The sequence below is a fragment of the Anopheles funestus genome, chromosome 2RL (genome assembly GCF_943734845.2).
Source record: "Anopheles funestus chromosome 2RL, idAnoFuneDA-416_04, whole genome shotgun sequence".
Taxonomy (NCBI): Eukaryota; Metazoa; Arthropoda; class Insecta; order Diptera; family Culicidae; genus Anopheles; species Anopheles funestus.
The window spans coordinates 59,877,087-60,165,444 of NC_064598.1; the positions used below are offsets into that span (position 1 = coordinate 59,877,087).

The window sequence follows — 288,358 nt, forward strand, 5'->3', positions numbered from 1 at the left end:
TCTACAAACATACCGATACATTTGTGGTGCTGTATTCGTTGAAAAAAAAAGACACACACACACACAGTCCTTTGAGTTTTGTAGTGGACAAGGGGTGAGCATCTTGCTCGGAACTTGGAAAAGGTTAAAATGATAACACTGACACATTCGAAAGATAAATGCGCTGCCCGTCGAGGAATCGAAGCAGAATCACAACGGTGATCCTTTTCGCTTGATCCTGCCTGGGTTTCCATCGGGAAACGGGATACCTTTCAACGATTGGCCACCGCAGCTTAAGAATAAAGCTGTCCTTTTTATGCTCGACCGATGGAAAAATTATGCAGAAATCCTCTCCAGCTCGTACAAAATATGTGCATGAAGAAATCACGAGAAAAGTTCGATGCTATTGGAAAATTCATTTCATTTTCTTGGACTATCTGCGTGAAGAAGAAAAAAACCTAAGACCGGGATCGGCTCCAATGTTTGGGTAGGATGACGTTGAAAGGTTGTCCGTTTTTTGGCTACATTTATGAGATACATTTTTTCGCTAGGAAGAGTTACAAAGTTGGATTTTGAGTTCGAGGAACTGGAATATTCATTTGACTAGGTACAACTGTTCTTTTAAACATTTTTGTCTACATTTTGTGCGTTTAAACAATGAATTATTGTGAAATGCAAGTTACGTCAATTTTCTTTCATTGAGAGGACTTCGATGTTGAGATTTATTTGTAATCTTCAATTTCAGTATTTATTGTCCTTCCAAATATCTTAACACCTAATAATCATATAGCATACAACATAGTTGTAACTAGAAATTTAGTTTATAACTCAATTATTAATATTTTGCATACAGCAAAAATTCTTCAAAAAAAGAATTAACTTAAAAAAACGACAAGAATTGTCATTGTCTTGTCCTTCACATTGTCTTCATATTCGTTTGTCAGTAGAGAAGTAAATCGGGAGAAAGGTTCTCAACGCATACATGACACCTGTTCCTGGGAATTGGCACTTGTGCAGTGGCATACGTGAAGCAAAGCAGAAGCCTACAGCATGTGAAAAATTTCCCACGAGACTTTTAATACTGAAGTACACACGGAGGCCTTTCCGCAAATACACCCAGGCGCCCATTTCCCGATTCCGTATGGTTTCATATTGCACACCCTTGCGGTGCAACGACCATCGTTGAGACAAGCGAAGTGCCAATTGTTCTCCCTAAACGCAATGAGTGTACGTGACACTCTTGACATGTGTCAATAACATAAATTAACAAACAGGAACGTTCCTTCGTTGCCTGGCAGGAACAATCCCTAGTCTCCAATGCTGCAAGCTTAGAAGGGACCAGGAAATAATCCATGACAAGGTCGATGCGTAACTGTGTCTTTTAAATTTATTCCCCTTGTCCCGGTAGTCATAATAATTTCCACGAGTTCTCACGTAAAACGTATTTGGTAGTAGTAAATTAAGGCTGAGAACTGTTATGTATAGTGTAAATGGAAAACAACAAAGAACACTTCAACCAGTTAAGATAGCCGTACCAGAAAGCTTTACACAAAACTCGTGGAATTAGTTTTGTGAACGATTGTAGCAGATGGATTCCGATACGATTCACATAATCCTTTTCACATCATTGGCCAGACAAAGAAGTTGGTCTTTATTCAATGGTATGAGTCATTCAAATGGTGCATAAAATCATATCCTAACAGATACACATCTCAGCCATAAACGAGCTTCTCTCATAAGCCACACTGTTACCGTGCTAAGCCCGTCCCAGCAACAGCATCCCTTATTTATTTCTTTCACTCCTAACCTGTACGATTTTCTCTTTACGATTCGAAGTACGCCATCGCGTAGATAAGGTGCAGGAAAATGACTATGAGCTATGGTTGCAACGAATGTTAAAAAAAAAACTACACAAAAAAGGAGGAGTTCTTCTCTGGAGCATTTCGCTCCGTTTCACCATTTTCATGGCACACCTTACCATCGGATGGCACACCTTAGCTAGGCTATCTGTTTGCTTACCTTAGCTTTGCCATTGCTAACCCGCTGCTAACGCCGGATGCATGTATCGCTTTCGATATTATGGTAATAGTTTGGACTATGATTTTCTTTGGTTTTCGTTCGATTTTCCCGGATGCGGCTGTTGGTGCTGGTGTGTTAGGCAGCACATAAAACGGACAGCACAGTATCTCCGAATCGGAATAGGAAAAATCGACACTGGCGAATATTGTGTGGAGCATTACCATAAATATATCTTGCTCCACTGTGCGGGGAGAATACGCAGATATAAAAGCAATAATACCATCCAAAGACTGATTTCTACGCTCCGATACGGTCTTAGTGCAGGCAACCCATTCGGCTAGATAAGTGGGTGGATTCTGTTTTGTGTGATTTTATTTGAATTTATAACATTCGTCTTGAATCGATTCCGGATTTCGCAATCTTTGCTTGCGCCATGTTGGTGAGATATCGTACCGTACGTAAATGGTTATCCATCGACAAGCCACGGTAGGGATGAAATGTAGAAACAATGTTTGGAAAAAAAGGACAGTGTCAGCTTTGGTGCGCAGTAACATGACACAGGTATGAGTCGGACGGTATCATTATGGGACATGTTCAGCAGCTTTTCACCATCGTTAAGTACGAAGCTATTGTCCGGAAAATGTAGGATAAACATAAACATCACCATGGTGCTTGTAGTAAAATCGATCTGGAGATCGGCCTTTTTGAGAGTATATTTTGTGTTTGTTAGATGACGATCCAACGCTATAGTTTGCATTGTTCTTTGATCTATTAACGATCAGAAATACGTGCTACTATCTTCACAGTTTTCGGCATTTCTTGTCATTGTAGTTTATTTTAAATCCTGATTGTGATTAAATTTTTATCGACCCCACCAAATAATACCTAAAACTTAATTTTTTTCCATTTTTGCTGATTAAATTTTGTAAAATTTAAAAAATTAAAAATTTTAATTATCCATTTTATTAATAGAACTGCACAAACAGCATGGTGCTTAAGATGGTGTTGACGCGTAGACGTCAAGAGGGCCATTTGACGAAAGCTAGTTTCGTCAAGTGAGTAGTGAGAAAATAGTGAGTAGTGAGATGGTCTCTCACGATAGGAACACTCATGAAAAAACTTATAAATAGGGCTAGAAAAATGGAATAAATCCTCTTACATTTTGGAACCTCGAAAAACTACAACCTGTTTGGTAAATATCGCAACAAAAAATCGATCCGAAATTTCGCGAAGCTGTTCATGGTGCCGTGACCAGGATGGTACTTGCTCCTGGTTTTTAATCGCGAATTTCGATCATCACACCGTTACCGTAACATCGTTTCCTGCTTTCGTATCACATTCGTCGTGATTTTGTGAAACGCACAGCTGATTTTGCCGCCGCACGCAAAACACTGTCAATCCCACGCACTCATAGTCACTTACGCAATGCCCGTGCAACCCGTTGTCTTGGCGTCCCGACGGACAATTTTGTTGGTGTCTCTTTCGCGGTACGAGAAGTTTTTGGAGGATTTCGTTCCTGAACGGGACCAAGCAGAGGTGGAAATACGTGTAAAAAGGTTCGAGAAGCTATGCCTTGATCTAGAAAGTGTTCAGCAAGGTTTGGAAGATTCTGCTGCCACTGCAGAAGAAATAGCGCAAAATGCTGCTCTAAGGGAGAATTTCGAGAATAGGCTGATCTACGTACAATCGCAGTTACAGATTAAGTTACCATCAGAACAAGTTCCGATCCCACAAACGAGCACCGGATTGAATCCGTTAAAGGGCATCAAACTACCCACTATTGCACTGCCCGAATTCACGGGAGATTATATGCAATGGTTGACATTCCGCGATACCTTTGAGTGCCTGATACACGCAAACATAGATTTGCCGGCAATACAAAAGTTCCATTATTTGCGCGCCGCGGTTAAAGGTGAAGCGGCTCAAGTGATAGAATCTATCACCATAAGTGCAGCTAATTATGAGTTAGCATGGAACACGCTAACCGAGCGATACTCAAACGAGTATTTGCTGCGAAAACGCCATTTGCAAGCAATGTTTGCCATTCCTGCTGCCCAGAAGGAAAGCGTTTCAACACTGCACCATCTTGTGGATGAATTTGAGCGGCATAAAAAGATTCTACAGCACTTGGGAGAAGACACGGACACTTGGGGTAGCATTCTTGAGCATCTGTTATGCACTAAACTCCCAATAATCACCTTACGCGATTGGGAAGAGCACGCATCAAATAACGCCGATCCGAGTTACGATAGTTTAATTTCGTTCCTTCACCGTCGTATGCGTGTATTGGAGACGTTGTTAGTAAACAACCGTCATACGTCACAGGTTCATGACCTGAGTCACTCACCGAGAATGTCCTTTTCACGCCAAGCCAGTTTTGCTTCGACATCAAATGAAACGCCAAATTGTACGTTATGCAAATCCGCGCACTATCTTTTTAAATGCCCGCAATTCGAAGGGATGGACCCGAAGGAGCGTCACCGTTTTACCATGTCCGCGCGTTTATGTTTGAATTGTCTGCGAGAGAATCACAGGGCTCGTGATTGCCCATCGCCGCACAAATGCCGTTACTGTAATGCGGCACACCACACGAAATTGCACTACGTACACAACACCACTAGTACTACTGCACTTCCGCACCACACACCCGACACCACTAGAGATCACACAGCCACCAACAACGCACAACGCACTTTTGCAGCAGCTTTGCAGCAAGCACCCGAGCAGGTCTTACTCCAAACTGCGTTGATCAACATTATTGATGATTTCGGAATAGCTCATCCTGCGCGAGCGCTGTTGGACAGCGCATCGCAGCCGAATCTAATAAGCGATCGACTCGCTCATCGGCTACGTTTAAAGAAAAGTAATGTGAACATTACTATTGTTGGAGCTGGGCAATCTACAAAAACAGTACGTGAATCCGTACACGCCCAGATTGTCTCTAGATCCAGTTCGTTTACGGTGAACACCGAGTTGTTGATCGTAGACAATTTGATTGCGAATATTCCGACGCGCGATATTGACCGCAACGATTGGACCATACCACCTGGTTTCGCTTTAGCAGATCCGTTGTTCGATAAAGCTGCCCCCGTTGACATCATTCTTGGCGCTCGTCATTACCATACAGTTTTCGAGAATGCATCTCAGTTCCATCCAGCACCTCATCTACCCGTCATGATAAATAGTGTCTTTGGTTGGGTAGTGAGCGGCGCAACGTCCGTTGGAAGTTCTGCACCTAAAACCGTTTCCAACGCTTCGTATAGGGTCGTCTGTATGGCATCTTTGGAGGAGTCGCTACAACGATTTTGGCAATTAGAAGATTTAACGGTGAATGACGCATACTCACCGGATGAACGGTATTGTGAAACCCTTTACAAGACCACTACCAAACGTGACGACACCGGCAGATATATTGTACGCCTACCAAAGCAGCCTGACTTCGATCAAAAGCTCGGCCTTTCTAGATTACAGGCCATCCGTCGTTTCGAGCTTCTTGAGCGGAGATTGGAACGCGATCCTGCACTTCGAGAATCATATCAAACGTTCATGAAGGAGTATTTGGAACTGGGGCACATGTCTCGTATAAGCACTGAATGTGACGATACAGCTGCTTATTATTTACCACACCATCCAGTTTTTAATGCATCAAGTACCACTACAAAGGTTAGAGTTGTGTTTGATGGCTCAGCTAAAACGTCGACTGGACATTCACTGAATGAAGCTTTACGGGTTGGACCCATAATTCAGGATGAACTCATCGACATCATTCTTCGTTTTCGTACCTACAAGATCGCTGTTGTAGCTGATATTGCAAAAATGTATCGGCAAGTCATTTTGCATCCCGATGATCGAAAATTGGTTCGCCTCTTCTTCCGCTTCTCACCGCATTCACCGATTGAATTGTACGAGTTGAATACTGTGACATATGGTTTGTCTCCATCATCGTTCTTGGCCACTCGTACATTGTTGCAGCTGGCGGAAGATGAAGGTGCTGATTATCCACTTGCTACACCTGCGCTGAAACACAATTTCTACGTTGACGACTTCATTGGTGGAGCCAACAGCGTGGATGAAGCTCGCAAGCTTCGTCAGCAGCTATCTGAGTTGCTATCCAAGGGAGGGTTTGAGCTCAGAAAGTGGACATCCAACTGTTTGGACGTGCTTACCGGTTTACCAGTGGAACACATCGGCACACAGTCATCGCTGCAGTTTGCGCCGAACGAGACGGTAAAGGCACTTGGCATCGCTTGGAAGCCCGAACTCGACGTTTTGTGTTTCGAGTCGACGGTAACAATGGAAACCACCAGCATTACCATGCGGTCCATATTGTCAAACATTGCTCGAATGTTTGATCCTCTTGGGTTGATCGCTCCAGTCATCATACGCGCGAAACTGCTGATGCAGGAGTTGTGGCTGCAGAAAATCGGGTGGGATGATCCGGTTCCTGCACATATCTGCAACAAATGGAAATCGGTTACTGACGACTGGAAGGATTTGGCTGACTTCAAAAGTGAACGTTATGTGCTTTTACCTAACTCTGAAATACAGTTCCATATATTTGCAGACGCGTCAGAGGTTGCATATGGTGCCTGTATTTACGCTCGTTGTGAGGACCAGCAGGCACAGGTACGAGTGACTCTGCTCGCGTCGAAATCTCGGGTGGCTCCACTGAAACGTGTTACGTTACCGAGATTGGAGCTTTGCGCAGCCGTGCTAGCAGTACATCTGCATCATCGTGTTCGACGGGCGATGAAAATCGATGCGACCGAATCGGTTTTCTGGTCGGATTCAACTGTGACGCTAAACTGGATTGCGTCTCCACCCAACACCTGGAAAACATTCGTGGCGAATCGTGTTGCTGAGATCCAGAATTATTCGCATCCCCGACAATGGAAGCACATTCCCGGTACATCGAATCCTGCAGACCTGGTGTCCCGAGGGATGTCCGCAGCTGAGATGCTGAAAAGTTCGATGTGGCGTTGTGGTCCCGATTGGTTGGCTTTACCTGCCTCTAACTGGCCTATTTCGAATCCATCACTGGCTACTGAAACGGATATGGAAACTCGTCAGGTGAGTGCTGCAGTCGCCAATATACATACCATTCACCCTTGGTTCAATTTGTCGTCGTCATATACCAAATTGTTACGCATAATCGCATACTGCACACGTTTTATACACAACACAAAACACAAGATACGTACGCAACCGTCAGCACCGTTTACCTCCGCTGCATTGTCGATTACACCCAAGTTCATCGAAGCAGCGAAAATCGTACTATGCAAACTGGCGCAGCAAGACGAGTTTTCATCGGAAATCCGACTACTGAAAATAGGAGAAACCGTGGGAAAACACTCACCTCTAAGACGGTTGAATCCATTTCTCGACGAAGAAGGAATAGTACGAGTGGGAGGGCGTTTGAAGCTTGCACAGCTTCCTTACCAGTCTAAGCATCCCATCGTGCTCCCCAAGAACCATAAGCTAGCTCATCTCATCGCAGTCCACTACCACGAAAAGCTTATGCATGGCGGGGGAAGACTATTGCTTTCCCAGATACGAGAGGAGTATTGGCCACTCGACGGACGACGTCTAGTGAAAGGAATAGTAAGGAATTGTTTTCGTTGCATACGACAAGATCCGTCGCTTACGCAACAACAAACGGGACAACTCCCGTACCAACGCATCACCCCAAGCCGGCCGTTCTCCGTAACCGGAGTGGACTACGCCGGGCCGTTTTACCTCAAACCAACACACAAGAGAGCTGCTGCCACTAAATGTTACTTGTGTGTGTTCGTGTGCTTTTCAACCAAGGCGGTTCACCTGGAGCTGGTTGGCGATCTCACCACTGCAGGATTCTTGGCCGCTTTGCATCGGTTTACATCCCGGCGCGGATTACCATCTGATATACACTCGGATAATGGGAAAAACTTTGAGGGTGCAGCACACGAACTTAATGAACTGTTTGAATTGTTTCAGAACGAACAGCTACAAAACGTCATCGCATCCAAATGTTCCGACTTGGGATTCACTTGGCACTTTACCCCACCTAAGGCCCCACATTTCGGTGGATTGTGGGAAGCCGCGGTAAAGACGGCCAAACGACATCTCTATCGGCACCTAGGCAGTTCGAGGCTGTCGTATGAAGGGTACTGCACCATTCTGCAGCAGATAGAAGCGGCAATGAACTCGCGTCCTTTGTTGCCGCTGACGGATGACCCGAATGATCTGGCGGCGCTTACTCCTGCGCACTTCCTTATTGGCACGTCGATGCATGCGGTGCCTGTTCCCGACTACACCCGCTTGAAGGCCTACACGTTAGACGAATTGCAGAGCTGGCAATTGCTTGTGTTCTCGCTTCTCAAGCTAAAAATACTGTGTGCTCTCGCCGGGGTTACAAGTTCGACTGTTTATTCCTTCGTCATTATTTCGTTACAACTAAATTCATTATTTCATTACATTTAATTCATTATTTTATAGTAGTTCCTATCCTATCCGTATGTTATAAATTCCTATATACTATAATTCGTTGCCATGCGTATTGCATATTGCTTGGCGTCAACATGCCGGCCACCAAAAACCCATGAATGGTTTTTCTATTTCCCTTTCCTTATAATGAGTTCTGTTCAGGAAGGATGCAAATTCTTGATACTGGACGTTTAAACAAGCCCCTTTGTGTTTTAACCGTAATAACTCGTACGATATCATCTGTACCTTTATGTAATTCTACTATCCTAGCTAATGGCCACCGTGTTGGAGAACAGTTTTCTTCGGCGATGAGAACTAACATATCCTTCTGAAGGATGGTGTGCTTATTCTGTTTTCCACCCTTTGGTAATAGAGTTTGCAAATATTCCCTATGCCATCTCTTCCAGAACTGTTGGCTTAATTTGCTAACTAACTGCCAGCGACTCAAGCGATTTGTAGATACTTCTGTTCTATCCACTTCTTCTAGTATTCTCGGTTGGTTTCCCATTAAAAAATGACCAGGCGTTAATGCCTCAAACCCTTCAGGATCGTTGGATAATGCGGTAATCGGCCTGCTATTAAGTATACATTCGATTTCTGCTAACAGCGTGCTTGCTTCTTCAAATGTTAACTTAGTTTCTCCTACTACCCTGACAAAATGATATTTTGTAGATTTTACGGCCGCCTCCCAAAGTCCACCAAAGTTTGGAGCACGTGGTGGAATAAACCTCCATCTAATCGCATGGTTTAGACACCAATGGTGTACACGACTCTTATGCTCTTCCGATTTCAGCAACGTGTGGACCTCATGCAACTGATTTGCCGCTCCCTTGAAATTCGTCCCGTTATCAGAGTGGATTTCCGTGACTTCTCCTCGTCTCGCGATGAATCTGCGTAGAGCTGCAATAAAGGCTTCTGTTGTTAGATCCGACACTAGCTCGATGTGAACGGCTCGGGTGCTAAAACAAACAAAAATAGCGATATAAGCCTTGCGTGCAACTGCTCTACGATTGAGCCTTGTGTAGATTGGTCCACAATAGTCTACACCAGTGACGGAAAATGGCTTTGATGGAGAAACCCGAGCGACTGGAAGCGGTGCCACTGGTTGCGATACTGGCTTCGGATTGCATCTGAAGCATCGGATGCACTGATGATATGTTCGCCGAATTAATGCTCTAGCACCGAGGATCCAAAATCGTTGACGTATTTCACATAACATTAGCTGTGGTCCCGCATGTAGCAAACGAAGATGATAGTAATTGGCTAGCAACTCTGCGAGAGCATGGTTTCTCGGCACAACTATCGGAAATTGTTCGGACCTAGATACATCTGCGTTGCCCAATCGACCGCCTACTCGGATGAGAGCATCAGTTCCGATGAACGGATGCAAGTATTTCAATGATGATGATTGTAGTACTCGATTGTTCTTTGCTAGTGTGTTGAACTCCTCTGTGAACGCATCTCGCTGAGCCATTCTGCAAATAGCCCGTTCCGCTGCTTCTAACTCCGATGTTGTTAGCCACTTAGTCTCTTCGACGATCTCTCGATCCGTGCTCCCTTGTCTACCCAAACATCGATTGATGAATCGAATGCAGTAGCTCACGACTCTTCGCAATTTCGAGTAAGAAGAATATCTCGAAAATAGTTGCTCGCTGAATGATTCTTCTTCTCGCCTGGTGATGAGTACGACACGTTTTTCGTCTTCTATTGAAGTGTCGTTCCTTAATTCTGCTTGTGATGGCCAGAACTCTTCCTTGTTTACCAACCATGATGGACCATTCCACCACGTATTGGTCAGCTCCTGTGGTAAACATCCACGTGAGACTGCATCCGCTGGATTTTGGTTGCCCGGAACATGCCTCCACGAACACTCCCTTGTGTGTCTTTGTATCCTTGCCACACGGTTGGCTACAAAGGTTTTCCATCTGTTCGGTGAAGCGTTAATCCAATGCCGCACCGTCATTGAGTCTGTCCACAAAAAACAGCGAAGGTTTACTCTTATTGCATCCTTTATGAATCCATACAAACGGCTGCCTAACACTGCTGCACATAACTCCAGACGAGCTAAGGTTTGTCTCTTCGCTATTGGTGCTACCTTTGATTTGGATATCAGTAACATTGCAGATATTTCACCATCTCCAGTTTCCACACGGATGTATGAGCATGCTCCGTAGCCTCTCTCTGAAGCATCACAGAATATGTGAAGCTGCAACTCCACATAGGACGCTGATGACACAAATCGCGGAACAGAAACATCTGCTAATTTACTAAGCTGTTCCACATAGTTGTTCCAATCTCGTTGAAAATGTTGAGGCAGCTCTTCATCCCAGCCTAATGATGATTGATCTTCCTTCCTCCACATCCACAGCCTTTGTAGAAAGATCTTGGCTATCATTTTTACCGGGTCTAGGAGCCCTAATGGATCGTAAATCCTTGCTATGTTACGACACACATTCCGTTTCGTTAGCGATTCTGAATTGTCTGGTGCTCTTATTCGAATGGAGATTCTATCAGTATCAGGAATCCAGCTCATGCCTAGTGTGCCAATGGTGTTTGATTCGTTGTCAAATAAATGCTCTTCTGACAATGCCAAATCTTCTTTCGCCACGCCTTGTAGTACTGTTGGTCGATTTGAAGCCCACTTTCGCAGTTTAAATCCGCCCATCGCTAATAACGCTTCTAATTGAACTCTCATTTCTCGCGCTTCTTGCTCGTTGCTTGCCCCCGTCAGTAAATCGTCCACGTAGAAATCTGTCCTGCAGACACATGCCCTTGGAAATAGATTTCCATGATCTTCAAAGATACGTTGCAGAGTTCTAACAGCCAGGTACGGGGCTGAAGCGGTCCCATAGGTAATTGTGTTTAGCTGAAAGACTTCTACTGGTACTCCAGGATCAGCTCTCCATAGTATACGCTGTAGTGATCGATCGCCTTCATCTACCCAAACCTGCCTATACATCTTTTCTACATCCGCGACCAATACAACTGGCTGTAACCGAAACCGTATGAATATCGAAACGATATCCTCTTGTAATACAGGTCCAACAAGCAGCAGATCATTTAGTGACTTCCCAGAGTCGGTCTTACAAGACGCGTCGAAGACGACTCTACACTTGGTAGTGGTGCTGTCTGATTTCCAAACCACGTGATGAGGCAAGTAATATGTCAGATGTTGCGAACTCTGCTCAAGTTGGTCATATGTACATACACGTGTCATATGCCCTAGATGCTCGTATTCGTACATAAATCTTTTATATTCCTGAGCCAGATTGTTATCGCCCTGCATTTTTCGTTCAATGCTAAGAAAGCGCCTCAAAGCTATCGCCTTAGATTGTCCAAGCTGCCGATCCATGTTTGAAACCTTTGGTAGTTTAACGACATATCTCCGTTCAGCTTCCAAATATCTTGTGGTTTCGTTATACAATCTATTGCACTCAAGCTCATCCTTTTGCAACGTTTCCTCAGGAATCTCCTCTAAAGATACGAATCGTTCGAATAATTCGTCCATTGTTGATTCTACTATACTGTAGCAAGTAACAGTTGTATTGTTTTGTGGGCACTTTCCCATCCAAACCCAACCAATCTTTGTGTTAAGCATTGTGGGGAGCTCTGGAGCTAAATCTACACGACCATCTTGCAACACCTCCACGAATAGTTCTGACCCCAACAATACATCGATTCCCTTGGCCTCATGAAATTCGGGATCTGCCAGTTGTAATTCCGCAGGAATCTTCCAATTGTCGGTGGAGAGATTTCGGGTAGGAATGTTTATCGTTATTTTTGGGATGACCAAAAAATCAGCTGTACTTTCATACTCTGATACTCTTGAACGAATCGTGCAAGTTATTACGCCCTTAGATGCCACTGGAGTTTGACCTATGCCTGATAATGAAGTGTTGCATCTTCTTTTCGTTAGTTTTAGCAGCTGTGTTACACGTTCCGATATAATGTTCAATTGTGATCCCGGGTCCAGTATTGCCCTGGCTAAAATTGACTCACCGTTCGAGTTCATTACCCAAATCTGCGCCGTAGCCAGTAGTGATGCCTTCATTGTTGTTTCTGTTTTAGTGACGGCTGATATTGTTGTTGCTTCGGTGTTTACTGTGGCTTCCATATCACATAGCTTTGTGTGATGTCTTTTCCTACATCGTTGGCATCTTATCGGGGATCTACAATTAATTAGCATGTGATTTTTATTTAGGCAATTAAAGCACAAGCCCTTCTCTTTTACTACCCGTTTTCGGTCCGCTAATGGCATATTTACAAATTTTCCACATTGCCACAATCTATGGTTTTCTGTACATACCTCACATGGTCGCGTACTAGTTGTAGGAGGTGAACTAGACGCGACGTCACCGTTATTTTGTCTGTTTCTCAAAGGAAGGCCGGCCACCATAGACACACCCCTTGCATTGGTCTTATTCACCTTGTTGGCATTAGTTGGCATTGGAGCCTTTCTTCCATGCGAACCGTCATCACACAGCTTTGAAGAATTTAAGATTCTTATTCTTTTCTCCAAAAACTCCATTAATGCAGTGTATATATCGGCCTTATCGTCGGCAGAATATTCCTCCCAAGCCATTAGTGTATCTCCGTCCAATTTGTAGTACAGCAAGCTGGTTAACGGCGTATTCCATAATGTAGTCGGCTCTCCTAATCTCTCCATTCCTTTCACTAATCGTTTGCTCTCGTTCACCACGCGTTGCAACTCATCAGCCGAGTTGTCCTTCATTGCATCCAACGCAGCGAACGCCTTGAAATATTCTCTCTTGATCCTTTTCTCTTGATCAAACCGTTTTAAGAGAGAATCCCACGTAGGCTCGTAATTATCTGCTGTTAATTGTGTGTGATCGTATTGCTTAGCCCAATCTCCTTTAAGTGCCGATAACAAGTATTGCAGCTTTAGCACGTCCGGCACATCACCCACATTATGCACCAATGATTCAAACCGGTCCTTAAAAGTCAGCCAATTTGTTGTGTTACCGTCGAAAGTAGGCAGCTCTATTTTCGGTAAGCGCAACTTTGACTGCGAGGAATTAAATGATGAAGCAAATGTACTGTTGGCTTGCGGCTCACGTCGATGCACTTCTTCTGAACGGTTTGCAAAGAGAAATCCCTTTACTGTATGGTACATTGTATCAAACTCGCGGCGATCTTGGGACAGCGATTCGATCATTTCACTCTCTTCACTGTTCTGCAGCAACGTATCTCGCGACGATCGAAACGCCATCTTCGTTTCTTCTAAATCCTCCAGTCGGCTGGCGATCTGTACCGCATGCTTAGTAGCGTCGAAGTTGGTCACAAAATCCAGCAAATCCTTCATGTGGTCCATTAAGTCACGCAGCTTTTTCTTGGCTTGTTTGATCTGCTTATCATTGGCCATAATGACGACACACTCAAACACTTTACACGATATGACAATGACGGTGCACGTTCTCGTTGTAGCGTCCCTTTCGGTTATTCACCCTTGCAATGGCGATGTTCTGACGCTTTGGCACTAACTCTTAATCGCACCGCTTGGCCCAACTTAATCCACGGCGAGCCTAAATAGCTTGAGTTGCGAATCCCACTGTTTCTTTCTCACGATATCGTGATGACACGCCTTGATGTTACTTCAAACACCTTTCGTGAAAATCCGGTTCGAAGGACCAATTTATGTTCTCGCTTCTCAAGCTAAAAATACTGTGTGCTCTCGCCGGGGTTACAAGTTCGACTGTTTATTCCTTCGTCATTATTTCGTTACAACTAAATTCATTATTTCATTACATTTAATTCATTATTTTATAGTAGTTCCTATCCTATCCGTATGTTATAAATTCCTATATACTATAATTCGTTGCCATGCGTATTGCATATTGCTTGGCGTCAACAGCTTGTTCAACGCTTCTGGAAGCATTGGGCAACAGAATATCTGCAGGAGATGCAGAAGGATAACAAGGTGGTGAATCGTAGTGAGATAGTACCTGGCAGACTGGTCATCCTAGTGGACGATTCGCTTCCCATCACCCGATGGCCCCTCGCACGCATTGTCGAAATACATCCCGGAGAGGATCAGCTTACGCGTGTAGTGAAGCTGAAAACGGCGAAAGGTATAATTACGCGTCCAGTAACTAAAATTTGTCTGTTACCTGTTGCGAAGCCGTCTGCTTAGTAGCACGTGTAACTTGTTTTGTTTTCTTTATGACGTTCTGTCATGGGGGGGAGTATGTTGACGCGTAGACGTCAAGAGGGCCATTTGACGAAAGCTAGTTTCGTCAAGTGAGTAGTGAGAAAATAGTGAGTAGTGAGATGGTCTCTCACGATAGGAACACTCATGAAAAAACTTATAAATAGGGCTAGAAAAATGGAATAAATCCTCTTACATTTTGGAACCTCGAAAAACTACAACCTGTTTGGTAAATATCGCAACAAAAAATCGATCCGAAATTTCGCGAAGCTGTTCAGATGGTAAAACTGTACCTTAAGCAGAATTGTTGGAAAAATAATAGTTTGTTAACAAGAAAAATATTTGTTAGCAATCTTTTACTATTGCAATAATGTGGCATAGTGCAATTACCATCAAATTTGTTTTCTTTATTCTACATAGGTTTCAATTCTGTTGGTCAAAAAATGCAGTCTGATACAATAAAGGATTGATGGTATATACGAGAAATTCATTAACAAAATTGTAAAATCTATCTCTTTAATTCGGTGTAACTATAATCAGTATAACTTAATAATGCTTTTGTAATAATACTTTATAATACTTTATAATACTTTTTTGTATTGTAATACTTTTTTTGACACATGAGATATGATCCAAGTTCAATTGGAGTGTAGGCTCTATCCTCTTGCAATTTGAATTACAAGTTTGTGACGTTCGATTGTTACATGCTGTGGAAGTGTATGATTTACTACTGCAAGCTACTACTACACGTGGTTCAATTTTAAATGGATTCTGATGAACTATTTGTAATCTTCGTTTCAGATATTTTGGACGGGTCGGTTTTCGTGTAATGGAAATAACGAGAAATTAATCGAGTTGCAGTTAGTAATTTTAATATTCTCCCGTATAATTGATTTTCCCCCAATTTGCCTGCTCTGTCTATTGCACTGACAATACGCAGAGGTGTAGATTTGATAGCATAGCAAAGTTACACTAAAACCTCAGTACTCATTCGAACCTGCATGAGCGTGATTGACGTACTGTATTGTGTAACATAGATTGATTTTCCTTAAGCCATCGTACGTCCCAGTTCACTCTTGCCCGTGCTCCGATTCTCTGTGCAGTTACAGAAACTTTTGATAAATAAACGATGTACTAGTGCATGCAGTGACCGACTAAATCCGACACATGGCGCTCCGGCCGGTAGCACTATCGCGGCATGGCAGGTGTTTCTGGCTGCAAGCTTTCGCCGTAATCCCAAGATAAATCATTTATTCATTCCTTTGCGGTAAATTCCGTACATTGATTTCTATTATACGTCAAACGGTCCACCGATCAGTCGGTTGCGGTTGGTTTTGTGAGTGAGCAATAATACACGGCCCAAAACCAAAAAACAACAAAAAAAAAACAACAACGAGAACGTCCAGATTTCGTCCGTTGTGTTTGTCTTTCAACAAACAGTACCGGTCAGATAGTCGATAGTCGGCCGCAGATGTCCAGAAGCGACCGAAGTGAAGCACCCATTTGCACCCGAAAAATCGATCTGAAAAGAACAACAGCTTCAATGCAGTCGAAAGGTAAAGAAGCGGATGTTTTGTTCCTTTTTTGCGATTTGTTAGTTTTATTTTCAGCAATTTTTGGGAAGATTTCTAAATCCACCAGGACTGGCCATTTTCCATAGACGGTGTGGGATGGATAGATGGATTGGGATAGCTGCCGCTGTTATTGTTGTTGTTTATTTTCATGATCGATGGGTACCGTCGTACTGGGAAAAGTTTCCGTTTGTTTCGTATTGGCATGGTCGTCGTACTGATGGCAGCCATGAAAAACCTGAAAATGACTTAAAATGGTAAACTGAGGAACGATTGGCACGAGCAGGAGCAAAATCGTTTTATCCCGGGTAAAACAGTTTAGGGGTGAAGCTTCGATAGCAAACAGCAGATAAAGGTTGATTATTCGTTAGATAAAAAGCATTCATTGAGCGTACGGGAGATGATAGTGGCGAGTCCAAAGTTTGAAGTTTTCGATCAACTTTCAAATGTCACAGGACAAAGCAGGAATGTGGATGCTGTTATCTCGTCGAAATAATATTGGAACACTGGCAGTTTGTCAGAGGAAAGGATACTGTGACGTCGCGGAAAGCCAAGTTTTCAATCCAATCAACTGCTTTAACTTAGATTGAGATTCGATACACAGGTCGAGAAAACCATCCAATTGGTAAATCGGATTTTATTAGCAGACGTTTGTGTTTCTTGATAAAAATGCACTCGCTTTGTTAGAATTGCCAGCAGGAAATTGTTTATTATTATTGAGAGCGTGTTCTTGCATCATTGTTCATCGAAGTGAATTAAAATTTAACTGAGTTATTCACTATGAACTTATGTTCCGTGTAAAAAGTTCTTATTCCCGATTATAATTGAGTCATTTTCCGTAAACTGCATTGTTTATTCTGCACTACATTGGTCAAACGACTGAAAATATGGTGGAAGATATTTATTGACAAAAGGAATCGTACAGCTCGTTTTAATGGAACCTGAAATCGTTGATGATTTCTAGAATCTCTATTCGGATTACATTGAATAGCATAAAATGGGAATTTTCCTTTTCATTGGAAAAATGAAGAATAATGATAAAATCTTCGTACCAATATGCTCTCATATTCACTTGATATGAACTAATGATTTATGAAACTAATATTTATTCTCATTGTCCAGCAAACTGCCAATGAAACGTATGACGAGATTGCAGCAAACCAATCCGCAAAGAATTGTATGTTGATGACAAACAGAAAACTTCCTTCAAGGACTACATTCAAACGAGGGTGTTCTGCTGATGGCCGGGAGGTAGAGCAAGCTAGAAATAGCTTCTTCGGAAGTGCTTCCCCACCTCGGCCATTTGTCGAAACCGAATGCATAGAACATAGACGATGGAACAAAAGTGTGTCAGAGAGCGATAACGGGTCACCTTCTTGTGTCACGTGTGCCATTTGGATAGATTCCCAATTCTCACCATCATCTGGTCACCCGTGACATTGGACTGTTGGTGCGCACTAACATATAAAAATACACCCACGCACACACATACACAAGCGCAAACAAGATCCTGCAAGATGGTTCCATCTAACGAGAAGGTGCGCAGGTTTTCCTCGTAGAAGAAGAACAATCACCGGAAAAGGATAAGAAATATTAAAGTGCAATTAGGCAGATTTCTGCTCGGTCTCATTTAATGATTATTGTTATGACTATTATCATTTTTATTATCGCGACCGTTATGACTGCTTGAGGTGCTATTGGTTGTAGAACTTGCACTTGCACTTGGTTTTGCTTGACGATTGTTTGCGTTTGCCTTTAGATATGGACACAAAAATCTAACTGGTCGAAGTGTGCAATCATCATGAATGTGACACGAGCACACATTTCTGGAAATAGTGTGTTTTTTCATACTTTTTTGTAATCATTAGCTGCGGGGCCACGACAGTTGAGACTTTCCCTCAAACTTCCTCAGTCACTCAATTCCCTCAAAAAGCGTCTCAAAACCAGTGTTCCCGTGGCCGTTTGAGGTTTTCCTCAAATTTGGTCACACAAACAATCACTCATGCTGCCTCTCTTTTCGTCAGCGACAACAAACAGTGTTTGACAAATGCTACGTATTTCATGTTATTGTAATCTTTGTTCGAAGGTGTTTTTTGATCAATTCAATGGAAAATATGGTCAATAAAAAGTTGTTTTAAGGAAAAGAAAGTATTTAAACATTTTATCAATCAAACGAACGAGATTCATGGATAGTCTTTCGCATAAAAAGTTTAGTTTTTAAATTAAAACGTATACATAAATTGTGTCACACACTGTGCAACAAATGAACAATTTACCGTCGCAAAAAAACAAAAAAAATAAACACACGAATTAGGTGGTAAATTGCAATTAATATTAATTTTATTTCTTCAGTAGGTATTTGCATTAACAATGGCACACGAAAAGTGTACTTTCATTGAAAAAAACCGCAAACAAAAATATGTTTTGTTTACATTCTGAACGGCAGAGGCAAGGTCCCTTTAGGAGACCAGGTCGAATATTAGCGAGTTTTGCCAAAATTCTTCTTCAGATATTTTGACATAAGCGGGTGGGGGTCTTAGGTTTACAACACTGGTTTTATGTGTATAGTCAATGTGTCATAATGCATAACAAAATAATGATGGTAAAATATACATATTACTCAAATCATTGGTACGAAATTGTTATTATTTTTTCGATGTAAAATTTGTTTGAAGCATGCAAATATTTAAACATGGATTTTAACTTCTCTCTATCTCTCTTTTTGCCTTAACGTCCTCTAAGGCCAGCCAGCCATTTCTGACTTATTACACTTATTTTTACCATGTAGTCGGATAATCAGTCCTTGCTACGTTTCGGATTAGATGTAAACTTATTTTACTTTAATTGATGCATGCACAGGGGGTGCAGTAGAAAGCTTCTTTTCCAGATGGGGTGTTACGCTATACCTGAAGATGTGATATGCGTTTTCTTTTTTATGCTGTATATGGCATTTATAGGTATACATGTTTGGAGCTTTCAAGAATAACTTTAACAAGATCAACCATAACGAACGTACCCTCCAGCCACCTTATCCCTTCAACATTTTTACCTAAAATGAAAATAGCGTTGCAATTTAAACAGTCAGTGTATCTTTGCTTAGGTATTTGGTATGCTGTCAAACGCCCCCACCCTTGTCAAACGATGTCTTCTTGTTTTACGTCTTCTTGAATGTCAAAATGCTCTACATTCCACCACCTGGTCTTTTTAAATAGCCTTGGGCAGAGGCATCGGAACTGTCAAAACGATTCCTCAAAAAAAGTCTCAAAAAGTTTTTGAGGTTTTTGTAGATCGGCCAGGTTTTCCTCAAAACGCAAATCCCTCAAAATCACTCATGAGTTCCTGAGGTTTTGAGTTCTGAGGGAATCCTCAACTGTCGTGGCCCCGCAGCTATTGAATACACCAATTGCAAAGTTTTTTTTACGCTGAATTTTAATTATTCTTTCTGTACCACTTCTTAATGTGCGTAAAAATCTTAAACTCAATTAACTATAAAGTATTTGGTATGGTTAAGTCGCTCTGCATATGGAACACAAATATACGGTATGATTATAGTAAAAAGAGAAGTACATAGGGATTCACCTCTCTTCAAGTATTTTCATTATAAGCGATTGTGCTTCAACAGTTCCATCATCCGGTGTGATTGTTGGTACAATAAACCATTCATTCAGAGTTTGCTTTATTCCGTTCAAGTTGTTTTGGTGCGATCCTCGATCATGGCAGCAATAATAATTTCATCTCTTTTGGACATTTTTTTTACGCACTATCGCTTTTTCCATGTGTTTCTTTTAAACAAGTACAACCACGACGTAACAACACCAACATCACATCACAAAAGGGAATCGTGTCACGGCACGAAAAGCAGACATCGGAACTTTACCGTGTTCAAGTGTTTCGCCTTTCGTAAAAAAAGAATTTGAACCAGATTTCTTGTTCCTCAAGTGGCTGAACGCGAATGGAAGAAGGCGTAAAGCAAAAGGGATAGAGATGGAAAAGACGCTCAAGTACCCTTATCGCTCGGTATAGAGAACTTAAAATCGAAGCCCTCACTTGGGCGCAAAAACGATGGGAAATATGATCATCATGCATAGCGATTTCGGTTTCACTGGTAAAGACAAAACCATGCAGCATGCTGGCGGTTGAGACTGCACGAGGAAGGCGATCCTTTCCTTAGCTGACCCGGTAGTGCAGCGAGAAATGGAAAATAAATCACCAGCAGAATAACAAACCTCTTTCATGCGATGAGACGATCACGATCCTTTTGCAGCTGTGGAAATGATCTGCTCTGGGGTTTTCGTTTCAATAATTGGTTTCACAGACATGCCAGTTAGAAATCCGTTCCAGGCACTAAATGAACTACAGAGAATATGTGAGCTAAGCGGATAACGAAGTATGTAAATTACCATATCCTGCCATATGTTTTCAGTTGCCATGTAACATTTTCTAACATTTAACAATGTAGCAAAATATATATAGTTTATAAATTTCTGAATGAATTTGATTCTTCTAATGTGAATGTGAGAACTAAATGTTCTCATGGCACTTTATTTAACATTTTTATCTTTAATTTAGCAAGGATGCATTTTCTGTCTAAGTCGGTTTAAATCCGTCAAATTGTTTGAGTAGCCTGCATCTATAAGAAAATATTAGTTCTTATAATTTTGTATAACCCTACATTTTATTTTATTTGTTCTTTTCTACTGGAACTACGATTCACAATGTATCTCGAGATTTCGAAATGTTGCTTCGCAGATACGTTTGGCTGATCCACCTACAAACAATCGAAACTACATATATATGCAGGAGTCAGACAAGAGGAACATCTGAAAAGATTGTGTTCTGAAACAACGTAGTAAATTTTCATTTCTTTCGAAGCACTACGAAGGGATGTTTCATCCAATGCCACACTCCAAACCATTTAAGAACACATCCGAGAAGAAAACGCAATTGACTTGGATTGGGCCATCTAATGATTGACAATCGAGCCGTTGTGAAAGAGATAAGCGTTGCCGACAAATTTTAGAGCAATATTATCGTGATCATTTCGAGATGGTCCGCATTCAAACGATTGCAGCAATATTTATGTTTCTTGATATTAGTAATATATTTCAGAGCGTTCAGGAATATAAAGCGTATTAAACCTCAAGAAAGACGATATTGAAATCTTGATCTGTTTTATCAAACCTATGGACAAGGATCCACTTCGATTGCACAAGTTCTATAATTTTTAAATCACAAATGCGTTTTAAATACACCTGGAAAATTGGAAACCTGCGGAGGATATTTTGCAGGAATAGAAAAACAATAAAACCTCTTCTTGATAGATTAACACTTTGCGTCACAGCAGTTTTCGAGGGAATCTCGGGGCATATCAGAGAAATTGATTATGTTTGATAAACTTTGACGTATCGTGATATCATTGTTCAGACCAACAGGAAACATTGCAAGTGGAAACCAGTTTTTTTTATCATCAGCGGGGCATATTTGATATCAATTATTTGAAATATTGCATCAGGAGAAATTTCTAATTTTACTTACTCCACTTTCAATAGATTTCCCCGTATAAATTTTGCAGATTGTAAAATCACCGTTCGATGAATGACTGACGATGTTGATCAAGGAAAGCATATGAAAAAGAATCAATTTCAATAGTTCCAGTTTCAATGAACAAAAACCAAGAAAAACCCAAGATCTCAATCTAATACCGATTCAAAGCATTACTATTTTAGAATTTCTAGGTCAAATAGAGACTAAACTTTGAACGTTTTTAATTACAATTTCCTTTTGATTTCGAAAAAGCAAACAAACCAGTTAAACAATAGAGTTCAAAGCTGATACTCGTTGGCAGTATTTCATAATATGTTTAAATGTTAGAATAAACCCTTTAATCTGAATTGCTTGCACGTTTCAAATCAACAAAGTTGTAACATTACTTTGTATGCATTGCTATGAATGTTTACGTATGAATTGCGATACGATCATTTGGTAACCACCTTAATCCACCTTATATCCTTTTGAGGTATTGTGGTTATGGTATTGAAATTGTTTTGAAAATACTTGAAGTTTGAAGAATGCTCATATTAACACTAGAACAACCCTTCTAAAGCACATACAAATTATATAAATCGCGGAAAAACTGCTGTAAATTGTACGATGCTTCGCCAACTTTATCACTACTGACAGGTGGATGCCAGAAAAAACTACCTGCTCAACTGTGTGTCACTTTAAATACTATGCTAATTATTTTCCAATGTTTCAACGCACAACCGTGACCCTTCACGCCAGATTGATACCGCAAATGATACACCGCAGAAAGCGGAAAAAACATACTTCACTCCAGCCAGTTCTACACACCACAGCCAACACGTACGGTGTTGGAGTTTGGTGTGGAGTACTGGGAAATCCTCATCAAAAAAACGCAAACCAAAGTAGAGCGGAAAAATAACCGAACACCGATCAACTGGTCAACCAAATGTGGCATGTGGTAATGTGGCAAACAGGAAAATCAAAAGCCAATCGCAGCCGGGCCAAAAAACACGTGGATAAAACACAAAAGTTTCTGCTGAAATAAAAACGAAAAAAAAACGAAATCCGTAAAACAGTGTCCCGATTGTGCACTGGATGACGATGCGACAGTGCAGCAAAGTGGTTGCAATGCAATTATTATCCTTTCGGCTACAGAAAACAAATTAACGCAATGAATTTTTCACGACTACGATGTAAACAGTACGGTGGCTTAATTGAACGGTTTCGGGCCCGAAACGGTTTCAGCCCGGCGCAACTGCCAAGGATAATGTAGCCAACAATTCAAATGTGCGAGTGTATGGAAGCGATAAGACTCACGGTTCGATCGTTTGACCATTAAAAAAGCAGCTCAAAGAAGTAACGCAGCTGGCGCTCATAAAAATCGTGTTGGTGGTAGTTGTGGCAATAAGGCAACACTTGATAGCGTCAGCATTCGAATATACATACCGCCACATACACCCTCACATTCAGGTGTTAAAATCGAATGCAATGACACCCGGACTGTGGTCCCGAAAACCGAACAAGTTATAGCAAGCGAACGACCCTATCGTCCTGACAGGCGCAAAACGTACGGACATACGCGCGTGGCTTTGCCGAAGAGTGCGGTTGTTTTACAGCAAATAAAATCAACTTCAACCTGAACCCGGTTTGCGATAAATCCATCAATCAATTTCAGATAGGAAAATCACAAGACGGTTGTTTTCCGTTCGGGGGCCGCAGGGTGGAACGATGGTCGGGAAGCGCATAAGGCAGAAAGTATGACGCAAAACCCGAGTTTTCGAGCGTCTGCTCTGATGTTTGAGAGTGCAAGATGGATACACCGTCGCTATCGGTATCGTAAAACACCGTTTCTTCAGAATTTCGCTGATAATCTCAATCCAATTTGGTTCACTTTCCTGCACCATTTCCCGCACCTATTCACCCTTTCGGCGACCATCCCTGAGCGGTTCCTCGTTACGGCGCAGAAAGCAATCGGGATCGAGGCTCTGGAGGTCGGTAATGAACCTTAAATCTACCGCATAAAATACGGTACGCCTTTATCGCCGTACACTCGCCCTGACCCTTCGTCATTTTACTGCGTTTTTTTTTGTTTTCCTTTCGCTTTGTATCACACGGTGCGGGTAGGGAAATTGTGTAAAAGCGAAATGGACGGATGCAATGATGCTGCTTTTTAATTCAGCGCTACAAATTCAATCCACTAGCTCTGGTGTGCGTGTAGATACCATCCAAAGGTGAAGGACTATTGGTTGGCTTAATGAAATAGATCATTTTATGCACCGTTGCGAGTTGTTTTATTACTTTACGGATATGAATTGGTTTATTCAGCAGTGTATAGCACAAATAGTTTATAATTTGTTCGATCTACCATACTAAGCTCTCAAGCTTAGTGGAATCATAAATTATAATAAAATGTATGAGCAAAACTGAACTCACCAAATGTGAAAAACGGTTTGAAATACAATGATAATATAAGCTGGAACGTTTCCTCATTATACACCGGTACATTGTGTCATATCTAATCATTTTTCATATCCTATTTCTACACAAGAGTAACATAATATTAACTTTCTTTATCATATGTCGTGTGGTAGGAACTAATACTCTTTCATTTAAGTTTATTAATATTAATATAAGATAGTTTATTAAGCATTATTCGCTTGTACACTATTCCCAGGTCCCAAATCAAGGAAGATTTTTTCTTCTAAAGCGTAAAGTGTAGTTTGTAGTGTAAGTGTTAGTGTAAAATTCCTACTTATCGTGGATAGCATTATACTTTAATAGGATCTTAAGAGCTAGTTTTGATATTTTTTCCGGAACAGAACAGAACAGTAAAATAATATATTGTTTTGAAAAATAAGAATATTAAATTAACTATAATTAAAATTAAAACGGTATTTAATCTATCACAGCTCAAACTACAAGTGTACCTTATCGTTATTGTTATATTATCAGTATCATTACAAACAGCGATTCTTGCAAGCTATTTACAAATTCATTCCCCAAGAGCTTGAAAAGAAAAGAAGTACAGCTTTCGCTTGACGAGTTATCTTCTCATCCTTCACTTGATCGTTGCAATACATCCAGCAAGCACCAGCAAAGAGAGAACGAAATTTGGTTGTCAAAGTGGTCCTTCCCCAAACCAAAATATGTTCTATGCTGCTCGCTTAATGCATTAAACAGTGAGAGCATACCGCTCACTGTGCGATCCTTGCTGTTATCCATGCCGATAAAACCAGAAATTAAAATATGTTACACTTGATTAAACTGGAGCGTTGCGACACGAACTAACGATAAATGTGCTACAACCCTTCGGGGGTTGCCGAGTTGCTCGTGGCTAAAACCTGTTCATCTCCGATTCGCCTCGCTTATTTCCTCCCTACGGTTTGGGTTGGTTAAACAAATAAATCATAAGGAAAATTGTAATAAAATCCAATCGAGAAAACAGTACGAACGAGCAGCCTACTCTGACCGACCGGGAAGGATGGGTCGATGGTCTGAGGTTCTGAAAAGATTTCCCGCGGTGAGGCCACATGATTCATGGCCTTTCAACCATTCCCGTAGCAGCCGGGCCGAGGCATCACACGTTCAACCCTTGAGTGATTACAATTGAGACGCACCGGCGTTCCTTACCACGCGGCGCACTGTCCCTCCAACCAAGCGGCTCTATCGTTCCGTATGCCTGGCATACAAGTGCAGTAGCAACCCCTCAATGGTACCGAGGGGGAAAAAAACTTTCCCGCTAATCTCCGAAGCGGCCAAAAATGCTTCATTATGATATCAAGGGCGTACGCCCGTGGCATGCCCCCTAGCACCGGCGGAATGGCGGATTTGCGAGTAATTTAAAAGAAAACATTTGATGTTCCTTTAATTTAGGGATAAGTCACCGCGATGTGTCTCACAATGATGATGATGATCCGCCTCATCGTGCTGTAGGTCGCGTCGTCAGCGTCGTTATCACCCCCTCGGTGAAAAATGACACATAGTGCGTTCTGTGGCGCGGTTCAAATATCTTTCCAACTTTAGGGACAATTGCTCCGCCCAATCCGGTGCCCTGTTTTGCAGAATTGGAACCAAAACTCCGTAGGGTGGCCAAAAAGATAAAAAAACGCCGGTATGTCGAAGAGAGTGAAAGAAAAGCAACCCTCACACTTTCAACGACTTTGCTGGCGGGGAATGTTGACGGCAGCGGAAGGAATCCCATTCCGAGGGGTGATCAATTTCAATTCACTTACGGGAATTCATTGCCATTCTAGAAATAATAGATTGCGCACGATAACACAGCGGGAAAAGTTTTTTGGCGGCCCGTTACCGTTCACCGGGCCTGATGGAGACGCGCAAAGTTAGGCTACCGCCGAGGGATGATGATGGTGAGCGACTAGCTAGCCCGTCGAAGATTGCCAGTATGGAATCTGTTTGCCTGCGCTGTTACCCAAACCTAGCTGCAGTCCGCGAGTTTTTGACCAAGGGTGAATTTTTCCCCTAAGAGCAATAAGATGATAAGCGAACAGTTTTATGCACTGGCTGGACTTCCGGTGGTAAGTTTCACGATCGAGTTTTTTTTTGTCGTTTTTCTTCCCAGCGTGTATATTGCCTTGCTTTCTCCGTACACCATCTCGATTTAACCTTCCCACACTTCTCCTTCGCGAAACAAAACCAGTGCGGTGATTGTAATCGAGCGAACGAGCCAAATGGTTTTTGATGAAATCGTTCGAAAAGAAACAAAGGAAAGGGACTACTTCCGACAGCACCCTAGACACTTGTCCTACAGCAGCAGGACAGCGGCAGTACGTCTTATTCGAGCGTCAAGCGTCCGGATGTGGAGGGAAAAGCAATTGAAGCGATGAACTGTGCTGTTCTTTTCCATGAGCGAGATCCCATTGGAATCGGGGATAGTTTTCCGATGGAAAAGAGCGTTTACGGGCCAGGACAAACCATCCCATCGGGGGTTCCGTATTTATGACGCTTTCTGGTTAGGGTGCGGCACCAATATCCCACCTAACCGACGAACCCGGCTAGGCTAACATCAAAGCAAATAGTGAGAGTCTCGCGAACAGTCCTTACCGTCAGAACGGGGAAGAAATGAATGCAATAATCGATACCCTTGACAATGAGCCGGTGGGCCAGGGATACGTTTTGTGGAAATCGTTTATCGGAAGATTTTTATGGAACATTAAAAATTATCCACTCGATCAAGGCCGGGGAATCGATGAAGACGCATTCATACCGTTGCACTATTAGCACCGGGATGGTAGTCATTGCGGATTTGCCAACCATAAACCACGGTGACGTAAGCCATCGTCTGGTGTTTATGCGTGTTAAATTGTCAAGATGAGTAAAACGAAAATCAATTCGATTGTAGTGATTTATTTCGATTTTATGATTTCTTCAAGTGCGTTGTATTGGACATCTGCACATCTGCTTGGCACAGATAGCATAGACAGAGTAATATTTTATACGCATTTTTTATGTTGAAATAAAAGTATAAAAAAGATGAAACTTTTTGGTTGTCGAAACCATCATTCATGTGCATCGCCGTACAACTGCTGTCGAATGCATCATATGGGAGAATGGATCATGAAAGCATATTTGCTTCTGTAACAAAGTACCAACCGAGATGAATTGTTTATCGCACCATTGCGTTGTGGTGAAAATTGGCTTGTAAACTTCTTCCATCAAAAACTTGACCATTCACGTGCGATTAAGTGGATGCTTTGGATCTGTGAAAACGGTTTCACTATCATCAACATGGCATGCAACACTCATCAACCAGCGTCGAAGGCAAATGAAGCATGGTGTTGGCATTTTTCCAATCAACATGACACGATCTACAAACTTTGCACATTGAAAATTAAAACAACATTTGTGTGTATTAAAACTGTGCGCTCTTTCATTTTGACTGGCTGAATGGTTTTGATCGAAATAGTAAACATATTATTTGTATCGTGTGTAGTAGCTTTGTATTCCGTTGAAAGATACCAATTTAAACTTTTGTTTGCAATTTCCAAAATGGACACACAGAATCTGTGAAGGATATATGTTTTTTTGTCATCTTCCCAACCAATAAACCATCTCGGAAACTTTGCGTTGGTCAGCTTGGCACAATCAGTTCTCACGTTTTTAAGTGCAATCAATTATTTATCACTCTTCCGGACAGAGACTGAGGCAATGAATCGTGTGTTCTAAGGGTAAAACTTGCCCGAAGAAAGTAATTTTTCAAACGACTTTTCCTGCAACGCTAACAACTACCGGAACCGGTGAGTAAGGTAAAGGGTATGGCTGGTTGGTTGGCAAAACTGTCAAATATAGGTTATCACCTTTGCCAAAAACCCGAAGGGTGAGTCCCTTTGGGCTGGGTGACCATTGGCTACCGATTGGGTCAGTACAGGGTGCGGATGAATTATTCAGCTGATCGATGAGCGAAACCGATAATCCCCTGGACTTGCTTCAATATTTATCAAGCGCCTGCCAAAGGGTTGTATCTTCAAACGCACAACTTTTGAGCGACAATCACAGTAAAATGGTGGAAACACAACAACAAAAAACTGCCAAGTGAAAGACTGCTTGGGATCAAATTGTTTGATTTCTTTCGCACTAAAGTCACACTAGGAAGAAAGTCGCTGAGCGCTGGGGGAATTGGATGAAAACAGGGTGAACGTTGAAGATATTGTGCTAGTTAGTGAATAAAAGGTTGTAAAGAGAATGTAGAATGAACGTTTATTGGTGGACAATGTAAATCGAAATCGGTCCAAGCAAAAGAGCCAATGATCGCATGTAAAACAATTTTCCGAGAGTAAAACAAGCGAAATGATACATATTTATGTACCTCCTAAGATCCTTTTAACACTCTTCACATACTGTGCTGATAAGTAAATATATGATATATGACTTGTCCAAATGCCTCAAAAGTTAAGGGTAGAAAAGCAATGGAAACATGAACAATCTTGTTTCCAATGCTGAACAATCTGTTCAAGGGTATGACTTCTTATCACACAATAGGAGATAAATTGGTTTTCCCTCTCTTTCTAACCAACAGTGCCGAACAATCCGGAGGAAAACTTTACTAAATACGTAAAGCACTTGCTTACACGGTAGAAAATAATTACAATAAGAAAATTATTTACATTATTATTCATGCTCCATTATCTCATATTCTATTACGGCAATAACTTCATTGTCTTCTTTGCGATCGTTATCTCTAATTTGCAGCGAAAATTACCGCTTTCCGATAGTTACAGCAGTGAACGTTCAAGTATAAATCGTTTCATCGTCTCCATGATCGATAGTCCACACACTGACCCATTTACAATTAGTCAAACAATTTGTTGTGTTCCAAAGAGAATAAGAAATAAATAAAATCTCCCCTCGCCAACCCGCTGCTTGGTCGTCGACAAATTGCTACCCTGCAGTTGTGGGTGATGCGGTTCCAATACGCCAGTACCACCCTCCGCTGTTTGCTGTTGATCGTTTTAAGCTTCAAATTGCGTAATTAAGAACATTAAACTTTAATAACCATCATAAAACGCGTTCGCGCTATTCCATCCGCTGTGCTTCCCACCTACGGTTAGCCAGCATGGAGCAGCAACAAACAGCCTGATTGGCCACCGGTAATGATTCATAAAAATCCGATTCCGAATCAAAAGTAACTTTCTGCGTCGTTGCATGATGGTGCAGAGCAATACGCATACGAATCCCTGACGGTTTCGTATAAGGAGTTTCTCGAAACTTTTACATTTTACAAACTGCATGAAGATGGGTTATAATGCGTTGAATAATGCTACAATTTTAAACTGCTTCTGATCAATATTTGAGCCCAAATGAAAAGAAGCGACCAAAAACATTTTTTTTTATTCAAGATTTTATTCCAACCGGAATGACGCTGCAAGCGGAAAAATTTGTACCATTTTTCCAATGCCGTTTGCAAACGTTTCTTCAATTCCGTTGAATCGTATGTGAAGATGCTGATACCGTTGCTGGTAGAGGATGCTTTCAGATTTGCACCGATAATAACTCGATTACAGAAATCATTCGCAAGTGCGGAACTCCGATGGTGCAAACGTTTCGGATCGGATTTATTCGAATATTGGTCAGCATTTATTCGTCGTTTGTGTTCGTTTCATCGCGTGCAAGGGTAGTAGTTTAGAATGGGACTGAGAAAAAGCGGGAAAACACGGGCACTCTCACGTGTTACCGTGCTCACCAGATCACTCAAGGGATCTCACGGCGAAGCGGTTTTACGCTTCCGTTTGGCAACACTGTCGCTGGCTCGTGAGAACTGCCGGCAAGAGAGATAGCGTACCGGGAGAGTCGGTTGTACGAGAGAAAATCTGTCTCAGTACAGGGTTTTTAGCCAAGTAAACATACATTTTTGGTATGTATTGCGTTATGTGCCTAATGTAGTTCATAGTTTATTTTTTTTTCAATAAGATTATCTTTTTCCAACAATATAAAATATTTAAACTAACATAACTTAATGACTACATCAATGGAATCGATTATTCGAAGGTATTTGCTTACTGCTATCATTGGTTTAATAGCATTCGGCCAACAAAATCACTGTGGAATGAACATAAACTTGAGCAAACAAAAAACAATTGATTGGCAATCGGTAAAAAAAATACTTATGAAATAGTCTCATAAACCAGAATATGAGCATTCAAATAAACAAAAACAAATGTGAAGATAGAGAGCACTAACCACAAACTCACACTTTGTATTTACTTGACCATCCCTTCGGTAGAATGTTTTCGTTTTTGGGAGATTTTTATGTGGCAGCATATCTCAACGATTCGTTCGTGGGTTGTGTCAAATTTCGTTTTTCGAGCATACTCGAAAGCAATCGCGAGAATGAGATCCAAATCGTTTGCTCACAAACAGCAATGCTCGAGTTTCAAAAATAATCCTTATCATTCTAATTATAGATAATCCTGTTAAAAAACATGTAATTTCATATTTTAAAAGAAGAATAATGACAAAACAGAAAACAAATTGTAAATGAAAAAGCCGGCATTCCCAAGCCGATACAAGCTTCACGTTTTTAACAACCCACAACGATGGAAATGCTGCTCCGCATTTCCGAACATAACTCAGCCATACAACATAAAGAGCATAACCTTCTTCACAATTCGCTCAAATCGCACTATACTACGGTGGCTCTCACGGCTCAACCGTCCGATGTCGGTTCGTACGACTTATGCTTTCGCTCACGCGTTCAGTTTGTTTTTGGTGTTCGTTCGCTGTTGCGTGAGGTCTGGCGCGTTCTTTCGAAACCCAGCATAAAAACGTGAGATCGCGGTGTACGTCTTTAACGAGCAGTGCGCGTGTATAAATGCTGTTCCACCTGGAGCAATCTACGATACGCCCACATGGTGAAAATTGGAAAAATAATGTCATAGAAGTTAATTGCAACATTTACCGTGGTATGATGATGATGTGTGTATGGTTTAAACGATGCGGTGTGAATGTGTCATTTATCAGTTGCTTTAAATTAGCGTGTGTGTGTATATAATCTTGATCCAACATTTAGTGAGAGCAAATGAAGAAAAAAAAATCGTACCAATCAAACCACACGATGATAACACGTAACTCTTTGTGAACGTTTTCCATGGTCAGTAGGAATAAGATGGTAAAACCATCACGTACATTTTCATTTAAAAAAGCAAGTTCTTTTTGCCCAAAAGCGGGCAAACATGGTTTATTCCGATGCTACTACTGCTTCTACTACTTGTGACGTGACCAGACAAAACGTCCGAAATCGTAACGCGTCCAAAGAGCCCGACCGCCCATCATCCGGCGACAGCCATGAGCACCGAGAAGGACCTAAGTATGATTGATGGGAAAACTTCCGGAAAAACGGCATACTTTGTCGTGTGCGGGATTGCTCATTGTTTTCTCGAGTACTGAGCTGCAGCATGGGTTTTCAAGCAGAACTGTCCCCTGAAGTGTGTGTGTGTTTGAACTTGGTTTGGTCTTGCTGCAATGGTGAGGCTTTCCAACACCATGTACCACATCCTTCGCACATATCTGCACAGGTGGTGCAAGGGATGTGTATAGTGCTTTTTATTTTGCTTTTTTATGTCTGGACTATGTACACTCCTAGTGTTTCCGATTCCGGTTGTCACCAAGCTAATAGTGTATGAGTGTGTTTACCATCTCGAGCACAATGCCTTCCTCCAAGTGTTGGTTTGCAAGTGATCTGTTACCATACCAAGTGGCAGCAAAGCGTGGTTGTTTAGAAGGATGCGCATAAAGTTGGAAAACACGACTCACATGAATTCTATATCGTACTGCTGACCAAGCTAGCCTCAAAGTGTACCGCATAAACCACTCTGCAATTGTGTTTTGCTTTGTATTTGATATATGTTTTGCTTAAAATTTTATAACTCTGTAAAAAAATGCATAGTCACATATAAACATTGCACTAGCAAACAAATCATCCCAAAAGATTTATTGTAAGCTTTATACATATGCATACCGGAAAAATGTTTTTTTTCTTTATCTTGTTATACATTGCACATTCCCTGTTACCACACTTCAGTTATGCAAACCAAACAGATAAACGACAGGCAGCAAAGTGATTAATTTTTCAATAACTATATACAAATACAAATGCAAAGCAAACAAACAGAATTAACGTACAAACGTTAGCGAGGGTTCTGCAAGCGATGCAAGTCGAGAAGCGATAATTATGTTGATTACACAAAAATTGAACTCGTGCTCCGGAAAATCTGCACGCTCGGTGCATTCCAACGAACCAGCAACCGATGCACGTATGCATCGGTGGTAGAAAAACACTGCAAATTTTCAGTATTGCTAGTGTGTGGCCAGTGCTGGCGGGGTGCAGCAGTGTCGGTGAAGCCGGTCGTGCAGTGACATACGCGTTCGGAAGGCAGGAAGTGTCGAGTGATTGCACCATCCGAGGGGAAACTGTGTTTGTGCGAAGAGAGTGAGAGAGAGAGAGAACGAGAGAAAAATCACACTGGAAGGAGAAGGATGACATGCATCACATTTATGAACGTGCTTCATATCCTGACGGTGGCCGGGCTTGCTCTCGCTGTGTTTATCGATGGCTTACACCTGATGAATTAATAATGATGTTTTAATTAACAATATTGTGAATTATTTTTCCACACATAATGTTATTTATATGTATGTACGTATATTTTTCCCTCTTCTCTCTTGTTGCGTTCCACGTGTAGTGTGTGTGCAAAATTTATGCATGATTGGATTTAGTCACCGTTTACGGGCCCTTCTCCAGTGAGTGATCCGCGCGTGATAAGGCATTAAAAATCTGTCTCGTGACAGAAAGGCAAAAAATAAAAATATGTTGCCGAACATGGGCCGCAAGGTGGATAGTAGCGGTGTGGTAAATTAACCTCAGTGCGCACGAAATGTACGTGCACCAAAATAGTGTGCACCACCAAGAAAATGAATGAAGTTTGGTGCATTTGAAACGGTGCAACAGTGTTCACTAAGTGCAGTACGCGTGAGCTGCGTCGTCTAAAACCGTCCTAAGCCGAATGTGCGCCACATCGGTGATCTGCCGCCGGCGGGAAAATTAATGCTGCAAGTGTTGCGCACAGATTGTAATGTTGTGTTGCAGTGGCTGGATCGATCGGATCGATGGAAGATAGTGTGTGAAAATAGTATTAACAACCCCCGCCCTTAATCGTGTGCTTTTTGCGTGAGCTTTGCAGCGGTGAAAAAGAGTCAAATAAAGTACCAAGAAAAAAAAAGTCAGTGCGAAAATTCAATGTGCTCATTCTTCTGTGCACGCGCGTATGTTTGTTTTTCGCAATCCTTTCGCTGGCAGTGAAATATAATGCCGAAATGCTGATTATTGAATCATTGTGTCACATAAATAATTATCCATGAAAAATCGATCGTACCGTGGCGTGTTGTGTGTAGTGTGAACGACAACGTAGGGTGTGTTTCTGTGTGTATGTGTGTGTTTTTGTGTGTCCCGAGGGTAGTGTCCTGTCTTTTCCCTCCCAGGGCAGTGTCCGTTTGCCAGCAGAAAAGAATAAACCGGAAATATTTTGCTCACTTGGCGAATCCTACATGTGGCAGCCATACAACACAGCGCAGCAGTGTGCAGCACTTTTTGGTGGTAGCGCGATGATTGTGTGTTGATGCTGTGTGTTGGTTTTTTTGTTGTTGTATGTGTGTGGCATCATCCATTTTCGAACCAATTATCGTGGGCAATTTAAAAAATTGATCAACTCTTACCCCAATCCCTCTTATCGCCGTTTTCCCGCCCTTGGCCGAGGAACACCTTGTCCAACAAAAGGACACGTGACGGGTGAAAGGTGTGGGATTGAAAGAAGCGTAAAACAAATAGCAAAATCGATCCCAATCAGTAAGGGAAACCGCACCAGTGTTGGATTGTGATACGTCGATGCTAGCAGTGGATAAACGGAAACAACAATGAACTGCTTCCGCAGAAACTTGGTCACAATACAAGGTGAGTACAGTTTCCGGTTTATCTTTACTTTTCTGTATTACAAAGTCTGTTAAGAGTGTAAAGAGTACTATACATGCAGTTTAGTTTTGCATATTTATTATTTTTGAAAAATTGCGATACATCTTTCTCTTTTTTGTGAAGTAAACTTGTGAAAAGAAAATGTAATTTTGGCTTATATTAATTTGTTGAAAAAATACCCACAAATGATCTTTTTTTTAACTTGCTTAAAACACCAATTAACCCAGCCCTGCATAACGGTCGGCTGCAGGTGCTTACACTGATCGATTCAGAATGAAGATTACATCTCTCCATTCTACCCAATTAAAAATGCATCCAATTACGGGGTTTTTTTTTACAGTTTTTAACCAAAACCCCTTTCACTGGGTGCCGTTACAAAGGAAAAAAAGCTTACTTCACGACTACATTGCATTTATTCCACCAATTCTGGTAGTGATGGTGATTATCGACTATTAATTGATATTTCACCAACGAAACTGTCACAACCAGGGTGAAAAATGAAAACTTGCACCATCCATGCCTATCCACAACATTCTCGGTGCCGGGATCCTTATGATACCGTCTAGATAAAAGTTATATTGAGGAAAAATGTCCTTTGCCACTTTTCATCATATATTTTTTTTGCCTTCCGACACAGTCATTATCGGTAATTTACTTTACACCATATAAAAAACGAAACATCCCTCGTCTGCTTATTTATCCTTCCGCTGTCGCACATTTCCCGGGGGGATGCTTATCCTGTTCAGAACGGGTTGGAAGGATATTTGCCCTAGTTTCGCTTGCGGTTTTGCTCCAATCGCGTTCTTTAGCGCTTCAATGCATTTTGCGAACGGGTTTTGCCAATCGCTAATTGAAATTAAATTGAAAATTATATAATATACCAACACTAATGGATTTTCATAGATTTATGTGAGTAAAAACTCATTAATAGTTAGTTTGATAATTATTTGCTTCAACTAAAAGTTGTTGTCTTTTTTAAGGATTTGAATGTGTTTTGTTATCAGCATCACCACGCATTATACGTGATCGCTTGTTATGAAACTTCTGATCTTATCGATAGCAATATTTTAAGTTTCTGATTAGCAAATATGTTAAAGGAGAACAATAAGCACTTTTTAAATTTGTTTACAATTATAGAATACAAATATAAGACAATGCTTTGGAAGCAAAATGTATCGCAGAAATTTAAGATTTTTTCACACAGTAATTGGACTTGCTTGTTCAATTGCACATCATTAACATAAGGTTATATATAAAATATGAAAAAATACGCAAGAAATTATGAATGCTCCAATTGCAATATATCCTTCATTATGCACAATATATTTTGATCAGGTTCAATGATCCTGCACCAATCCTAATTGATAAACTGAAACAAAGCACCATTACCCTTGCGTGCCAGCTAAAGGTCTAGGACATTAATTGCCGTATGAAATTTTAAAACGGAAAATTAATTGATTTTCTTCAAGATCTTTTCCCATCAACGATGGTACACGATGGTACCGAACGGCACAAAAACACAGTAGATGCTGCAGCGGAAAGGTTCTCCGGTGGAATCAAATAAAAAAGTCCAGAAGTTTGAAGTAACTTTGGGTCGACGTTGGCTTATTTTTTCGTCTCTCTCACGGTAGCAATAAAAATGATTTATTGAATTTCCTTTCTTGACCTGCAAAACTTTGGTCTACCGGTTGGCCGATGAGCCGAATATGGTTACGTCTTGCCTGGTTGTTTCCGAATAGCGTCAAACCTCCGGACGATACGTTTCGTTCGCATCTGGGCTTTTCCCCGTAAATGCTGGCAAATGCGAATGACCTTCAGCAATCCCATATCTCGGAGGATCATGACCCGGAATAACCGGGATTTAAACTGCGCTACCGAACGGAGTGGAAAGTTTTCCGGTCAAATCAAATGAACGAAAGCACACAGAGTTTTTCCATCCTCGAAATGAAATCGCTCGACCCCGAGCACATACTGCCTGGCATTGATTTGACGAGGGATAGTGCTGTAATGGACCGACAGCGAAGTAGAATTCATTTGGCCTAAAATTAGAGCAAATCAATCATAAAGATTACCAAACCATGCCTTGGAACTAAAGAAGAGTAAAGAATGTGCGAGCGTTCCAATGTACAAGTCAAAAAATTGATAAAACTGGAATGTTATCCTCTGCTGAATATTTGACTTTTTTGATCGTTTAAAGATAAAGCGAACAAAGACCACGAAGGTCGCGTCCTATATTCGACGAATTTATTGTTCCTTCATAATGGCACACGCACTGTATACTGCTCATGAAGCTTCCCCATACTGATGGCTTTCTTACTCACACTTAAATCTTCATCAGAGCATAGATCAGACCAGCCAACGGTTCTGTGTAAGGTGGCAGGTTTTGGCAATAAATTTACTTTCGACTCACTTTATTAGTTTACCGAACTTGGTTCTTTACCGAAATCTACTTGCTAGTAACCGCGTAGACCACGCGCAGGATTATTCCGTATAATGATCAGGCTGAAGAAGGAAAGTCCGAACGGAGCGGAGTTGGGTTGTACCGCGTCAGTGTCAGTGTGCTGCTCCTCATCAATGGACGTCCAGCTGAATCCGACCGTACTGATGTTTCTGATCCTGCGAAGGTTAAGCTTTCCGCTGATGCTAGATGCGCGTGTCCTTTGGGAGGACGCACTTCTTTGGCGGGCCGATTATCTCCCATTTTCTCTCCATTGAACACTTCGCTTGATTAAAGCTCAACCGTATCAATATCAATTTCAGTTAGTTGGATAAATTTGTACCTTAGGTACACCGGAGGAGCAGCCGATATGTGTTTGTATAAAATAAAACAGGATAACGAGTCTACCGGGAGATGTGGAAGGTAGCAGTGGGATGAAGTTGAAGAAACCTTTGGGCGAGAAAAGGATCAACCGTTGGTGGCTGGCTTGACACCGATGCGGATGGACAGCTTGGCTTCTATCGCCGGGAAAAGGAAGGTGACCAATTTGCGATAAGGATTTACAGCTAGTTGATTGGTATTCCTGCTGCGTCGCCGAGAGACTACGGGCTTAGGTGTAATTGGAATTAATACGAGCGGCTTTCGGAACCGCCGGTATAACGAGCTTCGGGTGCCGTACAGTGGATGAGGTGTGTTATGTGCGTGATATGGCAAGTGTTGTTAACATCTCTCTGTCTCTCTATCTCTTTCTCTCTCCCTATCGCTCGATCCTATCGATGTAAATGATGCAGTCAAAACTGCGTTAAATCAACAGGAACTTTTCCCATAAGATAAGTTTCCAAGAAATTCCACCCTTAAGATCCTGATTCAGGAAAACACTTCCTCAAATTCGGAGTGTTTCGTAGAAGGTGAAAGTTAATTCTCTACCAAACTCTCGCTTTGTTTGCCGAATATTTTCCATTTTTCGATTTTGATGTGTAAGATTATTCCAGTTTGATGTCACAATAGACTGTTTTCTGCTTTGGATCCTTGTGTGAGAAGGATTTATTAGACATTGGAACGCTTCTGACCTAATGCGATGATACCAGACACACACACACACACACACAAATTGCTCAATTCTCCCCAGGAAAAACGTTCGGTGAATCGCTTTCGCACAAATCGATGGAGTTTATCCTCCGTATCTTGCGTGCAAAACATTAACCCCATGCTATCGAACGAACCTGATAGGATGATGGGTGTACAGCTCGCGCTTATGATGAAAGTAAACAAAAGCGTGCGAAAAGCCTCATTTCCAGGGGACGACAGATTGCGCAACAAGCCCGTCGATTGCTTCCGAAATTTGCATAAGCCTGTCTGCCTTCCGGTACGGCGCTATTCTTGCACACAATTTCGGCACTCCCGGGAATCTTCGGCTAGAGATGGTGTTGTTTTTGCCGTTATCCTGCATCATCGAGCGTGGAACAGCGAGGTTGTATTTGACGGATGCTTTTACCTTGTTCGTTCGATATCCGGAGCTATGCGTTAAGAGTTCGTTTTTTTTACCGAAACTTCCATAGCAATCCTTTTTCCTGCGTATGGTGAAGCATCATTCTGCTCTTGCAGAGTACAGCGTGAGTACAGCGAGTTTTTTTTCCGGCACAAAGCATCACTATTCTTTTCTTGGTCCTCCACAGGACCTAGTTTGATCGAGCATGGACAACCGTTTGCAGTTCACAATACCATCCGGCCTGATCGTTACCGACAAGCTCGTATGTTAGCCCCACATGCAACCACATGTCCGGTAATGGTGCCGTTCAATTCTTCGCCCACATGCGTTTCAATTACCCGATCCCCATTGCTGAGCTGAACGATCTCATCGTGGCTCCACCCCTCAATACTTCGCATGTTCTTAGTCAGCAGCTAGAAAACAACACAAACAACATGTCCAAATGTCATTTAGAATCGCCTGCAAGCTTTTTGTCTTTGGCTCTTATCAAATTCCACCGGGAGAAGCGTATACCGGCAACGACATTCTTCTACGAATCAGGTCGAGATTGGAGTGCAAGTCATATTCGCACCGTCGAAAGAGTCTTTTGTGTGATCTCGATTTACGGAATTCATCTCCGGAACATTTGCTCGTCCAGCGTACGGTTTGCGACTAATGGTTTGCTATTTTTTTTCGTTTTTCCCCCATTTTGTGAATCTTTTTTCTTTTTGTTTGCGTGCAAAATAAGGGTAAAAGGCAAAAGTACACACCGGCCTGCCTTTCATCTTCCAGGGTGTTGATAGCGTTAATATCTAGTGCTACTAGGAACACCGAGAAGTCGTTTCGATACTGGTCGAGTTCTGGCGTCATCTACGTAGAGTCCATCCTCCAGAATGGAAAAAGGTGGTTATGATGAATTTCCTCGAAAACGGCCCCCAACCCAGCAGGTGGGTCAGATTTTCTCGATTGAGTAACCTTGCTGAGTGTGCCGGTAGTGTATCGGGCACTAAAAGGTGTACAAGCATGACAATCGCCTCCAATCACACGAACGGCACGCACAAACACATACAAATTATTCCAGGTAGCAAGCTATGGACCACTGCACAAAGCATGCAAACGTTATGGAAGAGGGAGAAGGTCCCATTTTTCTCAACGCTCCACAGCTTATAGGCTGCTATCCGTCGGTCGTTCAGCATTCACTACGCATCTGAAGGTAAAATGTTCCCTGGAACTCAACATCCTTGGGGATGATCCTGTGTGAGTTGATGCATACTGGCTACTGTGCGTGTGTGTGTGTGTGTGCGAGGGTTGATTTGGGTTATGGGTGAAGGTACTGATAACCACTTCACAAGGAAAATCGCAGGACCGATGTCGATTAAGCATTTTCTCCGGTTGATTGGAGGTTCGATGAATGTTTGCCGGATAAATTGGTGCATGATTGATTTTCCCTGTTCTCGAGATCTTGTAGCGAACGAGGCGTGCGACCATTGAAGTGTAACTGGTATCAATAGAGGAACTAGAATGGTAAAGCCCATGTAATAAGCTTCTAACCGTTGCGACAACTACGTACACACTTCGTTGCAAATACCGGTTTTGTAACAAGCTAATCAAGAATGTTGCATATGTATATTGAATTAATATGCTAGAGTTTGCTTTAACTATTAACCTAGAAGTTAAAATATTTGCAAAACTATTCATTTAATTTGGTATCACTAGGCAAAATGTTAGAAAATTAGATTATTCTGCTCAAATGCAATGAAATTGATTTCAATTAAATCACAATTTTGAATCAAACAACCAATCCACACCAAAGATTAAATCGTTAAAACTGTCATCAGTACCTACGATGATTAACCAATTTATCAATTCATGATTTGAATCGATTGGAATTAGTGGCAATTACGGTTGAATTGCGTAGTGAATGAAGCATGCACGGTTTATAACATTGGTTTAAGATAGCATGAATAGAATTATGTATTGATGTGCACGGGTTCTTGAAGATGCAAGCAGCTAGGTCATTTAAAGTTGCACAAAGAATCACTCTACTTTATATTGCTAAACATAATCTAAACATATTTGTTTCTTGCGCTCATGGCACGCTTCACGATCGACAGTGCGCGCAATAACAAATATCGGTAAAACAGTGCAATTTAAACCGGTTTTCAGTAGGTAATACGTCGTGATCTAATTTCATAAAGCGCCGTAAGGAGTACAACATGCTTTCCACCGGCGAGTTGACCGATCCAAGCGAGAAAAAAAGAGAGCAAACCTCACGGTCAAATCGACCAGCGAAATAGCCCGCTGTAGTGCTAGGCAACATTCAATCGGAGTCAATTGGATTGAACGTGAAGTAATTCTTGGACATTCTTCGTACCAAGCCCACTGCAAAGCCGTGCCTGCCCGTGGCATTTGCTAGATGGTGGCGAGGTGTTTCAAGCAACTTCCGTCGCCGTGAGCCAAAGTCCCGTTACCACTTTCGTCCGGCTTACAGCGACAAATATTGCCTGTGTTGGTAGGGTGGTGGACTGATAGCTACATATCGCTTTTTTGCACTACTTGCACAGTTTTGTGCTGAATAATGGTCAAATGTGGATGTGTGTGTGTGAATGCTGTTTTGTGTTGTGATTATATAAAAATGCAATACCACAACAGGGCATTGATGCGGTTTCCTTCGGCTACGGGCGGTGGATTTTCTTTTATTTCCGTACCATGCCAATTTTCCCGGGCTTTCCTTGCCACAGGCTGTAATAGATGCGAAATTGGTGCACTTTGCAAGAAAGTCGTTCGAAGTGTGGCATGAACTTTAAACACATTGAATCCAACGAATGTTTTAACGCTTATCGGAACATGCTTTACTGGAATGGAATTGTACATTTTTTTTGAATTTTTATTTAATTTGACTGTTTTTTGTTCATTTAAAATGTTTTTTTAATTCCCATTATGAAAAGGTATAGAACAGTTCGTAAAGTTTCCTACTGTTGTATGTTTTTCTCTTCTATACAATAAACCCTAGCTCAAATCTTTTTTTTATTATCCTATCGACGATTGCTTCTGCAAGATAATTGCAATTATTATCGATCAGCAGCGGATGGTGGTTTTGCTTGAACACTTCAATAACAATGTTGCTGATGAACATCATTTTTAAAAGAAAATATTGAGATTGGATTCCATTTTGCTGCGGTTATCGTTGGTGGTTTTGTGTCTAGGGCGAATTTTTACAACTCTCTTTTCTGTTTCACTCCAAACACTTGCAGAAGAAGACACTAGAACTAATCAACCATTTCCCCAGCTTTAATTCCAACCAATTATCTACTTTCAACCGCTAACGAACAAAAACTAATTTTAAAACACTTTCTCATCTTGCATGATCATGGTCGAAATGGTAATCGATGAGTGTGTCCAATGCGTCAAGTTTGAATAATGCTTAAGCTCTATCCCAGTTGTTTCTTCTTCCTAATTTGCGTTATGATTTGTTGCTGCTGTTGAGCTTTATTGTAACCTTAACGGTCGGTTTATTGGAGTTTTACGCCTAAAGCGAATGTATTATGCGTAATCTTTACTTTGGAAGTGCGATGCGTATTTGGGCACCAAATAGATTTAATAATACATTCTTCATTAGACAGAGATTAGACAGAGAGAAGACAGAGATGCTTAAAAAAGGAAAGAACTTTAACAAAAAAAAAAACTTCAAAACTCGAAAAAATATTTACCAAATTTCAGTAACTTTTTGGTTGTTTGAACGCTTTTACCTCAGTCCTAAGATTTGGTCCACCGCCCAAGGCATATTAAACGAAGCGCCAATCCCTGTGTTTCATAAGATCACTCATCTCAATTGTCATTAACGGCCATTCTGAGGCAAACAGATGCCAAAGAAAAACCTCAGCCGCAGTTAAATTTGAAATTCTTGTCGTGTACTGACGCAACTACATTCACTACATATCAATGCATTAGGCTGATTGTTTGCGTTTATGTGTAGATTCCGCAGTGTTATGGCAGAAATTGGACTTCTGTTTTTGGGGCAGCTCTGCTGTTTTTGTTTCAGAAAAGTTCAAAAACAATTTTATCTTATTTTATGGTTAACTATAACCAGAAATTTGTAATTGAATTTTGTTATAGAAATTGCTTTAGTTTTAATGTAAAACAATTTTTATTATAAATATAATACGCTTATCAATATTAGTTTTTAGAAATAAACAATTCTCAAGATGGTGTGTGAAAAAAGTTCAGCTTATCTTTTATTGGGTTAAGTGTTTATTTATTGCCTTACGTTATTTTCGAAGAAAAAAAGGATCGCTTCTCAGCCGCTGGTTCGCTACATTTCTCCTTTTCACTCGTTAAATCGTAGCTTACGAATGAAAATTTCTAGAAGTGTTTTTCAAATCCTACATAGGATCAGCGAACAAAAAAAAAAAAGAAACACGAAATCGGAGCAAAACCACGCTACCGTCATACTAATATACACTCAGCACAGAACCTCAGAGTCACTGGGGTTGAAAATAAAGGAGCAGCCCTTTGAGCTTTTCCAGTTCGAAAGGGCGTAAAGTGGAGATGTGTAGACATTCAACGGCAGGCAACCGACCAGACTACGGAAACACGAATCTTTCATTTTGTGTCCCGTCCCGTGAAACAACGTTTTCACCATTTTTCTTATTATTTATTTCTGTACGATTCCTTCATCGGAACGGGTTGTCGGAACGAACCCCACCAGGTAAGGGAAGTGAAAATAACTTGAGTAAACCAAAAAAAAAAAACAGTCCTGCCCATCGTTGCCATACTTTAAAAGTGCTCACGTAGGAAGGATGAATTTTTAAAATTTAATTTTATACAACCTATTACGTCCATCGATCTTTAACTTCAGCTTAGGCGATTTCTTCAGCTCGTCTGGAGACGATGTTTACAAGTGGAATGTCTGCTGTACTATTACAAATTTGTCAGAAAATGCTTCTTTCATTAGCACAACGTTCTATTATTGATGTAGGAAAAATAACCCGAGCGGTTCTCTGTTTGACTTCGTCAAAAAATAAAAGTTTGGACATTTACGAACAGTAATTAAAATTAATAATGAAGGTTTTATTTTTGGTTTTGTTTAAAAAAATTGGTACTAAACATACCGTCAAATAATAAGTCACACATTCGTAGAAACTAACAATGGATGCAATAACAAAGATAATGTACAGTGTGGCAATAATTAACTCCATAAATATAAAGAGTTCGTCATTTTGACGCTTGGACATAACCTATTGTCAATGGGACAGTAGCATTTAATTCGCTCTTAAACATCGTATTTACCAGCAAGTTGATAATTTGCAAGTCTTTAAATACTCCGTACGAGCAAGCGCTCATTTTGTTTGGTCCATTGCTAGAAAAACACCCCACATTTTTCACGACGCTTCTTTGTTCCTCATACTGCCATGACTAAAGTACAAAAGTTTAAAATTCCGGCAATGATTGCGCTAATGGATCAAAATAAATTATGCAAATTGTTATATATTTTACGATATGCGAATTTGTTCACGCTGTTGTGCCGTGACTGTGCCTTGTTGAGATTCATTGTTTTACTTTCTCTCCATGCCGAACGGAAAACACCAAAGAGATTGTTCTCCAGGGCTCGATTGTACCTCGCGTACTGCCCAACAGCCATTAAGGTTCGGAGGCAGAGAAGCAAAAAAAAAACACATACACACGCACAGAACAAAAAAAAATCTTTCATCATCAGTCAGTAGTGATGCTTGTACCGATCGAGCCTACTGCCGGCGGCCCTAAAGATTGCAAAAGTCGGTGTCAGAAGGAGAGAGAGGTTTTGCAAACAATAAGATTTATAATTAATTTCTTTGCCAAAGAACAAAGCACTGTTCGGTAAAAGAATGAAAACAAAAAAATGGCATAATCTCCGCGATGCAAAAGGGGCCTAATAAAAATCTTATAAATTTTAATAAATGTTGAAGAATTTTCCGATCAACTTTTGGTGCTTTCAAATTTTCCACCTTTTACTTCCGCCCTTCACTGGTTCCACACTTGTCCACTGTGGTTGCAGACGAAACGGAACCAGAAAGTGAGTGAAGTTTTTAAGTTACGCCACAAAGGTCATCCCTTCCAGCGCAAGCCGTGCGGGTTGTTTTATTAGGCAGGCAACTTTTTACGTTACATTGTTGCTAGTCGTCTGTTTTTCTCATCTGGTCATCCGTTCGTTAATTATTTCATCTGGAAATTTTTGATTTATGAGATTCTCAGCATCATTAGATTTACTTTGGAAACTTTACTACCAGTTAGTTGTCCATCACTGTTTTCGAGATGCTGTTTGTTGATGTTTTACGTGCGACATAGATTAGTGCGCTTGTTTATGGGACTTTAGAAGATACTTTTTAACAGCACCCTTGACCAATGACACAAACTGTATGCACTTGTGTTCGCTCGTAACAATGGTTAAACAAATTTCTTTTACAATATTTTTCTAAATCACATTATAACCAAGTTTATGCAATTGTTGTATCTTAATCCCAAATTGTGACAACATTTAACACAACAAGGAACATCTCTTTTAAACGACTACACTTATTTCTTTTGAAGTGTTTTTTGTGCCCCTTTTCTGTTACAGGATCTTACGCACGCAGATACCTTTTCATGCGAGCAGCATTTTATTGCTTTAGAGTGAGCAAATGTTCACCGAAAACGGGCTGGCTAACATTCTTTCAGTTAATATGATTCCAACGGTTTATATTTCGAGAATGATTCGTCGGTTAACATACTGACGTTAACATGATTCTACTAACGCGAAACCGTAAAAGTTACCTTTGATAACAAATTACTGGCGCGTAAGGAATGATGCCGTCGGTGCTTGGAAAACATTTTGATGTAGGTATCGGGGGCAATGTGTTGCGCTGCCGCTTCTTCTCTGTGCAAACGGATGATAATGACGACGGTGAATGACGATTGGCATACCGAAGGTGTTGGGCGATGGTGTGCAAAAAGGCAACACTCGAAAGCAAAATCACAGCTCTTTCTTCTTTCACCGCGCGGGTTGCCTTGTAGTCGTGTGTCTAAAGGTGGAAACATGATAACCTCCTTCCGTGCCGGAGGAAAAGCGAAAAGAAACGCTAAAGCATCACTTTTCTTTTCATTACATTAGCACGATTTTCCCGCAAATGCCATGAAATGATGTTAGTAGGAAAAATATTCCAAAACCAAGGAAAAAGTTTTGTAGCACCATTCACAGAAGTAGAACAATAAATTCGCGTCTAAATGTACTTTTAATGTGTAAGTTACAGTTGTTGTAATGTTTGCATATTGTTAAATGCAAATAAATACAATTGTGATTAATTTAACAGAAAAATTTTGACAAATATAACCATGAAAGACTGAAGAAGTGTATGTTTTATTCTTTTATATTATGTGTTTGATAAAGGAATAATCGCTGAGTTTGTCATAGAATATTGTTCTATTGTCACTCTTTCTTTTTTGTAGACACCATCTGCAGAATAAGTTTTATTTCCGCTCAACAACAAATGGAGCTGAGTAGCGCAGAAATGTGCCCAAAATTGGCCTTGGTATTGTAGCGAGGGATTTGACGGAGTGGAGTTGTACCATGAAAAGGAAGTCACATATGGTTCTAATTCGTGAATTTTCTTCTTCTCCCTCCGGCACGAAACAATGTGCGGTATGGTTGGTTGGAGGGCACCGGGATATCCTGGATGGATTTTTCCTAAGGGTGTGTCGCCCATTCGGTTGAGCAGGAGACACCGCATGCCGCTAAAGAAAACGGAAGAATGCCTCAGTGCCGGGTAAATGGATGGATAGTTAAACTCCTATGCTGGTATTGGTTTAGTAGTCCTGGGATGCACACCAATTTCAGCCAGGAACTGCTGCAAGAGTCTACGCTGCGAGACACCAACCGGATGGAAACAGATGGAAAATTAGACTCAGCAAAGAATTTCCCCGAGATTTCCTTAAAAGCGTAACGAGACAGATGATGATGAACCACCGACAACAGAGGGGGGCTCGTTATGTGTGCATTCCATTATTTGATGGTTAAATAACATTGTGCATACTATACAGATTTCGCATTTTTTATATATATATTGCAAGCATTTGGTTTAACATTTCTTCGAATTCCTGCTTGAAACATGAAACAAATATTTAGAAAAATAAATATAAAAATGATAGAAAAAATTTCCATTGGTATATGATTTTTTTTTTATTCTTTTCATAACGCTTCTTTGCAAAATCTGGATACAAAATTTCCTTACTCTGGCACAATCACTCCGGTCTATCCGTGTCTTTCAGTGGCTTTACTGAACAAATCTGTTAGACTGGTATCATCTTGCGAATGCTACAGGCGCTGGGCTTTTCCCAGCAACGCAGACAATCGACACTCTCAAGGGATTCTTTAAAGTCTTATTATTATGTATTACGACCATTATCCTGACTCCACTCGGGTTTCGCACACATGTGCGCATCACATGTCCATGGAATTCCCCGTCTAAGTGCTGGCTTGTTCGGTGGAAAGAAGTGCGTACACACGTGGTACAGCAGGCTCCTTTCACCGAGCTTAAAAGTTGAGGCATCGAACCGGCAATATCTGACAGTGCGATCCTTTTTCTTGGTACCACAAACTAACACTGTGGTAAAATGGTTGTTCTGTGTGTTTTTATTCTACTGACAAAAATAAAGAAGGTTCGACATGTCAGTTGCAAAATCCATTACATTGATGAACTGGATTAAGCTCGTTAACTTTGTTGAGTTTTGCGAATTTTCCATTGTCGACGAAACTGATCAATTAGACGAGACTTTACATATATAAGCTTTGATAAGATAAAATCGAAGATACTCAATAACTTAATAATAAGGAATCGATAAGGATCGAGATAAACATTTCTCATAATTTTTGTCTTTAGAAAACCATTAAATATTGTGACTGGAAATTGAAATTAATGCAAGGTCTAGAATTGTTTCTCGGAAACTTTTTCCAAAGCTAATTATTGATCCAGATGGGGGAAAATACATGGAAGTACACGTAAGGAAAAAAACCATTCGTGCAAAGATCCTAAACAAAACATGTACCAACACATACTTGACCCAAGAAGTTTATCAGTACGGTCCGAAGCAAAAGACAAACTTTCCCGAGTACCATTAGATATGATTAAATTAGTTCCCGGTATCGGTACTAATGTTTACACATGTTAACATCGTGCATTGTACCGGATGGTAAGACATATTTCTTTTCCCATTTTCACCATCCTTTTGCAAGGCGACGCTTCCCGTAAGCTTGCTGTTAAAACCTTTCGCCAGCAATGCATACAGCGACCCAAATTGCGTTCAATCGGCAATTGTGCCACGGTCAAGTTACAAACGGGAAAACATCAAAGTTCGGACCTAGTTTCAACAGCTCAGTTGACTGGATACCCGAATGCACTACCATCTAACCGTCGTCGTCACCATCGAGAGAGAGAGAGAGACGCTCCGGTCACGATAACGGCTGTTAGCGCACTGGCCACAGACGCACACATATGTGGCGACAGAATGCACCCGACCCGGTTGGTGCATCGGCTGGGGCAAACACATGCGACAACGCACACCCAGTGCCGGGCGTGAAATGATACATTTTCAATGCAAATTATGTGCGTCGTACATAATTACCGCCTGACATACACCATCTATCCGGATGGGCGTCTTACTGCAGCTAGCGTATGGTTTGCAACGACTGTGACTCTTCAACCCCGATGCACTCGCCGGACGAGCGAACTGCAATAAATCTTCCAGATTGAATGCAGTCGTAATTGACATTCTATAGGCGAGCGTATTATCTCGCATCATATAACAATCATAACAGTATTTGCATCCGAGTGCACTGTCGGGATTGCCCGAGCTCCTAGTGGGTCGGCATACCCGTTTTCTCATCTCGTGCCGATTTTCCCCGGTTCTTGTCCAATCGTTGGAATCGACCGTACATTCAAATCATGCATTCATGGCTGCGCTGGGCCCATCTTCCAACCGGCAGGGCAGAGTGCTCCTGTTGGTTGGCATCGAGCTGGAATCGTCCCTGCATTTGAGCCGCATTGCAACAGCATGTGGGATTTCGAATAAATATGCAATAACAGTTGTTATATCCAGGCGCAACCGGAGCACAAGATGGATGTCTCCTAAGGTGATTAATGAATGGAATATTTCAAAGTAAAATGATGAACTGAAGGTATCTCGCCAGATGAAATGTTTCCTGACACCGGCAATAGGAAGTGGTTCTGATGTGATATTTTACTGTGTGCGTGTGTGTGTGTTTGCTGGAATATGATATAATTCCTGGAGGTTAATTTAATGCGTGAAGACGCATAACAGCTGTATTGTACGATAATATTTTTTAATGGTAAGTATGTGTGAAATTTTAAATCAATTATATTAATTAAAGCTGACAATATGGGAACGAATACCATGTTAAGCGTATCAGCTACTCTCGTGGAGTCTTTATCAGATGCTTATACTACGAACTAGATAGTTTTCAATTATGATTCCTTGAAAACTTTAGTAACATTATTGTTTTCCCTCTACTCCCACGTTTTGTACAAACCATTTGAATTCGATCCGTTTGTCGATTTGGGTGTTGTTTCGTGTATGGTTTCGCTCACGGTTCAAACGTATCACCCACCATACTAATACGCAAATCAATTAGGGAAACAATAAATAAATGTGATATGTTTCGGGTGTTTTTGCAAGTGAGGTGAACTTTATCCTACACGTCATTCTATTCTACCCGCTGCTCGAAACTAGATACTTGTTGTGGCATTCGTAAGACAAGTTTTTGACGAATTTGTCGAAACAATCATCATTCCATCCGGACACTTTTATGTCAACAAACCTATATATCGGGAGGAGAAAACAGCAAGCCGAACTCCATCGTGAACGGGTATCAGTACAGGTGTGTGGGTTGATGGATAAGGGCGCTGGCATCGCGTTTGCTTCTGGCTGTGAGCAAAGTGTTGTGAATTTGACGACAAATTTGAAACACGAGATTTGCCGGTACGTTTTTGGTTACTCGGCACTGTACGCACGTCGAAAGTTTGTATCATTTGTACCATGAGTTTCGTGAACGGGTGTTCGCAGCAACTTTCATCCGACTATAAACGAACAGCTGGTAGGGCAAGCTGGAGTGGAAGGACAGGAGTCACACGGCACAGTAACGATGGCCAATGCCATCAGAAAGAACAAACTACTGCAGTAACATAAATACCAAATCGTGCTCATTAATAACGAATGAACATTCGTGCCACACCGGATGGTGTCCTGTGAAGTTTCCCAGCACGCAGTCTACCGGACCGGGCCCCAGCGTCTAAAACCTAGTCAACTTTTATCTTTATCGTCGGTAGCAATGAAGTGGCCCCCATTGTTCGTGTGACGGGATCTCGCTTGTTTCTCTCGCCCACTGCCAGCGAGACGGCTCATTGTGAACGTCAAGTAAAAAGGACACTTTGCGACAGTATGCTGCATGTTCTACCAGCGCTTTTGCACCGACAGGCACAATGGCTTGATCTGGCACATATGGTGATGGCAAGACGACAATGTAGAAAAGGCAAATACGTGCAACGCTCGCCTGCAATCTAAAGACAAATGCTGCGAAATGTTTGACTGGATTGCATTGTGCGTTAAATTGATCATTGATTTTCCGAGCCTTTGCAAATCACGGATAGGTCCTTCATTTCGGCAATCTGACAACAGTCTAATGAAATAAAGCCATCCACAGTGTGACTAAGTATTACGGTGCCCGGTACACCTTGTGAAGGGAAAATTCAGGAAGCTGAATAGTTCGTCGTCGGACAGAGTAGAAACCAAAGGCCCACAATTCCGCACGCATTTCGTCAACGACTGGCAGTAAATTATATTTTCATGACTCTGGAAGAAGAAATATGTTTTATGACACATGTTACCCGTTCAATGAATAATAAAAAGGACGATTCTCGTTTATTGCCTTCTGGCCAGGAGCGGTTTCGTGGCACGTTCTGTAGGTTTCCAACTCCACGATCCTTGCGCTTTGTCTGGGCTGTCGGTCAGCGGACGTGCGAATATTGTGGTCTATTTCCCAAATATATCTAGCCTCATTGGAACTCTATCTCTTTTATTCGTGTTGTATTCTAAACGTACAACGATGTGTGGAAACGATGTGTGTGGAATATTTCCTTACTAAGTAACATTACTATTCGAAAGATCTTCTATCAACTAAAACTAATCTTCTAATGTTTACAATTGTTGCAAAATGCCTTTCAATGCAGATATTTTACCCAAATCAGCACGCAATAGCTTCTGATTTAATTACCTGAGGTACAACAACATACATTATTGCTTTTAATTTGACATTTTTTACGATTTAATATAACCTTGGCGTTAAAAAGGTAATTAAACACGACAGCCGCCGTTGCTAGCCGTCCGTAGAATAATTGATCTTACATGATCTCATTAGGGTAGCGGTAGCAAAATATGCGATTTCAATAGCAGCTGTCAATTAAGGAACCAAAATATTGTCCCAGTTTATTACACTCCAACCAGCGGAAAGCGAGATCCCTGTCGAGACAAACAAAATGGAGTGAATCCGATTGACGGCGTTAGCGAAATGGTCCTATTTTCTTCTTTTTTTGCTGTTGTTGTTGCACCATCAGTGACAATTATATGCTCCGTTTGGTGGTGCCTAAAAATGGCATCATCTCCACATCAGATCTGGTGGAATTCGGCGCGAATGAAAAGCGTCTCACGAAGGCGGTAGCGGTGACAGCCCGGTCGGGGTTTGGATTAAATTTCATCCTTTCATCCTTCCACGATTTAAATAATCATTCTCTTGTCGGGGGCGTTGAGCGTTATCCTTTGGCATCCTTTTCATTTCCCAGACGTCACCGTCGACAACCGATGGAAGACTGTCATAATTCGTGAGGTGCCACCAGCACGACAACTGTATTTACGCTTTGTCCATTAAATCCTAGGGTAATCTTGCTTACGAAGCCTAAGCAATCCTTTTCTTGAACCTTGCCCAGAAAAGGGTTTACCAGAAAACGGAAAATGGTGAGAATGTGAAGGAGACTAAGGGCGAATGATAGGATTTTCCTTTTCTTTGAAAAAGTTTACCCGTTGGGTAGATTCTGTTTCAGGGTTGTTTTATGGAAAATGGAACGATTTACATGTTGCAGAATGTTCTTAGAGACGACAAAAAAATTGTTTGCACGATGGACATATTCATTGTTTGATAAGTTTTCACACTTTTTGCAAATAAATGTAAATGTTTAATTTCACAGCTAACCATCATCAAATTATTTGCATCATGAAAGTTTAAGAAACTTTTATGAAGAATTATGTTTATTTTTGCATCTTGATTTCAGTATCTTTCTAAAGCATCGATTGCTATGTTCTACGAAACGCAACTCAATGCTTCCAATATTGTCCATTTATCGGTTGCAAATTGTTAACGCTGATATTCTTAATGAGTTTATCCAAGAATTTCTTACCAACCTCCTTGGGAAAACGAATCTTGAAGCAGATGAAGAGAATAGTAAGAAAATCGTACCAAATGGATTGGTTCGTTTGTCTACCATCTCTCCCGAGCTAGACTTGACCGCTTCATTCCATAAGTTGTATGTTTTATGTAATGTCATAGCGAGAAAATGTCCAACGAACAAATACCACCATCAAATCATGCTGCGAATGTCCACCGAATGGCCAGGGTAGAGTGCAATAGAAATAAAGGAAACATTGATTCCGCATTCGTTTATGTGCATTATAACCATTTTGGTTCGATCGGAAACAGAACGAAAGGCACCGGTGATGGGTTTTCCGTTTCCGCTTACCCATTTGTGCTAAGTGGGATTTCCATGTAAGGATGTCGAATTACCATCGGGACCATCTTCTGGGTACAATAGTGTTTGGTATCGTTTCAAAATCTTCCAAGCACTCTGATGCCTTGATGCATGATGTATTGTCTATGTGTGCGTTTAAATATATACTGATTGGTACAAGCTACGGTGAAGAAATGATTAATTTAAAGCGATACATGGTATTTTCTGTGTACTTACTTATGTTTCTTCACAGCTCGCCTTAACCTTTAAACTACTTCCAATAATGTGTCGAATGGTGAAGTTTACCAGTTTTTACTCAAATCTATCATTTCGAATTAAACTACATTATAAACCTTCCCTTTACTTAGGTAAAGGGATTTAGTTCGGTGACGCTTCATCCAATCAGTGTGTCGCTAAATAATGTTCACGCTCGTAAGACCGATTCCCAAAAAAACCTCAGCAATTTTCCACCCACACACGACATCGAGACAATGCTTACCACAAACTTCACTCAACTCAATAGCACTTTACCCTACGCTAGCATAGGCAAGGCACCGGAACGACCTTAATCTATAATAAGCTTCCTCTTTCGACGGGGTTCCGTCGATTGCGTAGGTAAATCAGCCTCACTTTATCACTGCGTTACGGTTATCGGAATGTGTGGCGAACGCGGTCTAGATTGTGGATCGGGGATTTTCTTAGCGAGTGCGTCACATGAAAGTGATCTCGACCTGATGATGAGAACCGCGCGCTCCGTTGCCGCGTCGAGTAGCGATCCCTAATTTCTTGGAAGCTGGGCATACAAGACGTTGTCGCCATACAAGACTAATTTTAGGGATGCGTCAACAGCAAGCAGGCAGAATAAGCGGCTCGTTGTAGGGATTTAGTGTCGCAATTGGGAAAGAGGTCGGCTTTAATGGGGGTGGGGGGAAACAGAGCTAAGGCAATGAGGAGTAAAATATGCAAAAAACCGCACACGTTGCCAAACGTGATGGGAGGCTTTCAGAGGTTTGTTTTATCCTCCTTTTTTCCCTTCGTAAAACATTTCCTTCCATTTCAGCTTCATGTAAAGCGGTGATGAGGTGGAGTTCTTGCCATCTCCATGCTTTGTTCACGGAAACACGCAGCAAGACACGAGCGAGTAAAATAAACAAGTTACAGCAACTCCCCGAGTGGAGCTTCTTCTGCGTTCTGACAAATGCATCCTGCAGGTTTGAGCTGAGCCCGCGTCCGGGTCGTCGATAAACGATGAACACATAAAAGCTTTCGGGAAAAAGTTTTAATGCACTTTCAAACCACCCAACACCAAAGGGACGTTCAAGATCGGTGTTGTTTCTGTGTGGCATGCAGTGGTGAGCCCGTCGGCTTCGTAGTACAAGCGCTCGAAATGAAGATGTTGTTATCGCGTCCCACTAGCGCACGCGTTCCATCAAACTTCCCTCCTTCGTTGTCCCGCCGTTGTGCATCTGATTGCCAACACCGACCGGTTTGATCTTGTTGGATTGGAAGATTTTTGTTGTTGTTGGTGTTTTCTACTCCTCGCACTTCTTTTAAATGCACCTTTGGGTCAAACCGTTTTTATAAACACCTCCTTTACTGGACCTCCTGCGTTTCAAACGATGGAAAGGGTTGTAATGTTGCAGACCATTCTAAGATGTCGCCTTTGGAGACCACACACACACCCGGTCTATCGAATGAGAGGGTCCACAATATAACACGATAGGCGTTTTATTGTAACATTCATCTCCATTCTACTGATGTTGATGTTAACAAAGCAATAACTAAAGCTTTAACATCGCCAACTGCATTGAGCGGTGGTTTGCCTGATTGTTTATAGAAACGTATTTTTATTTAACATGCAATAGATTTCAATAACGTTCAGCTTCATACATCAGCTGAACGTGACAAAAACAAGACTGCTATCCCATTTATCTCCTTTCGGAAGCAGTGTAAAACAAGCACACAAAAAACTTAACATTTCCATGTAGCTCCACAACTAACCTATAATTTAAATCACTTTTCTCTCTTGTATGTAATTTTACTCATGCTGCGTCCACCAGCCCAAAACGGTAAAACGAGTAGACACACACCTGCGCTGATCGATATGCGGTTCAATCGATGCGTGGTTACAGCGTGGTGTTGGACACACTGGATGATACCGTGCCATCCATCCAAGACCACAAAAACCGCATGCATAAAAATTTGACACCACTTCGACGTTTGACTACGATGTTCGACGGTGGTATTTTTTGTTTTGTTTTTTCCTATAAACCAACGCATTTCCCTACCGTGATGTTATGTACGTGCCGTTTGCTGTAGCTACTGCAACACTAAACAAATTAGGTGTTCGCCCCACTGGAGTTCTTAATGGAAAATATTAAGGTGTTTATGAAAGTTTGGTCTACAAATACATGTTTGTTGCTATTTTATAAACAAAAAATTGTTTCCAAATTCTTAATATCTAGTTTGTGTTTAATGTAAATATTATTAATTATAAACGACTTCTGACAAAATACATTCTAAAATAAAGAAATATTACAGCTGAAGAATGAAGAATTATTACAGTTGCACTTTACATGATCAATAAGAAATGTCTACAACACAGGTAAAGAACCATTGTAACGTTAGTCGCCTTCTTATCAGTACCACTACTTCAATGTAAAGAATCTGTTGTACGACGGTTGCCCATACTGCACGAAATAGCTACACATTAGCTTTGGGTACGAAATCTCGTACGCAAAGAGGTGATTAAGTTACCACTTGCAGGTTTTCCTTTTCCAGACTGAGACGTACATACCACGACAGTTTGCATTTTTTGAGGCTTCAATGAAATTTCCCCCAAATTACTGGTTTCTGGCTAGGAAACGTACGTAAAAGTACTCGTTAGACGGTTCATTTGAAAGGAGCTGTACGGAGAACGGTTGTACGGCATTAATTGAAGGTTGCCCTAACAGTTGTTTTTGGTTTGTGTACTTTATGTTACACAATGTCTCAAGAACAAGTTGATATTTCTTAAGTCGTGTTGAGCAGATTGTTTCAACCAGTCCAATAATAAAAAAAATCTTAGTATGCACTCAGTATGTCACCTTACTCAAGAACACATTACCGATATTGCGATTACTCGCATGCACTTCAATTTAATGAAATGTTACATCACCATCAATCAGATATTCCCTATTGTTTGGTTGGTATCTGCAGAAAACATTACTAAACTACACCTTCAGATGCGATGGGGTTTTCAACCCAACCGTGTACAGTTTCATAGCTCCCATGGTAGCAGCACTCAACCGTCAAAAGATAATCATTGATTAGGCGTGCAAGTGAGTAGAATTTGTTCACACCACTAGCTCATTCAGCAAGCTGGCTGGTATCATTTCTAGATCGACCACCGAAACACAGTTGGATCTTTGGTGTGCAGCCTCCATTGGTGCCAGCCTTCCATTCGATCTACACTAGCACCAATTCGATCAGGCTGATGTTTTTCTCATGTTTGCGCTCTCGGTGGAATAGTGGTACATCTCATTTTACGCTGATTTTGGACGGATTTTAAAGCTCCGCTATATAACAACGAAGGGCATGGGATCGATGTTAGTTTAGTTTTTGTTTGTTTTTAGTTCTATACTACAACCAAAGTTCAACGGCATTTTGCGATGTATGAATGACGTACAATGTATGAAATCATAAAAAAACTAACCACTTTGTTTCTCTATTTACGATATTTACAGGTAAGGAACTAAAGACTTGGAAAATAGTTTGGCAATGGGCAGCTTTGGTGAGTTTTGTATTTTAAGAATTGCAGCATCATATTACCAAGATCTATAAATCAGTGTAATATGAAATAGAATTTCAATTATAATTGGAATTAATTTAACCTTAAACTTTAAACGTGCGTAGAATGTGTATCGATGAATACTCGGTAGCGTCTTTTCACTAATGAGCAAAATATTATGATTTGTTAGCAGCACATAATGTAAGGTCAATAATGATTGAATGAGAAATTGTACTGAAATTTGAATTTTGCTGAAAATTTCTTATGAAAACAAACAACCATGCTACTTTTTTCTGTGTAATTCTCTGTTGAAAATAATTAATCACAACTAGTTCCCGAAGTGAATCCATGATTCACCTTTAGTGGCATCGATCTTCACACGACAGGTATGCTACGAAAGCTCACCCTTTCTTCCGTATTCAGGGCTTTTTCTATTCAGTTATGGATAAATAAACTTTCTGAAGCATTGGTGCCAAACGCAGACGAAAAATTCTCTCGTCTGGTATAACACGATCCTGTGGAGACTTCAACCCAAACACAGCCGAGCATGCTTTACGACCTTAGTTTTTACCTGGACCAGAAAATAGCACTAAAACATCATTATTATTAAATCTAACTAGTCTGCTTAAGAAAAAAAACACCCATCACGTTTTTCATGAATCAATATTATAGATATACTGCCAAGGCATCTTATTTATGCGACGTGCACTAAACCATTAGGGAAAAATCATTTGCCAAAACACTACAAAAAATATATACGAATCCGTCTATAGATAAAACCCGCCCTTTAGGAGACGCCTAAATAGAAATCCTATTACCTGTACCGTCCCGTTCGCTTGTGTATCGAACTTTGATCATGTTCAGTGCAAGAGGCTGAACCTGACCAACGCTGCCCTTTTTCTTCTGACGCTCTTCGGTCAGGTCGCCGTCGACTGACCATTTGCCTTCGGTGCGAGGTACCGAGAAAACACGTCACCAGTGGGATGTAAAGTGTTGTACACTTTCTCGGGTCCCGGATTATTTACGATGAAAGACATCCTATAAATTTGATTTCCTGCTCCGATAAATTTCCTATCAATATTTTATCACACGTTCCAGGCAGTTTGGAACGCGTGTATTTGTGTGTTGGGTATAAAATGTATTTTTCTTCTTTATAGTAGAACGGATATTGATGGGTACGGATATTGAAAGGTAGTCCAAAAAATATCCGATTTTGAAGGAAGCATAATAATAAAGGATATTGTAAATGATACAGGCAAGTGAAATCAATAATCATCATGCAAAGAAAAAAGATAGCTGTAGAAGGGAAACTGCACTGCATTGATGCTAACTGCAGTAAAGTTACGTTGAGAATTGTCTTTTTCCGAATATATGCAAATTCTCACTACAATTGTTCACTTGTGACAAAATTTAGAACGAGTAAACGATCGCAGGTGGTCTTTACAAACGGTGGACAAACAACTCTCAACGCCAACCAAAGACGGGTAAATAATGCTTGATTACTTAATTAACAGACACAGCCTATCGAACCGCCGAAGTCCATCTCAACGCAGCTGCTAACACTTCTGTGCGACTTGTTCGAAGCAATAGTCCAACATGGCGAGTCCAACTGGTACTGGTGAGAGTGCCCTCATAAACACAGCAGGAAATGATTAAGCACCAGGAAGCATAAGATTTTATCCTTAAAGTTTGATGCTGTTGTTCATGTTATACGATATTCAACGACACTTCTAGAGTTACGACAGCAATACCATTCGATCGATACTGACGATCAATCGGCGATGTATGAGAAATGTTTAAGCAGCGATTCGACGGATGGGAATAGGAACCACGGCAGCTAAATCCGTCCATTTCTATCAATTTTAATTAATTCTCTTTAATTCACGTCATTTTCCGTTCGTCGAATCGGCCACTAACACTGTCCGGCTCACCAAGCTGTGACTGAGAATTCTCGAATGCGAGAAGTTCCAAAGCTGTTTTTATCGTTGAATGCGTCGTTATAAACTTTTATTTCCAATCGATAATTTCTCTTTTCAGTTTTATGATTTCATGTTCAGTTTCTTTACGTTCGTTCTTTTACGTTTTGTGCTCACAACTATGCGTAACTAGAAATGTCGCAAAACCGTTCTCAACCCCAGTCACCAGTGAGGTGTGTTCTCTACTTCGGGTGTAATAGCTGATGCTGGTGCTGCTGCTGCTGCTGCTGGCACTTGCTGGTCCGTTTCTTCCGAGCCAAAACCAACGGATAATGTCAACGGCAGAGATTGATGAGATAATGAGACTGCCCCGGACATGTTCGTAATTTGAATGAACGTTTGATATCCAGCGGTCCAGCCAGCGGTCCCGCTGTGTTCCCGGTTACTTGTCAGTGGCACTGCCAGAGACCACAACGATGTAGTAGTTAATTAATTTGCCTCCAGCGCTCCTGCTGGTGGTCTCGTCTGAAACTGCCAAGATTATCGAGCATTCGATTACATTGATTCCTTTGGTTGTGTGATGGAAAAGCGTCACTTTGAAACTGTGAATAAGCTTCAAATAAATAAAGCTTTCAGTTCATTCCTGTACAGTCTGTTAAAAGTTTTGCCAGAAAAATAAACATTTATTAGTTCGGTAGCAAAACTACTGATTTCCAGCTTTATATGCTTTCTATTCTATGAATTTTATTTCTAACAGATGAAGCGTTGAAAACATCATAATAATAAGCTCCCACGTAAACTGCCTTTTTTATATAACAGAATCATTTGCACTTTGCTAGTGGGAAGTTTAGGGATCCGTTCGTTGTGTTTATTTATTTTGCTCCAACTTATCTTTCCGAAAGCTAAAAACTCGATAGGAAAAACTAGCCCGACGAACACTAGAAACTCCTGACATAGTTTATTTAGCTTCGAAAACACTGGATTCCGCAAAGGTGCTATCTTTTTCACTCAGCTTATAAACCAGAAATTTAACCACTTGCAAGAAATGTGTGTTGATATAAGTTGCGGACGAACGTTTCGTGTGTATTTCAGGATGCTGCTTTTCCTTTTGTTCCTAGTACTATCGGCCCGTAACGAAGGAGCTTTGCCGAAAATCGATAACCGTCGACTAGAAGAAAAGATCTCACAACTTTTGCCTCGAAAAAAAAACCAACAACAACGAGGTAACGATTGGGAATCACTCTTCCGTCATGCTACGGTTCTGGATTTAATTTTCGTTTTTCCATCGTCGAGGTTATGGTTTGCAGTGCCGTACCGGTTGAACCGATGGGAACGGAGGAACCTTTTAGTGGTGGAAAGCAGTTGTTTATTCTTGGTCAACCAACAGCAGCCATGTTAAACCAGTTCGATCAACGATTGGGTGAAAATGTGTACGTTTTGGGACTTTGTGTTGATAAAAACTGCTTCCATTCAATTCATTATAATTACATGCGATGTTGTTAGGACTATTTACGGATGGTTTCCAGTTTTTAGTTGTTGTAATATTTATTACATTTGCAAAATGAGTTGTCTGCCGTTGAACACGGAAACCCCAAAATGTTGCGACTTGCCATGAACGTGGCTTTGAGACTCTCGTTATATGTATTTTGTTCAGATCGTTTAACTTTGCCAACACTTTGTACGGTAACTAGCATTGTTTTAACGCTTCGTTACGAGCTACAAAGGGCTTAAGAAACTGTCTCTTGCTCTCCGCACCATGGAAATTCAACCGACCCACTCGATGGAGACAATCGATTTTTGTTCCGTAAATACGTTGTTTTTGTTTCAAAAACACGCTCCAAAAAGTGACACATTTCTACTGTTCCTTCAATTTCATGTATTCCTTTCCGCATTTGATGCTGGAGCTTCGATAGAACTCGCACACTCACCAAACCAAACCAAGCCAAACGGAAAGATAAAAGCAGCTCGGTTGACAGTTAGGAATGGAGCTGTAGAAAACCCGAACAGAGTGCTTTAAGTCACTAAGAACCGTTGCGCTGGGTTCCGGAGCGCTTGTTTGGCTCTTACCTTTGCACAGGCTTATTTATGGTTAATTTAGTAGGAATGAATGTCAATGCCAACGGCGAGGAGGAAAAAAACTAAAAGCGATTCAAGCTAATGGAAGGAAACGAAAGACACAGAAACAACACAAGAACGAAGGAACGCTTGAAAGACGGAGGATGGGGAGGGAACTGATTGTTTCTTCACCGAGCGACATTCTGGCCGGGCAGGTCAGATCCGGTAAGATGGGAAATGTGAAGCGAGGCGAAGAAAAGTAGACATTTTAATTTCGTTCGAATAACGAACACCGTCGTTGATCCGATACACATATATATCTACCTATACATTTTTTTCTTAACATGTAAATTTTCGATTCCTGCGTTTCCCTTCATCGCCGGTAATTCTCCAACTAAAATAAGAGGAAGAATAAAAACTAAAAACCAACGTCCGCTTAAAGGTAAACGAGTGAACGACCAAAGAACTAAACTATCCCCATACCAAATCAAGCTCGAGTGAAACAAAAACGAGATCACCACGATGAAGAAAAGTACAAAAAGTCACACAATAGAGATGAAGAAAAAAAAAGCATCAACATGTTGAACCGGACTCCAAAATCAACCAAACAACATTGTTCAGCTGATTGAAAGAAGATTAAATATTACGGGTCGTCTGAACGAAAAGAGGTGTTTTCTCCGGTGCCCGGGAGGATTAATTTTAGCTCTCATGCCAAGTGAACCGGAGGCCAGCAGCCGTACGGATTGTGTCGCTCGATTGGTTGCGACTCCAATTGGTTCACAAGCGCAACACCAGGCGCAACGGCTGGTGGCAGCCGTCGTACGTTTGGTGCTGGTGCTGGTGATGCCTAAAATTGGTCGAAACCTGGCGTCGAAGCGTTGATAAGTGAACATAGGCATTTAAGCGGATTTACTCGCTTCCTTGGCATCGGTAAAAGGTGCGTAATTCCTTGTATTGTTGATACTTGGCTGTCCCCGGCATGTACCTACCCACAACGCCACACAGTTGTTCACGGTTGGCCACTTCCGTTGTGTCCAAATACGATGACTACACTGGGGGAGGACGTCAATTGACGTAGTACAATCGATAGACACAATTTCGATCGAAAAATCATCATCACAAAATCACTTCAACTTGAGGACGCGAACACAGGTGACATCTAATAAATCCTGCCGAACCGAAGGCTAGTGGGCATGATGAACGCCACTATTAACATCATAAATTATCGATTACTTTTAAATTATATTCAAATCCGTTTTTCCTTACCCCTATTCCCTCGAACCAAAATGTTTTCCATTAGCCACAGAAAGCGCCCGGGCGATGTTTGGCGAAGAAGAAGCATTCCGGCAGGATATTTCCACGCAACCCGCACTGACCAACTTCCCGATCACGGCTTTATTAATATTCTTTCGGGGGTCTTGAGATAGATTACGAAGCCTAAAGGAGTGACGCGTGAGAATACTCCGAAAATAAATTACTTCGGTCTCGTGCGCCACTTGAGCCCTTTCCCACCTTTACGTGCGCTCCTACCGCCTTCCATATCTGTCCATTGTGAACCCAACTGAGAACGTAGTCAAATTCCACGTTGGTGGCTGGTTGGAGTTTTCCCATCGAGAACCGTACGGCGACGGTTCAGAAGGTAGTGGCGCGCGGACGTACGGAGCTGGTGGCAATTAGTTCGCAAAACTCTTCGAATAACAACCGGCTCAACATGGTCGTTGGTTGTGGGAGCCTAAGAGCTACCCTTTAAAAGGCGCTTTCCTCCTCCATGCTTTGTCTTCCCCAAATACCATCGTCCCTTTACACGCGCACGATGAAAATTGAATTTAGTTCCAAAGTGGTGCTCTTTTTCGGCGTCAACTATAATAGAAGAACGCCGCACACAAATCAATTCACTCGCCATCTCGCTGGGCTAAAATGGCGTTTATTACGCGGAGTGAACGAGAAGTGCGAAAGACGTAAACTGATTTTGCAGACGATTGAGCATTAAAGTGGGACATTTTCGTAGATAAACAGGTTACAAGTGCTTGCTTTTTAATTGGATTACATAGTGATTAGAAATACTTTTGTTCTTGCTTTCGTAATCGCAGCAAAGAAAGCAAATGTAGGCTCAATATTTCACGCTGGCCTAAATCACTAAATCACTTCTGCAGCTCTGGATGTTTGATTGCGGAGTTTTGAAACATTGTAACACAATAAAGTCGACTTATAGAAATACTTACTTTAGTGTCCGATATACGTCCCGATGGATGAAAAAGCCGCTATAAAACACAAATCAATATTTATGATAAAGAACTTTCGAATCAAGAACGAATTCGAAGTCATGTACATACTTATCAAGTTAAAGATATAATTACGATAGCTTGAACTATAATAGAATATTGAACGGCTTTCAGCTGAAATGGTTTAAGTGTTCCATGTTTATCTAAATTGATTTTGTTTTTCGATCTTTTACTGTTCCTTTTCATCGCTTAACTAAACTTCACCGGTAATAGAGTCCGCATCCAAACCATTGTCGTCTATAGTCCAAGTTTTCATAAGACACAACGTTCACAGCAACAGGGTAACAAATATAGTGAAATGGGAAGAAAAATAAAAGGAAAGAAAAAAAATATCCAGGTCTACTATCGACGTGTGGCAAAGCATTATCAAGATGTCAATGGGGCAAAACGTTCGCTGGCATGGTGCTCTGATCGGAAACGGTCTCACACCGGGCGACTTTGACCAGTGGCGGCGATAAGGCCAGGTTCTGGTTTTTTCCATTCCACACTCTGCGTAGCGAGAAGGATCGGCTGATCGCCGACCTGGCTGGAAGAGATAGCTTTAATTTATTTCTTTTAATTCCTGTGGTGCGTGCGCTGTTACACACGCTCCTGCTCATCCCGTGTAGTTTGAGCGTGGAGTTTTCAACGACTTGTTCCACCACAGTCATTAATATGTTTTATCCAATTTACGGCATATCGTCACAACTATGGCTTCGAAATGTTATAGATCTGACCGATAGGGAGCGAGTGTGAAGTTTCAACCCAAAGCAGCACACTCGTCATGGCATCGAATGTGTTGTGAGTTTTTTTATTCTTTGGTGTTGCTCTGTTCATCCTGCCTGAGGTTAGTCTGATTTGGAGCATGTCTGTATTTCTTCCTGAGCGCTTGTCCCTACCGAACGGCAGCAGGTATGACGACATGACTCAATTTTTTCCCAAACGGTCGGTATGGTTCGTTGGCATGATGCCACCACCGATCAGCAGCAGAACGAAGAATAACTGACGTTTGACCTCGCTGGGGCCGTCAGGGGTGTCGAATATGAGTTGTGGCGTGACGCTGGGTCACAACTGTCACTCCGATATCGTCAAAGTTGTAGGCGTGAAAATCAATACTTGATATAGTTTTTCCTTGTTTCGGTCATAGTACTATTCAACCTGAAAGAGTTTACCAAAGTTCTCGATTAATCTATCTAATTATGTTCATAAATGTACACCCCTAGTTTGTACGTCCATGGTTTAATTTATGAAATGTACCACGATCTTGGTTTGTACGTTTTATTTATGTTTGTACATTTTATTTAACAAGAGAAATAAAATTTCGTTTCAAACATTTTTGTATGTCAACTTGTATCCTACACTGTGCGGTTGGCGTAAGTACGGAATAGTACGGTGAGATAAAGACTCCCAATGCATAACCCTTGGCGATCATCGACATCCCCGGGTACCTTCCTTGCGATAGTGTTCGCGTGTATAAAAGAAAAAAGAGAGCGTAAAATGTCATATTTTTTATGATTATGTCAAACGTCAATAAGAACCGCGGTTCAATCCGCCTCCCGTCTCCCTTACTTTTCCACTCTTGTATGATCAGATCCTGTCTATCTTCCATTTTCCCAGAGGTTGTCCTCCAACGCCAGTCATAGGATTTTCCGGAAGATTTTCCTACCACATCGGACGGATGGTAATGTTTTGTCCGCTTTCTCGCTTGCACAGCAGCTATTTTCAAAACGGGAAGTAGGCGACCGCTTTCTATGAGCCCTTATGAATTCATGAAAAAATACAACCTGACAGGAGACAATGCTAAATAACTTGATAAATAAATAATATTGACAAAGGACGTGCCCAGCCACGGACCGGAAGAAGTCGCAAAAAAGCGGCTAGCGAACAGACAAAAAATTGACACAACCGGAAAGGCATGAAATGGGTCACAACAGGCCGAACCACCACCGGACTACGTCGGAACGGAGGAACCGGTAGGAGCAGTTTCTTCGTCGCTTCGTTGACGTCGTTTGTACCCATGCTGTCCTCGCCATGTCCTCGACGATGTTAAAAAAAAGCATGACAAGTGCGGTGATGATGTTGCTGATATCATCCTAACCGCGTCGCAACGGCCAGCACCAGGCAAAATCTAATCACGGTGTACAGCACAGCAAAGATGAATAGAATGGTGGAAAATGACAAAGACAGAAAAAAATAAACCATATACGGGGGAGGCAAAAAAAAAGCGCAGAGAAACCAACAGCAATGTTTCCGTTTTTTCGCACCTTTCTTGTCGCCCTTGGTACACCGGATATGAACACTTTAGTGCGGCGTTTACGACACTGCAATGAGTGTGGCATGCGAAATTCCCTTTTTGCCCGTTCGGCGTACGCCACAACGTTGTTGTGCTCTGATGTACGTAATTCCGGAGCGGATTAGTGGGCCCACGATGTCACCTTACCTTGATCCTTCCGCACGGTGATGAACGAGCGCTGCCAGTGACGGCCATTCGGATGGGCTCGGCAGGCCAACGTAATGCCGTATTAAAGAGTTTCATTGCCCTATTTGCTTTATGTCTGCCTTTTCCACGGTAGATTTTACTCGTGTTTGTAGTTGTGTCTTGGTCATGAATGATTTACCATGGCGCACACCTGCCCACAGCTGCACGGGATGAGATTATTTGTAACAAATTTCTTGTCAGTAGATTTCATTTTGCAACGAATGTATTACACTAGATACAGCGGAAAAGTAGCTTCGCGTCGTTATTTCTGGTTCACATATAAAACGTTCTTCAATAATTATGAATCACTCGCAATTGAATGGTGGGCGGTTCCTTACTCATCGAACGGTGAATGGAACCAGAATATTTGTAGTAAAATACATTTGTTTATTCACAACCAAAGCGAGCACAAACGATATAAATTATGCACTCGCACCGGATAAGCTCAGTGCATCTTGTGCCTGTTGCAAGCATTGTTGTGTCATACCAGTGCTTTGAGCTCATTTATCAGAGCTTACGCCGAACGCCGAGGAATAACGAATGTCTCCGTCGTCCGTTCCGATTCATTTGTATTCCCCGCGGACGACTGTCAGGATCCCGGCGGTACCTTTTCAATCAGCTTGCCGAACTCCGAACTTCACCCCCATGCCAGCTACCTCAGCTGCCACGAGCTGAACAAACCCAAATAGCATGAACTTTCAAAACCCGAAAGTAGATTGTCTTCCATTGATAAACGACAACCGCCATTCCCGTGTTGTCTCGTGCATTGCAATCTGCTCGAGATTTCTGCCCGTTTCTGCCTGCAAGCTATTCCGTAAGTGTTCTCAAGAAATGGTTCCACCGTACGACGTCGATGCCGTTCCAGGGAGGTCCTCCGTACGATCGTAAAAGCTTTGCCTCGTACTCAGCTTGTGGCCGCTCGTACCGGCTCGATGGAAAATTATTAAATGTATCATACAGTGTGTCGCCCAAGGGGCACTGCCGTCAGAGCACTGCAGGGCAGCTTTAGCATTCTTTTTCCTGCTTTCTCATACCAAAGCCCCTACAGACATCCATCCGTCCATCATCCGTGCCCTCTTCCAAATCACTCCTATCCGCGCCTTCGCCCCATCCCCCACAGACTGGTGGAATAAGATATAAAAATTCATTTCGGTCCGTCGGCTTACGGCGGAACCGGCACACACACACACGGTCGTGGTTGAAGGAGAAAACAATAAAAATGATGCCACTCTCGACGTTTTAGTAAAACAAACATATTCCCCGATTTATGCCTTCTTCCACACGCCCGGGGTTTAACCCTATCGCCCGCCCCCCTCCAAGTGGACGACGTCGACGACGACGACGACGATGGCTCCAGTGACGAGAAGTGCTATCGAGTCTTATGCTTTTAAGCTCTTCATATTCGACTCTCTTTCGTGTTTCGCCGTGACTCGAGATTCGTCTAACACGGTGGCTTTGAATGATGCGAACGGGCGTGGTTGGCGTGGTTTGGATGCTGGAAATTGTATCATTTTTGAAGTTGATTCACTTCACTGCTGATCGCGTCTACTGTGAGCGGAGAGCCAAGGGGCAAACGATGGGGTGCTTCGTTTGGCCTGTTCTTACTGGTGGCCACTTCACGTCCCCCCCATCGGGACTAAATTGCCGGTTTATTTCAATAGCGAACAAGACAGCAAAGGGAAAAAACACACTTCTCGTCGCAACCAACCAACAGAACACGCTCCGATCGATTATTAGATAGTTAATGCCATATATTATGTTGATTTCAAAATAGAGAACTAAGATTGATGTTACGAGGCAATCGAGGCGCAACAATAGGTTTGGGACTAAAGAAATGATTACAGAAACAGCAACTTCAATGGAACATTTTGATACTTAAAATGAAATTAAATATTTTGATTTCGCTTAAAATAAATATAGAATTTTCCGAGCTCCGAACTAAACAATCACTAACATTCATAGATTTTTTTAAAATTTCTATTTGTCTTTTCTATTTTTTGGTGTTGTATGCAATATGATTTTTTTACAGAATAGTTTTTTAATAATTTTAAGTTTTTCTGCAAACTTAATCCTTTGTTGAAGTTTGCATTCGGCATGTTTTTTATCGTTTATTTATAGAGGCTTTGATTCTCCAAAACAAAATTTGCCTTTCCTTTCTGTATGAATATCCAATATTTTTTATAAATCGCGACTATCAATTCATTGTGAGGAATCTATCCATTGTTGATGCTTTTCCATTAATGGCCACACTAATACACTCGCCCGACACACCGTCAGCACATTGAAAGGTTGGCTACAAACATAATAGATCAATCAAAATTAAATAACTCCTAGTTTGATACACATACCTTCCGTAGAAATCCTCACAGCAAGTCGCAAATTAACCACAGAATTGATCGATTCCATACCTACTCACCTCTGCCACTTACCCCGTGCCCATCATTATCATTATCTACCGTCACCGTTCAAGTAGCTCATATTTCATTTAATTTCATTGATTCTATCAAATAAACCCGAACCAAATGCACCCCTGCAACCCCGGTCAACCCAGGGAAGCAACCACAAAATGATGCCCAAAATGATTCATCCATCAATGTTCCAGATCTGACAGCGCTATCAGATTACAGTTTACACACACGTGGCCAACGGCTGTGGCGTCGGAACTGTCACCACCGATTGACTGCCAATTGGTTGATAGACTTTACCAGTACAAACACGCAAGCACTAGGCCTATCTTCCACAATGTCGCACAACGGGAAACGAAGCCAAACCGTTTAAACGCCTACTGTGGCCGGGTGTTGTGCGATGAAAAGGATCGTCCGCCCACGCACACACACACACACACATACACACATCAGGATGCCAATTATGGACTTCGGAGCATCACAATACCGGCAGGCAAGCAAGCAAGTAAAATGGTGGCACTTTTTTTTCAAATATGCTCGCCAGGAAAATGTCGTTAAGAAATAATTGAATCAAAATTGACGCAGATAGACGCATTTCGCGGTTTTCTATTGACAGTTATGCTCCGTGCTGGGGAACGTGTCGCAGATAAGTTCGTGTTTTCTTGAGGATTGTTTCGTGTTTTTTTTTGTTTGATACCATGGTTTGGAAGTAAAATAAAACCACAACAACCGTGGTATTGGCAACTCTAACCACGCCACAGACAATGGCAAGAAACGAGGGACAAAAAATGGGGAAACATTCAGTTAAAATTGAGCAAGGAGAACATGGCCCCGGAGAACGTATCAGTAAGTTGACTAAAGCACTTTCGAAACTGGGTGGCCCTTTTTCTAAATTTCAGTCACGTTCTGGCTGTCGCACTTTAAGTGAAGCAGTTCCGGAAAACAAGTCACTTCCATCAGCATCTGAACGGGGCCAGCAGGGTCGTCGAGGGTGGACTAGAATCGTTAAATTGAAACAAGCGCATAGATGGAAGCACGGTTGAGCGTGGTGTAAGCCTTCAAAACAGACCTGGCTGACGATGCAAAACCAAAAAATCAGCGAAAGCTCCAATAATAATATCGTTAAATGGTACTGTTATTGCGCTGTTGGCCAAAAACCCTCCGGTGGATGCTCGGGTGGCCCATTACCGTGGCTACCGAAGGCGGTGGATCGTATCTGCTTTCCGGTGTTTACCCTTTGACGCTCACTATTACATACCATCAAAGAACCGGAGAATAGACGAACGTTCAACACCGATGTTGCTCTGCAGTGGTGTGCAGATACCACCAAGGGAAAACTATTTTCCAAACTCCATATTCCACCGGAAACTAGAAACAGCAACCGGCAACACACGAATACTCGCTGGGGTGTAGCGTCCTTTGGGGATCGCAGCATCAACGTTTGCAAAAGCACGAATTAAGCTTTGATTTAAGGCACACTCGAACACACACTAATAAATGAATTGCAAAAAAAGTGCACCCGGTGCAGCAAGCTGCAACAACGCGCGCACCATGCAGTTTGTGTGGTTCCATTACAATTTTTGCAAAGCACCATTCCCCATTTGTGGCACTGATCCGTAATGTCAGCAAATTGCCATTCAGCTGTCAGCCAACCAGGGGGGATATCGGTTTTAAAAATGTAGAACATTCGATAATAAAAGTAAAACCCACATCAGCAACGAAGGTCCGTTGCGCCATACGGTAAGACGCGATCAAAACACCATCGACGCTGGGACGTTGTTTGTCTCTTTAGGGATTTCCGTTGTAACAGTTCCACTTTGTTTTTGCTTCTGTGCAAAAGTGGCGTGGAAATGTTCAAAGAGACCAAAGCAATCAATATTAATAAAACTTAATTAAAAATTTACATCCTTTGCAACGGAAAAAAGGGACGGATTTCCCAGAAACACCGATGATGCGGTATTTTATTCAGTAGATAGCGGATAATTCCCTTAAAAAGCATCCGTTTTTGTTTTCTATGGCATGTGCTTTAATTATCTTTGTTTTCTGTTCATTGATATTCGTCACAATGTAACCGCAAATAATCAAACCCATTCAACACGTCAATATTCATTTATAGAATCGATGAAACATGCTGCAGTTGTGTTCATTAAATACCATTTTGTTTGGTTCACTTCGGTTGGTGTTTGCGAAGGGAAACTGATTTCTCTACAATTTTTTGTTTCTTTGTATCTTACACCATCTAATTGGTTTGAAGAAAGCTTGGAAAACTCTTTTTCATTTTACCTACAGTTCATGCTTGACCTAGACGGGTTGCAGGTTCATTCGTTTGTTGTTTTACTACATTACGTCCAATATGCGCCATCCACCACCGAAACCATATGCTTCGCGTACCAATGTTTACGTTTCGTGCAAAATATGCTCCCCAAAAAACATGCCCGTAGCTGCTGGCCCAAGCTTTCCTCTCTCAACACTTTACGATTCGTACTTTGCCGGCAATGCCAAATCTGCGCAAAATCTTGTGTGCCGGCGAATAGCAACTTCTCCAGCAAAGGTTTGCCGTTGCCGCATGTTGCAAAACTTTCCCGCGATTTTCCACCAAGGGCTTTCGCCAAGATGTAAAACCCAATTTTGTACGATATTTTACGATAGCAGCAAGGCACTTGTACGCTTGTACCATCTTCCTGTGTGTAAGGCAAATGAGGCATACAACAAACAAACAAACAAAAAACACTCGCTCTACAAAAAAAAAGCCTTCAATGCTGGAGGAGTGCTCTGCGAGCGACCACTGAAAATGTGGCGAAAAGAAAACAACATAAAAATATGATTCCTGCACACAAATTGTGTACCTTATGTCCCAGCCCAGCCCAGGAATCGCGTACATCTTCATGACGACGTGTAGAAGCGCGAACGCTCCACTCCACAGCTGAAGAAACTCGAAACGTCCGAAAAGGAATTCGAGAGCTACGCTAGGTTTGCTGGTCAGTTGCGTGAAAGTCCTACGTGCACTCGCCAGGACTCTCATCTGTGAGGCTCGCCCAGCTTTTTCCCGCACAAGGTTTCCATACATACAACCAGTATATCTGAGTTGTGAGTTTGTGTTGCGTATTGTTGTTGTGTTTTGCCGTCGTTTCGCCAACGGTTGAATTATTCATGTTTACCGATTCTAAGCACCGAGATGGTTGCTGTTGCTGCTTCACTGCTTTCTTTCGCCGTTTGCCACAGACGAATGTTTGTCAATGCCAAGGTTCGTTTACGTTCAGGGCGCCGTACGCGGCCCGCTCTGGTCGGAAGGTCTCTCTAGAATTCGGAAACGCAACTAAAAAACGCAACCAAATGAAGAAGGAAAAAAGAGAGAAAGCAAGACCCAAATGTGTATACACCTTACCCTGTATCCTCCGGTACGATTTTTTTGTGTGAAGAAATTGAGCAGAAGTGCAAGGTGGGAAGGTGTAGGGATTGCCGTTCGTTAGACGAAGCGTAACGACACAGAACGTGGGACACCGGCAAAAGGTCAAATCTGCTCGCGTGTGGCACGGCCAAAATGAGGAAGAAGAAAAAAAGCAGAGCATGATTGTTCGGTGTGATGGAAGCTGATGTATTTTTTTCCTTTTTTTTTCAAGCATCCATCCATCGAAATGTCGCCCTCAATGGGCCGTGAGAGTGGCGTAATTTGGTTCCGTAGCATTTCCTTTCTCAAATGATCGGAACTGGTCGGCTGAAGATGTTTTGCTTTTAACAGCTGATGATCATCGATGGTAGTGAGTGGGGACAACAGTTGTGCTGCTCAAACGGAATTTCAACATGACATATTCTGGACTGTTTCGATTTCCGGTTACATGCTCCATGAGCATTCCTATATGTTCTCAATAGAGCTTTAAGCTTATTTAATGGTTAACCGATGGAAAGCTTGAACTTTCTTCTCTCTTTTTTTTTTGAAAATGTAGCTGGTTATTACCTTTTCTTGTAAAATATATGCCGCATATCAAGTAAAGTCCTGAATGGCTGCATCATAAATTGTACGCCGGGTGTGAAAATTCCGTTATCACCAAACCTCCGAGCCTGGCAGTAGTCGTTAAAGGATACGAACCAAACAAAACCATTCGATCCAACTATGGCAACCATACCATTGTGGCCCATAATCTGGCTTCTCAGCATTTTGCCAGTGATGTTCACTTTGTGACAAGGATTACAATCCACTAAAAGAACTGGTAAACGAAGAAGAAAAAGAAAGGAGTAGAGAGTGTGTGTGTGTGTGTGTCAGTGTTTGCTCGTGATTTTATACGGCGAGGAACATCCCCGGAAGGAAGAACACAAATTGGCAAGGGCTCCAAATTCTCCGCTTGACAAGTCGTGGGGGGAACGGGAGTGGAGACCGAGATAGCTAAAATAACCAATTCATTGGAATGTTGAGGGTCCTGTGATCGTTCTTTTGGAAAGTTATTTAGGCAGGAATGTTCTGCAGCACTGCTCCATGATATGATACCGGGGGCGTTGGCCATTTTGTGCCTTGCACCCAACCACACACTGTATTGTCGTTCGGCTGTTTAGGTTGTTTAACTCTGAGGCGTTAAATTGTTTAAACTGAATCCAACGTGGAATGGTGGGTCACTGTTTTGTTTCTGAAACAATTTTGCGTAACACACTAGAAAATGAAGCAACTCATGTGCAGAACCGAAAGCTGTACTTTCGGTAACTATCTAATTTTATTGTTCACGTTCAGCTCAAAACAATCATGAGATATGTATTTTTGTAACAAAACCACAACAATACGAGAACGCTTGTAGAATGATTCTGGCTCACCTATTTACATTTATTAAAGACGAAATCAAATCAAACCAAACTTGGCATAAACGATTGCGAATATACATCTTTACCGCTATCGTTTTGTGTTCATTTTGGGCCATCATAAGAGGAGGGCCAAAAAAAAATGGCAAGATAAATATTATTTCCATCCTTTCCATTTCACCTGGGCCAACCAGTTTTCCAACCAATCGAGCAGTTGATTGCTTTTTCATGGTTTTTAAGAGCTACTACGTGCGGTTTTTTCGGGTGCCTTCCTTTCGGTTTGCCGGATGTCTTCCACCTTCATTACAGTCGGTTTGGGTTCAGCTGTTTATTTACGTGTTTTTGCTTCTTTTTTTTGCTTTCCACACCATGAACTGCCACGTCACTGGGTCAAAAAAATGTGCTTGGACAGCTGACACGCCGCCGTCACTGTGCCAATAGGACTACGGTCGGTTTTGGTTGTCATATAGCCGTTGACTACATACACACACACACAAAATGTATTGCAAACGTCGGGAACGTCGGGTTGATTTTATAGCGGGTAGTGTCATTTTATTCAAAGTTGATCGATTTTATTCCCTTTCACTCTGACGCGTGTTTATTTCAAATTGGGGCTAAAATTGATTTTTTTTCATTCGAAAACCGAATTAGATGGGTAAATAAAGTTCAAAAGGGGAAAAACTTGTTTCACACTGGTGAACAAAGTTGGAGTTTATTTTTAATTTAAAATATTTAAACAATACTTTAAAACTCATATCATTAAAATGTATTTTTTTCTCTCTCTATCTTTTCAGGTGAGTTACTACCTGAGCTGAACTGAACAATTGTTGGTATTTACAGGAAGTATAAATTTGTGTCAATATTGTTGAGTCACTAACAGATCCAAATCCTATTATCAAAACCAAGAACAACGTGATTCACTTCAAGATGACTGTGCATTCAAAATCTGCATTTTTTTTTCGAAAAGCGAAAAGAAATACTCCTTCACTGCATTGAATGAACCCTTCCTTCTGGAACTGCCGCCATGCCGACGATCTACTTAAGATGCAACTCCAAATCACTGTGTAGCGAAGACAGCTGACGATGGGAAGAACAGCACTTTTAATCCTATTGCTTCGACTTTGCCTTGTGAAGCACACTTGATTCTCAGTGTCATCGCCATTACCATAATGCACATGCACTCATGCACACGGGTTTAGTTTTATTCAAATGAACCCCGATAACAGACCATCCGATGCATAACTCTGGCGCAGCTTCCCTTTTGCTTTCTACTGTTTTCCAACAATGGAACATATTCGCGAAATGTGGCTCCCAATCGTAGTACACGGCTGGAAAGTCATTTTAGCATCCGCCAGTCGCCAATTTTTTGTTTGTTCGTTAGAACATTGGGACATCCGCCACTCGTTCAGAATGCTGGAACGCTGGAAAGTCACATGCACCGGTAACGATGTTGTTATCCATCAGCAATGATCACACGACGCTCGTTGGCAAGGTTCACTACCATCAGCGTTACATATCTTGCGGCTTGTGACGCGATGATGTTGTTTTTCCCCTGGCAGACTTACGAGGTCAAGCTTTCACTTCGACCGTCATTTCAACCTTCTATTGTTTTACATCCCGCTGTGGATGTGAGAATTGGGACTTCATTCTTCATTGCTAAAAGTTTTTGGGGAAAACTTTTGCGGCCAACAAATGCCAGCCAACTGAATGATACACGAAAATAGCGTAGCCAAATTACTGACTCCATGTCAATTAAAGTAAAGTGCTGAATGGTTGTTTAGCAAACGCTTTTGCCATTGTATTGTGTTGAAAAGCTTTATTGTTTCTTTCAAAGCTTCTTTTTAACAATTCGAAAACATAAGAAACACATCAAATCCAAAACAGATTGATCCTGTGTATCTACAAATCCAACAGGCTAATCCCCAGATAAGCCATTTAATATTTCATTGCTTCGACGCTTTGGTGTAAACGATTTGAAACCTTCGAATGGTCAGTTTGCAAACGTCTTATTTCAATACGTCTTTTCTAGTTCCTTGCCTTTCAACCCTGACGTAATGCGATAAACTTAAACAATCCACATAAACAAGATTAAACCACCTTTAGCTTAGGCCTGTCGTAGCTCGAACGTAAATACAGCAGCTAGCCTTTCCCATTTAGAACATTGTCTTTGTGAATGGACCCTTTTCGTCTATTGTGAATGCTTTTAATCTTTGTTTGTTTATTATCCGGAACGGTCATCATTAGCTATTGAAACATCCGCCTTTGTAACAATGCTAAACAATTGTGTTTTAACAAGTTTTTTCGTTTCATTTTCATTTGCACCCACTTCCTATATCGCTTTTAGCTTAGTTTGCATAATTCTACAAACAAAAACTTTTCTAAAATTGTGTTTTATGAACAATTCCAAACAAATCCCATCAATTCCACATAAGATTTGTTTAACACCGCTTACACCATCATAATTAATGGCGATGAAAATCATGTATGGTGAGAATGCAAAAGTGATCAATGTTGCACGCTGGCGATGTGCATGAAAGGGTAAGCTGGTGCTGCAATCATTTGCATATTATGGTAATTTCCAATGGGTAAAATGTTAGATCCTTTCCCCCAGAATCTACCCCGTTTAGATTCTCTTGCCATTTTGGTTTGAAGCCTTTCGTTCATAAAGGAACAAAAAAATCATCTAAAAAATATACGGCCACGAACGGTTTAGCCTAGATTATTTGGGGGTTTCCGTTTTTCTTTTGCCCGTGAAACATCTAGGAAAATCTAGGAAAAGGGTAAAACATGTTGTAACCCAATTACCATCGGAACCTGAGAAAAATGAGAAAGACATTTGTGCCCAAAAGTGAAATTAATTAAAAATTCAAAATGATGCTACCGAAGCAGGTCAGCTGCCGCTGTTTAAGGTGAGGCAAAAAATAAAGACCCAATTTAGCGAATGCGAAAGAAAACTTGGTATGCTCTGGCTCATTTTGCACCGTCCTTGTGATGCTTTTCTGTTTGTTTTCATCCTACGAGATCATTCAATTGTAACGTGAACGAGTAGGTACTAATTAAATTATCGTTTCGCTTGTCCTTCTTGGCGATTAGGAGTAAGAATTTTTATTTTTTTGCAATATTCAGCTACTGTTGTAAAACAAAGTTTGTAAACCTATTTTATTCTTGTCCTGCAAGTTCCGCTTTATGAGATAATCATTCAATAATCGATTGGAAATTGTTTTTTTTGCGATCGAATTGCACGGCGTGCCAGATAAAAAGTGTATCTCACGTGTGGAAACCCGAATTTAATTTTTTTTTTTTTAATTTATATTACATTGCAATTTTTTTTATTCAGCAACAACTTTACGGCTTAAAACTGTCCATAGATCTAAGGGGATGTTTCACGCCAATGCGATCACACTTTATATTAACACCAAGCATTGAAAAATTCAACAATTCCAGCAAAGAGCACTAATGCAACAGCATAATTTATAGCAACTCGTTGCCTTTTATATGAACATGTACGCTGCACTCATGATGAGAATGACACGCGTAAGATGAAGCATTGCTAGGTGCTGCTGCTCGTGTGACATCACACAATCTGATCGAAACGCCCACACGACATTCGCTAATAACAATCGTTTTAAAATGGTTCCTATGGTCTTTGTTTGCGATGGTGGGAAAATGGGGAAGAACGAGACCCATTTTACATCGCGATAAGTGGGAATTGTTGGGACTTGACGGCAGGCGTCGAGTTGCTGGAGCACATTCGAGCGTGTTACGAAGAATTGAAAAGGACAACACGATAGATAATACCATCTCGATAGCATAAATGTCACCTTACTTTACGCTTATTGACTCATAAAATTCGTAGAAGGGAATGCTCTTAAAAGCAACATAATCATCAAACGCCTTCACTCACCATCCCAACCATGTGCACACAAAAAACAGCGCCTGCCAAACGCGCGGAAAAGGTGCCATCAAATGTGTGGAGTTATATCGCCATGGACAGTAAACGGACCCACGTTTGCATTGCTTCCCAGTGCGTTCATATTGGTAACGAAAATAAATAACTATATTGTCTCAGCGCCAGCATGCAGTCTCGCGTTCGTGTGGAGCCTTTGCGGACACGGGATGTTGCGGCCGATTGACAGTGTGGGATACGCATTTATCAAGCACTCTATATGCGACACATAAACCATACCGCGTAGTACACCCGCTGACAACACCGTGACGCATTAAGCTGTGTGGAATTGAGCGATCCACGCAAATAGCCGGTTTTGTGTAACGGGCATGAAATCATCATTATTCATCACCATCATTCAGAATCAAATAAATAAAGTGATTCTACAAAGGAAAGCTTCTTGAACGATTGTTTGATGCCTTCGATCCAAGTTTGGTGGATGAAGTTCAACTTTGGGGTCTACAATAAATACTTTTAAATTTATCTACCTTAAATTGTTTTTTTTCTATCCTTTCCCGCAATACCATTTCAATGATTGTCACAGTGGTTTCTTATAATTTTATCCTGAAAAAAAAATTTAAAAACACGTATCCCAGTTACGGAAAACTTCCAAAACATCACCATTGCACCATGCTTGGCTTGGATCATTAATTAGAGAGACATTCTAAACCATTCATTCTGCTGCCACGAGGAAAAGTACGTAAAAGCGATCACATTAAAAGCACGCTTCTTCGCCATCGAAAATCTAATTTCCGATCCTCGTAACTTGAGCCAAGGAAACGTTCGCCTAGGAACAGTGCCAGAGCCAAATTCTTTCATGAAAAACAAAATTTATAACCATTCCGTTCGGTGGATTAAAGGTTTTTCAAAGTCTTTTTCTCTCTTCTAGTTTTTTGGAGGAGCTTATGTTTCCTCTTAGCTTGAGTGTTTGCAAAACCGTCCTATTGCTCCATTGGTTGGTGGGACAGGATGCGAGTCGCGGAGGGGGTTAGGGAAGAGATGAAACGGGAACCGTTACACTTTGCGAACAATGTGAAAGATACTGCACACCGTAATTACATTTTTATTGCCATTTAGAATGTACTTTTCACAAGCAAATTGTTCTTTCATGCAGTTATCTTCAAAGTCTAGTAAATTGAGCCAAAAAGCGCTGACACTGGCTAGTGTGTCTGGGGTGCAAATGTGAAACAGGGTGGATTTTACTAAACCCGACCGAGCATCGCAATTGTGGTTATTTTAAGTCGACCTCAAATTACCCCAAATCGGTTCTTACTCTTCCGGACACTTCCCAACCTCTCGCCCTCTGGACATCAATGTGGTTTGGGGTTTTCATTCGTTGCCAAACGGACAGTTCACATCCGCCACGATTTCTTGCAATCAAGCTAATTCGCTGCTTAAGAACGACGTTTCTTTCACGTTACTTTACAAAAAAAAGAAGATCCAACACGTCCAGGCACGAGTTTGCGAGGTGAAACCGTGCTTTCCGTGGGGTGGAAAAAAGATACCCTCTGTAATGCAAACCATCGTATTCTAACCTTTGATCCTGACCGCGATCCCAATTTCAATCTGTTCATGACCATCCGTGCCGAGCCGACGCCCGGAAACCGTACCGTGATGTACATATTGGTTTTTACTTTCATATCAAAATTAACTTCGAGAGAAAACAAACCATCGAACGTGCCTTTTCGTTCGTCATGCTTCAGGGACGACGCTGAAGGAGAACGGAAGGGGAAGGGGTGGAGAAACGAATCCCATCCAAACCAAGACGAGCGGCCATAGGAACACAGGTACGGCGGAAATGCGAACACGGGAAGAGCACCGATAATGGGAAGGTGTTTAAAGGTAATTTTCATTATCCATCCATCCAACGATGCGTCGTTGTCGTCCTGCGTGCTCTTCGTACCCTGCGTAAGGATCGAACGTGATTCGACCCTGACCAACGAGTGGCTGGTCGTTGAATGGAGCCTATCGAAAAAAGGGAAACGGATAGGAAGCAGGAGGTGAAAATTAAAGATAAATATACTTGATCAACACCTGAGTCCGTATCCGATGCTTTACCGGCCCTTTGCAACCTCAAAGCCATCGGACTTCATCACTCAACGTTGATGCTTTGGCCCGCATCATCGGCAGCTTCCACTTAGAACGATTCATCCGCAACAAATCGGCTGCTTCGCCCAGAACCTCAAGAAATGCTCGGTCAAGTAAATTGCCTTTTCCTTCTTTTTTTATCTCCACTGCACAGTTCTCGCATTTTATGCATCGAGTTTATGTTTTTCCTAGGCCTTTTCTTCGTATTTCGCTCTCTATCAATCCCGGCGTTTTTATCGAGGATTTGGTTTCCTTTTAGCCCTTAACCGATCCATGCCCGAGTTGCGAGTTGCGGGACGCGCAAAGTGGAAGATTGCTTGAATCACTTTCACGTCCAGAATCATCCCCCTGAAGGCTGAAAAGCTGCGAGGCGAAGTGATTGATTGGGTTTAATGTTTGTGTTAGTTCCTTATTTTGGATGTAATTTATCTTGCGCTCATTCTCGCACTCTCGCTTACTTACGCACACTTGGCGCGCGCGCACATACGTGACTAAGATGCCAAATGGAGCGCCCTACAATGATGCTTTCGTGCGGGCGTGCGTAAGGCTCTGTATGTCCAAAGCTAGGTAAACAGATTTGCATTTGTTTTTGGAAAATCCTGCGGGAAACATGCATGGGGAATATCCAAAGCCAGCACAACGTTCTGAGAGGAATGGATACGAGGTGAACGGCGGGCGCTTAAACGCATCCGGTAAGGTAAACGATTACCTGACCTCGACCTGTTCCGTCGACCTGAACCTGAACTGTCCTACCCTTTGGTATAACCTTCTGACATGGTGTGATTTATATTGGTACACATTGGTGTAGTGTAAAAGATATAAATTTGTATTCTTATGAATATGTTGAATAAAGCCCATTATTGTGCTATTTTTGTAGTGACAAATAGTAATAATAATTAATGTTTTATAGCATTCCCAGCTTCTTGAACTGTTGGTGTGGAAAGAAAAAGGGGTTTGAACAATAATTTTTATTGTAACGATCGCAAAGCTTTCACTTTTTTTTGAGCTGCGCATGTAAAACAACCGCACGACACTTGTAAACGATGAGCGAAAACGGTCTTCACAATCGATCATCATAATTAGCGAAACATGAAACATCGGGCGTGCAATGAACCTGCCGGCCAACTAATTTACCACCGAATAAACCAAATTCTATCCGATAGCGAAATGCACCACACACAAACACAAATTTAAAACCACCCCGAAAGCCACCGGCCCACGATAGAAAAGATCATTCGACTATCTCTTCGTTCACACCGTTTCCATTTCCGACAAATTGTTGCTGACGGGCCATTGTTACGCGGCCCGTATCGTGGCTTCTTCCTCCGGGCACACAAACCAGTCCAATTCCCATCGCGGATCCAAACACACCATCACGAAAACCCGAGTGCGAAGAAGGCACAAAACATTCCCACCCTCGTAAAACTGCAGCGGAACGGGCAAATCGGGCTGCCATAATGTAAGCTTCCCTTCTTCTTCAGCTCTCTGGTCAAACAACCCGGAAAGAGTGCCCGTGCGGAAGGAATATGTAAAAAAAAAGAAAGAAATAGTAATATTAAATTCTGATGTGCCATTATATTGTAATCAAAATAATCATCATAATGGAAATTAGTATAGACGCTGTTGCTTTCGATTGTTTCCTTTCCCGTGCTCCCGCTTGCCGCTGGAAAGCTTCACCCAAAAACCGGGCGGGAGTAATTTTTATTTTTTCGGCAATTCGGTGCTTCTGGAGGAGTTCCCGAAGCAGATCCGTTGCCTTCATGCTGCATCTCATAACCTCTGGTGCGTCTTTTTTTAATACTGCGTAGCGCTCGTTTGGGTTCTTGTTCCCATTTACGCTTATTATGTTGTTTTGGCGTTAGTCAGCTCCCAGCAAACGCAGTAAAAAATATACAAACATACCTACCAAACCCCAAACCGATCATTGACCGCTTTTCGCTTCAAACTTTTTTTTTATCGTTATATACTCAAGAGCTTTTCCTTTACTCGAACCGAAGAAGAACCCAGAACATTTAGCGTAATGTTCTATGAACAAAAAAAACGCGCCCCTTAGCTTGTTTACATGTCTGCACCTGCGGAATTGACGCGTTAGTTCCGAAATTGATCCACCTTCCTGTGTGCAACTGATTAGAGTGGGCAAATGAACAGCGCCGAAGAAGCAGCAGCCCAAACAAAAGCGAATCGAAACGATCAACGAACGGCGAACGGCGCGGGAAGATTAGAAATGAAAATATTATGATTAAAATCCGTCCATCCGTGTCTTCGTTCCCCGCCGTACTGTACAAATATCGTAATTCGAAACTTACCCAATAGATGGTGCTTTCGTCCCAAAAACCGTCTGCAAGATTAGAACGCGCGATTCGCCCCGAATGAGAAGAAAACACTCTCCGGCGGTGGTCGTCGCGGCACCCTCGAATGGATCCATTCGTGGCAGAGGAGTTCTCATTCCATAAATTATCATGTTTACCGTAATTAATGGTCTTTCCTGCAACAGGAAGGTTACGTGCTGGACTAAAGACCTATCAGCTTCACTGGCAGTTCGGGAAGGAGAGAGAACTGAATGTTGTGTGCGCGTTGTTGTTCTTTCGCTCTCTGCGTGAACTTGTGGCACTGGGAAACAAACAACCGGACTGTCTCAGTCTGGATCAAAAAGATCATACAGCAAAGAACGGTGAAGATGGGCACGACCCTCACACCGTGTTGCTGCATGTTCCGGAAATGATGCGAAAATTAGTTTCGCTGCTTTATGTGTTTAGGAAATACTGGAGCATTATGTAAATCACTCACGGTGCAGCGAGTATTTGTTTCGGTCTATTACATTAGCGGCAGCTGCTAGTACACCGGGTACCGGGCAGTTGATCGCGGCTTTGTCCACTCATCAAACTATCAACGAGCATGCTGAAATGAATCTCGCTACAACCCCTTCACAACGCTCTATCCCAGTTGACCGGAAGATTGTCTCAACCCTGTCATTTTTAGCAAAAACCATTAGAAGTTCTACCTCATGACGTTTAGAGCTTTCACGAGACTCTAACTTCCCCAGAAGGGGGTTAAATTATACGTCTTGTAGTTGTTTGTGTGTATGTTTTTCTGGGTGATTTTTTTTGTTTTTGTTTTTTTGATAATTATCTTCAAATTGAGCTCGTGGAACTGGACGTCAAAAATGCGGTCGACCAAAACTTCAAAAGCTGATGATTCCCTGATGGATGGGTGGATGGCACCATCGGGAAAAGTATGTAGTGGTGGTATAGAAATTATTAACGAGCTGGGAAACGAAGAACATTTCTGTTCAAGCTAAGCCCCCTTTCATCGTCCAAAGGAAAGCTAGCGCAATCTCGTAAAAGCCAAAGGGAGCTCCATAGAAAAAAAGCCATTGCCATAGTCTCCAAGGGTCAGTATGTTTTTGGGGGGATGGATAATTATCTGAGTGATCTTTTGTTGGTTATTTAAAATACGAGAAGCCAAACAGCTAAATGATGGGTTAGCTTTTTCCATCTCTAGTATCGTTTTTCAAAGTTTATCGTTTTTATGTGTATTTTTTTTTTTCAAATAGAGTTATAAGTACAGAGCAGAGAGCAAAATGACATCCCATCATGAAAATCCCAATGGAAGTGATATTTATCTGATGTTTTAAAAGCTTTTTAGTTGCACATGGGTAGTTACCCTTTTAGTTATTACCATTTCATAGGAAATCGGTTGCCACAACACTTCCAAAAGGTAACTGATACATAAAATTCTGGATATTGACTCGTAAAATATGTATGACTGTTTAATTGATATTTCTAGTTGACTTTACACAACTCTCTTCAATGCAATGGATTGCACAGGCCAATCAACAAGATCGAAATGGTATAATAATGCATTATAAACTATCATTTAAGCTCAAATACAACACAAAGATGTTTCGGGTATAGGCAAATGATGAAAGCACGACTAACACTCTCAAAGTACATCGATCAATTCTGAGTCGTCCTGCATAATGGGCACATTTTTTCCAATGCATGTCTAACAAGCCGCGCCATGGCTATGAATAATTTCCATTTTTTGACACTTTTCGGAAAACCATTTCAGCACGTGTTTGTCGCCAAAGGCTTTGCCTGCAGGAAAAAGACATTTCTCCCGCACACGGCACATCGGTACATTCAGATTAATATTCAACGACATCATTATTGTGATGGAAACACAATACACAAGTCGTACCGATGAAGCAACCTTACGTACAAAATGGCAATTTGGAAAGTTGAACTTTATCAAAACCTTTTTCTTCCTTCTGTTTCACATTCAGAGCAATAGCAACATTGTACGGATTGGGTCGGTATCATATCGCTTTTTTTTCGTTTTCACTTAAAAGATTTCGCTAAACGCAACCTATTTTACATTTCCCTATCACTTTGCTCTATTTCCAGTACCAGTTCGTGTACGGTTTCGCGCATGCAACATACAATGCTGTGATATGAAAGCTCCCATGCTAGACGCACGCATAATTTACTCCCTTACTTATGCTCTTCGCGAACAAAACCCTTATTTGTAGATATCTGATGTGACTGTTACGTTTTTCTCACGAGCAGTCTTTTTGCCATCGGTTATCAAGATGAAGTATCTATGTGTCTTTTAAGAAAAACTTTCACTTACATTTTCTTTAATTGAATTGCTCACAAAAATAAACATAAAGGTGTTTATAACTCTCCTTCTCACACTATCAACAGTTGCACAAATAATTTATATGATTAAACAGTCTAACATCGTCATAAACAAGGGTAACCACACAAATGCATTTTATCGCTTTATTTGCACAGGCACATCACACCCAGCTCGTATTGAACCATGATTGGGTTTTGCGTTTCAATTCATCCATATTTGCAAAAGAGCATCCAGTTGCAAAAGAACCATTTAAAAAAACGCTTGCATATCACCGCACATATACATTTCACACACTCTTCCCGGGCAACGACGGACTGTTTTTGCTTTGCGTCAATATATCGTTCTGCTACCGTTTTTTATGTGCCTCATTCTCTGTGTATTCTGTACGCATCAACACAAAAACGCGCAGCATTTTTCCGCAAGCATCTACTCACAAGTGCGTGGTCTCTGTGTGGTCGGGAAAAGAGATTTACCCATTTCAATCTTTTCCCGATGCATCATTGCACATATCGTCGATATAACTTTGGTGACAAATAAACTCATTTGAGAATGCATGAAAAGAGCGCTTTCAATATTTTTGTACCTCCAAAAAAAAGGTTTGATATTCATGTAACGTAGTGTGAGTTTCCGCACACATGCAAGAGGTTTTTGACTGCTTGTAAACCCACTATTTAGTATCTATTATTCTTTTTAATAAAATTCTTCTGTTTCTATATTTGCATGCTTTGCATTATTTGCTTTGTAAATTTCGAAATCAACTCATCCAAAAAGGGGTTTGATTGGTCCCATCTCTTTTTCCCATACTCAACAATCATTTCCAAAACTTACGTTGGCATACATCCCTTGCCAATGCTTAATGAACGTTCTATCATTCACCGTTTCATTGATCACTCCCCTGGGGTTGTTTGCTTAGCGCGAAGAAAAAAGAAAACACTTGAAATTAAGCCACCCCATAGTATTAAAAAAAAAACCGTCACCACACACACTCGGCATTCGGTACAACCCCTCCGCAGCGGATGTTTTCCTTTCCAGTTTTCGAATTAATCTCAGACCCAATCATAACAACCGCCCTTGGCACATTCGTGAGCATACCACCAAGAACCCAATACCTGCCTGTCCATTGTTTCCTTGCGGTCATCGTTTTTCGCTTCAGCAGATACGCGCCGGAAACCATCGAGATGCCGATTTCGGTACATCGTGCTCAGCTCAGTAAGAAGGGTCCTGACGAAAGAAAAACACTGCAAGATGGAATGGAAAACGCTAACAACCAAAAACCACCGAGCACGAGCGGTAAAAAGCAACATTTTCCTGTTTTCTAAAGCTGTACAAAGAGTCAACGGCACAGAAGGTTTGGACAAAACGGGCCAAAAAAAAGAAGAAAAACGATATTCTACCAAATGGCTAAATTAATAATGAACAATAACAGAAAAAAAATCCTCCACACCGCATTACAACAGCTCTGCTTCGACGGGCAAGAATGCCAACGGGAAAAGTAAATATTTTTAGAAGAAATTAAAATCGAATGAAAAGTAATGTCTCTGTCACGCCACATGCATGGGAGTACATTCATGCGATGGTCCGCCGACTCTGGGTGACGATGGTGACGCACGAAAGAAACAGCGAAAAAGTCCGCTGTAACAGAAGGCACTTGAAATTGAATTTTCATTATTATTTTTTCATGTCCTTGGAGCGTTTTTTGGATTTTAGCTTCGTCTATGTTGTTCCACGTTCTATTCCCATGCCCGCCAGAATTAAATGACTGAATGACTGCAAGTGTATCACACTGTAGCAGTTCTTTTCCGGTTACTTCCTTCGGTGATTTATCATCGTGCTATGCTGTATGTCCTGAAGGAAGTTTGCTCACTGATTCATGATTCAAGCATTGGTTCGATTTCCTTTTGCTCGAAGAATGGACTCTTTTCCATCGAATAAGTCCTCCAAGTGCCGCTAAGGAGTTGAAGCGATGATGGAGAAGTAAAAAAAAATGCCCCGATGCACGGTAATTGTATAGTAGGGTCGAAAATAGCTGTCCAGCAGCATAAGCCATCATTAGGTTCCTGTTTCCTCCCTTTTCTACCACAATAAACATTCCCGATTCCCTTGCAATCGTACGCGGAAGCTTTCTTCAATGCTAAACAATGGCCAGAGTGAGTTCAAAACGATGGCGACATAAAAAAGCTGGCGAACAACCGCGAAAGGTTGAAGAGTGCCGTGATACACATCGACATTGTCATCCACTAAAGGTTTGTCCCTCCACCAAGTGGAACCTTCTGAACGTTAGACAGAACGCAGCTCGAACAGCATTGCGCCATTGGACTACAAATACTCCCGGATAATTCCGAAAGCCGAAAGAGAGCGTCCGCCTGAAGAGGATTCCACAGATTTTAATCTCTATTGATGGTTATGGCGGCAACGACTGGCGGCTTCACGTATTTCTCATGCGCAATAGCCCGGTCTGTTGTCAAAACAATGGCACGTTGTAGGCTGGATGTTTGAACTCATTCCACAGGGACCCAGCCGGAGACGAAATGTATACATACACATATTTTCCCCCTTGTCGCGCTCATTCTTGCCCTGCTCCCGTCTCGAACTTCACTCCATTATCGACCACAGTTTGATGGCATCTTTTCATCCAACAACCCCTTTTGCTAAGGTTGCCGGTTGGTCGGTTGATGGACTTGTAACGGCAAAAATGGTATACGACAGATAACCCAAAGTGAAGAAAAATAAGTCGAGTGTCGAGTCGCGCGAAGGAACTAGCAAACTCAAGAGGGTAGAAGCAAGCCATCCATTCTTCCAAACCAGATGAAGAAGAAACACCAAACGAACTGAAAAAAATGGAGCAGTTTCGAGTAAGCTCAACATTAAAGACACAAAATACAATTGAGGTTCGAGAAACGTGCACGACGCGCGGTGATTGCGTTGTGGCCGAAAACTTCACTCCACTGCTTGCCGGCAGGCAATTAGTCATCCACAACACAACTGCCACACACCAAGCCTGCGAAACCATTCCCAAACTGCTTCGGCGATGGCGATAAAAGGTCCGTGGTGGAAGATTTGTACGAATGATAAGATCGAGCTAAGTAATCGACTGTACCGACAACGCACACAACAATCTATGTCATTCTTCGTCACAGTAAGGCTAAGACACGGCCATCCTCTTATCATTCAGTGGCTTAAAAATGTACTCCAACGATGGTCATTTTCTTCCACCCGCGTGGATGGGAACAGCTTCCCACGATCGAAACCCAGCGAGCCTTGTAATGCAGACAATTAGGGAACACTGGCTGGCAGAGTTCGCTTTCATTCGCCACACGTTCTGTGCACGGCTCGGCCGAAATGGGTGGATTAGATTAAAATGAGACGTTCCAATGATTGTGACACCAACGTCCAGACGTCCGACGAAACGACTAAATATTTGCGAATGCCTTTGCAAGATCGTGAGATATAACTCAACCGACGGTCTAGTTCGCCGAAAATGGAACAATCGTAATTGTTTCGTGGCAGGTTCTCAAACTGCAATACATTCTTCATAACACAAAGTCCCCATAAATATGGCTACAACTTTAAAGCTTCAACACACTTACGATGCAGCAATAAAGCAAACCGTGAAAGGATTTTTTGTGTACGCGACGCTTAATCGGATCAATATACTGTTTGGACACATAACTCAGCCCGGCTCACATCCTTTCCGCTTAACAGCGTTTCCGTTTATTGATTGCAGGAATTTAGCGCAATCACAGAGATGTTGATGGATGCTTCAATAATGCACAACTTGCTTCACAGCTGCCTTGCTCTCCGAGTACATCGATGCAAACACACTTTTAAGCTCTCTGATGTGAAGTAAATATACATGTTCTCAGATTCCTTCCCCAATATATGGTGTGTGGTACCGGTGTGTTCAAGTGCACGGCATACGAAATGTAGCCACGCTATTTGAATGTGCATTATAATGGGGCCGTTTGACATTCTCTAGGGTCCTTGTTGACATGCATTCCAACACGGCGAACACCTGCAGGAATCACATTGCTGCATTCCATGCTATCATTATAGCGACTCAAGATGTATGTAATATTCATTAACCAGATTTGTTGAAGGTGTGCACTGTGTCTTGCTTGATGTATGAGTATTGTCATTTACGGACCTGATTGTTCTTGAGAAGAGCATGCTGTTCTTCAGTTGATGCTAATCCAACATGGCGCAAAATTTGGTATTGTACTGTGGACATATTTGTGTACTAACAAATGCTACCAAATGCAGTTGTGTCCTACAACTATTCAATTTTCTCTTATATTAATTTCCCCCTCCAATGTTCCAGTGCTGCTTTTCTGCAATGATTTTCTCGCTACATTGCAAATCAATTTGACAAAAACCATCTACTCCCATTCATCGCACCACACGGCAGCCACAACAACACACAACTTACCATTTTTGTTCATTTGCATACAAAATTAATTCCTCACGCCGATTCCACACAGCTTCGGGCACATCGCCCGAACGGTTTCGCACGTCGACAAGAACGATGCCAATCGACTACTGATTGGTTCTATCAGACTAAATTTCACATCTCGCAATTCTCGCACACGCTTTCTATGCCACCGTCACCAGCCGAGGTTCGTACGAAGTTCGTCCGTTGCCAGATTCCTGGCCCGGCCAAGCATTTGGGAAACACTACTGCGAACAACCAGGCACAAATGTGACACATTTTACACACTCAGCTAACTTTCGATAGGCAGGATCCCAGAAAGCAAATTCCCAACAGTTTTCACCCAATCTTGTCACGTTCTCGGGCACGACCCGAGGACAAGTCACGTGTCCCAAAGTCACAAGGACCTCGCCAAAAAGGACACGAGACCATGGGAAGGAAGATCGGCTTTCAATAAGGAGCAAATTGCAGGGGGAAGTTAGTGACAGGTGGGAAATCGGTTGGATTGGGAAATAGTGCGGAATGATGATTTCCCAGGCGGTTGCAAATCTTTCTTCGTCTTCGTTCCGGAGCGCTCTGTTAGGCTGATAATCGCGATATAAACTAATGTCATTTGACCGTATTTCTTCTCCCGCTTTCCCACACCGTTCCGACACATCTGGGGTGACACGACACCCGGAACTGGGTGGGGCAGAATGGAGAAGCAATCCCTTTGGGGCAAACTTTCAGCAATCTTTTCAATGATCGATTTTTCGATTGTGTTCGATTTCTTGGACGATTTTGTCGACGTTTTGGAACGAGCGAGCACTCTTGCATGCCTTCGGAAACAAATGGACAAAGTTGTCGACGGTTGATGATGTCGGTCCCTACGGTTTTTTTGGGAATGGGACTATTTTGTTTTTACCTTTTACAATCCATAACTTTCAGGTGGGAAACAAAAGTTTTGCCATGCGAGATCAACAACAAAACAAAAAACAAACAATGCCCTGATTGGTGAACGATTTGTCTCGATTTTCTTCGAAATGATAGCTTGCAAAGAGTTGATCACATTGTCTATCATATGCTATCGGAGATTCTCGAGTCCCTTGTGATTGAAGATACACACCTGCAACAATTCTTCCTAACTCAACTTATTATTTATGAACGCAACTTAATTCAGCACATCACAAATTCCATCATTAATCTGACATCATTATCTTCCAATTGTAAGGGAAACACTTTTTCAAGTTTCTCGCCGTTGGAAACTTTTAACCACCGAACATTGTTCATTACAATCGAGAAGAACAAAAAAACACAAGCCAACAACGAGTGTTTAACAATAATATTCTTAAGCACTTGAGTGCCACCGAAAGTAGCAACTGTTGCCCGCACACTAATTACTTACCCAAAACGCTTCTCTAAGCGCTCGCCAAACGTCAGCTTGTTACACCATACTAGCTTTATCCAAACTTTTTCGTCCGTTTTCGCGCATTGTACCGACTTGCTGGCTTTGCGGGGCGAGCGTTTGCACGATCGTGATTACATTTCACTGCCGAGAATGCACTTTTCGCGAAACGACTCCAACCGGAGAGGATGTAACCGAAGAAAAACAATCTGCTTCCCGAGCGTACCTACCGAACGGGCGATGCACCATTTCGCTGCTGCAGTTGGTGTGATTTGAATCCGAAAGCTTTCCGTGCTGTATTCCGGTATTCTACAGTTTAAGCACGTTGTATCAGTGAGGTGTGGTTGTGCCTGGATGGTGAGATGGTGGCGAGCAGTGCATCATAATATTTTTAACAGTAGTTTATCTCACCACCATCACCATCGCCACCCCTTGAAGCGTCCCGCTTTCCTCCCACCGCGCGGTGTATTTTCTTCAAAGTGGAAAAAGCATTTCCTCCACCCACCTGGGGGAAAAAGCTCGTAACCAGAAGGAGCGAACTTCATTCCGCCCGTTCCTGGTTTCGTGGCAATCCGCCCGTACTAAACGAGATCCTGCCGAGAATCTAGTTAACTTTCGTCGGTTGCAACACCACACCAGTGAAGCGCACCAACAGGCGGAAACGGAACGTGAGCAATTTGTACCGCTCGTTCCCATTTGTCTAATTTTGCCTGCATATTTTATTCATTACCATCTCACCTCGTTCGCACGCCCGGGAGCAGCAGCATCCCGAACTATAGGGGAAGATACTGTTCAGGGCGCGAAAGTCCCGAGCTCACGCAATCCTTGCCGTTACAGCCAAAACCCCAGACCAAAGTGGCCACTTTTGCAACGCGTAGCAGAAGTAGCTTAGTCCCAGCAGCAGTAAGTATGAAAAATTGCGGAAAAGTGATACCAAACTGAATTAAATTCAATTGCGCAGGGCCAGCAAAAGTGTTCCAGCGTGCGGTCGCTCTGCGCGAATTGGATACGCGCGTCTTCGTTGATGCGGTTTGATGCGGACAGGAGGTAAGCGTCGTGCGTTAACCGTTTGCGGGTAGATGCTTAGCTGCTGGAGCTGGGAAAATTACCATTCCTTGCATTACGGACTGTCATGAATTATGTTGGTGGCGTGCAGCATGCAGCACATCCCTATCCCATCCCGTGCTGTGTACTGTTCCGTCTCAAGGAAAGCAACGAAGCTAATTAAATTATCTCCGACACTCTTAATAATTTTGTACAAAAAAAAAAAAACAAAACGGAAATGGTTAGAAAAATACACAAGTTATGCATTATTTAGCTATTTCAATGCAAGACTTTTTCTTAACCGAAACCAATTCCATGAATGTCCTGCAGAATGAGCAGTACGGTTGTACTTTTCCAAATCAGAAACATGAATCCAATCTGTTTTACTGAGAAAGAGTTTCAAAACTTCCACTCAGTCAAATCATCCTTATGTTGCGTGTACAAAGCACACACACACGCACTACAAAGCCAAACACCGTCACTTGTCAGCATTACCATACGCAAAGTAAACCGAACGTGTGCGCCTTTTTTTCGTCCTGCTAACGCGTGCAATCGATTCACGAAAAAGTTAGATAAACAAAATGAGATTATGACGCGCCAACCATCTTCTTGGGCCGTTCAGCATTCATCGCAAAGTGGTGGTCCTGCTTTTATTCCCGCGCCTAAGCTGAATCCTGTGAGTCGTCAAACAAATCGGAAAACCATATGGATTACCGGGGAGCCATAGCAAAGAGGAACCGGTAAAAGAGTTTTCCGTGTCACTTCCTGCGAGGCTGAATACTTTGGCGTATGATTTGAAGGAGAATTTTTTTTCCTGTCGGCGTAGGGCGACGGGAGAAGATATTTTGGGGTAGAAAGGTACGGGGCCACACGAACAAAGCACAACTCCTTTGGGCCAAATCGAAATCAGGCCTTTTCGGGTTTCGAATCGCTTCTGCTGGCGCAACTTCTTCGGGTGGCGCAACACGGGTAGAAGGAAGTTAGGCGAACTTTGGCTGGCTAAATTTGTTTGTGTTTTCTTCAATTAACTTATAATCGAGTTTAGCATTCTTGTGCCCAAATGCTCACTGTTTGCGTTCGCTGCCGAGGCAACACTCGGTCAACATTCAACAGCAGTGTCAATATTTGCCCTCGGATGGTAGTTATTTCTTTTCCTGCTTTGCAATTTATTGCCCTGCCGTGCAAGAACTACCCACTCGCACTGACAACGTGAGAGATTTATGGCAAATACCGGTAAAAGGATTTCATCAAATGGCACCCGAATGTAGTGCCGCAAACACGTCGAGCGAAAGATCGAAAAAAAAAAGTGAGAAAAATGTCAATCAATGACATTATTTCGTTTATTATTTGTGCATTATGAGCACAAACACCGTATGACAATGGTTGTAAGAGTTGTGCATAAATCTTGATAAGCAACAAAACTCATCCAACCAAAGAGCATGCTCCGACAACATGCAGAAACACGACTTTTTGGCCTTCTTCAATGCTTCCAATTAAAGTTCATGTTTCTATTACATTTGCTGTCCACGTGCTCCTTCCAAAGCTTTTATTGTGCGGTTGCTTTTTAGCTTCGTTCTCCTAAACCTATTCGCAAAAAAAAACCTGGTGTGTAGAAAACGCCGAAGGACGTGACGCTAAAGGATGTTCGCAGTTTCTCCGTACTCGTTCCGACAAGAGTGTCATTTTGAGATCTGTTGAAGCGACAAATTAACTCCAATTTCTCGGTAGGCGAGAGTGTTTTACCATTGGGTGTTTATGCTTTGGCAAGGATTCGTTTGCTACCCTTTTCGGGAAGCACCAACATCGCTTCCCCGAGCGAAACCACCCCGGCTCAGAAGGCGATGGGTGATGGGGTTCAGCCTTTTGCGAAGGTACTTAGGTGTTCGAAATGGTTCACTGCACCTGACAGCATCTTAGAAGTCAAACTGTCAAAACAATTGGACTCGTGTCGTACTGGAGAATGTGTGTGAGTTGTAAAAAGATGAGAGAAGCTGGGCGTCTCCTTTGGTGGGTCGATCTGGGTGGGTCGCCAGGTGTTTGCTTACAACCTCGGGTGCTTCCTACAATGTGTCCTTGTGTGTGTGTTTAAATGTGTTCTTTAACGCCCCACTTTGACCGGTGTGAAACTCCCATAAAGTCGTAACAGCGTTCGTGTTTTCAATTTTCCTTAAATTTTGCGTCTGACTTTCAAATGTCGAAAATATGCAATCGACCAAACCGGTGACCCAAGAGTCTTACCGAATTTCGAATATAAATGAGTACGAAACAGATCCTACCTAGTCCAATGGACCTAGACTATCAGCTTCACAAAACACTGCCTAAATGTTTTGCTAACTTCCGAAACGCGCGACCAGGACCGGAATTTCAATTTTGTACCCCCTATCACGGCGGCTACACAAAGTTTTGATCGATTTTCGGCGAGTGAAGCAAAGTTTCAATATAAATCTCATTTTCATCGCTGCCAGCGAGAAAAGGCATCCGGATCAATCGATCTACCGCGGTCAGGACACGGCGTGGTTAGTATTGCCTTGCCCGTTGGAAAGCTCGAATCCTATTGCTCAGGAAAAGTTTATAATTTCTTTTCCGAATCCGTTTAGTGTATTATCCATCAAACGTACTGCTTTCGGCATCGGTATCACCAAACCGACCAGAGGCTGTTATAAGGTAAGGTTTACCCTTCGCCATCGAATCGCCATCCTTCCCCCAATAGAAAAAAAACTCCTTTCGGACCCGGATTAGATCGAAAAATTGGCTTTCTACTTTGCCACCTTCACGATAGCGCCCGAACCGGAACGCTGGACACGGAACCCGTTTTATTCGATCTGCTGACGTTGGGTTTGCTGAAAACCTAAATCTAATCAGTGACATTCCTGCTGAAACGCACGTAAACACGGTGTCCTTTTCGATGGGAAAACTTGGTCACTTGGACTACGATGGTGTCACGGTTCGTTGTCGAATTGTGGTTTTGCTTTGCACAGCACCACAAAAAATATAACTCATTCGTTCTCAGCAGCACACACGTGCTTCATAGGGAAGAAAACAATGCTGGGTCCGCAACAAAAACAACGAAAAGTACAATCATACGTTGAACTAACTTCCGCAAAAGGGCTATAATAGTTGTGATTTGTGCAAGAGAAAAACATAACCCTGCAGCTCTCTTCGAGTTATCCACAGATGGCAAAAAAAGAGAAACACAAACAACGAAGTATAATATCTCGCACACTACTCACACATACACAAGAAGTAAAGCGAAATCAGATGAACTACTCCGTTCAGCAGTTTTGGAGGTTTTTTCTTTTCATTCAGCTTGTATTTGAGCCGTACTATTTCGAACAGATTCCATATCGTACTTTTATCTTTCATCTTTGTATCGGATCCTGCCAGACATGGAGAACAGCTATTTGGATAGTTTTTGTTCTTATTGAAGTTTTTTTTCTGTTTGTGTGTTTTTTTTTCGACCCTCTAGAAGAAAATTGAAGGCCGTTTGGCCTGAATTGACTTATCATTCCCATCATCTGCTCTGTGCGTCTGATTGAACGGGTGCCCTTGACAAAACGGCTCTGGGAATCATTTGTGAAGAGTGGAATGAACAGCCTTGTATGTATGTCAGACGCATGGGATGATCTGCAATTTACACTTTTTTAGAGCTTCGTCATTCTTTAGGCAGTTGGGACAAAATGCTATAATCAAATTAGTTCTTAATTAAATAAAAAAGAAAGCAAATAATTTTATGACACCTAACGGTTAGTAACATTTATTGCAATCAAGCTTTTAGATTACAATAGTTAAAACACACTCAAGCTTCATATCACTTCAAGAGTATTAATCATTTGCTCCATTTTTTTTTGCTACTATTCCATGATTTAAAATAATGTCACAAAATGAACATGAAAGCGTTGACAAATTAAAAATGTTCATCTCCACACGGCAAACAAGGCTTACACGTTCTCAACGAAGTATGACTAAAGAAAGCCAAAGAAAACAGTGTCAAATTTATGGTGGATCAGTTTCCCTATCATCCGTATCAGCACAACTACATCACGCAATAAATTTACTCTCCCGGTTACACATTACGACACATAACGCCAACAAACGAAACGGTGAATCCGGAATGTAAAACAACAACCGCAACAAAGGAAGGATAATAATTGTTGAGAAATGTTATTAAATTTCACTACACACGTTCGTTACTGCTGCTGGAAGAAATCCGGTTGACATATTTTTTTTCTTCTTAGCGATCATCATAGCTTGTTTCTGTTTGTTCTCAATTTATCTGCTCTGTTCATTTGCAAGAACATGTTGAATTTAATTTATGACAATTTACAAACGATCGCTACGCTAAACGAGTGTATTCTAAAAAAAAAGCGAACAACAGCAGCGAAAGGGCAAAACACGATCAAAACAAGAACATAACAACATACAACACGTCTCAAGCGAAAAGTCGTTCAATATACTTTTTTTTTCTTTGGTTTTGCTGTGACCATTCCTTCCGACCTTTCGTTCGCGTTCACAAACTGTGCCGGCCTGCACGAATGCATATCATAAACTTTTCTGGCAACAACCGACTTTACCAACGCAAACACCGAACTGTCTACCGGGTTGATCCTGCACGTTTCCTTCTTTTTTTCGCGCACTTCTCACACTGCCTTAGCTAGTATCGGTTATCAGATAATCTCTGGTTCTGGTCAGTTTAAAGGGCCCGAGTAAAAACCATGCAGCAGAAGCAAACAATACTCTCCTTTGTCCGGCTGTTCGCTCGTAACATATTGTTTCATTTACCGGATACCGTACTTGGAGTTGGAGATTTGTTCGCAAGCGGCTAAATGTCTATGTGCAAACGTAAGGAACGCACGCCGAGAGCATATGTGCCACGAAGTACGAAGCAATACCCACCATCTTACGAAGTAATGGATAAAAACCACACAAGCTAAGACACCGGCCAAAGGAAGTAAGTGGCCGACAGCTCAAAAGCTCAAACAATGTCTCATGCTTTGGCCACGATGGCGAAACTGGATTAAAGCTGCAAAGTTTACCACCCCGGGGCCATAACCTCGGGGAGACATCTGGAGACTTTCTTTGCTTTGGCTCTCGCTGTTGTTTCCAATTTTTTTCCGCCTCCACTTCTTTCGTCTACTGCCGGTTCTGTTAGTCCGCAGTTTTTCAATTATTATTTCATTCCTGCGCGTGTCTCCCCTTCTACCACTGGCCCCAAAATCCCCACTTCTCCCTGTGGTGGTGTCCTTTTTAACCCTTTACCGCTATCATCGCCTGTTGCGTCAACGGTTGCGCTTCCTGGCGACACATCGGCGCGTTGTCACGATTCCCCGGGCGCACGGTTCGTCGTACCCGTTGCTAAACAGAGTTGGTGGCGTTTGGTTGAATGTGCGTCTGTTTTTTGCTTTTTTAATTCCAACTCACTTTATTCTACAACCACTTTTTAATCTGCTCCCCAAGGCGCCTGCCCACCTCCCCAAAAAAGGCTGGGAGACGCTTAACCCTTCTCTGCCAACACTGTTTGCTGTCGCTTGGCTGCGGGTTATGGTCCTTTTTTTTCTACTTCACTCACCCGCACACCACTTCTCCGGATGGCCGGCCGGTATGTACGGTGCGCAACTTCACCATGATTAACGATTTGTGCTTAATTTTAATAACTGCACAGCTTTACCCGCGATCCGAGCTTTGCCGCCACCTACGACGTACCAGCGGACGATGAAACGGATAAACTATTGCTATTTATTTTATTTATTATCTTCAGACAATTTGTTGCGCCACACAAAAGCGCCCATTAAGCGCGTGGCCGGTTGCGGTTTTGGATTTATATTTATTTTTTGTTTTATTTGTCGTATCCCGGTTTTATGGTTTTTGTTTTCTTCTCCAGTTATATATGTTTGGTGAAATATTATGCTGCTGGCCAATACAATGTGTTCGGTTGCCCGTTTGTATCAGGGATTTTTTTCCCGCGTTTCTTTCTGTTGCACTTCCGCTTCCGTGTGCAGGAGCATTTCATTGCGTTTGTTAATGATTTTATTTGATTGTGCTTATTAATTTCGATTCAATCACGACGAATGCGTGAGAGGGATTAATGTTTCATTTTATATCGAATGATCAGCTTTCTTAATAATGGCTCAATCGTTCATAATCATTTTGGGATGGCAAATTATGTTGGTCAAATTATGTATCTTTGGATTAACACTATTTAAATAATCATACCTACCGATGTTCTCGTATGTCAAAAGAGTGTTATGGTTTGTTTGAAATTCAAATGATAGGTAACAGGAACTTGAAGCCAATGCACCCAGCCACCGAGAACCATAATAATTTTTTTTGTTTTTAAGAAGTTTTAGGTCGCTAGAAAATGTTATCAAAAATTTAAATATTAGAATCGAAGATGTAGCCCAATAAACTTATATCCATGCAAAACTAAAAATAAAACTCGCTAATTGGCACCAAAAATTTGTAATAAACTTATTTAGTGATTGACTAAAAAATCAAATATGTTTAAATATTCTATATTAATAGTTGAGTATTTAACACTTCGCGTTTTATATAAAAATAATGAAAAACTATCGGACAACAATCGCTTAAATCTTCGCCACTCCATCTTTTTATATTATTGTTACTACATGTACCACATTTCAATAGTTTGTTTCGATATACCTATTTTTTTTTTAATTAGAGTAATTTTGGATGAAACGCTTCATCTCCTTTCCTTCAACTTCCTTGTTTTCCAAAGTCCTTGGAACTATTTCCTTTGATGAAGTTTGCTACACGTTTGATGAGTTCAAGTATTAGCTATTTTAATTTATTAAATGATTCTCAAAGTAACAGCAAAAACCAAATTGTTATGCAAACAAGTAAAAAATTCAAACACATCATTCGGATGTTTTATGTTTCATTATCTCTACTACGAAAATTAGTACATTCTTCAAAACTCGGAAATCATTCTACAAAATATGATAATAAAAAAAGCGTCCATACGTTCTCCATTATTACGCTTCACATCGTTCATGAAGGATGAGTTGCATCAACACCGGTGTCAACGATGGACACACCAGCTCCCATCCATTGCTGCTAATGCCCACCGGTCAGTGCCATTTTTCGGTATCAAAATTTACACGCAAATGGTTTCACCGTAAATATCTCACCACACTGCCCAAGGGGTTGGCCAAAAACCGTCATCAGCTACCGATGCCACGGTAACCGGATGGAAGCTGGTTCCACTTCGCATCGGTCCCGAATGTGGTATTTTTCGTGCGGCTTCAACAAGCGACCACCGTAAACCATCATCCCCAAATGATTTTGGACGCGAACTGTTGGTACCCAACATCCGTGGCTTCTATTCCATCCGTGTTGCTTATTTTTTGTTAATTCTTGGTTTTTCTAGCACAAAAAAATGCAGCCGGCTCCGGTGGATAGCACTTTCAGATAGCAAACCTAAGCACCAGCACTAGTGTACTCGACCACAGTGCAGCAACCATCAAAGCGAAAACAGCGCGACTTGTTAGATGGCACAAAAATAAAACAAACCTTTTGCCAGGCACAAAGTGCGCCGGCTAGTAGCTAGTTTCGTGAGGGCGAGGGCATGCATGCATGCTGTACAGTATATCCCCAAATACCATGGTCACCATGTCGAGAAATGGTTAAAAATCATCCATGGCGATGACTTATGTTTGGCCAGAATCCGGATCGACATCAGGTGCATCCGCACAGGACCGAGGGATTTGCCGGATTGGATTTTATTTATGAATCAGCTCTTGTAAGCGCTTGAAAACTCACCCACACGTAGTAGCAACGGTACCATCGGATGCGACCAGTGCCGAATGGATTGAGGCATAATGAATTTCGCGGTTCGAAAAATTCCGATCCGGGTTTTTGGGTTTGTTGCGATACGTAACTAGCACACGGAAACTGTTCCAAAATGTAGAATTTTTTTATCATATGATGAAAACGATTTGGCAATTGCGCACCTTTGCCGATGTGAGCTAATTGGTAAGCTACCGACACCGCTGTTCGTACTTTAAATGTCAAATAATTATGTTCGTTTGTCTGGATGGTCGCCGCCCCCCTCAAAAAAGCCTGTAAAAGTTGAGTTCCGATGCAGGAGAAAGAATATTAAAAATACCATTACTATTATTATTCTCACTTTTTCACAAGAACCGTGTTTTATATGTACCACTTTACACGCTTCCCTGCCCTTTGCAGCGACCGTAAAGGGAACAAACAAAAGCTCGTTAAAGCGGACTGCAAAATAGCCAGCGATAAAGTTGTGACAATTTGCGTAAAGCGTTTCGGTGGACTTTTTTTCCCCTCGTTTTTTTAACGGCCATCACAACCAACCCACGATCCACGGATGTCCAGCGCTTTGGACCTATTGCTTCATTGCTACTTTAACTACTAGAACCATGTCCAGAGGAAGTTAAAAAATATGTTTTCCGACTCCAGTTTACTGGGTTCGTTGGATTTTTGTTATATTTTCATTGTTTCACCCATAAAGCATCCAATGTGTCGTGGAGTAAAGTACATTTTAACAACAATTTCCCTTAAATGGGCTGGATGTTTGTACTTAAAATTTTAAACATTTTCATTTTCAAAGCGCCAAACACCATCAGAACATAATTGTTGCACATCTGGTGGCACTCTTGGGAATAAAAAATGATCTAATATACTTTCGCAATATTCATCCTCTCCAAAGACGTTACAGCTTGCGGTGGTACAGTTTTCGGTTAAAAACTTTTATATGATGTGCTAACGGGTAAAGTAATCATTTATGTTATACACCACACACACACACACACGCACAAAGTAATGCGTTTTCATCACGATTAACACAAACGGCACTCTAAAAGGCGCAAACCTCTCGCTGAGGGTATGGGATGTATTAATAAATCAATAAAACTAGAATGGATTTTCCAATGCATCGTTTAGCTGTTTTCTTTTCATTTTGTTTGTTCAACAACGGCACACCGATAATTCCTGTGTTAATTGTGCCTCTTTGCAAGCAAAGGGTGCAATAAAACCGAAATGCTCTCGTCCCTTAGAAATGAACCACAAACGCCATTAGGGATTGGATTTTATATCACCTTTCAGGTTTCCTACCGAAATGTGACCCATTAATTCGGACCCCAAATTCCGTCCGTTGAGTAATTTCATCACTCTACAATCTTTTCGCTTGCTTTCTTTCTTTACAGCGGTGGCATTCTCGTTGACGGTGTCAACGTTTCTTGCGCTCCTTACCATCGTGGCCGCAGACGAGATACGGGATACGCGCGAAGGCGAAACGGTTACGTTGAAATGCCGCTTCAGTGAACAGTCGGCGGCAAGCGACTTTTCCTACTATTGGGCACGTTCGACGGGCAACAAATTCGACAATGTTGCCATCAAGGGCGTCCAGCTCAACACGAACTACAGGTAGGTGGAAAACATATTTACTGCCAATCAACATGTGCCCATTGCCGGGGCTTCCGGTTTAATATTCCGGATGCGGTCTCCGTTTCGGAAATGCACACATTTATTTCCCTCCGATGCCGCACCCGATTGGTCAGCGATGGGCAGTCGTCGAATGTTTCCGAGCAAATAAACGTGTACCATCACGAATCCATTATTCGCTGCGTTCGACCGACTAACCGGTCCTTTTGCTGCACCTTGCTGAACGCGAGATGAACGGGTTTATGCTGGCAGCATCCAGCAGGAGTGGATCGGGCTGGTAGAACGCACGTCATCGGGCAAAAAGTGTCTGCACTGCGGGATCGCTCGTTATCAGCGCTGTTGCACCCGTGCCTCAGTGCGCACCGTATCGATACACAGCCCTTGGTCCAGCTCCCCAGGTTTACCGGGTACCGGAGGATTGATGCCAATAATGCGGCTAGTGCCATCGAACGAACGAGATTTTTCGTGCAAGTGTGCACACGGTCGATATGATCGGGAAATGACAAGAGCATTTGCCGAACGTTCGTTTGTGTTCGCTTGCCATCACCGCGTGGGAGAGCCGCTATTGATTTTATTTCCCATCAATGGTGCACGAATTGATGAAGCATATTTAAATGCAGAACTTTCATATGCTTTCGACAAAAGCGAGCAATTAGGTGGCCCGAACGCACATGAAAGTCATTACCGGTTCAATCACCGGTGTAGTTCGTTGCCATGTGTACATTAATTTTCATCTAAATACTACTTTTCTACGACATTCTTCTGCGTGCAGTCAATAAAGGGGGGGCTATGAGAGTGGAATTAAAGGTACCATATGTCACTAGCGGTGCAGAAAAGCAGCCTGCAATCTATTCAATCCATAATTACACAGACAATGTGTTCAAAAAATTTTAAATTTATATTTTCTTTATCCTACGGAATGGCTTTAATAAATCACGCACCTCAGCCACTTTACAAAGTAAACAAAAATCAATGGAATTTACGTAAATTTTACAAAGCATAGCACCCAAAAGCGATTAAGCCCCAAACGCACAAATTTGATTACAGCCTTCCCTTCCCATCAGCCGAAAATTCTGGTCAAACACACACCAACAACCTCTGATCGTGTGTTTTGATTTCCAGCACCAGCCAAAAAAAAGTCCCATGCACCTCCAAAAAATTGAATTTTTCATATAACCTTTTTTCACGCAGCGCACGACCTTCACCCTTTACGGACAGTTGAAAAAAAACAGTATACAACAAGCGAAAAAAAAAGATGCACCTTAACGCTCCGAAATAACGTACATCCACCGATAACGAAAAAAAAGGGCAACCGACGTCGACTACCTCTCCCCCATTAGGGGTTAAGGGTTATGCTCCGCATTGTGTGGGAGCGGAACACTTGATTGCGGATTGTGCAAGCCGCACAGACGCAAACTAAAGCAAACCCCCCAAAAATATATGTTGGCCGCGAAGGGTAGGTTAGGGTAGGGCGAAAAGTGTCAAGTGACTGATAAAATGTACACCGAAAACAGGTTTATTATTATTTCATTCTGACAGTTAAGCAACCGCAGCATAAAGACCACAGTGATGAATATTAAACATTTTTAGCGCATAACCGCATAAAAACCGATGCTGAAGCCGACTTTCTAACGGTGGGTGGTGGTGGGTTAGACCACCACCGGTGTGTGTGTGTGTGTGGGTGTTTGCTGATCGCGAACAGGGATGAAACATTGCGTTTCGGAAGGTGAATGCACAACAGGCTAAGGACATGAACCAAACATTGGAGGAATACCAGTTTTCGGACAGGATTTTCGAACAAACGACATCGAGGTGGAAAACACCAAACGAAACGCCACTATCAGCACTGCTCAGCAGCTAAAGAGGACTGAAAAACGGGCTTGTACAATGAGTGTTTGGTTTACGTTTAAAAATTTGCATTCTTTTCAAGTATCTGCTAGGGGAAGTGCCGTTAGCGTTAGCCATGCTCTTGACGATTATGCATAATGTATTGAATTTAGCGCAATTCGGACGCAGCCATATTTTTTGTCTGTTAAGGTTACTCTGCAGCATCAACAATACTTTCTCAAGTGCAGGTTAAAATTAGAACGACAATGCACTGCATCCAGAATAGATTGCAAAGGATCTTTACAAAAAGATAGGTAAAACTTATCTTAGGTAATAACAAATGAAAGTAATGAACAATTATAACAAATATTACAACTGGTTTTTTATCTCAACTAAGACAAAAAGCAAAACGGTATCCTTTGAAGATGGTACTTATCATAAAATGCCGGCTCATTTTTTTTTCTCTACTCAATGTGCATGGTTTTCTACCATTCATCATTTGATCTTTGCCTAACGCAGAAGAAAATCAGTAAAGTACCATCTTCATTCATATCATTGTTTGTGCCATTTCCATCATGCTCGAGGATCCACCTAACCATACATATCGGTCAACATGCTTTGGCATATCAAGTCAAGTCGACCGGCTGTGTGTAATGCAGTTGGTGAATCAATGTTTTCTGCTGTTTTACTTTCCCCATACCACTCTACTCACCACCAGAAGGTGCAAAACTTTCCGACAAAACTTGGTCATCGGTGCTGTCCGGTCGTGGAAACTATATTACCGAGATCCATGCCAACCACACCACGTCCGTCCTTTCGGGACCTTTGATTTGTCTCATTTGTCGTTTGAACTTTGTTGTTTTGTTTTTTGCCTGCGCACTCCACGTTCCGAGAAGCTTTTATGTTATTTGCCAAATAAGCAATATAGCGCTGCGAATGGCACACCAACGCTAGAAAGAAGAATGTAGGATATTCATAGAAAAAAAAATAGACGCACACGCTTGCTCAGCAGAGCGGAATGCAATAGATTTGTTTGAGTTGGTTATAGAGCTTGGCTTTATTCTTCACTAACCAATCGAGCTTTTTCTGCTGTATCTTCCACAACAAAGCGCTTTACCGAGCCAAGGACGCGTTGGTATTTTTCGCGGTGAAGCATATGAAACGTTTGTGAGATGCTTCTGGCGAACTGAATCTATTTTACGGGACAAGTTTATTAAAGTCACTCTTTATGATAAATTCACTTACATTCAAATTCCCAGAAGAATATAATTTAGTATTTTCATGGGATTTCAATCGCTCATAGTGAATTATTTTTAGATACTCCCACCATATAGAGAAAGTTGGTTTCTAAAGGGATTATCAGTTTTGTTCGAGCTTTTTTGTTCTTATTTGATTGTACTACAACCTCAGGTGGTCTTGGCACACCATTATTCGCTTTGATTGAGTTTTTTTTTGTTCTGACTGTGATTTAGTACCGATCCTATTGTGTGACGAACACCGCCTTGATAGTCATGTACACTATCATCTGAATCGGGAAATGAATCACATTTAATTGTATTAGTCTATTGTCCTATTGTAATAATACCCTACGGTAAACCACTTTACTCGAGACCAAAATTCTAAACAATAATACTCAAATGAAGCTCAAAACGTACACAATTGAATGTCCAATATTTACGCACAACATGCTTAACATTTCAACCATCAAGCAATACGGTTACAATCAAATCATTATCACACTAATAAAAGGAACGAAACAGGTATAACATAAACTTGCTCCTTTTACCGTGACAAATGTAACACGCTGCCTTTGGTGACGTCCGTTCAAAGTTTAAACCCATGACAAAATTTTCTAAACAAAAACTCTGAAAGAAAAAAAACAAGTTACATTATGCTCGCCCAACATAATTATCCAAAGAATAACAGCTCCCCAGGCCTATATTTTCCCTACCGTGCATTGTTTCCTTCCAAAAGCTTGGTTTCCCGGTGCGAGGGATCTGGATCGTTGTTTATGCTTCAGCTGTCGCTTTCAAACGTTCCTATCCAAACTTTCCGTCAACAGGCCGCTGCTTCATCAGCAGGCACAGTTTGTTTGTATGCGCAAGGGCAGGTTGTTGGGGTAGCGTTTCTTTTTTTGTTTTTTGACTTTATGTTACTCTATTCTTACCATAATTTTAAGGCTCTACGTGTAATGCTCCCCCGAAAATCACAAGCTACCTAACCGGGACACAATCGGGCCATGGAATGTGTTACGCAAAAATATCACCGACAGGATGGCGGCAACGTAAACTTACCGAATCGTAAATCATTGAATCGTTTCCCATTGTAGGTGGCGTGTGGCATGATTTATTTTATGATTGCTTTATTTCTTCTAAATTTTCCATTCGGTCCGCTCCGGCTATACCACAATCAGGGTCCGGTTAGGATTTGGCCCGGAAACATACCAAAAAAACAAGCCCGAAACGAGAGGCTCAGGGCTTTGGTTAATTCTATGCGCCTAATTTTATAGCCTCACATTTGCAGCGACTGTTGGCGTACTATTTACTCATTTTAATGTGCTTATATTGCCATTACGTTCGTTCGTGTCCTAATCGTTTCACGGACAAAAGAACAAATTGTCCCAAAAGAATGCGGCTCAGGTAGGATGTTACGCACAAAAATTTGCTTTGAAAAATAGCAACTTTCGGCGTTCTAAATCTTCTCACCATTCCACAACTCGGTGCTCAGTTTAACGTTGATTGCCCAAATGTTTCCTGTTGCTTAAAACTGTGCTTGTTCGGAGCTGCATTCAAATTCAAATATTTCCTGCTGAAAAGCTTCAATTTTATTTGTATTTCCCTTCTCAAACGATACAACAAAAATGTGCTGCTCACCGAGCAAGCCCGATAACATTCGGCATCGCTGGATCTATCTGTCGATGTGCAGAGTGCCTGCCATCTAGCACCTATTTCCATGTTTTCTTTCCACTCTCAAACCGGCTAAAATAATACCATATCCCATGAAAAGCAGTGCACACTGCTCATCCACCGGAACTGGCGTCCGGTGGTGCAGAAGGATCGCATTTTACGGCAGTCGCTAAAATCGAACACGGTCGGGGGAAAAAAACACAACCTCCGATAGGATTGTTTTTCGACGTGTTTTTCCAAATTATCTAGGTGGAAAATACATGAAACAATTGCATCCACCGGCTCGACTGGAAAGTGCTTTACCCGTGTGCAACGGAATCGCTGCTCTAAAACCTCTGTATACGCATTTACGATGCGCAGAATAGTAAGGGAGAAACACAAACACACACAAAAAATAACAACAAAACGCTAGGTACAGAATTCTATTCCCACGCCATTGCGTTTGCCAAAACGCGAATCCAGTATGTCCAAAATACAATCAAATTCAACATCCCGCGCGGGCGTACGGGCGATCTGTGCCGAATATTTTGCGCTGGAATGCGGAAAATCGAATGATCGTACGTGTCACTTGGTGCTAACTTAAGCTACGCGGAGTGAGCAGGAAAATTAATTTCCCAAAAAGTACTTTTCATTCCACGGTTACAAAACCCCAAAAGCAAATATGCTCCAATCTTCGGGAGGAAAAGCAGCTCTTACATGGAAATTAATTGTTTGCTAATCGGGCGTGGGCTGGTTTTGTTTCTAAATACATTCACGTCGTCAACTTCCGCGATGCTTCAAATGTGTTTGCCATTACCCTGGGCAATCAACGAATGAGGAAACGTGCTTGTACTTCTGGTATTGGATTTCGGAAACCATTTCCATTTTCGCGTGCTCGCGTCGAAGTGTACGCATTGTGGCACGTAAAGTGATGCAGTTCGTGCATGAAGTCTCGTTTTGCTCAAAGTAAGACGCTTGTTGTTATATTTAGCAATTGTAGCATTGCCTGACACGAAGCGGAGAATTTAAGATGTAACAATAAATAATATCATTCATAATTGATGACATGAATCTAGAAATAGATTTGTTTAGCCAGGATATAAATCATTCTTCATGTTTTGTTGTTCCAATTAAATTTACATTTACAAAATGGTGTCTAATGTGTGCTATTCTCTACTTCCAGAATCGACTTCCGACCGGAGCAGGGAGTTTACGATCTCACAATAATGAACACATCCTACAGTAGGGATAATGGCCGGTTCGAGTGTCGCGTAAAAGCGAGCGGTACTGGTGCGGACGTTCATCAGGAGTATTACAACCTGACCGTCCTGACACCACCGCAGCCACCGTTTGTCGAACCGGTCGAGTTGCGAGCTACCGAGGATGAAAAGTTCGACCTGACCTGCAGTAGCATCGGTGGTTCACCGGATCCAACGATCACGTAAGTCATAGGGCATCTTCCCATCAAATCCTCGTGGGCTCATTTCATCAAACGCTTCTGTTTTTTCCCTCCCTGCACAGGTGGTATCGAGTGGGGTCGGAAAAACCTCTCAAGTCCACCATGACCAAGGGTGGATCGAAAGATCTGCGCACCTCGAGCACCCTATCGATCGTGCCACGGCGCGAGGACGATGGGGCAAAGTTCCGTTGCGTCGTCTGGAATCGTGCAATGTCGGAGAAGGACAAGCTGGAAACGACAGTCACCCTGTCCGTAAACTGTGAGTACCATGAACGCATGTCTACATCAAAGTTTTGGTTTCGTGATTCTTCTTTTTTTTTACCGATCCAATCGGCTGCCAGTTGAGGATAAGGATGAATGCAACAACAGCAAAAACTGGTTCAAGAGCGCTTTGTTTCGTATCTATCATGTACCAAATCATGCTGCATATAAGGCTCGGTAGTTCGTTTGATGCAAAACTCATCAAGTTTTTCAATGCAATGTACAACTAAACTCATGGCAGCTGTATTGAACGGTCCACAGGGCACAGAAAACTTGACTACTACAACAAAATACGATACTAACTTAAAAAAAAACATTTGCCATGTTTCGAAGTCACCTTCTAATGCTACAGCTTACCAGCGTTTCCCTGCAGCAGGATGAAAACTTTTGCCTTAGTTCTCGTGCAAGATCTAAAGGTCAATGCAGCACGCTAATAGCTTCATCCTTGGCCGATGATTGAACTTGTTTATTTATTTTCCCTACTGCTGCACCGTTGGTTTCGTCTTCTGCAGGCATCAAAGAAAAAACATTTCATTAGGAAGAAATTCTTGGAAAGAACTTTGTGCGTAATGATAAATCTGTTTCATTTTTCTATTCAAAAGGATATATTATTGAAAAAATTATGCCACAGTTCTTGGCTGGAGCAAATCTTTGAATGATTTAATTGACCAATGATTTTTCTTAAAACTTCGTCGTTTGCACTCCCAACGCAAACACAGCTCGTTTTGATTATTTATCTGCTTTTCAATTATGTCCTTCAAGCGCTCATTACTGATTCGCTAATCATTCATTCATGTAAGCAGAATTATGTAAAAAAAACACACACACAGAACACATAGTCTTTGTGTGAGAAAATCAATATTTAATTAATCGTAGCTACATCATCGAAGAAATTGATAACCTCCTTTCAGCACTCTCTACTACTCATAAAAACAAAAAGCAAAAACTAAACAATTATGGTTTCTCATACTAATGAGTTCCGCTTATAAAGCTTCCGTACACCGTACCCAAGTGTGCGTGTCTATACTTGGAATATCGCTCTCAGGTCTTCTTCTGCAGATCTCGCCCTTGTATCTGGTGTCATTTATCTTGATGTAGTACAAACTGAACTACATCTTTGACCAGCTTCCGGGCTTCCGGGGACCAAGAATTGGAACAAAATTGGATCTGTACACCCGTTTGGTACGTTTCACCTCAACAACCGATATGGGCCCTCGCCACCCTTATGCCTCATATGTTTGCCGTACGTCCGGTGATCAATCTTTCGCTGATGCTGCGTAGCTCTACATTTTCGGGTGTGATGAGAAAGGAAAAAGCAGAAGCACAACACAGGCCAAAGATATTACCCATCGAACATTTCACGTTTTCGCTATCAAACAACCGGAACCCGGAACCCATTTAGCCATCGAACAGTGGAGGGAGTGCATTGAATCCAATCAACGAATGGATATTTATATATAAAAGGAAGGTTTATCATAAAAGTGTATTTATTATCATTTCCCACTTACGCCTGCCAATGGGTTATCGATCTTCTGTGGCGCAGAATTGGTGGGATACGTGTTTCTTTTGCATTTGCTGGTGTTACCCCTCAAACTAAGAGGACCAGCAGTTTCGCTTACTAAACACTTTCATGTTTTTACCTGGGTACGGTGCGCGACGAAACCAAACGACTAGAATCCGAAACGTGTTTGCGTTACGAATTAAAGCACAGTCATTTACATCCGAATTGAGTTCTTCTCTTCTCTCGCTCTTTTTTGTTCTTTGTTGTGGAGTAAGTTTATTGCAGTACAACTTGGATAATAAGCACGAGTCTAAACAAACAAATTTTAAGAGAAAAAGGCACCTTTCTTCCAAGTGCACAGGAGTTCCTAGTTAGCTTCCTTCACGCAAACCTAGTTTAAACAAACTTAAGAAAGAAAAATCTTACTCTGCATTATCTCAGCCACGAGCGTGTCCCCCCAAATGCATGCGCAGCGTAAAAGCTTATGGTTGAAAATTTATAATAGTAATTTTCGTGGTTTATGTTCTCGGCAGCAAACCTGCTGCTGGATTATGGTGACTAAGGTATTGCCATCGTTAGGTCCATTTTACCAGAGGGAGAAACCAAGCTTGCAACGGGACCAGGCACCATTCTACATTCGGTTTAAATTTTTCCCCCTCAAGTAATCCACTTAAAAAATGCTGGACAGGTCGGGAAGATACATCTAAGCATGATGGTAAGACGACCATATCTCGATGATATTTAATTGAATCACCAACCTTTTTGCTTGATGTATAGTCAATGTAGAGCGCCATTTCAACGATGTCGGACTGTGATATTTTGCAGAGCTGTCATGTTGAAAGTTCTGAGGGGAAAAAAGTCTCTGGAAGCATCCTACAGACGTATTTATTATTATAGATTCATCGTTTAACATCTGGAGTTATTTTTTTATTTAATTCCTTTTCATTCTGGACCCTGGACACATTTCGCGTGATCCAATTTCCTGCTATAAAACCGCCGTGTGGGGAGATACTTTGAGATCAGCTAGCTATGACCTTATGTTGTGCTGTTGCGTCAAAACATGTCGCCACGATCTTTAAGATAATTTGAGAACATAAACGGCTTCGTCGTAACCATTCACGATGGTTCGGACACTACTTGCAGTCAGCCTCTTCCAGATAACGAAAACGAAGTGTTGTGCACGACTTGTCTGCTACGTGACACCACGGTAGCTTCGAATCGATCCATCCGTGCACCGGAAGCATTTGTACTTAGTGCAGTGAAAAAAAACCCGCACTGCAAAAGGTCTTTTGCGCCAGCCGTGTCAATCGAAAGCCCTTCGCGAACAATCCGATTTGTGGACCGGGTGAACCGCTTTGACCGAAAACGACATAATTGAAATGATAGAACGACGTGTAGGAAAGCCTTCAACCATGGGTACAGACTCCTTAATACTAGCGTTCCGTTTCACTTTCGAAAAAGTTCAGCCTAAGCTGAGTCCCGCACTACGGTCACGAACGTGTCACGCCACGATCCAAACCGTAACCATCGACAAAGGCCGAACGCAAATCGTTGGTTCGAAATTCCGTTCGAGACCAATCGAGCGCGGAATCGAATCCGGAATGTGTGCTGTCCACCTTTGCTTTTGGTCGATGTTTTTTTTTTGTTGTTGTTTCGGTACTGTTTTCTTTCCCCCCCAAAAAAAAGGCCCGAGGTGACACGCGTTCTCGCAAACGATTATGGCCACAGCCAGATGAAGAGTGACGTGTGCCGAAGGGCTCTTAAGGAACACTCCCATTCCCATCCCGCCTGTCTACAACAATCATACCGGTGCCATTTCGGTTCGGGATTATTGTTTCGACCGGTCCCGTGTGATGCCTTCACTTTTCACTCGCGACATGTTCGCGACGACCGGTAGGACAGTGTTTTATATCGCCGGATCCGAACCTAGTACTACACCCAAGGGAGTCGTTGATTGAAAACGAGCACGTAGCGATGGTCGCAAGCCGCTGACGTGGCCCCCGGTCTGCAAGGAAGCAAGAAACAAACCAACTACAAACAACAGGCGAACAAACAAAAAAAATACACAACCGCACCGCCCGGCAAAGAACCGGAGCAAAGTTCGACTCTAATTTAGCTCCAATTACGCGAAACGCAAGATTAAAATGTTACGAGATAAAAACGGCCCCAAACAAAAGGAAGAAAATGCTCCACCACCACCGCGACACATCTGTCCGTTGGACGAGGCAGCGTCACGAAAAGCGATTTAACAATGGGAGTGAGCGATGTTGCGTTATTTGTTCACTTCGTTATGGTTGTTGTTTCTCGTGATTGGTTACATCAATAAAAATGGGTGCTTTCGCTTTTCATATCGACGCCGTGTTTCGCCAAAAAGTTAACGCTTTTCTTCGTCGATCTTGTGTTTTTTGTTTTGTTTTTGCGTTGTTTCACTTTTATCAAAGCCCGGGAATCGTTGGACAGCGATGGCACAAAGTTTATGGCTTGCGATGATAATTGTGAAATTGGTAAAGGAACCATGGTAAATGCTTCGGTCGGTTCCGTGTTGGGGACGATGGGAAGGTTGGGAGATTCACAACCGGCTGTTGATTGCCGTGGGTCCTTCGGTGTAGATGTATTCAAAGCCGACAGGATTATTTCGATGAACCGGCGCGGAAACCATAATTAAATCCAATCAATCGTACGGTCAAAACTACGGCAAGACGGTCAGTGGATGTGGAGCCCTACTGATACATCGTGCAATCGAAATGAGACGGTTAGGATTATACACGATACGATACAAGACAAGGTTTTTAGTGATCGATGTTCGGATGGTGTTACCACGGTGAGATACTGCTCGTGATGTAGACCTCCAAAATTATTCTTTCAAGGCCAAATTGCTGTAATTTGGAGCATACGATTTATAATTCTTCCAAACTGCTATCGCTGCGGAGTTAAGTATGGCTACACGTATTTATGGCACATAACGCATACCGCTGTTTGAATTCATCTAATCACGTTAATATCGCTGGCGGGAATTAAGTTAACGAATCTAAAATCAAAAAGATGTAGAATACAAATTTTAATTCGATGACTAACAACGCAAGTTTCAGCACAATTTCAAAACATAAAGCAAACGTTTGTTTGAAGCCAAAGTTTACGAACACTAAATAATTTGCATTTGCTTTTTAATCACTTGCTTTTAAGAATTCTAAGAAAAAAAAAACAGAGTAATGAATGCATTCCTTTATTAGGCGCGTGTCTTAAGCTCCCGACAAAGGCACGCCAATCATAGCAATAAATGAAAACATCAAAAGAAGCCCGATGATTTTTACCTAACCCACCCAACCACACGGATGATGACATAAATGGTTCAAAAATGCGTTGATTATCCGGTCCGCTGAAAATGGTACAATCTTAAAACACTTCAACGCTGGCTAGCCAAAGCAGCCGAAGGGGCTAATGGGATGGGAGTGATGCTGATAGTAAAATAATGCCCATTGAGTACCCTCAAACCTCAACGCCTAGGTTCGCGGCATCGCAAATCCGTGACGCGGCGTCAAAGTGATGATTCAAACCACCCAGCAACGGTTCTCAACGAGATCAACCCGATGGAAGGTTAGGGAAGGAAGTGCGAACACCTAAGAAGAATCCATTCCAGTACGGCTCGCTCCAATTGAGCGGTGGACGCCGGAGCTTAAGGCGGTTTTGTGTATTCAAAAAAAGAAAAACGAACGAACCACACACCAATAAAGTGTTTACCTTTAATGACGGGGCAGAAAAAATCAGTCCGATCGCGAACAGGGATAGCCATAAACCGACGATGTGAAGATAATAGGAAAAAAAGCAGCACGCGAAAGGTTGTAGTATAAAATTTCAATTCACGCGTAAATTATGGCCTAAAAGTGTCCGATGGCGTCGGTCTCGATAGGCGGCACAATCTCATCACCTCCTGTACCACCTCGGTGGACCTCAATCGAGGGTGGAACGTAGTAATGGAATGGTTGGTCGGTTTGGGTATGCTCGAACGCAACGTTTTCCAATCAGCATACTTTTTTTATGTGATGCTCCTTTTGCATTCGCCTTGCCTTTTGCCTATCGTGTGGAGTATAGTTTGGGCTTGAGGTTTGTGATGAGTTGTGGGGAAAAAATAACACCCTCCAAGCGCGACGAAAAAGATGTATGGATGCCATGGCAGGAATATTTCATCCGCTGAATCGTAATCAATAAATGCCAAACCGTAAATGAACGCCATTTGTCATTCATCATCATCATGTCATTCCCGTTCGATCGGTGACAACCGCAACAGGAAGCAATCTACGGCTGAAGCGGTGCAAAGAAGGCAAAAAAAGACAAGCGGTGAGCCAAATTTTTGGCCTCCATCAGGGGTGTGCATTTCGAAGCATCTGACATGTTTCACTTGCAATAAAATATCTTGTCCAACGCAAAACGCTCAAAAAGTTATCGATAAAACATATGCTAGTACGAATGCAGTGGTTTAATATTTGTTATCAAAGTTACTTCATTTTAAAACGACATCAAACTGAACCACTATTTCAACCTACTCGTTCCTGTAACTAATCGGGTCAATGTTTCCAATTATACATTTCACACGATCTCAACATATGATCGCCAACCTCACAACGAGATGCATGATGCCATTTGATACGTTCTTAGCGAACCTTTCACTTTTGTGGAGCAGCTACACTTTCGACCTTTCGAGGCGTGTCTAATAAGTGGTCAAAGACACCTATCGCTTGATAAAAGGGGGCTATAAACACCCAAATTTTAAAACTACAAGCAATCATTTTCATTCGTAACAATCGATTTCCTATAGGTTAACGCTTCAGGCTGTCCAATAGCGATTTGCGAAATGCTCTCAATCAATTGTCAGTGTCTTATTTCACAGCATGTTAACAACCTGACTAAGGTTAGCAGGGATTAGCATTTATACTCTATTTTTTATTATTAGACACAAGATCATTTTTTCAGCTTTATCTTATGTACCGGATAAGAGCTCAACTTCAAAAGCACCAACTTAATCCGACGAATGCACCCAAAGCCATTCCTTAGGCTAACGCTTATGCAACTCTCCGTCGTGGATTAAAGAGTCCTCCGGTGCTGTCGCCACGCGGACCACCTTCCCGATCGCTTACCGCTCAGCAAATACATGGGCCATAATCACGCAGTGAAAGCTTTCTGCAAGACTTTGGAAACTACACAACATCTACTAGCGTTCTAATTATGATTCCTAATCAACGCTAACGAAGCTCTCGCAGCATGGCAAAAGGAGCCAGCTCCTTTCTTCCCAGATCTTGGGCACCAGCCCAGTCGCAATCGTCACCCGACGCTGGTAAACAAACACCTTTTCCTACGGTCCCATCCATTGCCAACGAGATGCTGCTCTCAAAACGGGGAAAAGCCATTAAAATTAATCAAACACGTCTGTCTGGCACACGGGATATTGCTGTTCGGCAGTGGTTGTGCTTTTTCGGGTTTGAGCAGCTTAAGCGATATAGGGTTCCCGTGGTTTGCCGGGAGCATACGGGAAATGCGACTAAGAAAGAAGCGATGTGTCGACTAAGTTACACAACAACAAAAAAAAATGCCCTCGTGTTTGTTCTGAGGCTACAGCCCTAAAGGTATTTATAACGGCGGATTATAATTAGTGAGAATGTGATCGAATTATGGTCGATGTTTTATGAGGACAGCGGTACAACGTGTCGTTTACCGCGAGGATGGCTAATGCGAGTGCCTTCAACAAAGATATTCGCTCGTACATATGGCTACGATGTCTTTGAACTATATTTTGTGTCCGTAAACGTGCTGTACACGTTCGCTACCTTACGGTGTACGAAACATCCTGTGATATAAAGTACGCGACCATACTGATCCATCCAACGCGCTCGTCCGCTTCGGACAAGTTCGTTTGAATGTAAGCAACATTTCTTACCCAGAACTACACACCCGTCTGGATGTTGTTTTGCATCGCAACTTCTCGTTATAAAAAACACGAATGTGTACGTACTCTCGATACACTCGGTACTCTCCATCCTCGGTGAAGTCCATTTCGCAAGGGTTTATTATCGTATGTATGTGGAACGCAATTTTCCATACGCTAGACATGCCGCCACGCTGTCGGCTGTCTGTGGAATTGTAGAAATCATACGACGATACGACAACGACTGGCGAAAAAGCGTTCGCTGTGACCCTTTGGCTGCTTCAGCAGCAAATGTCATGGAATGGAGTTTATTTGCCGCAGACACACGTGCACGCACACAACTAGCGTTAGGGTAGTGTCCTTTCTCTTGCGAAGTGCACACTAACGTTTGGATACAGAACACTGGAGTGTCCTCTCGGCCAAGCTTCTTGTACCGTCAATGGGACAATAGGATGCTTGACAAAAATTGAAAACACCCCGTGTATGCAGCCTTTGAATACACGAAAATTTGCAATCAACATATATTACCGACTGAAATTAGATGGCAATAAATAGTTGCATTCCATCTGTCCTGGACGTTCAGTTGCATAGGGGAGCAACTCCAACAAAACGCAGAGATGCCACCGCTAGTATTTTGTGACAAATTACTTGTGCGTGGAGTCATGTCAGGTATCGTATAGCTGTGGAAAAGAATGTATTCTCTATTATTTGTGATATGATTTGTACCCTCATCAACAATTCTAGTTTATGAGTTCTTTACCATGACAAGAAAACGTTAAAATATAGCATATCATTGGAGTTAATTTGATCTACTTTGTCTACTTTATCGCCTCCGTAGATATACGGAGAAAAATTTGTTAATAAAAAAACAAAACTAGAATTTTTAAAACTCTCAGCTAAATGGTATTAGTTGGATAATAAGTTGGATAAATTTCGTGCAAATATGATGAACAGATCAAAAGATATACGCTTTTGAATCAGAAAAAAAGGAAAACGCACGTTCAAAACGTATGGCTTACACGGGTAGACGATAGTAGAATAACGTGTATTTTTTTAATCGTAGACACTACGGTTAAGAGACGAGGGATGAGGGATTTATGAATTTCCGTTATGGAAATTTAGAGTCATTCATTAAATTCAAAGATTCATTCCGATTCATGAATCGGAATCATATTCACCCTTCAGAACTCTACTTCAAGGTATAGAATAAAATAAATCTCCATCGAGCAACGAGTTTGATTCCGTAGAGTCTGTTGGTGCAAGTCACGTAATTAAAATAATAACGGATAGGCCAGATCGTAGAGACCGTAAAAATAAATAAAACTGTGTAGATAGACAAGAAAGATGTTATGAAAACCCAAATATACATATATACAGCAAATGCTGCCATGAAATGTTGCCACTTCTCATTTCGGAATGAGAATATTAAAAAGCAATTACCTGCTTTCATTTCCATCAATAGGCAAAAACCATTCCAATCCAGCAACACAATTCCGCTTATTCAAAACCAGAACGAGCATACATCAAGCTTGCACACTGATGCGCCTTAAAATGATGACGATTCTTAGCACAAGACGTCATAATCCATGTCATGGGAAACAATTAATAATACTCAATTATCGCGCTGATGAATAAAGTATTGTCTCGCCACTTCCCGTGTTAGACAACAGAGCACCCGAGGGATTTTCTTTCATCGACAGAAGCACACAAGGCCGTCGCCGATGCCGCCCATTGAACGCGAGTTGCAGCTTTCACTGTGCGGCTCCATTTTTCAACCCGCTGTCTGCATGGTTTCTCACACCATTTGCAAAGCACTTGCTCTTCGCAGCCTCACGGCCGGGCAGCAACATCAGCAACACCTAATCCGGAGCATCGTGCCGGGAAGCAACTTCACGGATGCTTTCGAAGATAATGAGACTTCAATTGAAAAGCGACCAGCACAATGGCTGGGTACTGGTGCGAGCCGGGATGAACGAGAAAAATACCTCCATCCCGTAATGCTCACCTTTACACCATTAATCATGTGCGCAACAATCATCACAATCATAACAATAATTCCGGCAGTTGCCAAACGGGCCCCGGTCGTCGGTTCTCTCCGGAGTCCTGTTCGTTAGGGATGCGATGCGTCCGGCAGGTTTGGATGAACCGGACGGCCGGATCTACCTCAATACACTCGGGTCCAATTTAACGATGCCTGCCCATTGTGTTTCATCCTGCCGTCCGGGTGCGCTCATACCGAGAACCGTGACCGAGCTTCACGAGTTTTGAAGTTTGTGGTTGGTTGCGTTGCGTCCGATGAAGGGTTGTTAACCGCTCGATAGGCGCACTCACGAGCCAAACACCCTGCCAAAGAGTTCGGAGTGTTATCAGTGCCCTGCTCCGAGCTTAGGACTGCTACAACATTCAACAGCAGTATTACAATACATACATACACAAAAAAACCCCAAGCTGCTAACGTACTTGAGCGCAATTTAGGTAAAGAGGAATACCAATATCTGCGCACAATCTGCCTCCTGGCCTCCAGGGCTCTAAAGCACAACGCTTTTGGTTCAACGAGCTGAAGGAAACTGCACAGCGTTGAGCAGAGCACAAGTGTGCAAGCGAAAGCGAAAGATCGACCCAGGAACTAACAGCTCTTGAAAAGTGCCCGCAAAGGCAAAGCACCAAGAACTGATATGAAAACAAAAGTAACCTCAAAACCCGGCGAACCTACCAGCATCAGCAGCACATCAATCCGGTACGGGTTGAATCATTACGAAACGGGTCCGCTCGAACCATGAAGCTGTGGGCCCATGGATTTGGGAACGATTACCTTCAAACTGATGAGTCAGGGTTTATCGGTGCGGGAATGCGACTGGTGTGGTCGAGGGTGAGGGGAGAGGAGGTGAATTGCTGGTGCTGGGATTGGATTGAAATTTAATGATGAAATGGATCACTTACCCGACCTCTCTGGGTAGGAATCTAGAATCCACTTGATGCTGATACCACCCGCCCGGGAACTCTATCCATCCAACTCCATCTAACACGTGCTTGCGTTTTCGCATTCATCAACCATTTTACCATTGCTTACGTATGTATACGTTCGTTCGATGATTGAAAGCACTCTAAAACGGAATTGCGCACCGAGAATTCGAATGGCCGGAATGGCTATGCAGGAAGGATGGAAAACGATTCAAACTTGCTCACACTCACGAAAAAAAAAACACACCGTTGCCACCGTTCCCCAATATTCCCGCACGATAAATGTGTTAGCAGGTACGATCATCATTTTCCTCATCATCATCATCGTCATTGTTATGGTTGGTTGTGTTTTGGTCTTAGGACCTTCCCAATTTTTTTCAAATGCCACCCCTTGCACGGATGCTCCGTAAAATACCCAGGCGCCCTTTACACCAGCAGCGTGGAAGTGATTATCGATTGAGATAAAGCGTGAATTATTTAGAAAACGACTGAAGAAAACAACTGCCATCGAGGGTGTCAGATCCCTTTCGCACGACGGGCTTGTTTACTCCTGACACTTTCAAATTATCATTCCGTTTGATATTTCGTTTCTCTTGTTTTTTTTTTCGTTTTCGTTCCTTCGCGCACTTCATCCTTGCCACAAACGGCGTCTTGCACTTAAACTTCTTGCCTCATGTCTCAAGTCTTGCTCGTTTCGTGCTTCGGTAGAGCGGAAATTTTTGCTTCAATACCAATACCATTCGACGATCACGTCGGCCACGCTTTATGCTGTACGCTCTGTTTACAATCGATGATTTTGGGAAGCAAAATTTGAGTTGAGTTAAGTTTATAAAACAAGCAACAGCACCCAAAAAAACAAAAAGTACAAGCAAACCGATAACATTAAAATGGAGCAGGGAAAAACACGAAAGAAAAAAAACTTTCCTCTCAGCAAACCAAACCACGCAGGTCGATCCTGCGACGGCTAGATCCTCTTTACGCCCACAATCAACACCGTCATCATCGTCGCTTCCGACGCTGCCAGATGCAACAACACTCAACCACCAGAACGCAACTATTTTCGTTTCGGTTAGTGCTTTCGCTCGATTAACGTCAACGCCATCGCGCGGTTAGAATAGAACCACCACACCCCCATGCACAAAAGGATAGAGGATATATCCTCCCGAGGCAATTTAGTTTGGGCCACTCCATTCGAAAGCGCTCCGTTTCAAGAGGTTGAGGCCGCCCAGAGTCGTGCGGTTGTGGAGCATAAATAATTAATTATGTGCTCGGTGCGGTCCGGTATGTTTGCGGCCGTAAAGCCTCATCGATATCGTTCTCACGTAAGTGTTTTCGCCTTTTCTTGTGACGCTTTTCGCTTATCTAAATGCTGGGTTTTGCTTCTTGGCCGATTCGGAGCACTTTTGGATGGAATAATCGAACAAACCGCGCAAGTACCAACCTGCTGGGGGTAAGCAATCAATTAGGATTTTTTCCATCCCCATTTTTTTTGATGAAAAAAAACCCAACCACCAACAAAAAAGCGCTACGTCTGCTTTCTTCCAGGCTAGTTGCCTCCTTCCGTACAGGCTATCGCTTTTTTTTTACGTGCCCCACCATCCCCAAAAGAAAAGCTTCCATTTATGGCCAGGATTCGGGAGTAGTAAAACATCACGCTAAAGGCTGAATACGGTAGCGTCCGTACGCGATGGACTTTTAACCATCCTCTGACCTCCTATGCGTAAAAAAGTATTCCCCCTCACCTACCTTTGCCCTCTCCCTCCATCATCATTGTGGCCATTTTTTATCTCATCTCGTAACCGCAACAACAAACCACCACAAAAAAACAACACACACAGTGCTGACTTTGTTAAGACTCGAAGTTGGTCGGCTCCGGTATATTAGTTTGAAGGGGGGAACCAAACGAGCCATAATGCGGTCCGGTAAAGTCGGTAAAGGAAAAGTTCAGTCAATTATTGTAATTTGACGGGCCAGCCTAACGATGATGATGATGTTGATGGGGGACCGGTGGTGTAGCAAGGGGCGGAAGGAGTTCGAGAGCGGACCAACGATGGTCATAAGTATGATGAATATGCTTGCTTACACACCCGAACCCGTGACAGGCTCCGTTTGGTTAAGGTTTGATTAATTTTTAAGACGCTGATGAATGGTTGCCCCATTTCAACACCTTCGTCGACCGGTGCCGAAGCTGCTCTCCTCGTTGGGATCGTTCGCATCGACAAGGCAAATGATCTCCCTGCTTACCGGCCATGCCGACGGAAAGGCGTGTACCACGAACGTTTTGCACCAAGAGAATATTTTATTTGTACGCGCATTTCACATTAAACGAAGCATACTGCTACGTGATTCACACCTTTTCGGTTTTGTGCATGCCGTCCCGACATGTCTATTGATGCAAGTGCTAGAATTGACACCGATTCTAAGAGCTCTTGGAATGACACCTACCAGCGGAATGAACCATACCCTACGGATGCATTACATATGGAGACAAATATTGATTTAAAAATGCTATTCTCTTCACCCTTCGGTGTAGATCGGCCAGCATCATCACCCTTTTTCCACAATATTGTGTACGAACGGTAGACTGTTCATTGAACTTACCTTTCAGGCGATGTTAACACAGGGTGACAAGAACAAATAAATGCCTTTTTTGAATTTTAAATTATTTTTCACTAAAAAACAATTTAACGTAACATTTCTATCGCACGCTTCATCGGGATATGATGAAGACACGTGAGCATTTATCTTGGAGCACACATTACTACATCCAACTTAAACAACGTCCATTGGATTGAGTTCTTGTTGTCTGTATGAAAAAAGAAAATACACAGCATTGGTAAGCAGGATGCATTACAAAATGCGCTCAATTATCGCGCTCCCGTAAACAATCGATCCGGGGTCCGTTCAGTTGATGGGCTGGGCTGTGGAACACGTGTGCCGTTAGGCTCGAAACTGGTTCCGCTAGTGTCGAAACACTACGTTCGGTTCGGCCTCTGTTCGATAAATTCTTACTGCATTCACCATGGCGGGCATTGGATGGAATATTTTTCATCCCAAGACATGGCGCGGGGTTGAAAAACTGATGATTATTTACGTTACAGTGCGTATTTTGGGAGCTGTTTACTTTCCTGGTATGCCTGCAAACGGTTTTCTGCCATACCCTATCGGGATGATCGGTCGGTCGGTTGGTTGTGTTGGATGTTGTTCGTTTGTTTTTCCTTTGCCTATGTAAGTTCTCATTCCTTCGCGCGAGTCCATTTCGAATGTTTTTCAAACCCCCTGCCAACGCTTCCCAGCACAGTTCTTGCAATCTAGCACCAAAAAAAAAGCAGTTCAACTTAGCCGGGTCATTGCATCTGGAACGAATGAGCGAACAATGTGTACAACTCGTTGAATGTAAACAAACCGTGCGCTCTTGGCTTCGTGCCTTCGGTGGTGCGCTTTTTTAACCGCCCCACCAACAATCTTTCGCCCCCTCCCTTCCCCCGTCCGGTCCGACGGGTTGGGGTTGGGTTGTGAAAAATGGCCACAACAAAACTAACAACTAACGGGTCGGACGGGTTTTTTTTCTTTCTTCCAACGGGGCACCTTTCACACCATCTTCTATCTTTCGCTACCGGCCAAGACGCGAAGCTAAGGAACGATAAATTACAATGTAAAATAAACAATCGACTATTCGCAGTGCTTACCACGGCGCAGCATCTCTCCCATCCAAGCTTGGTTTGTTGCATTGGCCTTACCTGTACCGGAACAAGAAACACAAAAAGATACAGAACGAACGTACAAAGTGAAGCAAAAAAAAAAAGAAAGAAAGAAACATTACATCTTTCCTTCTCCCATTTTACAAGCCGGGAACAAACGGAATCTGCTGAATGGACTGATTTTCATCAACTCTAATCAAACTGGATCACACACATAAAAGAGCAAGCAAACGATGTCCGCCGCCGACAGTCACAGTGATGTCCCCTTGCACACCCTTTCCAACAGCCAACCAACGGCTTACGTTTGTGCATTGTTCCGTGAGTGCAAAAAAAAAGAACAGTCCACATTCCCTCCCGGAAGCGAGAAAGCGAAAGCTACAACACTGTGGTGCCCACCGTTTGCGCCATCTCGTCACGATTTTCTTAGCGCCTTCCGCACATTTATGTTGGTGTTGTTTTCCTTTTTTTCGCGAGCATCTGAAAGAACGAGGCCTTTCCCACAGCACTCGTTGTGGCCTCTTTCCCTTCCGTTTGGCGTGTGGCCTCTTGCCTCCATGCTTTCCTTTCCTTCTTCCGTCGGATTATCCACCCACCGTTGGGGGCCCATTTCATTTGATCCCATTTCTCCCGATTCAATCGTTGCTCGACATCAAGTCGTACTCGTACTCGGCTGACAATGCAGAAAATTACGGATTACGGAACGGTGTGGATCACTCCCAAACACCTCCCAGCCACCAGATGGTGCTCGGGCGTTTGGCGCCATTCGTACGTTGACAACGCACACGCCTAGCAATGAGCTCCCATTGTGTGTGTGTGTTTGTGTGCCATGTGCCACGGGAAACCAGAAAACAAACATCATTAGAGCGGGCGGCAGTTGTAAATTGCATGGATGCGCGATGCTAAAGCGCTCTGGCGCGTTACGTCGCCATGCCCTTTTTTGCTGGCATCTTCCGCCAAACCGCGCCGCTCGCATTATCCACCATTCGCCATCGGTGTTCCGTCGTTCTTCCGTTCCCATTTTGCTACGTTCCTTTCACTGCCACGTTCTTCGGGGCACTTTCAGTGGCCATACTTCAACCACTCACCTTTCACTGATTACCAGCATCAACCGGCGGTACGGTTGACGGTGAACCTCCTAGGCCAACGGTGTACGGAATCAAACATTGGACTTTCTGCTCACGCGCCACAAACTATTTACCCCGCCTGGCTGACAAGTTTCCCGTGCACGCTCCCTATCCACCGGTGACAGGAAGCGTGTCCCAAGCCTCGACGGAACAGTTACCGTTTCAAGGCATATGCCTGGGGTCTTTCGCAAACAAACTCCATGGTTCCACATCTCTTCACTTCTCCGTACTCTTCCTTACGGTGTTTACAGCGTCACAGCCACACCTGCTGCTCGCATTTCGCTGGCCACAAGTTAGTAGATGATGAGCAAGAGAGTGCGAGAGACTTGGCGTTTTGGGGTGCGTGCTTATCAATCTGCCAGGCACTATGTAACTGTCATTCCGATTATGAACGCACCGTGCCAGTGCAATATGATGCACGGTACCGTACTTCTACCGTAGCACGGCAAGTACCATTTTAACTGGCATCGCGAAAAGCTTAGGCTTTTCCAATAATCTTCTTTGCGTACCATAATGTTGAGGTGGATTTTACTAAGCAGCAGCGCGTATTTCGCTCCCAGCAACTACATATATAATGATCGTTATGAACAGAAAATGATTTGTAACGCTTTCAAAGAAGCGTCGCGACAACACCTTTTAAGGAATCATTTGTGTGCAATTATAATTGTTACACAATTTAAAATTCTTATTTGAAACCATTTTTGGATGAAGCTTTACTGTATACTTAAATATTATATCATATTATAGCACAATTAGGGGTAGACATAGTCCCCTAGATTTACTGTTCCTCTTTTGCGCGCATTCACAGATACGTGGATTTTAAAATTTGACAGAGCACTTAAGCAAATAAGTACAAGCTTGGCTGATGATGTCATTTTATTCCATAACATAATTCTTTCAATTATTTTTGTTATTGCTTTTCTTCCAAAAAAACGCTTAAAAAGCATAATCTATTACGAACAATGAAGTTGGTTCAAACGAAGTTAAGTTCGCCTGATCAAGCTCATTCCCTGATCCCCTGAACCGAATGGTATTTTAAAAACAAAATTAAATGAGGTCGCGAATGGCCAGGGAGTGAATTGATTTCAAACCTGCTAACCCCGGCATACATTGGATGCCAACAATGACAACCTCGGGAACTTGTAGGAATACGGCTTCGCTTTTAGAGCGTCCTTGTCTATCTTATCTTGGTATACACAATAACCTATATAAAAATATGTTTTAGACGATTCTCACTTTTGAGGGGGGATCCCTAAATCATGGGCCCCTTATTGGCAGAAAACTTCGCTCAACGCTAGATGTGCGCACACTGATTGATTTGAACTAAATTACACGACCGATTTTATTTAAATAAATATTACCAATGTTAATCAACCTCTAAATGATAAAAATAACATTTGTTTGTCTTTTCCCTTCTTTCTCCATTCCAGGTAAGTCCCCGTTGGCAATCAATCGTTTGCTCATTTCCTACTACACTGGAACGTAAGGTAAAATCTGATAACTGACAAAAGTGACAGCTTCGTGAACATCTCGATAGCACGATAATCATTCGCATTTCACGCTATCTGCTCAAACCAACCATAAAAACCATTATGTTCCTCCACTAAACGGTCGCTAATGGTAAATCAAACAAATCAATTCTCTTGCCATGGTTGAAACCACGCACTAGATTTTCGTGTACCAGTGTGCGTTTTGCTCAACTACGGGCTAGTGGCTCATTTCCACAGTCATAAAATGTCCAACCACATTCAAACGAGAATCCTACGCCGCAGCAACAGATTTATGACATTTTCAACACTTTGCGACAGCCAGTGCGCTCCAGGGCCTAATCTGTCCCGGGTTTCAGGTAATGCACGGCACGGCACTGGTGGAAGGTGGCCTCACTTTTGCATTCGGTCAGTTATGGCGTCACTAATTATGAGAATTCACAGCAAATTACCTTCAAGCACGCTACGCGGTGTCTACCGTTGAAAATAGGCGTCAACGTTAGATAGCCGTCCGTGCAAAAGAGTCCAACTTGTTCATCCTTTCTTGCCCATCCAGGCAGACCCCCCACACCCGCCACCCTTTGGTCGGAAAGTGGCTGCGTGTGTGTGAATTAGAATAATGCATGCGAAACACGCCAATGCCGGGGCATTGGTAGTGCCTCGTACTCGACGAGTGTCCAATTGTGTCCTTCTTGCCCTGCTCTAGCAATAACCTGGAAATGAACGGGGTCTAAATACGAATAAGAGCTTCCTTTCCATAAATTCATGCCCTGTAAACACTACCAGTGGGATTTTTTTTCCCGAACTCGGTACAGAACATCAGTGTGAGCATCGAATTTGGCACGCACGGGTGAGTATAGCCCAAAACAACAGGGCGAAGATTTCCATTCGTCCATACATCACTTTCAAGTCTCACGATACCGTGACCCGGTAGTAAATAACAGTAGCAACAGCTTTACTACTAGCGAAAATGATAAACGGATGGTTACTAAAAGGATAGCGAATTTTCCCAACTGGCGTACATGTGTGCGTGTAGTATGTAGTAGTAGCTGCTTTATGATACCAAGCTCCCACACAAATCATCAACCATACACAACCATCATCAAGATCGTGCGCTCGTCGGCACTCTCTTTCAAGGCGCACCGTGCAAAGTACGGTAACGGTTTTGTAGCGTCCTTACCCTAACCCCAGAAAGGGTTTGGCACATTACTTCGATACTTTCATTGGCTTCGATGGTAGCAGAAGTCGGACGAACGCTTCTGCACGGGTGGTTATAAAGAGCTGCCCCAGCTTATGCCATGTACCGATACGCTAAGGGAAAAAAGCACTCAAATCGTACGAAAGGAAAAGTATAATTATACCTTTTAAAAGCCATTGTAACAGTTGCTGTTGCTGCTGTGTTTCCGAACAATCTGTTTTCACCTCGAAGTTCTCGCGAGCTTTCAAATGGCTTTTCTCATTTTGTTTAAAGTGCTTGCAGTACCTTCCCTTTCCTTTCTTAACCTAGTCAGGTCGGTAATCGCTCAATTCAATCAACAATTTCAATTTGTTGTGAATGAATATCTTTTTTTATCTTCTTTAATTAGCATTGTGAAAAATACATATTGTAAAATTTTACTCTACAAGTAACTAAAATTGATTGCAAACAGTACAACAGAATCCTTATTTTTTAAAGAAATCTTACCCCCATCAGGCATAATTTTGCATACTTTGTGTACGACTCAAATAAACCCATGGACACGTAAATGTAATTCTGAATTTTCCTGTAACACGCCTTAGTCCACTTAAACATGCTCAACCCCGTCAAACGCACACCAGCTCAGTGCCATTTTAATTCAACAACGGTACACAATGGAAACATCAGAAAAAGGAAATGGACGAAATATGCCCCCCACACACACATACAAACGCGCATATAAACAATATGCAATGCTTTTCCAGCGGCAATCAGCTTCAACACTCGAGACAACCAACCTGCTCCGAGACAATAGACAAGTGAGGTGGCTTCCAACCACCGGTCGAAAGCTTCCGTTTCTCAGCCGCTCGGTGTTTCCTTCCGTTTTTCGAGCACTACCCAAGAAGCCCATAATTACGTTAGAATTATTCACATCCTAGCGCGCACACACTCTGCGGTTCGGAAAAATGACCTCCAGCGGGTTACCTGTTTGCTATCTGCTAGCGGTGTGTCAGTACGATTTAACGAATATTTGAGTGCTAACGGTAGCGGCTTTTGTTTTACGTGCAATGTCTTCGTTGGTCCTGGGGTCAACCTTTAGCGAATGGGTAAAGTTCAAATTTTCCTTCACCCGAACCTTCACAGCGCGTAACCTTGGGCTGGGCACGGTGGGCTTTGCGAGCAAAACCAAAACAAAAGTTAGCCGCTGTGTGCAGAACGTGATCTTTAAGCCGAACACAAACCGACAAGTCATCCGCATCCTCAACAACAATTTTAGTTGTGGTCGGGATTGCTTACCTTTCCCTTCAATTTGATTGCCGTGTGGTGGAGGTCGGCTCACCTGCCAGTGTGTTCCAGCCATCGTCTCCCTGTGCAGGGCGTTTCGGTTATGACCAATAGATGGATGTGCTAGTGGATGGCTAAATCGAGGCAAATATGTACATAGACCAGCGGATGGGATCCGATTGGAAAAATAGACAAGAGTGCTAAATGCTTTTAAAGAGCGGAAAGCTTTTAACTTTAATTAACAGCCCAAGCCTTCGGGCAGGACTCTCCTTCATGCGCTTCCATCTGCCCTACGCTCGACTTATCTGTCTCGCTCATCGGCACTTGGCCACTTCAATCTGCCCCCCGTGTGAGATGTGAGATTTTCGGTAATGGAGACGCTCGAAGCGTTCGAGTGCCGGTGTGCGATTAACGGTATACAGCGAGGGTGGTAAAACCATTAATTCATCAATCGTGCACTGTAGAAGGCTTCTACCGGCATCGTGTGTCTTTTCCCTGACTTTATGACTTCTAAAACCTAGTGCGCCTGCGAATAATCCACAACCTCGTGCAAGGATCACTAATGCTGTGCATTTCGAGCACAATACGTTTGTATCAGAACGATAATGCTCGATGACTTCCACTTCAAAACAAAACATATACAACCATTGTACCGTTTTCGTTTAGAAAGTACCCGATTGAATAGCCATTAACAGCTAATGAGTTAATGAACGGGATCAGCTATTAACGCACATTCGATAATCGACTAATAACTATTGTTATTTATGCATCGATTATTTCGCTTGCGCTTTTTACATGTAAAGCTTTTGCTAACAAAAAAAGAAAAACAAAATACCGTTAATTAAAGCATTATTTTATTAGGGCGAAAATGTGTACAGGAATCACTGCTGATTGTATGTGATCGGACTCAAAAACTCAGATTTAATTTTTCTTCGGGAGAGTTTAAAAATGGCCATCAGAATCATGTCTGCTTTAAGCCACGTTGTTTGTATAAATACTCGCTATCGTACAACGAATTACTCTCACCAGATCGCGGTGTGATGATCATGTCATTCGAATGGCACTGGACGACCTAGTCCGTAAAGTCCTTTTAGGTTCTCAACATGGACAGAGGAGGCGTGTAAGGACCAAACTGCGATGGAGTGACGACGTTAATGCGTTTATAAGAAAGGCTGTAATAATGGATTGACAGACGACGGTGTTTGATCGTAAGTGGTTAAATGACTCCTACAACTTCTAATCAACCTCCTAATTTTTAATTTCTAAGCATGGTTCATGCTCAGTTAATACATATTTAAAGATATTCTGATTGGTCTTAAAGCATAAATGCCTAACGTCTGATGTAAGACGTTACACAAGCATAACAGACTAGATAGCCATGTAAAACCATTTTCATAATTTAGCTCTACGACTGGTGTCCTTTTCATGGGTTACAGCCAATGTGCAACTAATTGTTTAAATAAGGATTCCGTGACAATTTGTAAAATGAATGGTCATAGGTATTATGAGAAAATACTTCAATTCGAAAGGTCATCTAATCGTACAAAATTAAACATTCTTCAAACCTGACACAAAACATCACCACGGCACCATTTGTAACCTAATTACATTATTGTCGAGCAGACCTTCCAAGGAAATCAGGATCAAACTCGGTGCACTTGTAAAGCTAGAAAGTCAATGTTGTACACTTATGCCCTTTACAATAGAATGCTTCCAACCAGGAAGACTTATGTTCTTCCCAAGTGTCGGACCAACAATTTATTTACGCTGGAACCATCTGTTGCAGACATTTTGCTCCTATCCAAACACACACACACGTGGTGATGTTGATATCTCTACCATGCCATCTTTCTATCACCACCAACAGTTGCGCAACAAAGGGGGAAAACACAAGCATTGGAGAGACTGGAGAGCCCTGAGTAGTGTGTGGATGTGCTCGTGTTCCTGTGCGTATATGTGTAGGAGGACTCCATTGTTTGCATATCTAATCACCGTAAACCGTAACCAAGGTTGACACCCATGCACACGTATGGAGAAGATATGTCCGTGTACCGTAGAGCAGTGGCTAGGGTTCATGTCAACAGAGATCAAGCAAAGGTCTCGTCTGAACAAATACGACCATCGGATACCTTGCTGCCTCGAGCAAGAAACTATGCTAATGGATACTAGTTAAGACGCACTAGGTGTGTAATCTTTCTACTACATCCGTTACATTTGTCATTAAAATATAATTTGCAGCCAACCAGTTTCCCCAAGGGAGTTGGGAGATGCAATCTCGTGCCACATCCTGCGACGACCAGCATATTGCACATGCACAAGTGTAATGAGTAGTAGCCGACGTACTTAGATAATGCTCTCATGGGGTTTATGTGGAATTTCACGCTTCACTTTTGTTTGCCCTTAAAAAAAACGTAACCGCGACACTCTTTTTAACCAGACGGTAAAAATTGAGCTTAAGGTCATACCGAATGGGACACTCCTGCTCGCTTTTGCTAACTTTTCCTTGCACTCGCTCACTTTATTCCGAATGCGTGAACGTTACACTTTCATGATAAATTTTTCCCAGCTGACGCGACGAAACACATTTTCCATTATGCTGTCTGACGCTTTCTTATTCTCCTCGCACAACAGCGTTTGATCACGGGGAAACGATCTTCCCTTATCGCGACCCCATCACTGGAAAGGCTGGAACTTTTTGTCACCTAACCGAGACACTTGATGCATCACACAAATTTTTGCGCGCACACACACACACACCGGTTTCAGCTCGTAAAAATGCTAAAAAGCTACCTTGTCCCGCAAACCCTTATGCTTCGATGGTACTTTGCTCCCCTTTTTTTGTTTTCGTTTTCCACCTTGTGTGTGTGTTCTTTTTTGTCTTTGTTCTTGCAATCCATAATAAATTTTATGCAAAACTTTTCTACCAACCCACCATCTGTCCTAACCGTAGTCCTTCCGCCGGGACGGGATGAACTCAGAGATTTAAGGTTGATTCTTGGTTGGGTGTTGTTTCACTTACGCAATGCTACATAATTCACCACTCGCGCAACTCGCTCGTACCGGTTATATTTCAACTGCACGGGTGTCTGAACAGTTGTGTGCATCCCTGGTGCATACAGTGCATAAGGTAATACAGGAAAGAAAAAACTTCCTCAAACTGCGAGGCTCCATAACCAACGAAGCAAGGGATGAACTAAAATGTATTCACACGCAAAAAAAAGAAAAGGAAAAAAAGGACTCAAATGGGCCACTCTCTTTCAACCCGAGACTAATACATTTTCATATATCATATTCTCATTTTCTCCTGTCTGGCGGTGTGCTCTCTGGCACAATTTATGCACACTTTTGATGTGCGGGAGAACCGAGCAGATTTGCACTTCATATTGTACGGGGCAGCGGTTTCTTCAAACACCCGCATGTATGTTTTTTTTCTTCTTTTGATTGTTGAACGAAAAAAAACACCAGTCGATTTACCATATTGTGCCAGGGTGCCTAGGGTGAAAGCTCTACGCTGGGAATCCTGATTTACGAAGGTGTCTGAATATTTTATTTAATCACCAAACGAAACCACACATCCGAGTGTTCGCAACGTGTATTCAAGCGTGTGGCTTCTTTTGGTACAAAAATAAAACACTTTCACGAATACTTTAATGTTTGTGCTAGCAAGAAGCAAACGATCTAACATTGAAATTGCTTTGGAAAAATGGGGCGATATCGAAAACAGAAATAGGAAACAATTGTTTGACTATAAACACAGACACACACACACACACTCATTCCTTGTACGCTCGCTTTCGATATTTGCAAAAGCAATCTCCTTCCGATCATTTCCGGCATATTCGATATACACCTATCCACAGCATTGACTGGGTGCCAACCCACCCGATCGAAAGGCAAACCTCAAACAACGAAATAATATTCACGGCATAACCCTCAAATTGTCGTCGTTCTGCCTGGCAAACCGATTTCGAGTCCGGAAGTTCAATCTGATAAAGCGTATTAATTTAAACTATCGACAACGGGCTATCGCACTTTACCGCACGACCTAATCTGGAAATGGGTATAAATATTTAACCATTCTAATCTCGCCAACCGACCCGGGAGTTACGATTCGTGGCAAAACGCGCCAACAACAGCAAACGACCCAGATTGCCCCAATGTCAAAGTGTCCCAACAGTCTACGGTTGCAGGCAGTTGTGCAGAATCGGTCCCGTGTGTTGGCCACGAAGTCAAAGCGCTCGTGCTAGCAGACTTGCAACCATGGCACACACGACTCTCGCTAGCCATTCAGGCACACCTCCTATTGGCATTCTCGTATCGTTCGCCAACACTTATTGCTCTGATAGGGACGAGTGCACTGTTACGGATTTTGGGTTCTGCATTCAACGGTACGGTATTCTCGTTCCACACTGCAGCCGGGACAACCGCCCAAGCTTTCTATTCGAAACGAACGAGTCGGAATAAAATCTAACACTTTATTGAATGCATCTTCTCATAACTATTTATGTGTCGATAGGAAAATACGTAAACGAAAAACTATAACATACACACAGCAAGCAATCGAGAACTGGAGGTTCGTTTTTTTCCTTTGCTCTCTTCCGGCCAGCCACCGAAGGACAATGTCTTTTTTTTTTGAAGTTCCACAATCCCCTTAAACGAACCTTGGCAGCGGCTAGAGTAAGATTGGATGGAGGTTGGAGGTGGCAAATGCAAAGCACCCGACATGGAAACGAGCGAATAATCTATTTCGCCATTTTTAGTACTGGCAAACAGTTTTGCTTCCGAGTGCAGGACAGGGCGCAAACTATTTGCCAAGCCAAACGATCTCCGCCAGCCTCTACGATGCATTCAAAAATGTGCCATCGGGTGTGTAGGTGTCCTCGGTCTGTGTGTTTGTAGACGTATACCTCTACCCGGCTAGTAGATGCAGTAGCCATTCTCTTTGAAATGCATCCCCGTACATGTAGAGCACAGACGCACCAAGTAATGATGTCGCTCTTTCATTGGCCTCTCGTACGAATGGGTTTTCGAGTGTGCATCGAAATTCAAGCAGCCAGAAAAGTGCACAGCACCACCGGAACGGATGGCCGCACGTGGAGGCAAGGGACGATGTTTATCTAAACATTGCATTCTTTCGCTCGGCTATTTTGCCTTATATTTTTATACCCCGTTGCAGGCTCTTACCATCCTTTCGATACGTTCGTTCCAGCTGCATTCCGAGCTGCTTCGAGGCAAATCGTTGCAATTGCCTTGCCAGACAAACAGCACTCGATGTTTGGCCATTTGTTCTGTTCGCTCGTCTACTGTCCCACTCTTAATGACATAATACGATCAGTTTTATAGGCGATAGGGATTGTGGCTGCGCCGATGGCGTTGTTCATACATGCGTGTACGAGTCATCCATTCCTGTTGGAATGGTGCACGGTATGAAAAATCTCAAGAACTTTTCTTTTCCTCCCTTTTTCCCCGACCAATCAAGCAAAGGTATGCAGAGAACCCGCAAGGGCTGCTGCCGGAAAATGTCACCATCAAACACACACAAGCTGCACGACAAAATAGTTTCGTGCGCTTGTTTCCTTCTCCAAAAAGAGTTAGACAAGACGAAATCCATCCAACCTCCTGGTTGGTACCGTGGGCAAGGAAACCGTTTTCCACTTCATCGATCCGTGCGAGACAAATGGGAAATGGGAAACAAGAGGTTATAAATTTATCCAAAGCAAGAATGATTATATCCGACCCGGGTACCACACTGCAGCAAACTACACTTCAACACTTTGATGTTTTGGGAATTTAGTTTCATTTCGAAGCGGCAATCCCTTCCATTCGTTGTACTTTCTGTTTCGTTTCGTGTGTGTCATTTACATTTCACAGCACTGTCCCAGGACTGTATGTGGCTCCCATCTTCATATCAACAACAATAGTAACGGGAGGAATGTCTATTAGTTCTACAAACATCGGTTCATCAGAACAATGTTTCGCTTTGAAGCAAAATTATTGCACTAATTAGGAACATTGAATAAATGTATATCACACATGCTATCGTTGGTACACAACACACTGACGCTGATAATATGAATAAAACACAAAACAGCATTAATTTAAGAAATAAACTGACCGGATTTCTGAGAGTACTAATTCCAATTTCACCCTGTTTAATGGACAAAATAGTATCAGTGTTGAATTGATACTACAGGATCAACGGTATGGTCTAAGGATTGCTCCTAGAACACAGAAGATGCAAGATAATCGTTTCGATTCCTTCTTTTTAAAACGACCCCGTTCTAAGTTAATGGTACAATTCTTTTCAATCTTATATTTTCAATTTCCCGCCACCATTCTGCCATCCTGTACGCTAAACACAACGTGCAACCACATGGCCGTATGTACACTGGCCATACCAAATCGACCCATTGTGGATGATCTTTCCTTAGGGACGCTTTGACGTCTTCGCGCACATACACGCTACCCTCGTACGATGTCGATTGTCGATTAGAGAGCAACTCTTTCGTCTTCACCCAATATCTACTTTTCTCCTCCCCGTTTCCGTACGCTCACGTGTCACGTAAGACAAGGCGGTTGTTCGGTTGCTGCTCGGAAAATCTTACATTAGATCTTTCAATGACCAGTATTTATATCTACGATGGAGGTAAAATGATGGAAATAAAAGCCACAGACGCCCACCAGAACGACTGCAAGACAACGTTTGGTACGCCTTTTGCTTTGTTTTGCTTCCCTTTGCCACCAAAGCCGCACCACCCGCAAGACACCTTCACCTTCATCTCCTGTTGATCCACGTTTCTCACACGTTGCCTCTTGTGTGCGGCCTCGCTTAAATATTGTTGGCTGGATCGGGATAATTGACCCAACTAATACAAGGGCCAAGCAGCCGAAAGCAGCCCTTTACTTTCTTCCCATACCACCGACGGATGAAGAGTTATACACGCGCGTTAGAAGGAAAAAAAAACGTGGCAAATAGCTTCATACAGCCAACGACTTGTGCTCGGCGTACAGTTAAGGTATGTGTGTTTTTCTTTCTCCTCGGCTTCATGCTACAGTTTCGGCTCATGACATTCCTTTTAGGGAAGCACTAAGCACACTGAAAAGGGGAATACGTGCATGAGAGTGTGTACGTTTGCCCACTTTGGACCCGGGACCATGTTCCTACAATCGATTTGCACTCAGATGGACTTGCCATATTTGAAGTGCTACCATTTCTTTTCTACGGTGCCCTTTTTTGTGCACTCCTTAAGCGCGCACAAAATGAAAGTCGTGCTGCGATCTAATTTAAAAGTGGCACATACAAAACAAAAACAATACTTCAGCACACACAAAGTTGATACAGTTTTATGGAAACTTTTTTTGTTGTCAAACTTGCTTGGGAGTGCTTGCGCTTGATCGTTATATTTCATCAGTTTGCTTTTTCCATACCGTTGCATGCCTTACAGCCATTTTGCAATATAATATGCTCAATACGAATTTTATCACTGTCTCGTAAACAAGTAGGATACAATTTTCGTACTCGTATAAAATAAAGTCATACTTACACGTCATATCGCGGAACGCCTTTTTCTAGTAGATTGATTCACAAATCAGGACGATTATGGATCTCGCGCTTCACGTTTAACGTTTATTTAAATCAGAAATTTGCTTTCAGTGCAGGCAGTAGCTATAAACGAAAAGAAAAACAAACCATCATCCAACAGCTGAGCCATAATTTTATTATCTCTCCGTAACAAATCTCGCTGCAATGCAATGCCACTGGAAAAGCACTTCCAGCAATTTCTTCCATCGTTGATTGCTAGGCGCCGAGCTCTCACGAAAATACCCATTATAAGCTCCACATTGTACAAAAACGGTTCTTCAAAAGAGGAACAAATCGCGATGCCTTTCGTCTGTACACTCCACGTGTGTTTGTATGGAGGCAACATATAAAACATGATCTCAACATTTGTAATCCTTCGACTATGCTGAACGGAATGTTACATTTCTAGCGACCATTTCAAATCTTACACACGAAAGCAAACTGGGCTGAAGGAAAGATTGCATCGTGGCGTACCATTTCCACCGAAATACAGGCAAAATTGACCGAACAAAAGCTATTTTACGGCTTGTCGGCACAAGATGGTTGGAGCTTTTTTTGTTTGGGGACGGACGATAGCGGCCATCCAGCGGGGAATGGTGTTAACGGAAGGAATGAATCATTTGATGAAGCGTCATAAAAAAAGCTCCTACTTGTCCTCGTTACAGGGCAAAATTTTATGTCCATAAACCATATTTTCGCTAATGCAACATGATAATAAAATCTTCCTATCGTTTGATCCCTCCGAACGATTGTGTTCCTGTCTAAGGAATATTCACCAGCACATACATACATATACGCAGCACGAAATAATATTTTTTATCTTATTCCCATTTTTTCTCCTCTGTGCCAAGAGGGGGAGTTATTGTTACTACCAGCCACCCGCATCCGCCCTTTGGAGACAAAGAACTGAAATCAAACATTTTGCCCAAGTGTGAGAAATGAAATCTGCGAAAGTTGTTTCACTCCTCTCGAGCAGCCCGAGCTAATAAATCACAAAGCCACAGCGAGTGCGAGTGTCCTTTAGCAGCAAATACTATCAGTGGAGTTTGACTGCTTTGAGCTAAAAGTTGTCTTCCGACAAGGCAGCAGGAGGATATGAGATATGACTGTTAAACTGATGGTATTTTTTGTTTGTTCTATATTTCTTTGTGCTTTCTTCGTTTTTTTTTCATTAAATTTTCTTCGCATATCCCTTCTTTATCAACTTAAACATACAGTTTAATGGAAAAAAAGTACCGAAAGTCAAATGGAAAATCTAAAAGCGAAACGAATTTTATCCTAGGGCGGACAATTTAATACTCATTGTTGCACACCAACGACGACCCATTGGGGCTTGTTTTGGGGTTACCGAAACCTTCAACAATCAGTGAATCTCTTGTAAAAGCAGTCGTAATAACACACACTGCTGGTCATAGTAGAGCTCTCGTACAATACCAAATACTGCCGGTGTGGCTAGCAGTAAATTTCACACAAAAGTAAAACGAATAGATTTATGTGGTTATGTGTCATTCGTGTAATAAATGGGAAGACAGGATGTTTTTCATTGCACTTCCTGGGTTTTGGTCCGGGTCATCCGGAGCACCCACTGAGCTTTCGAACCCAAGCGCCCAACACCGAGAACCGAGTGGCGAACCTTTCTTTTTTTCAATGCTGCGAAAACGCTACAAAAAGTGCTTTCTACAGGAGACGCACATCCTAAACATATGCTTTTAATATCCTCACATCAGACTTACTCGGTGGAAGTTGACCGTGCATGATACCCGGGACCAAGTACCGCAGCAGTTCATTTGCATCGAACGATGCCTAAGAGACAAAAGTTAGGCAGCACCGCACGGCATTTCCCCGGGTCGAGCAAAAGCTCACAGATGGAATCCATATGGTACGTGCAAACAGTTGCGCGGTACGGAAATTGATTTCCACACCGCCTACATATAGTGATGCAAAAAATGGAAAACCAAAAAACCAAAAATGAAAAACCGTTTTTCCCTTTTCGCTTTCGTGTATTAACGAAAGGAACAATGTGCCTATGCAAAGAAAAAACATCATCGTTCAGGAGTGAGATCCGGCTGTGAACATGGTACTTGGAAGGAAGTGTAAGGGTGTTCGTACTACCACTAGAGTATGGATTGTCTTGCCACGCTTGCCAACTTGATCGAAATTTTGCTGCTAGCCTTTGTACGGAAACCCCTGAAAACCCACCCGAACCGCATGCCTGTGGAGGAATATTTGATTTATGAAAAGTGCGTGTTGTGTTTCTACTTCCAAGTACATAACGCGAATGTCACGCCAACTCCGCCAGCTGTAACTCTCCAACCTTCTCCAGGCACTTTCTTGGTGTTCCATAAACGACTAACTTTAATAAGTGCTCTTACAAATAACACCTCTGTCGGCTTTTTTCCGTGTCTAATGAACTGGCACTAGCACCATGGTCCAGAGTTTGGTTAGAAATGGTCCCATTTTCTCCCCAAAGAACCCGCTAGTTGGGCCGAATGGTTTTTCCATGGCATCGTGTTTCATGTTCCGATCCTTAACGTTATTCATTCATTAACGTACCTAAGCTTGGGCCAATGTATACAATGTAATGTTCCGTTCCGATGTTTGTTTTCCACCTCATATGGTGTTTCGTTCGTTCGTTCAACTTCCTGCCGGACATGCCGCCCGCTCCAACCGTTCCTAACTGCTGCGGTACAACAATGATTATTCTTGTGCATTATGTTCACGTGACGCTAGACGCCGGACATTCCGGTAGATACAAGCATCCGGATCCTGTAAGCAAGCAAAACAAGCGGTTCACACTAGCCGGCGGAAGGAGCGCATATTGTTGTCATGGTTTTTAATAGACTATATTGTTATCTTAACAACTCAATCATATGAGGTTGAGTGACTCACGGTTGGGAGTCACTTCTAACAAATTAATTCCATTCCGTCGCAACGTTCCCAACAAACTCGCAGTAAATGTGCGATGAAATTAAGCTTGCGTGGTGCGATTTATTTGACAAGTTTTGTACTGATACAAGAACTTGCGTAAGTAGTACTTTCCTTCCAAAGTGATAGAAAGGTCAAGGACGTGTTATATACTTAACGCTACCTAACATGATGAATTGTTAAAAATGACATCCTTTTTATATTCGTAAGAACGGCCATCCTCAACAATATTAATTTAGTGAGCACTAGTGTATTATTTGACGTTTTGCTTGCAGATCACAAATGGGGGGATAACACTACAGTAAACTTCTTATTTCCCGAGTCCTCAGTATTGCCTTTCCTCCTGGTAAGCTTTCTTCCCGGAAAGCAAACTCGAAACCAGACTGTATCGTTTTCCATTGCTTCCGAAGCTGATCGGCCATTCTCGGTTCTGCGTTGTGATAAAACTAAAAATTTAATTAACGCAACAGCAAACCCGTCAAGATTCTGTTGCTACGTGCCATTTATGCATACACTTCTTTGGTAATAAGAGGAGAAACCGAATCTCGCTGCTCCATAACGAAAATGGAACGGATTCCCTACCAACATCCATGAGGATGGAGCCCGATATTGGGGTACACAGCATTAGTCGCGAAAATCTTCCACAGACTTTATGTTTATTATGCATTCCACATCCTGCAAGCACATTGTAAAATGGATGTTTGTGAAACAACAACCCGGTTCTTGTGTTCCTACATCTGCCGTACGCACGGCTGTACCTTCATCATTTCGCACCAACTTCAAGTAGCGCCTGTATGAGAAACACTTTCCTGGTATCGATTCCTCACGCTTTCCCAACAGCAATATGTCGCCACGCGCAGGTTTTGAATGTCGAAAAGTTTGGTTCAATTACGCAAAAACACTCATCCACTTCCTGGCCATCCGTTGGTGTGTTGTCCCATGGATGTATCTGCTGCACTGATGAGCTTTTTTCCGTTTCATTTCACTTTATTCGATTCGGCTAAAGTTTCACTACTAAAGAAAGTGCATTATTCTGACGATATGCACACTCACACACAGCCAGAAGACATGCACTAGTAGAGTGTAGTTCTTTTATCCACCAGTCCGAAAGAATTTCACTTTAACCTCAACTCAACGCCCTGTCCGTAACGGTGGGCATAATAGCGAAAAGCGGTAAGCGGTAAATGAAATTTAGTAGAATTATGTTCTGCAAAGTGAGTGCGGCATAAACCAAAAAAAAAGAACGCGAAACACCATACACCGGGATTGAAACATATAATAAAAGCATAAAATCCAGCATCACTGTTCACGGTTCCAGTACAGTAGTGGCGAACGGATAAAAGGCAGTCGGTGCGGTTTCTTTCTCCACTGCAAACCATGCAACTGGGCAGCAAGCTGCTCTATTATATGTGCATTTAACGTCCGAATTCGTTGCCCCTACTTGAGCCAAGAGCACACCATTTTTCGGGTACTATTTTTGCAGTACAATTTCCACTCAGCAGCAGCAGCAGCTAAAACCGTACGCCATTGTAAGAATACTACGGCTGCAATGAACGAAATGTCTTACCGAAAGTTAAAAGCGCCCGTGAACAAAATCGCTTTTCACTAAAATAAGGATTTTTTTCTCCTTACTCATGCTTTGTTTATTTACGTACATGCAATACAACGAAGCTGTGTGGTTGCCATTTGTTTTTTTTTTCATGTTTTCCTTTTTTCCATCTTGACTAGTAAAGGTAGCTTTTCCTTCGAAAATTTCCCGCACCATTTGAAATTTGAAGTAGTGGTTCGGATTTTGGCTATCCATCCACTGCCCTTGCTCAATGGAAATTGGTGTATGTGTGCAAAAGGGAAGAAAAGTTCTTAGCAAAACCAACTTTCATATCTCATCCCAAAAAACCCTTTGTGGCAAAGTGCAGTTAGCCAACTGGAGCAATGTGCATTCATTCGTTCATTCATTCATTCATTCATTTCTTCCATCTGACTGCAATTGTCCGATTGTGTGGTAGGACGATTTACAACAAACTTTCCATCCAACACGAGCAAGATGAAGTGATAAAAAAGATAAAAACACTCCACCGGAATGGGAACTTTTCTTTCGTCTTTCGTAAACGTGCCAGGAACTCGCTCGATCACTTCCTAAGAAGCGGCTTTGCAAAGCCCGGGGACGAAACTGTCCTGTCGGAACGTCTGCCACTCATTTATTGATAAACCTGTCGACAAATTGGCTTTCCAAGTGGCTCAAAAGCTCAAGTTTGTTTACTTTGAAAGCGAAACCAACGCAGTGGCAGGATATTGTAGTGGATGATGCCAAAATAGAACCGACCGAAACCCGAAAATGGCCGACAAAGGCTGCTAGGGTACAGGGATCTGTTTTGTGTGCGATGCCCAGAATCGGAAGTGAGACCCAGGCAAGTTTGTCGAATTTCTTCAAGAATAACAATCAACTTCTCTACCATTGCTATCATCTCGGTGGTATCGTGGGTCGTGTGGATTTCTAACCTCGCACACAAAAAAAGTGTGAACGAATCCAATACACTATCTAACATTTAGTTTGCCAGGTTACCATGGCGCAACAACGACGCAAACAAACGCATCTTTCACTTCGTGGAAAAACCTTTTCCATTTCATCTTAAACGCCACCACCCACCCAGCACAACATTCAAGCCAAGCCACGATAGCTAAGTATCAGGATACGACAAATCGTAACCTAAAACTGTCGCATCATATGACGACTGTGCCGGTTTCTCGGCAGCAACACCATCCTTCAAACCTTTTCCACCGAAAGTGGAAAAGTGTCTGTCACACTCACTGTCACAACTTTCTGCTGCCTGGAGTCCGGGACCTGGCAGATAACTTTCCTCCACCGAAACGGTAAGGTAAGAGATCAAATTAAATGTTCGGAATAAGTTTCTGCTCGGTGGCTTCGGCCCGCCAGGCAAACTGTCAGTCATTTCGCGTGAGGATCGAGTTTTTGGCAGTCGTTTTACCATCGGCCCACCATCCTCCGGGCCGTCGAGCGACGATGCCCTGAAATGTTGCTTATTTCGATTCGCTGGCAAATAGATCAAAGAGCCAAAAGTCGCTCGGCTTTCCGGTCGTGGCTGTCTCTTATCAAATAGAGTTCCGTTCCCGCTCTGCGAACGTCAGCGCACCTGATTGGAAAACGAGCGCACTGTGATTGTCCACGTGAAATATCTCAATTCATGTTAAATTGTTATGCGTTGGAAACTTTAACCATTCGCACAATAGGCAACCAAATACAATCGAGGCTGTGTGTTAATGATGAATCTAAAACATGTTTTTCCATGGCTTTTCCCCACGCGGCTATTTGGTCTGAGACGAAAATTTTGTTTTCCCCAACAAGAACCACACCTCCGTTCAATGTAACCGTAATGGCAAAGGAGCGCTGTTCGAACATTTGTCGGGCTGTCGGCACTGTGACGAATGTCAAGTGCAACTAGCGCGAGTGCATTCGCGCAAACTTCACCGTAATTAACGATCCAATCGAATCCTGCCTTCCCATTTCCATCGATGCCACCACAAAAACCACTGCAATTTTGCGTCGAGGCGTAAGTTTTCAAATTTTATTGCCAGTGGCATCAAGAGCTATTGCCGGTTACGCTTCGACGACACAGTTGCGGAAGCCTTCACATTTCGCTTGTGCTTCGAAAGCCGACCTAAAAGTGCAAAGTACACAGCGATTGAGTGTTTATTACCCGGACTATCGGCGTAGCTATCTGCCAGTGTGGTAGAGCTTTATATTTTGGGGCGCCTTGCTAGATCCGAGGCGCCAAACCTTGGTAGCTACCGGTGTTGGCGGAGGGGGAGGAAGAATATACCTAAAAGTACTGTATTGGTATTAAACTTTCAAGTGAAGGAAAATTAATAGCATAACCTGAACGTGGCGATGGGATGCTTCCGCTGTGGCGACCTGGGACGAAATCCATTGAAACCAAGAATCCGCCTGTCTCACGTCTTCTGCTGGAGATGGAAAACTTTGGAGAAAATGGTAAACTTTCAGCCGTAGTCTATCCCGCTTTTTCGCTTACATTATTTCACATTCTGAAGCACTTTTTTCTTCCGCATCTTGTGATGGAGTGTGAGTCTGAGTTCGGTGGGCGCAAGTAACCGAATATCTGAAAAAGACGGAAAATGAAATCAATATCAGAACCCCGAAACTTTACAACGTCAGCTTCCGTCTACTCGGAAACACGCTCCGAGCTTCCAGCAATCTACCAGCTGGACGTGCAGCACCGACTGGTTTCCTATGCTGATTTTCCCGAAACCTTACAATCTCGGTTGCGTATTCCTGTGGTGAAACACAATCGCGCTTTTGCTTAGCGATACCAGCGTTCGTAGTGCTATCGTCAATAAGGTGACAACACTGAAGCGATGGAACGAAGCATCATGAGGACCATCATCATGGGGATGATGATGATGATGATGATGATAATGATGGTAAGCAGCCATGATGAAGATGGTGGTGATTGGATAGCTCTCATTTATCATTTTATTGCGAGGCAAGTTTTGGCGTAGTTTACGCGATATGCCGCACCACTACTTTCGCTCGGCAAAAACTTTGGTCATACGAAGTTCGCGATTTGCTTCCCAGCATCGGGATGGTAATAAATCTTCCCGGGCTACTGACGCACTGACTTCAGTCTCGGGAGCGTGTATTCTTTTGCGTCTTCTTATCACTCACACACGCCGAAAATTCTTAGCCATCTGGATGATGCTTGTGATCAGTTACTTTTGGGGGGAGGGAGAATTGGTGCCCATCATGACCATGTGCAATTATTTTATGACTTTTTTTCTCTCTCTCTCGCGTTATGCCACTCATCAAACTCAATGTTGGAGGAATGTCCACGCTCGCGAGCAGGATGGAAAGTTTTCTGTAATTTTCATATCTCATAGTTCTAATCATCCATCAACATCAACAACCCCTTTTCACCACTAATGGTAGCATCTTCCCATGTTGATCCTTCCCATGCCGTTTGCCGTTCCAAATGGAGTTTTTTGTTGTTGTAATTTCCAAACCATGCCATAATCCCCGGTGTCGTGGCACATCTCTTCCTTGCAGTGTACTTTTCTGCGGCCGTACTCGTTATGTTGCGACTGCTTAACTGTTCACACCATTACTCAATTAAACGACTAACCTTTAGCACGTTTCCGTTCCTATCCACCGCACGCGTGTACACACGTTCCTCCATCTCTCAGCGGGAATTGAAGCGCTAACGATATCGTTAGCAAGCACAGACGCTCGCTAGTCTCCACATTCGATACTCGCCGACAGAGGACACTCAAAGCAAACAGAGTACCAAAACGTCGGCAGCCGGAAGCCGGAACCACCAGAAACAGCATCGCACCATGGCATGGCACGTACGTGTTAACTAAACCCTCCCATCCGTCCACCCCGATTCCATCCTCTTAACCCACTTTGGTCGCTTCCACTGTGAAGGAAACAAAAGGCAAAGAAACCGGAAATCCACCCTGCTTGTGCCGTGTACTGCTGTGCCCGACACCAGCCAGTGTAACAGGATAAAAAGTTATCTCCCGAGATGTTTAAATAAGTTTCCCAACTGGAAATTGCACTTTTCTTTCATTTCCCTGCTCAACCGCGCTCGGCTGGTCAGCATCCCTTGTTTCCGACCACCCGACAGCTCGTCCTTCGTGTTCGTTTCCTTCGTGTACGTTCCGCTGACACGGATGGGAGGAAAGCTCCCAACTCCCAGCTGGCAAAGCCACCGGGAATGAAGAGCACAAGTTAAAATTAAATTCTTTTATTCCACCATTATTACTCGCACACTACGGGCTAACGGGGGCCGTTTCATGGTGGTGCGCTATTCGAACTACATTACCACCATTTCGCTTGGGATCGACTGGTCTTGCCACAAGCTTTTCCGGATGTTCCGGTTTTGCACTTCTGCTGCTTTGACTGGTACAATCTCCAACCGAGACGAGGCGAGATGCTGCTGCTGCTGCTGCTTGATCCGCAGACCTTATTCCTTCGTTCAAGTTGCATTTCCGAAACAGCATCTCGCTTTCGGTGCATCAGTGACGGAAAGCGGAGACAGAAGAAAAAATAATAAAAATTAATTTACACATTCATAAACAGGCGGAACAATGACGGAAGCATGGTTTGCTTTGCGTTGGACCCATTGGACCCACTCTGCAGCAGCAGTGGCAGCAGCAAATGACACAATTGTTAGGCTGGATGGACGAAACGTGCTGTCCACGGTACGGTAACGATTTCGGTACCAGAAGCCATACCCGTTTCGGAACCCAAAAATAAAAAAAAGGTACATGACATGATGTCTTACTGGCAGACCGATTCCTTGCTACTATTACAACCATCAAATACCACGTTGAACAGTAAGTGACGATAACGAAGGCCATGGTGGCTGCCTGGATTGGAAGTTTTTTAGAGGAAACTCCTAGACGTGCAAAACCCTTTTGCTGCGCCTCGAACTGCTGCACTGCCGAACTTAATTTCGTTCCATTAATGCTAATGAATGGAGAATTTCCATAATTTTCATTAGTTTTCTCGCAAAAATTATTTCTATTAAAAGTTTACCCCGTACCAACACCATCCGAACGTTGCCACTGCCAAGGGTTTGCTCATTACTCGACTCGTTTTACTACCTTTGCAAACGCTGAATGCTAACCTACACTATGCTTGTCATTAAAGTTCTCCGTTAAGCAAGAATTGAACGCGGACTAACTACGAGTAACACGGCTCGTAATATACTGTCGCAGTAATGTAATGAAGTAAACAAAGTGTACCTTCACATTTGTTGAAGCTTCTTGTCGCTTATTTACCGCTCTCGGCCCACACTTACCGTGCCCATATTATCAGCAAATGTCGACTGGGCAAAACTGGAACAGGTTTTGCTATTCGGGTGGCAGTGATGGATGGTGACACAAATTATTTTCCAAATAAACCAAGCTGGCTTCTGTGTTTGATCAATACGAAATGATCCTGGGAGCAAATGACACGAAACATAAGGTTTTATTTTATATCCATTCTAAATTTGAAACAATGTGCCATGATTATCTAACCCCCTCCCCCCTTCTGACACACACACACAAAATACATCATGCACGTGGACACCGTACGACGACTAGGGTCGTAAAATAGAAATGATGGACACAGCAAACAACCATTTTTATTCGTAAGCAGAAAGAAATACTGATCTTTCCCGCTCTTCTGGGCGTGTACCACCCAAGTAGGGTTCGTAGCAAGTTAATGTGTTAACATACTTGCGCTTACCGGCGTTAACATTACACCATCGAGCGTATTAAAATAGTGTGTAATTTGAGCTAGCAAACAGCGGGGTTACCTACAATGCGCTGCGCGTAGCGCTTTCGCCGTCGCGGTGGTTAACATTAATTCGTACAATAAAAAATCCTGTTCCTCTTCCTGTGCTAACCTCGCACAGTGACATGACCCGAGGCGTACTACCGAATGCTGACATACCTGCTGAAGTTGACGATGGTTGGTTGGCTGCCTGTCTGCCTGCTACGGTGTAAATTTCGGAGTGAACCGACGCTTTTTGACTTGTACGGGCGGAAACCAGATCATGTGTCTTATGGAATGTGTCGTGTTTCGGCTCGTTTGCAAGGTGAATTATTCCACCGTGTGACCCATCCCGTCCCGGCTGCCGATTCTACACGATGTTCATCGGGTGAAAGTTTCCTCTCTTTCCATTCGATCGCATAAACCATGTACGACGACATAATTTCCTTCGACCGTGCCTTTTATAACCTTCTCCTTAGACGTGCCATACGGTAGCCATACTAATAGAGGAAGCGAAAGCAATAAACTAAGAAGGAAAAATTGAAATTTAATGCCACCATATAATAATCATATTATGAGATACTTTATTATTATGTACGCCCGCAGCAGATTCGAATGTGTTTCCCTCAGCATCAATGGTTGGCGTAAGCATATTTAAACGGACACCTACTGGCCTCTGTTACACGGGGCGATTTTATGGAAAGTTGCTATATTTGACTGCATAGCTTTACGCGTGTAAAGCCTACGATGAAAGCTTTCACAACCATTCCAATCGCGAAGGAATGTTACATCTGTTGACGCTTTCAATCCGGTGAAACCTTCCTTAATATTGATCAATGTTGTATGGATCACACATAAGGGGAGGGTTTTTTTAAGTTCTCACATATTAAGTTCTCACATAAATATATTAATGTGAGTTATTACTGATTACTTGTCATTTGTTTTAGCGTTGTGTTCCTTCGAGCAAACAATAATTATGTTAAGCTTCCGGTCGTTTGGAGTGTTGCTATCTAATGAACTGAGACATTAGACGACGTAAATAAGCGCCTGTATAACCATTTACATACAACATGATCTACAGTGATGAAGTAAGAAGTACAGATCGATTTTTTTTAAATATACACCCAAGCAGGAAATGATAAACGCATGTCGCATTCGACCATTGCACGTAATTACATCCTAAGTTCACAACCCACCCGTTTCTCGTGCAGTAATGTTTTGAATCTACACACAAACGAAGGTAAATAAAAGCGACACTTAAGCAAGCACGAGCTCCTTTATTAGTGATACTCCGCGGTAAACTACGACATCACTTCTTTCGCACATACTACAACCCATCTCCAAGCATCCTATTGCCATTAATCCGTCCTTCATTCCAGAGCCGTGCCATGGTGCCATGGGGCGCTTAATGGCTTCGCGTATACAGCCAGCATTAATGAAAAACAGCCCTACAGCACCTCTTAGCTAGTATTAAATACGAATAGCCATGAACCACGGCCCAGAAAAACACCTCACGAGAGCACTTTTTCTTCAGTTTAGGCGTCGGCAAATGCACTCCACAATGGAAACTGCATCCCTGCATTCACACGTCGCCGACTCGCCGACAGTGTGTAGTGGCCAGATACTTGACGATGCATACATAACTGAAGAACATTACGCCTTTACTTTCCAAAGCAGCAGCGAAGCTGTGCACTATTTTCCACAGTGTTCCTCATAACTCTTAAGAGAATGAGTTATTTTTTTCTTCACAAAATGCACACACACACACACACACACACGCCGTGGGAGTGTGGAAATGGGCTCAACCCTGTCCATGCCCAGCGAACACTAATGATTGAATAAAACGTCTCCATTGTTTACAAGATTATGAGCACAGCGTTGCGCTTCGTCTTCATGTCCGCACAACGGCGGCGGCTACAATCGTGTGCGCATGGTTTGGCGTTGAATTTGATGAAGTTATTAAAATGGGAGTAATTGGTGCTGGAATCAAAGTGGAACACCATTAGGCGGGATAATTGTTGCCATTAGCGCTGAATAGACCAGTGCTATCGGAATCGTTGCATCGTTTTACTGGCCGCGTAACAATCACACCGAAGGTTCTATGGACGCTTTAGATAACGAGCAAATGGAAGGAATTTTGATTTGTCTCTCCTTCATTGGGGAATGGTGCCACATAACAATGCTATCCTGCCTAAGATGATTGTTCATCTCAATGCTAATAATGAGATACGATTCTATAGGCACACTTTTAACATATTTCTGTGTCTATTATACGTTGAGTGTCAGCTCAGCGCGATGACAAACTTTAAAAACTTTATGGAATAAAGTATAATATAAAGTAATAGCACTTAGGCAGTGATCGGCTAATTTACGCATTTTCTTCGTTAGGATGTGCCATTCACTTCTGAGTCGTAGAGGCAACGTGACGGGGTTCAGAAAAGCTTCGTTCAAAACGGTGATTTTATGAATTTTATAACTTTAAAAATAGCATTTATTCTTGTTGTGGTATGTACTCAGAAACAGGCTTTCCCTAAAATTACTGTTTAATTTACCAACAAATTTACAAAAGACAAGAAATTTATAAAAAAATTAGCAGTTATTCTAAAATATTTTAAAACATTTCAAATTTTACTGGTTAACTTTACCACAACCAAAACGTACGTTACTACGTTTGATTAGTTGTAATTCTGCCACCGGCTCATATATTCACAAGATTAACCGAATGTCTTACGCTTAACATTCCCAAATGCGATTAAAGATCTCCCCCAACTCATTACATGACGTACGATAGCAGTGAGAATTTCAAATGTAAGCCTAAGCCTTCCCATAATCCACCACACCGAGTGTCTTGAAATAAGGAAAAGTGAACCACACCGACACAGCGATTGGAAGCTATCTCATCGTATGATAACGAAAGGAAAAATAAAACCTTTCTCCCGATCGTGGGAATTGGACCGGCGAAAGACGTTTCGTGCAATGCTTGTCGCAGAACAATAGTACACCGGCGTGCGGGAGAAAATGTGTGTGATGGCTTATCAATCAACTATGAAGTCGTAGGTCTTCACGTCGACTACCAGATAAAAGGGCCTGCGGGTGAAAGTAATGGAGGCGGCAAAAGCAACAACAAAAAACCATCGAAATCGAAAGATCGGGAGGGAATTATCATTATTCTTCCGCTCGTTCTCGAGGCCATGGCGAAATTACCTACGCCGTGCCTTACTGTACGGGCGTACTTCATCCTGAATCTATTGTTTGCTTCCGTACCAGCGTGACGTTCGCGTCCTTGTATTCATGTACCCATCGACCGGTATCCTATTGACATCTGGCTCTGTTTCCTTCCTTCGAACGGGGATGGGATCCGATCGGGTGACGCTACCGTCGGGAAGCTAAAGCGGATGACTGAAGTTACACAATACCATCAATACCAACCATCTCGCACATTCAGACACGAATGCCACACATACACACACCGTGCCGAGACTGATTTCCGGCGATTTTCCGACCCCTCTCGCCATTCACCCTCCCTCCGTTGGCGTGCCTTCTGAACACCTTTATGGAAAGAATTTATTACCCAACATCACGCATCGAAGACGAAGGCGCCACCAACACCCCAACCATCCGCGCGATCCACTTGACTCATCCCAATCAACCAGATAATGTACTCACGTCCCACCTCACCTGTCTCCCTTTTCGCTTACCATCCCAATTTTGTCAGATATCATCTCGCCTGCCTGTGGTGTTTCGAGAACCGATGACACAAAAAAAATACAGGATCGCTCACCCTCCAACCAGCCAGGACCTCCTGCAAGGAACTCCTACCAATTCTCTGTTTTTTTTCGGTTCGCACAAAGGGATGGGTGTTTTCTTTCGATCTGCGTTTTCCCTGCAATATTCACAAGGACACCCCCCGGATGCCACCCACTCGCTGTGCATGTGTTCTTGTTTTGGAAAAAAGAAAAATTACCTTTTCCTTTTGCGTACCTCTCCCACCGATATTCCAAACTCTTGGCCTTTTGACAGTGTTACCCAGCGGAAATCGACCAGCCACCGTTCCTTCGCTTTCTCTTCCCAGTTTTTCCTTCCTCTCTCTCTCTCTCTCTCTCTCTGTGTCTCGCCTCATCCTCTCTGTTTCCTTCGAGGTGCTGATTCGACCCAGAGCCTTCGTTATTTATTGCGCTTTTCATCCTAAGAAGTGGCCTCCTCTCAGTGATAAACACAGCGCCAACGAACCCACCATCGCACTAAGTGTGGCGTGTGCACTAGTGGCAAAGCAGCCGTGTATGGCCGATGGAGAAAGCTTGTGAATGTGTTGCAATGGGATGAGAATTTGTACGCTGCAATAGGCCGGGTCCTGATGATAAGCGCCTGCTGGAGCAACGCTTTTCCACTTTCATCGTTTCGATCACGGAATAGAACCGAGCAGGGCGACGCTTGGAAGACGGTGGAAGAAGAGGACTATTTCTACCCCACCTGCTAGGACACTACACCGTATAATGTGTTCGCTGTTTTTATTCCTGCTGAGCTTTTCTGTTTTCTTTGGTTGTTTTTGCTTAGCGGGTCTCATCCTCCCCAGTAAAGGTACCACCGGAACCGTTGGAACGGACTGCGTGCACCGTTTCATGCTTGCTGAGTGGATAAATTCATCATCCCTTCCATCCAGCCTGGCCATCGCTTACGCAACTTCTTAACGGTTCTGAGCACTTGCCAAACGATACAAATGAAATAAAAACAGGAGTTTCCCAATGTTTGCCGTCCCATGCTGCAGTCATTTTCAACTTTCCGCCGACGCGTTCTGCTGCTGAATGCAGAGAGATCGAGAGAGTCCAATGTGTCGCAGCGTGGTTCGTAGCCTAACGCAGCATAAAACATATTTAATGAGAACACCTCTGAATGGAAGAAAAAGCTTTTCAGACTTTTGGCGTCATACTGGGCGCGAAAATCATGAATTCTCTGATGATAGTGCAAGAAAAAGGCCGTAAGTTTTTCACCGTAAATTATGTTGGGTGATATTCCCCCTCACGAGTACATTTGTTTCCAATTTTTTATTTCCATGACACAAGAGCTTTTTGCACATATTCCCCATTATATTGAGTACTACATAATAAGTGTTTAAGAAGCTATTATTAATTAGACAAATAATATACTCAATAACATCCCCAATGACACCCAGCCGGCGTAATGTCTGATAACCGACAATTATGATTTTTCCCACAATTTTATATCCCCCGCCAACACCGCCCGCACGATCCAACGAAATGAGCAGTATTTTCCAGTACACATTAAACTATGTCATATTTTGACGCATTCCCAACGCCGTCCCAAACCGCCTCAAGGAAATTGATGTGAAGTCGAGGCCCTTACTCAAGGGCTCTCTCCTCCACAAGAATGAGTGGGAGGAGTTTTGTCGTAGTTAACATTTTTATTACATTTTCCGTCCGCCACTCGAAAGAATCTCGACGGTAGTATCATCATCAACGCACGATCAGTAACACACAAAGGAATCCTGCATGTGAGTGCCTTACCCATACCGGTTCCGGGTGCGTATGCGTATGTGAGCAACCCGGAAAGCGAAACTTTTTACGACTAACTTATCGGAGCTGTCGAGTGGATCCCGGGACGAGTTTGGCTTCAGTTATTCTTTTTTTATCTCATTTTGTTTCTTTCACGTTTATGTAATTACATTTTCCGCTCCTGTGCGATCCTTCACCTTCTCCACCTTCCCACCATTGATGCTCAATATAGGTTATGATTAACCACGTGTCTCTGCATGACAGGTAGTGTGGATGCTCACGTATACGTAAGTGTCAGATTGTTTTTTTTTGTGTATTATGTTTTTTGCCTCACCGTATCTCATCTCTCTCAAGAATTAAGAGATAAGTAATCATATTAATAAGTTAATACTGCCAAGATCAAAGAACATATTACGAAGTCCATCCACGTCCATCCAATGCCAACGTCGCCTTCCCGGTGGCCCTGGTGAAGCGGTGATATGGGAGAATTTTAACCAATGGGTAAATCTTATTACTTCCTGTTCAAACACACACAAAAAATAAAACAAAATCCTTACAATGATAGGAACGTGTACGGGACTCTCAGGCACACGCAAACATGGCTACAAATGCTGCAAATAAATTATCCTGCTGCTTGTATTGCTCCTGCTGTTCGGTGAACGGTACGAAAAGCACGCGAACTCCTGGTTTCTGGATATCAAAACAACTACGACCGTAGGAATACACGCTGACCGTATCGTTGATGCGGTCCAGTAGCAGTGGCCAACGGGTGTAAAAACCCCAACCAACGATCACCATCCCCATCCGAGCCGGTGCGTTCGTTCGAACTGCAACTTTTGGAGCGTAAAATTTAAACAAAGTTTTCGCCTGTGTCCTCCATCCATTTTTCCGGCTCCTGCGTGCCAAACCCTAGCACAACACCGTGCAGAGCCCGTTTGGGTTCGACACAGGCGGGAAATTATGCTCTCCCGATAAGCTTCGTTAGATTCGAACAAAAACCTAGGCCGCAGCTTGCAAAACCCAGCATACTTCGTCTTTTAGCAATGCGGCTACGGCAGCAACCGCCTTGATTGGAACAAATAAATCAATGCGGGAACCGATTCCGGCTATTCGCTGCTCTAGAGTTCCTAGAGTACAACCGGAATGGTACGTGTAGACAAGATTACAAATCATATCAGACAGCACACCAACCGGCCCGCCTTGAATCCTTCCTCCCAACACTGAAGCCTTTACTCCCCCCAAAAGCGACAAAAAGGAAGTACCTTCTTAGTCCTGTTTCCCCGTACACAATTTCCGGCTTCGATTGAGGAACTACCGGTTCCCACAGTCTTTCACGGCTACACCGGGTTCGAGGTTGCTAAAAGGATACCGGACAAAGTTCGTACCGTCTGCGTAAATCATCGATCCGGAAAATGAAGGACCTGCCTGGACGAAGGACTTTCCCTAACTGGAACTGCTTCGGGTTCGAAACCTGATGAACGAACTAAAACACTGCCCACTGTGTACAGTGCTTTTTGGTTGGACGTTTTTTGTGCTTTTACCGGTTTTTTTGTGGCTTCAACAGTTTCTTCTCTATTAGTTCCGAGGAAGGGTAAGCACTGGATCGAACTGGGGTTTGTAGAACATATAAAAAAAGAATAATGATATGTAAATTAATTCACACAAAACCTTGATTAGCTCATGACAAACTGTAACGAACGTTGATCAATTCGGCAAAAAAAACATAAAAATTCTAGACTTACCTGGGATTTGATGGTATGAAACGATTCAAAGCATATCACCTTCAAGTAAGTTTTACATAACCTTACAAAAACATCAAATAATGTCGCTCTCCCGCACAATCATCCATTGTCATCAATCTCATTTCTCACATTCGGATCAGATTTCACCACAGTGTAAGCAAGCAAATAATACGCACTTTCGATTCAAAAATAGCCAGCAAATACACTTACCAACACCTTCCACAGAAAGTGAGCAATATGTATCCTTGCCGCAGAGTATAAATCCTTTTCGGCAATAACTTTTTCCCGGAATAAATCTATGTAAATTTCTCAACGTTTCTTATCTCTCTCGCTCTCTCTCTCTTTCTCTTTCTTTGTGCACGATATGTTCGGTTTGGCATTCATGACAAGCGGCGAAAGTATGTCCGACATATTCGGTAAATCGCTTTCACCAAGAAAGGATTTAAATCGATCGTATTGAGGAATGATTTCCACGGTGAAAGAATCGTACCCTACGTAAAGGGCAATCACGGAACGACCGGAATTGAGATTTATCATTCCTTCGTGTGCGTTTGGCTACGAACCCCCTGGCCCATCTTGGCAGTTATGATGATTGCGGCAACTAATACTCAACATCCTTGTTTGGGGGATGTTCGTTCGGTTCCATCCGTCCCTTACGAACACACTACTAATTGGCAAAAGTTTTTGGGTCAGAACCAAATCAGGACACCAATGGTCGTCAATAACTTCAAATGGTTCTTTGAAAACACTTTGCTGTATCCCAGCGCGTTGACATTACTCTTCTTAACGATTGCATTTGTGAAGGACACGTCTTGCCACCGGGGACCACTTTCGCTCGGTCAATTGATGTTTTTCTCCTACTGCCTTTTTGGTTTCTTTTTTTTAACTCACTGGTCGCTCGTCGCTCCATTTCTTGATGAAAATTTTAAACTTATGTGAGATAAAGGGAATACGAGCGGTACAGATAAGTTTATTATAAGGAACAGTATTGGGTGATGTGAAGTGACACGCGCGAATGCCTGGCTTCGACTGACTTTCTCGCCTCCTAGCTGTCATTCTTGCTGTCATTTGACCGGGGGGTAGCCCTGTCCTACACGGCCTTTCCTGAAATCACTTCCGACCCGGAAGTGTCCACGACTTCATACAACTTCCCGCTGTTATCGTCTTCCTAGGCCCTTTCGCTTCCTCATCTAGCTTCTTCACTTCGTATCGATCGTTCTCTAAAACACTCGATATTTCGTACGGTCCGTAAAATCGCGGTTTAAACTTTTGACCAACCCCATACTGCGTTTTCGGGATTGCCACCAGATCTCCGATAAGATACTGCTTCACTGGTCTTCTACGCAGATTGTAGTACTTTCGGTTTTCTTCTTGCAATCTTTCGATATTTTGCTTCGCCGTTATACGTAGCTCATTTCGTCCGTTCGTAAAGTCATCTTGGATCTCGCGTGATAACAGATCATGAAGTACAGCATCTTCTTTCGTACGCATTTTCACACCCGTCATCAATTCGAAAGGAGTCGTGTTGATACTTCTCTGCCAGCTGTTATTCAAACACTTTTGCACCCGAGATACGTGTTTAAACCATTCTTCCGGTTTTTCCATGGATAGCTTTGTCAGCATCGGGATGATGATACGATGGACACGCTCGACTTGTCCGTTTCCACGTGGAATTCCAGTAGCTATCGTATGATGCTCCTACGCCTTCGTTTTCACAAAATCGCGTGAAGTGTCCTGACGTGAAGGCTGATCCACGGTCGCTGATAATTCGTCTGGGATTACCAAATGTACTGCTGATCACCTGTAGCTTCTTAACGACCTCTTCTGCAGTTGTCGATTTCGTTGTAAACAACCACACAAACTTTGTAAATGCGTCGATCACTGTAAGAATATAGCCATATGACTTCTTCGTTGATGGCATCGGTCCTAGATGGTCGACGTGTAACGTATCCAACGGTACATCACCTTTTGGAATGGGTTGCAGTTCACCTTCAGGCTTGCCTCTCTTCTTTTCGCCGATAATACACGGCACACAGGTGTCAATGTAATACTTGATCTTCTCATCTACAGCTTCAATGTAATAATCCGCGTTAATTCGTTCTTTGGTTTTTCGGACTCCAAAATGTCCTTGCTCGTGAGCAGATCTTATAATCTCAAATTCCATAGACTTAGGCACATAAAGTCGTCGTTTATCCCCGTCGCCTTCGTAAATAATACCATTATTGATAGTGAATCTGTCAATAGGATCTTTTCGCTCGAACGCCGCTATGATAAACTTCGCTCGGTCATCCTCTTTCTGTGCTGCTCGGATCTTCGCAACAATAGGAGTTGAAACGATCATAATATCAGCCCTAGACAGTGCGTCGACGTGCGGCATCTTTTCCCCTGGACGATGTTCCATATCATAGTCGAATTCGGATAAAGCTAAAACGTACTTCGCAATACGTGCGTTTAACTTCTTCTTCTTAACCGAATCTTTAAAAGCCATGCAATCGGTAACGATCTTAAACCTGCGTCCTAATAGGTAGCATCGGAACTTTCGTACGGATTCTACTACTGCCAGTGCTTCTAGCTCGAACGAATGGTAGTTCTTTTCAGCACTACTCGTAAGACGACTAAAATAGTAGCAGGGATGAAGTCTGTCATCATCATTTGCACGCTGCATTAGAATCCCAGCAATCGCCGCCTTACTGGCATCTGTATGCACCTCAACGTCTCCGTCAGCTCGGAATATTCGCAGTACTGGGTAAGCTGAAAGAATACTCTTAAGAAGTTGGAAAGAACTCACCGCTTCGTCGTTCATTTGAATGAATCGATCCTTCTTCAATAACTCCGATAAAGGACGAGCGATACCAGCGAACGATGGCACGAACTTCCTAAAATAGCTTGCTAACCCGTAGAATCGTTGCAATTGCTTCACGGTCGTCGGTTGAGGAAACTGCTTCAATTTTTCAATCTTCGCCGGTGCCGGTTCTATCTTACCGTCGTAAATCGTGTACCCGAGGTATTCTACACGTCGTTGCAGAAATACGCACTTCTTCCAGTTGAACATTAGTCCCGCCTTTGCAGCCACTTCTAGTACACGTTTCATCGCCGTCAGTCCGTCTTCTTCAGTTTTCGATGGAATAATTATGTCGTCAACAAAAGCTAAAACTGTTCCATCTCGGATGAATGTTCTAAGCACGTCGTTGATGAACCTGCCAAATCCGCTTCCACTGATACACAACCCGAATGGTGCGCGTAAGAATTCGTACAGACCAGTATCCGCTACAAAAGCCGTATACTTTCTACTACTTTCATTCACTGGTACATGAAAATAAGAATTCTTTAAATCGAGAGTGGTGTAAACTCGAGCTTCGGCCAGCTGATCGACTTGTTCTTCGACAATCGGCATCGGATATTTATCCCGAACAATCTTCTTATTAAGCTCGCGGTAGTCAACACAAACGCGGTACGAGCCATCCTTCTTCGGAACCACAACTATAGGGCTTGCGTACTCACTCTGAGATGGTTGTATGACCCCTTCATTAAGCCATTCATCAATCTGCTTTCGAACCACTGCCTTTTCAAGCTGAGCTAATCGTCGGGGGTTCTCACAAACAACGTTGGAATCGTTGAGGGTAATCGTCAGCTGATTTTTGTTCGATACGTTTTTCTGCGGCTCATATTCTTCTATCAGGCGAATCACTTCATCTCGATGCCTGTAAGGAACCACTATTTCTTCTTGATCAACATATTCTGTTATACGCCGTATCCACTTTGTTTCCGTAGCCGTATCGTCTTCATCCTGGATTATCTTTTTTATACTCACACCTTGAGGAGTAATAGCATAATCAACCGTAGTGAGAAATTCCATCCCGATCAACAATTGTGAATCGATAGCATCGTGTGGCACAATGTAAAAGAGAATATCGAAAATCTCTCCATCGATCGTTGCAGATAGCGTTGTTTTACCACACACTGAGTTTACGCCGCCACCGTAACCTCGTAGCTTCATGTTCGACTCATGCGCCTGAATATGGTAACAATTGAGCTGATTCCATAAATCCATCCTCATCAATGAAATGTCGCTACCCGTATCTACAACTGCTGAGATTTTCCGTCCGAATAATTGTACCTGTACACTAAGCTTTTCACTGACAGCTACTTTCAGTACGTTAACTTGTGCCTTATTCTCTTTTTTTATCGTTTTTTCCGTCTTTAAACAATCTTTCGAAACATGTCCGAACTCATTACAACGAAAACATTTCGGCCCATCGTTTTTCTTAGGACACTCAGAAACAACATGCGTGGTGTCACCACAATTGAAACATTTACGTTTCAATTCACCTTTGTTTTTAGCCTCAAAGCGTTGCTTGTCCTGTTTTGCTCGTTCCCGGACGAGCCCCCATGTGAGATAAAGGGAATACGAGCGGTACAGATAAGTTTATTATAAGGAACAGTATTGGGTGATGTGAAGTGACACGCGCGAATGCCTGGCTTCGACTGACTTTCTCGCCTCCTAGCTGTCATTCTTGCTGTCATTTGACCGGGGGGTAGCCCTGTCCTACACTTATGTATTCATCGACACATTCACCACCTCCAGGTACCAGATCTCCACACCAACAACCGATCCATATGTAGATCCAATTTTCATCCTTTTCTCCTTGGAACTCTTTACAATACCATCCCCACTACAAGAGATGGCAGTAAGAACCAGTCGAAGCCAAACGAGAAATCACATACGGTAGGATGATTCTGGTGATGATAGTTCATCCTCCCTTCATGTATGACACGTGCAGGCACTGGCTGGGAGAACGTTTCGAGAGACACTTTTAATTAAAACGGTCAAAATACCAAGCTTCTGGTAATGGATTGCGAACAAATAAAAAAAGAGAGAAAAAAATCGTTTCTTCATCGTTGTGCCCTGCATTTCGACACTGAAGAAGCAAAAACAATGAATTCCGCTTTCTCGCCTCGCTAGAGCATCTACCTTTCTTTTGTCAAAGCACATGCACACATACATACCGTCAAGCATATCGGTACCAGACCCGCCAACCGGTTGGAAAATAGTCCCAATGAAAAATGCTGACGATTCCTGCTTCAGAGTCATTTCCCGTTCGCCCAATGCTGACGTTGGGATCATTTTTCCTTCGACCAGCCTGGGTTAAACGTTCCCGGAAGCCTGACCTGAAAGGAAAGCTTCAGTTGCATCCTTGAAACAAACCCTCCGTTAAGATAGGACAATATGAAAGCACTTTCATTACACATGTCACTAGCAGCACTTGGCCCCAAAATGGATGGGTCAGAAGATGTTTACATTTAGCTCGGGTTCGTTCGGGAAAAACAGATTCGCAAACTGATGGATGTGGTATGAATAGGTAGAATGATGGATGTGAAATGGTGCACGTATGCGCTGGGTTGGAAATTTTTCAACAATTGTTACGAAAGACTTGCGCATCAAACGAAGCTTTTTTCTTTTTTTTTTTCAATCATTCAAACACACGTGTTTAAACATTCGAAATGATATGTGCAAGAAGAGTCATCTTGCAAGCGATAGTTATAACTAAATAGATGTTCCTTTTCTGTAAAGAATTCTTGTTGGAATGAATGGATAACGTTCTCATGCTATCTTAGCTTTTACATATTCAACTTTGATTGAAAAGAATCATCGCAATCATACTTTAGATCGAACGGTATGATTAATTGAATAACGTAATCCTAGCAAATGGTTGTTTTTGTTATAATTATTTTGATTACTAATAACATTTATCTTGAAACATAGTATCACCTCCATTTTACCGATGGGCTCATCCTTCTTCAAACCGCTCGCAGTCGGCAACATATAACGAGCTGGGTGCTTATCTTTTCTAAACAACACAACACCTACTGCAGCAAAAAAAAACAGGTGATGAAAATTTCCCGGAAAAAGGGGTCCGCTGGTAATGAAATAATCATTTAATATGCATTACACGTCCTACCACGTGGCTAACTCGCTCGAACGAACGATAATAAAACAACGGAAGCAGCGGGTAAAAGCTCTCCGACGGCAAGCTTCGTCTTCTTCTGTACGGATTTCCTGCCTCCTTCCATATTTTTTCCACCATTCCATACCTCCCCTCTCCCCCTCGGTATGCAACCGGAGTTTCGCTTCCGTAGCCTCCGCTCACAGCCAACCGACCTTGAAACGGAAAGACTTATGGCGGATACAGTACGATGAATACGCCGCCGACAGCGCGGCGTTGGTTGAGTAATTGAAAAATAAAATCTAGGAAAAATGGAATTACTTCCCCATCACACGTGAACCCGCAACAAAATCGGGTGAAAGTACACATGGGCTCTGGCCCTAATGTGTGTCCGTGTGTGTGTGTGTGTGTGTGCTTAGTGAGTTGGGGGCGGAAAAGTCACTTTCTTCCTGTTGCTTTTTTGTAAGCCAGCAGCAAGTTGTCCTTCAAGCTCATTCGCGTCGCACATATCGCTTACTCATGCAATTCTCCACTCCACTCCAGAAACCCGAAGCCAAATAAAGTCGGGCCCGTTTTTGCATAAGTAAGCCAGCGTTAAATTTATGGCTGTATCTAATGTTACGCTGACAACGGCAATAGCGCAAACAAACCCGTATACATACACACGGTCGCGTAAGAAATGTTTCTTGGCTGACAACGTACTAATATGTACGTACCGTTAAGACGGCACACTGCGTTGAGCTGGGGTAAAGCATGGAAACACACCCCTAGTCCTGACGACCTGAGACAACGGCGAAAGAATAATGTGTGTTTTCCATATGCATACAATTTTTGGGGTATCTTCAGTCCCTAGCCTTGTACACGGAATGGTTTCAATTTTTATGCCGTTTATATGAATTAGCCATTGTAAAAACGTACAATGAGCGATTCATTTTCATTCTTTCTATAGCATTGTTTAATTCATAACCTATTTTTATATAGAAAAATAATAATAGTAGCATGCCCATTAATTCATTTTAAATTAAAATATTTTTGAAATGTATTAATATCCAATAAAACAAAGGCTGTTTCGTTGCTTTCCACTCCAAAAAGATAATGTTATACTTGAAAAATAGCGCTTCCATTCATCAGGACATCTAGTTTCTTCCAGCCTTTTTCGTCTGTAAATCGTTAGCATGCTTCTAAAAGTTTGAGCTTTATAGCATTCGCATCCTACCGCTCCCTCATCTTTTCAGCCGCCCTTTCCAGTTACGAGCAAAATCAAATCCATCCTACAAGAGGATCCCGCATAGGAACGTTGTTAGCATGCTACGGCTGTTTGGTGCAGTCCTCCAACGCCGCTACCTTTCCACACATCTGTCATAACTCGACAGTTTTACGCCGTATGGTAACTGTCATCATGCGCCTATGTGTCCTGCCGCATTTGTCATCCTTTGCCACAATCACTATCCATCAGTGCCCATCAGTGCCGGAAGCCCTTCGGGTCTGGCCAGCCACACACCCGCACACAAAGTGAAAAGCTCGTCTCCCGGAAGGCAGCGGAAGGTCCTTGCCTGTGCCGTCATAAATTTAAAAAGAGAATCTCCCCAAAAACGAGTTTAGGCTCACTTTCGCCACATTTGATGCATGACACTTTTACGGCTTGTCAGCGGCAGTCTGCTTGATTAATGTATCATCTGTCGTCTGTACGCTTACAATCTCTTTCTCTCTCTCTCTCTCTCTCTCTTTCTCTCTTCGTTCCACTCTCTAAAGACTCGTTTCCGCCTTTGGGCTGTTCTCCTTCCCTACTACATCTTTATGACCAACGCTCATTTCATTTTCCAACCCGCAAATTTTCCTTTTGGTGTATTTTTTTTTCTATCCCCAGCTGCTTTATCGCTCTATCAGTCCCTTTTGCGCGACGGATCCTTTACACCGGTCCCACCATTTTCCTGCCCCACCAGTATCTACAACTCCAGCAAACACCAACGTAGTAGGGCTTTAGAGTTACCCAGTTGGCGGTATTACACTGCAAGATACTAATGCTTTTCGAATTATATCCACCCGAATTGTGACTTTTTGCTTCCTCATTCTGTGACTATTTCGCGCATTCTATTCCAACTAAAGCTCTCTGTCCCTCGTCTATCGTCCTTCCTACCCACATTCTCAGCACTCCTTGGACCATCGTGACAGTTTGCATGCAGATCTCCGACGAACTTTGTCAAAGGCTTTGCGTGACCAAGACGACGCCCACCCGTCCTTATCGGTGGAGGTTTAATGATTTCATAATTAGGCCTACCACAATCTTTGTTTGGGGGAGAAGGAAGGAGAGGGCGGTGGGAGGTGGGGTTAAAAGGCTGGTGTGAAATGGCTGACGAGCTAACTAGCGAACACCGAGGGTGTTCGGATGTTTTTCATAACTGTCACAACCCAACCCAAACCAAACAACAAATCGGGCCAACGCGATAAACTAAACCTTCCTTTTTGGCGCAATTATCTGTTTTATGTAAATGATGCTGACAATTGAAGAGACCACAAAGCGAGTAGGAAAGAGAGGGACAGAGCACCAACAGCGAAAAAAAAATATGGCCTTAGAATAAAAGGATTAAAAGGGATTCGGACGCCAAAGGATGTGCGGGCAACGATGGAAACTTTCTCCCAAATGTGGAGCGCTTAAATAGACCATTTCTTTTTTATTTGTTTCGCTGAGCCGATGAGCTTGAGGATTTGAGCTCATTATGAAAGTATCATTCGACCACGCACCAGATGGTGCCAGGAATTTACCCATCTGCTAAGCGGTTGGATGCTGTCCGAAGCATTAAGCAAAATTTCCTTTTTAAATTAACCGTTTCTTCTAGAATGAGGTGATTATTAGAGTATTAGCTGAAATGATGGACAAAACGAACACTAAACGCATATCTTGCCGGTAGCTTGTGGTTTTAGAGCTACAGAGCGCTCAAAGTTGTTTACAATAACTTTTACTTTAAAAAAAAAGATGTTCTCCCAAGATATTGCACTTTTTAAAGAGCAATTGATATACCTCAAATTTGTTTATGCTATGGTTTTTAGCTATTTTAGAAAGTACACCTAGAGAACGTGCCCAAATGGAAATATTTACACAGCTCTTATTTGTATTTTAAATTGAAAACCAACTTTGATCAATTTTCCACTTCAATTGCACTTCTTTAAGTTTTTTTTCGATAAAAATAGTTCACAAATGTAACAATAAAAAAGACAAAATAAACCATTCACCATCCAAATGGTTGTTATCATTAATTAAAGGATCAAAGCTTCGAAACTCTTTAGTTTTTGTCAACACAAACAACTCTTTCCTACCAACCAACCTGCTGCTGTACAGAAACGATACGACGAGGGCTTTTGCAACAATCGATTTTCAATACATTTCACCAGACACCGACCGATTGTCGGTATTAATTACCACCATACCAAATCCAGAATGGTTCTATTTTCACCAAACCAAACCAAACACCAGAACGTAACGATAGCACGAGATAGAAAATGGAAAAGTAGCAACAAAAAAACACTCACACTTTCCTCCCAGTATGTACCAGTCGGGAAGTGATCGTGATTGCAACAGCTTGCCGTATATTACCTTCCATTCTGATTTGCGATAGTAGCAAAACGATTTGCTACTGCATCCATACCGAACCCATCAGATCCATTGGTCCAAGGGTCGATCATGTACTGCTGCTGCCCAACGGTCGATTCCCCTCGGCCATTAAAAAGCGATAAAATATCTCTTCCCGATTGCACTACTGCTGCGTGCGCGCATGCACAACCTCAAAGTGCTATCCATTAAAACGCTCCAAACACGACCACGGAAGGATGGAAAAATAGACATCCGAACCAGTGAACTGATCCGGCTGGCCCAGCATGTGCCCTTCCCTTGCCCACCATTACCGACCACTAACCACTGTCGCCCAGCACGGTCACCAGCTTCTTGACCATGATACGCGCATTCTTTCTCCGACCACCGGAACACGCTACATCAAAACAGCTCCAGCACACGGCGGTCTAATTAATAATTTATGAAGTTCCCGAACCAATAAAATTTCTATTTTTATTGCCTCCGATACGGGGCAATCCGTTTCACTCCCGGAAATCAATATTTATACTAATAAACTGATTTATGGAGTGTTTTGTCTGATATCTGGTTGTACTAGATCCGTTGGCCACTCCCGGGATTGCGTACATCGCTGTGGGGATTGCTGGGGCCGTGATCGCTCGGTACCCGGTTGTACGGTGCGCGCTCGTCTTTTGTTGCCCTTTTGCACTAATAATCGTATCCACCGTCCAGACTCTGGCCGCCGGTTTGTTTACCGAAACCGAAAACTCTATCGTAAACTATCCGAAACTACAAAAGCGCGCGCTCCCTCAGGGAGAGGAACTTCTGGATCGGTTTTATGTTGCGATACAATGTCCACTTGTGGTACGATTTCGTCCATCGCAAAAGATAGGGTTATGCCTGTTTCTCTCTCTAGTCTTGCTTTCATAAAATCCATTTTGCCTACCACTTGCGAACTCTAGCACCGTATCGTATTTTGATTGCACAACGTGTAGAACTAGAAACTATTCCAACCATAACCGGTAGGAATGAAATCGTTTCTAGCATTAGGCACCATTTTATTACCTTCTTGTATATGCATATAATCAGCACACAACAAAACCATTCCCACAATTCAAATCGAAGCACGATAAAGACCGTTTCCTTTAGCACTCGACCAGGCTACCGGCTACCGGTTCCGATTTTCGTGAGATATTCTTTATTGTTCCGTTCATTTCGTACTATTTCGAATTTTCGTGTCCAGCTAACTCGTCTCACAGCCCTTTCCTGCACCTCCCCTCACACGTGTACACTACCCTTCTTATGTTTCGGAAAACAGTGGTAAAGCAAAGTTTCAACAGGAACTGTGATTATGATAAGCTGAATCGAGTTTATGGGTTCAGTTTATTTTGTTTCCACTTTGTGCTGAATGTGTTTTTGCATAAAGCACATCACGAATCTCGTCCAAGTCTTTTAAACTGGCCATTCCGCATATTAGCATTTCACTGCCATTCCCTTTTTTTCGCTGCGATTGGTTTTCACACCTTCGGTAATAATATTCACTGGCAGGCAAAAGCATTAGCCCAATCTATTTTCCTCCAGCGTGATCCAATTCCGCAAAACTTAGCCTTCTTCTTTCAAACAACTTTACCATTCCGAATCCAATACTCAATGGCCAATCGGTCCGCCACTGGTAAAGATGGGAGTTTGTAGCGCAATCGGTAGAATAACCACGAACGCTAAACTTCGGTCCACCACCAGCAAACGGCAGCAGTTTTCTTATCGGGTGGCCTTTATCTTTATACTTATGTATCATGAACGACTTAAAAGTGACCAACGGTAACGGACTACGCCCGACACCGTCTCCTTATCCGCAAAGCAAACAGCATACTAATGCCTTTTCGGATGGTCGTACGAAACGAACGATTTTCGGAAACTCCCGTACACTGACTGGCTGGTTTTTTAAAGCTTTTTCACCCCAATATTTTTGCCTATGCGCGTCTTACGCTGGTTCCTTTCCAGCCAGTTTGGGACGAGGAAATGCGCCAAAGAATTGCTGGCACCTCGGTTCGGCACTTGGCACCGTGCAATTGAAGGTCCTTTCTTCTCCCATCCCCTCCCTCCGGATTCCGAAATAAAGAAGGAAAATTTACGAACGGAATAATGGCGTCGGGAAATCGCGTGGCCAACTGGCAAATGCGAATGTAAATCGTGCGTCGTTCTCGCAACCGAAAGCATTCCCGGGCACGAAACCCCGTAACCCCGGCTGGAATGTCCGTGCCCGGTTTTGTGCACGAACTTTTTATTTCACGTTCCACAGTACATTAAAATTAAGGTCAAGGCGACAAAGGAAATTTTGGCGTCCAGGAAATGTGTTCCATATGGAGGCATCGGTGTATGGCCATTAGTTTTTGCTTTTCCCGGCTTGCGAACCATCCCATTTTCCAGATTACCGTTTCTGTTCATTTGCTTTTGCCCTTTTGTTTTCGACAGAACGATTTACCGAATGATTAGTGTCGCTCGAAGGTTTTACGCTAATTATTCGTGCCAACTGTAAATCGGTGAGGCGGGACTATTTAACGATGTTTCCATTGACGCCTTACAAGCGCGGCTCGGAACACAACCAACGGTTATAACGTGCGTACATACTTGAAATATTTCCTTCCTTCCTTCCTTTGTGAAACTTTCACTACGGCCCTTTTGCGGTGCGGCTTTATTAGAAGATTTATGGTTAAATAAACTAGCTGCGACTATTGCCAGTCACTTTGGCGGTGAGACCAAATGTAAACAGACGCAAATACACACCGAAAACGAAAAGGCCCACTAATTGATAGTGGTAGCTGCTGGAGTTGTCAGTTCATGCAAAGTTTCGGGAGTTTCTGCGGATTACACTTGGTTCGGACGTCAAACGAACCGCTCGTAAACACTCCATACGTGGCTGGCGATCACCAATCACATCGGCCACGGCAGCAACATTGTCACGAAACAAATCAACATGATTAAAGTTCATAAACTCATCGCCATTGCCCAGCCACGTTCCTGTGAAAAAGCAGCTCTTAGCTAAGTCCTTTTTCCCTATTTATGTTGGACCCAACCTGGCCCAATTATCGTCACCTCATGACGAGAGCGTAAAGGACAGGCAGGTGGTATTGAATTCAACCGGTGGTTTGATTGCTATCGGCCTCAGGTTCAGGCTCATAATGGCCTGTAACCGGCCTGTCCCCCAGCTCACTCTCTTCCGGGCAATGAAATCGACCAATCCGAAGCGAAAAAGGCTTAAATGACGATGGAAAATTACTCTTGCAGGGATAAAGTCTAACTAGGCGACTCCATCAACAAAACACCTGAAAGACGACGAGCGTAATCACGAACGTGTAGCTACCGCAGCTTATGGCTACGGAGAGAGTAATAGCTTTTCACCTTCATCACTCACGAGAGACTAATTGCCAGGGAACCAACCAATTAATCGTTTTCCATTTCGTTGCCAGTTTCGTAGTATTATTTATGTTTTAACTTTCTTTCTACATCACGGTTTGTTTTTCTTTTTTTTCCCCATTGCAGGTAAGTTGAATGACGCTTTACCAACGCTGTTCCTGATCACTAGTAGGAGGAGGTCACGAATTGCCCAAAAAGTTTTGCACCAACATTCGGCTACACTTTGCACCGGAAGGGTGTTGTCGACGTGGAAATTAGTTCTCTCTGGCGATCACACTGACCCAAGCTGTTGTAAAGCTTAGTGCGTCAGCTGGTGGTCTCGTAAGTAGTGCCATTTTTCAGCTCCATCGTACTGGAACATTTGAGAAGTATGTCCGATGGGCTGCGAATCGGTAGATGGTCCGTAAAGGACCAAAACACAGTTGCTTCTGTGTGTGTGTGTGTACTCTGTAATTCAATGCAATGTTGTGCGTTCCACAAAGAAATGGAGTGGCTTTAAGAAATAAGGGAAGTTTGTTATCTTTTAAGCTTTCAGCTTTCAACTCCAAACGTTGTGCACGTGGCGTGTACACACCCTTTGCTATCCACGCATCAGCTGTTTTAACTGTAACTCAAGCTATTCGTGTACAGATGCCTTCATATTCCGTCATATTTCACCTGCGCTCCAAACTACTGATCTTGACAAACATTCAGGATTTGATTCCATTGTTAGTACCCGCAACTCCTCTCCGCTACGTAATCCGAACGTTGCATGACATTGAGTGCACGAGCACATCATCGCATAACTGCTACTGTAACTCGAAATCGGCTCAGTGGGAAGAAAAGCTGTTGAACATGCAATTCAACGTCAGTCGGGACGAACGAACGAGCAACGAAAAACTATCAAGGAACCATTCAACCTGAGCTAACCTGCCACTGCACACGGATTGCACCCTACTCTACCAATCGCAAACACTCACGCCTTTGCAACATGTGACAACGGCACCATCCTTTTCCGTGGAGTGTTCGGTAGGCATGACGGTATCTGCAAGAAGAGTTTCATTTTCGTGATGGTTTCAATTTAAAGTTCCTCAGGGCCAACTGCGTCTGGTAAATGTATGGATGTGGCATACGATATTCCTCCGTATCCGACCGCACTACACTCCAGACAGCACCTTGCTTGATGAGTTAGTTTTTCGCGCGTGTTGCGGTTCGAGAAATTGCTTTAAAAGGTAAACGTTGGGACTACACGTGCAATCGGCGTATGCTACCGTTAAGCGACCGATCCATCAAATATTCCCACACTGACCGCCTTCCAGACAGCGTGAAAGTAAGGGTAGAAATGTCTACCTTACAATTTAGCGACAATATGTGGCAAACCAACCGAAAACCTAATATTGCGTCAACTTGTAGATCTAGTTCAGCAATAAACGATACCGGGTGTGGTTTTACCGAAAATCGGCACACGTCACCAAATTTGGCCACAGCCTAGGATACGTTTGCTCGTTAGCCACATATCCCGAAGACGCGCACGATGCTTTGGCGTATTATTTATTGCGAAGGGTGCTTGACTTTCACTGGACCGGAGCATTTTCCGAATATGTTGATTGTGTTTATAAATCGTACAAACCGCACCAACATTTGTTGAACCGCAACCGTTTTTCGGGGGCAAATATTTATGCACCACAGAATTTAGATACATTCTGGCCTGCCTGTACGAACATGAGGGTACGGCTGCGAAAGGAATGTTTTTGTGTCCGTTTTTTTCATATTTTCTATTTCAAGAAACCACAAAAAGCGTTTTATTTTGTTTGCTGTCTACGTACTTAGAATGAAGCTTTCGAAAAGCGTTTGATACTAGAAGCCTACAGTACAACTGTCAGACCCATATGTGTTATACTAAATATTGAGATCTATTTAAATAAATTGTGGATACCCAATAGTGATGGGTAAAACCATAAAATCGTTAAACCAAAATAATGTTAGGAACTTGTGAAAAAATCTGATAATTGTCCCGATTGTTCCGAGAATTGATCCGATTCATTGTTGGAAAACTTACTTAAAACACATAGATAACAGTTAAAACTACCAATGCAATCTGCGCTAAAACTAGTATAAAATATGCTGAAATATGATTCAAACGTATGTTAAAGTATGATTCATAAAATGCGAAAATCTTTATCAAAACAAAAGGTAGCGCCTCTGAAATCTTGCCGAAACACCAAAAACTTCCAATGTAAATTGGGAACACCTGAAGAAAATTATCTCAAACATCGAAAGAAAAACTATGGAAAATACTATTTTTTTAAATAACAAAATTAAAAATAAAACTTCTAAAAATCCTATACAAAGCTATTGGAACGTCGTTGAAAATCTATGGAAAACGGATACAAAATCTTAGAATATTTACCAGAAAAAACTTAGAAAAACTTAAAAAAGTCTTTTGTAAATTGTTTGAAATAAAAAAGAAGCATTAATTCCGGGGTTCGATCCAGAGTATAAATCAAAGTTACCAATCGAGCCGGAGTCAATTCCGAATTTAACTCCGGTTTCGGCTCCAAAATAATCTCCAGGAACAATTCCGTTTTTTTTACAGATGAATCCGGAATTTCGTCTCCGGTGCCGGAGTGGATTCTTGAACCTGCTCCGGATTTCCCAACACTATAGTACACTATATTGTTTAACTTTAATCTAGTGAACATACTTTAGACATGAAAGTTTTCTAATCCATATGACATACAAACATCTCATCAATTGACAGTGCCAAACATTGGACAAGAGTTCCGATTAGTTTTAATAGCTCTTATGCTGTTGTTGACCATCACTGCATCCTCAATGGAAATATACCTACTTTGCCCAATATTGTCCCATCTTCCAGTGTACGGATGTACGGATCAAATCTATTTACACTCACAACGGTATCATCGATGCACTATGGCACCACCCATTTAAGCCAACTAACTATGGCAGTATAATACCCAGAGATGGAACCAAGCCTTCCAGAAGCACTCGTGTGGTTGAATTATTAAACCTGGCCAGCATAGCAAAACCTCTCCCTCACGGATGTTTTGGGGATCTCGCTTCCTAATAAAGGAACCGAAAGCTGCTGTGGATCTGCCAAAGGGGAACTAACTCGAAAGCTTCGCATGCACTGTACTAGCTTGCATATATGTATACTCACCGGCATCTCTGTTTGTCTCCTTTTGATCCGCAAATCTCTTCAATGTTGCACTTCTGGCTAGAGACTACTTGCTTGGGCAGCTCAAAAGAAACATGAAAGCCACCGACCGGTACATACCTCCGGTGCCTGCGTTTTTCCAACCACATGCATTTCTTTGCCAGTTGAGCGGAGCAGATCGCAACGGTACACGGCAGTATGGGATAGAATTAAACCAAACGACACCACAACGCCCTTAGTACACACTGAGTGACCAAAGAAGTACCAGTTGACAGTGTAATTTGGAAATTTATTACAACCTACCCTGGGTTCGGTGGGGGGATTAAAGGGATACAGGATTGTGAGAACATGCTCGTTTTTGCCACCGGTTTACCGCACCGCTCACATCACCTTCCGGCATTATGCTTGTGTCTCTGTGTGTGTGTCATGTAAACAAGACCCGGTTTGAGGATTGAGTGCACCTTTGAAGTGCCTGCTCACTTGGAACATCGGCCACATCAGCAATATTACGACCTGCTTCGTCGAGCATCATCGACATGGTGCTAAACACACTTGTGTGTACTTTGTGTACCCTAAACTGCAGCATTATTGCACGCTTTTGTAATGATAATGTCGTAACGATTCTTTACGATCGTTCGTCATGGTAATGTTGGGACAATTTTTAAAGCATTTCTAATCCTGACTGGAACGAGACCAAAATTGCATAATAATGAAGCTTCTGTTTTGATATTCTGTTTCTCTGCATCCTTTGCTGTGAAATATTCTTTTATAGTTAATATTTCCATTTTTATTCGAAATTAACTTCATCACTTTAAAAAAAGTGACATTAATTTTCAAACATAGTTCAAACATAGCGAACTGAAGCCAAACCCAACGTTTATAGAGTCACTTTGTTGTTGGAGTATCATACTCATTACCACCAACACGCGCTCTTTTTTCCTGTATGAGGAAGTGCTTTGTTTGCATCTCTTTACACTCTCCAGACTCGTGGAGGATCCGGATTCCAACCGGATTTCCCTTACAATTTAACATCTAAACGAACCAAAACCATGCTCGCTCCCACGTTCTGTCACTATTTTTACAAAACTACTAATTGCATTTATTCAATGTAAACACTCACACATGTACAGATAAACCCAACGCCAGCACGCTGACGAGGTTCAGTTCTAATGATGCTACCTCGAGCGCTGCAGAGATGATCAACGGAGCAAACGTGCACGGAATGCAAAACTGATTCACCGAAGTTAGCATCGGTGCCCTGAATGGACTGCAGTTGTGCACCTTGCCCTGTAAACACTTTGCAAAAGCTTCTAATTTTCACGGTAAACATTGCATCGCGGGCACGCTGAGAGTGAAGAGACGACGCCCGCGACACTGATAGTTGCCATAACAAAGTGCACCAAAGAGTGCGAAACGAAAAGCGGACACAGCAACGACAACAACAAAAACAACACAAAAAAAACATTCCAAACGCGAGAAAAAAACCGCATGCAAATGCACATTCTACTCCAAAAAAAAACCACCAGTTCAAAAACATGGGTCTTCCGTTTTACAACATTTGCCCCGTGCTCGAGGTGGTAAATCCGCATCGCGTCAAAGGATTCGCAGTTGTGCACTGCTGACTCGGATAGGCTTTTCGGATAAAAGGTGTTAAAAAATGTATTGCAGTATTTAGCAGTTTGTGTAAATTAAAATTCAACTTCCCTCTTGTACCGTGCTAAGCAGGAAACAGGAAACCGAAAAGAAGTCACCGTCAAAAGCATAATCGCGCGCGCTCGCGCGCCCGCACTGCCCACAAGCCCCGGGACTGTGTGTAGTGCATTTTACCGCCCGGAAATGACACTTCTGCAAACGTCCATGCATGTGCCTATCTTTTCGGCCCACGACACACAACATGCCACACAATCTCAGGTGCATGCGATGGTCCTACGGTTGCGTTCTTTCCGGTCGAGTTCCCATCCTTTTGCGAGTTGCATGGTGGCGCAAAGGCAGTTTAAATAAATCTAAATTAAAAGAGTGCACTTCTGCAATTCATCCATTTATCATACACACATAAAGTTCCCGGTGCCCGGACCGTGACCGAAACGATGTTCACCGGTACCGAACGCCACGAATGGGCACCACCAAAACATGAAACACGGTTGGGAAAACGAAATGCTACCCCGTAGGCTTCAATTCAAAAGTTCCACCGAGTTGTCCATCTTCAGCTGCCATCAACCTGGGGGTTGGGGGACGCACCAGTGATGAGATGAACCGAGGTGCTGAGGTCCTAACTCACACCTCCCTTCCCATCCGGATCACCATTTATGCAAATTGCACAATTCTTCCTCAAGCGCCAAATCCTTTTTCACATCCGACAAAGGTGCACCGGAGCTGTTTGCTTTCCGGGCGAAAAAGCGATGTACGTAAACATTCAACAAAACGCTCGCTCACAAACAGAATGCGCCACTGAGAACTATGTGTGTGTGTGTGTTTGTGTGCATCAAATCAGGCACCCGCTGCAGCAGATCCATGCAGCGCAGTACACTCGAGTGGATGCAAGTCGCGCAACATCACATTCATCATGCGAGCCGAATGAAAAGGAAAGAAATCATACAGGCATGCAACCATCCGTTTTTCGATGCCACCAATTCTTCTAGCCATTTATCTAATGCTTAGAGTTTGCACTAAAACTGCACCGCCGCAACATAGACAGCAGTTTCTTTTTACCGCCAAAAATTGGAATACAATGCGCTGAATGGGTTGTTTTGGTCGTCTCTTTTTATCAACACCGTATCCATTTCATTGTCGAATGAATTTCATACACTCGTTAATAATGGTTTTTTCGGTCATCCTTTCTATGGATCGGATTTGAGTGTTTTTGGAGAGAAAAAAACATAAAAACCAACGATATGGCAATGTTCTGTTGGTGCAAATATCATTAAGTCAGCTCCATTCCAATCAGTGTTATTTCGACATTTATACAAAGACCATAAAAGCAAACCACTTGAAAGATAAATTTATAATCCTTTTATTCTATTCGAGACCAATTATGATTCTCATTAACCTGAATCAATTATAGTGGAAAAGCTTCTTATTGTCTCAGCCAAATGTGAAAATAAAAAGCACTAAAATTAATCAATACTTCCATGAAACGTATTGCTTTTCCCACATGGAAAGTTAGGTAACACTTGTACATATATGAAAAAAAAACACTGTTCAACACCGGGAAAGATGCTCCATCCATGTTGTGCTGGAAATCTATTTAGTACGAGATAATGGATTTTACCATGTTTCCCCCAAACGGTGTCCCTTTACCGGTAGCATGTGATCAGGTGCAACCAGGAAAACCTCTGATTGGAAACAGCCATGATCACACCGTACATGTCCACCCGAGCAACACAACAAAAACACAACACGCTGACCCCAAAACCGGGACGAGGGCCCGGATGGAAAAGTGAAGGCAGCAAAACCACCGGCAAAAAGGGTGTTACAAATGAAATAAACTAACAACAGCTGCTACTAGAATTTCATTAACTTTTATCTGCACAACACTCGCGGCCACGGTGTAAAACGTCCCCGAACTTCTGGTCCCAACCCAACTGACCTTGCACCTTTCCCTTTACATCCAGCATGACCGGAAGGACACCGTGAACCTCCAAAGCGGCGAATAAAACTGATCGACTTACTAGCGTGTAATACGTGCAACATATACACACGTTACAAAATGGATTGCACGATTTAAGAGAACTTTGTCACGTGTTAAGTGCTGTTCGATAAATTAGAAAAGGTGCGAAATATTTCAAACGACAGTACAGTCTAACGAGAAGAAATGGTCCATTTTTCTACCGGAACACTAATACCATTAGTGATTCGATTTTTTTTCTTTCTGCAGAAAATACATTAAAGGGAAATGAATTTAAAGAACACACACACACAGACAAATACACGATCTCCTAACCTAATACTGTATCATCCAAAGAACTCAATTTGGTGTTGCTTTACTGCATTCCAACTTAATAACGTGATAAACGTCCTGATTCTTGCATTCTTTGCCACCCAGAATAAGGTACGAATAATGAAGAAAAAGTCGTAACAACGCAACGGGAAACAAACAACAAACCAAACAAAAAAAAACAGCCAACAAGAACTTCATCGCGATCGTGCCGGGAAAGCTCGCGCACATCCTTAAACTAACCGTACACATACTCCTTGCGGAACGGATGAAAAAGAACAAATCCTTTGCCCGTGGGGAACGTACAAATCCTTCGGTGTGATCTCCTTTTATCACAACATCCGTTTTCGCCCAGCGAACAGTGGCCGTCTGCCGTTGCCTGGCCATTGTGTTTCGACCACTACACGTGCCATATGTGCCTGTGTCGATGTCTGTGTTTGTGTGTGCGTGTCCGTTTAGCGTAGAAGCGCAATGAAAAATGGATTCGGAAAATAATGATTCCGTATAAAACAAAGCAGTCCGCTGCAGAAATAGCCCCACTCGAACATATTCCCTTGCCGTATCATCCCCATTACGGTCCATTCCGTTTTCCGGCATGCACCATCTTCGGAACTGTTGTATGCGGTTAGTTCAAAGATTCAACCCCTACGGAACTTTTAGCTCCCCAAAATGCAGCATCACAATTCCGTACCGATGGTGTATGGTTTTTGGGTATGGGTGAAAGTGAGCTTGAAAAACAAAAAAAGGGTTTTCGGAAGATATTGCATTTCCCTTCCCTGGTCGCTTCCGGTCCAACTCACCCAACGGAACGCTACAGAACAAAACCGCAATCCCAAGAAGCACATACACAAGAACAAGGACACACACACACACAGTCATTGCAGCGAGATGCTGGAAACAGAGACAAAAAAGACACAACCATAAAAAAAGCAAAAGGAAAGCCACACGCCGACCGAACCGTACTAACCGAAGCGTACCGGGCTTAGTGCTTTCCCCCGAGGTACTGGAAATGGGAGAAGGTACCAAATCGCTCTAGCCAGCGCACAGAACAATGCAATCGATTCCATTTGCTTCGGAACTTTGCGAAACCCATCACACCATGAAAGGCCTCCCCACAGGCCACATTCCACCCGTACTGTTCTCACTGGAATGCTGGATTGGATGCTGTGAATGATGTTGAGAAATTTGTAGCAGGAAATTGCAGGACTTTAAGCTTCGCCAAGCACAACTTCCAGAGAGAGACAAAGAGAGAGAGAAAGAGAGAAAGAGTCCTGATAGTCGATTGTTTTTAATTCCCTTCGTTAGGACTCCCAAGGACCAATTTCCACCGAAGCGTACCAAAGCGCACAAATCCCATTGTTCGTGTGTGTTCGTTCGTTTGGTTCGACCATCCAACGATTCCAATGGATCGGACCGAGGGATGAACTATGCCCAGCGGCTGCTGACTACTGCTGCTGCTGGTGGTCACTGCCGGTCAGTGTTACCTTTGACCCACCACCCAACTTACACGCCCAGCTGTCGATTGCACCCTGGGAGGTTTTTGTATGCACCAAAACGTGGCGGAGAGCAGAAAAACAGACGAATGAACGTGCGATAAACTTTACCCCGAAAAACTTTACCATTCTCCGTGCACTTTATTTTGGGCATCTTATCTGTGGTGGTCAATGCTGCTAACTTGCTATAAACTGTGTGCAAAACTTGGCCACCGTTCTATTTGTTCTTGTTAAGTTACAATTCTTTCGAGGGAAGCGAATTCGTGTGGATACAGGATCTGGAAATTGGAAAATCCTTTCACATCATTTCCCGTTGTTCTTTGTTTTTCTACTTTTACTTTTCCAAAATATTTTGTTCAAAAACAATCATTTACGTAGCTATTAAAACATTTACACAACTACATTGACCCACGAATCAGCATCCAATGGCCTGGCGTCATAAAGAAACATTCAGCAAGTTAATGCTCTTACGCATTGTGTTGTCGCTCCACAGCAACCACCAGGTTTGACCGTTTGGGTAGGAAGGCATTTCCAAATTTAAATATAATGCTCTTGTTTGATTTTACGAATCAAAATGTGACCGAATTCCATACTACCATTCACGCTGTGATGACTTATAATGTATTCAATATGCGTGGAATTCCTTCCAACATTCGAATTGTAATTTGGCTTCCGCATTTGTATGTAGCCAGGGAGCGTTATTGAAATTAAGTTTTCAATTCAATGTAACTAAAATAAATTGCCACGCGACAATCCCTCTAGTTGTCCAAACGATTCCTCTGGTCGATTTAATGATATTTTGGAAATATTTCCTCTCCCAATACATAGTTCATAACGCACTTGAAGATCTCCTGAACGGAATCGCTTTACTTCGACTGTATTTTCTACAGCTTGTGATAATTGTATCGGCACTATACAAGGGATAACTTCTCGCAGAAAAATAAAACGGTGACTCCCATTCACTTCAGCATCCCCATGCACGACAACATTTTTCTTTACCTAAGCATCAATCATGTGCTACTTAACGTACGAGTACCGAGCTTTTTTTTTTTGCTTGTCAGTCTACTTCTCCAGCGTTGCTCGCTTTCCCTTCCGGTGGTAATACTTGGCGAAAAGTGCCATTTAAGAGACAGCGCTCTTATTACACGCAGAGGCACAAAACCACTCGCTTGGAAGCCACAGCCACGCACAGACCCAATGCATTCTTTCCAACAGTGAAGGAATGATTGAACGCAAGTGCCAACAAACGGTTTGGGTTAAGGAATTAGACGAATGAAGGACGTTTTTCTCATCCCTTCGCTCGGGAAGCTAGGGCGAAATGAAAAAAATGGGAAACAAGAAAACAGACAACACACATGCGACGACCATTCGGCATATGCCGAAACCCGATGGCACTTGAGGGAAATTGTTTCCCATTTGCTCACCCACACTTTATCTTCCGATGGCATCGTCTGTCTAATCGAAAAATGTGTTTCCAATCGACGTGCTACGTGACAAATCCACCGACTGATTCCTTTCGTGCGCACCAGCTTAACTTCGGTACGACACCAGACAGACAACGCCTTCCGGAAGGGTTTTTCTCACACAACGCTTTTGTCAAAGCGTTCACACAACCAAACCGAAACGCGTGCAGAATAAGGAGCGCCGCGGTTGTACTTATATTTTACGGACCGGCACCATTGCAAAACCTCCGACAGCTGGAAAAAACAGGAAAAATTCCAATTAGTGTGTTTTTGGTTCCAACTGTTTGACATAGAACGCAGTAAACGAAGGGTTTTTTATTACCAAATGAGTAATACATTGTTCGTTCCTCTCTAAGAAAAGGCTTAACGTTTCACAAAGGATCTTTTGAAAATATGTAATACGGTGAATTAAAAATAAAAGCAAAAAAAAAACAAACCTTGCCTTAAGCATAATTTGATAAAGAAATTTCTAATGTAATATAAACTTTAAATTCTCAATAAGGTTAAATGCCGTAATAACTTTCAATTCATCATTTTGAAACGTTGTCTAATTTATGTAACAAGTTTTATAAAATGCAAAATATTCAACAATCAATAGAAAACAAATAAAACAATTACGAAAATTTTTTATGACATCAATCCATTGATAAGTCGAATCGAACAAAACATTAGCTCGGCAATGTTTTATTCAAATTTTTAAAAATTGAAATGAAATGCTCCATGTGCTGTATATTAATATAATCAGCAAACGGAATCCCATACATCTTGTGCAATGCAAACAATTTCCGAATGCGAACATTGTTTTCCATAACCGTTGCAAACACTCGGGATGGATTGAGTTAACTGCAATGGGGCACACTTGGCCCTCTGAGCAGTCGTCTGCTTCCACCTCCATCGATTGCTATTTGCCGCTCCTTCTCCTTATTCTTCTTCCTCTTCTCAGCCACCGTTACGTATAAGATGGATTTAATGAAAAGTGAAAACTAATGCAATCATGATAATCTTATTAGTGAACCCTGAACCAATCTGCATAACCCCAAACGATTCCAGGCCACGTAGCTGCCGGGTTTCGATCGCTGCTACAAACACATACTTCTCGTCGGGATACCACTTTGCCAGTATCCGACCATACTAAATCTCGACCACAACGGGTGAGTTACGGCAGAATCGTTCATCATCGTTATCATTATCATCGCCGTAGTGGCGTCGAACGAATATGTCGGATTCCGGGCTCACCGTAACAGCACCACTTCCGTACGCCTTCTCCGGCGAAATCTCTTCTCTCTCGTCCTGTGCCGTGACATATGCATGTGAATATTTTATGCAGAAGCACCGATTCTGATGCACCAACCAGCTCGTACCGGCACGGTCCCATCGGCTAGCTGGACCGAAACGGATGGCCTACGGTTATACGGTTATTGTAGCCGGACAAATCTTTGACGATGATGGCGAATATAGAGGCGAGTGCACTAGGCAAGATACATCATTCAGATCATCGGGCCCTACCGGCGGTACACCCGGCGGGCCGTGGTCTGGTTTCAGGGCAAATGGAGTCCACGATACGACACGATCGACGTCCGGTGGTCTCTGCGACCAAACGTCGTCACTAGACCCCAATATTTAGCCTAGATAATTGATTAATAATCCCTCGTGGTAATGCTTTAATCTCCTGTCAATAATCGAATGATCCATCGACGCTGAGGTCGCTTGGAACGGTCAGAACGATTACGTCAACCGACCGGTCAGCCGCCGAGAGTCGGAAGGCCCTGGGCTACTCGGATATTTTCTCCGCCTGCATCTGTCAAATGATAATCATTTGTTAGTTCTGCCGGTGGGCAAAACCGACTACTGGCACACTTTTGCTGTATCCATCGTTTTGGCAATATCCATCTAATGGGCTCTGGGATATGCGGATGCTTGAGTTGCTCCCGGACGATGCAATCGATAAACAATCGTTCGACAGGCAGCTAATGCTGCTACCTGGGACTACGCTCCACCCGATTGCTCACTGCCGATCGAATTCTGTGTCTTACGCTACTTTCCCACACTCCATCAGCGTAATCGGTTGTGATAATCATACCACGTGGTTTTGCCAGAATGCCCCACCCTGATCCGTCACACCTGATTCTCCTTCGCCTTCTGCACTGCATTAAAATATCCATTTTTCATCTGACAACGTTTTCCGTCCACGGTTTCATCGATGGGCCATCCCATAGACAATAAAGCGAGAGCAAGACAGCACAAGATTAGTGGAAATATATTGCACGTCTGAACCGAAACCGTTCGCTCAACATGACGGCGATGAAATGCACTGTTTCACTGTCTTGTGAAAGTACAGCAACCGAGGCACAGTGCCGTCGTCAGGACAGAGTGGCCACGGAGTGACGAAAGCTATCCTGCGTGATGTTGATCTACGGCTTTTTATCTGTCTGTTTGTCCTCGGGCATTTCCACACGATCGCTTCACGTACCTTTTTGTCTTGTAGCGATTGTTTATCTTATCCAGATACTCTTCAACTTTACCTTACCGTCCACAGCCAAACCACTTGCTTCTCCAAAAATAACTATCAATTCGCCAATCGCCAAGAAACAGCCCAGAGCAGAGCCCCGGAACGTTGGGGTTTGAGAATCGTTTTGTTAACTTTGAAAAGAATAACATTTTCTTAACCCGGCATCCACCAAGAAGGGCACATCTGAAAAGTGAACTCCAACTCCCTGACAGGGAGATGGAGGTGATGGTGGGCAGAATGAGAACAAAACCATCGTTTGGGCTTATGATGCAAGTCACCATCTGGTCATTTAGCATAATGCTTTAATACATCTCTCACTGTATTTTTTTCCACACGACCCTTGTGATGACGTTCGTATCGTTCCGTTCAAGTTGCTCGTTGCGATCTTTCTATTCATTGCTTTAACCTTTCCCTTCGCATGATGAGCCTATCGATGTTGGGGAATGTTTCTGTAACGATGAAATTCTGTTTTCGAATATTTTTTCTTTTTCATTGAACCTTCACTTTTCATGCGTTGTGGACGGGTTTTCACAAAGGTAGGAGGAATTGTTGTTCTATTCGAGCACTTCAATGTGATCTAAATATTTGTTTTCTATTATTTCTACATTTCCTTTCCATCGTTCAGCCACGATTGATAGCTCGTGTTATTTTTGATGGGAGTTCGCTATCAAAATTCAGGTAAATGCAAAAAGCATAAGAGCATTTTATTCCTCAACAGATTTACTCGAATCTCCCACTTCCCAATTACGTCAAGCACATCATTGTGAATCTTGATAAAAATGAATCCATCACTCTATTTCCATCCAAGTTCAAATCATGACTTTTTTTTGTAAACCATTCACTCACATCTGTCTCGTTTATAAACAATTGTGTGAAAACCACCCACCTCATACACTGGGTGGAAAACTCAGATCACACCCCCACGGGTGGATGTGGGTCAAATGGGTATTAAAATTAAACTCACCGGATTTTGGCTAGTCAGACAAAAAATATGCACACACACACTGCAACTTCATCACCGACTTCATCCGAAGGTGGTGGCGGGAAAACCATTGGCTGCAGCTCCTGGTGATGGTATCAGATTACAGAACAAAAATCACACAACAATAAATTCGTTTCATTCTCCCCGAAAAAAAAGACGATCACACCCCTCACCGACCGACCCGATACCCGACTGCATCTGCACCAACCCAAAACATCCCGCCCATGGTGCTGGTCAACAATATTTTGTAAAACTTTCAAACAGAGACACACTACTTGACGCCACCACCAGCGTCGTCACCACCGTGAGCATTTTGCTGACACCCGTGGTTTGCCACCGGTGTGGGACGGTAATGGCCATCACGCACACCATCCCTTTCCCGAATGCATTGCATTTGAATGCAACGCTCTAAGCACCCGCGAGATCACATGGCGATCGCGCTCGTCACCCGATGGCCGATGGTGTCACGCATAAAATGTTGCACCGGGAGTAGCTTTTAAATGGGAAATGCTCGAGCAAATAACTGTAGCAAAAAAAAAACATAATACACCAAATGCTTAAAAAAAAACACCACGACATGACAGACGAGCATAAAACATTTCATCCACAATCGGTGGGCTCGGTTTCACACGAATGTACCATAAAAAATATCCATTCCTGAGTGCGGGATATGAAATGATTTAGAAAAATGCAACTCCACCGCAATAACACACACACACACGCACACACATTTTAATCCACCTAGTACGGGGGCGTTGGGAATCCACTAGCTGACAACCAAAAAAACAAAAGTGCAACAAAAAAAAACAACGAAATGCAATCTAATAACAATATTGCAATCTATTGCAGCCACCTATCTGGGTGCCATGATTTTAACATTGTATATTCATGCTTCAAATGGCCATTTCTCTTTACAAAACTGTTCCGCTCAGTATAATTTATAAACACATTTCCAATTTTCATCTAGCGGACCAGGTGAGGGTTGGAAACAAAAACTTTCTCCTCTAAACATGCATTGCCAGAAACTATTTCCAGTGCATCCATTTTCCCGACCATTTTCTTTCTCTGTAAACAATCCAAACTAGTTGGATAACAGTGCAGTGCACTTGCATCGTTGCACCAAAACGGGGTTGTATGTGTGTTTTATTTTGTTGTTAAATTGTTGCTAAAATCGCATTAAATACTCAGGTCACTACTGTATTCACCGACGGATATGCATATGCATAGTTCGATGGGATTAGCAGTGCGCCATGATTGTTTGTATCCATATTTTACTCAAATGGTTTCTACAATGTTTGATCATGATAGTGAAATAACACCCGAACTCATCTTTCCAGCAAATAAACTATAAATAAAATATCGTTTTAATGATTTACGTGTGCATACATTTTTTCCTATCATTTGCATTGAGTGCTCTTAATTCAGGAGGGAGGGATTTTAGTTTTTCTTACACATATGAAAAAAGCTTTAAAATACATGTAGTATATGTGTATGATACGAAAATTATCATAAAAAATATTGCACAAATAACACAATGTTTCTTCCTTTTGGCTACAAAAACTAAAGAAAAACGTCAAGATTTTATTAGTACCTCTGAATGATAATGCATTATACTTTTATCTATTAACCAAAACCAGATGCCAGTTGTATGATGCAAGCGTAGCACATACCAACACTAGAAAGAAAAATGCGTCCACTTGAACCGGGAAACAGCAGACCTTACAATCATTTCCCTGGGTCGTGCGTTTATAGGGATCGTTTGGATCTATTTTTTGCTTTATCGCCGCATGTGAGAGGATTTTTAAACATCGTTTTCTTTCTCCCTTCCCCAACAAAACACCATTGTCTCTAGTGTATTGGCCGCTAGCCGCGTGCGAGAGGGTACGTTTTTGGGGGGAGAAAAACTAAAACCATACACATTCAGTCCGTGCCCGGTGTATGGGCATCGAGACCGGATGAATGAAATGAGCCAACGTCGTCTTGCCGGTGAACGAAAATAGAACCATCTATAAGCATCGGTCCCCGTTGGCGTTGCATTGCTGCTTCCATGCTAACAAAGGGACACATGCATGCATTTGACAATGTTTTGTTTCAGTCACTTCCAACCAGCGAAACACTTCCCGGCCAAGCTTACATGATCGACGAGCCGGATTACCGATCTACCAACTATTTTTTACGATGTGTTACACCTTTCGATGGAGCAGTTAGAAAGACATTGCATCGATTCGAGCTGGATCTAAAAAAAAAGTCTTCACACAAATGAAAAACCGACCAAACATGTGTGGAATTGATTTATACCATGGATTAAACCAGACGTCAGTTAGGTTAAACTGCACAGATGCATATGAAATATCAACAACTTTAACCTAAGCAATTTTAAAGGAATGCCCCCTACGCCCTGCGGGTCAACTTCAAACATGCAACAATGTGTAGGACGATATTTTCGACGAGCAAACTGAAATCCCGAATCAATTGAGCAGTTTTGCTTCAGATGCTATGCCCTTCCATAACCGTACCTCAAATCGAACGTTCCCAGTTTTAGGACCGCTCATAAAAAGTCGATAAACGAGTGCAATTTGTAAGCAGCTTGTAAGACCATGTCGTTACGGTTTAAATTATTCCATACCATGTTACCGTATTTACAGCGGATTTTGGGGGGGAGGGGGAGATTTTCAACTCCGACTCCTCAAGCACACGCATAATTAATTAACACTAAGAACCACTATGTAATCTCCATTACACAAACCATCCGCAGGGTAGGATCGTTTAGCGAATGAGTATGGCGGTTTTATCACCCCAAAAACCATTTATCAAACACAGTTTCGATTATCTCGACAAGGATCAGCTTCCCATCTAGCGACGGACCGAAGTTTTATGTCCGGTTTTGTTTTGTTTCATCATGCTGATGATGATGGTGGTGGTGGGTGGTGTGCGATAAAAATATCAGTACTTCTATCGCGTGCCCACGAGACCAAACAATTGGATTATGTTACGAACAATCAATCACCACTGCGAGGACCGAAATGTTCCGAATGGTCGCGACTTTTGTTTTTCATCCGTAGCTCAGGTCGGTCTATTTCAGGTCTCGAGGATTCGAGACTTACCAGACTGCTCACATGTTAAACCGTTTCAACCTGCCTGTACCACTTACCATTGTTGCTAGGCATTATTAAAGGCGGATGGCAATCTCTAAAGGCAGATAACCGAAACAGCGAAAGCTGAGCTACTTCAAAGAGCTGTTGCATCCTGGCAAAAGGCCTGTAACTACCTGCTGTACTCTTTGAAGCATCTCTTCTACGGTATCTTGGCGACTCAAAACATTAACCAACGAAGAAAACTGCTGCTTTCTATCAGCGGCCGTACCTCTGAGTTTCATCGCCCCCGGGCTAGATTCCGAACTCGGTTCGTTATCCAAATATCGTTAATCGTTCGGCTATATTACTTTCATTTGTACGCCACTACCGCATACCACCTCGAAAACTGCTCCACACTGTTGCTGCCACACCCGATCTCCCGAGGGATTATTTATATTTCACTAACGATCGGAATCTCCTGACCGATATGGGGTGAATCACAACCTACACCGTCGGTCCACCGTCGTATGGTTTGTGTTTAGCAAGAAATTAAGTCAACGAAAGTGGACAGACAAACGCTGGAAATGGTTGGTAACGTCCTCCAGACCACCACCGTAACACATCGTGGACTATGATGATCAAATAGCCGCCACCGTAGAGAAAACGATTTCAGATTGAAATATTCATTGATAGTCGACCCTACTAGACACCCCATCTCCAAAAAGACTCCAACAGTAAGAAGTGGATTTCGTAATTTGATAAATGATTGGCCAGTCTCCGGACCCGAACAACGTCCCGCATCTTACGCTCCCTTTTCAAAAGGTCTGTCCTGTCGGCCACCGACGGATGACGGATTAAGCGCTAAAACATTCTCCAGGAATCCGAACCGGAACGATGGTTACCTTTAGGTTTGGCCGTATCAAACAAACGAACCGGCCTCAGATGCGGTTCATTAGTGTTATTTTGACGTGTATCGTTTCAGCGCGTGATTAATAAATAGAGCGGCCGTATACCTTCATGCTGAAAACGGAGCACATCGTCAACCTGGTCAACACGCGGTTCACGCTCAATTTCATCCTATCGGCCCCGAGGACACTACGAGGTGCTTGACATGTGTCGCCGTTCACAGGGTGACACGAAATCTGTCATCCGTGTATAACCATCGATTGCTGCAACGTTCCGACGGTTTATAGTGCCCCATCGTTTGTTATCGTGACGGAGGTCTTAATGTGGGGCCTCGAGGCCAGTACAGCCCTTGGTTAACAATTTAATGCCACATTTAGCCGCGCGATGCTCGGGGCAACCTTTTGTACAAGGATCGTTCGCACTTGCTTTTGCCATTGATGGTGAACGATGGTGATGCATTTTTCATTCGATTAAAGCTACTCCCCCATCTTAACGCTTCAATGCAATTGTACGCCAAAAGCACCATACATCAATAAATTCCTTGTGATTTTACACTATTCTATGTAGAAGATAGTTACAATTCTGTTAAGGAATGAATTATTAAAGATTTACAAACTAAAACAGGTCAATGTCAACAGGTCAACAGGTTGCAAGAAGTAATTAGCATTTTTTACGTAACTTGAAGGAATAAACTATTTTAAAACTAATATTTTTTGTCAAATATTACAAGTTTCTTCCCAAAAGAAACTGTGTACATTTAAGGTTGATTTGGATATAAAAACCACTTTCAAATGCTTGTGTTAATTATATTTTTTTAAATAAACTCAACATAAAAAACGCCAGTGGACAATGTCAACAATACCTATTCAGACAAGCAAAAAAGTAACAAACTAGCTGAACATTGCAGTAACTACATTTTAGTACAGGTAAATCATTGCGTTACGATCAAATTAAACCGTTGTTGAATTGAGCTTAGTGTTGCAAGCTCAAACCAAGAGACCACAATTGTAGCTCCATGAGAAGCTCCAAATCTCGTTCATCAACCAAGGGAAATGACTCAGTGTTAATGCTCAAGGACATGACTACCTACCGCTACCCCGCTCCTTCATCGTTTGTCTGAAGCTACTCTTTTGGAGCTACAATTTGGGGTAGGTTCTTGGATATCAACACTACTAGCCCATCATCCACAGTACGACGAAATTCTGCCGACGGAAGGCTTAAGCCATCGGTTAGTCAGATAGCGTTATGAATGGCTTTCATCCATCGCATGAACATTCTCCCTATGGCTCATACTCATGCGTACTTCTAGGCTACTCAATGGTGAAAAGCTTGAATAAATTGATGATACGGAGAAATGATTAACAAGTATAAGCTTCAACCTTCTTTACACTTTGATAAGAAGCATAATTTTTCCAGACGCATTGGTATAATTAACCCATACAACATTCACTAGATTGTGTGCACTCAAGTTAGTCTCTGATTGCAAATGAGCACCATTTGCCGTTTTCTGTTCAATTTTTCATCCCTCTTAGACTCTTACATACATAGCATTCGAATAAATTTCCTAATTGACCTTTTAATAGGTTTCATACACTTTAGTCACACAGCATGAAAATCTATGCTATTTTAAACACTCCACGCAAAACCGTTCTTATTAGCAATATTTTTTTTTGTAGAAATTAGTTTGTAAATTGTTCACTTGTTGAGAATCGTCGCTCCAAAACATATCGGTTGTCATTTGGAGTGTTTCATGTCGCCATCAAGCATATGATTTGAGTTTCCGCAAAACTCAAGTTGTTTACCCAGAATCTACCAACCCCTATCCCAGCGGTAGTGGGAGAATATCATTAGAGTTAGATAACTGCTACTTCTGCTTGTGCTATGTGTAGCCGCAGACAAATTGCAAAATCCCACGTGCAATTTGTGGCCCCCCGGAGAATCGACTTTTTCGTAATGTGTTCGCATGCACACAGAACGCCGGTGCCTCGAAACTCTCAACGGTACACAGAGGCTCTGTGTAAAAAAAAGCGCTGCAAACTTTTTGCTTGTTTTAAATCCTTCCTTGCGGAGCAAAATGATAAATTACTCATCCCTCCCATCGATGTACACACCATGCGAGATAATCTCTCTTCGGTCGTTTTGTCACATTTGTGCATAAACCACTTGTGCACGTCACAGCCCCCGTCACCATGCGATGCCCAAGTAAAACGTTGCCAATACGAGCTGCCTTCAGGACGAGTGTCATCCTTTCAGCGACTGAATTGCGTTGCGTTTCATTTAATTATTCACGGGAAAAAAGTCTAATTGAAGTTAATTTATGCGCCAGGCGGCCTCTTCCGCGAGGCTCACACGCACACACACACACCCATCACTTGACGCACACGCGATCACACGGAAGCGCGCATCGTGGAATGGGAATGGAAAAGAAATTAAACTTTTTTAAATTAAATTTAAACAGACATCGCAATCGGATGCCAACTTTGACGCTGCCTCTAGCGCATTCGCAACATGTCACACCCTGTGCCCCTTCTTCTCCACCTTGACAGCCAATTTCGAAATTGTCCAAAAGGATTTTGTTCGATTAAAAATTGTGTCTTCCTCGGCTCAACAGCACTCGTCCTCATACGTGTCAGGTTGACTGTTTTTTTTTCTACGTTGATTTCGGGTACAACTTCACTACGCAGCACAGTGGTTTCCTTTTCGAATTTGTTTTATCGATTGAATACAAATTCTCCAAAAACATCCACCGGCCAAACTGTCCGAATAAATTGACAAACGTGATTTTTCCGATTTAGTCAATTATAAATTCAAACAGCATCCGCACAAGTCCGGCACGCGTCCGCTTACAGTTTGTTACAGCAGTTTACCCGTTTTGGAAGGACGGTTTTTTTTATTTGTGGTGTGCCTGCCCGAAGGCAGTACTGCAGATAGGCATTTGTACTTTTTAGATTCATTTTTTTGAAGCTCATACTGATTGTAAGTGTATTGTAGTTTTAATAATTTTAACATACCAAGCTCTTGATAAATAAATTAATACAATATTTCTTTTTTATTTTCAAATGGAAATATTTTGAAAAACAAAATTTAAAAAAAAAACATTAAACTAAAAAGGATTTTTCATTTTGCGGGAATTGTGGAAAATAGCAAGCAAATTGTTTCTTCAATGACGTAAACCTTCAGCTATGATAAAACGTAGGTACTGTGTCCTGTAAATTAAAAGGTCTTGGGTCAAAGTTCATTCTGCCTCTTCGTTCATTATAGTCCTCATCATGCGTAATGGATAACCGTCCACAAGGAAAAAGCCTGAACATGAAAGTAGTACATCAACACTACATTATCGGACGAAAGATAGACAGACCGGGCCAACCGTGCTCACCTATGTTGGTTGCGTTCGTCCATCATACATAAGACCACGCTCTTGGTATGTGCGGTTGCATGCTATACCTTGTCAAAAAACACCGCAGGCCCGATCCGATACCACAGTGTCACATTATCAATTAAAATTCCACCAGCAAGACATCCCGCTACTCGTCAGTTTTCCACTCAACCGGTAGCTGAGCTTTACGGCCAAGTTCAGACAAGGTCAAATCGGGATCCAACATCGAGAAGCGACCCTGTTGGGTTACCTACCTGATTTTACTATCGAAAAGAAAAGCAAAAAAAATGGTACACCGTACAACCCCTTGCAAAAGCGTAGTGCCCAGCCACAGGGCGACGCGTAGGATAATCACGATTTGCTTTTATAAGCAACTTTTCCATTTTTCTGCTTGTTTTACCTTTAATTCAAGCATAAGATACACGTGGGTTATATGCCACCGCAAGCAACTTCGGTAGAATTTATTTATTTTTTTAAATAAAGGCTTGAGAACGAAACTGTTCAAACAAGCCGCCCGAAACTGGTGTGCAAGAAGAAAGACCCCCGGTTTTTTTGCCACAGTTTCACAAATTGCTTTAAGCAGTACAACTCTTCATGTTCGCCTGTTCAGCAAACCGTTGGAAAATAAATGCTGACGTATTCGCGCGCACGAAGGTGCGCAATCAATCATTTATCGATGAAAAATAAGTATCGTCAAGCATGAACCACGATAAAAATGATAACGGCCAAACGGCGTCGAGTACAGCGAAACGAAGTACGCGGCGAGAAGGAAAAAGTTCAGTTCATAAAAGGCTTTCGCAAAACTTTTTTTTTCCTCACTCTTCACAAACAATCGATCGCACACATGCGAGCAAACACTTTCAGCTGAAAAAAGGAAATGACATGCCGAATATCTCCTTGGAGATAAGCTCTGTCGCGTCCGCTTCACTCGCTTGGTTTCCGCCCGCACGCAACTTACTTCCGGAATCCCTGATACGGGAATAGAAGTTTTGCATTCAGTCAACACCAAACTTCAATCAACGACTATCGTCGTTGAGCTTGATCGTGTGTACCATAGGGTGCAAAAGGTGGAGAAAAGCTTTCTCCAGCAATGAACCACCCTATGCGACCGAATATGCGCTCCGTACGCAACCCATTCACTGTCCCCCGGTACGAATGACAGAAGCTCGGGTGCCCTGAGGAAGATTGATGTATGAACAGCAAAAAGGATTTATCGCCTGCCGAACACGAGAATTATTATCCCACTGAAGGAGACCGGTGTCTCGTTTCTCGTTTTGCTGGCGTGCTGAGGGGGAAGGAAGTAAGACCAGGGTGACACATCGATGGGCTTGTGCATATATGCTTTAGTATAACCACAACAGTTCGCACGCATACCCATTCCGGTATGCTCCTGCTTCTGCTGCTGCCATGACGAACCGGTTCAATATTCACTCCGAAAAGGATATATACTACCATGCGAAGAAAGCCATCCTTCAAACGAACGCGCACGAAGCATTGAGAGTCAAGTGTATTTACTCCTCTTTCAAATCGTGCATTGGCTCACGTTCATGTCCTTCGACGCTCGCCAGATTGGACAACAAAGGCGCCCGGCAAGGGGAACGAAGCCATCTACTGTAGACACAACTATAAACTCTCTTCCCGTTCGACGTATTCCAACCGATGATGGCGGAAGCAGTATCGAATGCTCTTGGCCATGCTGATGCCAGTGCTCACTGACACTGTACAATGCTTGCCTGCGTACGGACAACGAATTCGAATTGATAATCACTCCTGTTCCTGTTCCTGGAACAGCTGGCCGGGCACACACTGGATCTGCCTCGCCTTCGCAGGCTAAACTGTGCAGCTCACATTTCTTGACCGACGTCCCAAGTCCTCTATTCGGTCAGAAATGAAAACAACGATTCATTATCACGCCCAACAACCGTCGAAGCAGAGAATGCGTCTCTGTTCTCTGTGTGGTACCGAACCTAACGGTCCACCGCAGCAACCTGATTCGCCAAAACCAAACGGTTAAAGCTTTTCCTGTAGTTCTGGTTCCTCTTTTTTTCCCTATCGCTCATCGTCGATGATCACGACGATGATGATGATTCTGGTGAGGTTGAGTGCTTACTCAATGCAGCCATGAGAAACTCCTCCAGGGTACATTTCGGTTAGTCGTTTCACTACGTTCCAGCAGCAGCTTTTCGGTGCAGCTCGAACATGCATCGTCAGAAATTTTGGGACTGACCAGAACCCAAAGCCCCAAGAGTAAAATTTCGACTTCACCAACATCGAATCAACTGCGAATGAGTGTTGTATCGTAGTGCCGAGTAATCCCGGCTTCTAGCTACCTTTTGAGCGAAATGATACACTTTTCTAATTTCGAATTCCTCATATGCTCGTCGCACCGGCACGGCAACTGTTCCATTTAACGAAATTTTCTCCAATCGGTTCTTTGACGCCCTGCAGCAGAACGCAGTACAGCCCGATTGACGAGATCGGTTTGCAAAAACATGGAAAAAACACACATGAAATATCCTCAATGGGTTGAAGCTGGTAGATTGTTTCGTGTTTCTATCCGAAACGGCTTCCATGAACAACCATGGACATGAGCCTTGATTTACGCGCTCGTCTAAATCGTTGGATGATGTTACGAAGAAATGGTTGGAAAAAGTTTCATATTGAAGTAACATAACACAGTACGCACACGGTTTCTGGTACTGAAACCAAACAATCCTCTCCAGAGCTTGTGTAAGCAACTCCGAAAGGAATTCTAGCCACTCGCTTGACATTCAACCAAAGGCCAGTTTAGTACGTCCAGGTTTTTCTGATTGTACTGTAATCTGCTAGCGTGTTGCATTTGCCTTGATGTACCTGTCTCATCTTACGCGTTGGTCAAACCGTTCCTGAACAAACGGGTACGTGCCAAAACGAGAAATGCAACGGGGAAAAGCAATTTCAACCAAGAAGCGAAAAAGTATTATGGAGCATTGCACATGGAAACACGTTTGGCACGCGTATATCGTTATGACTAATTGCATTTCTGCCCGAAACGGAACGAACCAGCCGGTCCAAACGGGCCGGTTTTTACTGCCGTGAAGTGTCTGCACACCACTTCAGCGCCATCCATACATATATTAATTGCATCCGAGTCAAACAACTTCGCCAGTTACACCACCCGAACCGGTTTCTGTCAGTTCACGTGTTCCCATTGACTTCCACCATCTCCATGAAGGTAGTTAGTGGATATCTTGATTTGTACGGGTAGCGTGTGCCCGATTTTCGGACTGATGCTGCTGCTGTTGCTGACTGCAGAGGAACTGCCAAGAATCATCACCACCAAACCACCTTTCCTTTCGAACCAACTGGCCAACCATCGCTCGACGGCCACTTTGACACGTGTCAATCAAAATGGTAACCGGCGCTACGGCGGTAGATGAAGCTACTTGTTGCGTCCCCCACTAAGTTTTGCACAATGTCTTGCAAAACGGACGTTACAAGCAGGGTGTAGTAAATGAAATTATTTAATATTTTCAAGTGCTTGAGCATGACGCTTTAGCGAACAGCGACCAAAGTTCCCCAAGTGCCACTGTGATTGACTGGTAGAGTGTTCGAAACAGTAACAATTAAGTTTAACACAAATTAATGAACTCGAAACATTCCGTCCAATTTTAATCTGCCAGATAAAGGATCCATCTCTCAGGGGTACCGTTTTTCCAAGAACGAATTAAAAACCCATTAGCTCCATTAGTTGTCTGAAGTTGCATCTATTTATTATTTACAATTTAGAACCTTAGAATGAACAGAACTTTACATCCGCGCTCATATAATTTCGAATCATGTTGGTTAATCTGCAACCAGCAGTATTAATTATGGTGTAATCTGGCTAGATAGCATTGAATTGAAGTACTCGATACTAGCCGGGAAAACTAAATCATGAAATTTTTCCGAATGTTGGAATGAGCGTTAATTTGTTTAACAAAATGGTTTCCGGATTATAACTGCATCTTAAACTACGAATGATGCCAATAATTTCACACCACCGCTCCACACCATTCCCTCAGCACGGTAATGGTGCAAATAATCGCTTTGCACCGGTAGAACAAATCCCTGCAACACATTTTATCTCCATAGTACAGGCCCCATCTACGGCCATTACTTTTATGTGCCTTGGCCACTTGAGCTACACCCTAATGCTGACAAAAAGACCAATAATCCCATCAACTCTACAATAGGTGGCAAAGCGTACGATCGATAGAAAAATCACTACGACAATACATTTCCATTTGCTAGCACAATGGGTCACGGGGATACGGCCGGAACTACAGTTCCGTACGAATGAAGGAGTGTTTTCCATTTGCCAAACGAACGAGCGCTTCAAGCTGTCTCCCCTGGGAGCTACTTTACAGCAGGATATGCCAACAAACTGATGAACGTTGCCGTTTGCTTTTTTCTGTGCAGACCGTCCGTCCGTGCTGACCGTACGAACAGATGGACATTGCGCCATGAGACAGAAAAACTTGTTGAAACTTTCGTTTCGGAGGTCATGTTGGGGTGGAGATGGAAATAACAATTCCCACCCGCTTCCTGCTCTGTACTGACTTTTCCCGAAATGATATTGGAGGCGGGGTGAGGAATACGACACGGACTTGCAAGTGTCACTACAAATCGGTCCTCATTTACGGCAGCGCTAAGCTTCGCCAACTCGTTTCGTCGTTTCGCCTCCCGAAGAAGGAAAGTAATCCGGTGCGGGTTGAAAAACAATTCGACCTTAACATACGGATATTGCAAACAACCCGGTAGTGCCTTGCACAGAACAGCAGAACGTTCGTTGGTCGTTTGTGTTTGTTGTATTTTTCAACACGACCGCTCCATCGGATTAGCACCGCGGCAAACGTGCACGAGATGGTGTGCGAGGTGACAGAAACATTCGCACAAAACAGCACCGAAACAAGAACTCGGATCCGTGTTAAAAGTTATTGCTCACATAAAAGCTAAATGTGCGCCATTTCAATGCTGACTTTCTCTAACATTTATTGTTTCTTTTTTTCTGCTTCATCTTTCTTCCCTGTTACACAGACTATCCGCGGGTAAAGGTGGGACCGGAAAATCCGCTACGCGTCGAACGGGACAGTACTGCTTTGCTGGAGTGTGCCGTGGACTCGAAGCCCAAGGTGCCGAACGTGCGATGGACACGAAATGGACGACTCATCAGTTCCTCCCCATCCCATCCGATACAGCGCGTTTCGGTACAGGACGCTGGTAACTATGCCTGCTCCGCGGACAATGGATTGGGTAAGGTTGGCGAACAGATCATTACACTGGATGTACTGTATGCGCCGATCGTGGTGATTGAATCGAAAACTTGGGAAGCGGAAGAACGATCCACAGTTACGATTCGCTGTAATGTCACCTCCAACCCGCCACCAGTATCGATCGAATGGTTCAAGGAGGGCAGTCCCGATTTCCGCTACACTGGTGACATTTTGCAATTGAGAGACGTAAAGGCAGAACATGCTGGCAGGTACGTGTGTCGGGCGGTCAACATGATGAAGCCGTACAATGGGAAAATTGTCGAACGTGTCGGTAATTCTACCGTGGCACTATTGGTCCGTCATCGGCCTGGTCAAGCGTACATTAATCCCAGCAAACCAGTCGTCCATGTGGGTAACGGAGTAACGCTGACCTGTTCAGCGAACCCACCCGGTTGGCCCGTACCACAGTTCCGTTGGTTCAAGGATGCCGTCGGAGAATTACTATCTACCACGAAAACTATCTTGGCCCAGGGTCCTCAGTACGTGATACCCCGTGCACATCTCGGTAGCGAAGGAAGCTACCACTGTCACGCCGTCAACGAGCTGGGCCATGGACCAATGGCCACGATCAATCTGGAAGTTCACCAACCGCCTCAGTTTATTGGCAAAATGCAGCAACACATGACCAAGCGCGTCGGAGATACGGATTTTTCGGCCACATGTCACGCGAAGGGTAAGCCGCGTCCGATGGTACGATGGTTAAAGGACGGACGGGACATTACGACCGATGCCAACATGTATCGCATAAGCACCAACAATAATGACGGGCTCAGTGGCATGGTGACAGTCCAGAGTACGCTTCTGTTCCAAGGAAAGGCACGTCCGCACAAAAACCAACTTCTTCCAAGTGATCGAGGCACTTACACGTGCCTCTTTGAGAACGAAGTTAGTACAGCCAACGCGAGTATGAATCTGCGCATTGAGCATGGTCCCATTGTACTACACCAGTACAATAAGGTAGCGTACGAAATCAATCAAAATGCAGCTGTTATGTGCCGTGTGCAGGCATACCCGAAACCTGAATTTCAATGGCAGTTGGGGACGAACACTGCTGCCCTGTCGATGTCCTCTGATGGACACTACGAAATCAACACTACCACCGATAACAACGACATCTACACGAGCGTATTGCGCATTAATCGTGTAAAACATGAAGACTACGGCGATTATACGTGCCGGGTCGGTAACTCAATCGAGACGATCCGTGCACCGATCCGTTTGCAGCCACAGGGACCCCCGGAGAAGCCAACCAACCTTGGGGTGGCTGACGTTGGCTCGAACTACGTCTCCCTGGTTTGGGATCCTGGCTTTGATGGTGGCATCACCAGCACTAAGTTCTACGTCTCCTACCGTAAGGTGGCTATTCCACATCACGATCAGGTCAAGGAGGACTGTGGCATTGTGCAGCAGGTCAGCTCGGATTGGATGGAGTACGACTGTCAACGTGATGTGCCGTGCAGCGTAACACCACTGGATCAGTATCAGAGCTACGTCTTCAAGGTAAAGGCGTATAACGCTAAGGGAAATTCTGAACCTTCCAATGAAGTAGCGACAACGACGAAGATCAGCAAGATTCCGGTACCCCTTCACGTCGGTTTCGATCCAGACACGAAACAGCTTGGCCTAAACATTGGCGCTACCTGTCTGGCCCTTATTGCCGTTGTTGAAACGATTGGGTTTCACGAGAGTCCAATAGCAACGTGGCAAGTGGTGCAATCTATACCGCTAGCAGTATCTGGCAATGGTCCAACATACAAGGAGCAGGTACTGGAAAACATGTACTCCGCCCGACGATCCAGCGGTCGATCGATGGCCAATGATGATGATTTTCCGATGGCGCTGGAAGAAGAAATTCCACCGAAAGTGCGCGTCAAGCTTTGTCTGAAGTCAAGTCACGAGTACTGCGGGGACTATATGGATGCAGAAAGTAAGTATAAATACCAATGTATTGATAGATTCATTTGTTAGTCTTGTATATTAAAGTCCATTAAAATGTTTATCTGTATAAAAAAAACACAAAAATTACCCGTTTCCGTAATCAAATTGTAATTAAAAATTGATTGTGGCTAAATCATTATACAGTTCCCTTTCTTGTCCTTTTAATTTACACCTTACACTATTTGAAATAAACAAGTGCTTAACTCCTGGTAAACCCAAGAAACAATCAATATATAAGCTTAATTTACCTTTTCTTTCAGTTGGTCCCGCTCTCATACACGACTCTGCGTTCATTGCTACACCAACACTTATCGCGATCGTTGTTTCGTGCGTAGTGTTTGCACTGTTTGTTGGCCTAATGCTAATGTTTTGCCGCTGTAAGCGCAATCAAACGAAGAAATCAAACCAATCAAAAGACTACGAGATGGACTCGGTAAGACCGTCCATAGTGGCACAGCAAAGTCAAGCTCCACCGCCCTACTATCCCACTACTACCGGGCTTGACAACAAGGCCCTTGAGCACTCGATGGATCTCGCACTGGCACTCGAGGATCAGAAAACCTCGGTCTACGCAACGCACAACGGCTACGGATATCATACTGGAACGAGCATACAAGTAGCTGGCCATAGTCTACCAGCTAATGAATGTAAGTAATCATTCGTAAGACAGAGCGACAAGTCGTTAACCATAAGCCAAGTTGTTGAGGTTAGAGGATGTTTGTTTTCTAATCTACTTACATACTTTAAATCGCAGCTACAATTATTTTAAAAGGTTACTGTTTCTTTTTTATTTTCATAATAATATTTCAGCTCGCTAGTTTGTTTTTTCTAGTGTAGGTTATTAAAGCATAAATTAGCTCGATCAATACAAATGTTTGCCAGTACCTATTTACTGCGCTCATAATTCAGTAGCAGCGTCCCCCAGTATTTTTTGCGTTGCTGTACATATTTTACAGATCTTGTTAACCTAACATCCACTCATATAAAACACGTCTACAAAACGCAACACAGAAAACGATTCAATTAAATGTAGCCATCACACTTCCTCAACACAATACTCCCCAATATTTATGCTTTTTTCTTTAACAATCAACTTCCTTGGGGTCCATCTTTAACATCGTACCAAACGACATTTTTTAACTCCCTTCACTGCCATTTCTTCTACTGCGGTATTGCTTCTACTAATCCAGGACTAGCAAGCGCCATAACTTCCATTCCAGCAGGTAAATAGTGAATCATACTAATAATACAGTCCTACCCCGTACCCAGTTTCTGCTGTACATTGCACTACCGTGTTGGTTTTCTATGCAAATGTCTAGCCTAACTGCACCAAATAGCTATGGTTTCTGCTTTTGCCATCCGGAATGCTTCACAGATCTGTCGAGCGTGTTCGATTGGTGAACACAAACGAGTGAACCCTATCAAGAGTGGATTGTTAGTAGCAAACACGTAGCCAGACATTAGCTGTGTTTTTTAACCAAAGCTTTATCTCCCCATTTGATGTCATCGAAATATGTTAGAATGTGTAATACTATTTGCCTGTGCTTTACTACATTTACCTTTAATCTTATTCTAGCAAAAACCTAAACACAAACTAGAAGTAGAACTAGCAAAGCTGCACCAGTGCATGTTATATTTTTATTATGAGTTGTGATCATTGTTTAATTTTTTTAATGTTTTACTATTTAATTTGTTGTAATCTTTTTTGTGTGACATTCTTTAATTTGCATATGTTGCAAACTTTTACACAATATTCTCTTGGAAGAAATGTAACATGTTCACCATTTAGAAAAAATAGTTGTACTATCGACTCACAGCTCTATCCTCTTTTGTTGAACAACAAATATGAATATATTGAAGTTCAGAACGATAAGAACGCCACAATGTAACTTTTAATTGAATTTAATGCACATACCATTCCGATTGACGGGAACTTCAAATTCCTTTCTACAAAACCGTCATATATTTACACAACGCTTCACTGAACACATCAACACTTTTAATTCAGCCAAATGAACTTGTTGGTTCAGTTAAATGAAACTTGAATGTGCTCGAGTTCCATTTTAAAAAAGGGAAACATGATTCTGCTACAATTGAGCCGTATTTGAATAAAAGGAAAAGCCTCTATAAAACTGGGCCAATGCATAACAAGCGAAATCCCCACACTAACACACACACATATCGGCACGAGCGGAGAGTTACATTGTTCAGTTTTCATTTCAAGCACAGCACGCAACGAAATCCTTTTGCTCTATATATATATATTGTCCCCATCATGTCCCCAAAGAATTCAGCATGGAATGCAGACTTAAATGCAACACTCTCGTCCCTACCGGATGTCGTTTCGCTGCTTTGTTTTTCCAACTCCGTGATTCTCCGGTTTAACCATTAATCCCTTATCCGTATTATGTCTCCGACCCAGTCTGAATGTGACTTTCATGCACCACGCACGGTGGAAGCTGCACATTTCCACCTCTACCGCGCACCGCTGTTGGTTGTTTGCACATTGTATTGGCGTAGAGAGTTTGTCTTCTTTTTTTACCACAAATAAGCTTAATAATAAAAAAATCCAAAACCCTTTTTTTCTCTTTCATTTTCTCTTTTCCACCGGTTACGATTATGCTTTCATCGCCGCAGGGGTCACGATGGGTTACACGGAAAACAGTTACACCAACTCGAACAACGGCGGTAGCGTCAATTCGCAGGATTCCATTTGGCAGCTCAAGGGTGCACCACCACCACCAGGCGGCTCCACCACGATGGCCATCGGCATACAACCACTCTCGATGGCCAGTCTGCACGGTGGAGGTTCTGCGTATGCTACCACCACAACCACCACAACAGCGGCGGCCGGTTCGGGAACACCCGGGCTGGTCTATGGTTACGATCCAATTGCAACGCACTCGAACGTGTACGGCGGTGCGATGACGATAGCGGGTGACGAATACAGCCAGTATCCCCACCAGGCGGCCACCCCCAGCCAGCACGGTGGCGAAGACGATTACCTACATCATCATCATCATCATGCGGCGGCAATGCGCCAAAGCCAGAATCCCTCCCGGCAGCAGGAGTACTGCGGAGATTCCTACGCGTCTGTACATAAAGCAAAGAAACGATTAGACCAGCCAACGCATTTCGGTAGGGCACGAAACGAAACCGCTACGAGCGCACACTAAACGCTCGCACCCGCGTAATGCATTCCACTAATCGATTCCGTATCCTTTTCCACGTTTCATTCCTGTCCTGTCTCATTGCAGACTCATCATATCACGACGTTAGCGGTTTGCCCGATCCCTACCTGGATCAGCAGCAGCAGCAGCAGCAGCAGCATCAACTGCATCAGCTAGATCACGAGGACAGCAAATCATTGCTTCAGCTTAACCACACGCAAGACCACGGCAGCTTACACCTGCACGCGCAGCAGCAACCGCAGCCAATCTACGAGGACAACCTGGAGAGCGGCTACTCGACACCGAATTCGCGGAATCGACGCGTCATACGGGAGATAATTGTCTGAGAACAGCCCCGGGTACGGTTCGCTGATAGCGGATCGTGCCTGTAAGCTGGAAGTGCAAATCCATCCATTTCCGGTTTTTCCTTGAACAAAACACATAAAAAACCTAGCCCGCCCATCCGCCCCATCTGTGTATCCACTTAGCCCCGACCCAAACGGTTCTACAGTGCATTCAACGCAATCGAGTGTTGGCAGAAAAAAAGGAGACAAAAGGGAAAGATATAAATTTGCAGCAAACGCATCCAGGTATCGGTGGTACATGGGGCAGACAGCCTCGAAACGGTTTAGCGAATATATCAATTAAAAGCTAGCCTAGTTTATCTAGAACAAGCGGTGGTGTACCCTGAATGTCGTAATCGTTCTACAAATGAAAAAGGTTAAAAAAGCGCAAAACAATACGCGCTGGCCGATGCTCCTTTTACGTGCCAGCAACATCAGAGCTAATCGTATTGCGTTCGAGCGAAATTATGAATGTATCTCTATTCATTATTGCTTCATCGATGGTCAAGCAAAAAAAAAACAGGGAAGCGACAATTGTTTCTGCTGGCACCACAGCCGGCACATGAACCGCACAGGACCCGTGTACGCGACAAACCCAAAAAACAAAAAAAAAGCTCTCTTCGAACAAGGTGGTCACCAAACCAACACAAAACCACTATACACCACTAGCTAGCAGTACTACCCTGCGCACACATCCACTACACTGCGGTTTTGCTAGTTTGTTGCCATTTTGTGCGCAGCTAATTGTTTTAGTTTGACACTTTAATTTAAGTGCTGCCGTGTTTGCCGACCGGGGATGTGATCAGTCTGACTGACAACGCGGTCGAACCAGCAGGACAATCTCGCGAGCTTTTTTTCTGTTCTGTTTTGATCTTCATTACATGCAGCACAAACAACAACATGTCCATTAAATTACATTCAATTTGTGCGCTAGAACGAACGGTGGTCCGACAAATGCTGAACATAATTAGACCCTCCGCGATTTGCCACAAAATGACTGATATCCCGACTGAAATTAACTACTCAATATGGTTTTGTTACATGCTGTGCTACGCACACAAACGGCGACAAACAAAACATCGCACCGAAGCGCGTCCATGTCCATGTTGTGTGTTTTGAACATGTCATTATTTGTACTTCCGAGAGCGGTGCTCCTTCCCGCGCACACACTTCCTCATATTAGTGCATACTACTCGTATTTAAATATGTTTCTATACCAATGATTAGGATAAGGTTTCTAGAGTGTATGTATGTGCTTTATTTTTTAATACATCCTCCACGTCGTCGGCACCTTGCCATCGCTTGCCCAATCGTCCAGCATAGTGAATCAAATACATTCGTAACGTTCCTGTGCACTGTAGCCGAGGCAAAATGGATACTATTTTGGCTGCAACCGCTGCAACCGGTATCCGATACGATACGGGGGCGCATTTATATACCAAAATCTATCGACGGAAGAAGCGCGTAAAACATTCGGTTAAATAGGCGCCTACGTCGTAAGACATGATGTTTGCGTTATCTTCAACGTATTGTAATACAATACGGTTTTTGCTATACTAGGTACACTTTTAATTGTATGGAAGAAAAAAAAATGTGCCCTTAAAATCGAGATCATTACACTGCGGATGCTGATCGTGACTGTGTGTAGAGAGTCTGCCCGTGGTAGATACAATTCGCAAAGAACGACCTAATCGTAAGAAATTAAAAGAAACGTGTATAGAGAAACAAAGATATAGAGAGATAAAGCGGGAATACCATTTACGCAACGCAAAACGTTACGCGTGTGTGCACTGTACTTGCGTATGATTCGTCTCTAAGTGATTATGTGTGCGCGAGTGATGATGTATGTGTGTGTGTATCTGCGTGTATGGGGAAGGATCAGTTGGTGAATAGTGTATTAGTGTATCCTTCGGAGTGAACGATCGCTGAATGTCGGTGCACAAAAGAATTTAACGTGGTATTTGAATTTAGGAAATAGTTTTCTTTTTTTTAGTAACACACACGTGAAGCGTACCACACTAGAAAACGAAACAGAACGAAGCATTGTATTACAGTACCAGTATACTTTACCACACATAACAAACCTGCAAGATGAAGCAGGAAGCAACCACAAATCCCTACTACTAACCACTCTTCGCTAAAACAAACACACACACAGAGAATTGCACCAACTGTTTGTTAAGAGATCAACCAAGAGATAAAAACGCACCTACCAGTATCGAACCCCATCGGAACTAGATCGCCGTAGTTGCTGTAGCACATTGTTGTCGAACGTTAGCATCAATATGTGAGCAGACTTGATCAAAACATCCTTTTTGTAGGAAGTGTGTCTTATCCCATCCATACAGCCTCTCGCTTTTGCTAATCTGGCTCACTGTACACTTCTTAGTTCCAGCAAATTGCATCACCTGTTTAAACCAAACGTAATGAAGATACGTACACATACAAATGTGCGTGCATGTATTTTAAGTTTTAGTTCCTGTTGTGCTGCAGAACAGGTCAATGTGGGGTTGTGCAAAACGTTTCATGCCTAAGTATGTACGTGCATGTGTCTGTTTGTGTTGTGCGTGTATGTTTGTGCGTGTGTGATGTATAGGAAATATCGAATTTATCTACGCCGATGGCGCAAATTATTAAACGTGCTATATAAAGAAAAATCAACCATTGGTCGAACACAATGTATATCAAAAACGCATCGGAATCAACACTGTATTAGTAAAAAAATATCCCCCATCCTTCGCTGTACACACACATCCACAGGCAGATATTGGTTTTAGGAAGCAAGGAATTCATAATACAATATACTCGTTGATGTGAACGGATATGTAATTCATCCGATCAACGAACGCGCATCCGTTTCACATGTTTTGATTTGCTCCAAAACTTCTTTTTTTAATTGATAGCTCACCTGCAAAAAGCAACTCACGAAAAAAAACTCAATTAGCACACATTGCACGGTTAAAGGTGTACGTAAATGTTCGAAAACAAGTGATAATGTTATGCATTAGCATCATTTTATGTTTTACAAAACAGTAGAAAAACAAAACATGTAAAAATGCATTAGCAGACCTGCCAGCTGTACAGTGTGGTGAATTTGTTACGAAAGCTTTTCCAGTGGTGAACTTTCTGCCATCTTACTGCAGCGCCACCTGGCGGCTAATTTTGCGTATATTCCATGAGCAGTTATTTTGGTCGCTTAAAATATAGTTTTTTCCATGACTTTTGTTAGTTTTTTCACAAAACTAAAATTATTCATACCATACATGTTGTGAATATTTATTGATTACTCTTCTCACTTCAACGTCCGGCTCATTCTCATCCATTCATCATTCATTCATTATTTTATGTGTGTTCATAGCTATTCGAAAAATGATCTCGATCGCACAAAACTGTTTGTTTCCTGTTTGGGAACATAGATATCGCTCGTGTCTAAGAAATTTGGACAAACAAAAAAAAAGGAAGGTGGCCAAGTTTGCTACACACATCATGCTGTTTTTGTATGAACATACGAACGCTAATTTTAAACAACTCAATCTAGATAGATAGGAAAGCTTTTTGCCCGCCATAAGATGCGAAACAAATCGTTTGAATGATACAAGATGTAAGAAACAAACGCACGCAGCGAGACAGATAGAGATTGGGATGAGTTCGAGGATAGAACCGGGAAATAGAGCAATGTAAAAACTAGCCCGTAAGTGTAAACATTTAAATATAATTATTTTAAATTGTAATGAATCGGAAAAGAAAAATATATTCAAGAAACAGAACAAAATCTGTATGACTTGGAACAAAAAATCACTGAAACCTATACAACCACCATCAAAGGAAACGCTAATGTAGAGATCTAACAACATTAGGCCAGAATTTTAAGGTTGTCGGTCGAAAACAAAACACATACGCAAAATGTAAATATACTCTAGCCCTAAGATCCCATCGCATAGAGGAAAATTAAAGCGAATTCTCCTATCACTAATAATAATATGATACCATGAGAACACAGAACAGTCACGTGCGAGATTTAAGCAAGTTATATAGGCAAAAGTAAAATGTACGTTCACACACACACACATAGAGCAAATCGCTGTAGGGGGAACGAAAGCGGCAAGAAATGCAGGGCAAATTTTCTTTCGACAGATGAAAAAACGATATGATCAGTCAGTCCACATAAACATTGAAACACATTCTGCAAGATGGAACGTACCCGAAGGAGCTAAAGCGAAATGCAAATGTAAAATGTTGATTGAAAAACAACATGGTTTGTGTTTCTGGGGTTTTATTTCTACACAGGTAAAGAAAACGAAACTGAACGAAAACTGGAAAATGATATTTTAAATAAAGCAAAACAAAAACTATGAAAAAATAACAAATCTTAGTATCTTTCATTGAAGTATTTTTTTCTCTTTTTTGACCGCAAATAAGTAAGTACTGTGAAATGTGAACTCTACGGTAAATAAACTTCGAAATAAATTCTCGTACTTATTATTTATCAATGCCCTTCTATTACAAATGCACTACTTTACCAAGGAACCAAGGTTTCATTTTGCGCAACATGTTGCTCGATAAATCGCTCAACTTTTCCTATTATGTTGCTACTACTTAATAACTTCCCATTTTACTACCGGCACTAATCTACCGAACAGCGCAGTGCGAAGGTGTAAAACTATGAGCAATGAACACTTCGCAACTCCACCAACAAACGGTAGCGTTCACGAGAAGGTGACAAAAGTTTTTCAATATACAATTCACCTTGCAAAACACTTTTTCATTTTCTGCATCCCATTATGATAAGCAGACAAACTGGAGCTTACGCAACTTCGCTTCTGTTAAGTATTGTTCAGTTGTTGTTAATGTGCATCTTCATCTTCAATGCCGTTAGTTGCTCTACATGGAATGGGCAAACTGAATACAAGAAAAAAAACAAACAAACGAACTGCCCGCGTACGTTTAGTTTGTTTTACGTACAGATTTTTTATCTTTTCTTCTTCCTTTCTCTCATACCGGTACAGAACTAAGCAAAAGTTTTTCTTCAAATTCCCGGTAAGGTTTCTGGTTCGTTCGCGCTGATAATTAATTGCACTTTCATCGTAACTTTAATCTTTTTGTACACGTGTTATTCCAGACCAAATAGAAAGAAAGAAGATCATTTTAAAAGATGCTAAGAGCTACATTGTACAATCAAATCGCGTAGTACTAATTCCCTGCCTGTGTGTAATCTAGCAAGGGTTTATTTAAAAATGGCATTCACTTCCTATCTTTCTTTTCAAAGCACTCGAAAGTAGTGAAGTTCACTGAGAACGAACGTTTTTTACGTTCATGTTTTCTTTCAGTAGTTTCAATTATGTCACTTTTAAAAACGTATGGATCAATTAGGCTACGGTTAACGAAATTAGAAAAAACTAATTTCAATTAATTAAAAATCAAATAACAGTAATTTCATTAAAATTTGCTACTTTTCTACAAAATACCTTTCCTTTTTTTCTGTGATAAAATAAAAAGAGCCTACATATGGGATTCTAAAAATCTTCCTTAGACAGTGCTAGGTATTTGTACTATATTTATGGCTATTTCCTAATCATGATACTGCAAAAAAACTTTGAGGCCATCTGATAAGCTATACGTTAGCTTATCAGGTACTAACACCATATAAGACACCAGGTCCTAATGAAATAGCCTTGTTCCATTAGTTCCATAAGATATTTAGGAATCATCCCGAAATTGAAAATCGTCTATCTACCAGATCTTAACCATGCGAGGAAGCGTTCCAGGATTCACACTATGGCAAATAAAGCCTAGCATGGAAATCTTCTCTTCAGCCTCATAGCTACAGAAAGTGCTATATCTACTGGACCGATATCTTCTTTTCTTCTTTTGGCCAGACTGATGATGCAGATCACTCAGCTCATAGAAAATCATTAATTAGGCAAAGTAAAAAAAGAACAACTAAAGTTTTAGAACCAGACAAATAGACGAACATGTACACAGGAGTCTTGGTCGTTTGAAATAGTGTAACTGACGACGCCAGATAAGTAAGAAAATATTTCTTGCATTTAATCTTATTTGTTTATTCAACGCATCGTGTTATTTCGATGGACGATTATATTATACTTAAAACAAGGTTATTTCTAACACTAAACCTAGCACTAATCGTAAAGTTCATGGAAAGCGGGTTGCCTAAGAAAAAAATACGATGATATCTCAAAAGTTCAATCAGTATAAAAATGAGTAACAGTATGCAAGATGTTGTGCTTTAGGAATGTGTAACACCGATCTGTGTTCTTTGACAAATGCATTAGGTTCTCCTCTCAGCTATTGAGATCCAAGGCAACTGGACAGGTCTTGATTAGTGATGGGTTCTCGGAATCGCACCCACGGCACCGAACCGCTTCCGAGCATTGCAACTCCGGCTCCGATTCCGGCTAGGTTAAAACCACGATTCCGCCCGGAACCGCCCGGAGCCGCCCGGAGCCGCCCGGAGCCGCCCGGAGCCGTCCGGAGCCGCCCGGAGCCGCCTAGTCGGCAGCCGGAGCCGTCGGAATCGTCGGAGCCGTCCGGAACCGTCCGGAGCCGTCCGGAACCGTCCGGAGCCGCCTAGTCGGCAGCCGGAGCCGTCGGAATCGTCGAAGCCGTCCGGAGCCGCTAGTTATTGCTAGCGCTTTATTTTTTTAATTTTTTTAAATAAAGATTGCTTTATTTTTTTTTACTTTTACCAGATTATATAAAATTTGCTGATAGTGCAATAATCTAGAATACATCATTGCCAACTAGCGGCTCCGACGATTCCGACGGCTCCGACGATTCCGACGGCTCCGGCTGCCGACTAGGCGGCTCCGGACGGTTCCGAACGGCTCCGACGATTCCGACGGCTCCGACGATTCCGACGGCTCCGGCTGCCGACTAGGCGGCTCCGGACGGCTCCGGGCGATTCCGGACGGCTCCGGGCGGTTCCGGACGGTTCCGGGCGGTTCCGGACGGCTCCGAGTTCGGAGTACTGCACCTACCTTCCGGAGCCGCTTCCAAAATTTATGGAGTCATTCGGAAGCGATTCCGGTTTTTTGTCGGATTTACCCATCACTAGTCTTGATATTTGGAGCACAGGTTATGCCAATAGTACGTTAGAGAATTGATGATAATGAACACGAACCAGTATTTGAATGCAAGACATTGTTTTTTGGTTCCTGGGATGTAAGAGTTGTTGATTTTTCTTCTGAGGTCACTTCAAACAAATCAATACGTATAAAATAGTAATATTTTAAAAACACCTTCAACAAAATTTCGTCCTCCTTAAAACAGTGTCTTGGCAAGCCTATTCGAAGTGAGTTTTAAACAAGTTTAAAGTAATGCGAATTTCTTCCAGGGTTTTTTTTGCACTTAAAACAGTCTCTTGCGAATATCGACTATTTTTCGTGAACAATAAGATAAGTATCGTAAATCCAAAAACAAAAAACAAAAAACAACCATCTGAACAAGATCATTAATTCGCAAGCCCATTTCCATGAAGATCTCGTTTCGAGCGTCTTCCAGTCGAAAAGGGTGATACAAATATTCTTAGACGCTCCGTTAGCTTCCTGCCTGAGTGCTACTCTTTAAATATACATACACAAAACTACAAACAAAAACCAACACCCGTGATCAACGCACCTCCTATCAACAGCTGTGGAAGAAGAAGGCAGTCCAAGGAACGCCGCTGGCTCATTTCCATTCTTCGGTAGTGTTCGGATAATTTATTTTTAGCTTTTCCACACACCGCCATTCCCCCAAGGCGACGCCCGCATGGATGTGTAACAATTGTATTTTCCATGCTGATATAAAGTAATTTCCATGCCCGGCTCTGAAGTGTTCATGGTTCATGGTTAAAAAGCATAATTTTCTGAGGTTGTTTTCGTTTGAATAACAAATGAAACTGATTGGATATGTAGTATTATGGTAGTATTTAAAAGTGAACTAATAGCTACACCAGCATTAAATAAAAGTAACATCAAGTAACACTACTCGGGGGGACATTTTCCTTCTTGTTCACGTACGGTGCATTATCGGAACAATGTCGCCATGTACCGAAGCGTTTGAAAGAAAACAACCATGCTTTCAACCGCAGCCGAAGCAATAGCACCATGAAGAAAGACACCACAAACTGCCTAGATCAAGCAAAGATTACACTTTCGTTGCGGTTGGCTTTACACCGTTGCCACCATTCGGCGGTGATTCGGCCGTTTTATTTGGGCCTCTCCATACCATGCGAGCTGCTAAAGCCAGTAGTTTCATTTTACACTCCAACGCAACTGGAAGCAACAGCAAACGCTCGTGCGCACATTGAAAGAAATGCATGTGAAGATCGTGAACGGATATTCACGAAGAGAGAAGCACACGCACGTCGTGCACGGCTATTCGAAGAAATATTCACGTTGCAATGCAAGTACGGTGCATGAAGTGATTAAACAAATTTAAACTCAACTGAAAACTCAAACGTACGCATGTTTGAAATTTTGAATTTCTATGGAAAACGCGCGCCAACAGACAGACCGTCGGTATTGCGCAAGTCAAGAGTTTGATTCGGGTTCCAAACAAACAAACAACGAAACTGTGCGATCGAATTGCGAAACCGAGCTGGTGAAAACAGTGCAGCAGCAGATGAGAGCGTAGTGAGAGTGAAACGATGCACCGTGAATGCAGGTGGAAAATCCAAACGCAAGCCGTCTCTCGTGCAGTGAAAGGTGTGTGCGCCGGAAAAATCCATACGCTGTGTGTTTGCACTATCAAAGTAACCTTGTAAGCGCAAAAGAAACGTGCAATTTTTGCCACAATCGGTGCCTTCATCATTATTGCTACACAGCCGCGATCAAAGTAAACTGTGCCAGGATGTCGTCGAACGGGAAATCCTGCACCACTTGCGGTGATTGTGTTGTGGTCTTAATTGGTTGTTTTTGCAGCAAACGTTTCTTGCCAGTATTTCCATTTAAGTGCTAATGGTACGTGGAAAGATAGCCACCCCTCGAAGCAAAACGTTGTACTACATGGCAGGAAGTGATTGAAAAGAGTGGTAGAGTAAATCGAAACACAAAAACATAAGGATTTGACAGGACTTGCGTGATGGGAAATACACAGGCACACGCGGCCACCCAGCCGAACGCTGCGTCAGCTGAGCAGCAGCCAACCTCAAGGTCGTCCAAAACACCGTCCCTCTCCAAGGGTCGAAGCTTTATCAAATTCGGCAAACGCAAGCAGTTGTTGGTGGAACACGAGGGTCAAACGTTGACCGGTGGAAGGCTTAGCGTCGAAGATGATGTCACCAAGCCCGACCTTGTTACTGCTGACACGGAAGAGGACGGCTTTTCGAACATACTGTTGGATGCGGCTGCTCACTTGGACCGGAACAACTCACGCCGTGAGCAGAATGGTAGCATTAGTGAGATTGCCGAGAAATCAGCTGACTCGAATGGGCGCGACGACGAGGAGTTTGATTACATCCAACAACAAGGTATGTATTGTAATAAACCCTAAATTATATCGATGGTTCATGACTTCGATTAAAGTGAGCAATAGTAATAGATTTGTGGGTTGAAATGGGTCTGTTATTATGATATAATTTGTTTGTACATATTTGATCTCTCTGTATGCATTCGGTAACATAATCATATGCATTATTAATGATGCCCTGAGCAGCCGTATTGCCTTCCTTCACCACGTGGTAAATAATACATCGATAGCACTTTCCCGCGCCATGGTTCAGCTGTTCTACACACCTTTCATGTCTGGATTAGCATGTGATGTAGATCAAAAATATGTTTCAAATTTCACTCCGAGTCAATTTTGTTCGTGGCCTGTCAGGTGTGATATTGGCACCAGAAAGAAACATGATAATGACGTGTTCGTGGTACATGTGTATCAATTTCTTAATTTATCAAATCATTTCAAATACAGTCAACTCCCTCATAACGAGTTCGCTCTTTTGGCGAGTTTTTCGCATAAGAAGCATATCAAAATGTGATAAAAAGGTGTTTTTGAATTAGAAAACTCTCACATTTGATAGGACTTTTGTTCCTCGGTTCCGAAGGCAATGAATGGAAGATACTTTTTTGACATTATACATACGAAAGCTGCTTAAAGCTTCAAAATTGGTGTGCTTCTCGACAAAAATTAAAAAATTAAAAAAATAACATGACAGAAAATCTAACAGGACACTTTAACAAACCATCCATAAAAGAATTTATCTCGCATGAAAACGTAAGACACGTTTTTTTAAGTATCTATGCTAGAAACTTACTGTAAACTGTAACCAAACATTTTACGCTTTACTTTAAGCTATAGCGACACTAATTGCAATCTTTATTTTAAATGGTTTAAGATAATTTTAAAAGATTGTTAACCACAAAGAAAATAACCTAATGCAAAACGATAAGCTGTTTAACCATTATCTGGGAATTAAGTGTGATGAAATAGTAAACCTCTTCTCAAGCGATTTACTTTACTCCCTTTGTAAACTGTGCAAAGTATTCACTAGCTAAGTATCAATATTTGACGACACAATGTTGACATGTTGTAGATGGCGCGTAAATACTTGCTTTGCTGTCTCTCTCCCTTAGTGATATAAGGCTAAACAACGGTTAATGTACTGTAAACGATCAGTTTGGACTATTCTAATGACAAACTAGTTTCGCATGCATGGGAATTTTGAGATAAGTATTTTCTGACTATATTCCGAACTGTTCAACACCACGGTTAGCATGTTTAACGGCCTCGTAAAATGATAAATTAATAATTAGTGATTTTATTAAAATTAATGTGCCAACTAAAAATATAAGTCTGTATATAGAGAGGTAAGGAATAGAATGCCATCGAAATAGGAAATAATTTTTAAGTTAAATAAGCTTCTGCCTTAATTTGTTGACTGCGTATATTTTGTAAGGATCATTTGCTGATCGATGTTAAGATTGGCCATTGTTAATCCAATCTAAATCTTATCTATTTATAAGTTGCACAAAATATACAACATATTCAAAACATCTTAAAAATGAATACATTAACATACATTATGTGAATATAATAAAGTTATGCTCCTGTTCGCTCATATCTTGATATGAAAAAAATTACCTTATTTGAGCGTGTTTCTTTGTTCTCCTTTCACGATCATAACGAACATACACGCATTAAAATGAACGACCAGCCTCAACTGGTGGCAAACCAGCCAAGCATGCAAAAGATGCGTCGCGATCCGTTGATGACGCAATTTACGAGACTCACCCTCAACGACCACCACCCGCCATACCGGCTACAACGATGACGACATCAAACACGGGGGGCATGATCAGCAACCCAAGCGCATCATTCACACACCCGCCCGATCACTGTAAGTCGCTGACCTGCTTAGAGACGCACAAGCACATTTCTCCACAACAAACGCTGCCGCACCATACATGTCCGCCAGCAGCCAGTTCTAGTAGCACCGGTCACGATAGTACGCTCACTGGCACCCGCGAATGCAACAACGCACCAATACAGCGGCAAGATAGCGGCTTGCCGGTCGCGACGCATTCCGTTTCTATAACAACAAACGATGTCGAAACCTCCACCCAACAACCGACCCACTGCAGTAGGGCGGCATCATCGCAGCTACGCAGCAAACCAGTTCCAGCCACGGACAACACGCTCACCGATGGTTGTGGTGGTGTGGTCGGCCAACAGCCAGCGAACCCGATCATTGTCACTACCGACTCGTGGAAAAGGGCCAATTCACTCAATCAAACTCCAGCCGCGCGTGAAAGCCAACCTTCCACCAATTCGTGCGCGGCGTTACGCAGCAAAGGTTGGTGTGTGGTGTATATTTTATCTTTTCGACTTGCTGTATAACTTTAGAAAGAATGCAACAAGTTGCAAGTTGGTGTTAAATGAGATAGTTCAGATGTTTTATGCGAGTGTTTTTTTGTGTTTTAGAATTCGCCTGTTTTGTGGTGAAATGTTCCTCTACAAAGTCTTTCGTTCTAGCAACGGAATGAAACAGAAAGAGAGAAGAGTATAGAATTATGTGTGTACCGTTAATTTAAGTGATCTTTCCCGGCATGAAGAAGCTAAGTGTAGCAACGAGACGTGTACAATTCGAGTGAATTCTACTTTAGGCCGCCTACAAAATTAGATCATTCCATATTGTTTCTGCGCCCATTCTGTTCATACCCGAAACGATCAAGAGAAGCAAAACAGAAGTGTTTGGATATTGGAGAGTGTGCAACGTTGCCAACGTCACGCACACACCACTCATTGATAGAATCTATGAATGAAGCAAAACGAAGGACAGAACGGAATGAATGTTATAAGGCGATTTAGGAATCCACACATTACTGCTGTACAATTAATCATTTTTTGCGTGTTGTGTTGCTTTTTGAGTAGTTATTCGAATATATTTTCTTGCAATTTTACGCCATTAATAACTGTTTACAACTTTACTTGAAACCATTAATTGTAGTAATTTCTATAGCTTATTATTTATTCAGAAAGAATTTGATGTGTAGTTTAGAAGAATCCTACCACCTTGAAATTAGAATACCCTGTAATGTGCAGTACATATTATTCACTTGCAAGAGATTTTAGTACCCTATGGCACATTATTCAATGATAACGATCTTTTTTGTAGATACACCGAATGTCATACACTTGCGCGATCGTACCACTTCTTCAAGCTCTGACTCGATCTTCACGGATCCAGCATCACCGCAGGGCGGTTTTGCGACCGAAATTAACGAAGCTTACTATTCCGAAGAAAACATCTGCGATCTTAACGATACCGCTTCGACTGTTCGCAATCGGTCCCCACTAGCTCAGCTAACCATCTGCAGGAATGAATCACTGACACTCGGTGGCACTGACATTGAACGAGAGGAGCGTCTAAAAGCAAAACTAGAGTGCAAGAATGTATCCCACATCAGTGTTTCACCCTGCAATGAAAACTACTCTAGCGGTAAGGAATCACAAGCGAACCTGCACATCGAACACAACGTGAGCAACGTCTGCATTGAGTCAGAAACTGCCCTGTATGACTCATCGGAATCATCTTCACCACCTCCGGATAACAGTATGGAACGAAAACGGGTGCCTCTGTCCCATCGCAGAACGGGTAGTGTCACCGTTACAGGCAGCAATGGAACGGGAACAACCGGTATTGGAACACGTGTTCCAACTAATGGGAAACCTACGAAAGTACTGACCAAATCTAGCCTTTACGTAGGCACAAAGTTACCTGTGCTAACTGACCGTAAGGTCAGCGCTAATAACTTTTCGGGCACGACTCCGGCCAACAGAGTTGTACGACCGTCTTACGTTCCAGAAAAGCTCAACTTTTTTGCATATGAGAAATTTGAAGGTAAAATCGGTTTTCGAGGCAGGTGTGGTGTAAAGCATACCCACCCACCATCCTTTCTAGTTCCATATGTTTTAGTTTTGTAGATTGTGTAGACTAACCTTACGAATTTATAACAATTATAATCGATAATATGAACCATTCGTAATATCATGTTATGTTTTTTTTAATATTTGCATGTGTTAATATTTGAAATTGGTATAAAATATTAAAGCCAGGTATTTGTGAACAAAACCTGCACCTTTCGAGTGCCAAGCAAAAGAAAAAAAAAGAAGTATGCCTGACTTATCGCTTATCAATCTCACCTCACAGGAACATCACATTTCTGACTATTGCGCATGCTATGTTGTTGTATCACCTTATCAGCAGATGTGGCCGCATTTATCTGTACTATTGTCATCAACCATTTCTTTGGTTGCACAGTTCTTTCGAAACGGAATGAAAAGTTAATACCAATTCTGCACCTTTTTCATAGTTTCTGTTCACAAAACGATCTTCAAATAATTTATGTTCGCAAACAGTACATCACACATTTCTTGCTATTCGTGTTTTAACAGCTAGAAAAACTAATTGTAGTTTACAAATTGCATTAATGCATTATTCTCCATTACAGGACATATGCTGATGAATTGGTTATCATCATCCCTACCTTCGAATATACCAGGAGTAAACGAACAAGACCTGCAAGCTCTCCTATTCCAGTACTGCACAAATCTTCTTGTTGCCGGCGTCATGAAACAGATACCTGACAAACATGCTCCACCACAGGATACTTTTCGGGTAAGATCTCATAGAAGAATAAAAGCTTAAATTTGTGTACAAATCCCATTTTCCCGTCGTGTTTAACTATCAAGAAAACCTTGACGAGTTCATTGCTGTAATATATCATGTAATGACACCTTAAGTTTCGTACTTCATTTTAACGGTAACTCACTTAGCAACGAGATAAAGTGGACGCACACTAGCGGATATATGATGATAACGAAAGGTGTTGACAAACAAAATGAAGAGAATGCTGTGACATGATAACAAAAGGTTCACGCATCACGCTCTGTTTTGAGTGTATATCGGTCGCACGTAAACAACAATGTACAAGGCGAATGTGTGAGCAAAAAAAATTAGATAAATCCATAAGAATTCATTTGATTATGTGGGTTAAATAACATAAATATGGTCCATTTTCAGTTCTGTTCAACCAACTCGCGGTTGTCTGCTGATTGTTCTAAAATTTGGTTTCTTTTTAGACGAATCTCATGTACCAGTGGACGCATACCGAGCCTCCAACACCGACACCTGTTACACCCGGTAGACTTGAACCACACGTCGTTTGGCCGCACGCGTCGGAAACACAGTCCACTACAAAAAGTGTTTCCCATCAATCAACTAGCACGAACATTGAACAACTCGCCAATAGTAAATCTGACGGCGATAAAACCATGAGCGAAAGCCTCGGCCAAGATCAGAATGACGATCAAAAAGCGAGTGATTTTCAGCTTCTCCGGCGCCGAATCGCAAGCTGCGAAACGATCGCTCAACTAAAGAGCATTTTGCAGGAGCTATTCTTTAACAACAGTATCCCGGCTGATGCAGCTGAAATGACTAAGAATCACAATTTCAACGAGCAATCAATGAGCAATAGCTATCGATTACTGTTCCGAGATCTTCTCAATGGCACTGATTGCACCATATACGATAAAGCCACGACCGATCTACTTAACGAAACCGAGTGTACAGTGTTTGCTGCATCTACCAGCACTCCAAAAGGGAAATCCATAATACAAGAAAACAATAACTCAAGCGAAAGTATTGTAAGCCACAGTTTACAAGCGTCTCCCAACCAAGGAGTACAAGATGAGCAAAAGCAAACTTCTGTTACACGTGATACAACTGCGAATACGCACCAAACATTCCTCAACAACAGTATTACTGCCAGCAACATCAGTGATCTTCCAGAGCATGACACGACGCGGTACTTCAACGAAGCAAATATGCCTAATAGTAATGTGCCGTGTGCTCCATCCGTGACCAATTACGTCTGTTCTAGCTGCGCCAAATCGCTCTCATCTGGAAGTACAACGTCCACTCTATTAGCTCAATCTGCAGACGAATCTGCAAACGTTAAAAGAAGTGCAGATCATACGGTTCTAATGGACAGCGCACAGCCAGCGCTAGTAACAAGGGAAACGCAAACCGACCCCAGTAATAAAATTCATTCCCAGGACGATACAGCCATTCCATGTCCTTCTGACATTAAGCCGTCTTTGCCACCACCGCCACCTCCACCGCCACCACCTCTCTTCAATACTATTCCAGCACAAACTGCGACCGGGGTACAACAGTCGTCCCTTCCTCCTCCTCCCCCACCACCACCACCTCCAACACCTTTCCAAACTACATCATTGCCACCACCTCCACCTCCACCGCCACCAATGCCAATGGTTGGCGAGGGAGGCAAACTTCTTTCCGTTCCTCCACCACCTCCACCGCCTCCACCAATGGGGATTGGTCCTGCGGGAGGAGCTGCTGGCACAGCTTTGATAGGACCACCACCGCCCCCACCAGGTGGTATTGGTGGCGGGCTTGGTACAAATGGGCCGAATGCGGCTCCACCACCTGGACCAGGTAAATTAGCGTCAAGTGCCTCCACTACTGCGAACACCAGTGGCCCTCCGCCACTACCACTACCCATACCAGTGCCCGGAGGATGGTATGCGGCGAATAGTAAGCGTTTGTTTTTGTTCCCTCAATCTCAATCTTTTTTACCCTTCAATTTTACTTTTCACAATTTTCACCTTTCTTCGGTAAACTCACTTTTCCTCGGTTAAAAAAACACTCTAGCGATAAGTAATACTGAAGAAATTTGAGTAACATCTGTACAATTTTGGAAACGCGTAGAAAGTCCAACCGACCACACGCTTTTTCTCTATGTCTATCCTATCAAGATCGTTTTTTTTTACAACGTGCACCCACTTAAATGGTAGTAGAAGTAGTACTTGTAGTAATAGTAATGAGCTTTTCCAATTTTCTCATCTGTTAATTTTTCTTTCAAACAACGATCTTTGGTTAAGGCTTTTAATTTATTTTGTGTAAAAATTGTTTTCATCTTTTCGTGTGGAAATATTGTCTTGTTTGATAAATTTTTGGTTCGATTGAAAATGCCCTTTGCAAAAGTTAATTTTTATTCTAAAACTTAAACGTTTGCGTTACTCTGATGCGTTTTTTATAAAGGAAAACGTTTTAGACACTTCACGAAAGGATTGTGTATTTATGCTGTTTCAACTTTAAATCGTTTTGTAATTAACTTTACGTCTTTGCGCAATATGCACGTGCATACGCTACCCTTTTAAATATTCGACTCTTCCTTTGGTTATTAGGTCCTCAATTGTTTGTGTTTCCGTTGGTAGTTTGTGTCTCACATCCGTAGTTATGTCGCTAGCAATATAATAGTCACTAATATTAAAATTAATTTCCTTTCCCCAGTTCTTCGCAAACAACCGGTTAATCCGCCTAAACCGATGAAACCCCTCTATTGGACCCGCATTATAGCACCAAAAAGTAGTAGCGCTGGCAAAAATTCCAACGTGATGTCGACGTCGCTGTGTGACGAAACCGACGGAGCGTCCTCCATATCGAGCACAAGCGTCACGGAGCCTACTGATGGTGGAGTGCATGCTACAAAGTTAGAAACAAATTCCTCGCCACCCACATCGTTGGAAATCGAAAAGCGTCTAGGTCTGTGGCAGGAGCTTGAGGAAACAAATCTCGACAACTTGGAGGAGTTTACTGAGCTGTTTTCGCGCCAAGTAATCATACCGAAACTTCGGGAAAAGGTAGAGAAACCGGAAAAAACCATTAAAATACTCGACTGCAAAAGATCCCAAAATGTGGGTATTTTCGCAAAAAGTTTGCACGTAGAATGGGACGAAATTGAGTGTGCTATTTACCACTGTGATACGTCCGTCGTGAGTCTGGAAGCGATGCAAAAAATCCTTGAAATTAAAGCCAGCGATGAAGAGCTGATGCAGATCCGCGACTACGCAGAGAGCAGTTTGGCCAATAATAACAATGCGATCCCGCTCGATCAGCCGGAACAGTTCCTTTTGCGCATATCAAGCATTTCGTTCTTCTCGGAACGCATTTCCTGCATCGTATTTCAGGCCGAATTCGAGGAACATTACAAAGGCGTGTCACGCAAACTCAAAACGGTTAAACAGACTTGCGAGTTTCTTACGGAGAGCGAAGAATTGAAACATCTCTTTTCAATCATACTTACGCTGGGCAATTTCATGAACGGAGGCAACCGTACCCGCGGACAGGCGGACGGTTTTGGATTGGAGATTTTAAGCAAGCTCAAGGATGTCAAGTCGGCCGACACTAATACGACGCTCTTGCACTTTATAATCCGTACCTATATCAGCCAATGCCGCAAGAGTGGTATCATATTGCAGGAAATAAAGCTACCCATTCCGGATCCTGGTGATCTGGATAAGGCCGTAATAGTGGACTACGACGATTGCAGAACGCAGCTTACAATGTTACGCTCAAAAACAGAAGGTAAGTTCAATTGTTGGTCAATCATCGTTCGTTTCTGTTGTAAAAAAGTTGATCCTATTGTGTACTGTCTTACTGCTTCCAGAGTGCCGCAGAACTGCAGACAAAGTTATCCAAGATTCAACGGAAGATCATTTGCATCCATTCAAGGAAATTATGGAAGAATTCATTGAAAAGGCCACCGCTCGTATCGAAAAGCAATTCTGCAAGCTCGAGGAATGTTGCGAATGTTTCGTTCGCACAATGCGCTTCTACCATTTTACACCTAAAACGGGCACACTAGAAGAATGCAAGCCCGAAATGTTCTTCGAACTATGGCTACCGTTCGCACACGACTTTAGGAGCATTTTTAAAAAGGAAATGCAGCACCATTTAAATGAACTGTAAGATTACGCGACCAAGTTACATGCCGCTTTACGTTACCTCTAATGAAACCTTTGCTTCATCCTCTGCTTTCAGTTTAAAAAAGACCAAACGTCCATCAACGGCACCGTCCGGTGCAAAACAAACCACAGCAAAAGTGAAACCCGGCTCGCTAAAAGAACGTATGAAACGATTGATGCAAAACTAAAGCACCAACTACGGGTTTGGAAGTTGAACATGGAATGCATGCGTTGTAGCGCTACGAGTAAACAAAAACCTATAATAAAGTATTAATGTAAAAACTTACGTACAAATCTTTCCCGACGCTTTTCCGCATGCCCGTCTTCGATTCGTATCAGTAAGACCTTTGCATGTTTTTTATCTACCATTTACATCGTATGATCAAAACTTCCAGTGTTTGGGGTGTTATTCCTTGCAGAACTGATAAAATTGATCCTTGTAACGGTTCCTTCATTATCGTTTAACATAGTATGGTTGCCCCCTCGACACATGTTGCGGTCCAAATTGGGAATCTTCCTTTTCTAACAGAGAAACAAAGCTGTTTGGTTGAAGGCTTGTTTCGGACGCTATTACTTCAGTCGGAAATTTTAGCACCAGGCAGTTGAAATGAATACGTTACATGAACTCTTTATTATTATTACCACGCTTGTGGGGCGTGTTCAGTACAGTGCCGGTTGATGCCAGACGATTTTACCCAGCAAGCAACCCGTAACGAGTAGTGGGAATCGTGGGCTGAACTGACTGCTAACTACCATAGACGAGTGGCATTGCTTATGCTTCAGTTCCTGCAACTGCTGTGGATTCTCGTTACGCCAAATTCCGGTGGCATGTTGTAGTTGGTTACAGTTTTCGTTAAATGCCAGCAAACGGAAACCATTTTCGTGCGGTGAGCAGATTATGCGACCATCTGGCGAGAAGCATGATTCCTTGATGTAACCCTGCTTCGTAGTTGATTCCTGAATGTAGTAAAGCATACGGGAAGCATTTTTAGAAACCGTTTCTGTCACACGCTTTCTTCCCGCACCCGTGTAACCGGTGCTCGCGGAAGAGCTGACGCCGGACACTATGCCATAGATTTGACCACGATTGTTGCGCACTTGTGGATTCGGCATGTTCTTACGCTCTCGGAAAGTTATCTCGGTAGCCCATATATCGGTGCTACCAATGTCGGAACGCAGATACCGTCCCGTTACCATTACACGTCTGCCAAGCATAGATGGACGGCCTGCACTTCCTATAGGCACTGACTGTGCACTCGGACCTGCCTCCCCACCATGTGGTTCTTGTTGCGGTGGTGTTATTAAATTGTTACGACTTCCGGAAGGTTCCGGTTCGTTAGTGCCCGCGTTTGCGTTATTTCCATTGCTACCAGCCGCAGGTTCGTTGTTTGCATCGACCGATGGCATCATTTCTCGCATGGTAACATTTAAGCGAAAAACGCTTCCCATCTGACTATTTCTAGTCGATCGTCTAGATAGCCCGCTCGTGCTAGGTTGTGGCCCTGCAGCCATATCCGAACCGCTGTTCGTCGGTTCCTCTACTTCATCTTCCTGTTCCTCTCGGCGTTCCTGCTCGCGCGCTACCACTTCCTCCTCATCCTCGTCCATTTCTTCATCTTGAGGCAGCTCTTGTATATCGTGCACAACGGACCACTCGGTCATTTCGTCAGTTGACACGTTTCTGGACAGGGTGCACCAGCCTTGCGGGTGCATCGCTAGTCCACAGATCATTTCCGGGTTGTTGTTGGGCGGAAAGTCTGTCACTAGCTCGATACGGTTCTTCTTGCGTTTGGAGTAAAACATGGGCCTAAAGCGCGCTGCCATTGGAATAAGCTGGCGGCCGACCTGCATCAGCCGGTAGACGTTGGGATAGAATCCGTCGAGATCGCTTGCAAGATTTGCGAGATCCAGATCGTGAATGACCATTAAATAGCCGCTACTCATACTTAGTACTAGTCGGTTTTCGTCGGGTGTTAAACGCGACCGCAACAGTCCAGAAACATGAAGTACTCGCCGACATACGGAGCCATATTCTGTGAAGTTGTTAATCTCCCAGGCATAGATCGAACCATCAAACCCGGATGACAGCAGCATGCCGTCGCGTTTCGAAAACTCGATGTTCTTCACCCAGCCGCTGTGCCCGTTCAAGGTGCGAAGTTTCGTCGTCAGATTGCGTATGTCCCATAATGCGACCGTCGTGTCATCGGAACAGGTAGCAAATATGCGATGATCAATAAACTTTATGCAGTTTACACATTCGGTGTGGGCATTTTTTACCGCGCAGATCTGTATCTCCGTCAGTGGATCGAACAGTACAATCGATTTCTTTTGACAGGCCGCCACCAGCAACGTGCCATCTGGAGAAAATTCTAAATTGAACGCTCCTCCATAATCTCGTACAATGCCGGGGAATCGGCCCGGGTCATTCCATATCTTCTTCGGCTCCAAGGAACGGTAGATAGTGCGATGGATTGTGTCTGCATCACCGAACCGTGGAACCAAACCACGCTCTCTGCGAGAGCACCATTGATGGATGGGCATGAACTTGTTCGAAGAATCCCCGGACCCATCCATGTTGGGGAGAAATGTTGGGACTGATCTCTTTGTAACTGGAAATATGGAATTGGATACGTACGTAGTTTGTGTGTTTGTTGTTACCGAAAGTAAAACATTTCATTGCTACGGCCGGCAGCCCAGTGCTAACACGGCGTCTACGCAACGTGTTGTTATAAAACTGTGCAACTGATGAGCAAAATTACGAGTGCACATTCTTTATGAGGTTTCGATGTTACAGGCAACAGTATGATAATACTTACGCTATTCGTTATCCCAGAAATGTACACAAAAACAGCATATGAACGAGGTGCAGATTTGTTGTTGTCAGACACAGAGAAGCTTTCGAAATGCAACAAAAGTGGTATGCATTTGTGCCAAAGTTACAACTGCAGCAACTCAGCAAAGGTAACCTGACTCTTTGACTTTGGTGCTGTATACTTGTTTGTTTACCATTTTCTTTTGACAATTCGTCGTGTTGCTTTGCGATATAAAATTGTGCGTACCGCGTTGTACTGAGTTCGATGTGATCGGTTTAAAAGTTGAGAAAAACTTTACTATTGTTTTCGCTTCACTTTGCTTCATATTCCACTGCGCTCGTTATGTCTCGTGTAACAAAAATTAAACATGTACTAAAGGAACAAGAGGCAGACAATTTCGATGTGCCCAAAGAAAATCAACAAATCGTGCGCATCGTTGCCAGCAAGGGTAATAACTTACACGAGGTAGAAACGGCCCAAGGTGGCGAGGAAGAACGATTCCTTGTCTCGATGCCGGTAAAGTTTCGCAAAAATGTGTGGATCAAACGGGGCGATTTTGTACTGGTGGAACCGATCGAGGAGGGTAACAAGGTGAAGGCAGAAATTTGCCGCATTCTGACGCCGGAACATGTCAAGGTGTTCGAAAAGGAAGGTGTATGGCCACGACAGTTTAGCAAGAAACGAGATTTGGAAGACGATTTGGATGAAGATGGTCTGTTTCGGAACACGAACCGCAAATATCTTGCCCAGAGTTCCGACGACGATGATGATGAAGAGGATGATGATAATGAAGACGAAGATACGGACGACGAGAATGAAGCATCCCGGGGAGGAAGTAACACACAAAATCAATCACCAATGGACCGATAAAAGAATATCCCGTTTAATAGGTATTATGCGACGATGCGTTTATTGTTTAATTGTTAAGAAGTATCAAAAACTGCTGAAGATACATATGTCTGTACATTTGTAAGTTTATGCACTTGACTTTTTTTTATTATTGGAAAGAATTCCTTTTGATGCTTTGTTTTTAGCTTTGGCTTTTTGGCGAGAGATAGGCAGAGATCGCGAGAGAACAAGACCTGGTGTAAGTAAAGTGCCAAACACAGATATGCACTTTCATTACACATCTCTTGCAAATGTTTGAATTGTACGAGCAACGATTTTAGCCATTTTATATCACGAACTTTTATCGCTTACGATCGTTTTCCTTGTTTCGAAATTCTCTGTGATGCTTACATACACTCGGCTATCTATTACATCAATAAAACCATCTTTTAGAGCGTACAAGCACAGTAACATCACGCGCAACTGATTTGCAATATGTGCGACATGAGAAATTTGGGGCTCAAATGATTAATTTCTTCATGAAGTTTACTAACGCTATCTCTAGTTGTCTAGTGCTATAATCGATGCAAAGGTAAATCAAAACATGCTAATCTTTAATGATTTTCGACGTCTTGTGTGTTTTAACAGCTAGTTTGTAATCTATTACTATCCTGCTAATTGCAATTCGTAACACAGTGAAGGATGGAATTACAGAACCAAAGTTGCTCTTGTATGGAATGTTCCACATTGTTCAAAACTGTGGATAAAACGTGTAGCTATTCCTTACTATTGACTGTTGATTACTATTCTTCCAACTGTATGTAACCGCTAGCTGTACCTCGTACACGTGTTCTGGGAATGGAAATGTGTGTCTTTGTGCGGCTATCTATATAAAAATCATACATGAGAGCATCCACCACGCTACTGATGAGCCGAATTCATTAGATGTTATAGTTATATCGATCATCAAAACCGGCCAATGGAAAATGTAGTCACTTATACTGTATGCTAATCCTGGTAAAGAACAGTTCAACTAATACTAGCATGCTCCACTCAATCTACTTCAGTTGCTCTGCTCACATCAAGATCGTTTCCTCTCGCAACTTAGCAAAATGTAGGCACTTGTAGTGTGGATTAGATTTGGAAATTATTAATAATGAACGGTTGACCAACGGACACACGAAAGCATTCCTAATGTATGGTATTAGCGCACACATAATGTTTCCCCCCATCTGGTCAACCATGGCGACACGGTGGTTTTGTTTCTGTTTGGAGTCTTCATGCGCGTTTTGGACAGATAGGTATAGCGATGTTGAATATTATGGTCATATGCATTTTAACATTTGGCGTTCCTGGATGAGCATAGCGCTCGTAAGCACACATACGTACGTTCGTGGGCATTAGTTTTGAAATAAAAATAATTTTTAAAAACATACCATACGGCAAGTTATCCAATGTGTTGCATTACGAAAGTTAGCTATAGTTACGTAGTCTCTTTTACAAATTAAAACGTGCTTTATGTGCTGTAACCTCATTTAATTTTTTTGTGTAATTAACATCTGTGATGGTTTTTTATGCTTAGCAAGAGAGTGGTGATGCAGACCTACGTTTTTTTTCAAATCATTTTTTTAGTTTTGCGGAAATACCTTCATAGTTACATTCCTAAAACCTAAATCGTATGTTACTTCGAACCAACTTTGCTAAATGTACGATAAATAAATAATATTCGCAAAGCTTTATCTTTCATTAATACCGCCAGTCAATCATCTATCTTTTGTAACTTATTGATCGCTTAACATCTTTGGTAATACAAGTAAATCATTGCTCTTTCTTCAATCCTACAATGCATTACAGCCCTTTTGAGATGAAAATATTAGAAATACCTACATACAAGATAAAAAAAATGTAATCCAAAATTATTCTGCTGCCTTATTCTAAGTACCTCCACGGAGCACATAGTTACCATTTATCGTTTAAAATAAATAGCTTAAAAATAATCAACAAATGCTTCCATTAATCGCTTGTTTACGAATAGGTTTACCATAGTATTGTGAAAATATACCCCTTAGGAATAGGTCAATATTTGTTCGCGTGCTTACGGCACTACTGTTTCAGTTGTTAGATCTTCAATTTTAACCACACTTTCCATTTCTTTTTCATCACGTTCCTTCTGTTCCCCGTCGTTGTTTTCCTCTTCGTTTCCACGGTCTGCTTCATCGATTCGGATCATTTGTGCATCGCCGCTTATTGATTCCATATCCATAGCATCCCGACCTTCATCCACGGTTGCGTCTTGCCCTTGGCCAACAAGCTTCGGTGATGTTTCGGTAGAGCTAATCGGTAGCGTTGAGGGTCGGGAAAGTTTATTATTGCCGGTCACCCCCAGCTGGTCCTTGGAAGGCCCTTCACATCCTTTACCGAAAGGAAACGTTTCTTGCAACCGCTCCACCTGTGGCGTAATGACAGCTACTATATCCGTTTGCGTTTCACTGGTACACTGTTGGGAAGCATTGTTCAACGGTGGTTGTACAGGTGGCGGAACGTGCACTAAAAACTGCATACAACTGACAATGTCACGCACTGCACCTTGTAATTGTTGCACTTGGTTCATCAGCATCGAACAGGATTTTGTGAGATCTTGAATAGTGCTATTTTCCGAACCGTCACCCGCTAACTGGCCACATTCTCCCACCTCATCTTCTTCAGAAACAGTCGTTTGGCCAACGTTACTGTGAGCAGCACGTGCTTGTTCTGCTGGATTCATAGACGAAACTTTTCGCCACAACTGGCGCAAAGCTTTCATTTGCAGCTGTTGAATTTTCCGTCCCGATTCCAATTGTTCCTTCGTTACTTGCATGTCCTTCGTCAGCTGTAAAATATGATCGTTGGTTCGCTTATGGAACAGCTTTTCAACTACATCACGGGTCCGCTTGCGAGTTACATAACCACGCCAGAGTTTCTGTATAAGAATGGCTGAAGTTTCTGTCGCTTTATTATCGTCCATTGCTTCCTTGGTAATTGCTTTGCTCGTTACCGGAGCCTCCTTATCCTTCGTCTTCGGAACCAAGCCAACATGTGGGAGATTTTGCTGAGTCTGTTGCTGTGCCGCTTTGTGACGAATAGTTCGAAGCTTTTCAATGTTGATCGTTTCACTGTCATCATCCGAGCTAACGGCATTGCTTGAACCCCCTTCCGACGGTGTTGCTATGGCAGCATGTACGGAATACTTGGATTGGGATGATACTGGTCTGGAATGGCTATTGCTACCAGAGCCTCCATTGGTATTGTGAGTGTTGAGTGTTTTTCTCGGTGAAAGAGAAGGTGACGAACGTTCGCTACTGTTGTTCCTCTTTGATGTACGAGGACTTCCACCTTTCGGGTGAACGTTAGCAACCGGAATACTCCCACCGGATTGACCTGCTGAACGGCTACTGTCTGTAAAAAGAAAACCACATTGCTTTTTAGCGCTCCGTCCTTTCTTCCATTACGACCTGAATTCATATCTCATACCTTTAGTTTTTATAGCTTTGGGAATCTGCGGCGTTTGTGGTTGTGGTTGCATATTGCAATGTTGTAAATTTCGTTGTACAATGCTGGCTGCCGTTGTCGTAGTAGGACCACAATCCGGACTCATCAAGGATTCGGGAACTGGTACCATTTTGGATGCAGCCGTTAGCGGTCCTCCACCTGCTACCACTGAAGAATTTGTGAGTTGATCTGGATAGAATGATAGTTATAACAATTTTCCCCTTCACTTTCATCTCTAACTGTTACTGGAATTGTGTTCAAAATTCAAGCTTACCATTGTACAAACTGCCCTGGTTTTGGTTCATCATCTGCGTATGTTGCTTGCTCAACACAATACACTCGTTGCCTGTACTTGCGCCTGGGATTGTCGAATTGTTGGCAGATATGGCACTGCTATTACTACCCGCCAACATGTTGGGGTCAAGGCTTTGCGACATTATATTGTTGTCCGACGTAATGTTATCAATCAACGATCTCGTCAACTCAAACAGCTGCGATCCTCCGGAACTACTTTCGCTATGGCCCGATGACATGGAATTGTTCGAAAGGTTACCATGGTAACTGTTTGACATGGCATCAGGCGAATTTTGGCGCCCACTTAGACGCGATACGCGCGGTGACTGTATCCTTGTAGCTTGGCCTTTACGGCGCAGCGACGATGGGGAATTATTCGCTGACTGATTCGTTCCATCACTGCCAAGCGTTGTTTGTTCCTGCAACTGACGCTGATGCTGCTGTGCCTTGCTAAGAATAAGCCGCAGCTTGCGCTCGTTCTGATTTTCCAACGCTTCGCCAGATAATGGGCAAACACTGCTAAGATAGCGTGCCAATGCTGTTTGTTCTCCTATTGGGAACTGACGTCCACGGCCCTGGCTGTACAACCACTCCGCTTTAAGACTCTCAATGGCAGTGACAACAAATCCATCTATATGCTTGACACTCATGCACCAGTTCAGTACAAACGGTCGGTAATCAAATCCACTAAAAAAGACAACAAATGTTCAGTTCAATAGATTGCCGAAAGCATTAACCTTTCTCTAGCACTTACACCACATTGCCAGCCATCTGAACGCACGGATTGTCCACTATCGTGATACTGTTGAGATTATTCAGATGACTTAGCGTGCAAATTTCATTCAGATCCGTTATATTATTTTTCGCTAATGTTAAACTTTCCAACGATTGAGGTAAATGTTTATCACATTGCCTTAAATGCGATATGCGATTCCCGTTAAGAAATAGTTCCTGCAAAACACCATAGAACCAGTAGGATATTTAGTAGCACACATTCATTACAGGTGAATAGCGATTCTTACCTTTAAATTTTTTAAGTAAGACATATCCGATACGCTGGTGATACTGTTCTCCGACAGGTTTAAATACTGAAGGTTCACGTTCGTGTTCAGATGTTCGATTGTTTTGATTTTGTTGCACTCCAGGTTTAAGTGAGTCAAATAGACTAAATCTTTAAGTCCTTCGATCGTGAGGATTTTGTTGTGGGAAAGGTTCAGTTCCCTCAGACAATGCAGTCGACAAACGCCGTACATTCGCAGTAATTGATTTTTGCATAACGATAGCTGCAAAGAAATGGCATGGGCAGTATTATTACGGTCGCATTACCCTATCCTAATATACACGCAGCGGCCGACTCACTTTTTCGATCTTCAAGTACGAATCAATGTTATCAATCTTTTGCAGCTCGTTATCGTCCAGTATCAACACTTTGTACTGCTGAGCATCTTCCATCTTAGGAACCTTTTTGAGACAGTTTTTCGCTAGATCCAGCGTGGGCTTTTGCGTTTCGATCTCTAAATCTGTAAATAAACAATCCAAAGAACGGACAGGTTCTCAATAATTGATGGCGAAAAAAACATTAGCTATTCTTTATGGCCGACTGGTGCGAGGGAGCTTTTATAGAACACACAGCATATTAACACAATTCTTTCGATTGCGAATGCACCGCACACGCCTCATTCTATTTACCCATGTTGTTTGATGCGTATATCGATGGATGCAGTTTCTCGAATGCTACAAAAGTTATCCTTTTTCACACAGATCCACCACTTTCGCTTGACCCTTTTTTCCTTATGTCCTATCAGCTAATGCCAATTTTTACCAGTCCATAATAAGCAATACGTTTTATGAACAGCACTCCAGTACTCGGTTCGGTATAGAGCTCACTAATACAGTCACACCAGCTCACCAAACATCCATGCGTACTAAATGCGCTGTCCTGTTGAGGACACGCGCTAGACTCCGAGCTTTTGAACGCGACACTGTATACGCACGAACAAGGACGTTTCGGGACGGCCACGAAAACAATAACCACCGGATGGTTCAATCAACACCAACATTTATATATGATCAAAATATCATCTATTACCAACGCATCAAGACGGAAAAATTATAATGCGTAACAAAAACGATACGCGACGCAGGGCTTCGATTCGAAATTGGCGCCAAAAGACAATCCATCTGGAACGGTTCTCGAAGCTCTATTTGCGTGCATGCATATGGAAACGTCAGGCATGTCAAGACCAAAACACGCATTGACGGCTGGTTTGTTTACAATCGTGTCGAAAATATCGTGGTACATTGCCGCAATAGCTGCGAGCTGCTCCAACATTGAAAATGAAACCGTACGAAAGTTTTGTGTTTCCCGATATACCTCCGGACATAAGGTAAAGGTTTAGGAATAACCAAACACCCTATTCTAACGAATATCTCCCTTGCCCTTTTTTTGCTTTCGTTTACCGATATATAGAGAGAAGCTGTTCCAAAAGGATAAACTAATGGTGGTGGTTGGTGTGTTGGGCAAATCGAATGAAGCTCATTGCAACAAATTGATCGACTTCAACATTCTTCACACGAATTCATCGCTAACGGATGAGCCAGGAATCGATGTAAGGTCGAAAGTTCTATCACCAGCTACATGTGCGATTATTTTTTAACGCATTGTCTCTTTTTGTAGGGTCGAGTCAAATTCTACTTTCGAGCGGAAGGACAAACACTATTCCTTCATTTTGATGCTCCGTTCGATAGCTTTGTGCTGCTGAATCTAGCTGAACGGATGATGCTAGAAAAGACCGACGATACACCGTTGCACTTTATTGAATTTAACAGCGCAATACGCACACGTTTTGCAAGAGTGCTTCTGTTCGCTCTTCAAGTATGCCATATCCTAGTGATAGCAGAATCCTCGGCATCGTTCGACATGTCCTATCTGTCCATCTTCAAATCACTGAAAATAATACGCGAGAAGTATGTGTTGAAATTTTTACCCAAAATGTTAAAAAATGCAAACGTGGGATCATTCATGGGCAAAGAATGTAGGCTGTGCAGTCCAAGACTTTTGTTTATGTTCCATCTACCGGAGAGTGGTGATCATCATTTGCTGGACGAGATAGACGTGCTTGAAACCAAGGTAGAGGACTACATTAACAAAATGCTACGCAATGAATTCATCATCACAAACAACAGTACGATGTCGCTGTTTTCTTTGCCAAAAACCAAACAGTTCGTTTTCTATAGCGAAGCGAAAACACGCCACAAAGACCCTCTATTAGATTCTATCGATCTACTCTCAATGTACCTAAGCCAACAGCAACAGACAAATACGGGGACACTTCCCGAAAAGGATGAGCAAGACATAATGGAACAGGCCAAACCGTACGATTGTTTTGGGTTTCCATCAACATTTAAATTCGAACTGAAAGATCCAACAGCGGAGGAAGAACGCAGCATATTCAGTCTAGTACAAGAGCACGTGGAGGATGCGTTAGAATCCGGCTTTGATGAAAACGACAACGCCGGAAGGCAAAGAATCAGAACGCATTTCGCGGTAAGTAGTTACTCTGTTGCTTTAAAATTAATTGCTTTAATTTTGTTTTCGCTTTTGAAGCTTCCTACAACCGAAGCATGGTACGCGATGTTCAAATACATGCACGAGCTGTTCATTGATAATCCAAATGACCCATATTACGATGCCTACGATCCGGATTATGTAAGTTGTGCGAAATAGCTAATAACTTCAGTCACAAACTGGCTCATCGCGGTCTCACTTGTTTCAGAGCGCCTATTTGCAAAATTTTCACGACATTGTCGACATTGATGAGCGGTTTTTTGGTGAAATATGTGAGCAGGGTCTTGATTTGGCCATGCTGAAGTACAAGGATATGCTACCACCGCATTACAGTGCCTCATTTCACGAAACAAAGTACCAGGAAGCGTTAAACATTCTAATGGAGTATGCACGTGGGCCCGAGTTGAAACCCAGCATTGAAAGACTGAAGGAGTACTGCGACGCGATATGGCAGAGCGGCAAACAGCAATGCGAGTATCCGAGTTTACGCGGCAATCCATGTGTGCTGGGCATGCATAAGACGATCGATCCGGCCGAGCATTCGAGTGGGGTAATTTATGTATCCTCGTGTAACTGTGGCCGAACGCAAGGGCATCGCGAAGATCCGTACACCATACGGCAGGCAAACTATGAGTTTTATCAAATTATAGCCAAGAGCTGCAGCAACTGCAATCGCTTGGAGCGTATACCGTTTCCTGTATTTGAACCTTCTATAAGTGATTTTCGGGCCGCGGAATTTATAAACAAAAATTTTTCAAATTTGATGTCATTTGACAGTACCGGCCGAACCGCATCGGACGTAGGACCGAATATTCGTCCCATTCCCGGCCATTCGCCATTCCTGTCCGGTAGCCAACGCAGTCAAAATAGTTCAGCAAGTTTAAGTTTTAACATTGCTTCCGATGTAGAAGACGACGAAGATGATGGAAACGTAGTTAAAAAAGAGAATGACCGCCGTACACGCCAGAAGGAACAGAATCCCTCCGAGGGAAGAAAGGAAACGGAACAATTGGAAACACGTGACAGTAACGATGATGATGATGATGATGATTATGAAGAAGAGCTGGACACTAATAATGAGGAAATGAACGAAATAGTGATCAAATTAGGCAAATTGAAACATGATACAGACTCTCTGCCGAGTGGGACAGAACATCCGGCTGGACCGGCTAGATTGCCATCTACAACAGAGTATCTGCCGGGTATGTTGCATTCAGCGAGTCCGGCTGGACTGCTGCCCAGATTTCCGTCCTGGTCACTAGTGTGTTTAGGTTCCAGCTCTATCTACACGCATAATACAGGCCTTCCGGAACATGTGCAGAGCGGTTTTCTTTCGGGTTCCAATTTTCTCCTACCATGGGACGTAAGCGTACGCCTGGAGCATGCACAATGTTGGGCCGCATCGTATGAAAAAATACGCAACCGCAAAAAAGGAAACCAACATTCAGCGAAAAGCTTTGAGCAGAACAAAACGTTTACGCTCAAAATATTCATTGGTGTGGAGTACGAGTGTTTGCGAGGCCATCGGTTCATCATGAATGCGCCAGACAGCATTTTGCGCTGTGGATCAGAAATTGTACGCGACAGTGGCAGAAAGGTAGTGTTTAGCGATATGCCCATTTATTTCCCTTGCCCCTGCCGAAATACTATCAACAATACGGCACAGCTAATGCGTGTGCACATCATTACACCGAAGGCACCGGTGAATGTGATCATTGATCCGAAGGTGAAACTGTTTCAGAATAACATGCAAGCCAGCACCACGTTTACGACCGGCATGACTGAACCGATCAAATTAACGCAAAGTTCTTACTGGATACTACGCTTGCCGTTCGTGTACGAGGGCGATAGCGGACCTTTGATGGCACCGACCGACGTTAATCCGGCCAGCGCGATCATGCACGGTGTGCTTCTGGCCGGTATGTATGGCATTAGAGAGAACGAGCTGAATGAAGAATCGATCACGATGGGTACCACGAATACTTCGGGATAAATGGCAAGAGTGCACTAACGGTCGATAGCACAAACATAGGCCTTTCCGATTTGTATGTGATCATGTAATATGTAAAGTCCGGTAATTTATTGTTACAATAATTTATCGAACTTATTGTTGAACATTTACTTTTATATGCTTCGTGAGTTTTAAACAAAGATGATTGCTTAATACTATGGATGTGGAATATTACTTAATGTTTTGATTGAACGATTAAACTATTCATTTATAAAAATGACCAAGTTTTAATGCAAACGAGTCGAAGACAAACTCCGAAACATGTTCTTCTGTTATTAGGTTATGAGTATTCACGTTCAAAGGACAAATAAGAACAACAGGCTGATAAAGTTGTGGACATTATATATCGGCGGCTTATTCTTTCTGCGTTGTTGTCATCAGTTTACATTAATAAATGATTAAAAGCTCGATGTAGAATAATGCCAAGTGGGATATAAAATCTGTAAAAGCTTCGTTTAATCCAGTCTAATACTGGATTATGTTTCATGTAGAGTTTTTATCATCTTCATCAACCATTTTGCATGCATATGAGAGAACATTTCAAATCAATATGCCTACCAAGCGAACGTAAACATAAATTAAGTTCGAAAAAAGTGGAAGCAATGGAAACAACGAAATTCAAATCCCGTTTATTGCTTCCAGCGTTCTAGCAAATGTGAAGTGTATTGGTGAGAGAAGATTATTTAAAAACATTGATAAGCACGTGAACATTAAGGAGGTGGCGATTGTTTACAGTGGGTGTAGAATACGATCGCCTAGTAGTAGTACTGATCGTTGTGCCGAACGATGCACAACTCGAATCTGGTGGTTCAAAACCTTGCGTTCCGAGCTAAAATCGATAAAACATGTGGACAGATGCAGCGACTAGCAGGATAACTCTGAATGCCATCAGATGTATCGTTCTTGTTTTCTTCCTGCTACCGTTTTTCTTCATAAGTTACGCAAGTAAGATTTTTTGTTTGAAACAGTTATTAAATTCTCACCATAAGCACATTGTTCTTACAGCTGTTGCTATCTCTCGACAACTGTGGATTATTATCCTGTTTTGGCGCTATCCATGGCTGAAGAGGACCAAAGTGCACGGCATCAAAAGCTTCGTCGATCGATCGCGCAAACCTGAGGTGTTGTGTGTGCTAATGGAGATGGAAGGTATTTGCTTGGCGCGCGCGTTAGTCTCGATTACCGGTAGTGATTAATCTATCTGTGTTTATGTTTCATTATTGCTTTCCACCTTCACACGCCAGGAGAAATTGATATTGTGCAGCTGAGGGAAGAATTTTTGCATCACATTAGTGATTGCAGCAGCAGCCATATGCGACTTTGCCTACCGCAATTTATACTTCCTTTCATGTCTTGCTGGAACAAATATTCATGGTTGAAGGGGTAATTTCTGGCACATTCCTGGTTTCCTTTTTACCAACAATACTAATGGAATACTACAATTTTCTTTTTCGTACGGTATTTTGTACAACCAGAACCAGCAGTGCAGATGAACACATACTATTGGCCCCAGCCATACAACGGGGAAGACCAATGAAGGAATTGATGTGTTTATTAAACATCACCAATGCGACTACCAGCAGCTCAACCAGTAAAGATAAAGATTCGTTGATAACGAGTACAAAAGCCGCCCTTCCGTGGCAAATCGTGTGCATTCCTGTAGTGAGTGAACCGCCCAATGAATGCGGTGAAAAATGCTCCAACTATCTGCTGTATGCGATCGATCTTAAACTGTTGAATGAAGCGGAGAAACGCAACCTCAGCTACATCCCCTTGAACGGATACCTTGAACGAGCTGAGCCAATGTTTGACAATGTGTTGGCTAAACCTTACTACATTCCGCGACTGTGGAACTATATTTTTTCTTCGATTCTTTACCGCTGGAATGAGTTTGTATATCAGCACGATCCTCTCGAATCACCCGACATCGATCGCAAGCAGTACACAGGTATGGGTCAATTGCTATCAGCTCTATGCATTTCCGTCGTGTACGTTTGTGGTGATTTTGTGTGCTCGTTTCGGTCGATCAAGGGTAGTCCGTTGGATAAAATTGATTACCTTCAGCGGTTGATCGAGCGCGAGATAGACAAGCGCAATTTTACGATCCGTACAATTTGGGACACTTTCCTGCAGTCTATTGAACCGGTAAATTTACTAAAAGAAGCGACATTTTTAGTGTGGAAAATTATTGCCACTGTCACACTGATGGTGCCGTGGTACGCATGGCGGGAAACTGAAGCTTTGCTGCTGTACATATCCAAAGGAACGATCAATAACGATACAATTGTAGGGTTCATCATCGAATGCTTTCCTATTTGCTACGGTGTAACACTCGAATGTTTGCGAATGATGTGGCTGCTATTGGAAGTAACCTTGCAGCTGAATGAATAATAATGAAAAACATTTTCTGCAAATCCAACTCTGAAGGACACAATGTAATGGTGTTAATTATTCAAACATTACGTATATTCTCCATACAATTACATTTGTGGACCCATGTAAAAAGGTTCCTTACACACCGATAGCAGTGTGCAAAGCATGTTGTGTCCGTCCACATCGAAGTTCTCCGTTTTATCCCCAGCGTTAAAGTATGTGATGATCTGGAATAATCAGAAGCAACTTACGGTCAGTGTCTGTCACGAACATAAAATGCGAATCTTTTTCCACATCAGGCCACTTACCTGTTTACCGCGAACCGAGTCATTGGGACCAGCGACACCAATTACTTCGATCCATCCTGTGCAAACGCCATTCAGAGGTTCCAACAGCATCACTTGAACATTAACACCGTCTGTCGTTTTGCCACTGAACGATTTGCACCCATCGTCGGCACGATCCACCTTCAAATGAATGCTGATGGGTTGGCCAACGTGTCTTTTTAAGGAAGCTCCGTTTACTATTGATCTGCGTTCGAATTGGAGCATTTTTAAACAATTTCCCGCACACACCGTCAAGAAACGTTATTCTAGGGAAGCAACCGTGAAATTTCTTGTAGAATGGTATTGGCGCGATGGTGTTTGGTCGGCGCGCGTTGTGGTTTGATTGTGTGACAGCTTATAACCCCCTTCAGCTAGCGATGCCTGCATTTTACGACATTACGAAAATTTTACAAATTTACAAAACAATAAAAACAATAGGTAGATACGCGTGTTTGAAGCAAAGGAAAAAGAAGGATTTTGAGGCATACGCAAATTAAACAGTAATAAAAATTAAATAAATTTACAAAAATATTGATTTCGAAAATTACATTTTTTTTCTTGTTTCGAATCTTGCTAGCCATTGGGAGAAACGAGAGCTGTCAAAAGTCAGGACAACAAAACATTTGTAAACAAATCTTCTGTGTTGTCCACAGAAAATAGTCATTTCTTTTCGTATTTTCCGATAAATTGAATCGCTTTTTCAAACATGGGATGTGATGGTGGAACTATTCCTCGCCGTGATGAGCTGGTGCGACTTAAGAAGAAACCGGAACAGGTCAGTAATTGGCGCATTTCCTATCTGTCGCTTTGGAATGTTCATGGTTCTAAATGCCACTCCGTGTAATGGTGTCTTTGCAGAAAGATAAAGACGCTGAAAGGCAATTCCGATGGAAACATTGTGCGCTGACTCAACAGCGACTACAGCAGCCGATCGTGATGTGTGGATTAGGCAGACTGTACTCGAAGCAAAATGTGATTGAGGCTCTGCTGGACAAGGAGAAAATGACCGAGGCTTGTGCGCATATCAAATCGCTCAAGGATATCAAGAACCTAAACTTAACCGCTAACCCAGCCTATGATGAAACAAAGGACGACAAGAGTTCTCCCTACATATGTGCCCTGATTGGACTTGAAATGAGTGGGCAGTTCCGGTTTGTTGCACTTTGGACTTGTGGATGCGTATTTTCTGAAAGAGCGCTTAAGGAAGTCAAGGAAAAAGTGTGCTCGGTTGTAAGTAGTAGGGTTAAGTTACATTTTGTCTTTATACTCAATGTATATGGTCAAATATACCATTTTAGTGTCAAACACCATACAACGATGACGACATTGTAATCCTCAACGGAACGGAAGAGGAAACTGAGCAAATGCGCATAAAAATGGAAGAACGGAATGTTCGTGCACGGTCAGAAAAGAAAGCTAAATCAGACAAAAAGTCTAAGTCAAAAGCTTCTGCTACTGTTACATCTAACGCCGCTACCGAATCAGCTGCTGGTGCAACATCCACTTCATCTGTGGTTGCAGAATCGACCATTACTTCATCTTCGAGCATGGTTGATAAAAAACTGTTGCCATCTTCCGCAAAGGTTAATGGCGAGGGAAGCAGCAAAGGTACCAGTAAACCAATGGTTCCGAATAAGCGTGCCCTCATAAGCGACAAGATAGGAGAAGATCCAGTTTTTAAGAAGTCTAAGGACGATTACAGTGTCGCTAAGGATCCGAAAGCATCCTCCGTCTATAAATCTATCTTTACGACCCATGAAAGTGAAAAAGATCAAAAGCGTGCTCACTGGGTTACATACAATCCGTTCTATAATTGAACAGGTATAATAAGTTTCTGTACAACTAGGTATGTATAAAATATTTTACTTTCACAAACTAAGGGAAGCGTAGAGTAGCTTACATTCAAAATATCTGTACTGCTTATCATTTGACACTGTAAACTACTGTAGACTACAATGTAAAATATGATTTAATCGTCAACATAGGATATTAGCTTATCTTTCGCCATGTTCTTGGTTCTTTGATACACGATAAAATAAAATGTTCTAGCAGTCTCTAGCTAAAGAAGAAATATTTGTCATTCTCACCAAAAAATCACATGGTATCGTACAAGAAAATTATTATCGAACTGATATGTGTTGGACATGAGATAACCCATTGTGCAACGCAGACGAACTAATGTAATATCATTCTTCTAACTACTTCCGATCTAGTATGTTGCATAATCTAGACGTGTGTTAATAAACCGAGTTGTGTGACGAGTAGAATAGTGCTCTCTGCGTGCTGATTCTTTAACGTAAATTCTAACAGGTTATGGGCCCGCGCACACCGCTTTATCTACTGTAAATCCTTTTGCTGTCGAAAATGGAGGGAAGCCGATTCAACATAACAAAGCTGAATAACAGCAATTACAACAGTTGGCGTTTTAAGGTGGAGTTGTTACTCGTCCGTGAGGAGCTTTGGCGCTTCGTAGAACCGGGTGTCAAACCGGATAGCGAATCGCAGGCTACATGGGACGCTGGTGTTCTAAAATCCAGGGCGACAATCGGTTTGCTGATAGAGGACAACCAACACGGGTTAATTCGTGCTTCGAGGACGGCACGTGAGGCTTGGTTGTCGCTACAGAACCATCATCGCAAAACAACTCTAACCTCAAAAGTTTCACTTCTAAAAAGGATTTGTGATAAGCGATACTCGGATGGCGAAGATATGGTCGAACACATATTCAAAATGGAAGATTTGTTCGAGCAGCTGCGAAATGCTGGACAGGAGTTGCCAGAAAACCTCAGAGTCGCGATGATTCTGCGGAGCCTGCCAAACTCCTTCGCCACACTCTCCACCGCATTGGAGGCTCGCGGAGACGACGATCTCACAATGGAGCTCGTGAAGAGTAAGCTGATCGATGAGGCCGATAAGCAACGCGAGGTAACAACGGATTCCGTGCTGGAGGTTGGCATCGGACGACATAGCAAGCCGAGGAAGCCGATCGTGTGTTACCATTGCAACAAGACGGGCCACAAGAAGCCGAATTGTCCACAATTGGTTCGAGCGTCTGATAGAAGCAGCAGCCGTGGCAAACCACAGAAGAAGGACGACAGTGTATCATTCGCGTTTGCAGGGGTAAGTGAAACGGATGATAAAAGCAAAATTTGGGTTGTAGATTCTGGTGCATCCAGCCACACCGTTGCAGACCGGGATTGTTTCAGAGAATTAAGAAGCAGTGATGTAAAATCGGTGAGGCTGGCAGATGGAAAACAGGCTCCAGTAATAGGCAAGGGTACCGCGATGGTAAACCTATGCAACGAAAATGGAGAGCCCAGGGAGGTTAAATTAAGCGACGCTTTATACACACCAAGTTTAACTCTCAACCTGCTGTCGGTGTCGCAAATTATCCAGAGAGGTGCTACAGTGACATTTAACGATCGAATAGGATGTCGAATCACGGCGGGAAAAGAGACCGTTGCCTGTGCATATCCAGTTAACGGCCTATATGTTCTGAAGCAACCCTGCAGGGCCGTGTTGGCGACTCAAAGCCACCACAACATGGACTGTGAGCACGTATGGCACAAAAGATTCGGGCACCGTGAGATGAGAGCAATTGACCGTCTGGCCAGAGAAAACCTTGTCACTGGATACAAAGTGGTACACTGCGGCGTTGATGAACTTTGTGAATGCTGCATGAAATGTAAAAGCGTGCGTACTCCTTTTCCGAAGGAATCTCTATCATCGACGAAGGCTCCGATGGATCTAGTACACACAGATGTCTGTGGGCCTGTAGAAACACCTTCCGTAACCGGATATCGATACTTCATGACTGTGATCGACGATTATTCTCGGTATTGTGTCCTTTATTTCCTAAAGCACAAATCAGACGTTGCTGGAAAAATCGAGGAGTACGTATCGATGGTAAAGAATATTTTCGGTCGCAACCCGAAAATTATCAGATCGGATCAAGGAGGAGAATACCGTGGGCACAAGCTGAAAGAATTTTATAAACGTCACGGCATACAGGCGCAGTATACCGCAGGATACAGTCCTCAGCAAAACGGAGTGGCAGAACGGAAGAACCGTTATCTCGTCGAAATGGTGAGATGTTTACTTGCTGATGCTAATATGCACCAATGGTACTGGGCGGAGGCTCTAAACACTGCAGTTTACCTCCAAAATATTTTACCTACAAAAGCAGTAAAGCGGTCACCATTCGAGTTGTGGCATGGTGTTAAGCCAAATGTCAAGCACCTCAAGGTATTCGGTTGCAGCGCCTGGGTACATATACCGAAAGAAAAGCGTAACAAACTCTCCTCTACCGCAAAACGACTCACGTTTGTGGGATACTCACCGGATCATAAAGCATACAGATTTGTTGACCAGGAAACGCGACAGATTATTGTTAGCCGGGATGTTCGTTTTGTCGAAAATTCTCATTTTAGCGCTAACAGAATCAGACCAACGTCTTCAATGAAAGCCATCGAGGAGGAGATCGAATACGAATCCACGTTGAAGCAACCTTCATGTCATCTAGAAGAAAACAGCGACGACGAGGATGAAACGTTCGATTCGGCTAACAGTGAAAACGATGAAGACTCAGCATCCTGTAGCAACGACAACGTGGACACTGGAATTGGTCCTAGAAGATCTGATCGAGTTACTAAAGGAGTCCCACCGTAGCGGTATATCGAGGTATCGGGATTGACAAAGCATGACGCAAGCGAGCCCCGAAGTTACTCGGAAGCAATACAGCATGCAGAAAAGGATGCTTGGCAGTCAGCCATGGAAGACGAAATAAATTCGTTAAATGAAAACCAGACGTGGGAGTTAGTACCGCTACCCGCGGGAAAGAAAGTAGTCGGCTGTAAATGGACCTACAAGCGAAAGGAAAACGAAAATGGTCAAGTGGTACGGTACAAGGCGAGATTGGTCGCACAAGGATTCTCCCAACAGTTCGGCACAGATTATGATGAAGTTTTTGCCCCCGTGGCGAAACAAACCACTTTTCGGACTTTGCTGTCGATAGCATCTCGGAAGGGTATGGTGGTTAAACATCTGGACATAAAGAGTGCGTACTTGTATGGAGATCTGGACGAAGAAGTATATATGAAGCAGCCTCCAGGGTTCCAGTCGGATGAAAATCTAGTGTGCCGACTTAAACGGAGCCTGTACGGTTTAAAACAATCTGCACGGGTCTGGAATAAAAAGATCGACGGAGTATTCAAGAAGATGGGGTTCCAACCTGGCCTGGCAGATTCGTGTTTATACGTAAAGGACGAGGAAGGCGAAAGGAGCTTCATATTGATCTATGTGGACGACATGGTGGTGTTTTGCAAATCCGAAATAGAATTCAATAACATTAGCACTGTGTTAAAAGAACAGTTTAAGCTGTCCAACCTGGGAGATTTGCGGCAATTTCTAGGCATCCAGATAGAGAAAGTAGACGGACACTACGTACTTAACCAGAAGAGTTATATCGAAAAGATAGTTGGCAGATTCGGACACGAGGATGCAAACCCATCAAAGATTCCGCTCGATCCCTGCTACCTAAAGCAAAAGGAGGAGAAAGTTATGGAAACCAATACATCGTATCGGTCATTGGTAGGAAGTTTGCTTTACGTATCGGTGAACACGCGACCGGACATCAGTGTTAGTACATCCATACTGTGTAGAAAGGTGTCTATGCCAACAAACCGTGACTGGACGGAAGCTAAACGAGTGCTACGGTATCTGAAAGGTACTAAAGATCTTCGGCTGCACCTGGGCAGCGGAGCAGGAAAGCTAGAATGCTTTGCGGATGCTGATTGGGCAGGCAACGAAATCGACAGAAAGTCCAACTCTGGATTTTTGATCAAATACGGCGGAGGTTTGATTTCATGGGCTACTAGAAAGCAGACCTGCGTGTCTTTATCATCAACAGAAGCAGAATTCGTGGCCCTATCGACGTGCTGCCAGGAGCTGATGTGGATCAGAAGATTGTTGCATGATTTGGGAGAAGCAGATCCAGGAACCGTCGTCATCTGGGAAGACAACCAGTCTTGCATTAAGATGGTTGAGTCTGATCGCATCGACAATCGATCGAAGCATATTGATACCAAGCATGCATACACTAAAGATCTGCGAAAAAGGGGTATAATTGATCTCCTTTATTTGCCAACAGATGAAATGCAAGCCGATATGATGACCAAGCCGTTGGAGCGCATCAAACTCGAGAAACATCGCGAAGCTATCGGCGTCAGGAAGTAAACTCGTCTTCGTTGAGGAGGAGTGTTGGACATGAGATAACCCATTGTGCAACGCAGACGAACTAATGTAATATCATTCTTCTAACTACTTCCGATCTAGTATGTTGCATAATCTAGACGTGTGTTAATAAACCGAGTTGTGTGACGAGTAGAATAGTGCTCTCTGCGTGCTGATTCTTTAACGTAAATTCTAACAATATGATATATCAATTTGTGCTCTTTATCATTTTGGATTATATTTATATTGAATTAACATGAACGATTTTGATAAAAAATAATTTCTGATCTAAAATTCATTTTAATAAACCGATGTGCGTTACACGTTGTAACAAAATTCGATTATCCGTGCTCGTGCGTTATGCGTTAGCAAGCACATCGGCCATATCCGACAAATGAGAAAGCACAAAAACCATAGTCCAAAAAGTGTGCAATTTCTTATCAACGAGTCTATTTATTATTTTTATGATAACAAAACATAAAGAATTTATAAGCGTTAATTTTTTATAACGCTTATAAAGACCAGTTCTTGCGTAAAAATAAGAGTTTGAAATCTCATTTGTGTTGCATGTATTAGCTCTAAAACGTCAAACGACATTCTGGCGGTTGTCAAGAAAACACGTTATGATCCAACCCCCTGGTAAGAGACTTTCCACAAACGATTGTCGCTGGAGTTTCGAACCAAAGCAAAGAATACGAGTAAAAGTGTTGTGTGGAAACAGTTAGCAAACGTTTCAGCGGTTTCTATTTCCTGCATTTGGTAAGCAATAGTTCTTATTTCTGTTGAGACCGGTAAATCATAGTTTCGAGAATGTGTTCCACAAATCAAGTACGGATGCGCAAACGCCTATGATGGTTTGGTGCGGGTGGTTGAATTTACAGGCCATTGCCCCTTGGCAAGGGTTTTTTGTTTTGACGGCCGGCTGCAGCTTTTCCTAGCGCTGAATACGTCCCCAGCAAAGTACCTGAACCGATCCTACTCGCTGGAAATTAACAAGAACATGAAGCGAATGGTAAAGATGAGTAATGATCGAAGCCTGTCAGCGTTCACCATTGCCGATGAGCAATCATTAGCGGTCATACTCAATGACTCACAAAGAAAAGGAATCAAACGGTTGATTCGTCATTGCATTGAATGGGTTGGGTAGCTCCAACAAAAATAATTACTGCTGGTTTATATGCCGCTGGATAGGTGTGTCAAAAAGTGCTGCATCTAACATAGAGGGCCAAGGCAAGTAGGAGCTGAAACAGCTGAAATGGATTCGTGGATAATCTGCAGGTGGTGCTTTTTTCGGTCGTATCGTGCTATGAATATCCGTATTTGCAATGGTGTGCGTGTGCGAAGAAGTAGCGTTGCGTGTGCAATAGATACCGGTCTACTACAATCATCAACCAAGGGTGCAGGGTGTGTTTGTTATCTATCGATTTGTGTAGAATTCGATGAATTGATTGCAAAACCGTTCGGTAGAGCATACCTAAATTTGCTAGCCTAAAATAGACCCGTTGATGAACAAGATGTAAAAATTGTGTGTAAAAAAAAAACAGAAACAACATCGCGCACGGCACCGAAAATCTCCTCTAGCCCCGTGTATCCGTTTATTTCGGTGCGATTGAATCACCATCATAGATCATTTCCGATTTGGTTAATTTGGCATGATTCCTGTTGGCGATTTGATGTGCAATAAAGTGTCCACATTGTTGCTTTCTCTGCACTCACAGTTATAGGCTATAATAACTGGTGGTTGTAGTGAAATATGATTCCCTTGCTAAGGGAAAAAAAGGAACCAAACACAACCATCATCAGCGTTCGATCATATATTACACCGCACCATGATGGTCATATTCACGTGTGAAGAGTAAGATAAGACCCAAAGCTTGATCCCTTGGCTTGCGGTGTGTGGTTGCATACAAGGGCATTGACGATGATTGGCCCCCTTTTCTATATATGTGCATCTGATGGCGAGCGGTTGAAATTGGATGCCTTATAAGGACATGATCGTACCTTTACCTGCAAAAACTTCTTCGGCGCTAAATCTCTTTTTAAATATGATTTTGGATACGTTTAAGCTTAGTCATTGAACTGAAAAAAATGGCAAAAATTACTACAAGAAATTTAAAAAAAATCAACGTCGAAAAAACGCCTCACTTTCTCTGTACTACGCACAACGAAACGCACTGGATGATGTTTAATTCAACAGCAGTGATCCATCGTAACCGTGCGTGGTTACACCTCGAATGAATTTTATTTCGATCCAGTTCCGACCCACGAGTGGTGGTGGTGGTTGTCTGTTGTTTGGTTATATCGTCTGGAAGCATACAGCCAGCAGGGCGAGATACGGTTCTGACTGAATAACGATATCAGTTTTCCTAACGTTGGCCTCTGCGTTGGTGTAGTTGTATTCCAGTATTTTGTTTCGCTGCGAATGTACCGAACACTCGCTGGAACCTAAGGGCTATTAAAAGATCCAGCCATGCAATGTATGTAGGTATGCGATCTTGAAGCTGTTCGTTCATGTTTCCTTTCGTTAAAACGACAAACTAATGGGGTTTGTGTAGAGTTTCCTGCTGGCATTATGAATAGCTGGCTAACGAATTAACATCTACAATCTGCTGCACACATACAGGTATAATTGAACTCATTATACGAAGCATTAAAATTGAAAGACAAATAATGCAAAAACAATTATTGTACCACCACCTTATACCATTTGTTTGTTTTGTAAAATTGATCGCTTAGTACGCCGTTATATTTAGACACACCCTTATATTTTGTGTTTAGTTTCCATTTTGCAATTGCTTTAATCATTTGCACAAATGGTATATTTTATCGGTTGTTGGTTGCACTATCGAGAAGGCCGTGGATCGAATCTCTTGCGGATCCCTATTGTCCCCTCACAATAGGTACTTTGTGCATTCGGGTACGTGGTTAAAATAAGTCTAGTACACTATGACACAGCATAATATAATATAACATTTTTATGCAATGAACTATAAATAAATCAGTCTTGCAAAACTGTTGTTACTATTAACAGTTTGGCACATTTCCTTCTGCAAACATTGACTTCTCTTAGAACCGTTTTCGTATTTACAAGTTTTTTAATAACAAGAGAATAGGAACGAAAATTGAGAAGAATATTACCATTTTGTTATTGGAGGATACTTACAGTTGATTTAACTCTATTTGTAACAATCAATTTTTCATCTACGTTTTGTTTTTATATATTGTTTATCGTAAGAATCATGTGCTAATTCTTATCGTTTATCATATTCTTTATCCATAATCATCATCTTTTTATTTGCCCTTGTTCTAAACTAAGGCCGATTTTTTAAAATATCCATTTTCCATGTCGTGTTTTGTAACAAAGTTTTATTTCAAAGCCAATCTAAATATGTCACTAAATAACAACTTGCTGTAGTTTATCATGTTTTGTTTCTTGCAAGCTGTAATTAAGTTCTAAACTTTCTTAATTCACGTTGAATGTCAACAACCATTTACAAACACAGGCGCACTTTTCACTTTCGTAACACCTTGGAGAGTGTTATTGTCCTGTGCCAAGGTGTCATCAACACTTTCCCTTCTCTCGATACCGATCAAACGAATGGAGAATGGAAGACTGTGGCCAAGTAAACAAGATACACACATTAAAAAAAACTGCCCCTTACAGCAAGGAAGAAGAAACACGAGGGTTGCAATCGTACGGAGACTGCGCCGTGGAAGCTTTTATCATCTCTAGCGATTCACATTATTGCTCACTGTCTTTCGTTGTAGAAAACTCTGCAACCCATATTAGCATCATAAAGTGTTGCTTTTGTTTCAATAATGGGTTTAGTTAAGTTGTAAGGATATAATTCGTGGTGCTTCTGTTAATAGAAACAACTGTATGGGAAATAATTAAACGAAACAAGATAACAACAAGGAATCTAGGATCGGTTTTACTAGTAGGAGTATACTATTCATTTTTAAATTACTTTTTTCCGCAATCGACGGTTATGTTCTTTCCACACGTACAGTACGATGGGCAACAATGAATGAATATTGTCCAAAACAATGAAAAGAGAGTGATTGTACACGAGCGTGAGAGTGGAAAATTCACAGCATCCAGCACACCATGCAGGATCACGATAAACCATTGCAAGTGGTCACTGCAGCACGTGTGCAGAGCATTCACAGAATAACACGAGAACATAACAAGAGCGGAAACGGTTAGCTGTGCATTGCTCTCCGGTATGAATCCGGCCAGGGGAAACATCGTGTTGCATTTTGCCAAAAAAAAAAATGGGAAGAAAATTGGAGCTACCATGGGGAAGCAGTATAGCCGATTATTGTGCCTTAGCTCGCTATCTCGGCACTCGGCAAACTCCCGGAAAAGTTACGTCAACCCGACGGTTAGCATCTCTGGCTTGTGCGCCACGATTTGCTGGGTTGGGTTTCGCAGATTCCAACCAGTCCGCGGCCGTTCCAGTCGAGGCTGGCGTTTTGAATCGATCGGTAGCATTCGGTAGCTCTCTGTAGCGCCACACAGTTCGGCACGGCATTTCCGCACGGCGGGACATTATCTTTAGTGCTTCTTTGTGTCGTTCGTGAATGTGCGTGGAAGTCCAATTAGAGTAATTCATTTCGTCACCTTGCCGTATGTCCACTACTTATTCGGTTGGTGTATCCCTATTCCGTTATCGAAAGGATCATTTCACGACTAGCCCACCACTGTGGCTATGGAATTATGCGTGTGTTTCTGTTAGCTCTATTCAGTTAGCTGTTTGATAGGGATGCGGATGTGAGTGTACGTGTGTGAGCCCCCGAAAACTGTGCCGCCACACCCGGTTGTGCTTAGTGTGTCAGAGTGCCTTATTGGGTGGTGTTTTTATGTGCGCGTATGTTGGCTTGTAGCTACGATTTTCCCTTACACCACCTTTGCTTGTGGGAAAAACGTAGCAAAAACCTTCGTGCAGTTTCATTCGATTCTTATCAATTATGCAGCAGCATCCCGTACGGGACAGTAAAAGATTTCTGAGTGTATGCGTTACATGTAACGATAAACATTACTTATAGAGCTAATGAACTTAAAGAGGAACTCAGCAATTCGCAGATCGTGAAGAGATGGTTTGGGCAAAATGCATTGAATGGATGGATAAGATTTGTTTAAATAAGTAGCAAATACAAACATAAGTTTTAGGATAAGCAAATAGGTCTTTTAAAAGCATCAGCAATATGTTATAACTAGTTTTTACAGTACTTTATTTTTCTTTGCTTCAAAAGGATACCATTACATGGTGCATTATTTTATCATACTAAAAACTCTGATTTTAGTACATTTAGAACATTTTTTTACGTTAGGTATGGAAAAAAAAAGATAAAAGTTCTGGTTAAATATTGACCAATATGATTAAAAAAGATTTTGTCACATTTCAATTCACCACCACCAAACACCGCCCACATCGCGAGCAACAGTTTTAATATAAACATGCCCTTGGGTTTCTTGCTCTCCGTCCTATCCTGAACAATATTATGCCGACCTCACTGGGAAAGGTCCCGATGTAAAGGTGACACATTCATCCCACTAGTATGTGACCTAGTTTTCGCTTGTTTACTGTAAATGTTACACACTGGACACAAATCCCTATCGCTCTTGTTGCTCCATTGGCTTTTTCCTTTGCATGGTTTTATGATTATACCTTACTCCTTTGTACATTTGTGGTTGTACGTCGGATTGGTAATAAACATTATTATCTTGAAGAAAAGGTACGTGCCACAGGACGGAATGCTAGAGATGTTGGTTGAAGCGAGCCGATTAATATCGCCTCGGATATATCCGATTCTCACATACAGTCAGGCGCACACACTAACAAAAGCCGAGAGCAAGGAAACGAAGAATGTATTAAAAAACCCCTCCGGAGAACAAACAAACAACTGCCGAGGATTATCACTCAATTACATTACTTTTACTTCTTTTCTTGTTTACGTATTATTTCTTAAAGCATTACGGTATCATGAATGTAAAATTAAAAAGCTTCGAATATCTGAACTTTTATTAAAACTTGGAAAAAGAAATTGGATAAGTTAGTGTAAGAGACAGGAGCGACTCGGTGGAGTATACTCACAGAACGGAACCGGGAAAAAAATCGCAATTCATTAAAAATTAATTTAATAGACCAATTATAACAGGCAAGCAATTTGTGAATATAAAAAGTTGCAGATGTTTGTATTTGCCACATTTTACAACAAATATAGCTATCTTTATTCACTTTAAAAACGGATTATTAATCGACAAAAAGAAATCTGATTGATGTGTATTCTGCTAATAAAAGTGTCACAAACGTTCATACAAATCATACGTGCAAGGACGAACGGAAAATGTGAAATTGGTGAAATGCGCAAATTCATTGTGAAATATTGGTATACATTTTTCACCTGTAGTTATAGCTTTTTAGAACAAATTCATAACCAAATAGTGCGTTAAAACATTTACTACTACGCTGCGTAATAAGCTTTGAAAAAGACTCCGAGACACAAACCACCATCATGTTTTCCTGTTGTCGTTGCGTAAATCCCAAATCTCCAAAGCTGAAGGAAAAATCTGCTTCCGGCAGAGGGGATAAGCTATCAGATTCGGACGATTCCCACGAGGAGGAGGAAAAGCAATCAAAGCAGCAAAATGAAACGAACGCGAGTGCCTGTAAAATTTCGGCTGTGGACAATCTCTCACAGGACGACGAGGAAATCAAGATAGAAATAATTGAAAGCTCCGATAATCTACAATCGTACTCGGGCTGCTCAGCGGCTACAACGGCCGTACTGAACGGTTCATCTCCAGAGCCGAAAGATACGGAAAAACATGAATCCGATGTACAACGCGAGGACATACAACCGGTAGACATCCCTCTGCCGTGCAACAGGCCCGATGAGCAAGGCAATCAATCGAATTGTCTGGATACTGATGAAAAAGCTGCAGAAGATCCTGCTGCTGATAATGTCGGGGCTGGTACAGCTGGATCGACTTCTTCGTCACCGGCGAGCAAAACGCTTTCCAGTACGGAACGAGGCCAAACGGATCAATCGGGACAATCGTCGGGAATGGTTACGGAGATTGAAACGAAACTTCCAAATGAGTCCACCGATGCGGATTCGACCGGTGATGCGACCAACACCCCACAAGAAATACCAACCACTGTCGGTGAGTTGGCACAGGAAGATGAAGCAGAAGAACGGAAGGATCAGCTGCAGAAAACCGGCGCAGAACCGTGTGACCAGCCCGGCGAGGAAGGTGAAAAGTCCATGAGCGAAAATCTAATCGTACCCGAACCCAAATCACCTAATAATCATGTACCATCGCGGAAAAACTCGAATGAAACTTCTCCTCCTGCATCGCAAGGTGACCAGAATTTATCGTCGTGTTTGGATGAAAATACTAACGAAGAGCGACCGAAGCATCAGGGACAGCAAGATGGTAAGGATCAAAGCATCAGAATAACTGAAACGGAAAAATGACGCCTAATTTGTGGGCACTTTATTGTGCTTGACAGCTCATGCTTACAAGCTAACCGACACAGCCATTAGCCGCCAGTCCGTGCTAGCGTTGTCCTTTTCGATGTTTGCCTGAGCGCTTTTTTGTGTCAATGTTGTCCTGTTTGGTACTTTTACACTTGCTTTAACCCCGTAGCGTTTCATTCGATGTTGTATGAAAATGTCGTCTCTTTTCGTACTGAATTAAAAAACAGGCTCAACTGTTTTACAACTATGTCGTACAAATAGCTCCAAATCAGTGAAAATTATTTGCCCAAATGTTTGTATTAAAGCTACCTTTCATATTGCAAAATGTTTTACCAAATATCACTGAAATTCCTTAAAAGTATCTATTCATATCAAGAAAAGGAGAACATTTTTCATAAGTAGGACGAAACGAAGTGCTTGGTTTTTTGCTATGGAATTTGTTCATTACATGATAAGGCAGAAATTTATCAAATGTTTCACCTGATATTCCTTATATGCCAGACGAACTGGATTGTTTTGTAGACTAGTAACATTCTTCCAATGAAAATTCCAAACATTGTTTCTTTTTGCATAGGAGCGTTATTTATACAATGGAGAATTTCAATTATTCACTTGTATGACGCTCTACTGGGGAAAATCGTACGGACGGACAACGTTTAACGGACAGCTTGTGTAGTTCATGCTGTTTGCACTTGTATGTGAAAATGAAAAATTATGGTGATTTTGTATTCGTAATTTTGTGTATCCTCTATTAGATGAGCATGGAAAACGAGCTTTAATTGAAGAATCATCGCTCGGGAATGATACGGTTGTGCACGAAGAAAATCAATTATCACAAGAAGAAGAGAAAATCATTGCCGATCATCAATCGTCAGACAGCTTCCAGATCAATGATGAGCCTACAACTAACACTGCCAATGTTCCGGAAGCGGAACCATCTACCGATTCTTTACGACCATCGCCACCATCAACGTCCGACGAAATGGCTGAGTTTGATGACGAAAAGCAACATTTATCACCCGTAGTATCTAAGATGGAACGCCTTAAAAGTGAACCGAGCAATAGCGAAGAAACAATTGAGGAGACAATTGACGTGGAACGTTTCTTACCGCGTCAGGTTGATGATAGCAAGAGTGATGACGATAATCCACTCAGTAGCTCTAGCGATGGAGAACGTAGCGATAGCGGTGCTGCTACCATTCCCATCTCTAACGACGATGGACAGGAACCACGCAGTAGCGCCACCAAAGATGTTCCGCGAGAATTGGCTGGTGTTACTGTTGGGGATAAAATTGTTGATCCCCCGGAGGAAGATACGGGCGGAACGATGGTATCATTGACTCCATCACCACCGGAAGCAGAACCTGTCGTGTCGCCCGAAAATGAAGACAACGATGCCGCTAGCAGCAGCAATAACAATGATCAGGTTTCAAAAAATTCGAGCGAAGAACGCGAATCAAACAACGACGATACATCGACATTGTCCGAATCGGTCCCAAATACAGCAACCAACGGTGGTAGTCCTTCCGGGATCGAGGGTGACAACAGCAGCAGCCGCAAAGAGTCGGTCAACAGTGACGACACTACGATCCGGACGCAGGTTTCCTTCCGCGAAAGTTGCCTTTCCCGGCGATCGTCGTCGAAGTCGTCGATCAAAAAGAAGGTAGCCTATAACGATAGCACGGAGGTAATTCCACCACCAGAGTATCCACCACCGGATGATGATGATTCGGTGTTTTCTGACTCGGTGCCCCCAAAATTGCCACGAGGTGATATGTGCACACCGTACGCCACCAAACGGGGCTCACTGCCGGGCATGATAGCCCTACCGGACTGGTTTGCCGAGGATCGATTGATGATGTTGGTATTCTGTAATGTTGTCCATTAGTGCAAATTTAATTGGTTACCCATTTTTACTTATTTGCGTATATTGCTAGCCATTTTTTCATCTTGCCTGTTATGGTTTTCACAGTCATTCATGCGTGTAGCGTGTGTTCCTGTTTGTTTCGTTGTTACTTTCCCTCTCATAAAAAATAGCGCTGATAGTTAAACTGTAATCGATTCGTTTAATTAAACATGTCTGTCAAATGAGAGATGCATGAAATTTTTAAAATGCTAAATACATATAATCTTAACATTTTCACCATCATCATCATCATCATCACATCAATTCATTTAGCGACCATCCTCATCAAGATCATTTTGGATGTTTGCTTTATGACGCCAAAAGCAAAAATTTATCATTTGCACAATCAACGGTTATACTATTATTATTATTAATAATTAGTCGCGTTATTACTATTTCAATGACCCGTGTTTAATCGTAAAATGTACGTTAAGTAGAAGGTGCTGCTTAGTTGAATCTATCTATCGCTTCAAAGATTATTTTGCAGGATGACACGCGAATCATCCGGCTCTAGTAGTAGTACCTTTTTCAATCATCCATTTCAATAAGTCAAGCACCGGTGTTGTTTGACTGTTTCTCTCTTTAAACATAAGCTAAATTGTTCATTTGTTTTCTCGTACTGCTCCGGTACCACTTAGGGAAGAGGGTGGCATTATGGAGCCACCCACTACGCCCATAGGACGCGATGAGCTGGCATTACGCAGGCATCGGTTTTTCTCGGAATTGCTCAACGCTGCCCATGCTGCCGTGGAGCATCGTGTTCGCTTTGATCCGCTGGGACCAGAAATTGCCAAGGTTCCGACGGAGGAGGAATCAGAGGGTATTACACAATAAAACGATATTTTCGCTTCTTGTTTGCTCTGTGTATCATGTTACATTGCTCCAACCCACCATTATTTTTACTTATGTTAATTCTACCTCTGTGGGTGCGAATACCATTTTGCTGTTTGATAATACGTTGATAATTCACTGATGTTATGTTTTCTGTTTTTTTTTCTCTACTTTCGTTTCGTTCTTTTTTGTGAGATTATTTTCGGGTGCATATGACACGTATCAGTAATTGACTAATTGCCAATCAGCGAATAAGTAAATTTTGTTTGTTGTTAACAGCAGGAAGTGTTACATATTGTATGTTTGAGCGATGTTTGCTAATTATCAAGGTGTTTTATCAGGTTGTAAATTTTACCATTGCGATAATCGATTCTTTAGCATCATTGGAGTTTATTTTGCTTACACAACTGATGCAACTGCATTATACAAATGTTTTTGTGTTTACAGGGTTTCTCAGGCCAGCTCAACACCGTAACACAACTTTTCAACAACGTAAAATGTGTATCCGAAAATGTATATCGAATTCGAATCCGGTAACTCTTTTCAACATGGTAAAACTAGGTCTCGAATCCGTAAAATCATTACTCGACACTGGGAAATGCGTATTCAGCAGATCTGTCATGTAACCTGTTTAGTCTACGTATTTCGATGCTCCATTGTAATCGATGTTCAAGCATTTGATAATTTAATTTTCGTTTGAAAAACAAATGAATTAGTTTATTTTATTTGTTTATTTATCTTTCGTCCTTTCCGTGCTCTTTTAGTTAGTGTGAAGCAAAATTAAGAAAATAATTTGTTTCTTAGCCCATATTTACCTACATTTATTGCATATAATGTTAGGACAAATTCAGTATTTTTTATGTTAATTATTGTTATAGTTTATGGAAATTAATTGTTTAAGATAAAATCTATAAACAATATGATATTCATTTGATTTTTATCGAATGAAATGTAACGGATGTTGATAGTATCGAAATAGGCAGCATAAACATTCAGTCAGCGGCGTGTTCGTCAAGTACGCATTTCCTAGTGTTGAGTAATGATTTTACTGATTCGAGACCTAGTTTTACCATGTTGAATAGAGTTACCGGATTCGAATTCGATATACAATTCCGGATACACATTTTACGTTGTTGAAAAGATGTGTTACGGTGTTGAGCTGGCCTGAGAAACCCTGTAATGTTAAGAGGAATTCAGTATTTTTTATGCTTATTATTGTTATAGTTTATGGGAATTAATTGTTTAAGATATAATCTATAAACAATATGATATTCATTTGATTATATCGAATGAAATGTAACTGATGTTGATAGTATCGAAATAGGCAGCATAAACATTCAGTCAGCGACGTGTTCGTCAAGCATGTTTTTCCCAGTGTTGAGTAATGATTTTACGGATTAGAGACCTAGTTTTACCATGTTGAAAAGAGTTACCGGATTCGAATTCTATATAAATTTTCGGATACACATTTTACGTTGTTGAAAATTGGTGTTACGGTGTTGAGCTGGCCTGAGAAACCCTGTAACTTCAGTAGGTGTGTGGTTGATTTGGTTCCACAGCCATTTGAAGAATGCAGAATTGAATTTGAAGAAAGTATGTCACAAAAGATTAAAGATTGGACACACAGACATTACTCATTGCACATAAGGATGGTGAATTTCCTTTGCTTTTGATGTTTTCCGTGCGAAATAAAAAGCAATGAAAGCGGCATTAAACCATATAAAAGACAATTGGAAGAAATAAATGGAAAACGTTGAGAGAGAGAGAGTAAAACGGTGCTGTAAAGTACAAAAATCCAATCGATAAACAGCTTTTTTTTAAATCTTCTTGCATTGAAATCCTTCCTAATAAAAAACACTTTTCAAAATGTTACTAATTGTTAAACTTTCCACTGAAGCTCATAATTCCACCACTGCTTCACCCTCTCCAATAAGTGTGTGGTGTAAAATTGTGACTTATTTTTATAAACTTCACACGTTCTCCCTTGTCCGTGTGAGTAGTAGTAGTGTTTATACAGATTCGAACCAAAAATAGCACACCGAAATCTCATCATCAATTCACCAAAGTACGCCGTACGCAAAAGGGAGCATTAGTAGCAAGAAATATATCGTGGTTTTTAATAATTACGCATTCATGGTTATGTACGAAGTGGGGACAATTTCACGGGATTTATGGTACTTTTATTTAGCATTAAAATTGATAATTGAAGTATATGGAATAAATATTCTATCTCGTCTATTTTATAACCATGAACAAACATAACATGCAGATCGTGTAGATCAACATTTGTCAGGAACACGAGTTTAGCAGAATTACGCAGGTCCCATGAAAGCGTCTTGTTGTACCTTTATCGGTTCTCTCGCTTAGTTACTCCGTTGTATGCACCGATAAGACGTACTGCTTCTGCTGCGCCCTTGTGCGTCCGTTCTACGGTTCTACATAATCTAAAACACCGTCCATATATGCAAACAGTACCAGAACGTGGTCGCTTCATCAACCGGGAGCGATCCCCAGCGCTGCTGAGCAGTCGCACACGGCGTCGTGTTGCGCGATGATACCGTCAGAAACGAGGACGCGCGCGTGCTTCGTTAAGAGTTGTTTGGTGTTTTAATAGCGTTTTAAATTTAGTTCACATTTTGCATCCATTCCAACACCACCAGAGAACCACCCGCGTGTTGTGGACAGCTGCTCCAATGCTGGTGGTGGTTCAAATATAAGCAAGATCTATTCTAACCCACGATCTCTGCCAAGATCTTCTGCTCCTTCGGAACCGAAAGGATTTTTCCAAAACGGCAAGAAAACAATGTGTACTTCCCGTGCCTTCACCACACTGACATCGTCTCTTCTTCCCGTAAGCCCGCTTGGTGGAAGTCCGGGAAAGGTGTAACTTTTGTTGCACAGCTGAAAGAGAAAGACAGCTGCTTTCCGCACAACGGAAGGGAAACGTGGTTTGCGTCACACATGTATCATCGTACGTGATGCTGTTTTTAGTGCGTGAATCTGTTTCAAACAAACTTTTGGAAAACGGTTTATCACGCGAGAGTGTTTGGTGTGTTCTTGTTGTGAAGGTGGATCAAAGTTTCCCTCTTCTCCTCTCACGTTAAGACGACCCCCCTTTCCCGGCTGTGTTGTTTTTTTGTGGCGGTTCTTTTGGTGGTGTTGAATGGGGCAAACTTTAAGCGCCTGTTTTGGGCGAACACTGATCATACACGATGTGAAAACGTGCTCCAATCCAGGTAAAATATAAACAACACTCGATGCTATGTTTTTTGTCTACCCACCAATGTAGCCATGTTTTGGTTAAAATACGGCAAAAAAGTGATAAAGTGATAAGACCAGTTCGTGTGGCTTTGTTGTGACGTAATGCATATTGCGACATTATTAAGATATCCATTAACTCAAATGTAGATAAAAAAATAACTAAGTACGATTCGAATACAAAAGTTGTAAAAAGTTCCTGATCAAAAAAGGGCGAAATATTGGTTCCTTCATTCATAAAATACAGTAGTTTTGTTTGACCTACAATTTCAAGGGCCAAATTAAACGTGAGATCAAGGCCATTCTATAAAAAGCATACAGATGGAGCGCATTAAAACAGGCAAGATTCTGTTAGGTTACTCATCCTACAGACACACACTGCACTAGAAATTAGTTTAAACCGAACGATCGAGTGTATTTTTGGCCAGCAGATGAGAGTGATCGGCATCATCCGTTTGTGGAAAATCTTACTCGTAAATTATTGCGTTTCCGTGTGTCTCAGTAAAGGGATTTCATTCTTTTTCGCTATTAGAGCGTAATGTTTTCGATAACATTGCTTCGCAAATTTCATAAATATATAAATAAGGAGAAGAATATAAATTCCAACTTTAAGTGTTTTTTTTTTGTTGTAAATTCTAAATAAATTCTGAACCTCCAATAAATCCATCGTTTGTTACATTCGTATTTTAGTTTTCTTTTTTTTATTGTATGAAATGTAAAAGAACATGTAATTAACCCTATTTATTATATATCTTCTTCAGATTGTGATCCAGACCTCAAACCTTCGTCGGCTCGTGAACTCGAGTGTTTAATCGATCGGCTAGAACGTATTGTGGATCGGCTCGAACGTACCGTGTCCGCGCGCGAATTGGAAGAAACACGACGCATACTGAAGGACGCGTGTATTGTCGGAAAGGCAGTGATCCGCTCCAACACCAGTACCAATACAGAATATCAAGCATCGGCACGTGCTGTTGGGTTTACCGCGAACGAAAATACCGACCAGTGTGACGATTTACCAACGGTTCTTCCTTCGACACCGCCACCATCGGCATCGTATCTCCATCAGCAGGTAGACAGTTTGGAAAGCAGCCTGTTTCCCGAGTTTGTTGCCAGCCAACCGGCAAAGGAACGCCACCGAGATCCAATCACTGTAATACAATCCCAAACTCCTGATATATTAAACTATACTAATCCATTGACCACCCAAGAGCAAGGCACCGCAGTATTGTCATTCTCCTCCTCGCAGCACGGCACCGTAGCGGTACAGGCGGGCAAGATGAGTATTAACGCTTACGAGGATATTATGCTTGGCTCATTCGCCAACTTTATTGCACTGTCGGGCAAAATCGGTGGAGATGTGGCCACCCAAGCCCAATTCGTAAAGGAAGCATTTGAGTAAGTGCACCGTTCCAGAGTCGTAAAATCATAAGGAAATTGTAAAAACACTTTTTACCACGCTGCTTGTACTTTTTCCCGCTATTTTGTAGTGCGCAGTTTGCGTTTCTGAAGGTGGCGGCCGCTTCGAGTGCACCATCGAATACGGATTTACAGAATTTGCTAAAACCTACCTCGGATAAGATTTCGACTATCCAAAGCTTCCGCGAGAAAAATCGAACCTCACCGTTCTTCAACCATTTGTCCGCGATTAGCGAAAGTATCCCGGCACTCGGATGGGTCTGTGTGGTACGTAAACTAGAACATCGCGGAAACCAAATGCGTTTTGTTTATTTCCCAAAAATTATATCCTTTTGTGAAATTCCTTTCAGGCACCTACACCCGGTCCGTACGTAAAAGAGATGAACGACGCCGGTCAGTTCTACACGAACCGTGTGCTAAAAGATTGGAAAGAAAAGGACAGCACCCATGTCGAATGGGCTCGCGCCTGGATTCAAACGTTGACGGAACTGCAGCAGTACATCAAGCAACATCACACCACTGGTTTGGTGTGGTCTGGTAAGGACAAACCCACCATGGGTGGAGCTTCGGTTCCACCACCACCACCGCCCGGTGGTCTTCCTCCACCACCACCAGTGATGCCGCTAATGGACCTTTCCGCCGGTGGTGTTGGCGACGATCGGAGCGCATTGTTTGCTCAGATTAATCAGGGCGCTGACATCACGAAAGGTAAATAGTGTGCGAAAGACACAATATTCCAGATATTTCAAAATGTAAGACTTGATTTTATTTTTGTAGGATTGAAAAAGGTAACGTCAGACATGCAAACCCACAAAAACCCTGCCCTGCGATCGGGTCCTGCACCGTACAAGGCACCGGCAGGCGTGACGAACGGTACGAAATCGGTTGCTTCGCCAGCAGTCGCCAAACCACCGACCTTTACGCGCGATGGCAAGAAATGGCTTATCGAGTATCAGAAGAACAATACCGGTCTTGTGGTGGAAAACGCGGAGATGAACAATGTCGTATATATGTTCCGCTGCGAAGGTTCGACCCTACAGATCAAGGGCAAAATCAACAGCGTTGTGATGGATTCGTGCAAGAAGTGTTCCCTTGTATTCGATTCGCTCGTAGCATCGGCTGAATTCGTTAACTGCCAGAGCATGCAGATGCAGGTGAGTGATGGTCTTGCGCAGCCTCACAGACGAAGAGGAATGGTTTCTGATTGCAAATAACATTCGGTTGCGTATGTGTTCAGGTCCTCGGTAAAGTACCAACGATTTCCATTGACAAGACTGATGGCTGCCAGATGTACCTATCGGCGGATTCACTCGACGTTGAGATTATCAGCTCGAAATCATCCGAAATGAACGTGATGATTCCGAAGGGAAGCAGTGGAGATTATGTAAGCTTTCGTGTTGTACAGAGTGTGAATACTTATTCGTTCTAATCACCAACATATCTTTCCAAAATTCTCCACAGACCGAGCAACCGATTCCGGAGCAATTCAAAACATTAGTGAAGGGCGGTTCCCTTAACACTACCTGCGTAGAAAGTCTTGGTTAAGGAGAAAACCTTACCAAAACAACGTAACACCCGTTCTGCGATAGGAACTGAACCGATCGTTGTGTCGTCTGGTGTTCTGGTGGCCGTTTTTCGCTGTGAAATTTTGTGCGTGAAAAATGTGTTTTTTTTATTATTGCAAGAGTAATAATACTTTTCCGAGTTCTTTTTTTCATGACGTTGGAAAAGCATGTAAGAGTTAAATAGTAATTGCAAACAGTATCTAGAAATAACGAGAAAAGCGCGAACAAAAAGTATCCCAATATCTAAATACATAATTTTAATGCCAGTACAGCAAAAAAGAAATGCAATCAAGATTGTAACAGTTAGGATCGCTGGAAAGCGACGTAGATCCGGCGTTGTTGATCCAGTAAAGAGAGGGGGAAAAAAACAAAACATTTTATATAGCAAACAAGCGACGGGAACCAACCATCTTCAAACTAATCCAACCCAACGTATAAAGCACCAAAACCTGTGTGCTTAACGATTCACATTTATTTTGTAATCTTTTCGCGTGCCCTTTTATCTAAGCATATTTCTTCATCCTTCAGCAAGAGGCGTGGTGTGTAATGTTATCGTTTTTTTTATCACCCTGAGCATTATAATTTCGTACAGGACGTTCCTGTTTAATTTTTATTGTCGTGACATTGAAAAGAAAAACGTGTAAAAATAATTGCTTCCTTTTATTATAGATTGTTCTACCGAGTTCGAAATGCATTTTACAAAAATTTATATCATCAAAAGAAAACAAATGAATCACACTTGCTACACAATTAATCACGATAGTCTGACCAAAACGATATACAATTCATTCGAGGAACTATGTCCATCGTTCATAAAGTTATTGGAACACAGCAAAGTCAACATAAATAAAGAAGTGTAGCTATTCAAAGCTAAAAACGAAAAGTTTAACCATTGTAAATGTTTTTTTTTTTTCTACCATTATAAAGAACGATTCTCAAATTTTGTTCAAAACTACCTAGTAGAGGCGGCCAAGAGGTTTTTGTGGGTTGAAAATTGACTAGCTGAGGCGGCCAAGAGAATCTCGTTTTTGGATATATTCTGATCCGTTCTCCCGTGCGTAAAACATTGCCTGACTAACTCCGAAAAAAATCAATTCAAGGAAAGTCAAGAATGACCAGTTGTAGTATCAATAAAAGAAAAATAAACAGTAATCGTTTTTCCTATCTTGGGTTAAAAGTCAACCAACCAGCTGTTGCAATGTGCACCATGTTGCTGGGTGCTAACCCTCGAAGTAAAGTACAAAAACTCATATACGTATATCAGACAATGATTTTGTAACATTCAAGATGAATATGATCAGCAGAATTTATACTCCTGTGTGTGTCGGAAGAGTTTGTGACGAGCTTGATATTTATGGAATGTATTGATCTGATGGAAACAGTTCCCTAGTATCTAGGATCCATTTTCCGAAACTAGTCTCACTATTTTAATTTTTGTACTTAATTGTCCATTGATATAGTTACTTACCCGATTCGCTTTGGTCCCCGAGAATTGTAAATCCGCCACTGAGGAGGATGCATCACCACTAAATAATTTCCTCCAAATCTTACTCCGTTAGCAGGGCCGTAAAATGAATTGGTAGTCTTATTTTAACCAAGAAACCGAATCGTTATCCCCCAGAGAAGGGTTGGGTTGGAATGGTCAGTGGCGAATCAAGCTTGTCGGAGGTGCTAAGCGGAATGGTAGTTGAGGCCCCAAAACTAAAGAAGATCACACTATCGACACCCTTAAATCAGGACGGTTTTAGCGGTGCTAAATTTCGACACCTCTAGGGGGTAAACTATTTCAGAATTACTGACCAGGGGAAGGATTTCATTTCTGGGGACCCTCAATAACAACTTGGAGAATAATTGATTAACGGATTTCTAATGTCTTCATTCAGTTTCGTAATCGTTAAGTTAAACAAATGTACAATGCACGTCAACAAAAAGGTGAATGTAAATATGGTTCACTTTATTTTTATTCGTCTACTTTGTTCAGAAAGCTTGAAATGATGCACCTCCTAAATGGAACGCAATTGGGACTTACGCCGATTGATAGATTAGTTTCACTGCAACGAAACTAAGTCGAGTGCTAATCAATGCTACCAGGTGCTAAGATCCAACGTTGAAACACGTGAATTGTTTTTACTGCTCCACAACGGGCTATCGTTGAGGGAGTTTTTCTTTTGAAGAAAGAGTAAATTAAACATTGTAACACAAACGACCCGGGACAGCTTTCATGTGCAGTCTGAAGTGCATCGAGAATGTGTGAGAAAAAAAAACAAAGAAGAGGAAGGATAGTGGTGTGTTTCTTCGTCTCCATCTCTCTAATCCTTGTGCTGATGTGGTTCCTTCTCCTTGATAATGGAAAAGTCCAATCGCATCCAAACGATTACGAATACGAACAGCACGTAAAGGAAGCCCACCACTAGCAACGGTTCCTGCAGCATCATAACGCGCGAAAAGTTATACTTTAAGTTAAAATCGTTAATGTGATTTTCAACTAGATTTCGCTTGCTGAAAGAAATCACCGGACGTCCGAAGGTGTCCAGGTATGTGTAGTGCAAGGAATCCGCATGCCGCTGAATGGAGTACGGAGCGATCAGCTTGATGTTGTTAGCTCCCTCGGGAAGTATGATCTTCGTCACGACTTCGTCGATCACCATATCGTCAAAGATGTGATCGATGACACGCATCTTCAGCAAGAAATTGTCTCCATTCTGGAATAGATACTCGAAGCTTGGCACATTGTAACCGAGTGTGTAGTGTGTGCGCCACCCACCGAATAGAGGGAACCGTGGGCGTAGATCCAGCTCGACCGCATCCTTCAGTGTGCGCAGAGCCGAGGTGGAAATGTTGCCATTCGTGTCACGGTAGTAAACACCGGTAGCCGAAGCTGGCAGAAGCGTTTTGTAGGATTTCACGCTGGGCTGATTCGAACGGGCATCCTTTTGGTAATCGTAGCGCGAAAACGCACCCTTTAGAGTGGCACCCGAATGTACGATGTCGATCGTCTCTTCCACGGCAATGTTTCCCCAGTGCGATACCTCAATCGTTCGCTCCAGCCGAGTCACGGTGAGGAATGGAGTGAAATTTTCGAAGTGAATCGTCATCGCCTCGTTAGAGAATGCTGAAATTGATAACATCGAGAAGCGGTCATTGGTAACAGGATTTATACAACACAACATGGACTATCGATGGTAACCACCACATGTCATACCTGCCACGTTATCGTACGGTCCGTACGTAATTGTGCTGTCCGATTGGGCGCTAGGTTTAAACTGGGTGTAACTTTCCACATTGCGGGAGCTCAGATGTACCGTCGTTTTCTGTGTCACTGTTGGGTACGGCGAGTAGAAGTAAACGTTGCCAAAGTACTGCACAAGTTGACGTTCGCTTTGGGCGATTGACGATGGGAACGGCTTGAGAGATTTCGTGAACACGGTTTCGATGTACACGACCGGGTTCGATGCACCGGCCGGCAGGGTCATGCTGAACGTCACACCTTTCGGGGTGGTGGTTTCCGTGAGCTTCAGCTCCTTCTTTGAAGAATCCTTCGCCGAAATAAAGGACAACCTTTCGCGATCACTCTCGGGCACTAGGAAGAGGTAGGTACCAATGGGCTGTTTCGATTTGTGCTCCAGCGTTATTTTGTAGGAAATTTTCACCAATTGTGACGCCAAATCAATCGTACGATCGACGGCCCTGTTTTCTATTTCCATATCGATAGCCGCTTGCACATATGCTCCAGTAAGTGCGGCAACGAAGCAGCACAGAAAAAGGGCCGATTTTGCCATTTTAGTTGCAGAAAATGCGTGTTTCCCTAGCTTAAAACTCTATCCGGCTCACGCGAGCTGCTGCGGTGTCTTTTCTAGTTTATCAATTTTGTGTGTTGCCGAGTTCGAAGAATGCCGCTGACCGGATACAACACCTAGTTCGATACTGCGGCTTGGATCAAGCCTACCATTCGCATGCACTAATTCGCGTTTGAACGTTTCCAAGCTAGCTTGAAAGTTGATTGAGAGACACGCAAGCCTAAGCTGATGTCTGTCAAACATGACGTGTTTCATTTGACGTAACTTGCCGCTCGATATTGCCAAGTTGGCCATAAACCAGCGCAGCTGACAACGCAAATGAAACACAACCTGGTAATATAGCGAAGAACCGGAAGATTGGTCGTTAAATGCAAAACAATGCAGTATCTTCTCCCATGTCAAAGATCGATTTGTTTTCCGTTTCGCATGTATCAGAAACACATCTCGCTACAAAGCTAATACAATTATTTTAAGCATTTATTAATAATTACTATCCATGTTAACCTTACTCACGAACATCCGACGTTGTTCACTCGCGAGTTTTATTTAATAAATTTATAGTTATTAATATCTACAAGGATATATTGAATACTTATTAGGAACAACTACATCCGCCTAGTCGTCTCAAGCAAAGAAACACAGATTAATTCAAATCTTTCTGTTTATTACGTTCTTTTACAAAGAAAGAAACACATCATTACCATACGGCTCGTTCTTTTGGAAATGAAAAGAGCACCCACACTTCAAAACCGGACCACCTGCTGATTGATAATCTTCACCGCCTTAACGAGCGGAAACTGACACCTGCCAAACGCGAATGATGTTATCGGAGTAACCGGCATACAAGGTCTGTCCATCAGTCGACCAAGCCAGCGACAGACACTGTGGCGGATCACCGTTCTTGGCCGGCTTAAGCTCCTCGACCATCGTCTTGGAGGCAAGATCCCAGATCTTGATCGATGGACCGTAGGCCACGCACAGCCAGTAGCGGTTGGGGGAGAAGCACAGAGCGTTGATGACCTCGTTGTGCTCAAGCGTATGCAGATGCTTGCCATCGTTCAGATCCCACAGGAAGGCGCGGCAATCCTTGCCACCCGACGTGCACAGCGAACCATCAGGCGAAACGGACACCGAGTTCAGGTATCCGTTGTGTCCCAGATGGTCGATCTTCAGTTTGCAATTGGCCAGATTCCAAACCTTCACCACACGATCCCAACCGGCCGATACGATGATTGGGTTGGTGTGGTTTGGCGAGAATCGCACACACGACACCCAGTCGGAGTGTCCATCTTCCTGGATGGTATACTTGCACTCAGCCAGAGTGTTCCACAGTTTGATCGTCTTGTCGCGCGATCCCGACACAATCTGACGATTGTCTACAGAGAAAGCGACCGAAAGGACATCCTGCAATGAAAATTAATGCAATTAGCGATATAGCCACGTATCAATGGATAGAAAATTTTGATCTGCATTGTGACTCTTTTTCTTGGCTTAACGACTTCAGAGATCATGCCGGCCATTTCTGGCGTACTAAACTCATGTTTTTTACACGTAGCCGGATAGTCAGTCCTTGCTACGCGTGGACGGCCTGTATGGGAATTGATATTCGGTTCTGTCGTGTGACAATGGAGCCGTTTATCACATACACCAACAGGCCGCCGCTTCTGTGATTATCTCTAGAAAATTGCATTGCGCGCATTGTGTGCTTGATTATCTCTAAGAAATGTGATCGCTTCAATGAAACAACTATTCGAATGCATCATGATTTTGTCTCTCAACAGAGCGTTGCCCCGAATATACCAACATCGGCATAAACGGGAAATGAGTACTCCATCGAGATTGTTTTCTCTTGCACGCTCTTTAAAAGAAGAACGCCATACGATTCAAGGAAAATTTGGTGAATTGTATGGAGCTGGGTTGTGCGATGCTGTTTCAGTAGCATTAAATCAGCGCGACACATTGAAAAGTTGTTTCTTAAAGCAGATCTCATTTCCACTTCATTATTAAAGGTAAATCATTGTGATCAATGTATGTTCTAGGTGTACTTATCGCTTTTCGCATAACTAGCATGTGTACCTTAGATAACTATTATCTACATAATGAACGACATTTGTTATAGCTAAGGTGTCTTGCTATAATAGATGCACGCCCGTTTTGGATAATAGTTATACATTGATACATCGCGGATACTGTGTACTCCGAAAATCACGTGTACATTTCTCGATTCCCTCTCACCGTGTGCATCAGTACCCCAGGGTCAGCTAAATGCGCGATCCGCACAGACGGTAGTTACACTTCAAAATTCTTCTGCCACGCATTGGCTCTTTTGAACAAATTATTTAAATTTCTTCTGCCACGCATTGGCACGTTAAACCGAACTGATTGATCTTCTGCCTCGCATAGGCTCAGTAATATACCAGAAATCCGTATTATTAGCCGTTTGAGCGACATTCGTGCATTTGTCGATTGTCAAACAATACATCCAAATGTTTCACCGAATTTACGCACCACAAATCAACACATAAGGCGAGCATTTTTAAGAATTTCCTTTGAAAATGCGTCATTATGCATCAATCCAAGGCTCCTAGCATTTAAGCAGTACGATCACGATTAACACTGTTCTGGTTGCGCGAGAAATTGCCATTGCCTGCCCGATGCAAGCCAAATTCAGTAACATAATGGTCACACCTTGGTATGGTCTTCGAAACGGCGGGTCGATTGGCCTGCTGCCAAATCCCACAGTCGAAGGGTTTTGTCCCAAGATCCGGACAGAGCATAGTTGCCGTCAGACGACAGCACAACGTCCGAGATGAAATGCGAGTGTCCATACAAACGCTTTTGCGGAATGCCGTAGCTCAGTTCGTCACGAGTCAGCTTCCACACGATGAGCGTTTTGTCTGCAACAAAATAGTGAGGTTAGAAAATGTGAGAAAACACCGCTGAACATGAAAGCATTGGAAAATTAGTGATCGTATTTACAAGTTTCGATGAAACTGGACAACGAGAAATGGAATAGAACGGCAACATGTTCGCATCACACCACAAACCCATTTAAAACCAAGCCAGATTTGCAGCAGAAGTTGGTTCACATTTTGAGGTTACAATCACTCGCAAAACTTACCGCGAGACGAGGACAAAATCATGTCCGGATACTTCGGATTGGTGGCAATTTGCGTGACCCATCCGGAATGGCCAAGAAGCTGGCCGCGCAGCTGCAGCGTTTCAGTCATTTTTAGTTCGTTTCACTATTTTCACTCTAAACCAAGCGAATCGATCCCGCGATCAGCGAAATTCACGTGCGGCTCGCTTGCAAGATGGCGAAGAAAAGAACGTGGGATGGAAGATTGCTCATGACAGCGATGTCAGCGTTGATGTTAAAACGTCATTTTCATCAGACGTTATCCACAATGGTCGCTTCAATCGACCATTTTCGTACGAAAAGCAATGACGATGTTATTTTTCTACATAAAAATCCTGCAGTCTTGTTTTTGTTATTTTAAATTACAGGTCGTTATATCCTACACACATGATTTGAGAAATGCAATATTAAATATGCTAACTATAATTTAAAAAAAGCTACAACTTTTCCGTATCTTTCCATAGGACAACAGTTGTCAAGTCGGCGAAGACTTTCTGCAGTTGCTGAACAGTGTCTCACACATGTACCAACCTTTCCCCAAGATGCTGTGAGGCAAAACGCAACGTCGGCCATTTTGTTAGAAAGAAGTGTGCTTCACAGTCGAGAAGATCCGAAATTCGTATGAATTTCGGAACAAAAACAGGCCAATCAGTTGCAAACTAGTGTGAAAACGTGTGATTAGGCTTCTTGATCGATTGCAGCATACCGAATAGGATGGAGGATAAGGCTATGCTAAAAGATTTAGACCAATGGATCGAACAACTGAACGAGTGCAAACAATTGACCGAATCGCAAGTGAAAATTCTGTGTGATAAGGTAGGCAGTCACAGACAACGATGATGACGATGGGCAATGGACGCGGTGAACCATTAGATTAGTGTTGAATTGTGTGTCGGGAAGAAGAAAAAGCGAATATTTTTTGTTCGCTTTTTCTCGGTTTGCAGTGATCTAATATCGCCGAAAGTATGAGCAGTTGAGTTATGGTAGAGAAAAGTGTCGCCGAATGCAATACTTGTCTGAATACGGTGGGGAACATCGCCGTTTTCGCTTACGGTGTCGATAATTCAGTGATGTCTTGTGTGGAATGAACGTCTCCCGTGAGCAGCGACAGTTTTTTATTGTGTTGCCGAATACAATTTCGTATGCAAAAAGTCCAGAAAGTGTCAAGAATCCGCATAAAATCCAATCGTGTCCTTCAGAGATCAAGAACTTCCACCAGCCGCGAAAAATAAAATCCGAGCGGTAGAGTGAGCAAGATGGATAGAGAGATCGATAGCAGAAATAAGCAAAGCCGCCAAACACCTGAGCGAGATGACGATGCAAGGAATAAGAGTGAGAAAGAGATTGCTGGAAAAGTTTTGCAACTTAACGGCACCTATCCGCGCGGCTTGCGGAAGTCCTGCCGTACAGCAAATCGGCACCGAAACGACAATTTTCACGCCGTATTTATGACTTTTTCGAATAATCTAGTCGATTATGTGCGGCTAGTTTTGTAAAAAAGTTTTTTTTGTCGCCAATTCCATGTTAGAACTCATGCGAAGGAATGCTCAGTCGGATGCGTGAAATGTGTCGTGTGTGTTTGTGAGGGCGTATGTTACTTCCATTGTCGCGTCATAGTCTTTCATCAAATTTGCTCTATTGGTCACGAGTTTAGCGAAAAAAACTGAAGTTTTTATGGTCGAGTTAAACTAACGCTGCCAATGCTGCTGTGTCAATAAAGACAAAACAAAACGATGAATAGTAATTTACCTATTCCGTGCGTAAGGCAATGCAAGCCATAAAGTACTACTACTACTACTACACACACGCACACTCACTCGCCTAGTAAATCTACAGTCAGTCATGAGTCATGATTGTGTAGCTGATGTTACAAGTAGAAGATGATGACGATGATAGAGAAGGATGAGCATGTGTGTGTGTGTGTGTGAAAACCGCACGCATTGTCAAAACCCGTACGTTTAAAAAATATTTTACGTGTTGGGAAAGTTTCGAATTTTATTTAAACATTTGCAACATCCCTTCCATTACAAGCCAACAACAGACAAAGTCCAAAAAAGCAGAAACCATGTGAATTGTGTGGCCAATTAAGAGAACTTCATCGTTTTATCTTATCTGGGTGGCTTTAATGCTTTAATCCGCACACAAGTGTGTTAAACGATATGAATTGAATTGAAACGAACTGGATAAAATCACGACAGTTGATGAGTTATGATGTTTGTCCAAAAGACAAATAACGCAAAACAATGATACAAATTCGTGTTAAAATGTACAAGGATGTAATTGTCTTACGCGCATACCTATACATGCACATCTTGTCGATAGTGTAAAGTCCTTTCTAGGCCCTAAATATAATATAGAGATAAAAACGACTGTTCGATAATGGTAACGGTTAGTGGAGAAATGGATTTGGAAAATCTAATTGCGTATATACGAATTTCTCCTATACGTCTCAAAACAAGAATAACGCATACATTCAGCCAAACTGCGTCTGGCAATCCTTCAAGCCTGTAAAGTCTATTTTTAGGGTAAATAACCCACGTCGTTTCTACCACCGTTGGTCATCGCAGCCCGGTACTGTGTGATAGAATTTAGACAAGCGGCAACAGCGACCGGGAAATCGTTCAAACTAAGCTTCTCGCGGACAATCATTTCTACGGTTCAAGATCTTGGCACTGGCACACAAAAAAATCCGCTTCCGTCCGATATGCTGATGCAGAACACGACGCACCTTTATTTCCTGCCTTACCTTCTGTCCCACCGAAGGTCCACAGTCCTCCTGAAACCGGCAGCCGGTTGAATGAACGATGTTATGTACTTCCGCTTGCACAGGAGAGTTAAGGGTGCATTAAGATTAGCAGTTTAGTTTTCCCTGACCGCAAGGACACGCCGGCACTCCTACGATGCGGAAAATGACCATGGTGATCGGTCACGTTGCACCTTTTGTTACTCCCGCGATTCAAAAGAACAAACGTTCCGGCTGGTTGGATTTACAATGAGGTCGAACTACTATTCCACTTTCCATATCCTCATTAGTACACTTACCTTCCCACGAACACAATTCGGCAGCCAAGGATCACAGATTTGATGTGAATGCCAGTTCAAATGTCATTGGCAAGCTGCCTTGGCGCTAAAGGCCCTAAACCAGATAGTACCGAGTAGTATTTGCACTGCAGTGCAACATTCTGCTGTGTATTATTGTGTGGCGAGATCTGGCAGTCATTCGTCAAGTCTGTAAATAGTCTGTGACAACAAAACACACACCGACACAAACATACATCTGCTGCCATTAATGAATGAATGACCGAATAGTGTATTTTTATTATTTCCTTCATTTTCATCCACTGGTCCATCGATCAGAAACCAATAATTCAGACGTGAGGCGAACATGGAACACAATATGAGCAATAATTGTGTGTCCAGATTTTTTCTACATGGATAAATGAAATTTACTTTTGGAAACCTGTTTTAATTGGCGAATTTTGAATGTGGATTTCAAATAATCTGGTTTGAAAGATTATAGCTTGTTGTACATTTTATCAGTACTTTGATAAGGTGCTAGGTGCGTGCAAGTGCCTTTTGCTACTACAACTTAATCGATGAAGGTCGAATATTATGAGTAAAGCAAATATTTATAGATGCAAAAGATACTTTTGCGTGTCATTACTTACGTAGGTTTCATGATTCATGTCTATGTCTTTGACGCTATCAGGTTGTTTGTCATTTTTAATATCTTATCTTTTGCTAAATGTCGTATTTGGTTCAAAGAGTTGCTTTACAAATTGCAACTGAAGAATAGCGTATTCAACACTTAATGCGCGGAAGATCATATTGATCGTCTAATATTCATATGACATTGCTTTTAATCAATTAACCTAATTTTTTAATGAAATTGTGCTTTATTCATAACCTTTTCCAGGCGAAGGAAATTCTATCGAAGGAGTCTAACGTACAGGAGGTGAAATGTCCGGTAACAGTATGCGGAGACGTACATGGTCAGTTCCACGATCTGATGGAGCTGTTTCGGATAGGTGGACGATCGCCGGATACTAACTATTTGTTCATGGGAGATTATGTCGATCGTGGCTATTATTCGGTAGAAACCGTTACTTTGTTGGTGGCATTGAAGGTAAGTGATGCAAACTGATGTACAAATCGTAGCAGTGATATAATTACTTTACTTTTATGTGTATTTGCTTTTATAGGTACGATATCGCGAAAGAATCACTATCCTTCGTGGTAATCACGAGTCGCGGCAAATTACGCAAGTGTACGGTTTCTACGACGAATGTCTGCGAAAGTACGGCAATCCGAACGTATGGAAGTTCTTTACGGATTTGTTTGACTATTTGCCACTGACGGCCCTGGTTGATGGACAGATCTTCTGCCTGCACGGAGGGCTCAGTCCTTCGATTGATACGCTTGATCACATTCGAGCACTCGATAGACTTCAGGAGGTGCCACACGAAGGTCCCATGTGCGATCTGCTCTGGTCCGATCCAGATGATCGAGGTGGCTGGGGTATATCGCCACGAGGAGCAGGCTACACATTTGGACAGGTATGTATCCATCGCTGGAATACGCGGAATGTGCAGGACGATATTTTACGGTGTCGTGTATTGTTTTGTTTTAGGACATTTCGGAACTGTTCAATCACACAAACGGGCTGACATTAGTATCAAGAGCACATCAGTTAGTAATGGAAGGATACAATTGGTGCCACGATCGTAATGTTGTCACAATTTTCTCTGCACCGAACTACTGCTACCGTTGTGGCAATCAGGCAGCATTGATGGAACTGGACGATGCACTCAAGTTTTCATTGTAAGTATCCCGGCGACATATGTAGCCTTTTTTTGTGCTGATCTACGTTTTTTTTTCTTACATCATATCAGCCTACAATTTGATCCAGCTCCACGTCGTGGTGAACCACATGTGACCAGAAGAACGCCGGATTATTTCCTTTAAGAACAATATCCTTACTATATGATGCTGAAATAATAGCACGAGTAAACAAATTAAGCAGGTACACAACATTAAGAGAGACAGGCCAACTGAAGCTGCATCTTCAAATAGAAAAAGGGCAAACATGTTGAAAGGAAGGAACAGGTGATGCCAGTACAGCAAATTGACCGAACAAAATCGTGAAAGATGTGTAATGCGTAATGTCTCGTACAACCAACACATTTAAGCGTAATAATTACATCGTAATCAAATAATAAAAATGAAAGATCTATTTAACAAAACAAAGGGAACAGCCAACAAACTGACAAGCCGGATCTTTTGCCAAGCAAACTAAACCAGCAGGTGTTAAGAGGAAAAAAAAACGCTCGACAGCTTTCGCTATCGCAATACGAACTAAAAACGGACACCGGCGGCACTACGATGCAAATGCTGCTGCTGACAAGAATTCTTATCGGTTTAAATGAGTGCAAATGAGGAGAAGGAACTTTGTTTACGTCTGTTGGCATATTGTGCTGCTTATTTCTAAAACGAATCCGCAATGGCAAATGTTCAGAAGAAATGGATTAAAACACACCGCAACATGATCGATTTCCTGGTACATTAATTACGAGTGGAAGAAGCCATGCTATAACAAGACGATGGTCAAAAAATCCCGCCCGTTTGTATGAAAGGGGCCTATTTTTGAGCGCGCGCGCGCACACACACACGTTTACGTTGTGTGGCTGTGTGTGAGAAGGTCGATACCGGTAGGCAATGATCAATCAACAGTGAGAGAGGTTGCAAATTGCATGTTGAATGTTCTTCGCAAGCAACCAGACTGCATCCATTGAGGATGATGAGACACACGAGGGTGGAAGGTATAGTAATGTTGGAAAAGGAAGGAAATGTAATACTACTCTACTACTATTACTATTACTACTTAAGCTGAAGGAAGGAGAAGAATGATGAGGAAAGTATCCGTCTGTGCGTGTGGGTAACGGGAGAATAAGAAAAAAATGGAATATGGAAATGTGCACACTAAATGAAGTATTAGAAAGTCAGAAAATGTAAGCAACCCAAACCCAACCCTCTCACCCGAGTCTATCCGTTGATGGTCCATTCTATTTAAATATCACTTCTTTTATATTTTGGGTGTATTTTAATAAGCGACACGACGCCATATTGGGCTTTAGGTAACACTTTTCGTTAAAAACGTCGGAAAAGGATAGAATGGGGGCTAATCTTATGGCTGATGAAAACAAAGTAATGATCATGATCCAATAAACGTAGATCGATCGTCGCTATTGCTGACTAATCGTTTCAATATAGCACACTACAAGATAAATATACGCAAATATTTTGTTAATATTTGTTCTCTTTGCTTTTACGGCGGTTAAGGTTTCCCTGAATTGTGCTTGTGGAAAAACGCTGGCAATGTTGCGAGCCATCTGTATTAAAAGTTATTATTGTACATTGAAACTGTGGCTTTTTCCTTGGTCGAGATATGATATTCCGCTAGCGAGAATGAACGGATATGCGATCTTGCTAGAGCACAACAGTTCGCCTCCACTTTGAAATGATCGGGAACGAAAGGCACGCGTTCCCACAGGGTGGTTAGTAGATGTAATTAAATATCCACCGTGGCTATCATCATACACATGTTTGCGTTTTTGCTCCTCTATTCTATTGTTTGCGGAATGTGTTGGTACACTGTGGTCTTGTGTTGTGGCTGGCAATCAATTTGTTTTCCATGCGTGAGAAATTTTTGGCATGAGATATGGAGACAGCTAGTTTAGAATTCAATCAAACAAGCAGCGTATTATTGCATCATGAAACAAACCAACAATTACTTCGTGTTATGTCTTATTAAAAGTTCAAACGAACGAGTTTCTGGCTAAGCGGTTTAGTAGAGCAGAAGCACACATACACACACACACACACGCATACACGTACGTCGAAATACATCGATGTATAAGGGCAGGAAATGAAAAGAAACAAGAGCATTATAAAAATTTCGTTTTATTAGTGGTTTTACTTTGATGGAAGAATGGTTAAAACATTCGCTAGCTTCAATACACATGCAACAAATAAAAACGTAACAACTGAAACAAACAGTCCCGTAGGTTTGGCGCGATTATGTTCCTTATTTTGTTCGCTCGAAGATATTGGGTATTCACACACGTAGCACATCATCATGTGGAATGTTGAATTTTGCTTTTCTTTTTCGAATGTAGTGTTTACTCGTATTGATGTGATTCTTATGTTATGTTTCTATTGTGCTTAAAACATTGTACCTATTTTGGCTCCAATTATTCCATACAGGATTTCACGGTTGTTGCGAGCGTTTAAATCTCATAACTTAAGCAAAAATAACTCACATTAAGCTTATTTCACCCTGCGCGTATAGTAAATGAAGTGAACGCTCGGGAAACGGATGGCAGTTAGCGATTGGGATGAGAATAGTATGCCTTGCTACATGGTTCATGGTGTCCTATGATTCCGCTTATGAAAACTGGCTTGTTGTCTTGGCAATGCGCTACCCATGCATTGAACAAAATACTAGCGAGAAGCATGCAGTTGTGGAGCCGCCCATTTATTCTCCTCTCCCTCAAGGCTTTGTGGTGTAGAATTGCAACACAATATAGGAATTCGATAGAAGCGTAGTTGTGGCACGGAACCGCAGGAAATGGAATGCATACGAAATGATAAGGTGAATATGGAAATATGCTTACTGGAAGGATGATGATTTGCCTATTCGCCGTATCGGAAAGAAGGTAGGGCACGTCGAATGCAGTAGTAAACGTAAAAATAAAACAAACTAACCAAACACAGCGGATCCATGCATATACAACAAATATACACATAAACAACACACGCTCACAATACACGAAGAAAAAAAAACTCCCCTAAATCGCATAGTCCTCGTTTATGTCTACCGGAAAGAGCGGAAAGTCAATGAAGAATCCAATAAAATTTACGTTTTAAATAATAAAAATCGAAGTTTATCTTCACGAAAGTAGCGCATTTCTATCCACAAGTCAACCAAAAATGACAGTCGGCGCAGTTTGGTTGCTTCCTTCATCATTACCGTTGGTCATCGACAGGATAGTTGGCATGCCACGTGAAAGCGCCGTACGGTCCCGTTTGTGCACCGAAGTCTACAAAGTCATCTCCAAATGCATCTACCTCGTGGAAATTTAAACTGTTTGCACGTGGTCTTTCTTCCGTTGGTGGAACTTTTCGCTGTTGCCCTTGGTTACCATAGTAGTGCCTTTCACCACTCGTATAATCGACTAAACCAGAGAGAGAGAGAGAGGTGAAGGTTCGATTAGGCAAAAAATCGACATTAAAAAAAAGGTTAACTTACATTCATTGTCGCGTACAATTATACAATCGGTAAAGATCACTACACTACTTAACAACATTAGAATAAATTCACCCTTCATACTATCTTAAATATAGTGTACCTCCTTGTTCACTGTCTTTCGAGAGAATACCGACTTGTTGTTTGACTTATACTACTTATACTTACTTTTCTGCCGACTCTGTTATGTGTGGAAGCGTGTAGTAAAAGAAATCGTGTTAAACGGAAGTTAAATGCAGTTGGTTTTGCGCTCCATTTCTTCAACGATCAATCATGCACAATCATGCGTAACGTGGATTATTGGTGACTAATGCATTATTTCTGATTGGTTCAATTGGCCGCTTGCAGTTGAAAAAAGTGTTGAATTATATCACCACCGCCAAAAACACATAATCCAAATGATTAACTAACATTATCAAATTGTTTAAACTTTATTCATTACATACAACACATTCAGGGTATCAATCACCGCACTTCTATGAAAATTATTTTGTTTTCCTTCGTCCACTCTGAGCATTAAATGTGTTTTATACATTTATAAATACCTGGACGTATGGACCATTTTAAAAACGTACATAGTTTAAAAACTCTCTCAAATACAATGACCGGTAAGTAAAAGATAAAGGTAGACAGTATTAAACCGCAATACATTGTGCTTATGAAGGCATAGGGAATTGGTAAATGCTATTTAGCTTCATTTTATTATACAATACTACCAGCCAATCAGCAATCATGTTTTACCTTCATCACTTTGTTACCTGTTTTAACCATACATAAGATCCTTTCTTTATTTCCAAACGTTGGCACCTCTTCATGAGATAAACTGTGAAAACCTTCTTTTATCAATCTCATTTCACTCTACTGATAGATATGAAGTTAAGCACGCTGTCTATTGCTTTACTCGATCGCGCATTATGTACTGTTCTAAATCATACTGTACACACAGTTTCTTCTAGAAACGCACATCACATTTGTTTTGTCTAGATTATTGTAGCTCTTGTTCATCAATTATTGATATAACTTGATTGTATTATAATATAGCTTGTTCTCCATGGATCTACAACGTGCACAGCCTCTCCAATGATAGCAATGCTTTAGTTTTTGTTTCACGCAACTTTCAAATAAAATTCGTTTAATGCTAAACCTGATAATGGTACAACTGTTATAAAACTTAACTAGAACGACTTTTAAAGCATCAATTACGAGCACGAACGTCTGTCCTAAGTACATAGTGAACGCTAGAACAAAAGGAACTAAAAAACTGGGCAAGTAAATTTGCGTCCGCTTTTATTGCACGGCGAAACATATTCTAATTATTTTAGCGTCGCTTGTGGTGTGTAGTATTGTGGGATTTTGCTAAGCATAAGGGTACAATCATTATTATTTGATGCTTAATATTATAATCTTCACCTGACACATCGTTCGACCGTACGCTAGTTGCATTGCTGCTGTTTAATGTGTTCCATTAGCCAAACTTCTGTACTGCACCTGCTGCTGTTGTTCGTTTTTGCTGGGTTCACTTATATATTTCCCGGATGATACTACCGTCGAGGCGGAGGTACTGCTAGACGCACTTATATCATCCACCTTATCGATACTTGACGATTGAGACGAACTGCCCGCATCTGAACCATTCGTCAAACCCAACCGATAAAGTTGACTACGCGATAGCTCATCCGTTCTATCGTAAGTCGAATGACGTGCCAATCCTTCAGCAATCAACTCTTGCCCTATGTTGATGAGATCCGTACCGTTGGGCGCTATGTCGTACAGTTCCACGCCCGGAATGGGTGATGATTCGCGCCCATGCAGAGGACTTTTGTTGTTTCGGTATGTGACGATTTTTGAAATAATCTTTTTCCATTGAGCCACTAGAATTTAACAAAATATGCTCTATTATTGTAACTACCACTACTGAGGCATCCCCAGTTACTACTGCTTCGCTTACCGTGCGTTAGTTCTTCGAATCTGGTTACAGCCATCGGATCCCATTCGTCTTCTCCATCGGCGGACGATGAGGGCACTGGGTTGGATTGTTGGGCCGGTTCCACCTTTGCTAGGAAACATTCTATCGCTTGGAATCGTGGTGCCAGAAATTCTGGATTTAGTTGATACACTTCCTTCGGGTTCGTATACTGATTGTCTCCATAATCGACAAAGAATAGATCAAGAACCATCTCGCCGGGTTTGTATTCGTTAGGCAGAAAAGCGTTTATTTCTGCCCGGTACCATTTATTGTCGGCATTGAACTCGGCTGCTACTATCTGTCCAAGGGAAAGTTTTTCCAGCTGCTGACGGTTCTGGCTCTGGTTGTAATACAAAGTCATAGTTTGGACGAGCAAATCCAACTCTAGCGACTGCGGACCGACCAACTGCACATAAAACTTGCTCGGCGATACAATGGTCGATACGAAGATTTCCATCTGGCCGGGCCCAAAATTCGCGGAACTTGCTCTTCCGACAATTGATTTCGAAGAAGTTGCGGGCGCTTTTTTTCTTCCATCACTCGGTGTTGGCGTGGGGGCCGAGCTCGATGGCGGTGTCCGTATGCGAGGCTCTCGTGACTGTAGCGTTGCATCGAGGAGTAACTTTCTGCTTTCACTGTCCTCCTGTACCTTTTGTGCGATCAGCTCCTTTGCCACTTTTATTTGCGATTCCGTGCCTGTTATCATTACGCGCCGTTCGGATTCACTTCTCGCGTTACCTTCAAGCCACACTTTGGCCATCGATTTACGGCAAATTTCCTGCAGTTCGTCACCACACCGGCCAAGTATTTTCCCACAGGCTACCTGTGGTACGATCACTTCCTCCGTTATCGTAAGTGGCCGTGCCGTTTCTTTCAGTATCATTTCTTTAGCCTTTTCGACGACAACAGCTGATGGGCCCTGAATCTGGCACCGTTGGTTGGAGTCATCGTAAACACTGAAATGAATCACTGCGCCGGTGCTTTGCTGGATATGTTTCAACGTGTAGCCCTTGCGACCAATTACCAACGGAATAAGACTGTTTGATATTATTAATTCCGATACCACCGGATCCTGCTTGGTTGGGTTTCTGGTAAAGAAATCCACCAAGTTTCCTGTCGAGTTGGGACGCCTTTTTTTAAACACCATGTACAGATAAGCCCCACTAGCTCCGAGCAAGGATAATCCTAGGATTAGTGGGATTGCTGGACCAGATGCTTTCATCTTGCTTTATTACACTGATTACTGAGTAGAGACACCCAAACAAATCCTGTAAAGGAGGAAACGAATATTAGTAAAAATAGATTCCCTTGACGTCAAACCACCGAACTTAGGAGGCCTCGATGGATACGTTAAACACGGTCCTACTGAAATGTGTTTCGTTTTTCCCTAATGCCGCTAGAACGCGAATGATATTTAAGCCCTATCGAACGCATTGAATTGGAACGTCATCGCCAGAAACGAATCAAGCGAAAAGGCTAAGCCGACTGATTTTTTAGCCTCTATTCCTCGCTTAATGGCATCTCATGTGTCAACACTTTTTTATACACCACTTCGACTAATAATAGCGTTATGACATAATAATGTGGATACGAATAGTGCGCAAGTGGGTAAGTAATTCACTTCACCTCATGTAAATTAGCACCGTTGTAAATGCTTCATTATGTAAGTTGCGCCATTACACGATTTGGAGGATGGATGCCCCAACAGCATCCACTTCTGCAGAATGCAGTATTTCCGAAATAATATATTTTTGTTCTTAACCTGATTTGGTTTGTGCGATAATGTGCAGGAAAGGGCAGTAAGCCGAAATGTTTGCAAACACACACATAAAAAATGCGAGGAATATTTGCAAGTCCTTGACCTTGCATGCACGGTGCTGCTCTGAACGGTAGAATCTTCGGCCAATTGTTAAGATAATTGGTTGGACCAATAATAAATATTCGTTAATGATCTTAGTTATTACCTTTTTAATCGTTTCGCCAAGAACAAAGTGATGAAAATAGGTGCGCTGAAAAACACGATTCGTTCTCGATGGAATTCACATCACTGTTGCAGCTTCTTGCAAAAGTTACACAAAATCACAGAAACTACGATCAATTAAAATTTGGTCTTTACACTCGTTGGAACTGCATTTGATGGGATAGACAATGAAAGTAAACCGTAAATAGCGTAAAACTTATGCAAATTGAGAATTGGCAGCGTGCTTGCCGAATTTGTTGTTTTTTTTCTGTGCCAGAGACACGGCCAGACCACTTGCCGTATGTGTTTATGTCAATAAAAGTGCGACTGTCATTTGAAGGAAAGTCGAGCAGCTGGCGGAAGAATTCGAGCACATTTGACAAGAAGCGTACGAAAATAACAACAAAACGAACACTTTTCGTTTTGCTGTCAAAACGGCAACAGCCTCATAAAATCAAACGAACCAGCTGATTAACAACAATAGCAATACTACATTGTTGTTGATAAAATGTTTTTTAAATTATTTCTATGCCGTATATAGTGCTCTACAGAGTGTAAAAATAAAACTTGCTAAGTCCTAGCACCTTATGAAATGAAACATTTTGATTTTATCATTAATGATTAGTATTAAGCGATGAAATTCTCTCATTACACTTCATCAATTCCGCTAAGTACATACGAGAAACTTAACTTAATTTCGTAAAGAAGCTATTGATTTAATTAAAGAGGTGCATACGATTTTTCATTGGCACAGATACTATTTATTTGATAACTGTTTCTCTCTCTCTCTTCATGGCTTTTAACGACCTTACAGGTCACGCCGGCCATTTCTGGCTTACTAGACTTTTTTACCACGTAGCCGGATAGTCAGTCCTTGCTCCGGAGACGGTCCGGATGGTATTTGAACCCGGTCCTGCTGTGTGGATCGGCGCCGTTTATCACATGTACCACCCCTTGATAACTGTTTATAAACTTTATCTCTTTTCAACACATAACATCAACCTTAAAAGGTTTAAGGCTGAAAATGGGAAAGAATTAGATTTTTGTGCTAGCCCGGCATGGTGATAGAGGTGGTAATGTCGACGATCGTCACACGACAGGACCGTCACCATATCCGTGCTCGTATTTCCCGCACTCTGAACTTACTATCCAATTGCGAATAAATAAAGTCAAAGAAAGCCAGAAATGGTCGGCCGTTGACCACTTGGAAGATGAAGGAGATTTTGTAAATTAAATTTCGTTCAATTGTGTTACAAATAATAACGAAGGTGGGTAATGCACATCAATGATTACGATCTGGTTTTCAAATCTCGACCTAATCATGTCTCTCATACGTAACACTGACTATTCGATTTTAGGTTATTCAAGATAGAGTTAACTATGCATTAGCCATTGACTAAAGATGTAAACTAAATTAAACTGTATCATGAAACAAAAAATGAATTGTTAAAATTAATCTTAATATCTAAAGTACCTAAAATTATAGCACAATATTTAGAGTCATGTTTCTAACTTTAAAGTTCAATTTGATCAAGAAAACAGATCATCTAAAGATCGAACCTCTTTTACCAATCACGAAATACTAGTCTAGGTTTGTACCTGTATTTATTACTTGTCTGAATTATTATCGCAAGAAAAGTTGTTAAAATCAATATAACGAATAAATTAGATATCTTTAGAGTCATATATTTGTGTTCAAACTTCTTCGAATGTTATATCTGATAGTTAATTTAAGTAAGATTATATTTCTATAAAAATAGTTAATGTTACCTAAATCCGCGAAAATTTCGTTATCTTTAAATCTATAAAATCATTTCTTTATATATTCTGTTTAAAGGCCAGTGAATTCCAGCTTTATTTAATTGATTTGTTTTTAATAATTGATTCATTCTCTAAAGACGATCATCGAGTATTGCTATCTGTGTTTAAGCGACAGATAAATAGAATGCATAACCGACGAGTAAATGATATCTGTTTTACAGAAACCAGGACAAACAAATATTTAAATTTAAGTAATAATTTCGAAATTTTGCTATATGAACAACATATCTAAACGTTTCTAAGAAATACGAAAAAACACGAAAATGTTGCGCAGCCGCATTGAGAGAAATCAAAGTTATACGATTGTTGCAAAGAAAACATGCATCAAATGTCAGTAAAAGCTTGTTTGATGGTGAAACAAATTCCATAACACAAGCCTAAAGTTTAAAACACAAGAAAAGATAGACAAAACACTAATAGTTGATAGAATTTTACCTGTGCCCACATTAGTACGGTCGTTAAAATGCTGCTAAAAGAAATCGCCAGGTTTTCATTGCAACATCGAACTTTGTACTGCTATCTGATACTGAGCATTTGGATATTTTTGCTGATAGCAGGTAAGGAGAGTGTGCATTTTCTGTGCGATTAACATTGCAACTTACACATTCATCCGGCAGGCATGTACAAGTACATCGGTTCCATAGAAAATGGTAATAATCTGCTGAGTGCGAAGGGATTCGGATATCGCAAAACGGAATCCTACCTGGTAGGGGAAGGATATCCGACGGGCAGAAATAGAGTCCGGGAAATCAATCAAACCGACTGTACGCATCCGTACGCGATTGTTACGGGCGAGGAAGGTGGCTCCTTGGAGGGTTGGACATTGCAGGGCGTACTGCTGCTGATACGCCACGGTGACCGTGGCCCAATGGCACATGTGCGAGGCATCAATGAGGTTGACTGTGGATATGATAATGATCCCACCCTGGCGCGATATATTAACTTCCTGCAGAATACTACCACGGGCAGTACTAGCGGTGGACACTGGATGAAAACGGGCCCATTCCATGGGTTTCCCATGCTGCCGGCAGCGACGAAGGTGTGCTTGTTGGCGCAGTTAACGCACAAAGGAATTGCCCAGATGCTACACGTGGGTGATATAGTTCGACAAGCTTACGCGAATGCACTCGGTTTGTACGCACGTGTGCCGATGAGTACACCGAGAACTACCCCCTTCAATGGCACGGATGGAGCTTCGAATCCAACATCTGGCTTTCAGTACGTGGTAGATGATGTCGTCATATACTCTACGCGATATCGTCGTACGTTTCAATCGGCAATGGCGTTACTGTTCGCCGTTCTACCACCCGAAAAGTGGCTTGCAATGCAGATACAGGAAAGCCACAGTTTGTCTTATTGCTTCTCGGACTGTGCCTGCCCCCAGGCGGAGAAGCTGAAGAAACAGCTTGCAAACGAGATGAATGGCCATCTGGCAAAACATCCGGCCATTGGTGCGATAGTGCAATGGATAGGAGCGGCCTTGCTACAGAACCCACAGGCAGCGGGACAACAGATAAATCCACTCGAAATACGTGACGCACTGTTGGCTCATATCTGCCATGGAGCCCCATTGCCTTGCCGGAAGATTCACAGCAATGTTCAGACAGCGGATGGACATCGGTACGGATCTAAAGCTCCCATTAGCTCGACACTAGATCCGCTCGGTCTCGATGTTATCAACATCGATCTGGATGAACCAACGCTTGGTGGAGGGTCCGGTCCACCCATCAACACGGAGCAACCGGATGATTCGGATACGACCGAACAGGAACCGGAAATTGAAGGATGCGTTGAGAAGAGTCACGTGCTCGCCTTGATGTCATACATCCACTGGGCCGGTATGAAGGAACTGTACAGCCAATCCATGCGCCAACAGGGACTGCTGCGATCGTACGGGCTAATGCGCAACATTGTTGCGTACATGCTGCGAATGATCTCGGGAGATCGGGTAAAATTTGTGCTTTACTCTGGGCACGATAAAACGATTGAGTATTTGATAGCCTCGCTGGGCGTACAATTGGAGAATCCATTCATACCGTACGCGTCGCGGATGGCTTTTGAGGTGTACAAAAGTGAGAAGGATACGCAGTACTACTTTCGTTTGGTTTATAATGGCCGGGATGTTACGAACACTATAGACGTATGCGAAAGTGGCAAAAGTCTAAATGTACCGAGAGGTATTCGTGGCGGACGAGGACATCTGTGTCCGATCGAAAACATTATTCGGTTCATTCACGATGATTACTTCCTTTCGCTTAATGCCACCAACTACAAGGATGCTTGTCTGGCACAGACAAAGCAGGAAGGGTTTTTCTAGAAGAATAATGTCGCTGTTACGTAGAAAGTGAGATTTACAAAAGTGAGCAGTTTGTTTTTTGTTCAAATACAAAAGTATCGTATTTTACGTATGTTAAGTTGCAAAAAAGGGGGCGAAAATTCTCTTATTACCTGTGATAACTTAGTAGTGTACATGTTTTTAATTAAGCAGTGTTTCATATTAAATGAATTTTGTTTATTTGTGTTGATAATTTATATGTTCGAATGTTTCAAATTGCTTGCTCAATAGGGTTAGTGAGAACTAAAAGTAAATCAGTACTTTAACGAAAACATAGCCACTTAATGCCATGGAAAACGATACATATCATTGACGTGCGGACAACACTGTTCTTTAAGTGTTTTTAATGTTATAAGTGTTTACAGATATGATGTATAATGTTTACAGATATATATATATATATATATATAAACAAAATGATAAATTTCAGTAAAAATAAACAAGCTTCCTTAAACTAGAGAGAGAACATATTTTCATTGCAAATACAAAACAAAATACTCTTAGGTGGATGGTTGATCATACATTTCCGATACATTGTAATGATCTGAATATTATTTTGGTGATCTGATCTGAATAAAGTCGTGCTATCAGATTTTATATCTAGATTTTCTGGACCTTGCTTACCCGAATGTGGATAGTCAGCCCTATATACAAGGAAAATGGTACCGGTATTGGTGCATCTAGACTGGTGCTGTTTACGATAATTAAACCAAGTACTTAACAACTAAGAAAGAACATACATTTTTTCTTTGAAAACATATCAGTTTTCCTGCCACGCTTTTACTTATTTTCATTGTAATAAAGGTTAGGTTGGTGGTGTAGGTAGTCGCTTATGGCTCTGTCGTTTAAGGGCTTCTTTATAAGAGAGAAAAGTGTATAAAAATGATGTATCAGAGTATCGTGCATACCAAGATTAGATAGAAAATGGGCCTTGAAAAATATTATACAACTTCACGAAATCGAAAAAATCAACTGGAAAGCATATGAAAAGTACTAATACCTCGAATACCATTCAAAACTGCCGTGAAATCATGTATCTTTCGGACACTACAGCATTTGGGGATTTGCTTGCCATTTCTGAATTGCACTGCGCCTTGTATTTATTCGTTGCAAGAATGCCTGCAATGCTTTCAAGGGATCGGCATAGGCGGGAATAGGTACTCGTCCTGCCTTGTAAAATTAATTATAATCTTTATGCTTATGCATTATATCTTTATGATTTATGCTCCATTCAAAGCATTGCGGAAAGCGATTCAATACTAGCGTGTATCGCTCGATTAGGGGAAACTAACTGCTAAAATACTAAATATATCATTTAGTTGGATCTGAAGATTTATTAACAGAGACATTTTGTTAAGAATTGCTGCAAAAATTTAATCTTGCTCGTGATGTTCGTTTATTTATTTTCAGTTGAAAATTATTCAATTAAAGCAAAGAACATAATGAAGTTTTTTATTATTTTCGACATGCTTTAAGGGCACATACATGCAGAACAGCCACAAGTAAATGAATATATACAGCACAAATACACACCGATCGGCTAGTTTCACGATCAGTGTCCAGTCCCTTAGCTCCATATAGTTCGAAAAGACAGTTGGCTAGAAAATAAAATAGTATTATGAATAAATCGTCGATGAGTGTAACGCACACATGTTCGGGATGTATTACTTTGTGTCCAAGGCTTAGATATTCTGTCTGAAGAAACCAATACATCATTCGATTGTTTGTGAGCATACTTATAGATCGTATGATTATTCTTGGCGGAGTTGTGTGTAGATTGTACACCCATCGGAGGATCAGTGTGGTCACAAACAACAGCAGTGTTAATACCATCGATGCGATTTCAAACCTCACTATGAACACATTTTACGTGTAAGTTATACGTTTTGTAAATAGTTTGGTTGAACTCTTTCTTTTATACATACCCATGTTTGGTACTTCAGTAGATTGAAATGGTAGGTCATGAAGAAGTCGGAAGTGGCACATTAAAGATATAAAAATAATCTTTGCCTTCTCACTTGCGATAGAATTCAACCAGCAGATGAAAATATTCAACATAACGAGAACTGAACAAAACAAATAAAAAAAAAACATTTATAATATAACGGTCGATGTATGAAATTAGATGTAACATTACCAAACGCGGGAAAGTAAAACGTGACTAATGCAGCATGAGGAGTATGTTGCAAATTGAACATTAGTTCCTTCACAGTTCTTCTGGTAGCTCCCGGAATGTTTAGCATTGTTGCATTGGACGTGAACGATGTCATGCACCACTTGGCTGAAGGAAGATTCCCCATCATTGCCACAATCGTTTGGAATGGTAAGAAGTTGATTTCGTCAACTAGTTCCTTATCATGATTCGAGAACCACGTATGACAATCCATTGTGTTGTAGGGCCAACGTGAATAATCTGACGAACATTTGGCTTTAAGTATACATGTGGGTATACAAGACAATCTTCCCGTGTCGTACAACACGCAGTGTGGATTGTTGCAGGATAACGAAGATACACCTTCATAATCGCTGGGGCAGTAAATAAATGACCATATAAATAGTTTGATGCAACAATTGCAATTTTTTGTGGTTACTTACGAATTTATGTGCTCAAACTGCGGAATCCAAATTTCATCATTTTTAGGGTGCAACAGAGTAATGTTAGACCAGTCCGATGCGTTCCACTGTAATGAAGTATCATCCCACATCTTCGTGTCATGTGTTTGAAATAAAATATAGGCAAAAACAAGAATAAAAAAGACATAAAAGTTCAATGATCATTATTTCATTGAAACCATTTCTATTTACCAAGTCATATATCATTTCCACATGTAAAGTTTTAAAGTAGCTGTGCTGTAATGAAGGGCGGAGAATTAAGTTAAATGTCAACATTTTTCTTATTCATACATACAACGCTAAATTTATACACGTAGGCGGCTACTGTTATATTGATCATATCGAATTCACTTTTAGCTGGCCGTATCGATGGATCGTACCCATTGCAGAACAAGTGTTGTTTTAGAGCGTTTTCCACATTGCTGGTTGTTCTATTGCAAACGATAGAGGCTGTTCATATACAATTAATGTTTGTTTAATTGTTCAATATTGCTTCTGTTCAAATGTGCTTTGCAACTTACTAGCTGGATTCGAATGTATGATGATGATTAACAACACCCGAAGCATTGGGTACACATATCCCATTTTGAATAAGCTTTCCATTACTCGATGGTTTATTAACATGCCCTTATTACACTGCAAAACTTGCACTGCGAATAGACTAATCGTCACTAATGCTTTTATCGTATCACATTGAGTTTTATAGCAAGCCACACTATAAGCTGACGTATCTGCCTGAGTAATTCAATATGTTTCGATAAGATTCATAGAAAATTTGATAGTGATGTTCTCGAAAAAGATATTCTTTCACTTGCAACAGAAAACAGCTACACTAACTGACGTATGCATGTTAGTTGATATTATAGCAAGAGTGGGCGCCTATCAGTAGGCAATGGACAGAACAAACAATATTAGCAGATACTTAACAAAGAATACGATATCGACGTACAATTTAAGCATGTGCTAACACAGGGCTTTTAAAAGGCTTTTTTAAGACCCGAGCCGTGTTACATATCCATGATCATCGAAATGCGAGCGACATACAGACTAATGAAAACATTACTTAAGGTGAATTCTGATAATGATCCAATAAGCTCAGCTGTTGTGCTTTGATTGTGATGTACTGAAACTTCATCCAGTGATGGTTGCAAAAGTACCTGAAATTAAGCAAGGTCATCCGCCATGGGGCATGAATGGGCGTACCGAAACTTCCCTGTTCATGCCGACGGACACGTTACAGATTCGGCATAGTAGTGTCATTCTAATGGCATGTGTAGTGCAAAAGAATGTCAACAAGAATATACATGTCATTCAAAATATGTCCCGAGATCTCTCGAGAATAAAACAACAAAGAATATATCTTATTGCGGTGTTGTTTAGGTGCAGATACAAGGACTTGATCGCCTAGGAATGCGCAGGATATTCTCGAGTCTTTCAAAATGGTGTGATCGACAGGGCAATCGTTAATGTAATAATCAAAACAATTCCGTCAATTTCCTCACTCTTTATATACCGTATGTTTCAGTATGGTGATACATTAGTACTCTTTAGAATCTTCAAAGGTGATTGGTTTCATATTTAAAGGTGTTTGGTTTCATATTTGAAAATAATGTTAAAATGAAATAAAATTATCGATAGAAATGCTTGCATAAAAACCAACTTAAGTTACAAAAACCTACTTAAATAATTAAAACCAATCAGCTAGTTGATCCAGGTGAAGCATATGCATGACTGTTACTAGAAGTGTTCTTCAGCGAATAAAAAAAACATACTTTCCTAACAATTAACGGAATTTTTGGAATTAATGATGATGTCGTACTTTATTTTTTATTAAAATGAAAATACAGTTTCAAGCCGAACACAGGCCACGATCATATTTTAAATTATATTTATCGTGCTGCAAGGGCACATACATGACGAAGAGCCACAAGTAAATGAATATATACAGCACAAATACACACCGATCGACTAGTTTCACGATCAGTGTCCAGTCCCTTAGCTCCATATAGTTCGATAGGACAGTTGGCTAGAAGATAAAATAGTATTATGAATGAATCTTCGATAAGTGTAACGCACACATGTTCGGGATGTATTACTTTGTGTCCAAGGCTTAGATATTCTGTCTGAAGAAACCAATACATCATTCGATTGTTTGTGAGCATACTTATGGATCGTATGATAATTCTTGGCGGAGTTGTGTGTAGATTGTGCAGCCATCGGAGGATCAGTGTGGTCACAAACAACAGCAGTGTTAATACCATCGATGCTAATATAAACATCACTAAGAAAGAAGAGTAATGCGTATTAGCGGTAATGGTTGATTGTGAATAGTACATTGTGTAAGTGATTGTATCGTACATACCTATGCCGGGTATTGCACTGGATTTAATTACCAAATCTTGGAGAAGCTGGAAATGGCAAATCAAAGATATCAATATTATCTTTGTCTTCTCACCTGCGGGAGAATGCAACCAACAGTTGAAAATATTCAGCATAACGAGCACTGTGTGAAGAAAGAGACATATTTAACATGGAAAAAGCTTAACCAACGACAAACGATAAAATCATTACCAAACATAGGAAAATACAAGGTAATTAGTTCAGTATGAGGAGCGTGTTGCAAACCAAATTCCCATAACAACACACTCCGTCCGGTAGCACCTGGAATATCCAGCAATGTTTTGTTTGACGAAAACCGTGTCATGCACCAACTGGCAGTATTCCCGTGTATACTTGTATATTTCTCTTGCATAACAAAGTTAATTTCGTCTACTAGTTCCTTATCACGATTCGCGAACCACAACTGACACGTTAGTGTATTGTATGGCCAACGTGAATAATCGGGGAAACATTTGGCAGTTGTGCTGCACTTGGGTCGGCATATCAAATGTCCCGATTCCAACAAGCAACAATGTGGGTTGGTACAGGAATAAATCGGGTCTCCTTCTAAATTACTAGAGGTTAAATAAATAAAAAAACAGTTGATGTTGCGATGATAATTATTTTTTCATTTCATGCTAGTACGAAATCGGCAACTTACGAATTGATATGCTCAAACTCCGGAAGCCAAATTTCGTCGTAGTTGGGACGCAACAGAGTAATGTTGAACCAGTCGGATGAATTCCATTGTAATGATGTATCTTGCCAAGTCTTCATTATTGATCGTAAACCAGAGCGTAAATCAGAAGCAAATGTGTTAATTATTATCAAAGTAAAAAAATATCGTCAATATTAAATCTCATGAAAGAATTCTTACCATTCGATACATTATATGCAGATCCATCGTATTTTGGTATGGATGCTAGAAAATAGATTATTATTAGTATGATATATTTACATAGTTAAAAATTATCCTTACGAAATCAAAATCAGTGATAATTGGGATCATTGTTATGTTGATCATATCGAATTCACTTTTAGCAGGCCGTATCGATGGATCATAACCATTGCAGAACAGATGTTGTTTAAGAGTATTTTCGACATTGCTAGTTGCTTTATTACAAACTATGGAAGCTGTTTACATGCAATGAGAATTTGTTATTAAAGTAACTCATTTGTTGTATAAAGTTGTTAAACGTTATATCCAGACAACATACCTGCAGGTTTCGTAATAGCGATAGCCATTACCAAAACCCAAAACTTTGGAAATATATTTTCCATTTTGAATGAGCGTTCGAATACTTAATTACCACTATGTAACCATACTCTGCGAATTTTCTTCTACAATTAAACAAATCGTCAGTAGCACGTCTTCTACTAGACATGCAGTTTTATAGTACAGACACCCAACGAACTGACGCATCTGCTGAAGCAATATGATATGTTCCGATAAGTTTCATGAGAAACTAACCAGTTGGTACGCGAACAAGTTCTCGTGTTTCCAATGGGCAGTTGCTACACTGACTGACGTCTGTTTATATGCGTTTTTTCCATCTCGGCGATTTAGTGGAAGATTGTGGAAGCGTGTAATGCACTTTATGGTAATATTTATGATTTAGAAAATGAATTAATGCGTGCATTAAGAATGCAAATTTAACAAATTTTTATGTGCGTTCTATGTAACATAGTGGTTTATTTACCTCGGACAAAATGGTTTGGACAAACGGACAAATTTGGATAACTTTCGATATGCTGTCAGTTCGGAACTAAACAAATGGTGAAAACATAGTAGAAAATGATGGGCTTGGTCTGATGGAGAAAAGATGTCTTTATTATAGGCCGGCGGCATCTGAGCAGCAGGCAAACACCCAGAAAGAGCACTGTGTGAGCAAAGTGTTAGTAAAACAAATATTTTCGATTGTTGAGGAAATTTACTTCACACTAAATGGAAACAACTGCTATGAAGGTCGAGTAATCAACATTCTCCACCAAGAAGATCTCCAGTAAGCTCTCACATCATATTCCGGTTGAAGCTGTTTGTAGGGTTTTTTATCCATATTAAAACGAACAGTCGAGTGTTATATTTTTTCATCATTTTTATCGTGACTGATGAATGGAAAGAAAATTTTCGGAAGTTTTCGCCATCATCAAGTAATAGCATGCCTAGGGAGATGTAATGTAACGACCTGACCTCGACACATAGTGCTGCAAGTGATCCTCTCAATGTTTTACTTTCGGTTGACAAATAATTCTTGCGTGAACCTCAAACATATCTCCCCTGACAAAAGTGCTTACATTTATCGTTCAATCTATGCAAAACCCATGTGCAAAGGTGATAAAAATCTCTACATTGATGAGCCTTTTAAGTTACAGCTTTAAGCGGCTCATGTGAGACTTGTTGATGCAGTGTCAGTTATTCTTATGATAGGAGCTTGTAGTGCCACCATGATAAGGAAAAAGAAGTAGCTGTAAATTAGTAGCTCCAATCAACATTCAACGATTGATGTTCCCGGTGTTTAGTTTCACACGATCGTCTACCTCAACTCGTCACTTACAACTCAACTTTAAATCAGCCTCAATTCGCAGATACCTTTCCAACTGAAGCTATCGCACTGTACGTGTCCACTGACGATTCACAAGCCTTGTGATTGCGTAAGTCACTATTTAAAGTTCGCTTTCGAAGAGAGTTTGAATTATTCAACAAAATTGAACTGCTCGTCAACAAAAATCCATAGCTCCAGACAAAGAAAATGTTTAGGTCCGAAAAATGAATCATAGTTAAGAGTGTACAATAATGAAAAACTTTGACCGTGCAAAAAGTGAAAAAGTGAACGCAAAAAGCTGAATGTAAATGCTTGATTATGCGTTGAGGTAAGGTTGGAGGGAAGGCTTCCTAACGATGGTTAAAAACAAGCTACTAATTTTTACAGCACATTTATAAAATGGGATAGTAAACATGTAAATTTCATTTCCCCAATGATTTATTTTCACAAATGGTGTCATTGTACCGGCGTAGACAAATAGGTACAACAATTGGTAAGGAAAAAAGGTAAGGAATGTTCTTAATAATATTTGACTTTACTGGAAAATGTCTTGTCCAATGTTATGCCTAATTAATTTGCTAACGAGTATTAGCTCGCTGGAGACGCTGTCATGGATTGAAAACTAAACAGAATCAAAGAAATAACAGATTGTTCTGACAGTGAGTAACATATTTGACATTTGTTTCTATGTTTAACGGTAAATGTACAAAAGGTTACTAAAAGGTACATGATACAATAATTAAATAACAATTAAGCGCATTTTCAAATGTACAATAATTGCGATCAATTTTAATTAATATTTTACATTGAAACAAACAACTTGAACTAGTGAGAAGAAACGAACCTTTTTTTTCTTTAACTATCTATGTCGCTATGAGTTCCATTGACGACAGATATATTCATTTTACCATAAATGTTGAAGATGAATAAAAAATGTTCTAGGACTTTCAAAGGTAGGAAACCACTGGGATGTCCAATAATTATATTATTATGTACCATATGTTTTTGAAACAATATGAAAACACAAATCGTACTATTGTCCAATATTAGATCAGTTGCACGTGTTCCAATCTGTGTCTTCTGCGCTTTGCACCTTCGAGCCAACCTGAGCTCGCATGTACATGTGCGCTCTCGATCGATGCTGTGTACACACAAAAAACGAGGATCCGTCCAATCGCGACGAAGTGGAATTAGTTGTGAATGAAAACGAAAACGACAGCGCACCTCCCCGCTGCGAACTTTCTTACGCAGATGAGGTGGGTCGTCGCGATCTTCACCGTTTCGGAAGAAATGGATGAAAGGGAAAGAGAAAGATCCCATCCCGGTTCGGGTGGGCCGAAACGGATGGATGGATGGATAGATGGATGGGCCGAGAAAGTGCACTTTGCGGTGGAGCGAGAAGCCGAACGCGCTGAAAGACGTCTTATGCTGACGAGCCCCACCAATCCGAACCGAGGCTAGCGAAACCCGTGCGAATCGACTCGGTCGGATCTGGTGGGAACGTGTGGTTCGTGTGCTAGCGGCATTCAGCGGTGCAAGGAAATTGGTCGTACCAGTAGAGCCTACCGATCGGCGTTGGTGTTCACATTGCTTGCATTTCAACGTTGATCGTCCACGGAACAGGACGCTGTTTTGGACGGAGTCGCGCAACTCGGATATCTTGGATGGATTCTTTCTAACGCTGATCGCTCTGCTTTGTGGTCATCCCATAACGATCCTATCGCAGGACTTCCCTGCAGTGTTGGTGAATAGTGTAGTGCGTGTGTGTATGTTTGTGGGCGTGTGAATTAATCCTTTAGCTGTGCTATCGGTGTCAATAACCTGCAAGGAGTGGTTTAGAGTTGTAGCTAATCTGTCTTAAGAAGAGGCATATCTGCTATCAGGATAATTGTAGCAGCGTAGTGAACAGTGCTCGAAAGCACGACCTCTTGCCTCTAGGCTGAACCGTCGTAGTGTGCGTGGTGAAAAGAAGAACAGAATTGAAAATATGAAGCTTCCGACTTTGCTGTTCAGCCTCGGGCTGATAACAGGTGTGCTGTCGCAAGGATTCGGACAGCAGCCTCCGCCATTCCGACCGGTGAGTAGTAGACGCTGCGCACAGCAGCAGTAGCAGCAAAAAATGACGACTCAAAGTCAGCTCTCACTTTCTCCGATTCTGCCACACTTGATCCGCACCGAGCACAATAACAACAGCAACAGCAGACAATATTGATAAAGTGTGAGAAACAGGGAGAGTGGCGTAGGGAAAAGTGTGCGCATGCAAGAGAGCACATAGGCAGGGCAGGGGCTTAAAGATAGGAAAGCTTAACAGAGCCCGAACGAAACCGGTCTGTGACAACGCAGCCATCTTTCTTCCATGGACCGTCCCGTGCAGACAGACGGCAAAGGCATGGGGTCGAACGCGTTGATGTGCCAAAAACCGGACGGAAAAAGGCTACGGCCCTTGTGCAGCCAGTGTTGTCCCAAAATGTGGGCTCCCAAAAAAAACCCGAACACCCGGGAGAGAAAGAAATCAGTTTGTTGGTGTCGAAGGCATTGCTGTTTTTGTTGTTGTTTTGCTTCACCAAATCTCGCCCCACGAAAGGCCACGACCGGATTCCAGCGCAAGTGGACGCCCGAGCGCTCTCTTAGCGCAGTTTTTTTTAGCAGAACACAACGGTACACGAAACGGAGAAGAAGCAAAAGACAATCAAATCGAGCCCAAAATGTGGACCCAACCGACCCCCAAAGGAAGTTACACGATCCGGACGAACTTACGCGACATTGACTGCGGCCCAAGCCCGGGTTCGTTTTTGCTTCCTTTGACCTTTAAGGTCTTTCGTGGTCGTTTCGAATTTTCTCTTTCACTTTGCGAATCCGCTGACGCCATCCGTAAGGCAGGTGATGGTGAGAAAGGTGGTTTGGCAACTGGGCGGGAAGATAGCGATCTTCCGCGATCGGTGCGCCGAGGATCACGTTCGGCGTGCACTGTTTGGTCGGTGCCCTGTTTATTTAATCCCAAGGGAGATCTTACGGCATTTAAAACTTGCGCTAGAGACTAATCAGCCTCTTGGAGCAAACAGTTTTTCCTCTTGATCTGTTTGAAAGGGTTGGAAAATTTAAAATTTTAATCACCTGCTAATGCGCAATCGAACTCTGCACCTGGTGAGGGTATAAGTTGACTGGGAATTGATTGAACGGTACCAACGATTGGGAAACCATGAAGAGGATGTTAGACTGGCGGATTGTATTGATTTTATTTGAGAATATTTTTATTTGGTTTTAGCAATATAATGTCCTTTTAAAACAGCACACTATTTTGACCATCATGGTAATTGCACGTGCCTGGCCTCATCAACTAGAAAATGTCACCATCAACATTACGGAAACAGGAAAAACGAAAAAAATCCCCTATTCGCAACGGCACCAGGTTGATCGGTTGCTCTTGTGTTCACTATTGTTGAGCCAACAAGCCCCTCTTGCTTTGGTACCAGCCACCGAAAGTGAAGACGATAGTGCGATCAATGAACTCGTGGGGAATCAGCGAACGAACGAAGCATCATCTCGATTCGCATCGACTCCAACACCCCTCTAACGGGAAGGTACAATGAACATGGGACGGTGTGATGATGATGATGATCAACGATCATTCGACGCGCGTCTAGTTGTACACACGTGTGGAAGCTGGCGCACGAGAGTATGCGAATATGCGTCAGTTACTTCGAAGCAGTAGGAAGTTCTTTCCACGACGCAAGTGACGATAACTAACGTCGTCTTTGTCGTCGCCGTCGTGACCTACTGAGGACGCGCACGGCAGGTCTCTGACGGTGGTTGGCATCGGCGTTTCCTGCCCTGGTGTACTTCACCTTCAAGAAGCCACGCAACAAACGGACGGCCGGCAATAGGCGTACGAAGAAAGCACGATGCGCGACGAAACACTTCGCGATGTAGCGAACCTATCGCGCATATGATCACACAAATGGCACCGTGGTGAGACTCGTGTCGTGAAGATGTGCCTCGAAAGCCGCGTCAGAGATGGTCGGAATGTCATCAAGAAGTTCCTCTCTATTCCCTCGAGAAAGGTGTTTGGAAGAAAGTGAAATATTCATTGGTATGTTACGGCAACGTCATTCCTGCCATCACATCCCACCAGCGAGCTGTACGTCGTACGTTTGTTGTACGGCAAGCGTTGGTAAACGGGCGAGGATCAGTGTCGTGAAGCGTTCGAATTCACCATGCACGAACGCAACTGCACATGAAACATTCATTCGTTTTATCATTTTCATTTTCGACAAGTGTCAAGTGTTGTTGGTTTTGCTTTTTTTATATATTTCGCTTCCTGCTTGTCCTACTTCAACGTGCACATTCCTTTTTTTTCGGGCGAACGAAAATTTTGCACGCGGCAAGCAAAGTTTCTCCAAAACAGCTGAACCTGTTTGGTTGTTGTTGTCTTTTTATCATGTCAAGTGACCGCTGTTGGCTCAATATGCTCAACGTACATGAAGCATCATTTGTGACTTACTGTAAAGCGACAAAAAAAACAAATTTTTCTTCTGTTTCCTGTTTCTTTAATTTCACTTGCACAAATAATGCGCCATGAATACAGTTAAACAGCAGCTGGGAGTGTTTGGAAATTGCTTTTTTTTTGCTAGAAATATACTCGTTACTCTGCAATATGTAAACTTGACACAACAAGCGCACCGTTGCACCACCGTTTTACTGACATTATGTCGCAATAAGTCGCTACACTTCGATTGTGCTGCCCATCTTAACCGAAATACCGCATACCGTCTCTTCAACTTTACGCAATCCTTCGCCGGTCGGACACGATTTCGACAAACCGAACGAATCAACGTCTCCGAGTTCACTTGCCTGTGGAGCAACAGGAAGGCATGTGTAAACTGTAGATGCAAAGAAGATCAATCCAACTGTCGTGACTTCGCGTTCCGAGCACGCATAATTCGAATCTGCAATGTTCTGGACATTGTGTTTGATGTTTGTAATAAAGCGAAAGCTTCATTCTTTCTAACATCCATCCACATCGTTCGATGATGCTTAACGATCCGAAAAAGTGATCGGAAAGCGGTTAACCAAAAGCGCGCAAAGAAACATCCCATTCCGATGGAGCAACACGTTTGTAATCATCAGTTAATCGATCCGCCCGTGGAAGATACATGCGCACGAAACGCAACGTACCGAAATTTGTGGCGCCTAACCAGCGCAGTGCGCAAGATAAACACATCAACCAAGTCAGCCACCATGTCGAAGGGAAACGGATTTCTTTAACTGAATTAACTCCACCTTCTGGATCGTTTTACGGAGTGACCACCGGAGTTGGTAGCACCTTTTTCATCACCAAACGTTATCACATCATATTGCTGCGCACGAGGATGACGATCGACGAAAAATGATCACCAACGGATGTAAACGGTTGATTTTCATTATTGAGCGAATTATTTGTTGTGATTAAGTTTTACAATACCGTAATCGTATACGATTGCACCGATCAGGCTTTAAAAAGTAAATGGAGCTGGTCGACGGTGTTTATTCGTGCTGTTGCCAATACCGTGATGCGATGGAGAAGAATTTACAGCGCCGTGTGTCACAGCTGACTGAGCTGAGCTTCATTTAAAAGGAGCAAAACAAAACGGATTGCAAAGAGAAAATAGTGGCCCAAGCGCCTAGTGAAGTGTGTTTTGGGTGGAATTTAATTTCAAACCAGCCGTGAAGCATTACACCGAAAAATGTGTTGAAATAGAAATATTAATATTTAATGTTTATCTATGTTGAAACGTTTACCAGCGAAGGTTCAACATAAAGGGAATAATTTGTTTATTTTATCACCTCTTCAGTAGACACCGGGTATGTTGTGTGTTTAGATTTAGCAAGTAATAAAGTAAAGCCCTGGGAGCGTTCCATTATGGGTCGTGTCAATCACAACACCCATGGGTGCAATCCTTTTCTGCACATGTACATCACAGCAGTGCTGTGTGTTGTTTTTTTCTCACAACTAATTACTGCCCGTCGGGGTAACATATAGCTCAACGCGAACCATTAAACGATCGTTGTAAAATTAAATTGCGATTAAATCAATCATAAAGCTCCACGAGACTGACCGCGATGGGAAGATGACAGTGCCACCGAAAGCCACCGTCAAGATGGTTAGCGTGTGTTCGTAACAACGGCATCAGCAGTAACGGCTGGCAGCTATGCGGTTTCCGGAGTGATCGCACCCTTAAGCTTACTCCCAACGGGAGATGAAACCGTCCCGAAATGGCACAACAACGTCAAGCGGCCAGTGAAGAGAGCCGGCCAACAAGTGCGTTGAAATAATTGTTGCGGACTTACGTAAGCTGCTCATCCATCTCACTCTGATCACGATCGTCCCTGATGCTCGATGTCGCACGAAGATGATGAGTGAGACGGAAAGGGAACTTTTACTTTTCTTCCGCTGTTTGGTGTGACTTTTGGGCAATCTTTGGTCATCTTTACTACAACAGCATCATCCTCAATCCGTTTTAGATAGTTGGAACAGCTGGCGTAAATTTTATCCGATTTCGGTAGTAAATCATAACCTTTTGATCATTATGCAACAGGCAATTGTTTGATAAAGTTAAGCTGTTGTGGACTTTTATCATCAACATAACATTATTTTATAAATTTTTTGCTTTTTTTCAATTGCCATGAAGACATGTGATTAATATTTTTAATATTTTGTATATTAATAACTTTGGGGCCATTCAGAGATTTCTGCGATGATTTTCAGTTTCAAATTATTTTTATTTGATTCAAATTCATAAAACTTGACGATTGCCGTACATAGAAAATGTTGCAAATATTTATTTTTTTTACATGGATTACTAGATAATGGGGATACATACTGCAATCTTAAAAGTTATTTTCGTAAGTTTTTGTTTTTATTGTAAAAATATGTATGTTTTGAATTAGCAAATAAATTCCTTTTGTTTAGAAAATTTACTTCTTTTAGTAATTTTATTCGAAATAATTGCCCGTTAGTTTTTATGACTTTGACCGTCTTTCTGTCAAATCCCGGATTCCTCAGCCTAACTCA

General features: G+C 42.3%; 18 protein-coding genes across 35 annotated transcripts in view; 10 read left to right on the forward strand and 8 right to left on the reverse strand.

Moving 5' to 3' along the window:
- Positions 1-30,692: 30,692 nt before the first annotated feature.
- On the forward strand, positions 30,693-197,985 carry LOC125766629 (hemicentin-1-like). 4 transcript variants are annotated; one of them, XM_049432825.1, is made up of 9 exons: positions 30,694-31,136; positions 32,255-34,180; positions 98,293-98,512; positions 104,426-104,683; positions 104,764-104,960; positions 188,047-190,209; positions 190,481-190,867; positions 192,858-193,358; positions 193,478-197,985. In XM_049432825.1, exons 2-9 carry the CDS (start codon positions 34,144-34,146, stop codon positions 193,735-193,737), a joined length of 4,023 nt encoding a protein of 1,340 aa, XP_049288782.1. In that variant the 5' UTR covers positions 30,694-31,136; positions 32,255-34,143; the 3' UTR covers positions 193,738-197,985. The 4 variants fall into 4 exon arrangements, with proteins under 4 accessions (XP_049288784.1, XP_049288782.1, XP_049288781.1 ...); XM_049432826.1 differs by having other exon boundaries at positions 30,696-31,136; positions 32,916-34,180; XM_049432827.1 differs by lacking the exon at positions 193,478-197,985 and adding an exon at positions 191,411-191,443 and having other exon boundaries at positions 30,693-34,180; positions 192,858-192,938.
- A 3,990-nt stretch (positions 197,986-201,975) lies between these two features.
- LOC125766628 (protein cappuccino) lies at positions 201,976-212,296 on the forward strand. Of its 3 annotated transcripts, none has more exons than XM_049432820.1 (8): positions 201,976-203,206; positions 204,893-205,531; positions 206,354-207,079; positions 207,690-207,856; positions 208,321-209,797; positions 210,557-211,630; positions 211,713-212,010; positions 212,087-212,296. In XM_049432820.1, exons 1-8 carry the CDS (start codon positions 202,819-202,821, stop codon positions 212,196-212,198), a joined length of 4,881 nt encoding a protein of 1,626 aa, XP_049288777.1. In that variant the 5' UTR covers positions 201,976-202,818; the 3' UTR covers positions 212,199-212,296. The 3 variants fall into 3 exon arrangements, with proteins under 3 accessions (XP_049288777.1, XP_049288779.1, XP_049288780.1); XM_049432822.1 differs by having other exon boundaries at positions 208,321-209,698; XM_049432823.1 differs by lacking the exon at positions 204,893-205,531 and having other exon boundaries at positions 201,978-203,206.
- Positions 212,297-212,612: 316 nt separating this feature from the next.
- Positions 212,613-214,972, reverse strand: LOC125766641 (DDB1- and CUL4-associated factor 10). Its single transcript, XM_049432859.1, has 2 exons — positions 214,827-214,972; positions 212,613-214,619 (listed from the first exon to the last, which is right to left on the reverse strand). Exon 2 carries the CDS (start codon positions 214,582-214,584, stop codon positions 212,671-212,673), a length of 1,914 nt encoding a protein of 637 aa, XP_049288816.1. The 5' UTR covers positions 214,585-214,619; positions 214,827-214,972; the 3' UTR covers positions 212,613-212,670.
- A 69-nt stretch (positions 214,973-215,041) lies between these two features.
- Positions 215,042-215,796, forward strand: LOC125766659 (probable RNA-binding protein EIF1AD). Its single transcript, XM_049432887.1, has one exon. The coding sequence runs from the start codon at positions 215,166-215,168 to the stop codon at positions 215,691-215,693; it is 528 nt and encodes a 175-aa protein (XP_049288844.1). The 5' UTR covers positions 215,042-215,165; the 3' UTR covers positions 215,694-215,796.
- Positions 215,715-221,600, reverse strand: LOC125766636 (uncharacterized). 3 transcript variants are annotated; one of them, XM_049432844.1, is made up of 7 exons: positions 221,163-221,600; positions 220,833-220,993; positions 220,496-220,756; positions 220,228-220,424; positions 219,454-220,160; positions 219,162-219,347; positions 215,715-219,086 (listed from the first exon to the last, which is right to left on the reverse strand). In XM_049432844.1, the coding sequence occupies exons 1-7, from the start codon at positions 221,164-221,166 to the stop codon at positions 217,747-217,749; spliced, it is 2,856 nt and encodes a 951-aa protein (XP_049288801.1). In that variant the 5' UTR covers positions 221,167-221,600; the 3' UTR covers positions 215,715-217,746. The 3 variants fall into 3 exon arrangements, with proteins under 3 accessions (XP_049288801.1, XP_049288800.1, XP_049288803.1); XM_049432843.1 differs by having other exon boundaries at positions 219,162-219,368; XM_049432846.1 differs by having other exon boundaries at positions 219,162-219,368; positions 221,104-221,166.
- A 107-nt stretch (positions 221,601-221,707) lies between these two features.
- On the forward strand, positions 221,708-225,272 carry LOC125766635 (nonsense-mediated mRNA decay factor SMG8). The gene is made up of 5 exons (XM_049432842.1): positions 221,708-221,860; positions 221,944-222,082; positions 222,151-223,020; positions 223,081-223,182; positions 223,250-225,272. The coding sequence occupies exons 1-5, from the start codon at positions 221,811-221,813 to the stop codon at positions 225,032-225,034; spliced, it is 2,946 nt and encodes a 981-aa protein (XP_049288799.1). The 5' UTR covers positions 221,708-221,810; the 3' UTR covers positions 225,035-225,272.
- A 106-nt stretch (positions 225,273-225,378) lies between these two features.
- LOC125766646 (uncharacterized) lies at positions 225,379-227,471 on the forward strand. 2 transcript variants are annotated; one of them, XM_049432872.1, is made up of 4 exons: positions 225,379-225,997; positions 226,058-226,201; positions 226,297-226,435; positions 226,528-227,471. In XM_049432872.1, exons 1-4 carry the CDS (start codon positions 225,898-225,900, stop codon positions 227,441-227,443), a joined length of 1,299 nt encoding a protein of 432 aa, XP_049288829.1. In that variant the 5' UTR covers positions 225,379-225,897; the 3' UTR covers positions 227,444-227,471. The 2 variants fall into 2 exon arrangements, with proteins under 2 accessions (XP_049288829.1, XP_049288828.1); XM_049432871.1 differs by having other exon boundaries at positions 225,379-226,201.
- Positions 227,472-227,488: 17 nt separating this feature from the next.
- LOC125766660 (uncharacterized) lies at positions 227,489-228,166 on the reverse strand. Its single transcript, XM_049432888.1, has 2 exons — positions 227,734-228,166; positions 227,489-227,652 (listed from the first exon to the last, which is right to left on the reverse strand). The coding sequence occupies exons 1-2, from the start codon at positions 227,974-227,976 to the stop codon at positions 227,533-227,535; spliced, it is 363 nt and encodes a 120-aa protein (XP_049288845.1). The 5' UTR covers positions 227,977-228,166; the 3' UTR covers positions 227,489-227,532.
- A 181-nt stretch (positions 228,167-228,347) lies between these two features.
- LOC125766655 (replication termination factor 2) lies at positions 228,348-229,630 on the forward strand. The gene is made up of 3 exons (XM_049432882.1): positions 228,348-228,526; positions 228,610-228,981; positions 229,050-229,630. Exons 1-3 carry the CDS (start codon positions 228,458-228,460, stop codon positions 229,566-229,568), a joined length of 960 nt encoding a protein of 319 aa, XP_049288839.1. The 5' UTR covers positions 228,348-228,457; the 3' UTR covers positions 229,569-229,630.
- A 7,567-nt stretch (positions 229,631-237,197) lies between these two features.
- Positions 237,198-251,332, forward strand: LOC125766630 (adenylyl cyclase-associated protein 2). 6 transcript variants are annotated; one of them, XM_049432828.1, is made up of 10 exons: positions 237,198-238,612; positions 240,397-241,426; positions 242,226-243,330; positions 244,015-244,196; positions 248,227-248,863; positions 248,956-249,151; positions 249,235-249,592; positions 249,662-250,038; positions 250,122-250,268; positions 250,346-251,332. In XM_049432828.1, exons 2-10 carry the CDS (start codon positions 240,502-240,504, stop codon positions 250,427-250,429), a joined length of 4,011 nt encoding a protein of 1,336 aa, XP_049288785.1. In that variant the 5' UTR covers positions 237,198-238,612; positions 240,397-240,501; the 3' UTR covers positions 250,430-251,332. The 6 variants fall into 6 exon arrangements, with proteins under 6 accessions (XP_049288785.1, XP_049288787.1, XP_049288789.1 ...); XM_049432830.1 differs by having other exon boundaries at positions 237,198-238,568; XM_049432829.1 differs by lacking the exon at positions 237,198-238,612 and having other exon boundaries at positions 239,303-241,426.
- A 1,050-nt stretch (positions 251,333-252,382) lies between these two features.
- On the reverse strand, positions 252,383-254,427 carry LOC125766645 (dolichyl-diphosphooligosaccharide--protein glycosyltransferase subunit 1). Its single transcript, XM_049432870.1, has 2 exons — positions 253,652-254,427; positions 252,383-253,561 (listed from the first exon to the last, which is right to left on the reverse strand). The coding sequence occupies exons 1-2, from the start codon at positions 254,226-254,228 to the stop codon at positions 252,759-252,761; spliced, it is 1,380 nt and encodes a 459-aa protein (XP_049288827.1). The 5' UTR covers positions 254,229-254,427; the 3' UTR covers positions 252,383-252,758.
- A 462-nt stretch (positions 254,428-254,889) lies between these two features.
- On the reverse strand, positions 254,890-257,598 carry LOC125766656 (guanine nucleotide-binding protein subunit beta-like protein). The gene is made up of 3 exons (XM_049432883.1): positions 257,368-257,598; positions 256,935-257,143; positions 254,890-255,650 (listed from the first exon to the last, which is right to left on the reverse strand). Exons 1-3 carry the CDS (start codon positions 257,474-257,476, stop codon positions 255,030-255,032), a joined length of 939 nt encoding a protein of 312 aa, XP_049288840.1. The 5' UTR covers positions 257,477-257,598; the 3' UTR covers positions 254,890-255,029.
- A 319-nt stretch (positions 257,599-257,917) lies between these two features.
- Positions 257,918-264,448, forward strand: LOC125766657 (serine/threonine-protein phosphatase PP2A). Its single transcript, XM_049432884.1, has 5 exons — positions 257,918-258,201; positions 261,302-261,511; positions 261,588-261,941; positions 262,016-262,206; positions 262,278-264,448. The coding sequence occupies exons 1-5, from the start codon at positions 258,100-258,102 to the stop codon at positions 262,348-262,350; spliced, it is 930 nt and encodes a 309-aa protein (XP_049288841.1). The 5' UTR covers positions 257,918-258,099; the 3' UTR covers positions 262,351-264,448.
- Positions 264,449-266,092: 1,644 nt separating this feature from the next.
- Positions 266,093-269,948, reverse strand: LOC125766644 (tudor and KH domain-containing protein homolog). 2 transcript variants are annotated; one of them, XM_049432868.1, is made up of 3 exons: positions 269,621-269,948; positions 267,639-268,924; positions 266,093-267,561 (listed from the first exon to the last, which is right to left on the reverse strand). In XM_049432868.1, the coding sequence occupies exons 2-3, from the start codon at positions 268,876-268,878 to the stop codon at positions 267,143-267,145; spliced, it is 1,659 nt and encodes a 552-aa protein (XP_049288825.1). In that variant the 5' UTR covers positions 268,879-268,924; positions 269,621-269,948; the 3' UTR covers positions 266,093-267,142. The 2 variants fall into 2 exon arrangements, with proteins under 2 accessions (XP_049288825.1, XP_049288826.1); XM_049432869.1 differs by lacking the exon at positions 269,621-269,948 and adding an exon at positions 268,985-269,249.
- Positions 269,949-271,201: 1,253 nt separating this feature from the next.
- On the forward strand, positions 271,202-274,364 carry LOC125766642 (2-phosphoxylose phosphatase 1). The gene is made up of 2 exons (XM_049432860.1): positions 271,202-271,994; positions 272,055-274,364. Exons 1-2 carry the CDS (start codon positions 271,901-271,903, stop codon positions 273,752-273,754), a joined length of 1,794 nt encoding a protein of 597 aa, XP_049288817.1. The 5' UTR covers positions 271,202-271,900; the 3' UTR covers positions 273,755-274,364.
- Positions 274,365-275,144: 780 nt separating this feature from the next.
- Positions 275,145-277,562, reverse strand: LOC125766649 (acetylcholine receptor subunit delta-like). The gene is made up of 8 exons (XM_049432874.1): positions 276,907-277,562; positions 276,681-276,835; positions 276,578-276,622; positions 276,368-276,477; positions 275,910-276,298; positions 275,698-275,838; positions 275,441-275,625; positions 275,145-275,370 (listed from the first exon to the last, which is right to left on the reverse strand). Exons 1-8 carry the CDS (start codon positions 277,007-277,009, stop codon positions 275,194-275,196), a joined length of 1,305 nt encoding a protein of 434 aa, XP_049288831.1. The 5' UTR covers positions 277,010-277,562; the 3' UTR covers positions 275,145-275,193.
- A 612-nt stretch (positions 277,563-278,174) lies between these two features.
- Positions 278,175-281,677, reverse strand: LOC125766650 (acetylcholine receptor subunit delta-like). The gene is made up of 8 exons (XM_049432875.1): positions 279,982-281,677; positions 279,744-279,898; positions 279,642-279,686; positions 279,426-279,535; positions 278,957-279,339; positions 278,748-278,888; positions 278,482-278,666; positions 278,175-278,411 (listed from the first exon to the last, which is right to left on the reverse strand). The coding sequence occupies exons 1-8, from the start codon at positions 280,043-280,045 to the stop codon at positions 278,235-278,237; spliced, it is 1,260 nt and encodes a 419-aa protein (XP_049288832.1). The 5' UTR covers positions 280,046-281,677; the 3' UTR covers positions 278,175-278,234.
- A 683-nt stretch (positions 281,678-282,360) lies between these two features.
- LOC125766633 (titin-like) overlaps positions 282,361-288,358 on the forward strand; it is a 31,935-nt gene continuing 25,937 nt past the window's right edge. For 3 of the 4 annotated variants that reach the window (XM_049432838.1, XM_049432841.1, XM_049432839.1), the window contains exon 1: positions 282,361-283,384. In XM_049432838.1, the coding sequence (XP_049288795.1) occupies positions 283,295-283,384 (90 nt within the window). In that variant the 5' untranslated portion in view covers positions 282,361-283,294. The remainder of the gene's footprint in view (positions 283,385-288,358) is intronic. The other variant, XM_049432840.1, reaches the window with a different exon arrangement.

Excerpts from the sequence above, each read along its gene's own strand:
- LOC125766628 (XM_049432820.1), top strand. The coding sequence starts at position 202,819 with ATGGGAAATACACAGGCACACGCGGCCACCCAGCCGAACGCTGCGTCA. Across the intron at positions 207,080-207,689 it reads TGCATATGAGAAATTTGAAG|GACATATGCTGATGAATTGG; the intron begins GTAAAATCGGTT and ends TCTCCATTACAG. Across the intron at positions 212,011-212,086 it reads CAGCACCATTTAAATGAACT|TTTAAAAAAGACCAAACGTC; the intron begins GTAAGATTACGC and ends CTCTGCTTTCAG.
- LOC125766657 (XM_049432884.1), top strand. The coding sequence starts at position 258,100 with ATGGAGGATAAGGCTATGCTAAAAGATTTAGACCAATGGATCGAACAA. Across the intron at positions 261,512-261,587 it reads CTTTGTTGGTGGCATTGAAG|GTACGATATCGCGAAAGAAT; the intron begins GTAAGTGATGCA and ends TTGCTTTTATAG. Across the intron at positions 261,942-262,015 it reads CAGGCTACACATTTGGACAG|GACATTTCGGAACTGTTCAA; the intron begins GTATGTATCCAT and ends GTTTTGTTTTAG.
- LOC125766635 (XM_049432842.1), top strand. The coding sequence starts at position 221,811 with ATGAAACCGTACGAAAGTTTTGTGTTTCCCGATATACCTCCGGACATA. Across the intron at positions 222,083-222,150 it reads CGGATGAGCCAGGAATCGAT|GGTCGAGTCAAATTCTACTT; the intron begins GTAAGGTCGAAA and ends CTCTTTTTGTAG. Across the intron at positions 223,183-223,249 it reads ATGCCTACGATCCGGATTAT|AGCGCCTATTTGCAAAATTT; the intron begins GTAAGTTGTGCG and ends CACTTGTTTCAG.
- LOC125766655 (XM_049432882.1), top strand. The coding sequence starts at position 228,458 with ATGGGATGTGATGGTGGAACTATTCCTCGCCGTGATGAGCTGGTGCGA. Across the intron at positions 228,527-228,609 it reads TTAAGAAGAAACCGGAACAG|AAAGATAAAGACGCTGAAAG; the intron begins GTCAGTAATTGG and ends GTGTCTTTGCAG. Across the intron at positions 228,982-229,049 it reads AGGAAAAAGTGTGCTCGGTT|TGTCAAACACCATACAACGA; the intron begins GTAAGTAGTAGG and ends ATACCATTTTAG.
- LOC125766660 (XM_049432888.1), bottom strand. The coding sequence starts at position 227,976 with ATGCTCCAATTCGAACGCAGATCAATAGTAAACGGAGCTTCCTTAAAA. Across the intron at positions 227,653-227,733 it reads ACTCGGTTCGCGGTAAACAG|ATCATCACATACTTTAACGC; the intron begins GTAAGTGGCCTG and ends TGATTATTCCAG.
- LOC125766636 (XM_049432843.1), bottom strand. Across the intron at positions 220,757-220,832 it reads CGTACTTGAAGATCGAAAAA|CTATCGTTATGCAAAAATCA; the intron begins GTGAGTCGGCCG and ends ATTTCTTTGCAG. Across the intron at positions 220,161-220,227 it reads CAGATGGCTGGCAATGTGGT|TGGATTTGATTACCGACCGT; the intron begins GTAAGTGCTAGA and ends TGTCTTTTTTAG.
- LOC125766641 (XM_049432859.1), bottom strand. The coding sequence starts at position 214,584 with ATGGATGGGTCCGGGGATTCTTCGAACAAGTTCATGCCCATCCATCAA.
- LOC125766650 (XM_049432875.1), bottom strand. The coding sequence starts at position 280,045 with ATGGAAAATATATTTCCAAAGTTTTGGGTTTTGGTAATGGCTATCGCT. Across the intron at positions 279,340-279,425 it reads GAGTTTGAGCATATCAATTC|TAATTTAGAAGGAGACCCGA; the intron begins GTAAGTTGCCGA and ends TTTAACCTCTAG. Across the intron at positions 278,889-278,956 it reads CTTGTATTTTCCTATGTTTG|TGCTCGTTATGCTGAATATT; the intron begins GTAATGATTTTA and ends TTCTTCACACAG.
- LOC125766642 (XM_049432860.1), top strand. The coding sequence starts at position 271,901 with ATGCTGCTAAAAGAAATCGCCAGGTTTTCATTGCAACATCGAACTTTG. Across the intron at positions 271,995-272,054 it reads GATATTTTTGCTGATAGCAG|GCATGTACAAGTACATCGGT; the intron begins GTAAGGAGAGTG and ends TTCATCCGGCAG.
- LOC125766630 (XM_049432828.1), top strand. The coding sequence starts at position 240,502 with ATGTTTTCCTGTTGTCGTTGCGTAAATCCCAAATCTCCAAAGCTGAAG. Across the intron at positions 241,427-242,225 it reads GCATCAGGGACAGCAAGATG|ATGAGCATGGAAAACGAGCT; the intron begins GTAAGGATCAAA and ends ATCCTCTATTAG. Across the intron at positions 249,152-249,234 it reads CACTCGGATGGGTCTGTGTG|GCACCTACACCCGGTCCGTA; the intron begins GTACGTAAACTA and ends AATTCCTTTCAG.
- LOC125766656 (XM_049432883.1), bottom strand. The coding sequence starts at position 257,476 with ATGACTGAAACGCTGCAGCTGCGCGGCCAGCTTCTTGGCCATTCCGGA. Across the intron at positions 257,144-257,367 it reads GATTTTGTCCTCGTCTCGCG|ACAAAACGCTCATCGTGTGG; the intron begins GTAAGTTTTGCG and ends ATTTTGTTGCAG. Across the intron at positions 255,651-256,934 it reads GTTTCGAAGACCATACCAAG|GATGTCCTTTCGGTCGCTTT; the intron begins GTGTGACCATTA and ends TTTTCATTGCAG.
- LOC125766644 (XM_049432868.1), bottom strand. The coding sequence starts at position 268,878 with ATGAAAGCATCTGGTCCAGCAATCCCACTAATCCTAGGATTATCCTTG. Across the intron at positions 267,562-267,638 it reads ATTCGAAGAACTAACGCACG|TGGCTCAATGGAAAAAGATT; the intron begins GTAAGCGAAGCA and ends GTTAAATTCTAG.
- LOC125766649 (XM_049432874.1), bottom strand. The coding sequence starts at position 277,009 with ATGTTAATAAACCATCGAGTAATGGAAAGCTTATTCAAAATGGGATAT. Across the intron at positions 276,623-276,680 it reads ACGTGTATAAATTTAGCGTT|CACAGCTACTTTAAAACTTT; the intron begins GTATGTATGAAT and ends CCTTCATTACAG. Across the intron at positions 276,478-276,577 it reads TGGAAATGATATATGACTTG|ATGTGGGATGATACTTCATT; the intron begins GTAAATAGAAAT and ends CATGACACGAAG.
- LOC125766645 (XM_049432870.1), bottom strand. The coding sequence starts at position 254,228 with ATGGCAAAATCGGCCCTTTTTCTGTGCTGCTTCGTTGCCGCACTTACT. Across the intron at positions 253,562-253,651 it reads ACCGTACGATAACGTGGCAG|CATTCTCTAACGAGGCGATG; the intron begins GTATGACATGTG and ends TATCAATTTCAG.
- LOC125766629 (XM_049432824.1), top strand. The coding sequence starts at position 34,144 with ATGAACTGCTTCCGCAGAAACTTGGTCACAATACAAG. Across the intron at positions 104,961-188,046 it reads AGTCACCCTGTCCGTAAACT|ACTATCCGCGGGTAAAGGTG; the intron begins GTGAGTACCATG and ends CCTGTTACACAG. Across the intron at positions 190,210-190,480 it reads GGACTATATGGATGCAGAAA|TTGGTCCCGCTCTCATACAC; the intron begins GTAAGTATAAAT and ends CTTTTCTTTCAG.
- LOC125766646 (XM_049432871.1), top strand. The coding sequence starts at position 225,898 with ATGTGGACAGATGCAGCGACTAGCAGGATAACTCTGAATGCCATCAGA. Across the intron at positions 226,202-226,296 it reads TGTGCTAATGGAGATGGAAG|GAGAAATTGATATTGTGCAG; the intron begins GTATTTGCTTGG and ends TTCACACGCCAG. Across the intron at positions 226,436-226,527 it reads AAATATTCATGGTTGAAGGG|AACCAGCAGTGCAGATGAAC; the intron begins GTAATTTCTGGC and ends TTGTACAACCAG.
- LOC125766659 (XM_049432887.1), top strand. The coding sequence starts at position 215,166 with ATGTCTCGTGTAACAAAAATTAAACATGTACTAAAGGAACAAGAGGCA.